Raw genomic sequence first — 285,686 nt, 5'->3', positions numbered from 1 at the left:
CATAGATTTGTTCTGTAAATTGGAGACCTGCAGGTTTGTCTTGCATACCCTTAGACCTGTTAATGGGTTACAAAGGATGTCTCCAAGAAGGGAGGGGGGCATGATGAGGCATGTCTGCCCTCCCTCCTCCTGGCAGGCAATTTAGTTTTGGGATACCCTCTTGGCCAAGAGGGGGTCCATTCAGTCAGCTAATGGGGGCAGGGTGAGCCTTAAATGTTTATTTTAGTTCACAGTGGAGAGCCGGAGCTAGGAGATATTTGCCCTTCTTTTTGGGAAGCTGCTTTGGTCCCTGGAAGCAGTGAGAGCCAGGAACCTTCTTTTCACTCTAGGTGAGTTGTCATGAAGGTAAGTTGATACCTAGGGAGAAAGGGCCTCATAGGTCACAAAATTCACGCTAGGTTTATATTATATGTAGCTAATGTCTTTTACTAAGATGTCACCTTATAAACATGTATAAATTCAATTCCTTTTCTTAGCTGTGTGGCCAGGCAGTCCCTTTTTTAGGAGTTGGCTTCTGCAAACCCCTCTGAACTGTTGGGAAGCAATTTGGTGGTTCTAGACATTTGCTAGGGAAGGGAGACGTTTGATTGTAAATGAGAGTTGATGCTCAGGTTCCCCAGCCAGGTTTGTATCCTGCCCTGAGACATGTAGAGGAAGCAGCAGCCTTCCAGACCCAGGCTTTGAAGATTTCCAGAGCCACTGTGAGTGAAGGGAAAAGAATATCCTGGATATAATTCCAGCGTTGCTCCTGGTCTGAGGTGTTGCTAAATCTAAAATTAAAAAAAAAAAAAAAATTCAACAGCTTTTTTTAAATGCCTTCTTCTATTTCATTGTATTTTTTTTTAACTTGCCCCAATGGTAGAAAAGCCTTTTGCTGAAATGATTTTGATGATTTGTTCTACCTTGTTTATAAAAGGAAAAGAAATATACAAACTTTGAATTTTGTGACTTTGTGAAGATGTGCATTCCTTTCTGCTTGCTCTCTAGTAAATGTTTTACTACTGAAAAAAAAAAAAAAGAAAGAAAAGAAAACTAATGGAAGATCAGGGCTGTTTTAGTGAGGTTTGTTATACAGATTCTTCTCAGTGTCTTCCCCGACTGAAAAGACTGATAAGAGTTTGCAGTGACCTATGATGAGGCCACTGCACCCTAGCCAGGGTGACAGAGCAAGACTCTGTCTCAAAAGGAAAAAGAAAGAAAGGAAGGAAGGAAGGGGGGAAGGAAGGGAGGGAGGGAGGGAAAGAAGGAAGGAGGGAAGAGAGAGAAAGAGAGAGAGAGAGAGGAAGGAAGGAAGGAAGGAGCAGTCACAAAGTACTACATACTGTCTGATTCCATTTATGTGAAATGTACAGAATAGGCTAGCCCATAGACATAGAAAGTAGATTAGTGGTTTCCTAGGGTTTGTTTGGGGAAGGGGGTTGGTGGAATGATTGAGGTGTGACAGCCAAAGAGTACATGGTTTCTTTTGGAGATGATTATTCAAATGTGGACTGGGATGATGGATGCACAATACTGTGAACATCCTAAGAACCATTGAATTGTATACTTTTAATGGGTGAATTGGATGACTGTGAATTATACCTCAATAAAGCTGCTTAAAAAAGGTTTTTCATAATTTAGATAATTGCTAGTAAGATTGAAAATGACACTATTGGTGCCAACTGTCAAATCTGAAAAATGACTACCAGAAAAAAACCTGTTGATCAAGGAAAGCTGTGTTTATTAGACTCACTGCAGCAAGAAAGAACACCAACTTAACAGAATCTTTGTTGTGTTTCAGAAGTGGGAAGTGTGTCTATATACACACACACATACATGCACAGGCTAAAAACACTACAACAATTTTATATACAATAATGAAAAGGAGGAATACTTTTGTTAGTTTTATGACTTAGTCATTTTTATTTTTTACACAGTGGGTCAGTGTGTAATCCAATAAAAATATTAATCCTTAACTATTTAAGTTTAATTCCAAGAAAAGTACAGGCTTCCATATTATACCATGGGTTCCACAAACTCAGATCCATGAATCATGGATCTGATCCATGAACGGATTAAAAGTGTTTGGAAAAAAAAAATAACAATACAACAACAAGAAAAATACAAATTTTAAAAACAATATAGTATAACAACTATTTACATAGCATTTACATTGTACAGTTGACCCTTGAACAACATGGATTTGTACTGCTCGGGTCCACTTATACGTGGCTTTAATTCAGCCTCTGCCACCCCTGAGACAGCAAGACTAACCCCTCCACCTCCTCCTCCTCAGCATACTTGATGTAAAGATTTTTATGATGATTCACTCCCACTTAATGAATAGGAAATATACCTTCTCTTCCTTTTTCTGTCCTTTTTTTTTCCGCTCTGTTGCCCAGCCTGGAGTGCAGTGGTGTGATCACAGCTCATTGCAACTTCCAACTCCTGTGCTCAAGCCATCCTCCCAGGTCAGCCTCCAGAGTAGCTAGGACTACAGGTGCCTGCCACAATGCCTGGCTAATTTTTAAATTTTTTTGTAGAGATGGGGTCTCACCATGTTGCCCAGTCTGGTCTTGAACTCCTGGCCTCAAGTGATCCTCTGCCTCAGCCTCCCAAAGTGCTAGAATTACATGCATAAGCCACCCTGCCCAGCCCCTTATGAATTTCTTAATAACATTTCCTTTTCCCTAGCTTGCTATATTATAAGAATACAGTATGTAATATATATAACATCCAAAATATTTGTTAATCGACTGTTATTGGTAAGGCTACTGGTCAACACTTAGTAGTTAAGAGTTTGGGGAGTCAAAAGTTATATGTGGATTTTTGACTGTATGGGGTGGGGTGTCAGTGCTCCTAGCCCCTGAGTTGTTGAAGAATCAACTGTATTAGGTATTAATAGTAATCTAGAGATGATTTAAAATATATGGGAAGATATGCATGGTTATATTCAAATTCTATGGCATTTTGGTGTTTTGGTATTTGAGGGTGGGTCCTGGAGCCAATACCCACAGATACCAAGGGCATGTTCTGGCTTTGTTATAAGAGTTTACATATCTACTTTCTCATTAATTCAACGAAAAAATTATTGCACATCTTCTATGTACCCATCACTGTTTGGAGCAGAGGATACAGCAGTAAATAAGACAATGTCCCTGATCTTAGAGAAGTTAAAATTTGGCAGGAGAAATAGGTATTGTTTTTTAAAATTTAAATCACATGCATTTTTAAAACATATTTTAACAGGAAAAAAGAAATCCTCTATGAATGCCATTGTACTGTTTTACATGTAAAACTCTCCTTCTTAAGTCTCTTAATTTTTTACAACGCATTTAATGCTAAGGTCTTAATGTAAACAGTTTCCCAGAGATTTAAATGCAAAAACCCCTTTAATACATTAAGGCCATGGAGAAAAGAGGCTTAGTTGCTGAAAAAAATGAAGTTTACTTTAAGGAAATAGCACTATAGCAAAGTAGACAACATTTTCCCTAAGTTGTCCTTGAATGTATCTTTTTCTTTGTAATTTGAACAAATACAAAAAAAGCACAGAAAATAGTCTACCAAACACCACTTGGGGAAATAGAATTAAAAACAAAATCTTCTCCTAACCCAGTAAATCTCTCCACAAAGATAATAGAGAGAGAAAACAGTTTTATTATTGAATAAGCACTATTCAAAATGTGATGTGCATCACAGGCAGTCCTCTAAGAGACTGCAAAACAGAAAGAATCTCTCCCTTTCAATAGCTAAGCAGACACATCCCTTAACATCCATGCTCTCAAGATAAACAATAACTGGGCCTCAAGTAAGAGGACTTGCCAGCGCTATTTGTCACTCGTAGTTCATCCGAAATGCACCTAGTAATTGAGGGTGACCATCTGTGTTCATTGGTATTATACAAAGAAAAAATAAAACTTCTCATGTCTTTATGAGAGGGGGTGGTTCTGCCACTTGCACCAGCAGGCCCACCAAAGCGAGGCTCCTACCTCCCACAGGAACAGGGAGACAAGAGGCACCATCATCCTTGTTTATATTTCCAAGAGATCTCAAGTCCTTGAGAAAGATATTCCTGGGTTATAAAACTGGCAAGAGGCTTTTAAAAAGATCTGCATACATCTCAAAGAGGCAGAGAAAGAATTTACAATGAAAAATTTTCCAAAGAAAATGCTTTAAGAAAAAATAGTCTCTTCTCTCTCTGGTTTTGTGTGTGTGTGTGTGTGTGTGTGTGTGTGTGTGTGTGTGTGTGTGTGTGTGTGCGTGCGTGCATGTTTTGAGATAGGGTCTCACTCTGTCACCCCTGCTAGAGTGCAGTGGTGTCGTTTTAGGTCCCTGCAACCTCAAACTCCTGTGCTCAAGTGATCCTCCTGCCTCAGCCTCCCAGAGTGCCAGGATTACAGGCATGAGCCACTATGCCTGGCCTCTTTTCTCATTTTTTATTTTTGTTTCTGTTTGTTTGTTTAGAGCTTGGGTCTGCTATGTCACCCAGGCTGGAGTGCAGTGGCGTAGCCTGGAACTCCTGGGCTCAGCCTCCCAATTAGCTGGGATGACAGGCCCATTGCTGCAAGGGCTGAAAACAGGGTGTCGCGCAGGGATAAGAAAGGAGACAACAGAGGAGAAAGAGTAGGGTCAGGGGACTCAAGGCTTTCCAGACCAAGAGTCCTGAGAGTAATTCCTCACTCGTATTTATTCATCCCAAGAACAAAATATCATCATAAATCATACAAGCAAACATGTTCTGAAGATATCCCATAGGCAAGCAAGTTCTAAAGATTTCCACAGAGATTACAATAACTGGGTATACGTCATACAGGCAAGCTTTAAGAATTACTTATAAAGATTAAGATATCCGGGTATACATTAACCCCAGCAAAGCTATTTCTAGCCTAAAACTAAACGAGACCATAAATTTGGGATTGCGGCTAGGCTAGTTTTCCAGCAGGTTGGATGTTCCTAATTGCAGTGCGAGCAGTTTTCCGCCCCAGGAGAGAAACTGTTCCTCACCATTATGAAAACGGTCACACTCATGCAGACTGTCACATCCGCAGGGGTCCCTACGCCAGCAATATCCCTAGGCCGCCCCAACATCTCTAAGCTACTCCAGCAGCCCATGACTCTGTGCCTGGCTCTTCTCTCATTTTTAACAAGAGGACCTAAGCTTCTTATTTAAAATTTTTATTTGCCCTTACACACCAACATACCTACCACTCAGAATTAACAAATATTAACATTCAGTTAGGTTCCCTTAAAGTCTTTTTAATAAAAGAAAAAATGTTGAAGTTAAAATCCCTTTTGTATGACCCTGGAACCTCATCAGGGGCTGCTTTGCTTTGGGAGGCTCTTGTGAGTGGGACCAGAGCTTTGACAAACTTCCTGCTCCTCTGTGGCACCTCTCCTGGAAGGACAGTGTGACGGCAGGTGTTCAGACCGCCGGTGGTGGCAGAAGCAGTGCCTCTGTGGGGCCCACTCACCAGCAGTGGTGTTTTCCTCCTGCGCTGGGGAGGGCTGCTTTGGCGTTCTTGCAAACTCGGCTCTCAGCCATTCTCTCCTGCCTTCCACCGCCTTCCCTTCCTTCTCCATCTGCGTTTGTTGCTTCAGCATTATGTCTGGTCCTTCAGAGCCGCGTGGGTTCACAAGGACACAGCTGGGTTCTGGGCAGGGTGTTAAGCCAGGGCTGATGCATGTCACCGGGTCCTCCTTAGGTTCTGTTAGCCCTGACAGCCTTTATCCGTGCAATGTTTGCAGGGTAATTCTTAAACTTTGTAGAGAGTGGCAGGTACCTCAGTTCTTTTTGATACGAAAACATTCATGTCTCAGACTTTGAATTGAGAACTTTTAGGGGGAGGCATAATGGTTAGTGTCGTCACTACCAAAAATCTGAAAAGAAAAACCAGGATCTTTTAATCTTAGTTACAGCACTCGTGCCATTACTCCACGAAGGTGTCTTTGTTTTTTGTTTGGGGGCTTTTTTTTTTTTTTTTTTTTTTGCACTTTTGATGCTTGGATATGCCTGGCTGAAGATCGGATGTTGTTTCTCCTTAAACTATGCATCCTGTTAAAACTAGATACTCTGCTGGGCTCCGTGTGTCTTTGGGGTAGAATCTACATTTTAATACTGTTCCTAACATTTCATTTTACTGGCAAGAAATTTCTGATTTCATTTTATTCATTGTAATTCTAGACACTAGATTGTAGTTTAGCCATTACTGACATTAAGAAGGGATATATTTCCTTGCACAGTTGTTCAAAAAAGAGACAAGTTTCAGTCCTCAGTGCTGTCCTTTGTTTTATAGATACAAATTTTCTAGCTCAGACAACTGAGAAAAACTGTAGACTATTCCCGAGGTACGAAGGGACACCCCCTCTGGAGCCAGGGGCTGTTTTTCTGAGTTGCAGGCGGAGTAGGACTGTGAGGGTTCAGTGTGCACAGACAGGTACTGAGCTGACAGACTGGGAGTCTCTGTACTAAAATGTTACTTTGTATCAAAAGTTAAACAGACTTTAGTACAACAAATAAAGGTCAATTTCTGTTAAAAAAAAAAAAAGCCCTTTTATATCCTCTTCAAGCCCAATCTCACCTTTTGCTTTGAAGTCACTGCTATCCTGAACTTGGTGTGCTTCCTTCCAACTGTGATTTTTATTGTTGTGTTTGGTTTACTTTTGCAATTTTGTTTTCTTTATATATATATATATATATATATATTTTTTTTTTTTTTTTGAGACATAGTCTCGCTCTGTTGCCCGGGCTAGAGTGAGTGCCGTGGCATCAGCCTAGCTCACAGCAACCTCAAACTCCTGGGCTCAAGCAATCCTTCTGCCTCAGCCTCTCAGTAGCTGGAACTACAGGCATGCACCACCATGCCCAGCTAATTTTTTCTATATATATTTTTAATTGTCCATATAATTTCTTTCTATTTTTAGTAGAGATGGGGTCTTGCTCTTGCTCAGATTGGTCTTGAACTCCTGACCTTGAGCGATCCTCCCGCCTCGGCCTCCCAGAGTGCTAGGATTACAGGCATGAGCCACCGCGTCTGGCCTACTTTTGCAATTTTGGAATTAGAAAATGTCTAATGTCTCTTGGCTAGGCTCGATGGCTCGCACCTGTAATCCCTGCACTTTGGGAGGACAAGGGGAGAGGATGGCTTAAGCCCAGGAGTTGAGACCAGCCTGCTGGGCAACATAACAAAACCCTGTCTCTACCAAAAAAAAAAAAAAAAAAAAACCTGTAAAAAAAAAACAACCCTCTTTTTTGTAATAAAAATATGGAATACAAATGACATAACGTCCCTTTTGCCCAGCCTGGATTAAAAACAGAACAATAGATGAAGTACCTTGCAAAGCGGAGGAAATCTCCTTGGATCTAATGTGACTGTACTTTGTATGTATGGTCTCCCCAAGGTCTTGTCCTGAACTGATGGAGAAGCTGGACTCTCTCTTAGTGATCCAAATAAAAAAACATGGTCAACTGAGTGATCAAAGTTCAGCTAGGTCCTAAGTCATGTGAAAATTTGTCACGCTCTGAAGACTGGGCCTTGGTCAGGTCCCTGTGCACCTCCCCACTGGTTGCTGACTCTCTCGCCCCCTCCCCCAAGCCTCTGTGCTTCAGAAGCTGGAAAGTCTCTACCCTCGGGCACAGGGCGCATGTGCAGTGGCAATAAATAGCAACAGGAGGAATATGAGCAACAGGTGCTGGTGACTTGTCAATTAACAGGGGAGTGTTACTTCCATATAAGAATATAGTGACAGGGCTCCCCAGGTTAGAAAGATGCAAAAGGCCAAGCCTAGAAGGACTGTGGGTGCCTCAACATCCACCTTGTATGACATGACCACGTTCGATGAACAGATGTGCTCTCTGCTTCCCTGACTTGTGTGCCCTTTAATGTGACAGTTCTTCCAGAGACCCTAAGATCCCCAAGATCCTTTCAGGGGTTCCATAAGGTCAAAATTATTTTCATAATACTACTGTTGCTATTTTGTTGTTTCATTTTTGTTCTCTCATGAATGTAAAATGGAGTTTTCCAGAAACTACATAGGATATAGTACCATAACAGATTGAACTTATAACAAATATGAAAGAAAATCCAGCTGTCTTCTAGTTGGTAAGATAGCAAAGAGATTTGCAAAAACGTGAAACAATGCCTCTCTTTTCACTGAAAATTTTGATGAGAGGCATTAGGAAATTATAGTTATTTTTTCATAAAAATGTGTTATATGTGTTTATTGTTGCTATTTTAAAAATTAATTAATAAATATTTTAAAGCTCTTCGTTTTAATTTGTAATACAGCAAGTACAGATAAATACAAAGTATAAATAAAAGGTCATTGGAGTCCTCAATAATTTTTAAGAATATAAATGTGTCCTGAGCCTAATACGTTTGAAAACTACTGCGAAAACATTTGCTTTTTTGTTTCACTAATGGTACAATACCTCCCTACCCACCATAAATGACAGATTTTCTTCCATTCCATGTAAAGAGATTAGGCTCTTCCATCACATTATCTTACTACTGATTCTGTCTTTGACTCTTGCATTGTAATCTTTTACCTCTTCTTTTGTGTTCATTCAAAAGTCTTGGGTAATTGCGTGGAGTGATACAAGTTATTTAGGAAATGTTTGTTAATGAAGCTGATGCCTGTCATTTCTGAAAGCATAAATGGCATTACCAATTTTTTCTCTTTTCTCTTTTCTCTATTTTTCGCAAACATATATGGCAGTGAAAACTTATGGAGGGGATGGCAATTTGGTCTCCTCTTCCTCTTGCAGATGTTATTCGAATAATGGTGATTTGGGTTATTTCTAATTCTAACGTTGCATTCTCTTGGGTTCCCACAGGTGTAGACACTGAGGAAACAATTTGAAAGCAAGTACAGGCAGTCCTCGGTTACGAACAACCCTACTTAACAGCTTTCCTTACTTATGAACGGGCTCCCAAGGCTCCCTACGAGGATAATTTGTAATTAAATAATTAAATTGGTAATTCGGGAACCAGTTTCTTCTGCGCATGTGAACAAACCCACACGGAGTAAGCAGTTCATTGGCGCCGCATCTGTGCGCTAGTGGCTAGTCTTAGTGTTTGTATGGTTGCTTATGTGCAGCATCGCTTTCGTCTTAACTTTTTTATTCCATTTTGTGAGTCTGTGTTTACCCTTAGGATTATGCCTCCAAAGTGCAAGTCCACTGCAAGTCCAGGTGAGCCTGCTGCAAAGAGAAAGGTGATTACAATGGAAACTAATTAAGCATTCAGAAAAAGGCCAGGAGCCATCATGCATTGGGAAAGCTTCGGGCTTCGGCTGCTCAACTATGGGAACTATGATAAAGGCTAAAGTGAGACTCTTGGGACATGTGAAAGGCAGTGCTCCAATGAAAGCATCAGTTATTACTAAGCAGCATAGTGGATTAATTATTGAAAAGAAAGGTTATTACTGATTTGGTTAGAAGATCAAAACAAGCATAACATTTCTGTTGGCCTAGCGTTGATGCAACATTAGGTGAGTGTTAACCTTTAATATTCTTTTTTGCAATTTCTCCTATCTCCTATCTAAACTTTTTGTATGAGTTTGTTTTTATGTTCTGTTTGCATTAAAAGAAAGAGCACAATAGTTTCTGTAACTTATTATTACAGTACATGGGCATTATTATTACAGTATTACACTGCATTATTATTACCACATATGAGCCATTATAGTATTGTTATTATTACTGTATATGCACTGTTCATCAGGAATCTGAGTGACATACACATCCAACCTAAAGACGTTCCCAGGAACGTATCTCATCCGTAACCCAGGAACTGCCTGTAATTTATTTGGGAGGTGATCTCAGGAATCGCTGGTAGGGGAATGGCGAAGTGAAACACCAATGTAAAGGAAAGGCAGTTAAGAAAAGGGTGAGATAAACCAGATACCACTGTGAGCAACTGTAGCTCAGTCCTGCCAGGAAACTCTGGGAGTCAGCGTAGAAATCATGCCTCAGAGTTATCCCACGGTATGGCTGAGGGAGCTGAGATATTTATACACCAACCTCCTGCAGTCATTGGTTAGAAACTGCTGGGGGACTGTTTAAATTCAGGCTTTTGCTAGAGAAAACCTGGACAGTTGGAAATCAACCAGGCATGCACTACGGAGTCAGGAGTATGGATGGGGCACCAAACAACATGCAAAGCTTTTCATCACAAACTCTGTATTGTTTTGTATGTTTTGAACAATTTAGATAATTGGTGTCAACTTATTGGAGAAGGTAAAAGTTGAAGAAGGAGAGCATTTAGGAGGCTTGAGGTGGTTCAGGTGGCAGCTTAGACTTCATTGTGTGTAAATAAACAAAGACCCCCCCCAAATGAGAACAAAGGCTATTTATTCAGAGCTTGCTATAGCAAGAGAGATGCCATCATCACTTTGATTTGGTAAAAACTCAAAGTCAGCAGAGGAATGGGAAAATTTTATAGTAGAAAAAGGGGAAGGTTTCAGATGTGCCTGTATGGAGGCTGCTGGTGTGGAGAAGCTGTAGGTGGGCTAGCTAGAAATGGGGCATCCTGTGAGGTTGGTTAGCGGTGCACAGTTGGCTTTCTTTAGTTGATCCTAAGTTGGAAGCCGGAAGAAAAATTAGGGATGCAGACAGTTACTGACCAAGTCCTGAGCATCAGAACATACCTGAAATCTCTTTTTTTCCACTATAAAAATTTCCCACTCCTCTGCCTGCCTTTGAGTCTCTGCCAACACACAAGCGACAGTGGCTGATTCTTTTGCTATAGCAAGCTCTGGGTAGATAGCCTTTGCCTATAGTCATTTGGTTGGTCTTTGTTTTATTTCCATAGATCAAACTATTTTTACTCTCATCCCCTTGCTCCTATCATATACTCTTTGTGCCAGCCATATTAAACTTCTCACTTTCCTCCAAATAAACCCACCAGCGGCTAGTATGCACAAGCTGCCTGGCTTTGCTCATGTCGTATGTCTCCTCTATCTAGAAAACCTTTTTACTGCTTCTCCTGCTGATGGAACGAATCCTACTCACTTTACTCCAAAGCCCAGCTCAAATATCACCTCATCTGTGGAGCATTTCCTAACTCTTCCAGGGAGAGTTAATTGAACCCTACTTCTGAGATCCTATTACACTTTCCTCATGCTGTTAGCATAACCTTTCAAAAGCTTTGACAGTCATAGTTTTTCAGACAGTGTCTGTATCCCCTGAAGAAATGTGAACTCCTTTAGGGCAGGGTGCCTAAGTTTACCTCCTTATATTACTCTTGACTCTTAGAAAGTGCTCAGTAAATGTTTGTGAAATGAAGTTGAATTAAATCTTTACTCCCAAAACTCATTTTTGATATATTCTATACAACCAAAGGTAAAGGTAAAAGATTGTTTGGCGTCCAATTAATTTTACTGGATAAACAGTTATTTTGATCCTCAAAATATGTTTGATTTAGTTTTGATTCTCTCATTTGAAAGCTTACACAAGTTCAATAAATCTCTCATTGCCAACTGTCCCACTTTCAAGGTCGTTTTTCATTTAAAAAGAATACTTGTGAAAATCAGCTTTTCATGAGTGAGGTACCATAGGAGGAAATTACTAGAAATGCCAAGGGGAAAGGTAAATATTTTGAAAATCACACTTAGTGTGAATACAGTGGAGGGAGGGACTCTGGTTATCTGGTCTCCCTTCAAACCAGTATTAGTTAAATCTATGTTCAACATTTGTTTAGAGGAGATGCTGAGCATTACTTGGAAAACCCAAAGTCACTCAGCCAAACAGATGGCTCATACTTACTTAAGGACCAAACTCTGATCTTTTTCTTTTGCCCAAATTCCTTTCTAAGCGGGCCTGGTGAGTCACGCTTACAAATGATAAAATTTCACTAAACAGGTTTTGTTAACCCTGTGTAATGTGGTTTACTTCCCAACCTGATTTTCGTATAGCATCACATGAAAGATAGAAGACCTTTATCTGAACTTAAGCAGTCCTTTCTGCTGATTCCTGGTCTTTTAGACAAAGCCTTACTCTTTCAGGCAATTGTCAACCAAAGAATCCCTAAACCCACCTATGACTTGTAAGCCCCCACTTCGAGATGTCCTGCCTTTTGGGGGCAAACCAATGTGTGCCTTCCATGTGTCAACGGAAAAGAAGACAAACCCTGTAAAATATTCTAAGCTACATTTGAGGACCATGGCCCAGAGCCAGAGCCAAGAAACCTTGAGCAAGAAGCACAGCACTTGCTGTGGTTGGGTTAGAGTTTGATTTTTATACATTTTCAGGGAGACAGGAATTACAGGTAGAATCATAAATTGGTTTATGATTCATGAAGGGCATACATTGGTTTGGCCCCAAAAGGTGGGACATCTCAAAGTGGAGGCTTACAAGTCATAGGTAGATTTAGGGATTCTGTAGTTGACAGTTGGCTGAAAGAGTTAGGTTTTGTCCAAAAGACCAGCAATCAGCTGAAAGAAATGTGTAAGGATCTTCTGTCTTTCATGTGATGCTTTACCAGAATCAGGTTGGGAAGTAAACAACATCATAAAAACCTGTTCACTGAGATTTTATCATTTGTAGCATGATTCACCAGGCCCCCTTAGAAAGGAAAATTTTTCTTTCTTTGGTCGGGGGCGGAGGGTGCAAAGAAAAGATCAGAGTTCAGTCCTCACATGTATTGATTTATGACTTTAACTGGTGAATCCCTAAACCCACCTATGATTCCAATAGCTCCCTCTTCAAGGACTGCAGGCAGAGGCAGAGTGCTTACTGTTAAATAAAATGTGTTCCAGCACTGGTGGCTAAGGACAAGGAACTCATTCAGGTCTCAGGCGATGGTGGGAGAAATATTGCCTGCTACTGACCATTGGTGTTATACATCCATATATGACGTAAGTGGAGTAAATAGGCTGAGTGGCCCCGCCCACTGCACGGGGAGAGTAGTCTGCACACAGTAGCCGGATTTAAAGATCACCTCTACTCATCTTAGTTCTTAAGTGGGATCTTCGGCTGGGTCTAAGAATCACATTAACACAAAATAGATTAATAGGAGAAATGCATGTAAGATTTATTAATTTTTTCACGTACAGGGGCACCCTCACAAGACAATGAAAGACTAGAAGAAATGGCCAGGGTAGGAAGGTTTCTTACTTTTCAGACAAGAACATTTGTGAAGAAATGAGAGGACAAAGGGGTCTGGGCTCCAGGCAGTAAATTCCAGTGGAGTCACTAGGAGATTTATAGACCCGCAGGGGTGTAAAGCTAGTGGAAGATAAGGGTTTCTTCAGTAAGTGTATTTGTACAGGTCCATGGCAGGGACAATTCCCAGTCTCTGGTGATAAGGGGTATTTTTCTCACCCTGGTACAGGGAAGGCATCCTCCTCAAAGGAATTTTTATGGCTTGCTACACATAGGAAAGGAGGGGTCATATAGCCCTTTCTGCAACTACAGTTTCTCAAGTGCTTTCAGCTTGAAATAACCAGTATACCAAATCAGCAAATTTTGGAATTGATCATCCTTAACTCTGTCAATACTCCTGCTTTAGGTTTTATTATATGTTATATGACTATATATATATATATTGGGTAAATCTACAACCATTTATTCATTATACTTATGTTAATTTTTTCCTATAAATTCTTTCAATCAGAATAAGCATTTTTAAGAATTCTTAATGAATAAAAAATTAAGTCTGAACTTTGGTTTCTCAAGGAAACTAATGACGAATGTGTAAATTGGACAAAATATTGATCATCATTTACCATCCCCATGGAGGCTGTAGTAATATCACTGACTTTACATGATAAATAGGAGACCCAAATTTGCTGAAGAAGAATCAGCATCTACTTCAAATGTTAGTTTAGTAACTCTTTTAAGAAGACTGAAGATGACGGTGTAACACATGGAAATGGAGAGGCAAAATAAATTAAATAAATTTGTCTCTGCATCTATGAAGCACGCTTCCCATTTAGATCAAATGACAGCTCTTCTAAATTAATTTTGCTCTCTTTCAAGTCTAAGTTTTCTTGTGAACATATGAAAACTAAAATGATGTTTGTGAATGTACTGATTCTCTTAGCAGAAAGAACTTTGCAACCAGTTCAGTTAGGTCCATTTCCTGTTGGCATCATTGGATATTTAAATTGATTCCAGTAATAGTTTGATTTTTTCAATCCAGTTCATGGAAGCATGTCAAGTTTTAGAAGTTCGTTCTGCCAAAAGCAAAACACTTAACTTCATTGTGATACTACTGTAGTTTCAGATAAAAAATTCAAGCATTGAAGATAACATGATTTGGTTTTCACTGATAATAGAAAGGTAAATTTTGATGGAGTACAGCCTTATGGTAAAGCAATGTTTTCATTAAGTTACTTATGGATCAGCAATGTTCTTGGAATTGATTGAGGTGCGCATGTAATTGTTTTAAAATCTACAATGATCTACCAAAGGAAATAGAAGCTATAATTGTAAAAATTTACAAATAGTTATATATATACACAAACTGTATATATATAAATTATATGTTATATATAATTATATGCATATAATTAAAACATATAGATTATATAAAACTAAACTAAAAATTTTGGTGAGGCTGATTTTAATTCAAATAAAAACTGTTATTACTCAAGCTTTTGAAATATCTGAGTCTCACAAGGACTCCTTTTTATTTCTGAGACAAGGTCTTCCTTTATTGTGGGAGTGCAGCCCCGAACTCCTGGGCTCAAGTGATCCTCTGCCTCAGCCTCCTCAGTAGTTAGGACTACAGGCTCGAGCCACCATACCTGACTAATTTTTTTTTTTTTCATTTTTTTGTAGAGATGGGGTTTCACTATGTTGCCCAACTCCTGGCCTCAAGTGGTCCTCCTCCCTCAGCCTCCAAAAGTGCTGTGATTACAGGTGTGAGCCACTGCATCTGAACAGGACTACTTTTTAAATAATCCCAAGTGTTTTTGGTTTTTTGTTTTGAGACAGTACCTTGCTCCATTACCCGAGTTAGAGTGCAGTGGCATCATCATAGCTCACTGCAATCTCAAACTCCTGGGTTCAAGCAGTCCTCCTGCCTCAGCCTCCCAAGTAACTGGGACTACAGGCTCGCTCTACCATGCCCAGCTAATTTTTTTATTTTTGGTAGAGACAGGGTCTTGCTATGTTGCCTCAGCTGGTCTCAGACTCCTGGCCTCAAGTAGTCTTCCCACCTCAGCCTCCCAAAGTGCTAGGATTACATGCGTGAGCTACTACACCCAGCCCCAAGTGTCTTATAATGAAATTGAACCTTTTCAGAAACAAATCATCCTGGAGTCAATTGCATTTAAAATGAGAAATATTTAATCAAAATATTTAAAAAATAGAGTGCCAAAAAATTCAGCTTTCAAAGCTTTTAGCAAATTGTAATTACTGAATAACTTACAAATAAGAAAACATTGAAATTATCTCTACAAAGGAAAAGGAAAAGTTGAACAATTTCAACAGTTACAGCTGAAACAGTGCACAACATTTAATTTTGAAATTCTATTATTTTGATTTAAAATATCTTGACTTCTAGGGATAATCTTTTAGTGAAGCTCCTATTTTTCATTGTATAAATGTATATTCTAGAATGAAATTGAGAAAGCCTATTTGCAACATCTAAATTTTCTCAAAAAATGAAAATAATCAAAATCTTAAATAGAGATCACTTATTTGGTATCTTTTGCCTTGTAAAAACATTTGCAATAGAAAGGTAGTCTAAATGAGGGTAAACAGATAGAACTAATGAAAAAATTTTGGGCTCAAAAACATAATATATTTCTATATTGGAAATAATTGGATTGAGAATATCCTCCATTTAGCAGAATTTGCTTTGAAACAACCAGTGTCATCAATTTCAAATTTTTTTTTTTTTTTTTTTTTTTTGAGACAGAGTGTCGCTTTGTTGCCCTGGCCAGAGTGAGTGCCGTGGCGTCAGCCTAGCCCACAGCAACCTCAAACTCCTGGGCTTAAGCGATCCTACTGTCTCAGCCTCCCAAGTACCTGGAACTACCACCATGCCTGGCTAATTTTTTCTATATATATTTTAGTTGGCCAGATAATTTCTTTTCTATTTTTAGTAGAGACGGGGTCTCGCTCTTGCTCAGGCTGGTCTCAAACTCCTGACCTCGAGCGATCCACCCGCCTCGGCCTCTCAGAGTGCTAGGATTACAGGCGTGAGCCACCACGCCCGGCCAATTTCACATTTTTTAACCTTGAAATACAACTTTGAAGAAGATTGCAGGCAATTTTATAAAAAGTTTTTAAAAATATATACCCAAAAAAGCATTTTTCAGAAAAATGCCAGTAATACCATATTGACTCAGATAAGATTAAGAAACTGATTAAGGTATATGAATATTCCCCTAAAGTAATTATTCTGCCTTTGTTATTTTTTAATGTTTGTATAATCAACAAAGTTTTAGACTTTTGCTTTAATACACACAGATGTATCTTGGTTTTCATTTTCTTAGGATATTACTTTGAAAATGGTTTTGGAATTAAATTATTTTTATAGACCCACTAAAATAATAAAACCAATTTGTTGGTCAATAAATAAATATAGAAGTATGATGTTTTTGATATCTCCTTTTAATCTCAAAATTATACTGCTTGGAAGAGAAATTATATGGTAATCCTCCCTACTCACAGATTCATGCTCTGGCCTCTGCCCAACTGGCTCTCTGCTCTAGCTGGCTCAGGATAAAGCACCAAAAATAGTATGGAGCAGTAACTCACATCACAAGTTATTAAAAGAATAAGTCTTACAAGGGAGGAACAGGAGTATAAGAAAGGAAAAGGAAGAATAAGAGCAGTCACTATTGCAGTGTAACCTTAATCAAAGAAATTTAAGAGATTGTCTTCCCCAGGTCATTCTTTGGCCACTGTCTTAGTCTGTTCATGCTGCTACAACAAAGTTCCATAGTCTGGGTGGTTTTATGAACAACAGAAATTTAGTTTTCACAGTCCTGGAGGTTGGTGGTTTGAGATCAGAGGTCCGACATGGTCAGGTTCTGGTGAGGGCCCTCTTCCAGGTTGCAGACTGCCAACTTCTCATTGTGTCCTCACGTGGCAGGAAGAGGACAAGAGAGCTCTCTGGGGTCCCTATCATAGGGGCACTAATCCCATTCATGACGGCTCCATCCTCATATCTAATCACCTCCCAAAGATCCCACCTATTAATACCATCACTTTGGGGGTTAGGATTTCAACATATGATTTTTTTTTTTTTTTTTTTGGAGACAGAATATCATTATGTTGCCCCAGCTGGCCTCAAATTCCTGGGCTCAAGTGATTTTCCCACCTCAGCCTTCCTAGTAGCTGGGATTATAGCTGTGTCACCATACCTGGCTTTCAACATACAAATTTTGGAGGAACACAAACCTTTAGTCCATTGCAGCCACCAACATGCTAAGCTAAATCAGAATACATACTACATTCTAGTAAATCTGAGCATATTGTCTTTCCTCAATTTTATTAAAAATTGTTTTTCACTTTTAAAATTTTACTGTGGCTTGTGACTTTGATGATGTAATTGTCATCCAGACACATTAGCAGAAACAGTGTGATACCAAGTGGGTGTCCCTTAGGGTAGCACAGGAGGGTACCAGGGGGGCTCATCTGATATTTTAATCAGGAAGGCCATAATCTAGAAGTGGCCACTACAAAGTCTGAGTTATCTTTACTTCTGTATAAACACAGAAAGAGGCTTTACTAATTATCAAAACGAATATTAGAAATGAGTTTTTATTAATGAAACTACTGATATTCAAGAAATGTGGATTGGCTGAAATATTTTAGAAATGCTCCATTCTTGCATGAACAGCATATAGGAATTCAGAGTTTTGGCAGTCCACAGCCCAAAGAATGGCATCCAAATTTTGATGCCTAAACCTCTTGCATCCACGCGATTGGTTCAGAGGATTTGGGGTCCCTGAGGCTGGCTCTCATTCTGATTAACCGGGTGAACTTTTTAGGCTAGATGTGCTTGGAGCACCGAAAGGGACTAGAAAGCAGGACTTTTTCAAACTTACAGAGCAGGGTTTCTGAATTTTTTTTTAACTGTTTGTAAATAAATGTCTGCACACTGCAGACTTGCTTTCATTGTAACCTGGTAGGGAGAGTGCAGGTGAGTGGCATGACCTGCCCCTCAACCTATTCCTATTTATTTATTTATTTATTTGCCAGTTTCCAGGATCTAGACTACTGGTTCTCTAAGAGTGGTCTCTCCAAGCTAGTAGTATCAGCATTATCTGGGAACTTGTTAGAAATGCAAATTCTCAAGACCTCCCCCGCCCCCCCCAACCTGCTGAATCAGGAGCTCTCTGGCTGTTTTATTAAGTCCTTCAGGTGATCCTTATGCATGAGGAGAGGCACTGGACCAAACCATAGTTTGCCATCTATAATTCTCTTCTTAGTTACACTCCTTTTTTTTTTTTTTTTTTTTTTTTTAGACAGAGTTGGAGTGAGTGCCATGGCATCAGCCTAGCTCACAGCAACCTCAGACTCCTGGGCTTAAGCGATCCTACTATCTCAGCCTCCTGAGTAGCTGGGACTACAGGCATGTGCCACCATGCCCAGCTAATTTTTTCCTCTATATATTTTTAGTTGGCCAGATCATCTCTTTCTATTTTTTAGTAGAGACAGGGTCTCACTCTTGCTCAGGCTGGTCTCGAACTCCTGACCTCGAGCAATCCACCCGCCTCGGCCTCCCAGAGTGCTAGGATTACAGGCGTGAGCCACCGCGCCCGGCCAGTTACACTCCTTTTCTACTCCTTTTGCTCCTGTCACTTGTGTGCTGTCTGAGACGATCACATGGTTCACTTCTCTTAGCGTTATGGTTTGTTAACTATATCTGCATAATTCAAGACCTGCATATAACCTTCACATCAGAATCACTAATCGCTAATTAAGTCACCCCCAGAAAGACTCGTATTTTTAGTGTGTTTTACAAACACCATGCTTTCAGGAATTCATATTTCTCTGTGAGGCAGCAGCAACAGTGCAAGATATCAAGCTCTGTTCCTTGGAACCCTCAGCGTTCCCCTGAGTCCTCTTAAAAGGGGATACCTAGAAGGCAAGAGTTGGCAGAAGAAGGCCTCCTACACTTGCCTTTTTTTTTAATGCCAACATTTATTTAGCACTTACTATGAGCCAGGCACAGTCTTGAGCCCTTTATATGCTCTTTTACAATCAGAGCAGTGGTGTGCTCATCTCTCTTCCTTATTGGGCTGCAGTATAAGCTTTCCATTTAGGAAAGAAGTTAAACTCATAGCAAGCTGCACCCTTAACTCACTAAACTCCAAGCCTCCAGGCCTTCTCCCCAGTTCTGGAGTACATAGCGATTTCCTGTCCCAAGCCTTCACTTATTCTTCGTTCTTCCTGAAGCATCTCCATAGCAGACTCTTTTTTTTTCTTTGAGACAGAGTCTCACCCTGTTGCCCAGGCTAGAGTGCTGTGGTGTCAGCTTAGCTCACAGCAACCTCAAACTCCTGGGCTCAAGCAATCCTCCTGCCTCAGCCTCCCGAGTAGCTGGGGCTACAGGCATGCGCCAGCCACCATGTCTGGCTAATTTTTTCTATTTTTAGTAGAGACAGGATCTCACTCTTGCTCAGGCTTTTTTTTTTTTTATAGCATTTAATACCACTTGTTGTATTTTCTTTGTTCAGAGTTTGTAGTCTGCTCCCCGACTGGACTGTAAGCTTGGCAAGGGCTGGGACCTTGATTGTCTTGTTCACTTTGTCTACCCAGCACCTAGCTCAGTGTCTGGCACAAAGTTGATGTGTAATTCAAAAATTAGTAAATTAGTGACTGAAGTGTAATAGAACAACTTGAGTTCTTAGTCTCTTTCATTAACTAAAAGAGTTTCATCCTTATATGAAGGTTGGATGAGATACTCGGTGAAATTATTTCTGCTTCAGCACTATATGGTTCAAAATTAACTTTAAATTTTAAAACCTGTCTGCTTATGCTTCAGAGTGTATGCCCATGATGGGAACAACGTACTTTGTGTTTTACCTTAACTACTCAATGTGTAACTTATGTTCATTTTTGAGTAAAGGAGAACAGAGGCCGCCTGCCAACTTTTCACTGGATTGGCCATAAGTATTGTACTCTGTGCTCTGCCCATGCTGCACGAACATTTATTATAAAGAAAAATTTAGAAGAGCTTTGATCTGGGTCAAGGTAGTGGTCCAAATTAAGACTGTGTCTACTGAACAATGAAGAATGTGCATGATGATGAGAAAAGGTAGAAACCATTCCAGCCTTTCACGAGGCCTTTCACCTTGCAGAATTTTGCCTTGGAATTTGGGACAAGAAAATTTTTAAGTTTCAAACCACTTGAAATTCCCTGCCCCCTGCTTTGGGTGCTTTAGTAAACTGTAGATAAAATCTCCACCAGGTGTCAGGAAGCTACAGATCTGCAAGGCCCTGCTCAGAACACCCCTGGGAGTCACTATCCCTGAACCCCACTTAGGCAACTGCTGTGATTAGTGAAGTCTAACTGGACTCAGCCAGGCGCTGCCTCCTGCTGCACTCCAGCCCACCTGGAGTGAGACTGAAAACATACCCACGCCTAAGTCTACTCACACGCCCCTCCAGCAGGGGCGTGGAGTGAGCTGGGAGACGTCTGGTCTGAAAATATAATATGGAGACTAAGTTTCTTGCTCTAAATCACTACATTTCTATGTGACCTCAGGTAAATCACTAAACATCAATGGCGTTAACTTTTTCTAATTTATAAAAATGATGGAGCTTCGTTTAAGATGTTCTCTGGCGTCCCTTGAGATTATGCTTGTTTGTCCATATCTATTTACAGAAACAAGACAATGTGTTTTTCCCTTTACCTACCTACCCCCTTTACTCCTTACTGGCCCACCTGAAGTATATGAAGGAGGCTGCTTGCAAGAAGGCAGGAGAAATCAGAGGAGAGTAGGAATGCAATGAGTTTTGGGTTTCAAATGCCAAACTTGAGACAGCTGAAAACTCCTCAGGTGATTTGGACTACAGTAATATCACTTGGCAAGTGAACTGTCTCAAAACCTGGCCTGTGGATATCTAAGACATTTAGCATTAACTGACCTTTTCCCCCTTCCCTTCCAGTAACTATTAGGGATTTCCCAGGACAGCTCTCAAAGAAATACACCTTCCCTTATGACCCAGGAGGCATGCACACTTACATATACACATACACACGACTGAGTCAATACTTAGCCTTACACCACTGCACTCTGTTATTTTCTTATTTATTTATGCATGTATGTATGTATGTATGAATGAATGACAAGGTCTTGCTCTGTCACCCAGGCTGGAGTGCAGTGGTGTGAAGATAGCTCACTGCTGCCTTGAACTGCTGGACTCAAGCGATCCTCCTGCCTCAGCCTCCAGATTGCTGGGACTACAGGTACAGTGTCACCACACTTCACTTCTGTTATTTTCTGTTCTATTGTTTGGGGGGTTTTCTTGTTGTTGTTTATTTTCATTCTTGGCTTCCAACAGCAATTTAAAAAAAAAAAACTGTCTCAGGACAGAGGGAGTACGGCTAGCAACTGTCTTTTTCTTAAATCTGGGTTGTGGCGCTTAGAACCAGATGTTTGTTATTCACTCCCAAGCTTTCTAGGCAATCTGCCAAGTAGGATTGTCCTGCTGTGGGTCTTTGAGTTGATGGCCAGTCAGCCTTGGGTCTTAGAGAGGGAAGGGGTAGAAGTAGGGGATGCACGGAGAAAGCTCATGAAACATGGCCTTGCTCTAGGGTTCAGAATGAGGTGGGGTCTGCATTGAATCACAGTGTCCTTTGGGTCTGTAATTTTTTTTTGTTTTTAGACAGGGTCTTACTCTGCTGCCTTGGCTACAGTGCAGTAGCATCATCATAGCTCACAGCAACCTCAAACTACTGGCTCAAGTGATCCTCCTGCCTCAACCTCCCAAGTAGCTAGTACTGTAGGTGCATGCCACCACACCTGACTGATTTTTCTACAGAGACAGGGGTTTTGGTATGTTGCTCAGGCTGATCTTGAAGTCCTGAACTCAAGTGATCCTCCCACCTCGGCCTCCCAGAGTGCTAGGATTACAGGTGTGAGCTACCGTGCCCAGCCTGGGTCTTTAATTTTAAAAAATTAAGCAGGAAATACAGTCATCTCCTGCTTAATGCCGGTAATCCGTTACTGAAAACCAGCTGTTTTGCCTGAAAATGCTACCTTTTAGCCTATTTCTCATTTTATTTTAAACAAGAAAAGTTATACTATGTCAACCCAAACTCTTAACCAATTTCTCAAGAGGTTAACCAAAGCACAATAATGCACCCACATGTAATTTTTATAAAACCAAATTATATTGTCAGTTGTGAAATGTTTAAAACATTGCTTGTGGATCACCAAATAATTAATACAGTCAATAGCAAATAAGGGCTTTTAAGCAGTAGAAGGCTACAGACCAAGATGACCTAAGGTTCCCTCAACTTGACCGAACTTTCCTGGGGCTTTTTCGCGACTCTAACACTCCCCTCCCCTTTCTTAGAGCATTTCAGTTAGAAAACTTGTCATTGTAAATTTTATCTCGGCCCCTTTGAGATGTAAAACTTTTGCATGATTTTATTTTTAATTGACACATAATCTTGCAAAAAGCCTTGTCAGTTTTACAACCCAGGAAAGTCTTTCGCAAGAACCTGGGAACCCTTTCTTTGAAATGTAATCAGCACAGGACAATGGTCCCTATCTCAGTCTCTGAGGGAGTGTGGGAGGCAGGCGCAAGGTGTCTTACTCCAAGTTACAAAACTCACTCCTGTCATAAAGATAGGAGAAATTTAGTTTTCCTTTTTGTTTCTTTTGGAACAACAGGGCTTTATTTCTCACGGTTCTGAAGACAGGAAGTGTGAGGTCAGGGTGGCGGCACGGCCGCCATGTTCTCGCGAGGGCTCTCTGTTGTAGCAGCCAACTTCTTGTAGAGTCTCGTGTGAGCAGAGATGATTTTTCCTTTGGATAAAGCCAACTTGCAAATATACACTGGAATACCTACTACTCAGCCTTTAAAAAGAGGGAAATTCTGTCATGTACAACAACATGTGTGAGCCTGGAGGGCATTTTGGTAAGTGACGTAAGCCAGGCATAGGAGGACAATTATTGCCTTATGTTGTTAGGGACAGAAAAACAAGAGGTGATGGAATGATAGCAGAAAAGCAAGAAGGAGGAAACAGTTAAAGGAAAACAATAAGAAGGAAATAATTATAGAAAAAAAAACCCAGGGAAACAGTTATTTCAGTCTTAAAGAATGGAGTAATTAGACCATGGAACAATGACCGCCAATCAGAAAATAGAAAAACACCATAAATGGTGACTTTCCCCATCACATGTATAGGAGAATGGAATGTCTGGAACATAACCTTTAAGTTATGTCCATACCTGGAAAAATCCAGACCCCAAAACCTGTGACATACAGTCATGAGTAATTATAACTGACCTTTACATCAACATATACTACTGGCATATAAAAGGAGGAATTTGAGAGTTAATTAGGTTCTTCTCCACTCATGGGGACAGACCTATTTCCCCCTTAGGAAATGTACTTTCACTTTGCACCCTTAAACTTCTCTTACAGTAAATTCTTCACCCATACTTGCTGAGTCTCGTGGGCCAAGGCTTGCGATTCTTCCAAGCCAGAGACCCAGGAACTGGGGAGACACTTCAAAGTCCAGCCATAGACAGGACGGTGACAATGTCACAGACATGTGGAATCTAAAACAACAGAGCTCACAGAAGCAGAGAGTAGAACGGTGGTTACCAGAGGCTGGGGTGGGAGAATTGGAAACTGTTGGTCAAAGGGCACAAAGTTTCAGCTGGACAGGAGGAATATGTTTTTTGAGATCTATTACACTGCATGGTGACTATATTTAATAAGAATGGAGTGTATATTTCAAAACTGCTAAGAGAATAAATTTCAAATCGTCTCACTACAAAAAATGATGAGCATTATGATGAATACAGTAATTAGCTTAATTTAATCATTCCACATTGCATGCATCTATCATAACATCACTCTGTACCCCATAAAATATTAATACCTACCCCCAAAAAGCCAACAGCAAACACAGATGGCCTGTGACTTCCCCCTGATGTCCTCCGGTTCTTTTTCACTAGTTCACCCAGCCCTCCAAGAACCCTACCCTTTCTGATGCAGCAGTTTAGTTCAGACTTAGTTCTGGCCTCTCTCCCCTAGTGCAGTAGCCTTGTGTAAAGTCTTCTTTGCCTGTTGAGCTTTGTTCGGTGCAATTTTTGCTTTGACACCCTCGATGTTCCTATACTGCACCCCTTTTGTTGGTAGCTCCACAATTTTCCAAAAATTTAACAGAGACTCTTGTTAACTTAAATAATGAGTAACAGAAAACGAGAGTCACGCTCAATTGAGGTTTATTAAACTGAGATTTTGAGGATGCACCTGGGAAAAGCACAGCCCACAAAGTATCTGTCGTGGCCTGGGCTCTCCGCAGAAGGATTTCAGAAGTTTGCATTTAAAGGTAAAAGGGTACACAGGAAAAGGGGAGCGGTGAAGGAGGGGAGCAGTGAGGCAGCTGACGGTATTCTTGGGAAGTTCTATTAGGTGCTCAGTAAATCTACAAAAGATGAATGTTCAAAATAGGGGGTAGAGGGGAAAGATCAATGTCATGATCTTCTCAGGCGGGTAGAGGAGCGATCTTATCTCTTCCTTGGTTTGCATTTGTGGAGATAAACTTGTAGTCAACATTTAAGAGTTTATTTAGTCTACAGTCCTAAGGTTATAATTGACATGCACTCATTTTACAGGGACTGAATGAGGGGTTTTTTGGAGCTGAAGGAAATAAGAAATATTATACTCCGAAATACATTTCCTTGTCCTACTTTGAGATGGCTGCAGGCAAACAGCAATAATAAATACTGCAAGGCTATCTTGTAGGGGGCAGGGACTGGGGGAGAAATTTGCATCTGTAGGGAATCTCGGTTAAATGCAGCCAGGCCCAGCCTATTTGATCTGGGACAGGTTTGCTGAGAGTCTGACACCCTTAAAGTTGTGAATAAAAACATTTCTCTGAGGGGTGTTATCATGAGGCTTATCTGCATAACAAGATCACCTTGCCAGCCAGACTTCCTTTCTCCCGACCACACGTTGTCTACAAAACAAAAAACAAACCACCTCTGTTTAGTCATTTTCTAAGACCCTTCATTTCTTAAAAGAGGACCCGTGTACCTCACTGGGGAGAGGGTGGCTGTGCTTGTGTGACTCAGTCCTCAGGCATAATGAAGGTTGGGGGCTCCTGAGGTTTTTATTTGTCCTTTACTCTCTGTAGTTGTGTCCTAGGGCTGCCATGACAAAGCACCACAAACTGGGTGGCTTAAAAAACAGAAATTTATTCTCTCACAGTTCTGGAATCAGAAGTCCAAAATCACGGGTTTAGCAGGGCCTTGCTTTTCCAAAGGCTCTAGGGAGGAACCTGTTTTGTGCCTTTCTTTTAGCTTCTCACGTTGCCAGTAAATCCTTGCAGATGCATCACTTCCATGGCTGCCTCCATTGGCCTGTTGCATTCTTCCTGCGTCTGTCTCTGTTCTGTGCTTCTTATAGGGACAAAAATCATGTGGATTTAAGGGATCCCACTACTTGAGTATGACTTTATCTTAACTGACATCTCACATCCGCGAAGACCCTATTTCCAAATAAGATCCCATTCACCAGGGGTTAGGGCTTCAGCATCTCTTTTTGGGGGGATACAATACAACCCACAATGGAGTCTGAAGAAATAGCAATAGTATTTAAAATGTAAGACTTTTCTTGCATTTCATTTTGTTAAGAATATTGTATTATTGTTAGGATGGAAATATAAGATTTTTCTATGCAATTGTTAGCTGGAAATGTTACATTAAGAAATACATATGTTCTGTGAAGTTGGAGTGCCACAAGTGAAGAGGTATCTCTGTTTTGGGAGAGAAGGTTTACCTGGGAGACACAGCGCAGGGTGAATAGTAATCTGTCTCGACGGCACACTTGGATTTGGTGAGGGTGAAGCTTCTTCAAAGAGGAATGAAGGAAGTATCAAAGACAAAAACCACACAACTAAGGAGACTGATTTTATTCAGGCTATTGCTAAGGAGAACACTCTAGATCAGCGCGACTGGGCAGGGCACTTTTGCCTTAGACTTACACAGGGAGCAGTACACAAGCGAGAGGCGGGGTGATCTGCAGTTGGGGTTGTTTCCCAGGCAGAAGTCTCCTTCAGTAAGCTGAGCAGGAAATGTTTTTCTCTATGGTTAGCTAGTTTCAGGGAAACAAACAGTTCTAATCTTAGCTAGTCAATTATAACAAAGGATGAGAAGCTGGAGGGTTTGTTTTTGGCCTTGTCTCCGGTTAACAAGGGAGCCAATCATGACAACCATGGGAGACGGGAGAGAAGACAGAGAGTTTTACCTACATACTGTGGGGAAGGATGGTTCTTTGAGCAAGACTTCTTCAAGAAAATGCAAAAGAATGGGGGATTTCAGAAAATAAAATGTTGTGGTGGTGGGAGGTTAAAGGGGGTGCTGGGGTTCCTTATCAGTGCTGCTTTCCAGAAGCACAGGGCTCAGACCGAGGTCAGCATTGCTCAGTAGTCAGGAGGAGGAAAGACCTGTGCCTTACCGAGCGCACGTTGTCACTTCCTGCCTTTAATTATTTACAGTTACTCTTTCTAGAAGTGGTTTATTTATCTCTGCAAAATGGATCTCACAGTTGTGGGATGTCACTGCCACCAGGTGGTGGTGCCCACTTAGTGACTGCCAAACTTCAGGCTTGAAATGACGTCCTTTTGCCAGACTTCAGTGGGCTATGTAGACCCCAGGGAGGTGCAAGAAAAACCCCTGGGATGCAGGAAGAAAATACTAGAGTTTCTCCTTCATTTTATTTTTGTCAGAAAAAGCAAGAATTTAAGCCTTACTGATACTCCTACCAGTTTGCACTGGGTTCCTCACTCTGACTCTATGTCACCATCATGCGTCACTTTCTCAGGGGAGAATACAAGCTTCTTGTTAAAGCTACTTTCCTCTCTGAACCCCTTCAGAGTGCAGTATATTGCAGATTATGAGTGCCTAGTTAAATACAGATACCTAGTTTCAACTAAACCTATCCTTACACAATGGACAGGTGGCTTTTAAAGACTCCTACAGAGAAACAACTGGTTTTCAAGATAACCCTAATAGTGTATGTGCTGGCAAGCAGGGAGCCGTTTGACAGCAGTGGCATGTATTCCTATAGGAGTAGAAGACCTTTGTCAGCTACCTGACAAGAAAAAATAATAAAAATCTAACGCAGTTTGTAAGAGCTTGGTCAAATCATTCAAAATTATCATCACTGTTTGAAATATGGATTTACTTCATTATTAATATGAGCCTCTAATTGTATATGAAGAAGTTTCATATCTATTTTGCTTATTACAGCCCCTTACCCACCAAGATTGGAAATAAACTGAACTTAGAACCTGTTCTTTCCATCACTATTTCATAGTGTTAAACCAGCCTTTCAAAATTAGTGAAATGTGGCCAGGTGCAATGGCTCACACCTATAATCCCGGCACTTTGGGAGACTGAGGCAGGAGGATCTCTTGAGGCCAGGAGTTTGAGATCAGCCTGGGCAATGTAATGAGACTTCATCTCTACTAAAATTTTATTTTAGAAAATTAGCTGGCACGGTGGTGCATACCTGTAGTCCCAGCTACTCAGGAGGCTGAGTTGGGAGGATCGCTTGAGCCTAGGAGTTTGAGGCTGTACTAAGCTATGATTGCACCACTGTACTCCAGCCTGGGCAACAGAGTGAGACTCTATCTCTAAAAAGGAAAAAAAATTAGTGAAGTGCAGCACATATAACCACTAGTCCTTTCCCCACAAGAGTGGAAAAGACCTGTTACTAGAGTCTGTGTTTTTGCACTGTGTCAAAGAAGAGTTTTCCAAACAGTAAAATCATGGCTCTCTGGCAAATGTAAAATGGAATATGTCAAAGATTTTACTTAACTCACTGATTAATGAGGAACCCAGTAAAGATGCAATGACCAATTCAAAGAGCATCTGAGAGGCAAGGGTAGTTATAGGACAAGATTGGTGAGTGTGATGGTTAATCTTAGGTGTCAACTTGACTGGATCAAGGAGTATCTGGAAACCTGGTAAAGCATTATTTTCGGGAGCATCTGTGAGGGTGTTTCCAGAGGAGAATACTGTGTGAGTCTGACTGGACTAGGTTGGGAATATCTACCCTCAATGTGGGTGGGCACCATCCATTTTGCTGGGGATACCAGAGAGAGCAAAAACAGAAAAGGCCAATGAATGTCGATCTGTCTGCTGGAGCTGGGATACACTCTTGCTCCCCTGTCCTTGGATAACAACTCCAGACTCCCGGGTCTTTGGGCTCCAGGACTTAGACCAGCAGCCCCCGAGGTTCTCAGGCCTTTGGCCTCAGACTGAGAGTTACACCATCAGTTTCCTTGGTTTTGAGGTTTCCAGACTTAGGCTGAACATCCTATTGGCATTCCAGGGTCTCCAGCTTGCAGATGGCCTGTTGTGGGACTTATCAGTCTCTACAATCACATGAGCTACTCGCCCTAATAAATCTCCTTTCATATATGTCTATATTTATAGCTATATCTACATATCCTATTGATTCTGTCTCTCTGGAGAACCCTGACTAATATAGTGAGTTAAATGTAAAACTAATGTCTAATAAGCCACAAATATGGAGTTACAGTTATGCATTGCGTAATGACATTTTGGTTAATGACAGACTGCATATACAACAGTGGTACCATAAGATTGTAATGGAGCTAAAAAATTCGTATTGCCTCCTGACACTGTAGTCATCCTAATGCCATAATGCAAAGCATTACTCACATGTCTGTGCTGATGCTGGTGTAAACAAACTTGCTGCACTGCCGGGTGTATAAAAGGATGACACATACAGTTATTCACAGTCCCTAATACTTGATAATGATAACAAACAGCTATGTTACTGGTTTATGTTATTTACTATTTATGAATATTTTAAAGTGTAGTCTTTCTATGTATTTTTTTTTTTTTTTTTTAACACAGAGTCTCACTCTGTTGCCTGGGCTAGAGTGCCGTGGAGTCAGCTTAGCTCACAGCAACAAACTTCTGGGCTCAAGCGATCCTCCTGCCTCAGCCTCCCAAGTAGCTGGGACTACAGGCATGTGCCACCATGCCCGGCTAATTTTTTTTTCCTATATATATTTTTATCCAGATAATTTGTTTCCATTTTTAGTAGAGACGGGGGTCTCATTCTTGCTCAGGCTGGTCTTGAACTCCTGACCTCGAGTGATCCTCCTGCCTTGGCCTCCCAGAGTGCTAGGATTACAGGCATGAGCCACTGCGCCCGGCCCCTTCTATGTATTAAAAAAAAAAAGTTAACTGTAAAACAGCCTCAGGCAGGTCCTTCAGGTGGTATTACAGAAGAAGGCATTGTTATCCTAGGAGATGACAGCTCCATGCGTGTTATTGTCCCCATAGACCTTCCAAGGGACAAGATGACGGAAGGCAGTGATATTGATGATCCTGACCCTGTGTAAGCCTAGGCTAATGTGTGTGTGTCTTCATTTTTAACAAAAAAGGTTTAAAAAGTAAAAATATATATATATATATAGTGTTTTTTATAGAATAAGGCTATAAAGAAAATATATTTTTATTCAGCTATACAATGTGTTTGTGTTTTAAGCTAAGTGTTATTACAAAAGAGTCAAAAAGTTAAGCAATATTTAAGTTTATAAGTAAAAACATTACAGTAAGCTAAGGTTAATTTATTATTGAAGAAAAAAATTATTTTTATAAATTTAATATAATCTAAAGTCTACAGTAGTGTATAGTAATGTCCTAGGCCTTCACACTCACTCACCACTCACCACTCACGCACTGACTCACAGAGTAAACAGGCTTCTGTTAAAGCCCCCTGGAAAGAAGGAAAAACTTTAACCTCAGCCTGCCCTTTCAGCTGTGTTCCCTGTGGTAATGGAAAATCCTTGGGTAGTCTTTAACTGATTGTTTTAATCGCTTTGATCTGTGTAACCATAGTGTGTAGATGTAGTTAAATTTTACTAGGACCATTTAGGTTGTACAATCTACAAAAGAATGTACTTTGACTAAGACTAATGCTTTCTGCCTCTGTAAACTTGCTTACTTAAAGATTGTTATCAGAACAGGTGGTCCAAGGCTGGTCCCGGGCCCCCACAACGGTGGAAAATATGATGCAATGCTATCCCAACCTTTGTGCACAAAGTCAGGTAGTCCTATCTCAAGCTAGTATAAAACCTCCTTGCTTTTTCGGCTCGAGGCTGCTCTCTGTGTCTGTCTCTCCACAGCACAGGGGTAGTTGCTGGCCAGCTAATAAAGACTCACAATTTGACTCAATTCAGACTTTAGGGCGTCATTTTCTCTCACTCTGTACCATAACAGCTTCTAAATTAACACTCCTGGGGAGATCTTGTGATTCATGGCAGCATCTTGTCCCTGAGTAAAGAATGTTATTGTGAGTTCCTCAGATTGCTGCTGTAGTGATTAATGCATAACCTATTGACACAGAAAAGTGCGCTGATTCACTTCTGAATCACGAAGTTTTACTGATTGTCTTTTGCGTAGACATTTTAGACTGTGTGCTACAATCTGTAGCCAATGATTGTAACCTCTGTATTTTACCCTCCAATGAAAAGAACAACTCCAGTATGAGCAGTCCTCTTCCATTCTAAACTTTCCCGTAAAAGCCTACCAACTTGTAGCGGACTCCAAAACACTCCTAACTTTGTTGGTGCATTTTCCCCAGTCTATCCTCACATTTGGCTTCCAGTAAACCTTTATTGAATTATTTCTGCCTCAACAGCCTTAATTTCGGTTGTCATGCCCTACACAGATATACTATTTTTTATCTTTTTAACCATATTTTTACTGTACGTTTTCTATGGTTAACTATGTTTAGATACGTAAATACTTACCATTTGTGTGGCAATTGCCTGCAGTATTTAGTACAGTAAATGCAGCACAGGGTTGGCACCTGGGAGCAATCATCTGTACCATGTAGCCTAGGCGTGTAGGAGGCTGTGCTGTCTAGGTTTGGGTTCATGCAAAAATGAGATCATCTGACAACGCATTTCTCAGGACATATCCCCATTGTTAAGCAATGCATGACTGTATTTGCTCCACCAGCAGAAGTTATTTGCGTCTTTTCCAGACAAAAATCTTCACGTTAAGAAGTAACTTCACTTTGGTGAACATATTCCTCAATTTCAAAAAAAAAAGTAACTTCACTAATTCTGGAATCTTTAATCAATAGTAAATAAAGGGGTAAACGTTACATAACTATAACTCTCGGGCCAAATTCAGCCCATGTGTTTGTTCAATAAAGTTTTGTTGAAACTCAGCCACATTCATTCCTTTAGTTATTATCTGGGACTGCTTTTGTGCTACAGTGGCAGAGTACTCACAACAGAGATCCCAAAGCCCAAATACTTACTATCTGGACCTTAACAGATAACGTCTGCAGGCCCTTGCCCTAGACACTCCTTGAGCGATCTTTGCCCCTGCATGGTATTGAAAGGGTGTGCTACTCATCCTTTTTGCCTTATTTTCAAGTTTTGGATAATTTTTCTGACCAACACCTGAGAACCTTTAATATATAATTTATCAGTTTCTAGTCAAGACTTTTGGTAAAAATTCCCTAAGTTTTAATTCAACCAATGTTGATTGAACACATCCTATGTACGGGAAGATACTTTGACGAATAGAACCTAGCCCTGTCGCTTTCACATTTAGTGAGGAAGTCAAATGTGTGACAGTAAAGAATATTTCTCTTAGAGGGAAACTCTGAGTCCTGTCTAAGAAAGGTGTCCTAGATAGTTGAAGACTGAGACAGGGAAAAAGGGAAATGGGACATGTTCATAGTTGCTAGAGGGAAAAATTTGAATTGACTTTGGGGTCTCTTTGGTTTTAGAAAAACCACTTCAATGGGTCTCTTGATTATGGGGAAGTAAAACCAAAGTCCTATTTTTGTGTTTTTAAACTTTTTTTAATTTAAAATTTTAAAACTATTTATTTATTTTCTTATCCCAATAGTCAAGCTAATGTCCTAATTTTGAAATGGGGATGCATCAGGCAATGGAAAGGTAAACTGTTTTGCTCAGGATCATAAAATGTTGTCTTATTGTGCTTCCTTTCAGTAATAAATATGTTGTAACTCCGTTTTTACTATATACCTCCTTATGAACATAATTTTAAAAAATGAATATAATGCTCAAATTGAAATGTGCAGGGGTAGTAAAGGAAAGAATAATTTGTGATAGAAATGATATACACAGCCAGCCGTGTGTGGATTTGGCCAACAGCAGATGAAAAACATTTGGGGAAAAAATAAAAAATAACAATAAAATTAAAAAATATATATTTAGAAGACAATATAGTATAACAACTATTTATGTAGTATTTTCCTTGTATTAGGAATTTAAGTAATCTAGAGATAGTTTAAAGTATACAGGAGCTGGCTGGGTGCAGTGGCTCACACCTGTAATCCTAGCACTCTGGGAGGCCGAGGCGGGAGGATCACTCGAGGTCAGGAGTTCCAGATCAGCCTGAGCAAGAGTAAGACCCCATATCTACTAAAAAAAAAAAAAAAAATAGAAAAATTAGCTGGGCTCCATGGGGCGTGCCTGTAGTCCCAGCTACTGGAGAGCCTGAGGCAGGAGTTTGAGGTTGAAGTGAGCTACGATGATGCTACTGCACTCTGCAGGGCAGGAGGAGGGGACAGAGTGAGACTCTGTCTCAAAATGAATGAATGAATGAATGAATGAATGAATAAATAAATAAAGTATACAGGAGAATGTGTCTAGGTTGTATGCATATACTATGCCATTTTATGTAAGGGACTCGAACACTTACAAATTTTGGTATCCTAGGGGGTCCTGGAATCAATCCTCAGCTGATGCCTAGGACTGTAGTTTTTTTTGTTTGTTTGTTTTTTTTTTTGAGACAGAGTCTCTGTTGCCCAGGTTAGAGTGTCGTGGTGTCAGCCTAGCTCACAGCAACCTCAAATTCCCAGGCTCAAGCAATCCTCCTGCCTCAGCCTCCCGAGTAGCTGGGACTACAGGCATGTGCCACCATGCCCAGCTAATTTTTTCTATATATATTTTCAGCTGTCCATATAATTTCTTTCTATTTTTAGTAGAGACGGGGGTCTCACTCTTGCTCAGGCTGGTCTTGAACTCCTGAACTCAAACAATCCACCTGCCTCGGCCTCCCAGAGTACTAGGATTACAGGCGTGAGCCACCGTGCCCAGCCTAGGACTGTAGGTAATATGTAAATGCTAATATGTAAATGTTTGGGTATGATCACACTAGAAGGCATAATGAATAGTGAGATGCTTGGGCCTTTATGTCATGAGAATAGGATGGATACAAGTACACACAGAACAGTTATGGTATGTTACTGACTCAAATACCATAACCAGACTTTCCCTTCAGCTGATTTTCCAAAATGATGAGTAAAATCGTGAGCCGAGTAAAGTACAGTCTTTCCTAGATTTACACAGTGGTTGAATCCTAAAAATTTCAGTGTCTAGTAAAACCATGCCAAACTGTTTTGTTAATATGTAAAACAAAGTTAGGTTTAAGCTCAGATAATTATAAACAGATTTTCAACCTCCATGAATGTGTCGAGGGACACTAGAAGTTCACATGGGCTGAGGAGCGGTTTTGCACTGTGAGACATTCTACAGGTTTTCTGGCGCCCCTGGCTTCCACCTACTAAATGACTTTGACGCCCATGCAAATCTCTCCAATCTCAATCGTTAGTTCAGACTTCCAAAAATTTCCAAACTGTCCTCTAGGGGGCAGTACTAGCACTGTGAAGAGTCACTGAACTAAAAGCTCTGCTACAGACCAAACACTAAACCAGCTGTTGCTCCTGGAGGCCGCATAGGGCAGCATTATCCCTTTGCCTGGGAGGCTGGCTCTGGGTAGGGATGTGATGGGGACAAAGGAATGTTTTTTCCTCTTGCCAGCCCCGTGGGGAAAGCCGGAGTGCTGGGGTTTTTACATACACAAATAGCTAAGGTAACACTTGACACCTTTCTTATACATGTTAAGTCTTCCTTGATCAACTTGCCTGGCGTGGAAAGCTAGAATCAAAACCCTCCCATATAAAAATAATGGACTAAATGCAGTGATATCTATCTATATCCCTATGTGTGTATATACATATCTGTATATTTTATGTGTTGACATACACACGTGATTATCATGTCTTTGTTGGTATTGTAGAAAAAGTGGAGGCAATCTAAATGTCCTTGAACAGGAAAGTAGATTTAAAAAAAAAAAAAACACCAAACAAACCTATGGCACACCCATAAAATAGAATATCATTGTAGCCATTTAAAAAAAAAGCTGAGCAACATAGTGAGACCCCGTCTGTTTACAAAAAAATGAAATAGATCAATTCACCAGCCTTGAAGAATGCCCTTAATAGCAACAAACCTATAAATTTGATGGTCAAAGAAATAGGATTGAAGGTATATAAACTAAAATAGTATTAGTGGTTATTCTGGAATCTGAAAACAGCAGGGAGAGTTAAGAGTTTTGCAGTAAGATGACCTCCTAAATCATGACTGCAAGTCACACCCAGCCATATGAGATATCCAAATTTCAATCTGATACCATTTTATCAGTTTTTACTTTTTTACAGTGGAAATAAATACAATTTATTTCTTCTATTACATTTAACAGCTTCTTTTTCTGTTATGAAAAATTATCTGCAACTTGGAAGTAAAGCAAAAGTATGATTATGTGTCCTTTCAAAGTCACACTGGAAGAAGCTCTGGCAAAGATTATCTAATTTCCCGGGGCAATGGTTCTCAAACTTGTTGGCCTGGGCACCGCCACACATTCTAAAAATTATTGAGGGCCCGGCGAGGTGGCTCACGCCTGTAGTCCTAGCACTCTGGGAGGCCAAGGCGGGTGGATTGCTCGAGGTCAGGAGTTCGAGACCAGCCTGAGCAAGAGCGAGACCCCGTCTCTACTAAAAATAGAAAGAAATTATCTGGCCAACTAAAATATATATATAGAAAAAATTAGCCGGGCATGGTGGCGCATGCCTATAGTCCCAGCTACTCGGGAGACTGAGGCAGAAGGATTGCTTGAGCCCAGTAGTTTGAGGTTGCTGTGAGCTAGGCTGACGCCACGGCACTCACTCTAGCCCGGGCAACAGAGTGAGACTCTGTCTCAAAAAATAAATAAATAAATAAATAAAATAAAAATTATTGAGGACCTTATAGGGCTTTTATTTAGGTGGGTTATATCAATCAATATTTATTATATTAGAAATTATGACAAAATTTTAAAATAACAGCAATACTAAACTCATTACATATGAACATAAATAATGTTTTTTAAAATAACTATATTTTCCAAAAATAAAAACAATTGTTTTTTAGCGATGGTAATGTAGGGATAAGGCAGAAAAGGAAGGTTGGGAGAGCCTGAGTGCAGCTATTTTGACTGATACCAGACCCTAGCCACCCTGAACAAGGAGGTCACCAGCAAGTCACCTGCCTGGAACCACCTGAGGGTGGGTGACTTACTAAGCTGGATGCCTCACTGTTTGCACTTACCTTTCTGTGACAGCAGTTTATGTTACCGTTTGTGGCCTGCCCATGAGACAATGCTGGTCAAGTACAGCTGTTTCCTCAACAGGGTTTTTAAGTATTTAAAAATGTTACCACTGCCCCATAAGCGGTCCCTCTCCTGCTTGGGAGAGGACCCCTACCCTGTGTAGTAGAATCTATTGTCAATCTCTGTCTCAATAAAACTTTCCTGTTGCTACTTGGCTCACACTCCCAATTCTCTCCTGCGTGAAGCCAAGAACCCACCTCATGAGTTCAGGGGGCCTTCCACCCTTCACAACTCCTGCATCAGTGGGGTCTGCCTCTTTTCTCCCAGGCTGGAGTACAGTGGCCTGTCATAGCTCACTGCAGCCTTCAACTCCTGGGCTCAAGCGATCCTCCTGCCTCAGCCTCCCACCTCAGCCTTCTGAGTAGCTGGGACTACAGGCTGGCGCCCCCACACCCAGCTAATTGTGGGGGTTTTTTTGTGTGTGTGTGTGACTCTCTTTAATGTCTGGTTTACTAGAAGACAGGTAGATTCTCTAATCTGCTTCTCAGAAGCAGATTGTAATCTGCTGCAATATCACATGTAGGCTCTGTATAAAACTCCAGTCTACACTCATGAGAGAATAAGAATGAAAAAGGCAAATAATGTCTTAGTATAAAAATAACTTGACCTTGAAGACCCCTTGAAAAGATCGCAGGGCCCTCCCCACCAAATGTCACCAGATACCATTTTGAGAGCCTCTGCTCTCAAACGTACAATCAATTAGGACCCAGAATCTGTGAAGTTAAGTGTTAAACAGATTGATATTTTGCAAATGATTTTTTTTCCAGTACAGATGTAAATGATTTCTGTGTAGTAGAAATGATAACCTTAAAGGTTATAGTTTTCATTTTAATTTAAATCTAACCAGTTTTATATCTAATTTAGCAATCATGTGCCAGCCTTCTGTTTTTCCCCAATCCTGATACATATTCAGTCTCTCAAGTTTTCCTTAGAACCACCTTTTCCATTCAGCTGGTCTCCCTCCTTCATGAGTCAAATAAACCTTTAACCTAGACTCACCTTTGGCACTTTCTCACTTTCTGTTTATGTGAGATCATGTTTTTAAGTATTTGAAAATTATATTTTGTTATTTCTCCACTTTTTATTTTGAAAAAAAAATTCAAACCTTTAGAAAAGTTGCAAGAATACTGCAGTGAAGAGCCTTATGCCATTTACCTAGATCAGTCACTGAATCTTTGCCCTCATTCCCCACCCCACCCCCACCATCTATCTATTGTAAGGGCAAATTTTAAAAATGAATTTTTTCAATTGCCAAGAAGGAAAGAAATCTTTCTCTTCTTTCCTTTTTAGAGCATTTCTGTGAGAAAGCCTAGTGGTTATGAATCCCTTCTCTAACCATTTATTTATTTATAAACTTTATTTTTAGAGACAGGGTCTCACTCTGTCGCCCAGGCTGGAGAGCAGTGGTACAATCATAGTTCACTGCAGCCTCCAACTCCTGGGCTCAAGCCATCCTCTTGCCTCAGGGGACTACAGGCACATGCCACCACGCCCAGCTAATTTTTAAATTTTTTGTAGAGACAGGGTCTCGCTGTGTTGCCCAGGCTGATCTCAAACTCCTGGTCTCAAGTGATCCTCCCTCCTTGGCCTCCCAAAGCACTGAGATTGCAGACATGAGCCACTGCACTCAGCCACTCTAACCTTTACAACAAAAAATATTTTACTTTAGATGCTAAGTACAAGGGTATGCTACACATCCAAATAAAATGATCTCACTCAGAAAATTTATAATTTATACAGTAAGCCACTCTATTATCTAAGAATATATAGTATATATTTCAATTTCCCCAGTATGTCCAATAATGTCCTTTATAGCTTTCCTTTCTTTTCAAAAGAAAAGATCCAATCAAGATCTTGGATCTTGATTGCTTCAAGATCCGATCAAGAATTACATGTTCCTTTCTCAGGAATTGGCTCCTTCCATTGGCTAGATAAGAGCTTATATTTTCAACCTTTCTTCACTCAGAGTTTCTGCTTCTTTTCTGAATGTAAGAAAGAAACAGGGAGATCATAGTGTGATGTACTAGATGCAAATCTTTGTACTTGCAAATTACTCAATTTGACTAAACCTCACTGAATTGGTTAGGATGTTTCCAGTTGCAAGTAACAGAAAATCCAACATAAAAAAATGACTCAATTAGATTTAACATCTCACTAAACAGAAGTCTACAATCAAAGCAGCTCTTTAGTGGTGTCATCCAAAAGCTGGGTTCTTTCCATCTTTCCATTGTGCCATCCTGGACATATTGGTTTGTTGGCTCGGGATGCCAAGGTGACTGCCACAGTTTCATGGTTTCATATGAATGATAATGTTCAGAGGAAGGGAAAATATATATATACATATATATATATATATATACATATATATATCTGCTTGACTCTTTTTTTTTTATTTGAGACAGAGTCTCACTCTGTTGCCCAGGCTAGAGTGCCGTGGCATCAGCCTAGCTCACAGCAACCTCAAACTCCTGAGGCTCAACCAATCCTTCTGCCTCAGTCTCCCGAGTAGCTGGGACTACAGGCATGCGCCACCATGCCCGGCTAATTTTTTCTCTATATATTTTTTGTTGGCCAGATAATTTCTTTCTATTTTTAGTAGAGATGGGGTCTCACTCTTGCTCAGGCTGGTCTTGAACTCCTGAGCTCAAACAATCCGCCTGCCTCGGCCTCCCAGAGTGCTAGGATTACAGGCATGAGCCACCGCGCCTGGCCTGGCCGACTCTTTTTAATAGCAAGCAAAACCTTCCTGGAAGTCCTCCTAGTCTTCATAGGCTAGAATTTCTTTCCATGTCCCTGCACGAACCGCTGTCTTGGTTAGCTAGATGACCGCCCATGATTACTCAGGCCAGTTAAGATTTATCTCCTAGTCTGGGCTGGGGTTCAGATTCCCCTGAAGGATTTGTCTGCATGGTAAACAAAATCTGGTTTGGGGAAGGTGAACCTACAGTGTTGCCTAGGCTCACTTTTCTCTCTTATCAGAAGGAGGATGATTGGAGCAACAGTTTGACCCTAACCCTTAATCCTAAATCTAAAACCCAAACAAACCAAAAAACAGGGAGGAGGATTGACAAATGAGGTAGATCTAAGGGGAAAAAAAAGGAGGATGATAATATCTACTATGGGAGGTTGCTATGAGCACAAAATGGAATAATGTATAGGAAATCCCCTAGACCAGTACCTGGCATGAAATCTGTATTGTTTGTTTCGTCCCTTACCATCTTCTTAAGATTTTCATCTCTTCGTTTAGCCAAAAGATGGCAGCAGTGAGGAAATCTCCGATTTAATATTCTCTGCTAGCAGCTATCTAGCAGAGAATATTAGTTCACCTAGTTCACCACTGCATCTGTGTTAGAATTTAGCAGAGTCTGTAAGTGCTCTGAATTTTGATATTACTGCAGGACAATCTCCATTAGGTCGTGGCTTGCATTTTTAATGTTATAATGACTACTCTTGAAATCACATGAGGTTTCCACACGTATCAATCACTTCAGAAGAAGAAAATATATTGTTATTTGCAATTCTTAGCTAAAAGAGCAATTAAATAGATTGGAAAACATGCTGCTTAACTCACTTGACTCTCCAATTCTTTCTATTTGAGAGACAAATTAAGATTTTCACAATGCCTATATCAACATATATTAATTAACCACTGATTAATATTTACACCTTCCAATAGAATTTGCTATAATAACTTCAGTTCAGCAAACATTTGCTGAGCACCTGTTATATACCAAGCTTTGTGCTGCCTTTGACGTCTATTGCCTTGGACAGAGACATAAATAGAAATTCCAACAAATATGGTAAATGCTAAGAATAAAGGTGTGTACATGGTGCCACAGGAGCAATGAGAAGGGTACTAAATCCACCCTGGGAGATTAGGGAATTTTTCTAGGGCAGATGATACCTGAGCTGCTCAGTGAATAAGCTGAGTTTATAAGAGCCAATAGTCCAACAGCCCCAAGCAATAGCGTGAATATGGAGCTTAAAGAGGAATGCTGGGAGAATAGGAAGCCGTAAGCAGGGACCACCAGCAGTTAAGTATCACCTGAGAGTAAGGTTTATCATAGGGAGAAGAAGGAGTTAGAACTGGGGACTTGCGGAAGCCAGTTCATTGAAGGTGCTGCATGTCAATGGAGGCATATGAATTTTAATTAATACACAGTGGGTGAGTGTCTAAAAGGTTTTATGCAAAGGAGTAATATGGTAAAAATTTCCACTTTAGGGCTGGGTGCAGTGGCTCTTCCCTGTAATACCAGCACTTTGGGAGGCCAAGGCCAGAGAATTTGCTTGAGCCCAGGAGTTTGAGGTTACAGTAAGCTAGGATTGCATCACTGCACTCCAGCCTGGGCGACAGAATTAGACCTGTTTTAAGAAGAAAGAGAGAGAGAAAGAAAGAGAAACTAATAGACATGGAGAAGTTGGAGATATGAATGAATGCGGATGAGTAATGTGAAGGTCTTGAAAAAAATCTTTTATGTAACTAGGTTTCCTGTTCAACTGGCATGTATAGCTATGACCACTCCTTTGATTTAAAAGCACATAATAGGCCGGGCACCATGGCTCATGCCGTAATTCTAGCACTCTGGGAGGCCAAGGCAGGAGGAATGCTTGAGCTCAGGAGTTTGAGACCAGCCTGAGCAAGAGCAAGACCCCTTCTTTTGCACATAATATCTGGTTGTTTCACTTTTAGTGGATGCTAAGATTGATCAACAAGTTCACGTGGTGGCAATCTGGTCTCTTTATTGTAAAGTTTCCTATTAATCTTTCACCTAATGATTTAATTATCCATTGGTAATCATTGCTTTAGTCATTTCATTAGGAGTTGCAAAATGTTGATTTTCTAATTCTACATCGATTATCTGGAATTATTCCATATAGAATTCTTATCTACTGGGGCTATTTGATTTTCAGGAAATACTGTTCGTACTAGAAATACAATATAAAATCTCAGTTCTTTCCCCTTCATTTCTGGAGTAATGAGCTGTTGCACAGCAACCGTTAATTGTATGCATTCAGTCTGGCTTTTTTCTTCCTCTTCTTTTAAAAATATTTTAAGGCTTTTTGCATTTTTTATTTATTTTAATCAATTTAATCAATTTTAATCAATTTTAATAAATCAATCATAATTATTTTTGGTGCTCAACTCTTCTTATCCTTAATCAAAGAGAGCCTCTTCAAGCTGCCTTATGGATTTGTTTGTTTGTTTTCTGAGGTGTCTCATTATCAGCCTTCGATAATGCCTTTGCTTTCTGGCACAACGAGCTGTTCCAAGCTCATCTTGTACATTTTCTGCCCTGGACTTGGATTAGGCTTGGTGCTTTTTAGTGGAAATGGTATTGAATTTTAGCTATTCTAATGAGCAGATAGTGGTATTTCATTGTGGCTTTAATTTGAATTTCCTTGATGACTAATGATTTTGAGCATCTTTTCACATACTGATTGATCATTTGCATATTTCCTTTGGTGAAAATGTCTGGTTAAATCTTTCACCCTTTTAAAAAAATTGGGCTTAGTTATAAGAGTTCTTAAATATGTTTTGAATACAAGTCCTGTGTCAGATATATGTATTGTAAATATTTCTCTCAGTCTGTGGCTTGCCTTTTAATTTCCGTAATTGTGTCTTTCAAAGAGCAGAAGTTTTACATTTTACGTTTTGATGGAGTCCAACTTATTGATTATTTCTTTTATGGTTTCTGCTTTTTTTTTTTTTTTTTGAGATAGAAGCTTGCAATGTTGCTCAGGCTGGTCTTGAACTCCTGGGCTCAAGTGATCTTCCAGCCTCAGCCTCCCGAGTAGCTGGGACCATAGGTGTGGGGCACTGTGTTTGTCTGCAGTTTCTGCTTTTTTATGTCCTAAGATATCTTTACCACAAGGTTGTAAAAATATGTTTCCCTATGTTTTCTATAAGTTGTATGGTTTTTAGTTAGTATCTTTATGTCTATGATCCACTTTGAGTTAATTTTGTGGTGTGCAGTAAGAATTTGGGTTTATTTTTTCTTATATAGATATGTAGTTGTTCCTGTGCCATTTGTTGAAAAGACTGGATTGCTGATTTTAATAATGCATGTTAATTCTTTACTACCTTGAAAAATAATGTTATCTGAAAGTTACATGCAGCCCGACAGCGTATGCTTTAACAGACTATCTGGTGAATAGAATGAGAAAATGGTGGTTTGCATGAGTAACTTTGCATTTCTGAATTGTTTTGCAATGCCTCCATTCATATTCATGATTGACATCATGGGGTTAGTAATACATACGGCAGGTAACTCAGATAAAGAGTGAAGTCCTGGTCACAGCTGTTAAAAGTGTAGACAGTTACAAGACAGTTCTGTTATTGATGACATTTATTATCAGCTCTCTTGTTCTGGAGGTATACTGATCACCAGATAGTGTCCACTGTTTGCCAGAGGAATATTACACTCTGAAAACCTAACTGGTAAGAAGCAAGGAAGCAGGGGCGAGTGGCATGTGTAGGATGCTCCAGCTGGCTTTCTGTGTGCTGGAGTAAGGGTAGCTGTGGATGCAGCCCTTGCCCTACATGGAAAGGTGGGAACACTCCCTGAGAGGCAGGGGTGCTGGTTTCCAGGAGCTGTCATGGTCATGTGTTAGTGGTTACGCCTCTTTAGAAGTCTCCTGGAAGAGTCTCCTCATTGAACCTTTCCCTTTAGACTGTCAGGCCCTTGAAGACAGGGACCATGTCTTGCGCACCTTTAATCCCTACATGGGACTCACATTTCTCCACAGGTCAGGAATGCTCAAGCTCTGGTAAGCTGTAGCTTTGGCCAGTAGTTATTTTTTCTCCCACAATTATGCAGGGAAAACCAGTGAATTCCACGAGGACAGAGATTACATCTGTTTGGTCTACTGTTGTGTCCCCAGCACTAAGACCAGTGCTTGGCACCTAATGGATGCCCAATTTGTTAAAGGACTGATTTTTCCCTCCTTGAACACCTGGGTGCCATAGCTTTGCTCTAGCCCTGCACAGTGTCCACGTCAATGAAAAATCAATCTGACTGGCTTAGGACCTCTAACATCTCACGTGGGCAGGATCTGGAGTTGGTCTGCTTAACTGAGCTCAGGGTGAAGTTCAAAGGCACAGCTGTCCGTCTTCTCCCTTCCTCACTCCACATTTTGTGTGGCTGGTTTGATTGAATGAGATCCTTCTTAAGTGCCTACTAGGATTTCAGTCCCACCATGAACCTAGCCCATCAGGTGATGGACAGATTCCCTGCATGGCTCCTGTTAGACTTCTGTTTTCTTCCCAGTGGAGTTGGCCTCAGCTCCTAGAAGCCCCAGCTTAGTCCTGTGTCCTGAATCACAATGGTACCATGATTTTGACAGTAAGTTTTGCCAGTAGACTCTCATACTCAGGTTCCTGTCTAGCAGAATAGATTACTTAACTTTGGACTTTTAAAATTTAAGCTACCCTCTCCATTTTGGGAATTGGTTCTGTTGTCAGTATGTTTTCTTAGTCACAGCTCATTTGTTCCTGGGGCTTACTTTCATCTCTCTGCCAGTTCACTGTTGAATTCCCAGCAGATCTCGAGGCCACAGCTGTTGTATGGCTATGAGAAAGACTCTCTGCTTGGCACCGTACAAGGACTTCCAGCGTCAAGCAGCAAAAAGATAGCCAGACTGTATCGCTTCAGTTCACCCTTATTTGGAATGGGAATGTGTCTTGACTCTTCCTTTCTAAACCGCGAAACTAACGTGATATTTTTAAAAATTATGGTGTTACTATGATTTTGTTCTCTTAGGTAATAATTTATTTAGAGTGGATACATGATCCAGTTCTGGCAAGTGAGATGGAGGTAGAGCTGATTTGAGAGGGATTCCTTTCCTGGAAAACACACAGAGGAACCAGAGGAGAAAGCACTTGCCTCCTCTCCCTTTTTGACCAGCTTGAGTGGGGGGCATGGCTAGAACAGCTGGAGCAGCCCCCGTGCACCTCTGAGATGGCACACGTGAGGACACTGGTAGGTTAAGCACAGCAGAATGGGAAGAGAGATGAATCCCTGATGGCATCGTTTTGCAGCTGAACCGATGCCAGCAACAATCCACCTGTGAACTTGTTTTGTGAGCAAAATTACCTATTATTTGTTTAAGCCTTAAGTGTAGTTTTCTTGTACTTGCAAAAGCATGCATTCCTAACTTGTAGTTAATTTTTTCCTTTTAGCACATCAGTGTGGTCTTATTTCTAGGCATTATCTCATCCGACACTTATTCTGACCTCACATGCCCAACCCTCTGTTGGAATTTTATTTTTACTTATGTTTTAGCTTTGAGATGTATACTTTCCCCTGCCTACCACTGGATGTTCATTTGCCCTTTTCTCTAAAGGGTTGGGAGTCTACTCCAACATAAATATTATATCTAAAAAAACGTAGGGGCTGGGCGAGGTAGCTCATTCCTGTAATCCCAATACTTTGGGAAGCTGAGGCGGGGGGGGGGGATTGCTTGAAGCCAGGAGTTCGAGACCAACCTGGGAAACATAGTAAGACCCTGTCTTTACAAAAAATAAAATAAAATAATTATCTGGCCATGGTGGCACATGCCTATAGTCCTAGGTACTTTGGGAGGCTGAGGCAAGAGTATCACTTGAGCCCAGGAGTTCGAGGCAGCAGTGAGCTATGATGATACCACTGCACTCCAGCCTGGGCTACAGAGCAAGACCTTGTCTCTAAAAAATATATTTATGTGTGTGTATGTGTGTATGTATGTATATGTGTGTGTGTGTGTGTGTGTGTCTATGAAACAATATATGGAGGACCTATGTTTCAGGTACCACACCATGTATATTACAGACACGACCTTCTTAAATCTTCACCAACAGCCCGATGTGGTAGGTATTAGCCTCCTCCACGGCACCCCCCCTTCCATAACAGAGGAAATTCAAGCATAGGGATGCTAGAGAACTTGCCCAAATCCTCTCAAGCTAGCAACTGGTAGAGCCAGTTTTTATATCCAGGTCTAATGGATTTCCAAAATGCTCTTGCAATTCAGGAGGCCTGCTTGTATTTGTCAGGATTCTTAATTCCAAAGTAATGCAATCTAGCTAATTTAAGCAGAAAGGAATTTGTCTTAGTCTGTTTTGTGCTGCTATAACAGAATAGCACAGACTGGGTAATTTATAAAAAACAGAAATTTATTCTCTCACAGTTATGGGGGCTGGGAAGTCTAAGATCAAGGTGCCAGCGGTTCAGTGTCTGGCTCCATGATGGCGCCTTGTTGCATCCTCCAGAGAGGAGAAATGCTGAGTCCTCACATGGCAGAAGAATAGGAGAGAGTGAACCCACTCCTGCCAGCCCTTTTTATAGCAGCATAAATCTATGCATGAGGGCAGAATGCTCATGACCTAAACCCCTCCCATTAGGCCCCACCTACCAACACTGTTGCACTGGGGACTAAGTTTCAACATGAGTTTTACAGGTGACACAAATAGTCAAACCATAGCATTCTGCCCCTGTCCCCCAAATTCATCTCCCTCTCTTACGCAAAATGCATTCTTTCCATTGCAAACATCTTAACTTATTCCAGCATCAACTCAAAAGGCCAAAGTCCAGAGTCTCATCTAAATCAGATATGGGTGAGACTCAAGGCATGATTCATCCTGAAGCAAATTTTCTTCCAGCTGTGAGCCTATGAAATTAATAAGTTACATGCTTCCAAAATACAATGGTGGGCCGGGCACGGTAGCTCACGCCTATAATCCCAGCACTCTGGGAGGCCGAGGAGGGGTGATCCCTTGAGGTCAGGAGTTGGAGACCAGCCTGAGCAAGAGCAAGACCCCATCTTTACTAAAAACAGAAAATATTAGCAGGGTATGGTTGCATGTGCCTGTAGTCCCAGCTACTTGGGAGGCTGAGGCAGGAGGATCACTTAAACCCAGGAGTTTGAGGTTGCTGTGAATTTTGATGGCACCACCGCACCACTCTAGCTGGGGCAATAGAGCAAGACTCTGTCTAAAAAATAAAATGGTGGGACAGGCATAGGATAGACATTCTCATTTCAAAAGAGAGAAATAGGAAAGAAGAAAAGGATAACAGTCCCAAGTGAGTCCAAAACCAAACAGGCCAACAACATTGGCTATTAAAGTTTGAGAGTAATCTTCTTTGACTTCATGTTCTACCATCTGGACACCCTGGGCAGGGGTTGAGCCCTCAAGGCTCCTGGCAGCCCCATCCCCACAGCTTTGCTAAGTGCTGTTCATGCAGCTCTCACGTGTTGGAGTCTTATGCCTGAGGGTCTCCCATGCTGCATGCTGGTGGCTCCTACAGTTCTGGGGTCTTGGGAGCAGCCCTGCCCCTATGGCTCCACTACGCATTGCCATATTTGGGGCTCTCTGTGGTGGCCCCAACCCCACAGTTTCACTGGGCATTGCTCTCGTGGGAGTTTTCTGTGCAGCTCCACCCTTGCAACAAGTCTGTCCCTGGGCTCCAAGGCTCTTTGAGACATCCTTTGAAATCTAGGTGAAGGAAGCCATGCCTCCACAGCTCTCTCACTCTGCATGCCTGCAGAATTAGCACCAAGTGGACGCTGCCAAGTGTTAACACCTCTACCTCTCCAGAGCAGTGGCCTGAGCTGTACCTGGGCCCATTTGAGCCACAGCTGGCACAGCCAAGGAAAGCTGCACCGGAATGCCAGCAGCAGAAACCTGAGGCTGCCCTGTGCAGCAACCCCTGAGGTCCCATGGGCTCCCTGGGCAAGATAATCATTAAGAAGACCAATTTCTATCTCAGTCTGTTTTGTGCTGCCATAAACCAAATACCTGAGACTGGGTAATTTGTAAAGCATAGAAATTTATTTTCTCACAATTCTGGGGGCTGGGAAGTCCAAGATTGGGATTTATTTCAGGGTATAGTATAGCTTACAGAATTTCTAGGAGTGCCGAGGATCAAGCTTAAAGGCTACACAGCTTGAAGAAAAACCCAACCACACCATGACAGACCGTCAACACAACACAGCACTGCTACTTGTGCACATAAGCACTGGCATCTATGACACTAGGGCCTGGTCAGCAGACCCTCTGCCATGCAGCTGTGGAAGAATGAAATGCCTCTGCCACACAGCCAATCAGCCTTTGTGCAGCTGCTTCTGCGGGTTTTTTTTTTTTACTTTCTAAGTCTCCCAGACTTGCCTGGAAGAACCTGGGTCGTATACGTCACTGTGGCTGCATGGGAGTCTAGAAAACAGAGTTCCTAGTGTTCCAGCATCTAGAGTGCAGGAAGGCAAGCCAGGTGGGGATTGGCACTGAATGAGCCAACAGCAGGATCTGCCACAGGCGTCCTTAAGAAAGATCTTTCTTTACAGTAAAGCGCTTATTTGGTTACTGCCATAAGGAAGAGAGAGCAAGTGGATTGTAATTCAGTGGCATCTCTGAACAACTAGTGGTGCTAGAATGGTTTTGAAGTGGAATTCTGGGAACGACGCCCATGGTGAATGGATGATGGGCTGAGAAGGAGCAAATGGTGGCTCCTTGCCATGCACTAAGGGGTTATTCCTGAAATTTCTCTTAGATAACATAGTATATACACTTATTAAAATATTCATATGCATCTTTTAAAAAATAACATGGTGATCTACTTCAGAGAAATTAAGTGCTTTGGTAATTAATTAATTTATTTTTACCTATTTTAAGTTTACTAGTGGAGGAATATGGCCAAGTGAAGCCTGCTTTCTGCTTCTACATGAGTGTACGAAAAGGCCAGCCTGTGGCATATCCCTTCTATGTTGCTGTGATCTTACGAGAGATGTTAAATTAAAGGACTTCTTAACTGGTTACGAAAGTCTTGTTGAACTGAAAGAATGGGGGATGCTTTCTAACTGCTCCCACACCCCACACCTTAGTCATGGACACATTTTAATACCTTTTATAAAAAGCCTATAAATTTCTTCATTGACTATTCTGTGCTGTTAGGTTTTTGTTTTTTTTCTTTTAAGGTCAATGTTCATTAATTTAGTACCACCAGCTAAGCTGACAGGTTGTCCTCTAGGCTGTCAAGGGCGTTGACAGTTGACAAAGATATGGCTTTTGCTGAAAGATTCTGGGAGCTTTTCACCCGCACTCCCAGGGTACTGACAGTGGAGAATGTCAGCCCACTGGTGGGGAGTCGGCGAGTGGCAGACTGAATGTTTCCTGCTGCTGCCAGAAACCAAGCACAGCAGGGGGAAGCCCTCTTTGCATTCAATACTCACCCTGTTCATTCATTTTCAGAGCCTGTTTTTCTTTTGACACCACTTCTCAGAACTTGGACAAGTGTACAAATGAACTGTCTCTCTCTCCTTTGCAGTCCAACCACATGTCTACTGTCTTAAATCCTCACACATAGCAGATTCTAGTCCATTTTTTTGCTGTATTAATTATGGTAGCTACACTAGGGGTTACTGAATCCGGTTTTCACGAGTGGATATCTCAAAAGATAAAATATGCCTCTCTTTGTAACATTGCATGGTTTTCATAAAGTTGACTATGAAATTACTTTAAACTGGATGATGCTTTTCTTATGAACATCATCTTACAGGAATTTCATGCTCATAAAAAATTAGTCTCAATATGTAAGTAAAAACACTCAACAGAATGTAGCAAATTAAGAGAAAACTTTTCAAGGTAAAAGAAACATCAGTAATATAAATTTTAGCATATTTCAGCACAGATATCAGATTCAGTGTTTGCTTTGAACTAAAATCCTATTATTAGAACATTATAGACGTAGTTAGTAGGTAACCCTTTTAAAATCTCAGGTCTCTTGCCTTCAGTTGTTTGCTGCAAAGAAGTTTGTTTTCTGCAGTTTATTCATCGATTTGTTCATTTTGTCAAAGATTTCTGTTTGTGCTATTCATCTCACTACTTTCAGAATACCTGATAGATAAAACGCTGGATTGGTGCCTTTTGTAAGAGTTTTCTGCCATTGTTGCTGAGTCTGGGCCGGAACCTTATCTCCAGAGCCAGGCCTACTCCTTAACCTGTTTTCATTGACTGAATGAATTAACCTGCAATCCCTACATGCTGTGAAAATAATCACTTCCTAAATTTTTTTTTTTTGAGACAGAGTCTCACTCTGTTGCCCAGGCTAGAGTGCCGTGGCGTCAGCCTAGCTCACAGCAACCTCAAACTCCTGGGCTTAAGCAATCCTCCTGCCTCAGCCTCCCGAGTAGCTGGGACTACAGGCATGCGCCACCATGCCCAGCTAATTTTTTCTATATATATTTTTAGTTGTTCTGATAATTTCTTTCTATTTTTAGTAGAGACGGGGTTTCGCTCAGGCTGGTCTCGAACTCCTGACCTGGAGCAATCCACCCACCTCGGCCTCCCAGAGTGCTAGGATTACAGGCGTGAGCCACCGCACCCGGCCTACTTCTTAAATTTTTAAAAAGATTTCCGTAAGTTTCTATGTCAGCATAGGAGGTTTTATTTAAATAGAGGTAATATGTAGTAACGAACAGTAAAAGATGAGTTAAAAGTGAGGAAAAAGAGGATAGCAGATCATTGAGAAGAAACAAACTCAAAGAAGACTGGCTAACAGGAAGTTTTTATTGAATAATTACTAGTTGAGGGCTGGGTTATCCTAGGGGGGTCCAGTAAGCTGTGGATCTTTGGCCAAATCTGGCCCAATGCCTGTTTCTGTGTACCCCATGAACCAAGGGTAGTTTTTACATTTTTAAATGATTTTTTAAAAAAGATCAAAAGAAGATTAACATTTTGTGACAAGTGCAAGTTGTAAGAAACTCAAATTTCAATGTCCTTAAATAAGGTTTTCTTGGAACAAAGCTCCTCCATTTGTTTAAGTAATGTCTGTGACTGCTTTCATCTCTAACGGCCGGAACTGAGCAGTTGTGACACAGATAATGTTACCTGCACAACCTACAGTGTTTACTCTCTGGCCTTTTACAGCAAAAGGTTTCTGAGTTTAAATTTTGTTGCTATTCTCTTGCTCACTTTTCCTGTCCTATACCCTTCCTCTTCTATGCACATCTTGGGAAGCCCCAATCTGGGCTCAGAGGTGACCTCTGGTTCAAGTGAGGGGCTTGGTTTGTATCTAACTCTGCAAAAGAGGCCCAGAAAGAGCAGAGAACTCCACTGAAGACAACCCTGGGCTTGGATTCTGGCCCTGCAGGTTGGCGTATCTTAACTTCATGAGCATCAATTGTGTCTTCTGTAAAATAGAGATAATACTTCATAGATGCGTAGTGTGGAGTTGAAAAAATTGAGTATATACAGTGCCTGATATGCACTATCTTCTCAGTAAACACTACCTTCCTTTCCTATTTCCTAAGAAGCAATGCTCTGTACTTGTGGTGGTTGCCTAAATTCATAGGGATGGTTTGGGGACAAAGAATTCCTTACCTGGAGTAACTTTTTCTCTCGTTCCCCTCCTGAAGGGGTGATTTAAAGTAACCTTGCCTGGCTTAAGGGGAAGTCCTCTCAAGATTGCCTGAGGGCACCTTCAGCCTGGGGATCTGCCTTGCATGTTAATACTGTGACTGATAGAAAGAATCTAGGCTTTTCATTATTTTATTGAAGTTTATCAACTTTGTTTTCATTTCCATTTAGTGCTTGTTTCCATAAACATTATATGTCACTTTTATACTTACAATGAATCTCATTATCCCATAGTATTTCTTTTCTTGTGGGGATCTCCAAAACAACACCAAGATCCTGTACCTGGTTTTTTTTTTTGTTTTTTTTTTGTTTTTTTTTGAGACAAAGTCTCACTCTTGTCGCTCTTGTTGCCCTGGGTAGAGTGTAGTGGCATCATCATAGCTCACAGCAACCTCAAACTCCTGGGCTTAAGCGATCCTCCCGCCTCAGCCTGCCGAGTAGCTGGGACTACGGACATGCTTGCCACCATGCCAGGCTAGTTTGTCTATTTTTTGTAGCAACAGGGTCTTGCTCTTCCTCAGGCTGGTCTCAACTCCTGGCCTCAAGCAATCCTCCCTTCTTGGCCTCCCAGAGTGCTAGGATTACAAGCGTGAGACAACACGCCTGGCCCAATCCCTACATATTTTTGACCAAATATTTTATACCCTTAAAGATATACTGCAAATACTAAGCAATTGACTGTTTTTAAATGTTTCTCTTTTTTTCCTTTTCTTTTTCTTTCTATATATATTTTTAGCTGTCCAGATCATTTCTTTCTATTTTTAGTAGAGACAGGGTCTTGCTCTTGCTCAGGCTGGTCTCAAACTCCTGACCTCGAGCGATCCTCCCGCCTCAGCCTCCCAGAGTGCTAGGATTACAGGCATGAGCCACCGCGCCCGGCCGTTTCTCTTTTTTTCTACATAAAATGTAGGTATTCATCAAAGTTCTAGCACCTAAAATGCTTCCATGACTACTGTGTATTCCAACTTTGTTTTTGGTCTGGATAGAAGCCGCAGTGATGACTCAGTTCATTCCATGAACCTTGAGTCTATTTTGCTAAAATAGACAACAGCTGAGCCATATTTATGTCATAATCTAATGAACCAACGGTGTATAAAATAACACTATAAATCTGGTTCCCTTTCTGAGAAGGAAATTCATTTAAAATATAATTTCCTTTTATGTTTATCTAAAGCATGACCTGTATGATTTTTTTGGTGTGCCTTTTTTTTTTTTCTTTGAGACAGAGTCTTGCTCTGTTGCCTGGGCTAGAGTGCCGTGGCATCAAGCTAGCTCACAGCAACCTCAAACTCCTGGGCTCAAGCAATCCTCCTGCCTCAGCCTCCCGAGTAGCTGGGACTACCAGCACACACTACCACGCCTGGCTAACTTTTCCTACTTTCAGTAGAGACAGTATCTCGCTCTTGCCCAGGCTGGTCTCGAACTCCTGAACTCAAACAATCCGCCCTCCTCGGCCTCCCAGAGTGCTAGGATTACAGGCGTGAGCCACAGTGCCCGCCTGTTTATTTATTTTTTTTAGGTTGAAGAAAAGGACAATGGACTCAATCTTTAAGTCTGTTTACCAAATTGAACCTCAGAATGAGTGCATCTACAGGAGCCAAGCCATGCGCTGGTGAGCTCAATGAAGACAAAGTGGAAACAATTCCCTTTGTTTAGTGGTCGCATCCTGAGGGAGTATAGCCTGGGCCATAACTGGAGCTTGTAAGTGGGTTCTCCTCAATCACCCAAAGATTCTAGTTGCACATTATATAGGTGTGTATGAGGTTTGTGTAGCTCTGTCCAGCATGTGACTGTGGGCTGGCCACCATATCTTTCAGTATCCTCATGAAAATAGACTGGTATACCCACGGACTTTATTAGGAGAAATTAGAGGAGAAATTAGAAAACTATTATGGCATGTGCTTTGCACCTATTAAATTTTTTTTAAACAACAGAAAAATCTAAAATTTCAAAAAAGAGAAGCTAAGTAGTCAAGCTGGGTGTGCAATACAGTGCCAAACCATCTAACTTCACCCCAGCATTTTGAAAGGAAGAGGTGGGAGGATTGCTTGAGGCGAAGAGTTCAAGACCAGCCTGGACTACATAGTAAGCCCCCCCCATCTCTATAAAAAATTATGTAAAAAAAGTTAGCCAAGCATGGTGGTGCACCTGTGGTCCCAGCTACTTGGGAGGCTGAGGCAGGAGGATCACTTGAGCCCAGGAGTTCAAGGCTGCAATAAGCTATGATTGGGCTACTGCACTCCAGCTTCAGTGATAGAGCAAGACTCTGCCTCAGAAAAGAAGGACGGAAGGAAGGAAGGGAGGGAGGAAGGATTTTAATAGATATACTGATTGGTTTGACTTGGTTTACTAAAAATGATCTTTGCAACAGGGAAGTGTTTGATTATGATCTTAAAATTGCAAAGTATTTTATTTTATTTTTTTTTTGAGACAGAGTCTCACTGTGTTGCCCGGGCTAGAGTGAGTGCCGTGGCGTCAGCCTAGCTCACAGCAACCTCAAACTCCTGGGCTTAAGTGATCCTACTGCCTCAGCCTCCTGAGTAGCTGGGACTACAGGCATGCGCCACCATGCCCGGCTCATTTTTTCTATATATATTTTAGTTGGCCAGATAATTTCTTTCTATTTTTAGTAGAGACGGGGTCTCGCTCTTGCTCAGGCTGGTCTCGAACTCCTGACCTCGAGCGATCCACCCGCCTCGGCCTCCCAGAGTGCTAGGATTACAGGCGTGAGCCACCGCGCCCGGCCCAAAGTATTTTATTTTGAAAGAATTTTATTTCAATTTAAAGGACAAAACTTAATGATTAACTATTTTTCTGGAATTGGTCATGTTTTAAAAGGACAAGAGGAGAGAGTCAGATTATGGAGCTATCTATTAACTGTTTAGTGTGTTTTGCTTTTAGAACGATGTATGCATCCATTCTCAGTCAGACGACAGCCTACTCTGCAGGCCCCATGTGCTGACCTGATGACCCAGTTATGTGCTCTTGCTCACCTCTTTGCCATTCTCCCCTGTGACTGCTACTCCTCTCAAGCCCCTGCACCCTGACTTGTTCTCAGCAGATGATGAGGCAGAGAAAATAAGTCCATCATCTTATTTAAATAGATTAAAGGAAAACACAAAGATTTCAAAAAGAAAACTGCAAAAGATGGAAAGAAAGAGAAGAAATATAAATAATAAATAAATAAATGTGGTGGCTTGGGTCAGAAAGTTCAATCTCATTAGTTATCAAGAAAATGTCCATTGAAATGGCAATAAGGTAAAACTCCTTTTTTACCCGCCAAGGAGTTTTAAAAGTAAATAGCATTTAGCACTGACAAAGGCATGGTAAAACTGGAGCTCGTTTCCACTCCAGTTGACATGGCAACTTCATGCTCCTTGACCCAGTAGTAATTCCACTTGGAGTAGTTCTTCACAAGGTTAAACTCCAATAATGGAATGATTGCAATTTCTTTTTAATTACTTAGTTATCAATATATTATTAGTAACCTATATTAGCCATTATTAATATTTAATTATAATATTAAATAATGATCTTAATTATTTTAAATTTTCTTTTAAGCATTTAACCATGAGCTAGCCACAAGTCTGAGGTCTTTACATGTATTTTGTCATTTAATCCTCATGAGAACTCTGCGAGGCAGATGCTATTATTACCTTTTTACGGAGGAGGACTCTGAGGCACAGAGAAGATAAGTAACTTGCCCAAGGGCACACACACAGGAAGTGACTCCAACTCCAGAGCCAGGATCCAAACCAGTATGCACCACTGCCTAGCTCCAGAAAAGACTTAGGGCAGCAGGTGGAGCTATATAAAATGCAAGATAATCTCAAGTGTTCTGTAGGAGAAAGAAAAACAGTGGTGAAGACACACAAAACGAGGCCAGAAATGAGGCCAGAAATACATATCATTTGACCTATACACTTGCTAAAAGAGGACCACAAATTTGGCTAGATGCTCCCTAGCAGCCTTATGGATAAAGTGAAATCTGATCAGTCACATAGTTTACAATACCCGTGAGATAAAAGCAGACCAATTACTCAGGAGAAGACTATTCTTGGTTTTAGGACCAGACATACATTTATTCTGCAGAACACAAACAGTTTTCATAAAAAGAACCACTGTGTGAGCTAATGGATAATGACCTCAACAGCATCCTTGTGTAGACAAGATGACCGCTTCTACCAGGTTGAGTCTTCTAGCTTTTCTCTAGGGCCTCATGACCAAAGATCAAAACATGGTAACAGACTAGAGGATGTGGCCCAGGTACCCAGCTCTGTACTAGCTGGGGGATTATAGAGTACCTCAAAGTGAATGGGCTGATAGCCTTTAAGTAATCCCAGCTAGGTGCAATGATTCATGCCTGTAGTCCCAGCATTTTGGGAGGCTGAGGCAGGAGAATCCCTTAAGACCAGGAGTTCGAGACCAGACTGAGCAACATAGTGAGACCCCCCCATCTCTACAAAAAAAAATTTTTTTAAAAATTAGCTGGTATGGTGGTGCACAATTATAGTCTCAGCTACTCAAGAGGCTAAGGCAGGAAGAGAGCTTGAGCCCAGGCATTTGAGGTTTCAGTGAGCTATGATGATGCCCCTGCACTCTAGTCTGGGCAACAGAGCCAGACCCTGTCTCCAAAAGACAAATGAACAAACAAATAAATAAACCCCCCTTAGATAGATGTTGTGGAGCATGAGATTGAGATTGTGCTTTTCAGCAAGTACCTAGAGTTCATCTTTTCTATTTTGCTGGTCTTATACTCATTGAAGACCAGTTGATTGGAGATAGGAATGGTGAAAAAAATATGATGATATGAAATGGTCAATTATGCAGCTGTTAAACATGATGCTTAGGAAGTATTTTGATGATACGAACAATGTCTCAAACTATAATATTAAATAAGGCAGGATACAAAACTATTAATATGTGTATAATATATGATCTCAACAATTTAAAAATACATATGTAGCAAGATATGAATCTTTAGTTTTTCTCAATATAGAATCTTTTTTTTTTTTTTGAGACAGGGTCTTGCTCTGTTGCCTGGGCTGTAGTGCCGTGGCATCACCATAGCTCGGTGTCACCTCCAACTCCTAGGTTCAGGCAATCCTCCTGCCTCAGCCTCCTGAATAGCTGGGACTACAGGTGTGAGCCATCGTGCCCAGCCAGAATCTTATTTTTTTTCTTTCATTTACTACAATAGAAGAATGAAAGACAATTTCTGGATGGTTTGGGATGTCTTAGAAAGAAGCACTGGTTTTCAGTATTTGGGTCCTGGGTATGATTGGTCATCAAACCAAGGGGAAAGAACAAGAAAGCAGGTTTTGATTGGGTTGTATGAGAGAGCAGAGTGTATGTGAGGAGGCATAAAGACCATGTGGGGAAAATGAACACAGGAGAAAGGTAGCAATGTGCAGGATTTCCAGAGGGACCCCAGAAGCCTAAGAACATGATCCCTGAAGTTGTCCATGAAGAGAGAGGGACTAGGGTTAGGAGATTTCTGTGCCCAGGAGAGGCGTGGAGTCGTCATTCCCAACCAGACAGACCCTCACTTGACTGACAGCATGCTCGCTACCAGGACCCAGGGTCTACACCGGTATCCTTTCACAGAGATAGAGGGGGCCTGCTCCTTCCTGCACTTGCATCAAACTGATGATTTCCTCCCCACAGGACCCTGCTGGACCCCTCATTCATTACCTGGTGTGAGCATCCTCTGTAACCATGCCCTAGGACAGTGGTCCCCAATCTTTTTGGCACCAGGACCCAGTTTCTTGGAGGACCGGAGTTTAGGGACCGCAGCCCTAGGACACCAGCATGACAAAACAGGGTTGGTAAAGGGAAGCCCTTTGTATTTAGGGGAAGAGGTTGAACTAGACAAGCTTGAGATTATTTTAGCATTGTACATGCACACACACACACACACACACACACACACACACACATAGAAGAAACGACACCGATTTCAAGGACCCCACCTCCCCTTCCCCTATCTGCTCCTTAAATAAGAGTATTGCCCCAAATCCATTCTCAGTCCTCTTTTCTTTTCATTCTAGATACTCTCCTTTGGGCTATTTCAACTTCTGCACAAATTCTGATAGGCATTAAATCTCAAATCTCCATTGTGAATTTCCTTAAATTACAGCCTAATAACATCTGAAACAGAGTTCTCACACAAAAAGCACATCAAGTTCCTCATCTACAAGCTTTTTATCTTATCTTTGTTTGTGTTTCTTATTCCCTAAATCCTTGACAAATATTATTCCACCACAAGAAGGAGGGCCCTGGGAAGGAGAAAGAAATTAGCACCTGTCTTAGGTATTTTATAAGCATATCTTCATTTAATCCTCATATAACCACTCTATGAAGTCGGTATAATCATTCCTATTTATAGAGGAGGAAACCAAGGCTTTGAGCAGGTAAGAATCTTGTGCAAGTTTAAACTGCTTGGAAGTAGGATAACTAAGGTTTAAAGTCAGGTCTATCTATTTCCCTAGGAAAAGAAGATTGATGGTTTCATGTTGGGGAACCAAACTTCTTATTTCTAGGATGTAGAATACTGTGCTCACCAGGAAATAACCAGTTCTTCCCTCATGACATATTATGAGATGCATGTAATATTTTCTAAGTCACAATAACCTTTTTTAACCTAAGTTTTATTTTGGAATCCTGAATAGGCTGGGTGCAGTGGCTCATACCTATAATCCCCCAGTACTTTGGGAGGCTGAGGTGGGAGGATCGCTTGAGCCCAAAAGTTCTAGACAAACCTGGGCAACATAATGAGACCCACCTCTTAAAATAATAAGAAACACTACCTGAGTGTGGTGGCCTGCTCCTGTAGTCCCAGCTACTTGGAAGGCTCAGGCAGGAGGATTGCTTGAGGCCAGGAGTTTGAGTTGCAGTGAGCTATGATGATGCTACTGCACTCTAGCCAGGGCAACAGAGCAAAACCATCTCAAAAAAAAAAAAAGGAAAAAAGAATAGATAAATTAGACTTCATAAAAATTAAAAACTTTCGTGCTTCAAAGGACACTCTAAAGAACATAAAAGAACAACCCCAGAACAGGAGAAAATTTTTGCAAATCAAATATCTGATAAGGGACTTATATCTAGGTTATACAACAAACTCATACACTTAATAATAAAAAGATAAGTAGCCTAGATAAAAAATGGACAAAGGATATGGACAGGCATTTTGCCAAATAAGGTATACACGTGGCCAACAAATGCATGAAAAGATGCTCAACATCATTAGCCATCAGAAAATAAATGCAAATCATAACTACAACAAGCTATACCACTTTACATCTACTAGGGTCTCAAAAAGTCAGATAATAACAGGGTTTTCAAGGATATAGAGGAATTGGACCCCTCATACACTTGTTCTGGGAATGTAAAGTGGTTCAGCCACTTTGGAAAACAATCTGGAAGTTCTTCCAAATGTTAAACTTTTGAGTTAACACATGACGTAGCAATTCCACTCTTGGGTATACCCAAGAGAAATGAAAACAAATGTCCACATAAAAACTTGTACATGATATTTATAGCAGCATTATTCATCATAGCCAAAAAGTGGAAATAACCCAAATGTCCATAAACTGATAAATGGATAAAAAAGTGGTATATCCATACAGTGGACTATTGTTCAGCCATAAAAAGGAAAGTAGTGCTGATATAGACTACGACGTGAATAAATCTTGAAAACATTATGCTAAGAAAGAAGCCACAAAAGACTATATATTATATAATTATATTTATACAAAATGTTAAGATTAGGGAAATCTATAGAGACAGAAAATAGTTTCACAGTTCCTTAGGACTGGAGGAGTGGGGTGGGAGGCAGGGGATGGGATGGGGGATGATAGTTAAAGAGTACAGGTCATAAAAAAGTTCTAAAATTGTCTAGTGATGTTTGTGCAATTAAAAACCATTGAGTTATACATTTTAAATGGGTGAATTCTATGGTATGTGAACTATATCTCAATAAAGCCATTAAAAAATGACCAGAATAGATGATCTCTAATGTCACTCCCAGCCTTAGTTGCTCCCTGCAGTCAGGATGGAGGAAAAAGGACTGAACTGATTTTCTCAAGCTCTTTATTTCATCTGATTGAAAAAATAAACCACCTTACATGGGTGTTGAGTTTGGAATCTTAAGGCTGGTTATCCCATCAGTCCTCCCATCATGGTTCAGGGACCTAGGCAGGATCCTTCTGTCCTGTTATTCAGCCTACATGGCATTCATTATCAAAATTATTTCATGGGCCATGTTGGCTGTTGGAGCTCCAGCCATTCTGTCTGCATTCCAGCCAGCAGGAATGAAGAAGGGGAGAGGGGGCACACCTCCTCATGTTAAGGACACTTACTGGGAGTTGCACATACTACTTCTGCTTAAACACAATTAGCCAGATCCAGGTCACATGGCAACTTACTTAGTAACTGAAAGAAGTTGTCACATTTATTACATGATTATGTGTACAGAAAGAAATTGAAGGTTTTATTACTATGGAAGAAGAAGAGAATAGATGTTGAGAGACACCTGGCAATGTGAACTCATCAGCTACTTGCTCATTAATATACTTGTCCTACTCTGTTTTCTGTTGTTTATAAAAGGATACATGAAACTGGGTTATTTATTTATTTATTTATGGAGACAGTCTCGCTCTGTTCTTGGGCCAGAGTGCTGTGGCGTCAGCCTAGCTCACAGCAACCTCAAACTCCTGGGCTCAAGCGATCCTCCTGCCTCAGCCTCCTGAGTAGCTGGGACTACAGGCATGCGCCACCACGCCCGGCTAATTTTTTCTACGTATTTTCAGTTGTCCAGGTAATTTCTTTCTATTTTTTTAGTAGAGATGGGGTCTCGCTCTTGCTCAGGCTGGAAAACTGGGTAATTTATAAAGAAAAAGAACGTATTTCTCACAGTTGTGGAGACTGAGAAGTCCAAGGTCAAGGGGCCACATCTGGGAAGATCCTTCTTGCTGGTGGGGACTCTGTAGAGTCCTGAGGTTGTGCAAGGCATCACATGGTGAGGGGGCTCAGTGTGCTAGCCCAGGTCTCTCGTCCTCTTTTTATAAAGCCACCAGTCCCACTACCATAATATTCCATTAATCTATTAATCCATTCATAAAGGCAGAGCCCTCATGACCCAACCACCTCTTAAAGGCCCCACCCCTCAAGACTGCCACATTGGGAATTATATTTCAACTTGAGTTTTGGAAAGGTAAATATTCAAACCATAGCAATGGTTTCCTTTAGTTTCCTGTCTCCCAGTCCTCTTGCACGCTCCTTGACAAAATCCCAATTCTGGATGGGTGCGACTGCTCACTATTTCCACTCTTATACTTGATCCTCTCAAAAAAGGTACACAACTATGTTGCTTTTAGTGCCCCTATAAAGTCATGATTTTTAAACTTCAGCTGGGCTTCTGACTCAGCTGGTGACAAATATTTATTCAAAGCAATCTTTGTATTTTTTGATTCATAGCACCTTGTAAAACCTTGGATGCATTTATCACTTTAGATGCTAGCATAGTTTTGGTTACTAAAGTGGACCTCCAAATAAGATTTATAAGGAAGAGGAATTGGTATTCTGAAATAGGTGACTCAGATTAAAAAAAAAAATCAAGTCTGGTCAGAAGATAAATTCTAAAGAGATAATAGCTGGCATTCAGAATTTTTTTAGTCTTTTTTTTCAAGAAAATAATATTGGCCTGTGTACTATGATGTGCTACAAGGATGCATTTAATATTGAAGAAAGAAAGAATAATATGAGATTGCCCCCTGAATAAGTAAATGCTGATGGCAAAAAATGGGATCATTAACAATTTTAAAGAGAGCATCATTGAGAAAGCAAAATAAAAAACAGATGGGAAATGCAAACTCAACTTAAATTGAGTACTTGGAGAATACAGTGCCTTTCTAGAGTGGAGATGACAGGGATGCATCTGTGGCTAAGAAACAACCTGAGCATCAAAGAGAATTGTTGGCCACTGATTTTGAAGATGTAAAACGGGGAGAGAGCAGCTCTTTTGGCTGTTTTTTTTTTCCCCTCCTACAAAATGCTTTTATTAGTTAGCATCTTAAAAGAGAAGAGACAAGAGACAGACAAGGTAGCAGAGCCCAGAGAGCTCCCTGCACAAACACAAAGGAACAGGGACAGGCAGGGCTCAGGAAGCCATCCCTAGGGGTGGGTCTGGAAGTCCAGGGGTGGGTCCCAGAAGTGCTCCGCAATCTGTGCAGGGCAGCTGCTGTGAGGGCTGGTATCTGACCAGCTTGGAGATCAAGTCCTGGCCCCGAAAGCCACTGATGGGAAAGCCACGCCTTGAGGGGCATCTGGAGGTCTCAGCGTGTCCAGTGCTCTTCAAGGGCGGATTTCCTACCAGCTGCTCATAGCAGAGTGCCCCAGTGCACCGCAGATCCACTCTCATCACGTCTTTCCCTTCCATCATTTCTGGGGGGCATGGACTTGTCTCCACACCTTAAACTTCTATTTATACTTCAATCCACTTCAATCTGGTTTCCGCCTTCTGTTCCACATGAACTATTCTTGTCAAGAGTACCCACTTCCCTGTTGCCAAATCCAGTGACATTTTGTGTCTTTATCTTATCTGGCCTTGATCTCCTGGTAGCATTGACTTGGTCCTTACCCCCTCACTCCCCATAAGCTGTTCTGTTTTGTTCCCTTTCAAATGTTTCTCCACTGATTTTCCTCCCATCACCTTGACTGGTCCCTCTCAGGTTTCTTTGCTGGCTTTTTTTTTTTTTTTTTTCATTGAGACAAAGTCTTGCTCTGTTGCCCTGGCTAGAGTGCAGTGGCGTCTTCATAGCTCACTGCAACCTCAATCCTCCTGCCTCAGCCTCTTGAGTAGCTGGGACCACAGGTGTGCACCACCACTCCTGGCTAATTTTTCTATTTTTAGTAGAGATGAGGCCTTGCTCTTGCTGAGGCTGGTCTCAAACTCCTGACCTCAAGGGATCCTCCACCTCGGCCTCCCAGAGTGTTAGGATTATAGGTGTGAGCCACCTCCAGCCTGGCTTTTCCTCTTCAACTCAACTTTTAATGGGGACCCCCTTCTGTTCTTCATTTACACCTTTCTGTAGATAATCTCCTTCATTTCCACGGACTTAAATACTATCCAATGCTAATGATTTCCCAGAGGAAAATCATTTTACCTCCCAAGAAGCCTCTTCTTAATTTTGGTCATACATCAAATTGTCTACTTAACATTTCTATTCAAATGTTTCAAAAGTGTCTTAACCTAATACGTCCAAAATAGAACTCTTGATTTCCTGAAACTGTCCCTTCTAACGAAATGGCAAACTGTCTTCCCAAGTGAGAAAATCAGAATTTATTCATGATTCCTTTTTTCCTTGCTATCTCACATTCAATCTTCAGCCAGGTCTTGAGAGTTCCACCCCCTGGCATGCCACTCCCCCCTCAGTATATCTCAAATCCCCCCAATTCTTTCCCCCACAGGCATCACCTCAGGCTGGGCCACCGTTTTCTTTCTCCTGGACAACTGCAAGTTTCCTAACTAGTGACTCCTTTGATACCTTCAATCTTTTTTGCATGCAGCAGTGATATCGTTAAAATACAATAAATCATTTAATTTTCTGACTAAAGGATAATCTAAGGCCTTCCGGTGCCATGAGAATAAAACCCCAATTCCTCATTCTGACTTGAAGGCAGGTGTAATCCCTGCCTATCTCTCCGGTGTTGCCTGTCTTCTGGTGTAGTCTTGGGCCACCCCCATTTTTCATATTAATCCTCAGCCTCTCTGGTTTTTATTCTTTGCACTCACCATGCTCTTTTCTGCCTTAGGCTTTTTTTTACACATGTTGTTTCCTTTACCTGAAAAGCTCTTCCCCCACATTTTGCATATGTAACTCCTTGTTGCTTAAATAATGGAATAAATGTCACTTCTTCAGAGAGATCTCCACTGAGCATCCTGTTCTTTCTTCTTTCTACCTTAATTTTATCCTTGCTTTTTTCCAAAAACTTTTAAAAAACGTGTATATATTACTTATTATGTGTCAGATAATATTATGTTCACAAGAATCTCATTAGGAGATTAAATTATTATCCCCTTTTAAAGGATGAGGCAACTAAGAAACACACAGCTAGTAAGTGGCACAGTTGGATTTGACCCAAGAAGACTAGCTCGTACTCTTAACCACTATGTTATGTCCTGCCTGTCAATGTCACAATTTGGAATTATTTAGAAATTTATCTTTTTGGGTTTTTTTGTTGTTATTCCTTGTTTTTTGTTTGTTTTGTTTTGTTTTATCTGTCCATCCCAGAATATAAGCTCAAGATGTCAGGAATCATTGCCACTGTGATCTTATTGGTCACTGATTTCACAATGCCTACTATTGTACCTAGTACATAATGGGTGATTAAGAAACATGTTTAAATAGTGAATGAATGACTGATAGCAAGAGAAAACAATATTCATGCTGCCGAAGTTGATAAGGGGTTGGGGTTGGTTTGAGGTACTAGGTCACAAAATATAATTTTTCCTAAACATTTATAATAAAGTAAGTTCCATAAGTAATTGAAAGCTGCTAGGATGAAGAAAAATGAGGGAACCCTGCTTCTAAGAATGGTTTAAGAAATTATTTTCTATATATCTGTCATTGCTTTCTCTCTCTATATGTAAAGTATGGTGCATAAGGAAATAAGTTTACCTTCTTCAAGTTAAGTACCATCATATATACCATTAAAGTTGAACTAAGCAAAATCTTAAAGTGTTAGAATAGTGTACAGTAAGTACATGCCTGAATGAAGTCAGACTGAATGTGTTAACAAAAATGTATCAACCAGAAAAATAGGGAAGGATAGAGCATAGGGACTGGGCCACAGTGGAAACTTAGAAAAAAGGAAAGTCACAGAGGCAAACTCCATTCTTAGTTCTAGCCAAGTATTATGATCTCTTTGGAAGGACTATGTTTACAGTTGGTGGAGTGAGGAACCATCAAGGGCGTACTGGGAAGAAAGCAGGTTAGCTACCCGCAATTACAGGTTTCGTCTCTTTTCTCTTCAGCAGTTCATGATCATTCATCAGGGTGATAGAGGGCAGGTGCCACAGGAGTACACAAGAGGGGTTTCCCAAATGGAGTTTGAGATCAAGGAAACCTGGGTGGAATGATGTAGTGATTATCATTCCTGCTTCTCTACGAGGTTGGAATTCATGGTGGTTGCACTGCACGTTTTGAGTATTTTCTCATTTAGTATGTTTGGATCAGACAATTACTAGAGAATATTCTGGTTTTTTTTTTTTTTTTAGGTCAGATAATCACAAGAAAATATTCTATTTTGACTGTCAGCATTTGGGAGGAATTTTTTTTTTTTTGTCTGTTTTCTGAAGCAATGAAAAGCACATCCAGAGAACCCGTTAATGGAAACTTTGTAAGGGCATTGTCCTTCGCTATTCCTTCCAAACCATCAGCAATTGTCTTTTTTCTTTACCATGTACACAGTGATGGGAGAGGTGGGTCCTGCTTTCTAACTCTGAAAACTTGTGTGTATTGAACACCGGGCTGCTGACAAATGGCTCTGGAATAAGTGCCACCGAGGAGGAGAGAGGGAAGGAACTGGGGAGAACCATTGGGAGGAACTGGGGTCCCACAGCCGGGCGGTAACACAGAAATTGCTCCTCCCCGCCTATTGCCTTTCTTCTTGATGGTTCTCGATTCTTATCTCTTCTCCATTCTTTCCTTTCTTCCATTCTACTTTCACCTCCTTTTGTGACTCCTCATCATCACTTTTCATATTGATTAATGTGATTACCTTACAAGCGTATAATATTTAGTTGCTGGGTTTGCATTAGTTATGAGTTAAGATGAAGCCAACATAAATGATCCAGTTTAGGGCTCCGCAGTTCTGATTCAAATTTTGACTCCATCACTTAAGAGTTATCTGACTTTGGGCAAATCTCCCAACCTCCCTGTACCTTTCTTTCATCACCTGTAAATTGGGGATGCTAGTTCCTACCTCAAAGGTTCGTTGTTAGGATTGATGAGAATGCATGTAACATACTCAGAAGTATGTTTGATACCTGGTTTCAAGAACTCTTAGCTCTCACTATTTAAAAAATGCTTATTGTAGGGTATTGTTGATACCTCATAAAGGGAATTTTATGCAGTTTTCCGTAGAGTAAGGTGTTTTGATGGAGTAACTATTGGGACAAGAAATACAGTACCTCGAGGGTTTACTGGATGCATGCTTTACAGAGATAACTTTCTGAGTAGACAGTGATCTTCTGACACCTGACACCAATATTTAGCAAAGACTCTCTGAGGGGGTTATTTGGTGGGAGGTTAGGTGGACCAGGCCAGGCCAGGGAGAGGCTGGGAGGGAGAGGGAAGGCGGAGGCGGCGCGTCAGGGAGGCTTTGGAAACCCAGCGTCGCTTCGGGCGGCAGGTGGTCCGGAAAGGCAGCGGCGCGCCCAGGGGGCTAGGAGGATGTGCGGGGCGGACCGGGGTAGTTTTGTTTGCTTTTCTCTGAAGAAGGCGCCGGTTCCGGGCAGTTCCCTGAGCTTCGGCCCTCGTCGCAGCGAGAGAGCCGGGGCGCGCACGCCACGCTCGGGGGCTTCGACGTCCATCGGGACAAAGCCCCGGGAGGAGCTGCCGCCGCGGGCGAGCAGGTCGGGGCGTCGGGCCCTCCCCGCACGCGGCCGGCGCTGCCCCGGCCCGGCCCGGCCCCGCCGCCTCCGCCGCGCGCCTCGCGGAGCAGCAGCGGGCGGTGGCGGCCCCGCGCGCCCGGCGGGAGGCGCCTCGGGACGTTTCCGTCTGGTCCTTGCCTCCTCCCCCCCGCGCTGACTCCATCCGCTCCCCGCCCCCTGCTCGGGGCCGCGGCCGGGCGGGAAGGGAGGGAGCCGGCCCGAGACTGCAGCATTCCGCACCGGCTGCAGCAGGGCCGGAGGGAGCAGGTGGAGCGAGCGTCGAGCGCAGCGCGCCAGGCCCGGGGGAGACTGCAGTGACGCGGCCCTGGAGACATGGCGGCCGGGCGCCTCTGAATTGCAAGCAGGACCGGAGCCCCTCGCCGCCCCCGGCCGCGGCAGCCCAGGCCATGCCGCACGGCTGCTGACCGCACGCAGGGGCCGGCCCGGAGGACACATGCGCCTGCAGCTGCCGCCTCGAGCCTGATCCGCTCCCCTGCATTCTCCATGTTGCGTTTCTCGTCAGTTTCCCGGGCAGGGTAGCTGCCGCTGCCAGAGGAGCCTTCAGGGCATTGCGCTGCCCTTCATCCAGCCTCAGTTTCTTTCCCGTTCTTACCCCTCCCTCCCGTTTCCTTCTCCCTTTCCCTGCCTGCTTTGCATCCATCTCCCCTACCCCGTCACCCCCTCCTGCCTGCATCCGCCGGGGCTATGGCCGCAGAGGAGGTAGTGCAGACGGTGGACCATTATAAGACTGAGATAGAGAGGCTGACCAAGGAGCTCACAGAGACGACCCACGAGAAGATCCAGGCTGCCGAGTACGGGCTGGTGGTGCTGGAAGAGAAGCTGACCCTCAAACAGCAGTATGACGAGCTGGAGGCAGAGTACGACAGCCTCAAACAGGAGCTGGAGCAGCTGAAAGAGGTGAGTTGCCTGTCACCTCTCCCCTCCCCGGCCTTCGCTCCCCCACCCCCCAGGCCCACTTATCCCCGTTAAGAAGTCGGAGAGGATGCGATTTAAAGGACTGTTTTTCATCTTAGGGCCCCTTGTTGGTAAGAGAAGATTGAAAGAGTCCATTGTTTTCCCTCCAAGAGAAAAATTGCCCAAGAAATGAATGTATAAGCTGGAATTTGGAAGGCAATGGCTGTTTAGCCTGTGGGGGAGGGAGATTCATGAGAATCTTCAAGTACCAGCACTCCAAGGCGACATTCAACTGGGTTGGAATGTATAAATCAAACTTCCTGAAACTGCTGTTATTTCAAACTCACTTTTCAGTGACAATCCCATAATCCACAAAGGTGATGAGGTTTGTGCCTGAGGACCCACAATTTCAGGACCTCAGCTTTCTGCTGAATGTAACCACTCCTTGGTGAGAGAGGGAACTCCTCACCAATCCCATTTGACAAAGGCTGGGCAATCTTCATTCTCCTTGGCTCTAGTCATTCTTGTCATCCAGCTGCAGGAGAAAAACAACTTTGCTGGGTGATCCCACTGCCTTGATTTCACCTCTGAGCTAGGTTGGGCCATACCCAAGTCTTACGAGGTCACCCTGACCATGAAAAATTGAACTCACCTACAAATGGTTTGAAAGAATGGTATATAGCAAATACGTGGCTCATATATTCAAATGAGTCTCTGGTTAAAATGACTGTATTTATATAAAACCAGAAAATTGCAAATGGGCCATGTATAACATTTGTCCTCTTTAGTCTTTTGGTATTTGGCTTCTTGTAAAGCCTAAAGTATTGGAAGAAAACAATGAAATGTGCTTTGATTTCCTATCAAGCACTCTTAAGAACATACATATTGTTAAGGAAGTCAGTTTGTTTTACCTGGTTCTTGAGGCACTAAGGGTAACAAGTAACCAGTTGTAAATTTAAATGTATTTATACACTGCTTTTCTATGTGGCAACTCTTTACTTTTAGGTGCTTATTGGCATTTTAAATGTTAATTCTCATTTAGCGTGGAATATTATCAAAAATCTTTTTCTTACAATGTAAGTTTGGTTTTTGAGGGGGTCTTGTTTTATGTTGTTACAGTTAAAAGACGTGATGTGTGACATATCTAATCAACTTGCCTTCTAATTTAGTATATAATATGGTAAATATTTATACTTTCAGATATGTCTTATTTTTATTTGGATGCCTAACTATCAAAGAATAAATATAGTACATATGATGAAAAATTCTAATTCTAATCTAATTTTTTTGTATCAGGCTGTAAATTTCCAGTTTATATTTTACTTACCATGTACATATCTAGTCTTAACACCTGAACTAGTTTATATTTTCGAACTTAGATTAAGTCTTATACTGACATGTTTAAATGCAATGATACTAAATCTTGGCAAGTGAGGAAACAGGATGATGAATGTAATTCTCAGAGATGTTTTGATGTTGTCTACATCTATCTACACTGCTTTGCCAAGACAGGGAAGTGCAGACCAGACAGTGGTAAGCCGTCGCCTTCTTGATAAAGAGGATGGACTTAATTTCATGAAATGTAACTGTTAACTGACCTTCCTGCTTGATTTAAACAACCCTTATAGGGATATTTCTGTGTGATTGCTCTTACCCTTCATAGTAAACCTTAATGCATTTGTCTTTTGCCATGAGCTCTAAAGGCAAAGAATCTGTCCTAATTTACTTTGCATCCAAAGTCTTTAACATAAAGTCTGACATGGAGTGGGCATGAAATAATATTTTATGAAAGAATCATTTTGTATTGGGGAAGATACACCTTTATTAAGGATTTATTAGTCGATATTGGTTAGTGTCAGAGAAAGACTAAGAAAATTAGGAAGTGTAGGAAGTGACTAGTATTAAAAATAACAACCTACATTAATTTCACTGGCAGTAATGAGGCAAATGAGAAAAAATATTTTGTAGGAATAATGTAACAGTGGTTTCTTAATGCAGAGTAATGCAAATACCAATTTTTTTCTATAGTAATTTTTAAAAAAAGTTTAAAGCATGTTTTGTTTTACACAGCAGGAGGTTAATAAAAATTTATCAGGTTCATACCAAAGGTATCAGAAGAAAAAATATTATCAGGATTATTTTTTGCTGTTGTTGCCAGTTAAGAAATCAGAATTATTTTTACCAAATGATACTTGTTCATACATTTATTTTGAGTTGCATTTAGCATAAATAAAATTCAATTTAAAGTTTCTAATAAACTGGCTTATACAGTTATATAAAAATGTATCTTAGGGTAATAAAATAATCATTATAGTTGATTATTTGATAGTGAGACCTGTTATATTTATTCTTTAAATATGGTATGTACTTTATTTGAGAATATTACTTAAATGAGCTAAATCAATCTCAAGCAATGTTTCCTATTTGAAAAGTAAATTCAAAATAATTGTGCAAACTGAGGTATTCTAATGATAATACCATATAGAAGTCATTTTCGAAAAACATGTTTTGTGAGTGCTTTGATTTTTCAAAAGGAAGTTTTGTTCATTATCAGGTATCTATAAAGCCAAAAGAAATCTTTAGCTTATTTCTAGGCTTTTTCAACAAACAGGATTAATTTAAAAATAATTTGACCAGTTTATGGAAATGTCAACAGAAAACTGCTGTACTAAGTTCAAGTTGAACGTTAGTAATTTGCAGTGTAGCAACATGGCTCAGTCTGTGCAGGTCATTTTGTTTTCCAGAATCGGCACCCAGCAATGTTGCTACCTTCCTGCCCAGGTTAGGTACTGACCACTGGGACCATAAGGCAAGCGAGCAATGTTGCCTGAAGGTGTGTGAAATCAAGAAGATGAATTAATTCATTTTTTTTCCTAGTTATTTCTTCTTTCAACTCCATTGCTTTTTGACCTGGCCTGACGTCGTTAAGTGCTCTGCGGGTACCTCGTTACATGGACTGCTGTAATTCTGTTCACAAAAGAACACACTTGAAAGAAAACTACTAAGGGTCTGAAAAAAGGATGACCTCTGACATCATCATAATTATTCTCCTTTTCATTATGCTTTGGGTAGCGGAACAAAGCAACATGTCCACTAGAATACTAGAGTATGGTTTTATGATTTCACAAATAATGCTTCCTCTTCAATGACCTGAGGAGCACCCATGCCTAGTCATATTCACCCGGCTGACTGTATGCTTGGGTTGTACGTAAATCAGCACTGTCTGTCACCCAGGCCAAAATAGTGCTTGAAGAGGAGTCATGGCTCTAAAATAACTTGAAAACTGAAGATATATTAATATAAAAATACGCTTTAAATGTAAGCGTTTTTTTTTAACTTAAAAATGGTTGAATTTAAAATATGGTAAGGTTTAAAAAGATCTCTTTGGCTTTGGAAAGGAATGATTCAGCATTACTGGTGGCATTGTAAAAAGAAAACAAATCTGTGTGACAGCTTTAAAAAAGTTTTACAGCTTGGTTACAGCAGGCTATGTACTAAGAATCCTCAACTCATTTTCTCGACCCTGACACCAAGGACAGTCACCAGCAGCTAAAGAAGCACTTTCTGGGCATTGAGTGGCTTTTCCTTTTGGAGCCAACTTTATGCTTGTACAGGGTTATAGTTAAATCATTCAAGAAATAAATATTTACTTACACGGTTTTAGAGATTGTCACATTGGGGACTTGATGAAAACCATTTAAATTACCTGGTTTTGGCGGCACATAGTGGCTCATGCCTGTAATCCCAGCACTTTGGGAGGCCAAAGTGGGAGGATCACTTGAGGCCAGGAGTTCAAGATCAGCCTGAGCAACATAGTGAGACCCTGTCTCTAGGGGTGGTGGGGAGGGGGGGAAACAGAGGAAGACCGTATCTCAAGAAATAAAAAAAAGTTACCTGGATTCTTCTTTAAACAGAATTAATTTTTTTCCTCACATGCTTAGAAAGATTGTTAGCTTCTTTTATATCTAAATTCTAAATCATGAACTCATATGGGGGGAAAACCCGCAGATTCTTTTCTAATCTATGAATAAACATGAAAAGAAAGTTAATATTTAATTGATTTACCTAAACTATGATTTTTAACTTCTCTCATGATTGATTGGATTGAGACAGGGTCTTGCTCTGTCTCCAAGGCTACAGCTCAGTGGTGTCATCATAGCTCACTGCAACCTCAAACTCCTGGGCTCAAGCAATCCTCCTGCCTCAGCCTCCCAAGTAGCTGGGACTAAAGGCATGCACCGCCACACCTGGCTAATTTTTCTGTTTTCTGTAGAGACAGGGTCTCACTTTTGTTCAGGCTGGTTTTGAACTCCTGGCCTCAAGTGATCCTCCCGCCGAGGCCTCCCAAAATGCTAGGATTGCAGGCATGACCCCATGCATGTGGCCTTCTCTCATTCTTTTTAAAGAAGAAATTTTTCCGTTTATTATCATATTTGTTATCAAATTAATTTAAAAATCTAAAATATATCAACATATGCTTTTAGAAACTGTTTACAAACAACCTCAACAAATAAACATAATCACTTTGAATGGCATCTCTTTTTTTGACCCAATTGCTCTAATTTGCATCATCCCTTTTTATTTCAACTCAAGACTTCATCTTGGCAAAAGTTATTTCTCTGACATTATTTAGCAAGATTTTATAATTTTTCATCATATTCACCGTGTTCATGTGAACATGTGTAGCAGCCATGGTTTGAAGATTGTTTCGGAATTTCTTGCTTACACGTACTCTGCCTTATCGTCCCCTTAAATACACTTGTTCTTATGGGTATTGCTTTCCAAATTTGAAAATATGATAATTACTCGCATGTTGAAATACATGGCAAAGGACTTTCCCACACCAAAGGTTCTACCTGTAATTATGGCTTTGAAGGAGAAGAGGGCATAAGAGATACACAGTCTTACTGTTAAATAATTTGTTATGCTAATGGAGAAGGTACGTGAGGTCCAGAGGCAGGAGATGCAATTGGAAAAGGGCTGGGGCCACATTTTGCCTTGCACGTGGAGCCATTGAAAAGAAATGAAACAGTAACTATGTTTGGTGCCTTACCTCATAATATAATTCAGAGGCTTCTTGCCTGCTTTTACAAATAAGAAAATAATAAAAATAATAAAACATTGAAGTATGTGCAAGACTCTCCTTAGGACTAGGTACTTTGCACACTTTGCCTCTGATTCTTGCAATAATCCTTACGCAGGGTAAATATAGATTGCATTACGCAGAAGAGGAAACTGGGTCTTAAAGAAGTTAAGGGCCCTTCTCAGGGCCACAAAACTAAGTGGTGAAACCTGGTTTAGGAAGAAGTCCATTTTCTTTCCATGCATTATACGACCTTGGAGCATGAAACATCTTGGCCAAGGCCACAAGTGCAATTTAGAAGGTCACAATGATGGTTGTAGTGGGTGGACTGTAGCTGTGCAGTGGCAGTAGAGGTGGTGAGGAGGGGACTTGTCTATTTAGGAGGAAAGGAGAGACACAGTATTGCATGTGACTAGATGTGGGAAATGAGAGAAGGAGTAGAGTTGAGAATCTTCTCAGGATGGATAGAAGGTGGTTCCATTTATGAAGGAAGGTGCTACGGGGCGAAGCAGTTTTAGAGGGTAAAGTTGATGCTCAAATGATATGAGTCCTTTTAGTTCATGTTTTTGGCGGGGGGGGGGGGCGGGAGGGACATAAATAGGATAAATTCAGATACTCAACTCTCAATTTAATAAAACAAATGAATAATGTGTGCAATCGTTGTCATTTTATTCAAGCCTAACCTCTAGAATATGGGATATAAACAATTTAATAATGTTTTCCCCAGTTAGTTTGATTGCCTTCTGAATTAAGAGAAATAAAAAACTAATAAACGATGGGCAACGAAGCTGTCTGGGCACAGTGAGGTCCAAGAGGGCAGCCTAAGTGGAAACCAGCCCTTACCAACTCCTTAGGGTGAGGGGGGCTGAGAGCAACAGCCCTCACTGCTCACCGACTGATCCTTGAAGTTACATTAGCATTTTTAATTTAAGTGGGTTTTTTTTTTTCCTATTTCTGGTCAGAAGAGTTTGATTGCTCTTTAAGAATTGCAATTATGTACTTATGACAGGTTATTGCAACATTCCAAGTTAGACAAAAGCATACACAAATTAGTAGTTTTCCTTTTTTGTCCTCCCAGTTCTGCCTCTGTTGTTATCACTTGGGTGAGTATTCTTTTGGAATTGTTTTAAATACCTTTAAGCATGTGAAGCATATGCAGGATTTTTTACTGTTCTTGTTTCTTTGTTTTTATAAAAACAGAATCTTGCCGTAATAATACATACACATAATAATACTCTGTGACCTGGCTTTTTAAATTTAAGAGTATGTCCTTTTAATAGGCAAGTATTTCTGGGGCAGGGCTGCATTTTTAAGACACTGATGTTTCAAGTGTGAGGAAAATGATGCTGATTAGGGAAGAAAACCAGAGAACCTTAGAGAATGTGGCTGGTCCTGGGGGTGTGGTAAGGTGGCCCAGGTTCTGCCCTGAGTCTAGCTTGGGTGGTAAGTGAGAGAGAGAGAGAAAAAAATGTAAGTGTGTATAAAAGAAACTGATGGAATTTGTTTGGTTGGCCCAAAGCAGGCCTGTGTGATGATACCAAGGGAAAAGATGGACAGTTTTGTGGGTGAATTAGCAGGGATTTTGATTCCTTGTCTCGTTGGCTAGTGATGGAGATACGCGTATCAGCATAATACCTGGCTGGTTTCCATGGCCGGCAAGAGCCGTCCTGCAGTGTGACCACATCCTGTCCATTCTGGGTCTTGGTGGGAAGCCAGGATGATTCAGGCAATTGGGCTCTATTACGTTATCCCTTCTTTACCCTCTGATAGTTGAGTTTTAAAATAGTTAGGATCCTATACAGCATCTCAGGTTCAGCATGTCATGCAGGAGGTGGGAAGAAAAGGGTACAAAATAGGAAAATGTTCAGCAAAAGTGTTCTTATTTATTACAATGGAGGGAAATACAAAAGTGGCAATTGATAACTTTTTCTCCTGGGATTTAGTTACTTTGTCTATAAAATTAAACTGTTGGAATAAATAATCTCTATGATTCTTACCAGCTCTAAATGTCTGAGATGGCTGTTTTTCAGAACTACTTATTCTACTTATTTATCTGCCTATCCTTTACTATTCAAATTCATTCTGTTTTTTTCCAAAGTGCAGAATAATCTTGCTTAAGTGTAGTAATTTTCACCTAGACTTCAGGGATTCAGGGATCTGCCATCAACTATTTTCTCTTTTTCTTCCTGTGCATTTTCACTCTGGCTGCTCAGTTCTAGCCAAGTTAATCCACCAGTTTTAACACTTGTGCTATGTCTCTCCACTTAAAAAAAAACACAAAAAACCAAAAAAACTATTTCATAGTTGTCTTGTTCTTTGAACATTTGGCCCAAATTCATTTCCCTTCTGGATTTACTGTACTTTTGTAATCTCACTTACAATGTTATAGAAGTGATTCATTGAGTTTGTTTTCCTTGATGCATTTGTACTTGGCTTTAGAAAGCCAAGGGTCCTAATGGGTCACTGAGAGCCAGATTTTGGATCAACATAAAGAACTTTCTGACAATAGAGTTGTCCAATAAAGGAATGAGGCAGACTCCTTAGGAAGTAGTCAGTTCCCTGTCACCAAAAATGTCTAAGGAGAAGGTAGCCAACCACTTGCTGAGATACTCTATGGAGAGTTCATGCTTAGCAACGAATTTATGTAGAATAATTTCTAAGGTCCCTTCCTATTCTGAGTTTCTTTGGTTTTATCATTCCAGGTGTTCCAAGTAATTTCATAAGTTTATGTTTTTCATACTTCCCTACTACCAGAGCCCAGTGTTTCCATGGTTTACTTTTTCTGCTTTAATGTTTGAGATTTTAACAGTCTTCGGTGACTTTTGAACATTTGGAATGTTTTAAAAATATTTCAGAAGTTTATTTTAATTTCGATTTATGTTGATTGATTTTCAGAAGAAAGCTGCTGTAATATAAAAGTTTAAAATGAGTATATCTGTAAATTTTGGAAAGTTTCAGTGAAATTTTATGCATTTTGAAGTTATATAATTGTATTTAGGGAGGTCTACAGCCTCCAGAATCTTTACGTTTACATACACGGACACATACACACACGCATGTGTGGATGCACAAACATGATTATATACTTTGTCATTTACACTTAGTCCAATATTTTATAATCTGCATTGCCAACTATAGTCAGCCCTCCATATCTGTGGGTTCTGCATCCATGTATTCAACTAATCTTAGATTGAAAATATTCAAACAAAAAATTGCTTCTGTTCTGAACATGTATAGGCTTTTTTGGATCATTATTCTCTAGACAATACAGTATAACAGCTATTTACATAGCATTTACATTGTATTAAGTATTACAAATAATCTGGAGATGATTTAAAGTATACAGTAGGATGTGTGTAGGTTGTATGCAAATACTACGCTATTTAATGTAAGAGACTTGAGCATCCATAGATTTTAGTCTCCAAGGGGTGTCTTGGAACCAAACGCCCATGCATACTGAGGGACAACTGTATTTACATTACATACCATTCTGAGTTTTTCTTCTTGCTTTACCATTACTTCTGTGTCATTTATTCATTTAAAAATTTGTATTGAGTGGCTACTGTGTCAGGTGCTGTGCCACTTGCTGAAGATACAGTATTGAACAAGACAGACAGGGTGGAGCTGCCAGAAGGGAGCTTATATTTCAGACCAGGAAGAGAGTCAACGAGCGTACATACATATTTCAGTTTCGAGAAGTGCCATGAGTGAAGAGGTGGAGACAAACTGGGGAAAGAGTGATCAGGCAAAGTCTGTCCCAGGAGGTGACATTTCAGCCCAGACCTGAATCATGACAAGAAGCCAGTCATGTGAAGGTAGGGGAAAGTGATTTTTAGGAAGAGGGACAAATGCAAAGATCTTGGAACTCTTGTGGTTGTTAGGAGAAATGACGGGTTACCATGCTCTGTAAAAATAGGCATTTATGTTTGCAAAAGGACCATTCTGTACAGTAGTGTAATGCCTTTGGATTTTTCTAATAAGGTATTGTTTCTCAACATGGAAGTGTTTGAGCAGAGCCTAGATATCTCTCTGAGGTTTTCTCTAGGAAGAGGTGGGTGGGAACCAGTTACTTTGAACAAAGACTACATCAGGATGAACTGGGTGATTTATAAAAATACTACTGCCTGGATCCCACTCCTGGACAGTTAAATCAGTCATTGGAGGTGGGGCTTGGGTTCAGTATGTTAATCCCCCTTCCCTTTATAGATGCAGCCAGGACTGGGAAGCTCTCTTCTATATATTTCCAACTCTAGGATTAAATGACTCCATATGAATAGTGTAATCATTAGTGTTTAGTAAGAAAAGCTGGGAAGTTATGAGCTAATACATCATTGCACAGTCGTTTAAAATTCCTCTTTTCTGGCCGGGCGAGGTGGCTCATGCATGTAATCCTAGCACTCTGGGAGGCTGAGGCGGGTGAATTGCTCGAGGTCAGGAGTTCGAGACCAGCCTGAACAAGAGCGAGACCCTGTCTCTACTAAAAATAGAAAGAAATTAGCTGGCCAACTAAAATATATATGTAGAAAAAATTAGCCGGGCATGGTGGCGCATGCCTGTAGTCCCAGCTACTCGGGAGGCTGAGGCAGGAGGATCAGCTTAAGCCCAGGAGTTTGAGGTTGCTGTGAGCTAGGCTGACGCCATGGCACTCACTGTAGCCCGGGCAACAGAGTGAGACTCTGTCTCAAAAAAAAAAAAAAAAAAAAAATTCTTCTTTTCTATTTTTGGGAAATGAAGACACTGTAAAGCTTTTCAGAGAATCAGTGAACATCATGCAAAACTTAACTGCATTAGGCAGAGGTATATGTTAAATTAGAATGCAATTTACTTTCTATTCTTTAAAAAAATTTTTTCTTAGAGATGGGGTCTTGCTATCTCAAATTCCTGGCCTCAAGTGATTCTCCTACCTCAGCCTAACAAGTAGCTGGGATTACAGGCGAAAGCTACCATGCCCAACTAATTTTCTATTCTTGAGGGTTGTCTGAAGTTTCTTTTAAAACATATGTCTCTTTTGTTAGGTCTATTTTGTTTTCATTATTCTGTTTGCAGCTGTTTATGCCAACTTTACAAGTTTGTAAATAGAATATGAGAAAAGAATTGCTTTGAGGAATTGATCTTTAACTTCTGGGTGATTTTCAGTTGTTCTTTTGCTCATACATATTTAGTGTTTTCCAACATTATTTTAAGGAGAAAAAGCACTGCTCTAAAATGTAATATTTAACTGCTGTGTTTCTATCTTTAAATTTAGAATCAAAAATAAGAAACCTGTTTACATTTATGGGAACAATGACAATATGTGTACAATAACAGTAGCAATTTCCTTAGAAATGTTTTGTTGCACAGTTTGGCGTGGGTCTGTAATAGAAGGTTTGGAATGATGGGTCTTTGTTTTTTCTCTTGCATACTGCAAACTAATGTGGAATCAAATGCCACAACTGAAGAGCCCTTAGTCATCAATTTTTGAAATTGAAAGAGGTTTATATTATAACATGGATGGGCCTTGTTGATAAGCCTCCCAGATTGCTATTTTCTAGACAGTTGTAGGAGATTTTTTGAAGTTGACCCCGGGTAAGGTTACTAGGTGGAAACAGGATGAGTTTAATCTTGTACATGACTTCTTTTGTTCAGCTGGAGATACTGTTATCTTATAGATTATCTCTTTGGCACTCACTACCATTTTTTCCTCTCTTAAGTCACAGACTGGCTTTTTTTTCTGTTAAGGATGGTGTGCTCAGAACCTAATTTAAGCTCAAAATCTCAAGAAAATATAATTAGAAAGGAAAATCAGCCATTGGAGAGAGAGGAAAAAAAGAAATAATATAATATACTCCAAACCACTTATAAGTAGCTTTTGAACTATTGGCTCCTTAGATTATTTTTTTAATTGATATAGGTTCTTAATTAATGTTGATAATTAAAAACTAACTATGGTTTAATGATCTAGTTCTAGTGGTCTGAACAGCAAGAAATGCTTTTTGTCAGTATTTTAAAATAATTTAGAACCAGAAACTTTTCTCTAGAGCATTCTCAAGTCTTTTACCCTTAATCACTGTAGTTATTTCCAGCTATGTTTATAATCAATTGCTTTTTTTTCATTGTAGCAAAATAAATAATATATTTTTACAAATTGGGCCAGATGAGGTGGCTCACGCCTATAATCCTAGCACTTTGGAGGCCAAGGCAGGAGGATTACTTAAGGTCAGGAGTTTGAGACCAGCCTGAGCAAGAGTGAGACTCCGTCTCTACTAAAAATAGAAAAATTAGCCAGATGTGGTGGTGCGCACCTGTAGTCCCAGCTACTCGGGAGGCTGAGGCTAGAGGATCACTTGAGCCCAGGAGTTTCAAATTGCAGTGAGCTGTGATGATGCCACTGCACTGTAGCCAGGGCAACAGAGCAAGACTCTGTCTCAAAATAAAAATTAAAAAATATATATATTTTCATAAATCTCATTGAGGTGCTTGGGATAATACAAGCTATTATTTACTAAAATTTAGACCAGGGTCTCAAAATAATAATTACATTTTTAGATACTGGTCACAGTAAGTCTTTTTAGAAAAAAACAGTGAAAAAAGCTGTAGGCCAATGAGATTTTAGTCATTATTGGTCAATTCCAAGTGAAAAAATGTTAAGATGCATTTAAATTTGTGATGCCAGTGTGATTCAGAAATTTGGAAAATGGATACCAAAGTAAATGCTGTGAGCAGATGAGTCATTGCATAAAGATGAATAATGGTTCATTCATTCATTCCTGTAATAATGATACAGGAAGTGCCTCCTATGTGTTAGTGACAGATTCGGGTGTTGAGAATACAGCAGAGAACAGACCCGACAGAGAGCTCCATGCTCATGGAGCTTCCATTCTATGGGGGAAGGGAGACAATGAACAAAATGAATAAGTAAAATAGATAAGATGTTAATGGTCCTAAGTGCTATGGAAGAAAAATAAAACTGGGAACAGGAAAGATGGCGTGTGAAGTGGGAGGAGGTTATTGTTTTCAATGGGGTGGTCAGAGAAAACCTCCTTGGGAAGGCACTCGGAGGTGGCCGTGTGGCTGGGGGCACTCAGCCAGGGGGTGAGTTGCAGACGAGACCTGACAGGGCATGGGAGTCACCTTATGCAGCAGCTTTTAGGTTGTTATCAGGACTTTGGCCTTTGCTTTGAATGAGGTGGGAAACTGAGCAAAAAAGTCTCAATGTTCTGCGTACATTCTACAGAAATTCCTTCCTTGGTTATTTTCCTCTTTCCACAGTCATTGGAAAAATAAATTTCTGTACTAATTCCCTATTAATGGGTCTATTTAGGTATAAAGAACTTCATAATCACATAAAAGTTAAAACTTTTATGTAAAAGGCTCAGATGAAATATTACCTAAGTAGGAAGTAATTGCTTTTTATCACTTTACATGACTTCATTTTTAGTATTACGAAAAATGTAGTTGTTTCTCTTCTTTTTTAAAAAATTCACAGTTTAATTTGTGCTCAGACAGTTTCAAACCAGTAATTTTTCCCTTATGTTTATAGCTTAATTATATTTTCAAGCCAAAATATTTGAGGTTTTCTTTCCCTTCATAATTTTAACAATATGGGGAACATATTGTTACTTTTAAATCCAGTGATACTTGTATAAAACTCCTTCTTTAACATTAAAAAATAAGGGTTCTTCAGTGTCTTTTTAAACTGTATACTCTTTTCTTTCTCTTCTTCTTGTATCCCCTCTCTCCATTAACTTTACACTCTAATACCAAGGACTTAATGGATCATTAAAGAATGAATTCTAATCAGGAGAAAATTCCTGAGAATATTTGTTAAATGTCAATGTGGAGGAAATCTTCCTAACCAAGATATACAACTTAGAATCAAAAGGCCAGACTGACACATTTGGTTACAGAAATGAAAAACAACAGCTTGTAAAAAATAATGCAATATGGATGACTTACAAAGTGTTATTATCCCTAATATACAGTCTCTATGAGTTTATTGAAAACCACGATAATACAATAGGAAAAAGGGCAAAGATAAACTAGACAAACAGAGGAGGATTTGCCAATAATAAATGTGCAAAGGTGCTCAATCTTAGTAGTCAGTGAATGTAAATTAAATAATGGTGAGTTTTCACTTTTTTATGCATTAACTTACAAAAATTTTAAATGTTGATGATATACAGTGTTGGAAAGTGTATGGAGATGGAAGTGTGACTTGCCATGACCTTCGAGAATGTGATTTGGCACTATGTGGTAAGATATGAAATGCCAGCTTAAGCAACATAGTGAAACTCTTGTCTACCAAAAATAAAAAATAAAAATAGCCAGGCATGGTGGTTTGTGCCTATAGTCCTAGCTACTTGGGAGGCTGATGGGGGAGGATCGCTTGAGCCTAGGAGTTCCAGACTGCGGTGAGCTGTGATCACACCACACTGTACTTTAGCCTGGGTGACAGAGCAAGACCCCATCTCAAAAAAAAAAAAAAGATACAAAATGCACACAACACTTGGGCCCAAGAATCTCACACAAACCAAACCATAGGTAATTGTATGCCAGGCCCCAAATACCACTCATCAGTGAGAAGCACGGTTTAGCATTTTGTATCCAATCTAGACCCTGTTTGAGCATGGATCATATATGTGTGGAACATAAAAGGAATCAAAATATGCTCATTCTTCTTTGACATACCTTCCTACTCTTCTGTACATTTAAATAAATCATGCTTCTAGACATTTAAATCATATTTTAAAATCTAGATGTAATCCTACACATCCCCACTATCACTTATCTCTTAACCTACTTCCTATGTCTGATTTGAACTTTTGATTAGGGCTCTCAGAGTGTGATTTTCTTTTAAAATCTCCTTTCATTTTGCATTATTTTTCAACTCTTCTTGGTTTTGAAAATGTTTGTGGGCAGTGCTCATTCTCTATTCTGGTGCGTTCAGTAAAGGGGGCTGCTGTTTTATATGGGCTTATCGTTGCCCTTAGAAGCAGTCCTACCATTGCCTACTGGCCACTTAACCAGAAGAAGTTTCACATCATTTGTGAAGGGGCTGTATATGCAAAGAGACCCCTAAAAGCAGAAGGAGCCGAGAAACCAAATAATGAAGCAGAACAATCCAGTTTGTTGGTAAAAGGTGATTTATTGGGGAATTTATGGACAGAAGCATGTCTTGGGCAGCAGTAAGGCAGCTAGATCTCTGCCCTGCTCTGCCCCAGACCCAGGGCCTATATACTGTAGGAAAAGAGTATACATGCTCCAGAGGGACAATTAAAGTCTACCTTCCAGGAAAAGACAAGAATGCTATGTATGTCATAGGCTATAATTTGTGTGATAACATCAAGGCTGTTTTAACCTAGGGGCAGGATTCACTGTTCCTTGTGCTCTTACATGAGGAACAGTAGATAAAGAGACATTCCCCAAATGGGAGTTAATCAGAAGTCTATGTGGCAGATTAGCGTCTAAGATGGAGTTACTTTAGCCTCCACACACATTTACTTTGAGGTTTACAAAAATGCTGTGCTCATTAAAAAACAAAACAAAACAAAAAAAAACCCTCTTTTACATTTTGTGAAAGAGTTAGGTGGTAACTTAGGGCATTTTAAATTTACCATTACCCCTCTTTGCTATGCAAAAGTAAAAGTTGTAGAATGTAAAAACAACTGCATTGCATAAAGGGAAACGATGTAGGAAAAAGTAACTAGAAATGATGGGTAGGTGACATTGTACTCCCAAATTAAAGATTTTTTTTATCCCTGATCCTAAATAAGAAAAATTATATAGGCATTTATTTATTTCACATGTGATTATTGAAAAATTGCTATGTACCAGATAGTGTTCTGTGCTTGGGGTACAAAGTTCCTGCCCTCAGGGGGTTGACAAATGAGTGGGGAGAAAAGCAATAAAAGAATAATAAGCAAAAGGTTAATAAAGCAGGGTAGAGGAATAACAAGACTGGAAGGGAGGCTAGTAGGGGAACACATTATTTAAGAAATGAGGGCCAAGCGTGCCTTTCAAAGGAAGTGACATTTGAGCTGAATCTCAAGTGGTAAGAAGGAGCAATTGGGGAAGAGACTGCAGTGCCCTGGGCTGAAAGTACCAGCAAATGTACAGACCTTGAGGTGGGAATGTGCTGGGTGTTTGTGAAGTGGCATTTTGGGTGCAATGATCCTTTGTAGTGCAGAGCTGTGCTGAGCACCATGGGTCTGTGTGGCTCAGTGTAGCATGGTTAGCACCGTTAGTTGTTGTGATTACAAAAATACTGTCCCACATTCTAGACCCTGCCTCCCTGACCCTCCCCCAAAGGGGACAGTACTGCCCCCAACTGAGAACCTCAAAATACCTCAGTGTGTCTGGCATGGGGGTGGGGGGACATGAGAGAGGAGGATGGAGAGGTGGACAGCACACAGGTCTTTGAGCCCTGGCAAGAATTCTGGATTTTATTTTAAGCATTAACAGGCAGCCGCTGGAATGATGTGATCTGATAAAGATTTTTGAAAGATCACTGGCTATTGCTTGCAGGCAGTGGAAGAGTGAGCCAAGTCAGAAGGCTATTGCAGTAGTTCAGGTAAGAGATGATGATGGCTTTGTACTGGGAGAGAATCTGTTTGGGGGTGAGAAATGGTCTGATTCAGGATGTATGTTGAAGGATTTGCCAATGAATTGGAGGTGCGAGACAAAAGGAAGGGGAGGAAATCAGGATGGCTCCTAGATTTCTTTATAAGGAGCTAAGAAGAATATAAAGAAATCATATGATGAAGAGATATAAAAATGAAGGAATAAAATGATATTTCACATTTCACACATGAAATATTGCATATTTACTTGAATTTGAAAATTCTCATGGATTCCAATTTTGATACTTTCTTTAAAAAAGAATTTTAAAATGAGTCTGTCAAAACATTTATCATTTGGAAAGGATTCATGACTTTGCCAGAAAAACAAGCATCATTCTATAGTTATAATGCTCTATGATGTAATTTACTGGACTTAAGTTGGCTGTGTTTCATGATGCACAGTGAGTATGTATCCATATTTCTTAGTTTCTATTACAAAGCCAAAATGTTAAGTCATTTTCTTCCTATAAAGTCAAACAAACTAGCCACGTATACTCTTTTAACATTCTGTGAAACCAACTTCATCCAGTTACTAAAATGAATATCAGTATTTTTTAAACCAAAGAGTTAAAATAATTATTTATAGGAAGCAGTGTGTGCGCACTTAGATTAGGAACATGGAGTCTGTAGCATAAATATATCCTTGGGCTGGAATTAAAGTAAAAAATGTGACAGTAGAAATAACAGCTCGCTCTCTCTTCTACTGGGGAGCATGGTAAGCCTTTGTTGACTCACTTGCGCTGCGCTGCTAAATCATGCTATGGTCCCCGAGGGCCAGAGAGGCAAGTGTGCTAGTCTGAATAAAAAGCTGCTGTGGTCTTTGTCTGCATTAACAGAAACATTATCCAGAATGTGATGATAATGTTGGCTCATTGCTCCTGGAATATTGTGTTCTAGGTATAATGGTCCAGGGACCAATGGGTAGCAGATATAAGGATACAGAGCTCAACTTCACCTGAAAAAGGACCTTCCTTAGAGACCAAAAGCAGAGTGAAAGTTAGCAGGCCATCTGAGGAGAGAGAGACTTCTCCGTTGGCTAATCATGATGCTTGAGTTAAAAGCCAAAAAGCTATTCAGTAGGAATGTTGAGGAAGTGAGTCAGGCCCTTGATGGATTTTGGAACAGATGATGTTTAAATTGCTTTCAGCACTGTGACTCTGTCTTTCAGTGTGCCTACCTCCTTAATACCTCAGAATTAGAATAAAGTCCTGATGAGGACAGTTGCACCAGTCCTGTGGTTTATTTTGCAATGACTGCTTGGTTTTTAAACTCTGTAGGTGAAATACCATAGTGATGGGAGCAATTCGAGTAAGCCATGCCATGTTTCACCGAGAGCAGAGATTGCAAACTGGTATCCCATGGCCACCATGCAGCCCAGTGATTTAGAAACGTTTGATTTAGGGAGCTTCTTTTTTCAATAGGGAGAATTATATAAAAGTCTGGATTTCAGGACTCTCAAAAAAATCTATAGATTTCACAAAGCCTTGGGCCCACATTTCTGCACTGCATCAGGGCAGGAGCTGAGCAAATCTTTCTCTAGAAAGGGCATGAATCACTAAGTTGCCACAGTGTCCACCATTCTGTCTCGTCCGTATCATCTTACCACTGTCTGCTTCCCTCATTTACATCCTCTGTCACTTACCGTTGACATTTGAGTTTTGACTTCTGATCAAGACGCCGACACTTTCTTGCCCTTCTAGGGAGGAAGAATAAAGAAGCAAGGAAAGGGGAGATGATGAAAGCAGAGGGGCTGGAGGAGGATCGTGGCGTGGCACAGAGAGCCCTGGGCTGTCATTCTCGGTTCTCCTTCTTACATCTCAAAGTCTACATGTTCTTCTAATGCATAGGAATGGTAAACAGGACTGTTTATTTTTGAATGAAATAGTATATACAGGAGCACCTGGCGTATAATCTTGTCCAAAGTACACATTCAGCTCTGATTAGCAGGTGTCCTTCTATGTTCTCCCGTAAAACCCGAGGCAACTATAATTTTCCACTGTTCTGTGATTGTTGCTTGTCATGTCTGTTTTCTCCCCCAGATTCTGTGTCTCATTCAACTTATCACCAAGCACCTAGCATGACATTTTTCTTTTTAGAAGGTAGGGACCATGGCTGCTTCTTTCTTTCTTTTTTTTCCTTTTTTCCTTTTTTGTTAGTGACAGGGTCTTGCTCTGTCACCCAGGCTGAAGTGCAGTGGCGTCATCATAGCTCACTGCTGCCTCCAACTCCTGGGCTCAAGCAATCCACCCACCTCAACCTCCCAAGCAGCTGGTACTATAGGCGTGTGCCATCACGCCTGGCTAAATTTTTTATTTTTGGTAGAGACAGGTCTTGCCATGTGTTAGGCTGGTGTCGATCTCCTGGCCTCAAGTGGTCCTCCTGCCTCAGCCTCCTGAGTGGCTGGGACTACAGGTGTGCACCACCAAATCTGGCTAATTTTTTCTTTTTTGTAGAGATGGGGTCTTACTCTTGCTCAGGCTGGTCTCAAACTCCTGAGCTCAAACGATCCTTCCACCTTGGCCTCCCGGAGTGGTAAGATTACAGGCATGAGCCACAGCACCCGTCTAGAGTTGAACCTTCTTAAGAAATTAAGAAGGCAGGTTTTTTTAAACCTAGATCCTTATTTGGGAGCCTCATTATCAGCTTTGCTTATGGCTCCAGAAATAACTATTAATACCTGGAGCTAAAACACTGTTTTGGTTTAGCACGACTCAGGTTTTCACTGAATATTTAGTATTTTAAAGTTACTTGTTTTGTTAAATTATTTTGCTTTTGTGACCCAAAATATTACTCTCAGATATTTCCTGTAGTAATTTGTTACTCAGATATATAATCTTTTACACAGGAAAAAAAGTGGCAGAAAAAAGAGAACAAGGTGAAGTGTTTTGTGGTGTAGTTCTACTGGAGCACCTGGCCTTATTTTCTGACATATAAAGCCTTTGGCATTTGGTCTCAGCATGTGCAGCCAATGTTACTTTTTGTTACTGTATTATAATAATACTTAGTTGTATTAATTTGATTAAGTGGCCTCTTTTGTATGTTTCTTAGCAGCATGGCTGTAGAAAGTGCTCCAAACTTTATCAGAAGACCTGGGCTTTAATTCAGACTCCCTATTTACTGGCCAGGAGACTACAGCCAAATATATACACTTTAAAAATAGCTACTTTGTGTTCACTGCCTACCACATACTGGGTATTGTGTTAAATATTTAATATGACATATTGCATGTGCCTAAATAGCCTATGAAATGGATCTTTTTATTATTTCCATTGATATATGAGAAAATTGAGGCATAGATAAATTAATTTATCTAGTGATGGAGCTAAAATTTGTGTAATGCAGCATGAATTCAAAACTTGTACTGAATTTTTAACAATAATAATAATGTCAACAACAACAATGATAATACTGTAAGGGCAGAAGTGATAGCTTGGATTTACATGGTGCTAGTTGTGTTAAGCAGTTCCTCAAGTGTCTTACGTATATTTACCCATTCAGACTCACTAAGTGGTACATTTTTAGTTCATAGAGTTATGAATATTAAATATGAATATGTATGTGTGCATTTATATATATTTACAGATGATCCCTGACTTAATTGTTCAACTTAAGATTTTTCAACTTTACGATGGTGCAAAAGCAATATAGTAGAAACCATACTTTGAGTGCCCATGTAACCATTCTGTTTCTCACTTTCAGTACAGTATTTAACAAATTACATGAGATATTCAACACTTTATTATAAAATAGGCTTTGCGTTAAATGATTTTGCCCAACTGTAGAGCATGTTTAAGGTAGGCTAGGCTAAGCTATGATATTTGATAGATTAGGTATATTAAATGTACTTTTGACTTAATGATATTTTCAGCTTACGATGGGTTTATCTGGACATAAACCCACAATAAATTGAGGAGCAATCTGTGTATATGTGTGTGTATATGTACCATGGAAATTGTAAATTAACTCTAAATTATTTAGTTAGTATTATTGTATGTTCTGACGTAAGAATGAAAAATTTTGTAATTCTGATTAATTCATATCCTTTGAAGTGACCAGGAAAGTAGAGTTTGCATACAGAAAAGCTCTATATATATTAACTTCATAAAATAATATGACAGTAAAAGTTTGCCTTTCTTTATAAGTTTATAGGTAAATTTTAATTTTCTTTAAAAATTTTTACAAGGTAGAATTTACTCATGCTATTATTTAGCGACTGTTTTATGACTTTATTATTTGGGGGGCTAATTATCTGTTTTGTGCCCCAGTCTTTGTGGTTGCTATGGTGACTGCTTTAAAAACTTTGTTACCTTTGCTGCTGAATAGGTTTCAGTGTATCAACCCTGTGTAGAAGGCCAGATTTCTTATGTGGACTTACTCTGTTTCTGTAAATTTGTGTTTGTTACTATCTGTGAAAATTTTCTTTTCTTTTTTTTTTTTTTGAGACAGAGTCTCGCTCTGTTGCCTGGGCTAGCGTGAGTGCTGTGGCATCAGCCTAGCTCAACCTCAAACAGCAACCTCAAACTCCTGGGCTTAAGCGATCCTACTGCCTCAGCCTTCCCGAGTAGCTGGGACTACAGACATGCGCCACCATGCCCAGCTAATTTTTTTTTCTTATGTATATATTTTTAGTTGGTGAGCTAATTTCTTTCTATTTTTAGTAGAGATGGGGTCTCACTCTTGCTCAGGCTGGTCTCGAACTCCTGACCTCAAACGATCCACCCGCCTCGGCCTCCCAGAAAATTTTCAAGACAGTGGTTTTATGGCCTTTCCTCTACTTTTTTTTTTTTTTTTTTTTGAGACAGGGTCTCGCTCTGTTGTCTAGGCTAGAGTGCAGTGGCTTACTGCAACCTCAAACTCTTGGACTCAAGTAGCCTCCTCTTCAGCCTCCTGAGTAGCTGGGACTACAGGCATATAGCACCACACCCAGCCAATTTTTAAAAATTTCTTTGTAGAGACAAGGTCTTGCTGTGTTGCCCAGACTGGTCTCAAACTCCTGGGCTCAAACAATCCTCCTGCCCCGGCCTTCCACAGTGCTGGGATTATAGGTGTGAGCCACTGCACCTGGCTTCCTCCGTTTTATATGTGTGTGTGTGTGTGCAGTATGATGGAAAAGTCAAAAGCCCTTAAGTTAAATCAGTTTAATCCATATTCCTAAACTAGATGATAAGCTGCTTTAGACCCATTCCTTATCCCTTACTTACAGTCAAGGCTCAGTAAATACTTACTGATTGACTGTCAAATTCAGGGTAACTTTTATACTAGCATATGGTGGGCACAGAGCTTTTAAAAAATACTGGTAGCAGAAAACTTGTTGGCATGTGTCCATTTTCAGAGTTTTCTAGAGGGTCTTATACCAATAACAAGAAAGTGGAACCATCTGTCTATACCTAGGAAGGATCTCAGCTGTTCTCAGTTCGGTTGCTACCGTCTTTGTAGTGGATTCCCTTGCTGTGCTGTAATTAAGTCAGCCGGCAGGAGTCCCTGTCTTGAGGGGGCCTTCTCCCTGCTGGAGAAGTACCACTGCCTTTGTGTCACATGCCATGTTATTGTGGAGTGGATAATTTTTTTTCCTGCATGGGTCTTGATTTAACAGCAGGGTCCTCTGGGCTTCTTCCAAAAAGCATGGTGTTTCCCTGAAAATAAATAGCAGATGAATTCTTTCCCGAGATTATGAAAAACTATTAGATAAAAGCTTTTCTTTTTCTCATGTTCAAAACAACGCGGAATGTTCATAATTATGCTCCCAATGACTTGCTTGTTCACTGGCTTCCTTTGCTTTGGCAAAGATAGGGTTTTTTCCCATGGCAGCAAAATTTTATAAAAATGTAATATTTTAGAAAATATCTAAAAGTCAAGAATACAACATCTTGTGCTTACTTGGGCAGCACATATACTAAAATTGGATTGATACAGAAAAGAGTAGCATGGCCCTTGTGCAAATATGTGAAGCGTTCCATATTTTTATGTTGGTCCAAGGGTGTAAAGTTTCAGTTAGGAGGAATAAGTTTTTGAGATCTATGACTATAGTTAATAATAAGGTAATGTATATTTCAAAATTGCTAGGATTAGCTTTTAATATTAGCACCACACAAAAAAGTGTGTGAGGTGATGAACATATTAATTACCTTGATTAATCATTCTATAATGTTACATATATCAAAACATCACATTGTACCCTGTAAATATTATCAATTAAAAATAAAATAAAACAACAAAAAAGAATACAATATTTTTATAAGCCTCTTAACTCTCTTACTGTGGTCTAATAAAAGAAAGGCTCTAAATGAGACCATTATAATTGGATTTGAATATTCTTTCTTTCTTTCTTTCTTTCTGTCTTTCTCTCTCTCTTTCTATCTCTTTCTTTCTCTCTTTCTTTCTTTCTCTCTCTCTCTCTTTCTTTCTTTCTTTCTCTCTCTCTTTCTCTCTCTTTCTTTCTTTCTTTCTCTCTCTCTCTCTCTCTCTCTCTCTCCTCTCTTTCTCTCTTTCTCTCTCTTTCTTTCTTTCTTTCTTTCTTTCTTTCTTTCTTTCTTTCTTTCTTTCTTTCTTTCTTTCTTTCTTTCTTTCTTTCTTTCTTTCTTTCTTTCTTTCTTTCTTTCTTTCTTTTCTTTCTTTCTTTTCTTTCGTTTCTTTCTTTCTTTTCTTTCGTTTCTTTTTCCTTTATAGAGACAGGGTCTCGCTCTGTTGCTCAGGCTGGAACTCCTGGACTCAAGCAATCTTCCCACCTCAGCCTTCTGAGGAGCTGAATTGCAGGCATGTGCTATCATGCCTAGCTAGTTTTAAAATTTTTTGTTGAGATGAGGTCTTGCTATGTTGCCCAGGTTGGTCTTAAACTCCTGGCCTCAAGGGATCCTCCCACCTTGGCTTCTCAAAGTGCTGGATGACATGAGCCACTATGTCTGGCCAGATTTGAATAACCTTTATTCTTCCTTTCTCTTCTCATTTTCAAAGAAGCTTGTGTTCCCTCCTCCATCCAAACCTCCCTCTGCATATTCGTTCCCTGCACCCACCCTCCTGCTCTCCTCCAAATATTCTACTTGTCTGTCTGGTACCCTTCTCCACGGTAGGCATAACTTCCCTGCATCTTAATCTCTTCCTGGAATATTCTTTCCATCTCTTCAACTTAGTTTATTTGGCTTCCCCTGAGTCCTGTGTAGAAGATAGTGCTTATTCTCTCCCACATGCCACAAATCTAAGAATCTGGAAAAAATGGTATATTCTTTTTTTTTTCCTTTCCCTATTGCAATCTCTAAACTGTTATTTCTCTATCATTGCCTCTGCTTTGCCTCTACTTTTGCTGAGCATCCTTGCTTCTAGTCTATTCTGACTGAATAATTCAGCGAGAAAGAATATATTCTAGGAAAAAGCTAAGATAGCAATCACAAGTGGGCAGTTTCATCAGCAAATATTTTTCTGGTATGGTGATTTTACTTCTTTATGAAAACTTATAGCTGCATTCGTAAGCTCTTGCCTCTGACTACATGGCTGAGTACAAAGAAACTCCAAGAATGATAATATAAGGTTTGTATATTTAATTTACGGGTAGAAATAATATTATCCCATTGGCACAATGCATTATTTCATCATGAGCTGTTTGGTAAATCAAGTCAAAATGGTCCTTGGTTTTCCAAAAAGCCATTTAATGGCACTTTAATTTCTTGCTGGAAATCTTCCCAGGCCTGACCTTTTGAAGTCAGTTTTTGTTCTGAGGATGTATTATTAGGAGCAGCATGTGATTAGAAATGTAAATTGTGAAAAATGCTGGAATTTACTTGGGGTCTCAAGTGTTACTGGCCTGTACACCCAGGAAATAGAAGTCTACTGCCCTCTTTTTAAAAACATCTGTGCTTATTGAATAGGTAAAACATGGCATACCATGATATTTTACATTTTAAAATTATTAATGAGGTTGAAAACCTTTTTCACATTGTGTAACAATTTAAAATTCCTCTTCTGTCCGATTGTTTTTTGGGGGTGTGTCCTTTGCCTTCTTGTCAAACTGCATGTCAGTGTCTCCACTGAAAGAAGTGCCGTAGTGTGAGAGGATTTTTTTATTTTCTAGGCAGACTGTTTATTTGGTTATAGATTTGTAAGAAGTACATCTACAAACAAAAAGCAAAATGTTGGGTTTTAGTTTCTTTGGATGAATAAAATGTTACTCATATTTCCTCATTCTCACAGTGTTTGTGTTACATGCTTAAGTGTGGAACAACAACAACAAAAAGACAATAACTACATCAAGAACATGTTATATACCAGAGGAAATGTGACAAATTCTGTGATTGGAAACTCAAAATTTTCCAGTGTCATTGAAATCTTCTGTAGAACGTACATGTTTGCATGACCCAGAAAGGAAAAAACATATGAAGGCTTTACGATAGTTACAATATAATTCTGTAAAAACATCTCGAATTCAATCATCTGTTAAGCTCTTGAGGGGATAAAAGTTCAGAACCGTGGTTTTCTGCTTTGCCTGTATCTCTTTGGCCGAGTGGTTACCTTTTCTGAGCCCTTGGCTTTCCTTCTGTGAACATAAGGTGCTCCATCTGCTGTTGTAAAGAGACGATTTATAATTCAAACAAGACAGCGTTTCAGTGTTATACTCCCTGTTTTATAAGATACCAACTTAAAATTAAGAAAATGAAATTATTCAAGGCCTTGTTTTCTGGTTTATAGTTTATTCAGGATTTATATTTCTGATTTTTTTTGTCCTGTTGTCTGCCTTTGACCAATTTGTTGTGTTTTTGTTATTAAGCTAAAAGTGTATGGCAAAATATGGCAAAACCAACATTCTGTATTTCTAATGCCCAATGAGAATTGTTTTAGAGGCTCCTCCTTTGGACACACTTTTTGAATAGCACTTACCATGGTATTCTATACACAGTAGTTTTCTAACCTTTTTTTATTTCCCATTTTTTTGTCAGTTTTTTTTTTTTTTTTTTTTTGAGACAGAGTCTCGCTCTGTTGCCCAGGCTAGAGTGCCGTGGCATCAGCCTAGCTCACAGCAACCTCAAACTCCTGGGCTCAAGCAATCCTCCTGCCTCAGCCTCCCCAGTAGCTGGGACTGCAGGCATGCGCCACCATGCCGGGCTAATTTTTTCTATATATATTTTTAGTTGGCCAGATCATTTTTTTCTATTTTTAGTAGAGATGGGGTCTCGATCTTGCTCAGGCTGGTCTTGAACTCCTGACCTCAAGCAATCCTCCCACCTTGGCCTCCCCGAGTGCTAGGATTACAGGCGTGAGCCACCGCACCCAGCCCTTTGTCAGCTTCTTAAGTGAGTGTCTTATTTGTTTTTGACTCTCCCCAGGGCCTAGCACATGGTAGGTGCTCAACAAGTATTTGTTGAGCATATGAGCTAAAATCACAGTCTATTTTTTAAAAAAGGTATAAATCCCAATGTTTTACATTTTGCTGAACAAACGAGAAGATCATGGATTCCTTTTAAATAGGAAAAGTTATAATGAAAAACGAGTCTCTTCACTTTGTTCTGCACAAGGATCAGCTCTTTTAAAATTTTTTTTAGAAACAGTCTCACTCTGTCACCCAGGCTGGAATGTGGTGGTGCAAATCATAGCTCACTGTGCCCTTGAACTCCTGGACTCAAGCAGTCCTCCCACCTCATCCTTCCGAGTAACTGAGACTACAGGCACATGCCACTGTGCCCAGCTAATATTTAAATTTTTTGTAGAGACAAGGTCTTGCTGTTGCCCAGGCTGGTCTCAAGTGATCCTTTCGCCTTGGCCTCCCAAAGCACTGGGATTGTTAGGCGTGAGCCACAGTGTCCAGCCAGGGTCAGCTCTTTAGGCAGTGTCAGGCAGGAGGAGCTGGGTCTGCTGGAGGCAGGAGTGCCCAGCATAGACTTGGGAGATCACATATTAGGATGCATCAAATAAAATTGTTATTTTCATAGATCAACAATGATAGAATCTTGCATTTCCATATGGTTCAACCTGATATAAATAACTAAATACAGAGGAGATGTGATGTTACAGCTTAAAATCAAGTCCATCTTGAGAACAACAGATATATAGAAAAAGTCAAAGCAAAATGAATTCACTTAAAGTGGGGCTTAACAATTGATAATAAATAGAAAAAAAGGATTGATTGAAACTATTAAAATATGTAAACATATAAAATATATTTATAAAAATAACTCATTCTTCAAATTAAAATGGTTTAATATTATTTATGGCATGATTGTTTTTATATAAAAAAGGCACAGCCTTCATTTCACATCTGGCTCTTAAAATATTTTTATAAAGAGAATCTCAAACCATGTTTGAGGTTTGAGATTATTGTTTCATGAAGCACCCAGAATATAGACAGCCTTTCTTATTTTCTTTTCTTCAACTGTTAACAGTCTAACACTGCCAGATATTTATCTATCAGGGATTTTGGGTGTTATTGGAGCCATCTTTTGTGGACTTCATGAAATCTTGCATGTGGCACAATTTGAGATTTCATTGTACTCTCAATTTGTGTTGCCTCCATGAGGCTTAACTATGGAGACACTGATTCTATGGGCTATTAAATAGTTCTCTCTGCTTAACCCATTCCTCTTATCCTGCTTTATTTTTCTTTGTAACACTTATTACCACCTGATTATATATATATATATATATATATATATATTTTTTGAGACAGAGTCGCGCTCTGTTGCCCGGGCTAGAGTGAGTGCCGTGGCGTCAGCCTAGCTCACAGCAACCTCAAACTCCTGGGCTTAAGTGATCCTCCTGCCTCAGCCTCCCGAGTAGCTGGGACTACAGGCATGCACCACCATGCCCGGCTAATTTTTTCTATATATATTTTTAGTTGGCCGGATCATCTCTCTCTATTTTTAGTAGAGACAGGGGTCTCACTCTTGCTCAGGCTGGTCTCGAACTCCTGACCTCGAGCGATCCACCTGCCTCGGCCTCCCAGAGTGCTAGGATTACAGGCGTGAGCCAACGCGCTCGGCCCTCCTGATTATATTTTTGTTTTTTATCTGTTTCCTCCCATTCTGTTACCAGACCGTCTAGTCTTAATGTCTCCATAACCTTCTTAAAAAACATATTAAACCATGAAATATACCATATTACAGAAGTGCACAAACATGAATGCACAGTTTAACAAATAATATAAAGCTGCTATTCATGTGGCCACCACCCAGGTGCAGGAAATGGAATATTACAAGCACCCCAGACTCTGTGCCCTCTCTGTTGAAGCTCTCCCTGGCCCAGGCAACTATTGGGCATAATTTTGTCATAATAATTTTCCCGATTTTCTTTTATGGTTTTACCACATATAATCTAGTTTTTGTCTGTTTTGAACTTTACATGAATGGAATAATGTATATTTTCTTTCATGCTTTACTTCTTTTGTTTAACATTTTTTGTGAGATTCTCTAGGTCATTGCATGCAGCAGTAGTTATTTCATTACTGTATAGTATTCCTTTGTATAATTGTACCACAATTCATCCGTTTTTTTGGTTGATGGACTTTGGATTGCTTTTGTTGTGTGGACTATTATGAACAGTGGTGTTATGAACATTTTTACATAATCTGGTGAACATATTTATGAATTTCTATGAGTGAAATCATGGTGGTATAGATCATGGCTATCTTCAGCCTTACTGTGTTTTCCAAAGTGATCATACCGATTTATATACCTATCAGCAGCACATGAGAATTCTCTAATTCTCACCATCATTGGATATTGTCAGATTTTAAAGTTTTGCTGATCTGGTGGATGTATAATGGTGTCCTATTGTAGTTATAATTTGCATTTCCCTGCTTACTAATAAGGTTGAGCAACTTTTCATACATTTATTTAGATTTCCTAATTTATGAAACGCCTATTTAAGTCTTTAGCCAATTCAAATATTAGGTTACATGTCTTTGTTTAATGGTCAATAAAAGTTCTTTAGATTTATTCTGGACCCTAGTCATTTATCATTTGTGTGTTGCAAGTATCTTCTTCTACACAGTTCAATCTTTTTGTGCCATCCTTTGATAAAATTCCTACTTTTAATGTAGTTAATATATTAGACTTACTAATTTTCCCTTTGTTCATGTATTTTTGTGTGTTTTTTTTGTTGTTGTTTGAGACAGGGCCTTGCTCTGTTGCCTGGGCTGGGGTACAGTGGTTTCATCATAGCTTATTGCAACCTCTAACTCCGGGGTTCAAGCAGTCCTCCTGCCTCAGCCTGCCAAGTAGCTGGGACTACAGGTGTGTGCCACTATGCCCAGCTAATTTTCTTATTTTTTTTTTTGTAGAGATGGGGTCTTGCTCTTGCTAGTCTGGTCTCTAACTCCTAGCCTCAAGCGATCCTCCTGCCTTGGCCTCCCAAAATGCTAGAATTATAGACATGATATTTTTCTGCTTTCTTTAAGAAATTCTTCCCTACCCTCTTGTACATAATCTTTAAGACATTCTTACCTGAGGGTAGGGAAGAAAGAAAGGGAAAAAAGACAAAAATTGTCTTTCATAATTAGTTCTTTGATCCTTCATAATTTTACATGTAAATAGATTGTTGTGACCATTTTTGAATCCACAGTGGTCGAATTGCATATATAGAGGCTTGAGTTCATACATTATTCTTCCCAAGGTGAATATTAGCACATCACAATAGGACAGTGGCTTTTTTGCTAGCAAAATAATAAGACTTCTCCTTTCTCATTCATGAAAAATGTTTTTGCTTAAGTTGTAATGAGTGTACAAAAGGGTATAAATCCATACTGGGTGTGAATGCCAAAGATTATGGTTTAAACCAGCAAGATATACCTTCTTAGACATAAGAAACATTTTGTCAAATAGCCTCTGACTTCATCTGTGCTAAATGAAGAATCACCAGGACTTGTTATATAGTGAAGCTATTTCACTTACAGTAACAACACTTGGTAATTGCTTTCATTAATCCAGGCAGGTTAATATACTATCTATTATACATGCATAACAATGTCAAAAAATCCATTACCTGCTGAAATCTTTCATATAGCAAGTTAAGCCCGTTTCCCGCATAAAGATTAAGATTCAAATATTAATCCAAACTACTCAGAATCACTTTCTCTCCCTCACTTTTCTAATAACCCCGTCAGAGAGCAAAACTGCATTATCAGTCACCGCAGAGCGCAGAGCTCCGCTCTTTTATATTCAACTATGAAATCATCCATTTATAATACTTTAGTGGACAGATACCAATGGCATTAGTATGGGTGGGGGCAAGTGCCATTGTGTCTTATCTGGGAAAGTGTTGGCTTTTTCCTGATGGTTGAATAACATACTTAGGCATAGAAACCGGAGTTTTTTGAAAGCAATATTCTTTAATTTTTGTCAATGTTATAATCAATACCATTATGCATATATTATCTCTGCATATTTTAGCACTTTGTGTTGAACTACATGTTGTGGTCTTTGCTTCTGATAAGGGACAGAGTGAGGGAGTAGGAGGAAGTAAAAGACCCATAATGTTAAGTACATCCATGCAGTGCCCACAGCTGCACAACACTGACATCATGAGGAAAGCTCTCTGACACAAGATAATGATGTAGATGTGACAAAACATGGTAGAGGAAAAGCCACAGAAAGATACAAAGTAGGAGGGATGAAAAAGTTCAGGCCTGTAATCCAAGCACTCTGGGAGGCCAAGGTGGGAGGGATCACTTGAGGCCAGGAGTTCCAGACCAGCGTGAGCAAGAGTGAGACCCCGTCTCTACAAAAAAGCCAGAAAAAATTAGCGGGCTTGTAGTCCCAGCTACTTGGAAGGCTGAGGCAGGAGGATTGCTTAAGCCCAGGAGTTTGAGGTTGCTGTGAGCTATGATGACACTACTGGACTCCAGCCTAGGAGACAGAGTGAGACTCTGCTCAAAAAAAAAAAAAAAAAAAAAAAAGGTTCATCTTTGCTATCAAAATCCTATGTTCGGCCGGGCGCGGTGGCTCACGCCTGTAATCCTAGCACTCTGGGAGGCCGAGGCGGGAGGATTGTTTGAGCTCAGGAGTTCGAGACCAGCCTGAGCAAGAGTGAGACCCTGTCTCTACTAAAAATAGAAAGAAATTATATGGACAGCTAAAAATATGTATGGAAAAAATTAGCTGGGCATGGTGGCACATGCCTGTAGTCCCAGCTACTCGGGGGGCTGAGGCAGGAGGATTGCTCGAGCCCAGGAGTTTGAGGTTGCTGTGAGCTAGGCTGACGCCACGGCACTCACTCTAGCCCGGGCAACAGAGTGAGACTCTGTCTCAAAAAAAAAAAAAAAAAAAAATCCTATGTTCATGTTCCCAAATCCTGTTTCTTCTCTCTTTTGATTTAGGATTTGTTGAGTATCAATGAAGTCATCAGGTACTATGTTAAGCCCAGTTAGTCCACAGGAGATCCTGAAAATCTTTAATTAGCTGCTGGTCTTGGAAGAAAGAAGGAAGGGGGAGATGGTAAAATAATTATAATACTTTATTGTAATACATATGTGCAGAATCCATTTGCAACAGAGAGCCAGTAACTTTACACAGAGATAGCAGTTTTCAAGCTGAATCTTAGATTGAATTCAAGTTGATTGAATTTGATGATCAGTTAGATTTGAAGGGCTAGGGAGAGGAAGTTTTTTGTTGTTGAAGTCTAGAATGAATATTATTTCTATAAATGCAGGGTTTTAAGGAAAAAGGCTTAGAATAAAGTGCCAAAAGATAGATTTCTGTTGTCTGTATATTTATATATCATGGCAATATATTTATAGGTACAAACATTCATTCTTGTACATAAATTAGTAATATAATATTTATCTTTACGCAGTCCGAATTGTCAGCTTTGGTCATAGGGAATTGGGAGCCATCTTCTTCAGTGGATGTTTGGGTGGAATGCTTTCAAAGAAGTTTTCTCCTGTTTTTTGTTCATTTTGTCTTGTTTTTTTTTAGTTACAAGATCTTGATTAGATCTCTCTGCTTGTCTCATACCTTCCTGATCAATTGATGGCCAGGAAATTTGATATCAGACTTTTGAGAATTGTTTAATCCTAAGGGCTTTTAAAATAATAAGTGGCCCTTGAGGCCAGTTTAATTTTGCTGAGGTGAAAATCATTATCACAATCAGAATCTTTGCTCTGGCGAGACAGAGAAATTTCTGATGAAATGGTGAACTGAAGACTCAACAGATAAGCTGAGAAAGTCCTATTTGTTCCACTAGACATTTTTTAGTTTTTGTCGTCCTAGTAGAAGGATATTGTCTATTGGCATTCTATAAGTGTACGTTGATCAAAGCAGAAATCAGTTCTGTGTTCAGCTAATTGTGTTAGCAACTACATATCCAGCAAGTGTTTATTGAGCACCTACTATACATGAGGCACTGTACTAGGTGGCAGGCAAACAACAATGAGCAAAACAGATACGGGTCCTGCCCTCATAGGACTTAGAGTGGGAAAAACTGAATTAATCAAATTTTCATATTTATAATCATAAATAACATACACGTACAAATAAAGGCTCATTCATAACCCATTCATTCCTCCCTTTCACTCTTCTTTCTAATCATGCCACCCATGTAAGTTATGTTTCAGGCTTATTTAGCAACCAACCTTGCAATTTTCCCTTGCATATTATTAACAATTACTGTTATATAGTCATCACTATAATTTGGCCAGTAAAGCTTCACATCCATGATGGCTTCCAAAGTTTCAACTTGGGAAAGCAGGTAGATGGTGATACCATGAACTCAGGTAGAGGGAGAAAAGATTTGAGATTAAAAAAAAAAATGTTTTGAGCAGGTAAAATTAAAGGGAAGTAACATCAAAGTGAAGGTACTGAGTAGGCAGCTGCAAATACACTTCTGAATCTCGGGACTGACTAATGCAAAAGCAAGAAAACAAACAATGAGGAACCATTGCTATGTGTCTTGATCTGGTTATGCACTTTGTCTGGCTTCAGATAATTGTATTATCTATAGATAGTCCCCAAAGTCACAGGAGTGAGTGAGATTAAGTAGAGGAAGAAGGAAGAGAGGCACAGATAGAGTTCTGAGGGGCAGCACCAGCCCTGCAGGGCTGGCTGAGGAGGAGCATGCAGCGAAAGAGCCAGAGTAGCCTGGGCAGAGAGCTACAGGGACAGTCGGACAGTGGCACGTGGAAACCACGTGGGAAGCTTTCCAGAACCAGAGAGACCAAGTAAGATTAGGACTGGAAAGCAGCTGGATTGGTAGATTCATGGGAACAAGAACAGAGAATTCTGAATTCTGAAGTCCACAACTCCCATTCCACTGAAAGGTCAGTAGGTGGTGGTGGTGTTTTTTCCCCTTAGCCACCATTTTGAATATTTGATTATCGACAGTTATACTTCCTTCTTGGTAGTTAAGATTTACCAAGAAGAATTTCTGTGCTATTTAAGGTTAAATGATCTGTGATTAAAATCATTCATTACTTACCTTAATGCTCACTCAGTTTTTTTGTTTTTTAACATCTGCTTCGAGGCTACTCTGTTCACAGTGCAGTAGCCCAGTCATAGGTTCCTGTAACCTCCAACTCCCAGGCTTAAGTGATCCTCCTGGCTCAGCTTCCAGATTAGCGAGGACTACAGGCACGCACCACCATGCCTGGCTAATTTTTTTTGTATTTTGGAGAGATGGGGGTCTCGATGCTATATTGCTCAGGCTGCTCTTGAACTCCTGGTCTCAGGGATCCTCCTACCTTGATCTCCCAAAGTTCTGGGATTATAGGTGTGAGCCACTGTGCCCAGCCTAGATCAGTCAGTTTTGACTGTACAATACTCTTAAGAAAAATATTACTATCTATATCAAGACTGCAGTAATCAGAGGTGGAGTTTGTTTAAAAAGGGAAGCAGAGAAAAAAGAGAGTCAGAGAAGCAGATGTTGGCCATGTCCACCCAGGCACTGAGCAGGGGCAGGGATCCTTCCTGGCCGCTGCAGTGGTCAGACAGACAGGCCTGTGTTGTGGAGCCAGACAAACTAGGTTTTCAGGGCCTGATGCAATTGTACTTGAATCAGGCGAATCTCATACTGATTCTACTTCCATGCTCCCCCAACAGGCGCCTGGTAAACTCACTTGCTGGAGAGCCTGCCTTTGAGCAGAGAATGTGATTTTCCCACTGACGTCCTTCTCTGACCTCTTGGCAGTTATATAATTCTTATTATAAAATTAATGTCTGTTCTGGTCTTGTGCATCAGTTTCCTGGGGGTTTAATTCACGTGCAAGAGCATCCTCGAAACCGAGTGAGCCTGGAATGAGATAAAGTTTCTCAGTCTATGGATCATGATCTGAATCATGTCAAGTTCACCAAGTTATGCTCTCTGTCAAGGTTACTTGGCAGGCAGGCAGGCAGGTGGGAGCTTTCCTGGTGAAACCCCTGCATGTGACCATGTGACCTTCCACAGGGAACGTTTATAGGCTGTTATTGTTTCTTAAAATATTAAAATTTAACATGGTAAGAATTCCATAATTATATAACGAAAATATGAATCAGGTATTCCCTAAAGTAAAGTGAATAAGTCATCATCTGTAAGCATTTCATACATTGTTCCCATACTGCTTTGGATCTCCGTGTGCTCCTGGGGCAGGCCATTTCTGCACAGCTTGATCCTTTGAATAAGGAACCATGATGCTCCTATACTGTATTAAATACAGATCTTGGGTAATATTGGAGTTAGTGTTGGTCATCAGTAAAGATTTTCTCTGTGATGATGGGCTGGTCTCTTACAAATGATAGCACTAATACCATTGTGTGTTTTTGCATGTTGTACATAATTTAGTAATGCATGTAACTTTGTAACTTATATAAGTCATGCAACTTAATAATCCAACCTGCTTTTTATATGTTTTTATATTATAGGAGAAACCATATTTTTTTGAAGTCAAGAAATGTATATTGTTTCATGTTGCTAAATTTGTATGCTTTGTCAAAGAAGCATTGCCAGAAAATGATCTGAAGTGTGGAACAGTAAAGTTGGGGCTATACATGTCTTAGGTGATTCAAGAAAAAGAAGATTAGTGTCAGAGTTTAAAAGATGCAAAATAAGAATTAAGGCAATACACTGACCCCGTCTGACTTAGAATTCTGGTCATGTGAACCTAAGAAGAGAGAGTAACCAGCTTGGGATTCCCTGATAGTGCTTGTCTTAGTCCCTTCAGGCTGCTATAACAAAATACCTCAGACTGTGTAACTTATAAACAACAGAAATTTATTGCTCACAGTTCTGGAGGCTGGGAAGTCCAAGATCAGGCACTATCGATTCAGTGTCTGGGGAGGGCTCGCTCTCTGCTTCAAAGGTAGCGCCTTTTCTCTGCATCCTCACACAGTGGAAGGGAGCAAACAGGCTCCCTCAAAGCCTCTTTTATAAAGGGACTGACTAGTCCCATTCACAAGGGTAGAGCCCTACTACTCCTAATACTATCACACCTCTTAATACTATCACATTGAGTATTAAATTCAAACGTACTAATTTTGGGAGGACATGATTGGACAGTAGCAGTGCTGGTCCATCATTTTGTCCTGTCTAAAGGGCTTATCTAGGGAAATAAGAACAAATATATTTTTTCCCGCTGACCTTGAGAATTTAGCCTAGACTTGCTTTGTTCAAATGGGAAGATCCTAGAAAGGCCCAGGGATAAAGATGGGGATTAAATGAACTGGGCTTGGCTGAGCAGAGAGAGTGATGATCTAAAAGGACACTTAGGTAAAACGCTTCTCTTTACCTGTACAAGTGCTCTGCTTGTTAACATCCATGAATTCATGTTCTTGCTTTTCCGTGCCGTAGGCAGGTAATTTCCAGGGCTGCCATGTTGCACAGCTTTGGGGAGTAGTGATGGAAATGCTATCCCCGAGGTTACACAGTGCAGACCTGCACAGCCTGACTCAGGAGCCCTGGGTTGGTCCATGACAGTGGTAAGTGTATGATACTCTGATATCTTATGATGGTATCTTAAAAAATAGGTAGGAATATGCATGCTGTTGTTCAGAGATAGTAGTCTAAAGAGGACAACCCCTTCTGTAGGTAAGGAAGGCGTACAAGACTTACGGCAAATTCATTGACTCTTCTGTCTGAGAGCATTTCTCTGTCATTTTCATTATAGCCCTTCCCTGTATTAATATAAACTGGATCAGACTTCTCAGCAATTCTGGTAAATCTTTCTCTTTTAGCAAACACTTGAAAAAAATGTAGGAGCCACTGGCTTATGTTTTCTGTGTAGGCATCAAAACAGATGGTGGTGGGATTGCTGGAAAGATGATAGCAGTCACAGTTGCTTAAAGATATGAGACTTCCTTGCTATCAAAGAAGACTGAGATTTATGTGACCAGAAATTTCTGCACAAAGGAGGAAACAATATAGCATATTCCCAGAGAAAGGTACAGATTTCCAGCTCCCCCAGACCCCCTCTTACAGAGCTGCAGCAGCCAGTGATGGAGCCTCCACAGATTCTACCAGTAGGTAGTCCCTTTCCTTCTCGTAGGCAGTCTTTGTACTCTGACAGCCCTTCTGACTGTTCCGGAGCCCCTGGCTGCATGCCTGCCTTCTCGCCAGGTGCAACTCGTTAATTACTTGTATACAATATGATTATTGGATTGTGGTACAGCCTTGCCTAAATCGCTTACATTTTTCATTCTTATTAATTTGGAGACATGGACATGCCAACCCAAGCACAATAAATTGCTCAGTATTTATTGCAAGAGTAGATGCATTGAAGGTCATGTTCTCATGCATCCCTAGGCTTATAACTGTACATTATGGTTATGTCATATTAGGGTATGAACAAACAAACTTGGTCAGATCCTCCCCTGGGGAGTTTGTGAGACACAGACAGAAAGCAACAGAAATGCCAATGGTGGCAACAGAGACAGCAGAAGGAAGAGGAGCCGGGACTGAGAGCAGCTGAGTCACAGCTCACTGAGGCACGGGGGTGAGCAATCCCCAGCGAAGTGTGAGATTCAGGGGCATCCCTGCCTCTGCCTGCACAGCTGCGTCTTTCTTCCCTACCTCCAGTTTCCCCTTTTCTCCTTCCCTATGGCCTTGGTGGGAGATGGATGCTTCGCAGTTCCTGAGACTATACATCTACAGTTCAAGCAGTTAACAAAGAATAGTGTTTCTAAATCTCAATTCCAGCTGCCAGGGAGAGAGAAATTGGCCCATCTGGGATCAGGTGTTTTCCTCTGTTCCAATCTGCTATAACCAGGAAGACAGATTTGTGTGCATAAACATGGCTGCTGAGGCCCAGCCCTGAAAAAATAGAGACTTGAACAGTATTAGAATAAATTCTCCTATTTATGGAGTTATTTCTGTAGGCATATGTCATAACCTTTTATTTATTTTTCTTTTAAAGAAATCAAACCTACTTGAAATAGTAATAATATAGCCCAAGAAATACACAGCCACATATGGCTGGATTTGATTTCTCATCCAACACCTGAATCTGAGAGATGCTTGTTCAGTTGCATTCCAGGAGCTTCAGCAGTGAAACTGCTCTTATTAAGTGAGTCAACAAGGCCCACCTGACAGAAGAGGAGATCCGAGACCATTAAGTCAACTAAGATGCTTGTCAGACCTCCAATGTTTGAGATCAGGGGTGGAGTCAAGACTCACCCAACTCTAAAGGTTTTTGATTGGCTTCCCCAAGTTCATTATGGTAAAGTCAATAATATTTTTTTTCTAGTGCTGAATATTCTGGACCTAACCCTTTTTTAATGAATTCTTCTCTTGGCTTCCATGGTGCTCCATTCTCCTCATTCTCCTCTTACCTCTCTTCCTCCAAAATTCCCTGGGTGTCCTTTATTGCCCCACTCTGTGAATAGGGGCTGAAGTTGAGTCCTTGGCTCTGCTCTTCTTCTTTTTCACTCATTTTCATAAGTTTTTCCAATGTCTTGGTGCTGAGGAGGCATGTTTCTACCCTTGATCTCTTACATAGCAATTTCTTTGTAGACAGAATTGCCAATTCAATGACAACTTGGGGTTACATGTCCCACAATTAGTAACATTCCTATAATTTGTCAGTGTCAGCAAAATTCTTACATTGACTTAACCTTGATACCATGAACTCACCTTTGACGTCTCTTTCATCCAGTCCCATTACCAAGTGCAGTTGAGTTTTCCTTTGTAGAGACTCTACGCATAATTCCTTCCTCTCCATTCCTGTTGCCAAGACCAAAGACCAGATTTTTACTGGAATACCTTTTCAATATTCTAGTAAGATGGTTTTGTTTTGTTTTGTTTATTAAGAAAGTCTGGTCCAGTGATTCACAGCCAGTAATCACACTAGAATCTCTCCAAGAATATTTTCAAATATATGTGCTCTGGACTTCCTTACCATTAGAATCTGTGGAGTGACCCGAAAATCTTGAAAAATAAAGGCAGGGTCTATTGTAAATTGATTCCTGCACGATTCTGACATGTCCCCTTGGTTAAGAATCACTGCTGTGGCCTTCCCTGCAGCCCATCTGCATCACCACTGTTAGATCGGTTCTTTAAATACCACTCAGATTATTCCTTTTGCCGGTAGCCTCCTCATGACTGGCAGGTCAAGCTCCTTAGTTGGGCATGCACCGCTCACCATTCCTCTGTGTGAACTTTGAACTCTGGGCAGCCAGTGTTTCCTTTGTCTGCCACATTCATACTCATTTCTGTGACTTTGCAGATCTTCTTGAAGTATTAATAGTTCTTCCTTAACTTCCCTCAAGAACCACCTTTTCCACTGAGCATTCCTGATGAATGTAGCTCATGTTATTCTTTCCTTCCCAAATTCCTGTGCTTTTACCATCTGTACTGCTTATCACCCGATACTTGATTATGTACTTTCTTGTATGAATGAAATATTTTAAAGAGGAGGAACGTCTTAGGTATTCTGTGTACAATCAAGCATAGCCCGAAACTCCAAATCCACTTAATCATACGCTAAATAATAATCTGTGCTGATGGATTTGGATGAACCTCCTGCTTTATCCTGTATCCAATTAAAGATCTCATTTCAGGTTTTTCTCCGATTCAGACATTTTACCCCATATTGTTTCTGCAATTAGGCAGAAAAATGAGCATCTGTGAATTCAACCTTTTTCCTTTTCTTACTCCGAAAGGCTGCTCTTTTTCCAGTAAGCTGTGGGTTTAAAAAAAAAAATCCAGTATCTTGAATGACATTTATTATTTTTCTCGGTTAATCAGCATTTTAAAATTTCTTTAATCCACAGTGCAGATGAGGCCCTAAAAGAGAATGTGGACTTTGTCCACAGCTGTATTCCATGGGCCACTAACAGTCTCATTGCATTATTTCAAAGGCACAAGCAATCATTTACACTCTTTATTACCCAGGGGCATTTCAAACTGTTACTGAAATGCATCCATCCCTGGAGTAACCATCTGTGAATGGTAACACCATAAGGTAGAGAGACTAAATCTAATTGATATGCAAAAAGAATTTCAGCTGTCCAGCTATGGAGATTAAAATTCAACCTTTAGTAGGCTGAGGGCTTCAGCTAAATTTTTTATCATAGTATCCAGTTTAATAACTCATTATCTTAAGATTCTCAAAGAGAAAAATATACCCCTCTTCTCCATTAAGAACACTTCCAACTCAAAATATCATTTTTAATACATGTTTATTGTAAAAAAATTTAACTCTACAGTGAAAGCAAACTTCTTGTAAAATGCAAGGAGATTGCTATTGTTGCTATATAATAGCAAAGCAGCAACATATTTCCTTTGTTTGTACATTTGCTTGCACCCCAAAATCCCTGAAAGGAAAAAAAAAAAGAAAATTAAGAAAAAGAAAATGCTTTAATATTTCAGCTGCATTAAAACACAAGAAAGAAAGAAACAAACAAAAAAACACAAGAAACAATATTGGGAGCAACATCTGTTAAGATACATTCACTTACATTAAGTGTGTTTTATAACAGTGACTTAAAATCTTTGAAAATTTTCTTCTCCCTTTATTATGATACGTAACCCAGAAAGAGTCATTTAAATTAGCTGTCTGGCAAGATGCACCAACCCTTCCCAATGATTCCAGTCCACCTGGAAATACCTAGCAATTCTACAGACCAGCACATACATACTTCAGAAAAGATGTTGCATGGTGATTTATAGGTCTGTGTGGACAAATAACACCTTTAAAATGTAGTGAGGTCTTGAAATAGCCCTGCTGTTGCTACCCATTCAGAGATAACTATTCTCCTGAGGCCTAACCCAACGGCTAGAAATGAAATAGCAGCTTCTGTCAGTCTGTGACAGAAGTGTAGTATCACACATTTGTAAAGAGACAACAGCAGACTCAGGCCTTTCTGCAATAAAATTGCACTTAAAAATGATTGCTTTTCCAGGGATTTTGTATGCAGTATCAAGGCACACTGCAGGGCAGGCAGCAGGCACACAGCTCTCTTTGAATGGCGGGACAAGCATATCTCTGTGTGTGAAGTGCCTGTTCTTGTCCTGCCTTTGCCAGGGAGGACACAGTGCCATCTTCTCTGCTCCTCAGCGTGGCTCAATCCCAGCCCCTGAGATGAATTAGTAAAGAGATGTAGTGAGGGCGGCCTTAGCTGGGCTCAGGTTCCCAGCTATCACGTTGCTGAAACCTAAGGCTGTGCTTACAGTAATTGAAGGAAAACCACAGGCAGGGTTACATTGACTCGAAACAGGGCACTCTGGGAGATCACTGTGCACAGCATTTGGGGAGCTATTTAGACCAGAAACCTAGATCATTTCCCCTAAAATTTCGGTATTTTTGTCTGTGGTCTTCTGGACTCCAGGCACTTATTATTCCTTTCTACAGAGCTGTTCACTGCCTATCAGGCTTATATATTGAAATAATGCCATGATGACAGGTGTATGTGTTGCAGAACACTCATATTTTGGTTAACCAGAAGAGCTGCTTGGGGCACAATCCTAGAAGCAGTCAAGGCTGCTTTTAAAATTCTTCTTAAATTATTTGAAAATTACTTATGGTCAAGAAAACCTCCAACTGTTTGAACTCTCCTCTACAAACAGGGAGAATTCTGTAAAATTGTCTAATGTGTATATATATGTGTGTGTGTGTGTGTGTGTGTGTGTGTGTGTGTGTGTATATAAATGCACTCATACATACAAGTATATATACATACGTGTGTGAGATGTTTTGTGTAGTGTTATGTAGTGTGTGATACTGTGTTTTGTGATGTTTTTGAGGTTCTGTGTTTACTAATGTGTGTGATTTTATCTCTATATCTTAAGATTAGTACCCATTTGACAGTATTTAAACATTGTGACCCAAGAATAAAGCTCAGGAAATCCTTACATTTTAACTCTCAAAGCAATTTCTCAAAAATGATGGTACTATTTTATACTGAGTAAATGCTACTGGTTATTATAGAAGCAAGAATTTTAACATTTATACAAATAAGAAATATTTTTGTAAGCAAGCTAATTCTCTGCCTTGCAGATTATTTTGCACAATCAGTATATCATTTAATCCTCACAGTTATCTTAATTTTTGCATAATTGTTATCTATGTGTTAATGAAATTGTAAATAATTGTATATAATTTGGCTAAGGGACATAGATTCTCAAGACATCAAATACTGTGATCTTTCATACCATGTTGTCTTACAAGAAAGAGATGAATGAACTCTAGTTTAGACTTTTTTACATTTTTTTTTTTAATTTTTTTGAGACAGAGTCTTACTGTGTCACCTGGGCTAGAGTGCCAGGGCGTCAGCCTGGGTCACAGCAACCTCAAACTCCTGGGCTCCAGTGATCCTCCTGCCTCAGCCTCCCAAGTAGCTGGGACTATAGGCATGTGCCACCATGCCTGGCTAATTTTTTCTGTTTTTTTTTTTAGTAGAGATGGGGTCTCACTCTTGCTGAGGCTGGTCTCAAACTCCTGAGCTCAAGCGATCCTCCTGCCTTGGCCTCCCAGAGTGCTAGGACTGGTTTAGACTTTTAAATTATTTATTCCTTAAATAGTTTATCATATATTTCAGTGTTTGAGAGCATGGCTTCTAGAGTAAAAACCTATGGGTTTAAGTTCTGGATCTGCTTTTTGCTAAGCTGTGTGAACTTGGGCAAATTACTTAACATCTCTGTGCGTCCAGTTTTCTCATTTGTAAAATGTGTTTGTTAAAATAGTACCTACTTCATTGGGTTTTTATGTGTTTGTCTATCTACCTACCTACATGTATTTATACATGTTATAATTTTTCCGTTTCTCTCTAGAAATGAATAATAGAAATGTGTAGACACACACACATATATATGTATACACACACTCCTACACGTGCATATATATATTAATATACATATACACACAGAAAATGAGTTAGCATATATCAGTGGTTCTTAATTAGGAGTAATTTCGCCTTCTCCTCCCCACCCCCCTGGGTGGGACATTGGCAATATCTGAAGATATTTTTGGTTGTTACAGTTGGGGGTTGCTGTTGGCATCTAGTGTGTAAAGGCCAGGGATGCTGCTGAATGTCCTACAAAACCAGAGTTCCATGGCTCAAATATAGTCAGTAGTGCTGAGGTTCATCATCCTTGGATTAGTATAAATCAGCTGTTATCAGTGTGGATACATGTGTGTGTGTGTATAAATATTTATGTGTATGTCTCTATATAAACACATATATGCACACACACACACACACAGAGGGAAGCAGAGAGAGACAAAGACAGAGACAAAGACAGGCGTGGCATATACTAAATTAGTTAGTAAATATAAGACACTGTGAATTATTGCCTAGAATATAATTATTGGCATATATGTGTTAGTTATAGTTTCTAAAGCAAAGGTCTGGTTCTCATGGGTTAAAACATAATAAAGTTGGATGTTAATTGGAGTACGTTTTGAGAATATTAGATATTGATTCAGCAGACGAAATTCTTTAGAAATCACTCATGTCTATTATAATTATTTTGAGACTGGAGTCTTATTTTCAGAGAAAAGTGCTTGATCCCTGCCTCTGTGTGTCAGTTTGAATTTCATTTCTTATGCATATGCCTTTTTATAGTACCTTTTATATATAGATACAAATATTAATGCGGGGCTCTATATGAATGCTAAAGAGTTTACCTTCTCTTGAAGGGATGAAATGTTGGTTGGAGCAAATGCAGGTGTATTGTTATTATTATTTCTGTGGATAGTTTGTATTAACAGATTTTAAGCCCACTCGTAAAGATTCTGGGGGCCTGGGGCAGGAGGACAAATGCAAGGAAGACTCCATACTCTGTGTCAAAATATTAAAAGTGTTAAATCAAGTCCTTCCCACCCTTACCGGTTCTTCACCCAAGATTCCTGGGTGCTCAAGGCTACCTATTGGATGGTGCCAGGGGCCATCTGACCCCGTTTCCTTCATCCTGCCGGCATGGCGACTTGTTTCCCTGTGTTTTCCCTCTCCCCCTTTACTTCTGTCTTTCATTGGCCAAAGCTTAGTCAGTTTCACCTTAGAAATTTACTTTTCACCTGAATATTTCTACGTGTTCACTGCAGGGGTTCTGGAGCCAGATTGCATGGGCCGGATCATCTCTCTGCTGTTAGATCCTGGGCAAGTCATTTAACCTCCCTGTGTGTCAGTCTCTGCATCTGCAAAGTGGGAATGTAATAACACTATAGAGGGTTGTTGTGAGGACAAACGAGAGTAGTAGAGTAGGTAATAGGTGCTTAATAAATGTTAGCTGTTATTATTAATATTACTGAAGGGAAAGTAAACATAGTAATTGTTGCCTTTACCTACAAATTTTTGTCTCTAAACCACAAAGCCCTTTGGGATTTTAATATAAGCATCCGTCTACCTCCTAATCCTCCCTTAAACTTACTTTCTGGGGGCACTAGCATTGGTTACATAAGAAAGTGTCTTGTCAAATTTTCTTTGGTTTACTGGTATTGCAAATGTGTGACATTTTAGTAGCATTATAGATTAAAATATGTTTTGGTGGTAGATAGGGCACTTTATCCCATTTAATAATATTTGGGAAAATGTTTTCAGAATACAGGCGTCTAAATGAACATTGGGCACACAGTGGATTTGTAAGTTGGAGCTGGCCTGCTCAGCTGTTTTAACAGTGGATTGATGCTTGATTAACTGGGGTCACTAGGGTGACCTCCCCTCTACCTGCACCTTCAGAATCTCAAAGGAGGCCAGAGCCTTTCATAAATAAAACAGATGTCATGAAGTTTACTGAATTTTAATTTGATCATCAAATATTGAGCACCTTACTGTGTACTAACAGTTGTTGGTAGTAATATATTTGCATGATTGAGGTGTGGGCTTTAGAATTAGACTGCCTATCTTAGATCCAGGCTCCCCACCGACTAGCGGTGTGACCTTGGGCAAATTATTTAACTTCTCTGTGGCTCAGCTTCCATATATAAAATGAAAATTAAAAAATAATAATAGTTCATCTGAACAATAAGTTATTAATAATAATAATATTAAATAATAACAGCAGGCTGGGCGCAGTGGCTCACGCCTGTAATCCTAGCACTCTGGGAGGCCAAGGTGGGTGGATCGCTCGAGGTCAGGAGTTCAAGACCAGCCTGAGCAAGAGTGAGACCCCCGTCTCTACTAAAAATAGAAATAAATTATCTGGCCAACTAAAAATATATATACAAAAAATTAGCCGGGCATGGTGGCGCATGTCTGTAGTCCCAGCTACTCGGGAGGCTGAGGCAGTAGGATCGCTTAAGCCCAGGAGTTTGAGGTTGCTGTGAGCTAGGCTGACGCCACGGCACTCACTCTAGCCAGGGCAACAAAGTGAGACTCTGTCTCAAAAAAATAAATAAATAAATAAAAAATAATAACAGCAGCACTTTAAGGTTTTCATAAGAATTAAATGAGTTACTATGTGGAAAGAACACCTCTGATATATAGTAAGCACTCAACAAATTTTAGTTATTCTTTTTCTTTGAACTCTGAGGTGGCAGACTTGGTCCCTGTCCCTGTATGTCAAGAAGCCCATGCACTTTATTTGTGGACAGCCATCTGTGACTCTCATGAATGGCTTTGCTTCCTTCTCTGCGGCTCTCAAACTTGTTCAGAGTTCTCTTAGAGCCTCTGCTGGATCCCGCGGCATCGAGTTTGGATTCCCTCCTGTCTGTCCCACTGGTTTGTGAGCCCTTTGAAGGAAGGAACTGTGTTCTTTGGTTTTGTTTTCCTGGGACCTTGCACAATGCTTGCTACTCTTGATTAAGAATGCTTAAAAAATGTTTGTTGAGTGAGTGAGTGAAAGAATGGGACCAATAATTTGTACATCATTTGTACACCATCAAACAAGTTTGGTTTACCAGTTGTCTAGGATGTAAATGTGGCTGCCAAGATGCATATTTTTTCAACAAGACAAGTGGAGACAGTAGGGGACACAGGATTTGCTATTTAGACCTACTGACAGCAACAAGTGAGTACTGGTAGGCTGCCAGGGAAGGAAGAGAGAAAAACTATAAAAAGCATAGTGTTCTGGGGCTATTTAATGTAGACACAGTAACATGGTGCATCCCAGTGGCCTATTTGGGTGTCGCTGTAACATTGTGGTACAATAACTGTATCCTCCCTCTCCTGTTCAGCCATTACTATCCTTCATCTGTTAATACAGACAGCACCAACCACTTGGTCCCCAAAGCCAGTCCTGGCAAGGAGTATTCAGAGAGAATCAGTTCACCAGCAGGTGGGATTCTGGAGTTGTCTGGCTGCCAAAGACCCAGTATTTGGTGTGTCTCTGTCATTACTAGATATTTGTATCCCTAAGCCAAAGTTACCATGTTAACCATCTCCTTGACTGGGGATCTGCCTTGAATCCCACCCATTTACCCGGTACCTTGACATTCTTCCCAGCCTCTTGCCATCCCCTTCCTAGATAGGGATAGAGAGAAATTAACTTCTACCTGTAGTTCGGGGTTCCCGTTCAAGAGGAGTTACAAAACTGCCTGCCTTGGACACTGAGCTTTCCTCATTTAGAATGGGTTGGGCCTGACAGCCTGATGTTCAAGTCTAGGCTCCACCATTTCCTAGTTGTGTCACTCTCGGCAAATATTTAACTCTATGAGCCTCAGATTTCTCACCCACAAGATAGGGATAATAATGTCCCGTTGTTATGGCTTTAGATAACGTGTATGGCATCTAACGCATACTTAGCATGTGGTTTAGTCTGGCACATACTTAAAATTCAACAAATGGTAGCTACTACCCCTCCCATGGCCATGTCCCAGCTACTGGATTAGCTCACTCTGGATGTCATCCTCTTCTGGAACAAAGCCACCTTCACTGGGCAGCTTTAGCTAATCCCTTTGAGATGAACCCACATAGCAAAGGAAATCCCTCCCAGCATGCCTTATACTGCCCCTTTTGACAAGATGTTCATGATTTCCTGAGTCATTAAGAAAAGGTTTTATCTTTAAAAGCTAAGCTATTATAAGCTAAGCTAGCTTTAAAAAATCTATTGTATACTTTAGGAATATTTCCATAAGTATGGTTAAAATAAAAGTAGCCACTCTTAGAGAGGCAGTGTTCATTTATCTTGAAAATGGAATGCCCCATTTTTTTTTTAATTAGCCTCAATATAGATTCTGGAAAATTAGGTAGAAATGGTCAGTTTTTCAATATCAAGTCTGAAGAATAAGAGCTAGCTGACTCAAATTACTTTTTTTTTTTTTTTGAGGCAGAGTCTCGCTCTGTTGCCCAGGCTAGAGTGAGTGCTGTGGCATCAGCCTAGCTCACAGCAACCTCAAACTCCTGGGCTCAAGCAATCCTCCTGCCTCAGCCTCCCGAGTAGCTGGGACTACAGGCATGCGCCACCATGCCCGGCTAATTTTTTCTATATATATATTTTTTTAGCTGTCCAAATCATTTCTTTCTATTTTTAGCAGAGACGGGGGTCTCGCTCTTGCTCAGGCTGGTCTCAAACTCCTGACCTCAAGCGGTCTTCCCGCCTCAGCCTCCCAGAGTGCCAAGATTACAGGTGTGAGCCACCGCGCCCAGCCTCAAATTACTTTTAATCCTGACAATCTGGTATGAAAATTGGAGTCGTCTTGAAATACAGTGGTGCCACTTAAAATTGCTTTTGTGTTTTATATTCATTCATTCATATAACAGTTTAGGGTCTATTATGTACAAGGTACTAAGAGGGGTAGAGATTTGTGTTTGTTAGTGTTGAAACGTATTTTTGCATTAAGTTTCAGGTATCATATACATACATATACATATATGTATTTTCCTTTTTCCCCCTTATACTAAAAGTTAAAACACATGAAGGTAGATGTTACTTCAGTCGTAGTTAAGCTCTATCTACATTTGCTTTATTTGCAGCAAGGCTACGACATAATCTTTTTTTTTTCTTTCTTTTTGTTCTAGTCTCTCTCATTCTAGACATAATCTTATAAATATCTAACATCATTTAAAAAAAACATTTTTACAGAAAAGGTTAACTCTGTGGCTCTGTGAATAGCATCTTTACTTTCTGTCTGGAAGCCTTGATGACACAGTGATATCTAATACTGCCCATAATTTGTTCAGATCCAGAAAGAAAAATGATTTAAATGTCATTATATCTTCAGACTCACCTAAATCCAATCTTTAACATGACTTACTGAGCCCCCCACATGGTAAAAGACCTCAGCCTGAAAAACACTCCTTGCCAAATCATTACCCATCATAATGCTGAGCAGCAATCCCCTACGCTGAGAGGTGGCGTGCCATATAACAAATGAAAGGGAGCTGACACTAGAGAGAACATTAGTGAAATCAATATGATTCAACCAGAGACACAGACTCCATTAACGGTATGTCAATATGACCAATTATTTTCCACAGCACTGACATCACGATTATATATTTTTTTTCTTTGTCTTCAGAAGAGAATAGTTGTGCTTACCGTAATCATTGAATCATAGCCATTGGCAGAAGCAGGTCTTGGACATTTTGCGTTGTCATCATTACTGGTTTCAATTTGTCTTTATTTGATATCTAAACTCCTGATGGTAATTTACCTTAGTTTGAAGGTTAAGATCAATGAACTGGACTAAACATTCAATAAGTTGTGAATTCTAGAAATTCCTGATGGTATCCACTGCCCAGGAAATAAGATTAAGTAAAAGCAGGCAGAACTTTAAGAGTAATCATTGATTGCAAATATAATCAGAGATTGAATTTGTATATTTTGTTAATTTCTGTTCCCCCAAGTAGACTATAAGCTCCTTAGGTACAGGGAGGTGTATTCTTTATTTGTCATTGTATTCCCATTACCTAGTACAGTATAGTGCCTGGCAAATAGAAGGCACTGGATAAATATTTTTTGAATGAGTTTGTAACTTTTCATGAATTTCTGTTCAAATTTCTCATATTGGGAAGCTGCAAGCTTTAGAGTTATACTGACACTGCCACAGTGAAAAGCTGTCATGATCAGGAAACTGCAGATACTATTGCTGTTCCAGAGTCATGCCAGGCCTGCTGTAATAGGCACCAGCAAATGAATGCCCCTCAGCATCCCCTTCAACACCCATGAAGGAATACACACTGCAACCTCTGGTGGCACTGTCACAGAGAAGGAAAGTACTTCCACGACCAGGCTTGATGGCAGAAACAGCCATACCTCAGTTTCACTTCCCCCTTGTGATTCCATGTGAGTGTGTCTGATTGGTGGAATCTAAATGACCCTCCGAAACCTAGCTGCAAAGGAGTCTGGAATTTGCAATTTTTAATATTCCACCCTCTGCTGGAAGGAAGACTCATTAGTAAGAAGTTGGAATGGATGTTGAGTGCCAATCTACGGCATCCATTCTACATCCTTTAAGTTTACATTCTTTTTTTTTTTTTTTTTTTTTTTTTTGAGACAGAGTCTCGCTTTGTTGCCCGGGCTAGAGTGAGTGCTGTGGCATCAGCCTAGCTCACAGCAACCTCAAACTCCTGGGCTTAAGCAATCCTGCAGCCTCAGCCTCCCGAGTAGCTGGGACTACAGGCATGCGCCACCATGCCCAGCTAATTTTTTCTATATAGATTTTTAGCTGTCCAAATCATTTCTTTCTATTTTTGGTAGAGACGGGGTCTCACTCTTGCTCAGGTTGGTCTCGAACTCCTGACCTCGAGCGATCCACCCACCTCAGCCTCCCAGAGTGCTAGGATTACAGGCGTGAGCCACCACGCCCGGCCTAAGTTTACATTCTATTAACAATCTTTGGAAGAATGTAATTTAGGCAAAGATTTTTCATTGTTAGAAAATAACAGACATGGGTAAATGACATGGGGTAATGTTTAAGTAAGAGTGTGGACTCCAGAGTCATGTTGTCTGAAGTCAAATCTTTTTCCACCTCTATGTGAATCAGTTTCCATATCTGTAAAATGGGCATAATCTTTCTTCAAAATATGGCTTTGAGGAATAAATGAGATAAAGAATATATGTTTAGCATAGTGCCTGGCTAATGATAACTGATCAATTGATGTTAACTATTGTAACTCTAACCCTTATTTTTCAAATTTTTGTTTTCTAGTAGGAAATGGAGGTTCTTTAATTAAAAAATAAAATTTGAAATTTCATAGTTTTTAATTCTAATTCTAAGTCAACATATTCAGTTGAAAAAGAGTAGTCTGAAGCTTCATGGATATTTCCATAAACTTGGAGGTGAATATTCCAGCTGGCATAGCTCTAAGATGGAGATGGACTACCAGTCTACTTCCAACTTTACCTGAGAAATACACATTTGTTGAGTTAAATCATTGAGATTTACGGATTTGCCTGTTGTAGCAGCTTGTGTTAATTATCCTGGTAAGTTATAGAATGTATCTTTTTTACCAATGGTATTGATTTACTATTGTATTTTTTTCAATCTTTGCAGTTTTAATGGCCAGGCTATTATGCCCCAATTCTCACTAATCTACTTAACAATCATTTTTTCCCACTATGTAAACTGAAAATGAATCAAAATATATGGTTCAGACTTGAAAGACTAAAGCAAGTTTATTGCCGCGAAATCTATCTTTGTCCCTTTTCTCTTTTTTATTGACATTGAATGAGTCAGTATTTTAGACTGCAGAATTTTCGCCGCATGGAGGAAAGTAAATGAATTGGGAGAACTCTCTTCTGGTAAATGAAACTTCATGGTGTTTGTTATAGACACATTGGGGTTATCAGAGAAAACCAAATATAACCTGTCCCTCTGTATCTTTTCCTTAGTTGTGGGGGACAGAGGGGCACATTGCTGTCTGGATTCAGAAATCCCTTTCGGTAGCACATTGATAGTTAAAGAGAAAGACAGATTGCTCTTCAAGGGCCTCCAAGGACGAGAGTGAATCCATTAACACTCTAGGAAACAATATGACTACAGAAGGAAAAAAAATTCAAGAAGTAAAATGGATTTTAGAAGGTTGCAGGAGCCAATTGTATTTGTGCTCTTCATCAAAATTATTTTTAATGAGCTCCCTGACAACTACACATCCTGACAGCGTAGGTGAAATGGCTCGTCTAGGGTCATGGCCGTGCCTGACACTGCCTTAATTAGCTGACAGTGTCCTGCTTTTGCTGAAGCACAGGGAGGTCTGTCAAGAAAGATCCAGAGGGGACGATGGTAAGTCGGACAAAGCATTCCTTGAGAGCCTGTAGGTTACATCAGCACTCAGAGGAATTGCAGTAAAGATGAATTAGGTTCATGAGTATAAAATGGAATATTATGAGAGGAAATACTCAAATTACCGGAAGAGATATTTGAAATGAGATTCCGGAATATACTGTTCAGATTTGTATAAAGCATTTGAGTTGATGTTCTGTCAGAATTCATTTACCAAGAGGATTTGGATTACTGATTAAAAATAACCAAAGCTCTGCCTCAAACTAATTTACAATTAGGGTTGAAGATGTGCAAGGATTCATCTATTCAAAAACAAAACACAATAAAACAATGCAAAACCACTGTCAAGAAGTCATGTGGACCCACCCATTCAGGAGTCCTGAAGTGAGTTTTTATAAGTGGAAATTGTAGATAATCTTTTTTTTTGTAGATAATCTTTATTGAGTTTTTTTCTGTGAATTAAGAAAAAGTCCCATCTCAGTGAACCAAACTATGAGGTTCCAAATATTGTACAGATTTTATTAAACTGCAGTAGTTCACAGTTGCAGGCTGTTGATGTTTGGCAGTATCTGGAGATGTTTTTGATTGTCCCGATGGGGGGAATGCTACTGGCATCTAGTGGGTAGAGGCCAGGGATGCTGCTAAACATCCTACATTGCATAGGACAATCCCCACAACAAAGAACCATCCAGCTTCAAATGTCAGTAGTGCTGGGGTTGAGAAACCTTGAGTTAAAGTAAACCCGAGAATGTGTTTTAAATGAAAAAAAGGCATAAGACTGACGGAAAATAAAGCGGACCACATTTGTGAGCCTCTGCCAAGCACAGTGCCTGAACCAGGATTAGACAAGGGTGCCTGACTCATTGAGATCACAGGATCAACAATCCCTGTGCTGTATGTAGTCCTAGATTGTAACCCTTGACTGAAGGCAAGTTATAGACCTCTCTAAGCCTGTTACAAAAAAGTGGGAATAATAATAGCACTTGCCTCGTAGGTTTTTGTGCAGATCGAATAAGGAAATAAGTAAGTGTTTGGCATGGTGCCTGACAATCTTTAAATACCTAATAAACCGTAGCTGATATCAGCATAGAATAGAAAAAAAATTGAAAAGATGTGCACCAAAATGTTTGCATTGGTTGTCATTGGGTGATAGGTTTTAACTTTCCATTTCCTAGATTGTATTTTAATTTTTTCTAACATAAAATGTATTATTTTTATAATAAGAAATAATAAACTTGTTTTAAATCAACTCAGAAGGAAGCTTCACATTCCAAATCATAAATTCTAAATGTTCTCTTCTATTTTCCAGAGTCAAGTTTAGATTATCTAGATCACAAAATAATCGGATATTTTCAGCTACCGCTTAATTCATGAATGTGTAGAAAGCTGTGGCTTTCTGTTATTAGAATAAAATGAAAATGAAAAATGAAATAGTTGTCAATATACTGAGATAGCAAAAGCAATGGTACATTTATGATAGACTGGAGAATGGATGATAGAATTTAGTTTTGCTGAAGTTACACATATTTGTGTTTTGCTTAGACTTTAAAATTATTTCTCTTTCCATGAGCACATAGCAATTACAGGGAATTGGCTGGGAATCGTTCTTATTTGACAGGTTTTCTCCATTGCCAGGTGGTGTTTGATTGAGGGAAACCCAGAAACAGTCTTGTGTAGCAGTTAAGAGCACAGACTCTGGAGCCAGGCTCCCTTGCATCAAATCTCGGCCCTACCACTCACTAGCTTTTTGACCTTGGGGAATTTACTTAACTTCCTTGTGACTTAGTTTCCTCATCTTGAAAAAGGAATAATCATGTCCTCATAAGGTAAGATGAAAGTTTAAAGGAAATGGGGTGTGTGTGTGTGTATCATCCCTAAACAATGCCTGACTCATAGTAGGTCCTATGTAGGTGCTTGCTCCTATTATTGAAAGTTGGATATATTTTTAAATTTCTATTTTTTTTATCCTATTGCAAAGAAGAAAGACACAACTTTGATAAAACAAAGGTAATTTTGGTAGACATTCTCCAACATGTAAACTGCTCATGTAAACTGGGAGACTATATTAATTAGTTCTGTATTCATTCAGTTACATCGGATTGCATTCTATGGTTTATTCATGCTGTTGGTTACATCAGAAGATCATGCTGTTTAGAACTGTCTACTCACATGATTGGAGCGTTTCCAAGTTGTAGTTCTTGGCCAAATACCTTCCTTACCCTCCACTCTGTCTCAAGGAGGGCTTCCCATTTCTGTCTGAATCATGAGAGAAGGTCGAGAAAGCACACTTTTGTGAGGCTCTTGGTGGAAGAGTGAAGGAGTCAAAGTTCCCTTTCTTCTAGTGTGGTTTTTTTGTTCCTTGTTTTCTACTCACACAGCGAGACCTGGCCTAGGTGAGCCGTTTGATGGCTTCAGTTCAGGACTAAGGAGCAAGGCCAGGTGAGGGTCTGGGGGCAAGGAATGGACACCAACGGCTCGGGGAGGGGGCGGGTTCTGTTCCGGGCTCTGAGGGAAAAGGAGGTGGAGTGGGGGGTCCTTGAGATTGAGATGAGAACAGTTACCTGGCATTTAGCTGACAGCTCCAAGCCAGAAAGTCACAATAGTGGTTGATCACTGGTAACATTTGCGCCGAAAAATTTTTAGGCCCAAACAGCCTCAGCTATGCTCAGCAACGTAGAAACTTTGGATGCTCTCGGTCAGGTCCATGGTGGGTCCAAAACGGACTCTTGACAAAAATCCTCACTTTGTGCCCATCTGCTGTGAGGAGATGGGACAACCTCACACCTGGATGTGAACCCTGGTCTGCAGCTTTCATTTCCATAATGGAAGTGGGCTCAGTGATTAACTCTGCCAAGTCTAAGGATCTTAGCACTCCAGGCCCTGACAGGAAATTGTACCTGGAACTATTAATTTTCTCATAAAAAGATCAACTGAAAAAAATATTTTCATTCTTAGCACAATAAATATTTGTTGAATTGCTGAATCTATTCTAGGTATTTTAAGTTTTATTTTCTAGGCTAGTGGCTTTTGAACTCTGCCACAGGAGGCTTTGAGGCCTTCTGAGGAGGGGAGAGAGGGGAAGGAAGGAAAAAAAGTAGCTTTAACTTGACCCGTTCTATATACTAGATGTTTCTAGAAGGTTCTCTTTGAAGAAAAGTTTTCTCTGCAAACCACACTTTGGGAAAACCACTAATGTAGGCAAATGACATCTTATCCTTGGATCACCTAGGTCATTAGACGGCTTTCATTAGAAAGCTACCCATGTGTTTTGCTTCCAAAGAATCACTTTCACCAAATTGTGTACCAAAGTTATGCTTTTAAATTATATTTAAGGTTCATATAAGGACAGGCTTTTGCAGTGACACCATAGAATATATTAATAGGTCCTTTTTAACACATTTTCCCCAAACAAGGCCCCACATGAAACATGTCTCTCAATTTAATACTAAGAAAAACCTTGTTTCACTGGAAATGATTCCCCTTCTCTGACAATGCAAACTAAATAATTATTTTAATGCCAATTTTTTCTTAGACATCCTGAAATTCTGAGCTAAGTTTTATGCTCATCACAGAAATGGTATTGATTTTTAGGATTGGAATATTTGTTTTCTCTGTTCCTTACCTCTTTCTCCTGATTTTAATTATTTCCTTTCTATTTTATTATATATGCTTCTTTGTCTACTACCTCAAATGTAGGCTATAAATTGAATAGAGGCAGGATGTAAATTGAATAAATAAAATATGTCTAAACCACTTATGAACAAAACCTTCTTGGGCCAGAGCCTAAACATTACTTATATTAAAAGATATGGTTCTCTGCCTTCTACAGGAATATCATTTGCTCATTTCCCTGTATTGTCTTTTACTCTTCAAAGGTTATAGAATTTTAGTTAGCATATTAGAAGGCTCATGGATCTAGATTCTGTGTTTACAGCAGGTGAAGCCTTATTTATAAAATGCCGCTGTGCAGACTGTAGAGTTCTTACTTGGGCTGGCATAATTTTGTGTGACCAAAATTTGGCAAAGGGTTTTATCAGTTTGAAGAGAGATAAGTGGAGCATTGAATTTTAGAATTTGAAGTGGTCATCCACCCCCGTGATTCACAACCAGGGAGACATTTGGTAACGTTGGGAGATGTTTTTGGCAGTCACAGCTGGGGTGGGTGCTGTGACTGTGGGAGGCAAATCAGAGATGCCACTGAACACCCTGCAATGCACAGGACAGCCCACACACCGAAACTTCAATACTGCCAAGATCAAGAAACCCTGGATCTAGCCAATTTTACAATTTTTCAGACAAACTAAAGCCCAGAGAGTCTGTGACCTGGCCTTCAAATATAATATTTAAAATATAATCACCCAAATTCATTCTTAACACAGTGAAATGATGAGAAGTTTCCCTTTGAGACTGGGAACAAGACAAAGATGTCTGCTGTTGTAGACTGTTCTCAAAAGTTTAGCCCTCCTCCTCGGAAGTGCCTCTCTGTGGGAGAATTATACATTCTTGACCTGTGGACGGCAGACATGGCTACTTGACTTGTTTAGGCCTACGAAATGTGAGTAGAAGTGACACATGTCACGTTCAGGTGGGAGCCTTAGGAGCACATGCATGGTGTGCCATGTTCTTTTCCCTCTGCCAGCAGGGCTGGCAGCGTTCCAGGGAGAGGCAGGGCTGGCAGCCTGGGTCCCAGAGCCACAGCAGCCCTTGATGCTGGTATAGTGAGAACTGGAAGTAAACCTTTACTGTTGTTTTAAAAATGGAATCACATTATCAATTAGGATCCCAGGGAGTGTGGTGTACAGTATTCCATGCAGAGTAAGCCTGTGAAGCCTTCCTTTCCTTTACACCTTCAGGTCTGCATCCACAACCTTCAGTGCTTTCTCCTCCCGTGGTACCTCAGTCAGGGCACCTTGTTCACACCCATCTGGAGTCTACAGCAAGGCTTGTGCCAAGTCCTGCTAGGACTGAGATGGCAACATGAGCGCTTTTCTTTTTTTGTGGCTTGTGTATTTATATTTTTAACATTGTAATACTAAAGCTACTGACGTTGAGCATTAGACAGTAAGACAGATTTTTCTTTCCTTCTCCCTGCTTTGCAGCAATTTTCTCCACCTCCCTCCCTCCCTTCCTTTTGTGTTTGCTTCCACTCAGGACTGGGCATTAATGCACACATTGCTGACTGCCTTTTATCTACCTAAATGTGGAGTCTGGAATAGTCAGTCCTCAGAGAGGAGGGAATAAGTGGCTAGCGAAGCATACTGGCTGTGGTTAACTGGAGTCACCGGGCAGCTGGATCTTTTGTGAGAGCGAATGGCTAGTTTGGTTTAATGTTAGGTGCTGATTATATAGACATGAAAAAACAATGTTCCTTCACTCAAGAATCTTACCTTAGAGTTTTGCAGGGAAGTAGACCTGCAAGCAAAAACTGCTTTGCCTCCTTGCCTCTAAACTCACACTTGAATCTCTGATCTTAATACTCTGATGGTGGGGAAAGAGCCCTCCAGAGAAAAGGCAATGAGAGATCCAGAGTCCTGAGCTTTCTCTCCAAGACTGAAAGTAGATCTGGCTGAACTCCCCTTCTCTCTCACGCCCCCGACCTCCATCTGTCCTTCCCACAACTTCAGGTCTTATAAAGGAGTGGAGAACTCCCAAGACGCAGGCCCTCTCATCTCACTCCTTTGTAGGGGAGTCCGAGGTGTTTAGTCCTCTAGGGCTTTCATGAATGGTTGGCGTTACTCTCAGAAGATTCTGACCTGGGTAGGATAGGACATTCATTCATTCCTTAGTGTGCTTGCCACGTGCCAGGCACAGTTCCAGAATTGGGAATTACTGCTTAATAAGACAAGTAAGGCCCTTGCTCTCGAAGTGCTTATATACTGGACATTAATTATATAATCGCTATTCCAGTCTATGCCCTATGCCAAGTCATCCTCTAACCTTTCTTATCTTTAACTAGGCATTTTCCAGTTACTAAAACAGCATCACCAGGTTGACAGTATAACCCAATTAATATGAATAGTATAAAATGCCTGAGTTCACCACCCCCTCAGCTCCCAGCTGGCTGGCCAGGGGTCCTGCTCTGTTCAGGCAGAGTTTTAATTGACTCTCAACTGCCTGACTCCTAGATATTAACACTAACATCCCTAGATTCCATAAAGCTATGCCTTGCTTACCTGATTCGGTGTCTGAATGCTGCTGAGTGGTGTCCACTTACCTCTCAGCTATCTGTGAGAATGTTAGCTTACATGATCATTCTCATAAATGTTCTTTTAAAAACAAGGAAAAAATAACTGTTAGAGTTGTGCTCACCTGGTTTTAACTTCTTTTGAGTTTTGCCTCCTCTCAGAAGTTCAGTAGCTTAAAGACAGATAAAACACCCAAGAGCAATCCTTAACTCCAAACCTGATTCCCTTCAACCTTCTAGAGATTATTAGCCATTTACTTTACTTTGATTTTCCTCTCTGAGAAATTATTTAGACTTCTATAAGTTGCCAGATGTGTTCATCAAACACTTCTCCAAGAAGCTTGCATATTTTTGGAATTCAGTCAATATTGTTTGGATAAACGAATGTGAACTCTTTAGGAATTGCTTGTTCCATAAATGGTCTCTTACCAAGATTTCCAGAAACTATTTTCATACTAAAACAAAAGACAAAATACCAGTCTGCTTCTTCCCACAGAGTTCTAAAACAGCTTTTACATGATGATCTTGAACATATTTTAATCTTGTTTATGACAAAAATAAAAAGGCATCATCACATTTTTCTTTTGGATAGTTCATTGTTTTCCCCATGAATTCATAGGAGTTCTTTGTCTATTGTGAATATTATTACTTAGTCTTAAAAAAATGATTTTCCTTCTGTACTGTTTCTCTCTTGATTTTATTTATTTAACTTTTGCCTTACAAAAATGTAAGGTGTCTACACAGTCAAATGTGTATATTTTTTCCTTTCTGGTTTCTTTATTTTCAATTTTACACAAAAATGGCTACCAGATTCCCTAGGTTATGTAAATATTCTTAGGTATCTTCTAAAGTTTTAAAATTATATTTTCCAGTTGAAGTTTAATCCACTGGAATTACTCTTTATATGTTTTTTTTTCCAGTTGGATAACCAATTGTGTCAGCATAATTAAACTATCCTGCCCTATGAAATGAATTTCCATCTCTTGTCTATTTTCACATCTTTTCTCAGATTTTCTGTTCTGCACCACTGATCTATTTACAGGCCAGTATCACAAAATTTGAAAGCATTGTTTTTAATGGAAATTTTAAAATAGTAGAGACTCCCTTTTATTATTCTTGTTTCTTCTAATTTTCTTGGTTATTTCTAGAGTTTTATTTTTCAACATATGTAATTATAAATCATTTAAATAATTCAGTTCCAAAACCTCATGGAGAGTCTAACTGGAATGAATCTTCTGATTCACAAGCATGGAAAATATTTCCATTTATTCAAATCTTCTTCTATGATTTTTAAATATGAGTTTTATTGGTTTTTTTCCATGTAGGATATGTACCTTTCCAAAATATTTTACAGTTTTCTGTAAATGGAATTTAAAAATTTCCTATTCTGTCTAGTATTGTTATTATAAATAAAATTATTGATTTTTTCCCATTCCTTTATTTTATAGTATTTATTATTTGCAAGCATTTATTAATTGACCTTTTTGGGTCTGTTTCCTCTTTTGAATGTGTAAGTACAAAGTAGATTGTGTTTACTTTACCTTGCTTACTAATTTATCCCTAGCATTCCAGCAGGACAAATGAATGAAGGAATGAAGGAAAGATTATCCTAAAAAGAGTTGAGAGAAGATTCAACAATCTACTTTTTGTTTTCTTCCTTTACCTTTCGGTTACTAAGCTTTGTAACATTCTTAGGTTATTGCTCCAAATAAATTGAGAAGGCCACTCAAGTTTTCCCATAACTGTTGAAAAACAATTTCATGAAGTATATTTTACATATCATAAAACTACCCATTTCAAGAATATACAATTCAATAATTTTTAGTAACATTACTGAGTGGTACAACCATAGCTATAAATCAGATTTGGAATATTTTCATCCTTCTAATAAAATTCCTCCTGTTGATTTGTAATTAATCCCTATTCCTTACCCTCAGCCCTAGGCAAACATTAACTTTTCATTTCCATGGATTTGCCTATTCTGGACATTTCATATAAATGAGATTATATAATATGTGGTCTTTTGTGACTGGCTTCTGTCACTTAGCATAATGTTTTCAAGGTTCATTGATGTTGTAGCCTGTATCAGTACTTCATTTCTTTACTGATGAATAATATTCCATTGTATGGATATACCACATTTTAATCTGTCTATTCATTAGTTGTTGGACTTTTAGGTTGTTTCCACTTTTTTGTTATCATGAGTAATGCCATGAACTTCACATGCAGGTCTTTGTGTGGACATGTTTTTCATTTCTTTAAAGTAGGCACCTAGAAGAGGAATTGGTGGTTCATTCTATGGTTTTTGAGAAATTGCAAAACTGTTTTCCAAAGTGGCTATACCATTTTATTAATATATTCCTAGTCACAATGTATGAGGGTTCCTGTTTTTCCTTCCTTAACTTTTTCCTCCCAATGTATTAAGATATGATTAAGGTATCATTTATATTGAGGTACAATTTACATATGATAAAATGCTCAGATCTTGTGTCCAATTTGATGAGTTTTTGGCAAATGTATACATGCATGTATACAACTACTGCATCAATCAAGCTATGGAACATTTCCATTGCTCCAGAAATTTCCCTTATTCCTGTCTCTCAGAGACAACTACTGTTTTGATTTCTACCATTGTAGATTAGTACTGTTTATTCTAGAATTTCATATAAACCAAACCTACAGTTTGCACTCTTTTGTATTGAGTTCTTTCACTCAATGTCAGAGTTTTGAGTTTCATCAATGTTGTGTTTATTTCAGTAGTTTGTTCCTTTTTTTTGGCTGAGAATACTCCCGTGTATGAATGCACCACATTTTGTTTATCCGTTTGCCTGGTGATGGACATTTGAGTCATTTTAAGTTTATGGTTATTAGGAACAAAGGTGCTATTTAACATTTATGTAGAAGTCTTTTTGTGGACATGACTTCATTCTTCTGGTGTAAATACCCAAGGAGAGTGTAATTGCTAGGTCAGTAGCATAGATGTATGTTATTTACTGTTTTTTATCCAGTACTAAGTCATTTTACAAAATCCTATATAAGAATTACAGTTTCTAAAATGTCTTTGATTTTCTAAATAATTGTACTGTTTGCTTATATGTATAATTTTGTCTTTTATGATATTTTTATTGGGTTTTTTTGTATCAAACCTTTAAAACATTCCATAATGTTTCAATAATGATGGGGATATTTGGCATTCTTGTTTTGTTTCTGATTTTAATGGAAATGGTATTGATGCATTATCACTTAGTATGATGTTTGCTTTTTTAAAGTAATTTTAAGCTTTCCTTCTTTTACCTATTAACGTAACATTGATGCACCACTTTTTATCCATCAGATTAGCAAAAGGTGTGATGATCACCAGTTCTGGTGAGAGTTCAAGAAAAGAACACACTCATTTATTAGAAGGAATGTGAATTATTATAGGCTTTTGGGAAAGCTATCTGGCCAAATATTTTAAAGCTAATAATATATATAATCATTAGGTAGTCAACCCCACATCTTAGAACTCATCCTAAAGAAATAAAATTACGAAGATCATTTTGTATTATTTTGTATGATGACATGAACTAGAAAACTCTGTAGCCCATCGGTAGGGAAATGATTGGATCTAATCCATGTCATGTATTCATACGATGGAATTTATACAAGTAATAAAAGGAATCAGTTAGATCTTTATTGATCTGGAGGAGTTTCTAGAAAAAAATTTTTTTAATGAAATAAGCAAGTTGCCCAGAAATATACGTAGTACAGTCCAGATTTTGGAAGATAACATGTATGTGTATGTTTGTGATCCAAGAGGCAAAGGCAAAGGTGTGAAAGATGTTCACTGGGATGCAAACCCTGGTTTCCTGGCTAGAGGAGTAGGGGTGGCTAAACAGAGGTGGGAGGTGAGAGGTGTTGAGTTAAAAAAAAAAAAAAAGGAAACCAGGATAAAATACCCACACAAGTTGAAAAGAAAATGAATTAACAGAGTATATTTATATAAAATAATATTTATTCAGAAACTTTATAATGGGCCAGGCATGGAGGCTCATGGCTGTCTGTAGTCCTAGCACTCTGGGAGGCCAAGGCGGGAGGATCTGTTGAGGTCAGGAGTTTGAGACCAGCCTGAGCAAGAGCGAGACCCTGTCTCTACTAAAAATAGAAAAAATTAGCCAGGCGTGGTGCCTGCACCTATAGTCCCAGCTACTGGGGAGGCTGAGGCAGAAGGATCGCTTGAGCCCAGGAGTTTGAGGTTGCTGTGAGCTAGGCTGACACCATGGTACACTAGCCCAGGTGACAGAGTAAGACTTTGTCTCAAAAAAAAAAAATTAATAATGATGAAAAATTTAGAAACAACATAAAGATCAGCTTAACGAAATTATTAGCAGCTGTTAAAAATAGTGATATACATGTGTTTAGAATGTATATTAAATGAAAATTCAGATTGCAAAAGAGTATGCATACTATGCCCCTGTCTATGTTGTACAATTATGGGTATTTTTGTTTACTTTTTTACTTCTTTACTTTTTGAAATCTTACGGGGGAAAAGAGCAGAAGTTATTTCTAGGTGCATGAATCACTAAAACACAGTTGCATTCTCTAAATTATACTTTTCTTGGGATAGCTGTAATTTCATGATATTTAGTCCAATCTTTAATTAGATGGTAGGCTGATTGAGGGTAGGAGTCCCTTCTTAAGATTCTGTGTCACCCTCAGAACTCCGAATAATTCTGATTCATAGTGTCAAGAGATCACCATTAAATGCAACCCATTTGAGAGAAAGGGCACAGCATTGAAGGGATCAGGGCATGAGCATTCGGAAAGCGCAGGCCCGGGTCAACTATTCTCTACTTGACTTCAATGCTTGGTGCTTCCCTATGGCATCTAAACAGGCTTGACCACAGTTCTTTCTGGGACTTGAGCTGCAGTTTCCAGGAAAAGGCAGAAAGCCAGGATAGGGCAGGAATGGGATTAAAGGAGACTGACCTGTTTGTCAGGTCAGCAAATTAGTTTCTGATTTACAGAACTAGATTTAGTATTTGACTTGGTTAGAATTTGATTACCTTTGGTTTGAATCTAGTTGGGACCTGTACTCCAGGATGTGCTGTCTGGTGGATGGGCCATAGAAGCAGGAATCGCATGATTTAACAATATTAAAACTCAAGCAGGTGGCGCTTGTTGGTTCTGAGCAGTCTCTAAATTTGTACAGAAGTCTGGCGACTGGCTGGGTAGGTAACAATGGCAGCTCAGCCCCATGCTGACCTAGGGAGTTGGTCTGTCACTGTTGCAGGCTGTCCTGGCCCTCTGCAGAGCCCCCCTCATTTCTAGGGGGTCACTCATTCCAGCACCTTGAGGTGGGGTGCGTGAGGCTCTTGCATCACATTTTCTTTTAAGGGATTAACACTTCATTTTGGGGAAAATAATTGTTCCTTAGTTAAAACAGCATTCGATAGAGGGCACCCACTTTTTTCCACATGTGGTAGGACAGGTTTTGGCCTGTAAAATACTAACCCCAAACAGCATGATACAGTTCTTTAAAGGCTGCTGAAATGTAAATTAACCTGTAGGAAGATATCCCTTAAGAGGGGTTCTTGCACATAGTGAAGGGACATGGCTTTGCATTTTCCTGTGCCTCTGAAACAGCAGCAGGCCACGCCTCAGGGGGAGAAGCAGTTCTGAGGAGAAACCCATTTACACCAGATTCCCGGTGCTGTTCCCACCAGAAACAATTCCAAGAATATACTTATATTTTAAATAAATGATAAAATCAATTTCTATATTTGTGTACATTACAAAGGAGAAACTTTGTAGTATTATTTATTAATCCATATTAACCAAAATATTGATTCCTTCTTAAAATAGATAAAAACACATTTTGAGGTAAATATGTTTTTCTTCCTATTTGTGCTAGCCAGTGCTTAAAATCTAATGATGTGATAGGTCGAACAGTAAAGGAATCTGAACTTCTACTTTCTTGATTCTCAATGTGCTAACTTGGCTAAAAGTGGAAATATGCAAAATATTTTTCCCAGCGATAATAATGATGTTTAAAAATGTGACGGTTGTGTATTAGGCTGAAGTGATTCACAGCTTTATCGTGGGACGAAAGAGGATTGAAAGTGGAGGATTTCCCCTCACCTTAGGTAAAGAAGCAAAGCCCTGCTTATTCATGGCCTGAGGCCACACTTGAATTTCTGTTTTGACTTCATTGTGAAGTGGCAAAGCCAGTTAAGGCTAGATGTAGACTTCCATGCCCTGAGCTTTTGAGTCCCATAATCAGCTTTGTTACTTGTCTCAAAGAGTCAGGAGGATTTCCTGCCTGGACCCTGAAGTCACCAACTTACCCAGGTTCTGCGTTTCCACCTTCCTCACAATGGATGTCTTCTTCTTCTGGAATGTCCTCTAGAAGAGTCTCAGCTGCACTTAACCTTTCATCTAAAGGGGGACTCAGATACCTTAAAATAGGCATCAGGTACACGTTCTATTTATGATTCTGGAATCAGGCCTTTCTCTTGGTGTTTCTGTGGTCTAAATTTTTTATTTCTTTATCAGATTTCCAAATATTCTCTCTCTTGGGTATGTTCATTCTCTTTTGCAAAGCATTTCCTAGGCAAGGTTAACCTAAGTCCTCCCAGAAGTGCATGGTTTTCTTAGAGAGTCCAAAATAGAGTCTTTCCCTTTAGTAACTCAGAGCTCTGGTCTCTGTAGGTTACATTTTCCTCCTAACGTCCTGCTTTCCTAGTCCTCACTTGCTAATTTAGAAATGTTACAGTCTTCCAAAACATTGCCCTTTGTAAACATTGATTAATAATAAAAGCTGGCATTTATTAGATGCTGATTTTGTAACATGTATTATCTCATTTAATCCTTAGAACGGTGCTAATTTGGGAGCATTTGCTTTCCCAGGACTGTAGTATCAGGCAGTCCTCACCCATCTGTATCCCAGCTTTTAACAGTTGCTGTTGTCTCCATTGCATTCTCTTTTTTTTTTTTTTTTTTTTTTGAGACAAAGTGTCACTCTGTTGCCCGGGCTAGAGTGAGTGCCGTGGCGTCAGCCTAGCTCACAGCAACCTCAGACTCCTGGGCTTAAGCGATCCTCCTGCCTCAGCCTCCCAAGTAGCTGGGACTACAGGCATGCGCCACCATGCCCAGCTAACTTTTTCTATATAGATTTTTTTTTAGTTGTCCAGATAATTTATTTCTATTTTTTTAGTAGAGACGGGGTCTCGCTCAGGCTGGTCTCGAACTCCTGACCTCGAGCGATCCACCCGCCTCGGCCTCCCAGAGTGCTAGGATTACAGGCGTGAGCCACCGCGCCCGGCCTCCATTGCATTCTCTTGTGAGCGTTTAAAAAAAATTTATTTTACTGTAGCTTTAGAGGAGTTTTAGGAGGGAATAAAAATAAATATATTTTCAATCCATCTTTACGCAGAAGTTGAAATATTACTTTTTACAGTGGAATCAGAAATTAATTTAAGAATATTTTTGGCATTTGGAGAGATGCATAAAAATACTAAAGAGATGGTTATAGAAAATTCTGCTTTTTACCAATTTGTCACATTTAATGCCATGGTGTATAGTAGTTCTGGCTACAAAATGAGAACAATTGAAGACTTGATTTTTTTCTAATTAACATTTAAAATCATTAAAAGTTACTATCAAGAGTCTTTCATTTTATGCATATAAATTCTGTAAGACGGCTGGTTATCCTATGTTCTATATGAAGGATTTTAAGTGCATTTTCAAATTCAGCTAAGCTAATCATTCTATCAGAAAATAGTATTTCTCCCTCACTAGCTCTTGAAACATAATTAATTAGATTTTCTTAGCAACTGTTGCTTATAATTAGAGTTTACTTGTTACAATTTTAGCGGAGAAAAACACTGAGCTATGTAATTTTAGTGTAATTAAATTTTTCTCCTTCTATCTATGTACACCTCATCAATTCAGCAAAAGCAAAACCTGATCTAGAAGTCCCTGTGCGGTAATCTGCTGATTCATCTGGGCTGTAAGACCTTGGTGTCTGGTGGAATTGTAATGGTAATTGCTCTGAGATGCATTCTGTTTACAAAGACTAATGTTGCAGCTGCTTTTAATTAGCTGCTAGAAATGAAAAACTACCAGGGTACGCTTGTTATATCTATCTAAATTTATTCCATTTAAAATAAAGGAGAATTTAAAGACTATTAATATAAAACAGGAAATTGCTCACTGTAAACCAAATTCAGAAAGGTGGTAGTAAATACTTGAGTGTATCCTTTGGATTTTGTGGGAAGGAGAAAACCCTGATTTCCTATGGCACAGGCCATTACATCCTGTATTTTATTGTTCTCTAATTTTTTCTTATATGACTTTTGTCCTAAGCAAGTGATTCACTTCCAAGGAGAACACTTTTTGCAGTCCCCACTGTCTGGCTTCGTGCATGATAAATGTTTACTGACATGAAGGGATTTGTAGTATTTCTATTCATAGAAGTTTGAGAAATTGTTTTGAGACAATCAAAGGGTTGGAAATAAAGGAGAATTAAAAGCATTGTTATAATTTATCATAAAGTTTGGTGAATAATACAGAGCTTTAATTTGTCTAGTGGGTTGGAAAACTTGTGTTTCTTAATTTTCTTATTTCTCTGTGTTTCTACAGGCTATTAGGCCATTTTATGATTACTTTTAGAAGAGAAATATTGATGTTCATAGGACTATTGAAGAAAGCTGACATTTTAGGGTACTGTGAAGTGTTTAATCATCTGTGATTGTATCTAATACGGTGTTTTGCAAGGAAAAAACATATTTGTTAATTTGATTTCATGCTCCCCTGATTTCTTGCTACTCTATATCCCCGAATAGTCAGGAATTGACTGTAATTAAAATGTTATATGGAAAATGATTGTTTTCCATCCTTAGTGAAGATCTAATGAGAATTTGCTTTCAATAACAGTATCAAAGTGAGGATGATAGTACTTTTCCCTGAAACTTTGGAAATAGGGAGATGAATTATGGCTAAATTCTCTTTCAACTTTTGAATTTTTGATTTTCATTGTTATATACAAAGTTTAGGACACCTAAATTTTCTTCAACTCATAAAATGTATTTTACAGTTTAATAGAAAAGCTGTGAGCACATGTCAAATTAGTTTCTATTAGCTACATCCCTACAGAACCAGCTTTGTGGTTTTCAATGTGATTTGTTCGATTCCAGAGGGTTATTTGTAAACTAGTTGTTAGGAACATGTTATATATATACATTCTGTACAGATGGAAGTCTGTTTACCCTTTTAAATGCCTGGCCTGTAGTACCCGAGAACATAGGAGCATAATCCCCCCTAGGAACTCTTTCTTCCACAGCCTTCACTATCTGTCAGGGGAAGCAGAGACTCTGCCATCTTCACGCCACTAGTAGAGTCCCTTCCCCGTGACCTGGGAGGTGATTTCACAAGTAAAGAAGTCCAAAGTAAAGGTTGTACCTAATTTAAATGATTGCTTTTGTCATATGCTCTGCCACTCACAGGAATGTTTTATTATTAATCACAAATCATAAGCAATTTCTATTCTTGATTTATAATGCTTCTGAAGAGCCACATCCACTGCTATGGTTTTTATACTTTATTTGCCAGTTTAGGGTAAGTTATGCTGTGGTAACAAGCAACCCTTCAAATTTCAGGGGTTTACAACAACAAAGGTTTATCCCTTAAGCTTTACATTCATTGCAGGTAACTAAGACATTGTTCTATGTCATCATTCTGAGACATGGGCTGAAGGAACAGCCCCTCTCTGAGGCTTTGCTAGTCTTTTAATAGAGGGAAAAAGAACACAGTGGAAACATGCAATGATTCTTAAAGCTTCTGCTTGAAAGGGGCACATGTCATGGCACCCACAAGTTACAAACCAAGTCAGATGGCCACTGTGGGGATGCGCGGTCTTGCGAGAGAGAGAAGGCCCTGCTAGACACACAGCCACGCCTGGCATCAGTGTGGCTGGGATGTATAATCCTTCCATGGTGAGGGGTGGTGAATAGTTTTGAATAATGCAATTCACCCCTGTTACAAAATCGTGAGACTTGCTATAAGCAGATTCTCATCTGTTTGTGTGACAGGGTCTGAATGTTGGCTGACTTCTGTGGCAGAGACAGCACTCTGCACTCCCCATGCCATTTCATGTTCTTCCTGGGTTCACGGGAAGATAGCTGTCTCAACCCCTTTGCGTCTGTGTGGCACCAGAAGACTACTGGTCAGTGGATTATGAGGAGGAGCAATGTGTGAATGACACTGTCAGACCTAGCTCCCAAACAGCTGGCAAAATCCCCCGACCCCTCTCTCAAGTTCATGGGTGGGGTGAATTCAGATGTGCCTGTTTCTCTACATCACTGCTCAGAGGACATATACCCAGTGAGAACCTTCCCTGACCATAAACATCTACTTTGAATGTACGTTAGAACAAATGAATCTTCATTGTGTTAAAACATGAGATTTTGTGGTTCTTTATTATTGTGTTACCCTATCCTAACTGATATAACCTTGCTTTGTGGTTTATTTAATGATGCACCTTTACTAGAGTGATGTACATTTGACAGTGAAGTGGCCAAATACAACATAACCTTTAAAAAATTGCTGAAAGTACATGTACATTTCTATTATATAAATATGTGACTGAAGAACTTACTTTTAAATTTGATTTTATTCAGTTAATTTAAATTTAAGTGGACACATGGCTGGTAGCTACCAGATGAATCACAGAGCCTTAAACAGTATAGGAAGCTTTTTGCTATGTGATGAATTTTAAATCTTTCCACTATCTCAGCATCTGAAAATAAATCAACATGTTGGGCTGGGCATGGTGGCTCATGTCTGTAATCCTAGCACATTGGGAGGCCAAGGTGGGAGAATCGCTTGAGACCAGGAGTTCAAGACCAGCCAGGGCAACAGCAAGACCCTGTCTCTACAAAAAAAAAAAAAATTAGCCAGGCATGGTGGTACATGCCTGTAGTCCCAGCTAGTTGGGAGGCTGAGCCAGGAGAATTGCACGAGCCCAGGAGTTTGAGGTTGCAGTAAGCTATGATTGTGCGACTGCACTATAGCTCTATACAAGACAGAGCAAGATCTTGTCTCAAACAACAGCAGCAACAACAACAAAACCAACACATTATCTAAATTTCACACTTTCTAGATGATTTAGAGTCATAAAATGAACAGAAAGTAATCACATCTTAAATGGTGTTTCAGTTGTGACATTGGTCAAAGTTCTCTATTAGTACAAGCTGACATGAAGTCCATGTTAAAAGATTCCAAATACAGAGTCCAGAAGTACAAATGGTGGAATGGACATTTTTGCCAATGTATAATTGTGGTCTTTAATGATGTAAAATAAATTTAAAATTAATAAGACCATATTCATTTCTGAATTTTTTTCATTGTGAAGTATGTGAAACATGCTAGAGTTGACAACTTTGCAAATGTTGTGCCTTTGCTTAAATCTCTGTATTCCATTTATTGAGATGCTTAAAATCCTGGGAACCATTTATAGGTGTTATAAAAGACTATTTAGTTATGTTTCTCTATGTTTAAAAGACTATTTCAAAGCAGGAGCTGAGTGATATAGTGGAAAAAACACCGGATTAGGAGCCACAGTATCTGGGTTATGCTGTCCACTGTCTCACTAACAGGCTTTGTGAATTTGGGCAAGTTATTTGAATTCTCCGGATCTCAGTTTCTTCTGCAGTGAACTAATCACCCACCTCTAAAATTCTATGATTGAAAATCACTCTATTTCCACTGGGTCTTTTCTCCTTAACCATTTGCTATTCACACATGGAATGTGAGGTGTTAGAACTGAACCTACTCCTGTCAACATGACTTAACTCTTTGTTCCAGGAGATTCTCGCTTAGGAAGATAAGACAGTAAATTTATAAATAACTTCTACTGTTTGCTTTAGTAAATTCTTGCAAATCAATTTATCAGGACAGTTTGCTCATCTGGGCAAACAGCTCTCTTATTAAAACAATGTATTGTTCACCTGGGCAAACAGCTTGACAAGTATGTGGAAGAATCACATTATGCCTTATGGTTTTGAAAATGAATCTGCTGTAAATGCTATTTTATTTTACTATTTAACCAGGAGTAAAATATTTTAGTATGTGAGTCTAGGTATTTTTCCTGATTAGTCTGAGACTCTACATAGTTTATATATTGGTGAGGTTAATTATAACAAAAGATTAGTGAGCTCACAGACATTGGGTTATTTATAACAAGGTGGGTGAGCAAAATCAGTTTTCTATGTCAAACAGAGTTTACAAATTTATGTAAACAACATTGTTTAATATAATTCTAAGAAATTTAGTTTTCTATAATATACATAGTCTAAAGGTTACAGGTTAAAGCCTTTGTAGTTTGAAGTTGCATACCACAGAAGTTTCCTGACATTATTTATCAATATTTAAGAGCAACTTATTAGTTTGACAAGAGACAGAGCATATGCATGTTTAAACTTAAAGCAGAAATTTGTGTCTGTTGCTTAAGTTTCCTTTGTTAACTGTACTCTTAAGACCACCAAATGAAAGTACTTCTTAACATCATATTTTTGACCCTATACCCTGAATTCTTAAATAACTTGTATCAGTTATTTTTTTTTTGAACTTTCTCACTAAGTTTCTTCATCAAACATGAGTTCTCTCTCTGATTTTAACTAAAGCAGACTTAAAATATTTTCAAGTTTATAATTTTTATTTTCTCGTGAAGCCTGATAGGAAAAGCTTTCTCCTTAGATTCATAGTTTTAGCTTAGGAAATTCACCCATGGATCTGAAAGCAGCTTGTTGAGGATATGAAGTTAAAACTTAGAATGTGTCTTTAAGGATGAATAACCCTGAGAAAGAGTCCCATGATGTTTAAATTCTTTTGCTTTGTTAAATTCATTTTGATGTGGGGACATTTGATATGGACTAAAAAAGATACTAAGATTTTCAGGTTAAAAGAAATTACCAACTAATGTGTAGACAACCTCACCTTCTCCTGAGTCTCACCCCACTGTTGACCAGCCTGTTGTATTTTCTTTTTCTTCTTCCCCATCGCTTTCCCCTACTATCTATCTCTGTACTGTCAATATTGGATATCATGTCAGATCAGAGTTGAGGTTGAGGCATTAGGTAAAAACCAAAGATAAGTATGCAGAGGGTTGAGGAATTAATAACATCTGGCAGACCTACAATGTGTAAATAGATATTAAAAGTTTACTTTAACTCTAGTATAAAAATTAAAAGATAAAAGTACTAAAAATAACTATAGCTATAATAATTTATTAATGGATACATAATATAAAAAGAAAGTGTGAGATTTATGGCATAAAATGGGTGGGAGAAGTAAAATTTTAGAGTTTTTGTCTGTGATTGAACCTATTATCAACTTACAGAATGTTATATTTTATGTGAGATCCACTGTAACCACAAAGAAAATAGCTCTAGTAGATATACAAAAGAAAGAGAAAGGAATCACAGCATACTACTACAAAAAATTTTAAAAATCACAAAGGAAGACAGTAAGAGAAGAAAAAAGGAAGAAAGGAACTGCAAAACAGAAAACAATCAACAAAATCACAATAGTAAGTCCTTAAATATCAGTAATCACTTTAAATGTAAATGGATTAAATTCTCCAGTCAAAAGATAGAGTGGCCAAATGGATTAACAAAAACACCAAATCTAACAATATGCTGCCTACAGAAAACTCACTTTAGACTTAAGGACACACATAGGGTGAAAGTAAAGGGATGGAAAAAGATATTCTATACAAATGGCAACCAAAAGAGAGCAGGGGTGGCTATACTTAAATGGACTTTCAGTCAAAATTTGTCATGAGAGACAAAGATCATTATGTAATATTAAAGATAGGTCAATACATCAAGAGGATATAACAATTATAAATATATATGCACTCAACATTGGAGCACCTAAATATGTAAAGCAGTTATTAACAGAACTGAAAGGGGAAATAGGCAGCAATACAATAATAGTAGGGGACTTCAATACCCCACTTTCAACAATGGGTAGATCATCCAAATGGAAAAATCAATGGGGAAACAGTGGGCTTGAATACAACATATAGACCAAATGGACTTAACAAACATATACAGAATAGCAATGGACTATACAGGAATTTGGAACAGTTGATTCCAACCTTCATGAATGACAGCTTCAAGACTTCAGTGGAGGAAGTAACTGCAGGTGTGATGGAAATAGCAAGAGAACTGGTATTAGAAGTGGAGCCTGAAGATGGGATTGAATTGCTGCAATCTCATGATAACACTTGAACAGATGAGTTCCTTCTTATAGGTGAGCAAAGAAATGTTTCTTGAGATGCAGTCTATTCTGATGAAGATGCCATAAGCATTGTGGTAATAATAAAGGATTTAGAATATATAAACTTAATTGATAAAGCAGCAGCAGGGTTTGAGAAGATTGACTCCAGTTTTGAAAGTTCTACTGTGGATAAAATGCTATCAAACAGCATCATGTACTACAGAGAAGTCTTTTGTGAAAGAGTCAATCAATGCAGCAAACTTCACTGTTTTCTTTTTTTAAGAAATTGCCACAACTGCCCCATCCTTCAGCAACCACCACCCCAATCAGTCAGCAGCCATCAACATAGAGGCAAGATCTTCCACCAGCAAAAAGATTATGAATCACTGAAGATTCAAATGATCATTAGCATTTTTTAGTACTAAAGTATGTTTCAATTAGGGTATGTACATTTTTTAGGCATAATGCTATTGTACACTTACTAGACTATAGTATAGTGTAAACATAACTTTTATATGCACTTGGAAACCAAAAAATTCATGTCACTCATTTTATTGCAGTATGCACTTTATGGCAGTAGTCTGGAACCAAACCTGCAATGTATCTGAAGTATTCCTCTATTACAACTGCTACCAAAGAGATAGAAAGACTCATTATATGTAGGCATATAGTCATAATTATATGCCTACAAATTGTTTAACCTGGAAGAAGTGGATCAATACCTAGAAACATACAACTTAACCAAAACTGAATCATGAAGAAATAGAAAATATGAACAGACCAATAACAAGTAAGGAGGTAGAATCAGTAACTAAAAACTTCCCAACAATGAAAAGCCCAAGACCAAATGGCTTTGCTGGGGAATTCTACCAGGAATTTAAAGAATTAATGTCATTCCTTCTTAAACTCTTTCAAAAAATTGAAGAAGAGAGAACACTTCTGAGTACATTTCATGAGGCCAGCATTACCTTCCTATCAAAGCCAGAAAAGGACATAAGAAAAGAAAATTCCAAAAAAAAAGAAAATTCCAGGCCAATATTCCTGATGAACATAGATGCAAAAATTTTCGATGAAATACTATCAAACCTAATTCAATGGAACATTAAAAAGATCATACATGCAGTGGCTTATACCTGTAATCCTAGCACTTTGGGAGGCTGAGTCAGGAGGATCACTTGAGGCTACGAGTTTGAGACCAGCCTGATTAACGTAGTGAGACCCTGTCTCTACAAAAAAATTTAAAAAAATTAGCCAGGCATGGTACTGCACCTGTAGTCCTGGCTACTCAGGAAGGCTGAGGCAGGAGGATCGCTTAAGCCTAGGAGTTTGAGGTTGCAGGGAGCTGTGATGACACTACTGCACTCTAGCCTGGGTGATGAAGCTAGACACTGTCTCAAAAGAATAATTAATTAAAAAAATATTGTATACCATAATCAAATGGGCTTTATCCCTGGGATGCAAGGATGGTTTAATATATTCAAATCAATAAATGTGATATACCACATTAACAGAATGAAAGATAAAAATCATATGATCATCTCAATGGATGTAGACATATTATTTCATAAAATTCAACATCCTTTCATGATAAAAACTCTCAACAAATTAGGTACAGAAGTAATGTACCTCAGCATAATCAAGGCCATATATGGCAAGCCCACAGCTAACATCATATTTAATGGTGAAAAGCTAAATGCTTTTCCTCTAAGATCAGATCAAGACAAGGGTGCCCAGACTCACCATTTCTATTCAACATAGTACTAGAAGTCCCAGAGGGAACAAAGAGGCAAGAAAAAGAAATAAAAGACATCCCAATTAGGAAGAAGTTAAATAGTGTCTCTTTTCAGATAACATGATCATATGTATGGAAAACTCTAAAGACTCCACTGTTAGAACTAATAAACAAATTCAGTAAAGTTGTAGGATACAAAATCAACATACAAAAATCAATAGCATTTTTACACTAAGAAATTATCTGGAAAAAAATGAGTAAAATAATTCCCTTTACAATAGTGTTGAATACAGTAAAATACTTAGGAATAAATTTAACAAAGGAGCTTCAAGATCTGTACACTGAAAACTATGAAATGTTGATGAAAGAAATTGAAGAAGACACAAATAAATAGATATCCTCTCTTCATAGACTGGAAAAATTAATATTGTTAAAATGTTCATACTAGCCAAAGCAATCTACAGATTCAGTGCAATGCCTATCAAAATTCCAGTGGCAGCTGAGTGGGGTGGCTCATGCCTATAATTCTAGCAACTCAGGAGGCTGAGATAGGAGGATCATGGTGAGACTAGGAGTTCGAGACTAGCGTGAGCAACATAGTGAAATCCCATCTCTAAGAAGTAAGAAAAATTAGCTGGGCATGGTGGTGGACATCTGCAGTCCCAGCTAATTGGGAGGCTGAGGCAGGAGGGTTGCTTGAGCCCAAGAGTACAAGGCTGCAGGAACTATGATCATGCCACTGCACTATAGCCTGGATGACAGAGTGAGATCTCATCTCTAAAAAAAGAGAAAACCCAACAGCATTTTTCATAGAAATAGAAAAAATAATTCTCAAATTTGTATGGAACCACAAAAGACCCCAAATAGACAAAGCAATCTTGAGAAAGAAGGACAAAGCTGGAGGCATCACATTTTCTGATTTTAAACTACATTACCAAGCTATAGTAATCAAAACAGTATGGAAGTGGCATAAAAACAGACATAGAGACCATTGGAACAAAATAGATAGCCTAGAAATAAATCCACACATATGTGGTCAACTCATCTTTGACAAGGGTACCAAGAATAAACAGTGGGGAAGGATTGTCTCTTCAATAAATAGTCTTGGGAAAACTGGATATCCACATACAAAAGAATGAATTTGAACCCTTGTTTTATACCATATGCAAAAATTAACTTGAAATGAATTAAAGATTTAAGTATTAGATCTAAAACCATAAAACTCCTAGAAGAAAACATAGGAGAAAAGCTCCTTGACATTGGTCTTGGCAATGATTTTTTGAATATGAAACCAAAAGCACACATAACCAAAGCAAAAATAACCAAGTGGAACTACCTCAAACTAAAAAGCTGCTGCACAGCAAAGGAAACAATCAACAAAATGAACAGGTAACCTACAGAATGGGAGAGAATATTTCCAAGCCATATGTCTGATAAGTGGTTAATGTCTAAAATATGTAAAGAATTTACACGACTCACAGAACAGTAAGAAAACAAATAATTAAAAAAATGGGCAAGGGACCAGAATAGATATTTTCCCAAAGAAAACATGCAAAGATCCAACAGATATATGAAATGGTGCTAATCATCAGAGAAATGCACATAAAAACCACCATGAGACACTACTGTTAGAATGGCTGTTATCAAAAAGACAAGATATAGTAAGTGTCAGCAAGGGTGTGGAGAAAAGAGAACCCTTGTACACTGTTGGTGGGCATGTCAATTGGTACAGCCATTATGGACAACAGTATGAAGGTTCCTCAAAAAATCAAAAATAGAACTACCATATGGTACAGCCACTTCTGGGATGAAATGAAATCAATATCTGCTGTCCATGTTCATTGCAGCACTATTCACAATAGTCAAGATATGGAAACAACCTAAATGTCCATTGACAGACAAATGGATAAAGAAAATGTGGTGTATATATACAATGGAATATTATGTAGCCTTAACGAAGGAAATCCTGCCATTTGGAACAACATGAATGAACCTAGGGGACATTATGTTAAGTGAAATAAGCCAGACATAGAAAGACAAATATTGTTTAGTGTCACTTGTATGTGGAATATAAAAAAGTTAAACTCTCAGTAACAGAGAATGGTGATTGCCAGGATCTGGGGGTGAGGGCATAAGGAAGATATTGGTCAAAGGGTACAAACTTTCTGTTTTCAGATGAATAAGTTTTATGGATCTAATCTACAGTGTGGTGAATATAGTTAATAATACTGTATTGTTTACTTGAAATTTGATAAGACAACAGATTTTAAGTGTCCTTACCCCCCGCCACACTCATGCTCTCAAATGGTAACTGGTGGTGATGGATATGTTAATTAATTTGATTGTGATAATCAGTACACAATATATATATATACCAAATCATCATGTTGTATACCTTGAATATATACAGTTTTTATTTGTTAAATAAATATTTTAAAATTTTTAAAAAAGACGTTTACCAGCCACACTTACACATCTTGGAACTCATCTCAGGAAAACCATTAGTCATTTAAAGCAAAGCATACTCTTCTATCTGAGATTTTACTTATATTTTTAATGTCTGCATCTCAAATTTGAATTCTTATTCTCCTTAGAAGCTAAAAGCATTGGTCAGGGTTCAGGTTGTGGTGGAAATATTTGGGCCTGTGGAAGAAAAATTTATATTATTGATTTGAAGAAAACAATCTGCTATGATTATCAATTTATTGTAATTAGTTCCAAAGGAGAAAACCAAAAGTCTTAATATTTTCTTACTGACAAAGGAATTCAGGCTCTTTACCAGGGATGTTACACATCAAGGGTGGAAGACTGTTTCCTTGACAACCAATTAGAATGGATAGCTTCAAGGCTAATGACTGTACTCCACAAGAAATAGAGATTAAGCTTCCAAAGTCTGGATGTCTGAAGGCAACAAACTAGGTACACCACTTTCATGATGACAAGATGCAGATCAGCAATAAGTAAGACAGGAAGGGGTCTTCGCCCAGCATGAGTTAGGATTTCTAGTCTTATTTTGTCCAAGTTTGATGTATTGTGAACTTCTTAGCCTTCACCTTTATCAGCTAGCTGAGCATGACTCTAACACTAAGCTCTGAGTGACAAGCATGCATGCATTATATTAAAAAAATACAACTGTATAATGATAATTTGGAGGAGAGGACCAAATACCCTTAAAAGTTTTCACAGACTTTTAAATAACTCTTCTTATGGGGGAGGAGGAATGATAGTGGCAAAAGTAATGAGGTGCCTGAAAATCTTCCACTTCCACTAGGGTGAGGGTCAGGGATGAATGTTGCATTAGTTAGTAATAAAAAGCAGTGTTTGTGCAGTTTGACAGACTATCTGCATATCCTGCTTTGTAGCTGGGTACTCTTGCTTGTTAATTTGTTTCCCTCACATAGCTCCCCCGTCTTTTTTAACTGGTGGTTGACAGGCATCTCTAAGCCTATTTATTTCATTATTTCACACTAATGCTTTAGTTCTTTGGACTGCACAAGGTATGCTTTTCTTAAAATGGTCCCCCTCTCTCATGCTTCTGATTGTCTGTAAATAAGAACTGTCTACCTGTCTCCTTCCTCCAAGGCCTGTAGCCTGTGGTAAACCTGTCACCCTCAGCTGGAAGCTCCTTCTGCTTCCTTCTTGCCAGTTCACTGTCAGTCACTTATTTAGAACCACATCACCAAGCAATCTTGGTTCAAGCCTGGTTTCATCAATTACTAGACCTATGATTCCAGACAAGGCTCTTAACTTTAATTTCCCATAATCGTTTTTCCCTTTGACATCTCAGGGTGAGCTATTATTGACACCTACTGCTCATTTCTACCTTTATTGATAATCTGCTTTTTCCTGTTAACAGTATATGCTGTGAACCCTGTGAAAGGTCAACATTACTATGCTTCTGGGTAAGACCAAGAGACATAAAGACATGAATTTGAGGCCAACAGGGGATGAATTGCAGAGAGGCATAAATGTGAGGCAGAAAAGAAATTATGAGTTATAATAAAATTTATTAAGAGCCCCGGTAAACTTCTGGCAAAAAAAAAAAAAAAAGCTATTGAGGAAAATTGGAAGTTGAAAATTTATAAAAGACACGACATCCCTTAAGATTAGGATTCAGCCACATTTTACAGAAAACCCAAATGGGAGTAGATTAAACATAAAAGAAGTCCAGAGGTAAGTAGTGCAGGGCTGGTTATGGCAACTCCATGGTTACAGGGGGCCCAGGTTTCTCCTCCCGTTCTTTTCTCCTGTCCCTAGTGCTGGCTTACATGCCAAAAGTCTCCTCATGGCCACAAAATGCTCCTGCTGCTCCAGCTGTCACGTCTACTTTCCAAGCTAGAGGAAAGTGGAATAGTGAAAGTGCATATCTCCCAACTGACTCTGCTCACTTTGAAGAGCTTTCCTGGCTTCCATCCACTTAACTTCTGCTTAAATTTTAAAGAAGCCAAGGAGGTTGGGCAAAGTATCCTTTAAGATGGGAACATTGTCACCCCAGATAACACCAACATTCCTTCGTAAGGAAGCCAGAAGAGTGGATATTGTGTAGGCAACTCAGTCCCTTCTACCATAGCAGACTAGGACAGAAATAACTAGATGATGGTTTTGCTCTAGTTTAGCCTAAACAAGCTTGTATCTTACTCTGCTTGAACTACGTTTGTATTTCCTAATTTTCTGTAAGTTGAGAGCAAAATTTTCATATTATCTTATGCACATTTCTTTTTAGGTTCCTCATTTTTAGTTTCTTGCTGCAGTTCTGCCGTAGACAGTATGGTATAGTTGGTGGATAGTTTCGGGGCCACTGGGCTTTGAATATTGGCTGTGCTACTCACCAGCTGACGGGTTACTAAACCTTATATGCAAACTGCAGAATGATGTTACTTGTTATTATAAACAAAGATTTTTAGACTGAGGCAATTTTTTAAAATTCAAGTGAAGACCACATTACATGAGGACAAGAAGACACAAAACACATGGTTAATTCACTTTGTTAACCAGCAAGAATGTAAGTGCCCAAATGCAGAGCAAAGGAAGCAATATGCCCTAGAAACATTTTTTTCATAATAATAAAAGTCACTTGGTCTATTCTCCTACATCCTAGTTAAAACCGGATTTTAAGAAAATCTAGGTCATATTGATAATTCCATGTCAGTCCTGCTCTTTGCTAATAACTGCAAGATCAGGAATGGTCGCTCACTACTTTCTTGGACTTTCAAAAAAGCCTACTGTATTTTCCTCCTGGAATAGTATGAAATAGCCTTTTTCCTGAAGGAAACTCTCCTCTCTATGGTTCTTTCTTCTGAAACAAGGCTTTCCTTCTCTGAGCCCCAAGCTAGAATAATTTCCTCTGAGATATTCCTCTTATCTAGGAGGATTGTAGTGAGGTCACAATGCCTCAGCTGACTTCAGTTAATTTTCTTGAGCTGAATTAAGTGAATGGCTTAACAAATTGTCCTTTAAAGGGATAGACTTGTTTTTATACAAAACTTGCATATTAAATGAAACCACCAGATTTCTTCATTCAATATAATGAAGCTTGGTATTCCAGCGATTTGGCTAAATGCACAGGCACTTAATGAATGTTTGTTGGAAGGAAGGAGGATGACAGAAAAGAAGAAAGGAAAAGGAGGGAAAATTAGGAAAAAAAATTTTTTTCTTACTGGGATAGGTTTAATTTTTAATTGGAAAAAGGAATGTGAAATTTATTACTTTTATGCTTGGGGACCCAGAATATAACTTATGGTGACTTATGAAGTATTTTCCTTTTATCTACATGTTAAAGATAAAGACACTCATTGGCCAAAACCCAGAAAAATTAGTTTACCTATATTTTATACATATTTGCTCAAAACACATGGAATCTATGGAAAATATGGAGAATTTCTTTCTGGTTATAATATTTAGAAAATGTGTGCATTTGAGTTTTGCTTCTAGATAGATATACTCAACTAAGCAAGCAAGATATCTTTTCTGCGATTTCTTGCTGAGCACATGTGTTTTTCCTTATGTTGATTCTTAAAATCTCTGTATTTGGTTGGTAGCTGTAGTGGTAAGAGACTAGCTTCTAACCCAGCCAGAAGAAGCTGACGTGAACCACCAGAAATAACACTGACCATATACAATAATTTTGGGACAATGGTTGTCCAACATTTTTGATCCTAAGATTTCTTGACATGTATCACCCTGCCAAGAGAAAAAAAAAACTGGGAAACTGAGGAGGGCCTAGGGAGAGGAAGCATGGGCCGCTGCCAGCCTGGGCAGATGGAGTCCTTTTGGAGTCCTTGTTCACAGGGTAGAAGATCCGATCCTTGTTAGAGACCCAGACCCTAGTGAGTAAGAACACTTGTTCAGGATCTCCAGGGCCCAGTAGGCAATCGTGGGGAAAGGTTTGAAGGTCCTGTACTTGCCTAAATTATGGGGGTAGGGGTAGGAAAGGTAATAACAAGGGATAATTTTTTTTGCCTTTTGATATTACCTATATTTTCTTTAACAATTTATATATATTGCTTACATAAAGGATAAAACCCCAGGTTTTATATATTTGCTGATTAAATTTCAGCATCAATATGGATTTGCTCTTTTAGTACAAAGTATATTGTTTTCATTTACAGATTGCCATTAGGATACCTTAGTAATGACATCCAGTATAATGCAGATATTTCAGAGTTTAACTAACTTAATGAATAAGGTTTAGATGATGTAAAGTACCCCTTTTTCCTCAGGAGAACTCCTCATTTCAGTACTTTATGAACATCAGTGGAACATTACGGCACAGCCTGGAAACAGACACTTATGTCGATATGATTTATGGCTGACTTGGCATTCGACATCAGTGGGGCAGGAGGGGAAATGCATTAAAGGGTGCAAAGGAAATGGATTATTCGTATGGAAAATAATTAAAATAGATCTGTACTTCATTCCATACACAAAAATCAATTTCAAGTGGATTAAGGGACTTAAATTGTAAAAGGCAAAACTTTTAAACTTTTGGAAACTATGTAGGAGACTAGCTTTATGGCCTTGGAGGAAGGAGGGATTTCTTAAATGAGACACAAATAGTGTGAGCCATAAGGCAAAGAATTGTCACTGGACTACCTTAAAATCAAGGACATTACTTTGTCAAAAGACATCATTAAAAGAGTAGGAGGAAAAAGCCACAAACTGAGACACAATTTGTGCCGTACATACAACTGAGAAATAATTAGGAAACAAAAGCCTATCCTTTAGAAAATGGGACTTCACTTTATCAAAAACACTATAAAATGAATGAAAAAGCAAGCCATAAATAATGGAGGAAGATATTTACTATAGATATAAGTGATAAATTGATAAAGAAAAAAATACTCTGGAGAAAAATAAACAAAAGCTTGAACAGAATCCACACGGGAGTGGAAATGTGAATGGTAAATAAAAATATGAAAGTGCTTAACTTCATTAGTAGTTCAGGGAAATGCAAATGCAAACCACCAGGTGATACTATTTCACACTCTGCAGGGTGGCAAAAATTAGTACAGCAACTTTGGAGAAGTCTGCAGCCTTGTCAAGAAGAGTTGAATCTGTTTGTAATCAACAGCCTGGCCATTCAGCTCCCGGCCCACATGCTAGAGCAGTGGTTTTCATCCCTGCCATATATTAGAATCTCAAAGTGAGCATGTCAGAAATACATCTGGGCCTTATCCCTAACCTGTGGTTCCCAAATTGTGTGCCAAAGTGCCCCGGGGCACCACAGCAAACCCACAGAGGACCTTGGGATATTTCAAATATTCAAGGGGAACACAGTGATACCTGGCAGCTGTTGAACACCATGAATTACTAGCTTTACTTCACTTCAGTCTCAATATTAAAGTGTGCCTGCATTCCTTTCCTGCAAAGCTGAGTTTTCAGGGGTTGCTGTAATAAAAAGCAGATACCATGAATATCAGTGTGGGACAGAAAATGAGGGTGACAGGATCCAATCTGATTCCAGAGTTTGAGAAGTTGTGCAGTGCCCAACAGGTGCACACATCCCATTAGTAAGGAATTGTGGTTATTTAAGAATGAAATAATTTTTTTCTTTCAATTTTTCATACAGCTTTTTCAAACAGCTACTACATTGTTAGGAGGTAAAGACCAATTAAGTTGTCTGGACTTAGCTAACTACTTAAGTGGAATTGTTAGGTATTTATTCTATGGGTGCCATGAAAAAATTAAGACACCATGTGAGCCTTGAGCCAAGAATGTTTAGGATCATCCCAGAATGGAGGGTGAATAAACCAAAAAGAATGTTTGGAAACTTCTTTTCTGAATCAGTTAACTCAGAATATTTGGAAAGAGAATCTATATGTCTTTGTTTTTAAAAAGCTCCCCAGGTGATTATAAGGGGCCAACTAAGGCTGAGAACCACTGCTTGAGAAACCGTTGCACTTGTGATTTAGGATATTGCTACTCTAATTATATCTGGGGACCAGCGCTCATTTGCAAATTATTTCCTACAGGTTTGCATGAAGATAAGTACAGTTTATAGTAATCATTTTCAGTGAATATTGGTACAGTTTTGTCATCTTTTTCTTTTTGTCTGATTTATTGAAATAATTTTATGGCAAATTTAATAACAAAACATTGGGGCTTGTATTTTGTGGTTTTTCCTCATTTTTCTAGTAATTTATTATTTCTAGCTTTATTCAGGTATAATTGACATGGAATAAACTGCACCTATTTAAAGTATACAATTTGATACATTTTGATATCTGCATACACCCATGAAATCATCACCACAACTAACGTAATGAACATATCTATCAATCCCTAAAATATTTTCTTTGTAATTTCTCCCATTTGCCCCTCCACAATCCTCCACGCCTGCCCCCTCCCCGGGGCAACCATTGATCTGCTTTCTGTCACTATAGATTACTTTGCATTGTTTAGAATTGCATGTAAATGGAATTTTCCAGAATGTACACTTTTTTTGTCTAGCTTCCTTTACTTAGCATAATTATTTTGCACTTCAGTCATGTTGTTGTATGTGTCAGTAGTTCATTCCTTCTTTTGCTGAGTAGCATTTCATTGTATGGATATACCACAACTTGTTTTTTCATTCACCTATTGATGGACATTTGAATTGTTTCCAGTTTTTGACTATCACAAACAAAGCTGCTATGAGCATTTGTGTAGAAATCTTTATGTGATCATATGCTTTCGTTTGTCTTAGGTAAATAAATACCTAGGAATGGAATGGCTGGGTCACATGGTAGGCATATTCTGATAGTAATTATTTTTATTGTATTTCACAAAAGCATCAGTCCACCTAGGATTGAGAATAAAACACTTCCTTCACCAAATGTAATTTGAGAAGTGCTAGCCTGGGAGACATGCACAAGAAAGTTCATAGCTACATTGCTTATAGTAGCAAAAAAACTGGAAACAGTCTAGTCATTCATTGTCAGGAGAATGGATTATTAAAAGAAGGTATATATTGCTGGGCACAGTGGCTCACACCTGTAATCCCAGTACTTTGGGAGGCTGAGGCAGGAGGATCGTTTGAGCCCAGGAGTTCACCAGCCTGGGCAACATAGCAAGACCCTTATCTCTACAAAAAATTTTAAAATTAGCTGGGTGTGGTGGTGTGTGCCTGTAATCCCAGCTAGAGAGGCTGAAGTGGGAGGCCCTCTTGAGTTGGAGGCTGCAGTGAGCTATAATCGCACCACTGCAGTCCAGCTTGGGCCAGAGAGCAAGACCCTGTCTCCAAAAAAAACAAAAAAATAAAAGGCATTTATTGACTACTTTGTAACAATGAAACTAGATGAGCTACAGCTACACTAATCAAAATGGATAAACTGGGAATTTAAAGTTGAATTATAAAAGCAAATTGCAAAAGAATGCAATACAGAAGGATTCTATTATATGAATTTTAAAAACAAACAATATTAAGCAATATTTTATTTGCAGATACATACATATATGATAAACTATAAAGAAAATGGTGTTAGAGAATTTAAGATAGCATGTACTTGGGGAAGGACTGGGGTACAGTGAGGGAGATAGGACCAAGCAAGGGCAGGGAGAGGCTATTGAGGCTAACAGGTCTTGATCTAGTTCTTAAACTATACACGTTCATTTTGGTGTTATATTTTGTGCTTATATTTTGTCATAAATTTCTTGTGTGTGTATTCAGTATATAACAAATTTGAAAAAAATCTCTGAACAGTTGAAAGGGGAATTTGTTAAGCAAGACAGAAGGTACCAATTACAAATCATCAAATGCAGAAAAAAAATCCAGCCTTTCAGTAAATATATATTTGAATGATAGGCTATTACATTAGAAAAAACAGGGGCATTAAGCCAGGTTTCATAGACTATTTGGTTAAGAAGTATGGAAAATATGATATGCTATTCATTAAAATGATGCCATGTAGCCATGTAATGTGGTGATTAAATCAGGCCAAGAATATGTGATAGATTGTTTTTTTAAAAAAAAAAATCTCAAGTTAGAAATGCATATTTTTCATTTTACGATAATTGAAAACAGTTTACAGAATACAAATGAAAATCAGAACTTGGTAATCAGATATCCTGTGTTTCCTAGATGGATGGAATGTATAGTTGGATAGGTTAAAAGCTAGAAAACATCAAGGAAGGTAAGAAAGAGTTGAAAATTCTCATGAAAAGAAAATAAAGCTGAATTCTTTGCTAATATAACCTTGAGACCCCATGCCTTGAGAAATTTCTTCCTGTTTTGTCTTTGTACATTTTTAATGGCTTCACGGAAAAACAGATATATCTGAGCTCCCTTTCTAGTAAGAGGTTCAGTGTTTCAGAAATGAGTAGGGATCTGCTCTCCGTAGGGAGGCGTATGGCCTCCTGGGTCTTCCCAAGTCCAGGGAAAACCTTTACAGCAGAGGGGACAGCAGACTGCCAGTGTCAGATCTGAGACTTATGAAGAGCAGAAGAGAAGAGGTTGGGGATTGATATTTAATCAACATTTACTGTGTCCAAGGTATAGATTTTATACCTCTTATTTTGGTATAGATTTTATACCTCTTATCTGATGTCCTTAGCTTTTAGGACAAGGCTATTCTTACCTTTAAGTAGATGTCGTTATTCTCATTTTACACGTGAAGTAACTGAGACATAGAAATTAAAAACCTTTCCAAAGATTTCAGAGGAGGCAGATTTAAACCCAAATGCATTTGCATTAAACCCCAGTGCATTTGATTCCAAAGCACATCTTCCTTCTGCTAATAACAGTCAATAGTTATTGAGCACTTACCATGTTTGTACCAAGGACTGTTCCAAGTGATACATAGATTTTCTTTTTAAGCCTCACAACAACGTTATGACACAGAAGCTATTATTATCCCAATTTTACAGATGAGAAAACTGAGGCATAGAATGTTAAGTAACTCACCCAATGTCACATAGTAAGTAGCAGAATTGTGCTAGCTCAGGAGCCCACACTCTTAAACTCTTTTGTCCTCTTAGGAGTACATCTGCCCTTTCAAGGATCAGGCTTGAATCTATCCATGAGACCCTACGTCTCCTAATAGCTTTTGAGCTATATGAGTCATGGTAACTGGTTTCTCCCAGCTGGATACTTCTGGGTCACCCAACCTCCAGTGAGTTCTTTTCTAATTGAATCTACTTTCTCTTTGCTGCTGGAATATACCGTAGTGGTTTGAGAAACATTTCTCAGCCAGTTCAAACAAGTTTAGCTAGATTCTTCCTATTTTTTGTGCCTTTTCAGATCCTTTGGGCTCATTGTTTTCCAAGAAAGGAAGATGAATCATTAGAAAACCTTTCAGTCCTCTTAAATTCTCACACTCTATTCTTTAACATGGACTTAATTATTAAGACTCAGTTTAAAACAAACAGTAATTAACATCGTTTCTAACCATTTGATGGAATTATCACTCATATCTTTTCTGCTCCAAAAATATTTCTAGTAGATTAAAATAAAAGAAACCAATACAATGGGATAAACACAATAAAAATGCAGAGAGAAAACAGGAGATAGTTATTCCAAAAACTTAAGATATTTTAGTTGCTATTGAACATTTAATGCTGAATTTCCTGGCAGCTGAGGCAACAGAAATATAATTGAGCAAATAATTTGTGTTGTATGTTCAGAGAAGGTAAACTAGTTCATCGGGGAGGATAGGTTACCATGACAGGCCTCTTGCCAACCCTGTCCTTCCTGCAAGTTAAATCACATCTGAATGTTTGCTGGAGCACTCAGTCCTTAAAGTACTGCAGTAGAGACTTTACAGAACTGGCGCTGCTAGTCTTTAAAGAGGCCCCATGCCAGTGCTGTGATCCTTGCTCAGCACCACGGACAGTTAGGCTTCCTCCTCTGGGGGAAGGTCAGGCTCTAGGTCACTCCCTTCCTCTCTTCCAGTCTCTGCTCAAAGATCACCCCTTCCCTTACCACCTTCTCTAAATGAGGCCCCCTCTGTCTGCACCTGTGTTCCGTGTTACCCTCTGTCCCTGTCTAACCTGATAGCCACTACCCATATGTGACCATTAAAATTAAATTACATAAAATTAAAAATTCAGTACTTTGGTCATACTAGCCACATTTCAAGAGCTCAGTGGCCACATGTGGCTAATAATTAGCATATTGGACAATGATGCAGATTCATCATTGCAGAAGGTTCCACTGGGCAGTGCTAGCTTGTGCTCTTATCTTGCCTTTCATTTTCGTCTTAGAACTTTTCCAACATTATGCCACACATTTATTAATTTATTTGTTTATATTCCACTAGAATATATACTCTGGATGACAGAGATATTTTTTTCTCCTCTGGGCCATTGCTGAATCCTCAGTGCCTAAAGCAGTGCCTGCCATAGTACAGTGCTCTGTAAATATTGAATATTTGTTGAGTGAATGGGCAAATGAATGAATGAATTTTACTATTATTTTGCAGTTTCAGAATAATAAGTATTTTGTTTAAGGTCTAAAAAGTGTACTAGTAACCTAGTACACTTTCTGCCACAATTTTTGAGATGAAAGAATGAAAATTCTGGCTGGGCGCGGTGGCTCACACATGTAATCCTAGCACTCTGGGAGGCTGAGGCGGGTGGATCGCTCGAGGTCAGGAGTTCGAGACCAGCCTGAGCATGAGCAAGACCCCGTCTCTACTAAAAATAGCAAGAAAATTATATGGACAACTAAAAATATATATAGAAAAAATTAGCTGGGCATGGTGGCGCATGCCTGTAGTCCCAGCTACTCGGGAGGCTGAGGCAGTAGGATGCTTAAGCCCAGGAGTTTGAGGTTGCTGTGAGCTAGGCTGATGCCACAGCACTCACTCTAGCCTGGGCAACAGAGCGAGACTCTGTCTCAAAAAAAAAAAAAAAAGAATGAAAATTCTGTAACCAAAGATACATTTGGAGGTAAAGTGATATTATTAAATACACTAGCCAGACTTTTATTTCTTTTGTATTATGAAGACTAATGTGTATGAAAATTCTGCCTACTCATTAACATATTGTCTTGAATACGAAGACATAAATATCAATTTTCTTCGTATTAAAAAGCCATGTAAGTAGAAGGAAGAAACAAAATACTTATTATAGAGCTAATTAGACTTACATTGATATGTAATTTAAAGCAAATTGGGTCCATTGCAATGGCAGTGTTAAAAGTACAATATTAAAAGTGATATTGTACAATTATAGTTACAGACATGATGAGAAATCATATTACACTCTAAAATGTCAATTTACCTCAATTAATTTCGGATCAAAGTTACCATGAAATGATTGCAGTTCCTAAAAGTTCCTAAAAGGAATTTGATAATTTAAACAAAATACACTAAGTAGAAGCATGACTACCCTAGGTTTTCTATAAGTAGACATTGAAGCTAGTGTTGTGATTTCAGCCAAAGATGCCACTCCAATAGCCTGGAAAAGATTGTTTCTCTTCTGTTGGGCCCAGCTTTGTTAGCAGACACGTGGAAGGTGATAGAGGAAGGAGGTAGCCAGACAGATCTGGTAAATCAACTTTAACAAGTAGCCAGATGATAGATGTCAGCTGGCTATCATGCCCAATTCCAGTTACTGACAGTGAGGAATTAGATAAAATAAGAGTTTTCTCCTTCACCCTCCTTTTCTTAAAAGTAGATACCTCCTGAGTAGTGTTAATTCTCAGTGGATTTGCAAATGCATATCATGAGGCATCTCTAGCCTGTGCAAGATTGGTGTTATTTTGCTATTTCAAATAAAAAACATGATGGCTGATGTCCTTGGATAACCTAATATACTTTCACTGTTTTTCAAATCAGGTCCAGTGAGGGGCCAAGTTCTTCATAAAAATAATGACTAATTTTGGAAACCCATATGTTCAGTGAAGGTTTCTGAGCTGGAATAAATATGAATGAAGGATTCACCAAAATCTTTATATTTGGAATTTCAATTCTTGATTCTTTTTGAAAATCTATTCTGTGTATATATATCTGAAATTTTTATCTCCTTTCACACTGGGTCTAGAGTATAATTTTTAAAAACTGTAAATTAAGGGTGGAACAATAAATTCACATGCTGTTAAGACCTTAGGGGTTATTTTAGCTGCCAAGAGAGCATTGCCTATATGCTGTGAGTAATAGGAGAGCCACAAAATGCCCAAGTCTGTTGTTACTCAGGCAGAGTGAGGAAACTCGCCCTGTGGCAGATGATTCTTGTTTTCTGTATATAGAAATGGGGAAATCGCTGTGAAAAAGAACCTAGCTGAGTTTCTTGACACACAGCTCATGCTAATTTTAAATTTTACTAATACTTGACTTGAGGAATCCTTTACTAGGGTGAGGGTCTGCTGAAGACTCACCAGGCCACTTAGGAAGAGGGGACAGGCAGTGCCAGAACTCTTCCCTTCTAAAGGCTTTTCATGGGCAAGGAATTCAGAATTGACTTCACAGAATCTGGTCATTACTGATGGAAAAGTAAAATCAACCTCATCTCCAAAGATAATTTTTCATCATGAGATTATATGCTTATTGCTACATGTGAAAATCTGGCTACTCATAAGAATTTCTGTCCAAAGACCAAACAAACTAAACGCTAGGAATATTCCACTCTGTAGACCGGGCATGGTGGCTCACGCCTGTAATCGTAGCACTCTGGGAGGCTGAGGTGGGAGTAATGCTTGAGGTCAGGAGTTAGAGGTTGCAGTGAACTATGATGACACCACTGCACTCTACCCAGGCGACAGGAGCAAGACTCTGTCTCAAAAGAAAAAAAAAAAATCCTCTCTGTACATACAGATGAACATCAATACCAGAATATTTCTTTCTCATTGTTGCTTAGAAACCATCTTTTGATTTTGATCCATGTCAAGAGTCTAAGAAAGGTAATTTACTAAGATGTGGGTTTTCAGGGTACTTTTTAAAAAATTTCTGTTTCTGTGAGTATAATTTGGGGAGGAGCACCAGATAGTCTTTAAAATCACTAAATCATGCTGCCTCTTCCTAACTATTGCAAGGTGTCCCATATAATGATTAACACATCTCTTTTCTGCCTTAAGGTTTATAACAAATGTAAAACTGAGTTTCACAGATGAATTCCAGCCTCATCTTTTGATGTACTGTAGCATAGTGCAGAAGCACTTTGTCATGACATTTTAAATTTCAAAATGTAATAAAATCGTGTACATCATAAAGCCACAGCACTTCTCATTGAATATAGTATCTCTTTGGTATTCGTGTCCATATGTTCTGCCATAACTGTGTGCCAGTATTTTATCAGCTCTGTCAACTCCTTTAGGGCAGAGACTACATTTATTTTTTAAATTTTTATTTCAAATAACTTTAGACTTAGAAAAAAGTTACAAAAATACCAGTTTGATTTTTCAGGTAGCCTTTACACAGTTTCCCCAAATGTTACTGATTTACATAACCATGGTGAAATTATGGAAACAGAAATTGACATTGATATAATAGTACTATTAGCCAATCTAAAGAACTTATTCCTGTTTTGCCAATTGTCCTACTTGTGTCTTTTTTGAGGGGGTCGAAGATCCAATTCAGGATACTACATAGCTTTTAATTGTCATCTTTTGTTAGTATCATCTAGTCTGGAGGAATCTTTCTCTAATTTTCATGACTTAATACTTTTCAAGAGTCCTGACCAATAATTTTGTAGAATTTCCCCAGTTCTGGTTTGTCCAATGTTTTCTTAGGCTATGATGAGTTGGCTTATGCATTTTTGGCAGGAATTCCACTAAAGTGATATTGTGCCCTTCTCAGTGTATTATATCGGAGGGTACATGATGTCAGTATGTCTCATTGCTGTTGACCTAACTTTTGGTCCCTTAGATGAGGTGGTGTCTACTGGGTTTCTCCATTGCAGAGTTATTATTTTTCCCATTGGAACTGATGAGTATTTGGGGGAGTGATGCTTTAAGACTATGCATGTATCCTGTTTTTCATCATACTTTCTCCCTTTAATTTTATTTATTTATTTATTTTTCTTTTTTTAATTTGTTTTTTTTCTTTTACTTTACCTTGGCATAAATGACAAATCTCTTTAATTTTAGATTCCATTGATGATCCTTACCTGTAACAATTACTACGTGGTTGTTTGCTAAATGCTGATGTATTTATTCCCATAATTCCTTCTATATTATTAGAATTTTACTGTAAGGAAGAGCCGTTCTTTCTTTTTCCATTGTTTGGTCATTTTATCAACGTGGATTCATGAATATTTATCTTACTCTATGGATTATAATTCATTACTATAATTGTTTACTTTGTTGCTCAGATTATCCTAGATTTGGCCATCAGGGAGCCCTTCAGCAGTTGGCTCCTGTTTTTTTTTTTTTAGAGGCAGGGTCTCACTATGTTGCCCAGGCGGAATGCTGACTCCAGGGTTCAAGCGATCCTCCCACCTCAGACTCTTGAATAACTGGGACTACAGGTGTGCACCACCATACCCAGCTTCCTGTGTCTTTTTGACATACCCCTGTCATTTTTTAAAGCATTTTGTTACTCTTTGGTACCACAAGATGTGTCGAGCTCATTTTGCTCCAGCCCTAGAGTCAGTCATTTCTCCAAAGAGCCCTAGGTTATTTTTATTGAAGATTAATATTTAGAAACAAAGTCTGGGTACAAGGTATGCTCATTGCGATGGTATGTCATTGTTTCTAGGCCCTCTCAGCTGACAGGGCAGGGAAATTGTGTATGTGTATATAGATACATATACATGTGTGTGTATATATATATATACACACACACATAATACGGATATATATACACACATAATATGCATATATCTACACATACATGAACATATCTCTTTCTCCTCTCTCTATGAATATTTATCTACCTATTAAAAACAGTAAGTTTATCCTGATACTTCCAATTATAACCCAATACCACTAGTTTCCTTCTAAATTTCTCCTTTCCTTATTTGTGATTTTCTCCAACAGTAAGAAACCTGGTTTTCATTATCCACTATTTACTTATTTGCTCACCCCTAGTATGTGTGTAAAGAAGTTTCAGAATTTTGATCCCACAATCCCTATAAGAAACAAATTTACTATAGTGTTTGGATACCATCCTTTTTGTCTTTAGCCTTCCAGCATGTAGTAAAAATACTATTTTCCAAAATTAGTCAAGTCAGATCTTTTCTTCCTACCCCTTTCAGTGTGGTATGTCGTTCATTTGTAATACAGCCAGGTTCGTTTGTTACTGTTTTTGTTCCATTTGGGGTTTGCCCAACACATAGAGTTTGGTTTTAATTATTACTTATCTGGAGGGGTATGTGAAACATGACTGTAGTTTAAGAGTCAGAGCTGTATGAAGAGGCATACTCAGAAAAGTGTCCCTTCGCCTCATCCTCTCCATTGGGTTTCATTTCCCTGTTCTTTCCACCCTGTTTCCCCCCACCCGGACAGGTGATCCGTTTCATTAGTTTCTGGTTATTCTTGTATATCTTTCGGCATGAATAAAGAGACACACATATATATTTTCTTATACAGAGATGACATTTCAATGTCTTTCTGTGGTACTGGGCAATTTAAATGCCCTTTGATAATTTCATGTCTTAAGGATGCTGTTCACAATTGGTCTGCCCTTATTGCTAATATATTAAAAACCTAAACAGTTTTCTTTTTATAAAATATTTATGGGATTTTTTTTCCTAGAATGATGATGACAACATGAATTTTGATGGGCTCATTAGCACCGAACTATTTCTTGATAGGACTTGTCTAAAAAATGATAATGTAGCCAGGCATGGTGGCTCACACCTATAATCTTAGCACTTTGGGAGGCTGAGGCTGGAGGGCCTCTTGAGGCCAGGAGTTCAAGACCAGCCTGAGCAAGAGTGAAACGCTGTTTCTACAAAAAATAGAAAAATTAGCTGGGTGGGGTGGCCCACGCCTGTAATCCCAGCTACTCAGAAGACTGAAGCAGGAGGATCCCTTGAGCCCAGGAGTTTCAGGTTGCAGTGAGCTATGATGATGTCACTGCACTCTAGCCCAGATGACACTGTGAGACCCTGTCTCAAAAATAAATAAATAAAAAATAAAAATGATAACATAAAGCAGCAATGTTCAAGCTTTAACTCATTATATCTTTTTAAATTTTTAAAAAATTATTATGGGTAAATAATAGTTGTATCATTATATCTTTTGTAAGATATTTAAAATTTTTCTTTTTGCTTATTAATTGAATTTGAATCATTTCAGCATCAATGAGAGCCGTAGAATGCCATAAAGTATGTATGTGTTTGCTCTGGAGGTCTTGCAGGGTAGCTTTTCTTGCACACAAGGCAAAACAGAACATTTTCCCCAGTCTGCTGAATCGTGCTATGGGGCATTTCATTATGCACTCTTTTTCTTTCCAAATACTCTGCAGGCGTTTGGGCAGTCCTTCTCCATCCACCGGAAAGTCGCTGAGGATGGAGAGACGCGAGAGGAGACGCTTCTGCAGGAGTCAGCATCGAAGGAAGCTTACTATCTGGGGAAGATCTTGGAGATGCAGAACGAGCTGAAACAGAGCCGGGCTGTGGTCACGAACGTCCAGGCAGAAAACGAGAGGCTCACAGCTGTCGTGCAGGATCTGAAGGAGGTAAACAGACAAATTCCCTGCAAGAGATTTATGGGAGAGAGAAATAAGATAAAATTCTCTCTGCAGGAGAGAGCAATAAGATTTTTGCTTTAATCAGAGGAGCTGTATTAAGCAGGACGCACATAATCCTGATGCTAGCAATTTTTCTGCCTTTTTTAGTGAAATGTCAGCCTGTTCTGAGATAAGCTTTTCTCTCGTTTATTATTTTTTAAGAATTAAAGTTTTTATATATCGAGTACTTGAGAACTGGCCTTGCTGTTTCTGCAAAGGTGTTTAAAAAATACAGCAACCTTCGCACTTCCTCCTCCCATTACGTGTTTTAATACGACGTGGAGAACAATGGTTGGTCGTCGTGCTCTGTATCAGCACTAATTCAAAATGACAGTAGTGTTAGCTCAGGACTCTTCTCACTGGCGAATGAGACCCAGGGGAGTGTTGTGAGGGGTCTTAGAGTCTGGCAATGCAGATCCCTAAACTCTGTTTCTAGTTAAAGAGAAGGCAGCAAATTATAGCTGGTATGAATTAGGTCAGTCTGTGCGCGTCCACCGAACTCACTGTTTCTCGTCAGCTTTTCCAGGGCAGCATCTCATGCCATATCATTTCCTGACTGGCCGAGTCATTCCTTAGTGGAGATGTGATGTTGGGAGCAGAGATAGCCAAAAGCAGCTTCATCCACCAAACCCCTTTGAGAGCATTTCTGCAAACTTTATATTAAATCACTCACTCCACTTTTTTATATGAAAGCTGTGGAAGAGGTGCAGATGTCCTCTAACTCCTACACCAGCGCAACAGTGATTGACCAACGGGTGCCAAGTGGGCTCATTAAATGAGCATTTCAGTAATAGAAAAATATAGAATGAAAAATGTGTTCAATATTGTGAAATAGAAGAAATAATCCACTAATATCCTTCTCTTGAAATTAGTGACATATAATAGGGTTCCATTATTATGAGATACAAGTTGTCCAAAATTTATTGAAACTTAATAAATAATTTACATTTACACATGTCCATATTATAATGAACTAAATGAATATTGACAGTAAGGTTTCTGCTTTACTTATCTCATTATCTTTGGCCATGCACAAATACAGCAATAATATGACTTCTGGAGGCAGAGAAAAGTGTCAACCAAGTATGAGTTAGAGTTGGGTACTAAGGAGAATGAGAGATGGTATCCCTATTCCTCTCCAGTGTGAACAACTGTTAAAAACAAAGCTGCTCTCCAGTTTTATTTGATATATCTTTATGTGCTGTTTTTTTTGCCATCACTTGCTTCCCTTTGGGGCACTAGTCCCTCCTTCTCCTAAGCAATTGCCATTCACCCTTCCGACTCCAGGCTTCCCTGTGTGACCAGCATCCACTGTGGAAACAGACCAAAGGTCATACCGTGCCATAGCTCACCATTCTGGATTAAGCAAGGTACCAACCATCTGCAGGGGGCAGCCTCAGTAGCCACACACAGCAGGATTATGTGCAAGTTGGCAGTCAGGGCATGATACAGGCAACATGAGGGCTGTGTGCACATGCATGCAGGTGGTTTATGGAGAAGAACTGGGAAAGTGAGTCAGGCAGTCTTGTGGATCCTCTGAAAGCTGTACATCCCCACCATGCGTGACAGCTGCAGCTGAAGAAAGAGCAGCAAAGGTTGAGGAAAGGGCAAGGAGGAATCTGCAGGTGTTTTCCTGTGTGAGTCAAGGCAGCGGTGATGGACGGAGCATCCTCACAGAGCTGAGCCCGAGGGCCTTTCCAATGAGTAGAGTGATGATAAGCAGCAGAAGTTAATTAAGAATCAGGATATAGGTTAGAAATGAACTGAGGGAGCAAAAGAAAAAGTTTTGAACTGATTCAAATCAGGTCTCAAACTTTAGGAAGCATCAGAATCATAAAACTCATCAAAACACGAACCCTGGGCCCATCCCCAGAGAGTCTGATTCAGTAGGTCTAGGTGGGACCCAAGAATTAGCATTTCTGACAAGTTCTCAGCTGCTGGTCTGGAAACCACATTTTAAAAACCACTGATTTAGATATTTTGGCCTGCCTGGAGCTGAGGAAAGGGGGATCATGAGGCTCACGATTTGGGGAATTGCTATAAGCACCATATCTCCTGAATAAATCATTTGGTTATAATCCTTCAGTTTCAGTGCCTTTTCAGTAGTTGATTTGCACTAAGAGAATAACTTGTTACATCCAAATTTATGTATTTTTGATGTATGATAGCTCAAGGCAATTTAGCCTATGAATATATTTATTCAGACTTGTCAGGTAACTAAAAGAAAAAAAGGTTGTGTGTTTCCATGTCTTCTAAGTGTGCCAACCATGTATTTGTTATTGTTCTTTCTGATGGGCTGAAAGCTAGTGGTGTTACTATACCCCTGAGGCTAGCTGTTTTCCATCCAGGCCTTGTGTTTTGCTCTAAGAGAATTATTATTAGCATTTAGAGTTAATACATGTTGTAAAAAGAGAATAGAAATAAATTATATTTTTGTTATATTGATACAGATTTTTGATGGTTGATATTAAATTGAAATCTCAGATTTGTTTTTATTGTAGGCTGAATTGCATTTTATTTTATTGTCCTTTGTATTGACTGATGCATAGAGATCATGTAAATTAGAAAAATCATACTGTGATGGACCATGAGAAGTAGACAAGGATAACCAACTCAAAATTTAGAAGATCATCAGCTTGATACGCTCTGTGTGAATTTAATAATTTAATTAACGAAATCCTTTTTACTTACTGAAAGGACTCACCTCTTGTTTCAGTAGGATTGTTGGTACTGGTAAAAGTGTATGTGTGTATGTGTTGTATGCAATATGGAAGCTTTACCCATGTACGTGCATGTGTGTGTGTAATTCCAAGGTCAAATTATCTTCCATATATGGTAGTTATAGGATAGTATAATAGAAAATGAAAAAATTGCTGAATTAGGTGTTAGCAAATCAATATTCTAGTCTCAGCTCAGCTAAAGGTTTTAGTATGAAATTCATACTAAAATATTTGTAAGATCCATTTTAAGATTATATTGGTACAGAGTAAATACATAATAAACATAACCTATTATCATTAATAATTATCTGTATCCTCCATAAAAATATTCTTGAAAATGTCACTCATTATGTAGATCTATATTATTAGGTTAAGATAATAGTAGGTAAATATCTCTTTGAATTTATTACCTTTAAGATTCTTTCTGCTGTGATATAAATCAGGCAGTAGGAATTACAGTATGTTTTATTTCTGCCTTGATTGTTAAGAAGCTCCAGGGCTATATTTAATAGTAAAAATACTTAACTAGATTTTTAATCTAATTCTTCTCATTTTTAAACATTTTTATTAGTCTTATTGTATTTGTGTCTTTCTTCAATGGTAAACTGCTTTAAATAATTTTTTAAAGTACAGGGAGTATAAAGAAAAAAATATCACCCAAATCAAAGAATCTCTGAGTCCTCTTGACCCAGCATTATTTTGGTGAAAGCATAAAGAAAATAGATTACTGTAGTGCCTAAGCAGATATTTAGTAAACAAGATTGAATTTCATTTTTCTATCTTTAACCTTTACATGTAACATACTAGAAAATAGCCCACATAGGTTTAAATGGACAATATTTATTGAACACTTACTTTGTGCTAACTTAAACTAAAATCCACATTGATGAAACCATAAAATAGGATAATGAAACTTAATAATACTTAATGCTCTCAATTGTCTCAAATGTAAGGTATGTCAGAATTTACGATAATATTTAAAAAGTATACAAAACAATTATACAGGTTTTTTTTTTTGTTTATTTGTTTTTGAGACAGAGCCTTGCTCTGTTGCCCCGGCTAGAGTGCAGTGGCGTCTTCATAGCTCACAGCAGCCTCAAACTCCTGGGCTCAAGCGATCCTACTGCCTCAGCCTCCCAAGTAGCTGGAACTACAGGCGCACACCACCATGCCCAGCTGATTTTTCTATTTTTTTTTGTAGACAGGGTCTCGCTCTTGCTCAGGCTGGTCTCAAACTCCTGAGCTCAAGGGATCCTACCCTTCTCGGCCTCCCAGAGTGCTAAGATTACTGGCAAGAGCCACCACACCCAGCAAATTACACAGTATTTCTAACCAAAATTGATACATACATAATAAAGAGATGTCACATAAGATAGCCCTTTCAGGTGGAATGTAGAAGATTGGTGTTATAAAATGAATTATTGACCTTAGGGGAGATTAAGCCTATACTTTAAAGTGCAAATACCATAACATTTATTGAGTGCCAGACACTGTCCTAAATATTTTACACCCATTAACTTGCTGAATCTTTATAGCAGCACTACAGAGGTAGGTCCTATTATTTTATCGTTCTGTTTTACTGATGGGGCACATGAATCAGTATCAAACGAGAGGTCAAGTCTCTTGTCCAAAGCACATGGGTACTAAGTGACAAGTCACAATCTGAACTCAGGAAAACTAGCTTTGATGTATACACTGTTAGCCATGTCATTGTGGCTGCCAATAGCACATGTTTCTCTCTTCTGAACCTTGCCTCAAGCCAATGAAATTTATGGCAAAATATATGAAGCTTTATATGAACCACAGTAGCTGCTGTGGTTTGAATGTGCCCCCCTCAGATGCATGTGTTGAAACTTAATTGTCAGTATATTAAGAGGTGAGGCCTTTAGGAGGTGAATGGGATTAATAACTTCATAAAAGGACTTGGGGGAACTACCTAGGTCTTTTTGCCTTCACAGCATTCATCCTTTCTGCAGCCTGCAGTAACAGGCGCCATCTTGAAAGCAGAGAGCAGCCCTCCCCAGACACTGAACCTGCTGGCGCCTTGATCTTAGACTTGCAGTCTTCAGAATTGTGAAAAATAAATTTCTGTTTTTTATAAATTACCCAGTCTCAGATATCATGTAGAAATGGACTAAGACAATAGCTAATTTTGTAACATGTTGGAACATTATTAACATTTTATTAGGAAATGACCATGTTATATTTTAAAAGCTGCTTGGCCCATATGATTCTTATTAATTTAAAATTTCAATTTTTCCCTCATTGGAATATACAACCAAATTTCGTAGTATACCAGTGACCCAATTTCCAGAAATCTTTTATTATGTCAGCCTTTTAGGGGTACATCTATTCCACCATAAGGAATCTATATCCATGAAATCTTAGGATGGGAAGGTACCTCAGTGATTATTTGTAATGACTTCCCTTAGATCAGTAATTCTTTCTCCAGCATCCCTAAAATGACCATGTAACCTTTATTCAGAAACTTACAGGATTATGGAGAAGATAAACTCTGAGTCTCTTCAAGGAAGGAATTATGTTTTGTCTGTCATTTATCCTGGTATTCTTAGCACCCAGCACAGTGCCTGGCTAAAAACAAACATCGAAAAATAATTTTTATTGAGTTGAATTGAACCAAACAGAACTGAAAGAACATGCTTTGGGAGTTAGCTACCTTTGGGTGTGAATTTTAGCTGTGCCACTTACCAACAATGTGATATTGGACAAGTTACATTTGTTCTCCAAGCTTCAGTTTCCTGACTTCCAACATGGAGATGATCATACTAACTTACAGTCCTATGTAAAATGACTGGTACAATGGAGGTGCCAAATTACTGTTCATCCCTTATTTTCCAACTCTTTCCCAAGGCTGCCTATCCTGTTGCTTGGCAGCTCTAATTGTTAAACTGCTGTTTTTTGTTAGATGAAAAGTTGATTCCCCATAATTTTCACCAACTGGCCATATTTCTAGCCTCTGGATCCACAGAGAATTTTTTTTTTCCAGTTTCCTATTTTACTGGAAATTTTAACCCATGCCCAACAACTTCACATATTTGAAAAGAACTGTCTTATTATCTTCACTTTTTCAAGCTAAACACATCTAGATCCATTATCACTTTCCAATGTAACATGGTTTTAGGAAGCCTCAGCATCCTGGTTACCCTTCTTAGACTGATATCCAGTGTCTCTTAAAAATGTGTGTCTACTTCTTAAAAACATTGACATTATTGACTATCTTTACCCTTGTTGGAAATCCTTGAAAATTTAAACCATTGGGCCTAGGTTTTGAGTTTCTCTTTAAGCATTCATCTTGGGGTTTTAATCTTTTTTAATTTCAACTTTGCAGTCATACATTTATTATTCAGCAAAGATCTTTTCATTGCTTAATATGAGCCAGTATTTAGGTACCTTGGGAAGTATCAATGAACAAAAATTCAATGATGAGTGGATATTTCAATGTTAAAACAGATAAATGTGTTTAGAAGTTATTTCCTTCTACTTTTTTGTATCTGTAGAAATAGTGAGCTGTGTTTTGGACAATATATAACATTTCATAAGTAATATTGGACTCATATAGATTTTTATTGTTTCGGGTCTTAAAGTCTTTATCCATCTTAAGTTGATTTTTTTTTTGATTTCGGCATATTAGGGGGGTATAAACGTTTAGGTTACATATATTGCTTTTGACCCACCTGAATCAGAGGTGCAAGTGTGTCCATCCCCCATATGGTGCACACAGCACCCATTAGGTGTGAATATACCCATCCCCTCCTCCCCCCTCCCACCTGCCTAACACCCAATGAATGTTACTACTATATATGCACATAAGTGTCGATCTGTTAATGCCAATTTGATGGTGAGTACATGTGGTGCTTGTTTTTCTTTCTTGAGATACTTCACTTAGTAGAATGGGTTCCAGCTCTATCCAGGATAATACAAGAGGTGCTAGATCACCATTGCTTTTTGTGGCTGAGTAGAACTCCGTGGTATACATATACCACATTTTATTAATCTACTCTTGTATTGATGAGCACCTGGGTTGTTTCCACGTCTTTGCAATTGTGAAGTGTGCTGCTATAAACATTCTAGTGCAGATGTCTTTTTTACAGAATATCTTTTCTTCCTTTGGGTAGATGTCCAGTAATGGGATTGCTGGATCAAATGGTTGTTCTACTTTTAGTTCTTTGAGATATCTCCACATTACTTTCCACAGAGGTTGTACTAGTTTGCAGTCCCACCAGTAGTGTATGAGTGTTATTAAGTTGATTTTTGAGTATGGTGAGAGAGAGGGGGAGAGAGTCCAGTTTCATTCTTCTGCATATGGGAATTCAATTTTCCCAGTACCATTTATTGAAAAGGGTGTCCTTTCACCAGCATATGTTTTTGTAGACTTTGTCAAAGATCAGTTGGCTGTAGATATGTGACTTTATTTCTGGATTCTCTCTTTTGTTCTATTGACCTATATGTCTATAACCTAGGGAAAACTCTTCTGGACATTGCTGTAGGCAAAGAATTCATGACTAAAAACTCAAAAGCACAAGCAACAAAAACAAAAATAGATAAATGGGATTTAATTAAACTCAAAAGCTTCTGCACAGCAAAAGAAATAATTAACAGAGTGAACAGACAACCTGCAGAGTGGGAGAAAATATTTGCAAACTATGCAACCGTCAGGGGACTAATACCTAGAATTTATAAGGAACTCAACAACAATAACAAAACGAATAACCCCATTAAAAAGTGGGCAAAGGACATGAATAGACATTTTTCAAAAGAAGACATACAAATGGCCAACAGGCATATAAAAAAATGCTCAACATCACTAATCATCAGAGAAATGCAAATTAAAATCACAATGAGATATCACTGTACAGCAGTCAGAATGGCTATCATTAAAAAGACAAAAGAATAACAAACATTGGCAAGGCTGCAGAGAAAAGGGAATGCTTGTACATTATTGGTGGGTGCATAAATTAGTACAACCTCTATGGAAAACAGTATGGAGATTTCTCAAAGAAATAAAAACAGACCTACCATTCAATCCAGCAATCCACTGCTGGGTAGTTACCCCAAGGAAAAGAAATCATTATATCAAAAAGACACCTGTGTTCGTATGTTTACCTCAGCACCATTCACAATAGCAAAGAAAAGGAATGAACCTAAGTGTCCATCAATGGATGATTAAAGAAAATATGGTATATATACACAATGGAATACTATTTGGCCATTAAAAATAATGAAATAATGTCTTTTGCAGCAACATGGTGATGAGAAATTACTTAATAGGTACAATGTATATTATTCAGGTTATGGATACACTAAAAGCCCAGACTTCACCACTATGCAATATTAATATATCTCTGTAACAAATCTGTACCTGTACTCCTTAAATTTATACCAAAAAAGTCTCTGTCTTTGTTTTTTTTTTTTGTAGAAACTACAAATAGGTGGTACCTGGTGTGACTAAATAAGCGAAAAACAGCATCTAAACAGCCAGATTGGATGCTATGAACCCAGCCACCACCACATACTCACTTTATTCAGAGGCAAGCTCCTCCTCTGCTCTTTAAAAATCTATTTACTTCTCCAGGCATACCTCAGAGATATTCTGGGCCTGGTTCTGGACCACTGTAATAAAACAAATATTACAATAAAGTGAGTCAGCCAAACTTTTGGGTTTCCCAGTGCATTTAAAGTTATGTTTACACTGTAATACAGTCTAGTAAGTGTGCAATAGCATTATGCCTAAAAAATCGATGTACATACCTTAATTTAAAAAATAGTGCTGAAAAATGCTAACCACCATCTGAGCCTTCAGGACTTCATAATCTTTGGGTCTTGTAGGATCTTGCCTTGCTGTTGATGGCTGCTAGCTGATCAGGGTGGTGGTCCGGTGGCTGTGGCAATTTCTTATAAGAAGACAACGATGAAGCTTGTTGCATTGATTGACTCTTCCCTTCATGAAAGATTTCTCTGTAGTATGGGATGATGTTTGATAGCATTTTACCCACAATAGAACTTTCAAAACTGGAGTCAGTCCTCTCAAACCCTGCCGCTGCTTTATCAACTAAGTTTATTTACTATTCTAAGTCCTTTGCTGTCATTTCCACAATGTTCACAGCATCTTCACCAGGAGTAGATTCCACCTCAAGAAACCACTTCCTTTTTTCATCCCTAAGAAGCAACTCCTCATCTATTCAAGTTTGATCATGAGGTTGTAACAATTCAGTGCTATCTTCAAGCTCCACTTCTAGTTCTATTCTCTTGGTATTTCCACCACATCTGTGGTTACTTTCTCCACTGAAGTCTTGAACCCCTCAAAGTCATCCAGGAGGGTTGGGATCAGCGTCTTCCAAACTCCTGTTCCTGTGTTTATATTTAGACTTCCTCCCATGAATCACAAATGTTCTTAATGGCATCTGGAATGGTGAATCCTTTCTGGGAGGTTTTCAATTTGCTCTGCCCAGATCCATAAAAGGAATCACTATCTATGGAAGCTGTAACCTTACAAAATGTATTTCTTAAGTAATAGGACTTGAAAGTCAAAATTACACATTGATCCATGGGCTGCAGAATGGATGTTGTGTTAGCAGGCATAAAAACAACATTTATTCAACCTCTCACTGCTAAATTTGACTGGCTTTAAAAATAAAAAAAAAACAACATTTGTCTCCACATACATCAGAACTCTTGGATGACCAGGTGCCTTATCAATGAGCAAGAATATTTTGAAAAGAATCCTTTTTCCTGAGCAGTAGGTCTCAACAGTGGGTTTCAGACTCAGTAAAACATGCTATAAATAGACGTGCTGTCATTCAGTTTTTGTTGTTCCCTATGTAGAGCACAGACAGAGTAGATTTAGTGTAATTCCTAAGGGCTCTAGGAGTTTTGGAATGATGACTGGTCATTGACTTCAACTTAAAGTCACCAGCCACTTTGGCCCCCAGCAAGAGAATCAGCCTGTTCTTTAAAGTTTTGGAGCCAGGACTTAACTTCCTCTCTCTAGCTGTGAAAATCCTACATGGTATCTTCTTCCAACAGAAGGCTGTTTCATCTACGTTGAAAATCTTTTATTTAAGGTAGCCACCTTCATCAACGATCTTAGCTAGATCTTCTTGATAACTTGCTGCCTCACCTTGCACTTTCATGCTATGAAGATGGCTTCTTTCCTTAAATCTTACGAACCAACCTCTGCTAGCTTCAGACTTTTTTTCTGCAACTTCTCACCTCTCTCAGCCTTAATAGAGTTATACAGAGTTAGGGCCTTGCTCTGTGTTGGGCTTTGGCTTCAGGGAATGTTATGGATAGTTTGCTCTTCCAGACCACTCAAACTTTGTCCATACCAGCAAAAAGTCTGTTTCACTATCTTACCATGCATTTGTTCACTGGAGTAGCACTTTTAATTTCCTGCAAGAACTTTTCCTTTGCGTTCACAACTTGGCTAAATGTTTGACAAAGAGGCCTAGCCTCGGCCTATCTCAGCTTTCAACATGCCTTCCTCACTAAGCTTAATCATTTCTAGCTTTGGATTTAAAGTGAGACATGTATGATTCTTCTTTTCACTTGAACACTTATAGGCCCTTGTAGGATTACTATTAATAATTGACCTAATTTCAATATCGTTGTGTCTCAGAGAATAGGGAGTCCCTAAGTGAGGAAGAGAGATGGGAGGAATGACCAGTCAGTGGAGCAGTTGGAACGCACACATTTATCACTATCTAATGTGGGTGTGGTTTGTGTCCACATAATAGATACAATAATAATGAAAAATTTGAAATATTGCAAGAATTACTGAAATGTGACACTGAGACATGACATGAACACATGTTGGAAAAATGGCACCAACAAACACATTTGATGGGGGATTGCTACAAACCTTCAATTTGTTAAAAAAACAACAATAACAAAAAACTCAGTATCTTTAAAGCACAATAAAGTGTGTGTTCCTGTATTTGACACATAATGGTTTGGTAATAGTGTGGAATTACAAGTCAGGAAACCTAAGTTCGGGTCCTAGCTCAATCATTTTATCAGTTGTGTGATTAACCTGCTCACTGCCCATATAAAAACACCTGTCCTACTTCCCATAATTTTTATGAGGACCAAATGAGATATTTTTCATGGAAGTGCTTTATATGTAACAGAGGACTTTGTAAATGTTATTTATTGTTTCAAAGTTTGGTTATCCACCTATTCACACATAGGAAGATAAAAGCAATAAATTAGAGAGATATGTTGGAGTAAAAGGAGAGGCCCCAGCACCATCTGACAGCAGCAAGAAATAATGGCTGACATCCTGACATCAGAAGAGGAAACCGAACACATATTTAAAAGCCAGTGGGTTGAAAGGGGTGACCCATCTGAGTGCTCTTGATAAACACCCTTTCATACCTGGCTAGTCGTTGAAAGAGTTCACACTGTTACTCAGTACAACAACTCCTGTGCTTACTGATGACTGGAATCCTAGGGAAAAGATTGAATTATTTAATGTATCCAATAAATAACAAAATGTTTCTTATAGTTTCTGATGTTTCTGACTGAATAATTGGTCATCCTGAGGTGTGTTTACACGTAGCTGAATGAGACCAACACTTTCATCTGAATGGTGATTTTTAAGTTCTGTGAAGGCATGGCCGGAGCATAGCTGGGTAGTTGTCTATTTCCCTGGCATGTCCCAGTTCCTGTCCTGTTCTTGGTACTTGTTGGGAGTGGACCTCACACCTCTCTGGATTGATGCAGTGCACCAAACAGTGAGGAACTGTCATTACTTTTAACTGATTTACATAACTGATAATAATATCATACCTAGTATTTATTGCGTGCTTTCCACATGCTGAATATAATACTTAGCACTTCACTTATGTTCATCATCACATTTAATTCTCTCAACAAATTTGCAGCGCATATACTGTATCCATCCTCCCTTTACCAGTGAGGCAAAGAGAGGCTAAATAACTTGTCCAGCAAGTAGTTAAGCTGGAGTCCAAAACCAGGCAGTCTGCACAGGAGTCCCTGCTCTTACCTGTGTTGCCTACTCACTGGTTTATTGATTGCACAGTTGAGAACTATATTTCTTCTTTTGGTCAGAGCGTTCTTTCCAACAATTGCTGTGCTACAGTAAACAAATATTTCTATTAATATCATTGGGAATTTGTTTACCAAAGTATAGACAATTCACTTGAAAGATGGTGATTTCATTGTATCTTTGCAAAAAATAAGATATATAAATGGGTTTGTTTATAAGGATTAGTTTGCAACTATAGGCTCATAGAAATTTTTATGCGTGTACAGTTCTATGAATTTTAGCACATATATAGATTCATATAGCCACAACCACAATCAGGATGTAGAACAGTTTCATCACGTCGAAAACCTCCCTTAGTCTGTGCTACTGTTTGTGGTCACACACCACACCCCACCTCACCCCAGCCTCTTGTAACCAATGGTCTATTCTCCCATCCAATTACTAACCAGACCCGACCCTGCTTAGCTTCCGAGATCTCCAGTGGTCTACTCTCTATCACTATAGTTTTTCTGTTCAGGAATGTTATATAAATGGATTCAAACAGTATGTAACCTTTTGAGATTGGGTCCTATCTCTCAGCATAATGCCTTTGGGATTCATCTAAGTTGTTGCATATGTCAATAGTTCCTTTTTATTGCTGAGTATTAGTGCAGTGTATGGATATACTGCAGTTGTGTTCATCAGTTTACCTATTGAAGAACATTTGGTTTACTTTAAGATTTTGGTGATTATGAATAGAGCTTCTATAAGCATTCATGTACATTTATGTTTTTGTGTGCACATAAGTTTTCATTTCTCTAGGGTAAATACTTAGGGCATATGGTAAGTGTATGTCTAACTTTTCCAGAGTGGCTATACCATTTTGCTTTCTCACTAGCAATATGTAAGAGTCCCCGTTGCCCTTATTCTTTCCACCGGTCGGTATTGCCAGTATTTTTTTTATTTTAGCCACTCTACTAGGTTTATAGTGGCATCTCATTGTGATTTTAATTTGCACTTCTCTAATGGCTAAGAATATTGAACATCTTTTCATGTGCTTATTTGCCTCCCATATATTCTCTTTGGTAAAATAATCTGTCCAAGGCTTTTGGCCATTTTTAATTGGGCTATTTCTTAGTAAGTTTTGAGAATTCTTTATACATTCTAGATACAAGTCCTTCATTGCATGTGTAATTTTCAAATATTTTCTTCCAGTATACAGTCTTTTTACTCTCTTAAAAGTGTCTTTTGCAGAGCAAAAAATTTTTCATTTTGATGAAGTCCAGTGTATCAAAAAATGTCTTTGTGTATCATGCTTTTGGTGTCAGGTTTAAGAATCCTTCCCTGTCTCCAGATCATGAAGATTTTTTACCTATACTTTCATCTAAAAACTTTATACTTTTATATTATGTATGATCTGTTTTGAGTTAATTTTTAAATTTTACATTAATATAGTGACTAGATTTTTGTCAAATAAATAGAGAATTCTGTCCATCTACTTACTTTGCGGTTAGTCCAGAAAGAAATGAGAGCAAATTTTAGTGCATCCAGAGGGGATACACTGAAACCAGGCATGAAGTGTAAAGGGTGGAGGGCAGGCTGAGGGGCTGGCCGCAGGGCACAGGCAGCACACAGGGCCGGGCAGCCCCAGGCATTGGGAGCTCTTGTTCCTGCCCCCACCCCCATACCCCAACCAGTGGCACAATGGGCTAGACATACATTCTGTTCCAGTCGAGAAGCCCCCTCTAGAGGGAAGATAGAGGGAAAAGGCAAAGGGAAACAAATTCCAGAAACATGAGCAGGAAGCAGAGGGGCTTCCTCCCCGGCCACAGTGGCCTTGCTCCTGATGCCACCCAACCCGTGGGAGTTTTCATGTTAAAGCTCCAACAGTCACACCTAGGTGGCAACAGAATGACCAAGAACAGGGAAGGGAAGGCGAGAGTAGGACCGGGGCTGGATCCTGGCTGTGAGGGGAATGTGGGCTGACAGACTGCAGGACAGCAGGGCCTGGCAGGGCCCGTGGGGAAGACATGTGGCTGGTCTGCCGGAGCTTGTAAAGTGGCAAGTACAGTGGCTGCCAGACTGAGGAGCCGGGCTGTGGTGGAGGAGATGGCCGGAGAGCCCCTCCATGGGGAGAAGCTGTTGCAGTGAAAAAGGAACAAGGGGGACAGCCCCAGAGATGGTGAGAGGGAAGCACAGCTGAGCAGCATCCTGGACTCGGAACTAACATGAGAAGCTGGAGACACCTCTCCAGAGTTCAGAGGTCCCCCCCTTCCTGCATCGCCACTTGCTGGTAACTATTTATAATTAGACCTGGAGGAAGAACAAGGGCCTCTTTTCACCTCCCCCAACCTCAGCTGCTGCCCCAAGAGGAGGGGTAGGAAAGAGCAAGGAGGATGGGAGGATGGGGGGTGGGGAGGGATCTCCTGGGTCCCTTAGCGATGGAGGGCAGGGGTAGTAGTCAGGTGCCAGAGGCTGGTTCCTGTGCATGGAATGTTGTGTGGGTTACCTGGATTGTAATAGGTGCTGGCAGCTGCTTCTGCAGCCTTGGTTTTGACTGCAGGAGTGAGGGGGATATCGGGGCGCAGACTGGAGGTTCTGTGAGCCCAGGATAGGGCAGTGGATGGGGTAGCCAAGAGGGCAAGGGTATGTTTCACTGGCAACTGGTGGAAAAGTTGGTGGCAAAGCGATATGTCTCGCTGGGTGTGTAGAAGTACCCATAGGCTCCACTGGGGCTTTGCCTCTGGAGGCCTGCCATGCCACCTGGAGCATCCATTGTCCAAACTGCTGTAAAGGTTAACTTGTATGAAGCAGAAGCTTCCCAGCCATATCCTGCTTCAGCCTTCACTGTTCCCTTGATGTAGTTTGCAACGGACACAGGCTTGTTGATCACACAGTCCTGCATCAGCTAAAAAGGCAGCATGAAGAACTGCGTGGCATCCTCCTCTTGGACAGAAAGATGACCGATGAGGGGGAAGGTAGACAATGCCTTTCTGGACCCTTTGAAGGCCTCTGACACATTCTTCATGTCATTAAACTCAAGTTTCATGTGATTATAGGACATTGGGATCTCTCAGTGTTGACGATGATCAGTTCGCCACTCTCTGAGTGGTTCTTGTTGAGAGCCATAGAGTCTTGGAAAGGGGTCCCGAGACTCTCAATGCAGTGCCTTGAATTAATTTTTGTATAAGGAGTGAGGCTTGTTTGTTTTTCTCCTCTAGCTGTAAAAGTGTGTGCAGGAGTGAGGTTTAGATTGAGGTTCATTTTTTTTTGGCTTATAAATGTCCAGTTGTCCCAGCACCATTTGTTGAGAAGACTTTCTCCATTGCACCTCGATCAAAACTAATTGGCCATGTTTGGGTGTGTCCATCTCTAGGTTTTGTGTTCTGTGCTCTTGATCTGTGTGTCTTTCCCTTTGCCAATACACACTGTCACGGTGAGGGCAGAGAGGTAACAGCAAGCCGGATCATGTAGGGCCTCACAGACCATTGAAAGGATTTGACTTTTACCTGAAGTGAAATTAGGAACCATGGGAAGGTGAGCACAGGAATGACATAGGAGTGACATGACTTCACTGGGGCAAGGATAGGAGTGTGGGGTTGTTGCCGTCGTCCAGATATGAAAAGATGGTGGTTTGGACCAGGATGATGGGTGGAGGTGGTGAAAAGTGGTCATAATGTGAATGTATTTAAGAGTGGTGGCAACATGGCTTTCTAATGGTTTGGATGTAGAGAATGAGATATAGGTGAGGGAAAAGATAATTCCAGTCAAAAGATTTTAGCTTGACCAACTTGAAAAGTGGAGTTATTATCAGTTGAGATGGGGAAGGCTTCAAATGGAGCAAGCTTTAGGAAGGAAGATTAGAAGTTTAGTTCTGAAAATGTCCTGTTTTAACATTTCTGTTGGACATCCAAGTATAGATGTTGAGTGGGTAGTGGGAGATAAGGGCCTAGAGTTTGGGAGAGAGCTCTAGGGATAGAGATGTAAATTTTGGAGTTACCAGCAGATGGGTGCTGTTTAACACCATGATATTGGTGAGATCACCCAGGGCAGAAGTTGTCGCGCCGCACTCGCCTGCAAGGACGACGCAACAAACTGGAGTTCTTCCAACAGCAGTTTAATGAGGCATCTAGTCTAGTTACATGGCGAGAGACCCCGAACAGGAAGGACAGTGGGCTTATATACCATTGCAGGTAGTCGTGGCGGGAAGTGATTGGTAGAGGGCCCTGACAAGGCTCCCAGCAATGATTCTATTGGCTATGTGCTCACCCGTAATCAGAGACCGCTCCCAACAGCTCCCCCTTTTGTTTTGCAACACAAGCTTTGGGGACTCCAACCTCAAGGTCCGGATCCAGGGGGTGGAGTCCCTGAAGCAGGTGCAAAGGCCACCGTCTCCCGTGCAATGAGCAGAGACTCTGGGAGGTGCAACGGCTGGTAAGGGGGTGACACGCCACAATCTGGTGCAATGGGGAAACCCCTCAGAGTGCATGGGCCATGTCACGCTGTGCGAGAGGGGAGGCGGTCTTGACCTTCGGAGCATAACATTTGTAGCCAGATGCCAGGGGATTGACCACACTCGAGGGCGGCTAGGGCTTGGGTAACCACCACTCGGTCCCTGCGGCGCTGTGCACGAACGCGCAGGAACCCCCAGATCACGAAACCTGCTCCCAGGATCCCCATGAACCCTAGGGACCCCAGGCCAGCCCAGTCCCGAAGTCCTCGGACTATTGACTGAAATGTAGGAAAGAGACCATTGGTCATTGTCAAGTCCAGGCGTGTGGAGTTAACTGCCGGGTCAAGGCAGTAAATTGACTAGACCAGTGTCCTGTCAACATAGCAGATAATTGACGAGACTTGTTGGCCGCGGCGGAAGCATTATCAAACGGTACCGCGGTAATGCATAGTCCTGTGAAACGCCATTCGCAGCCCAGCTGTGCCAGCTGCCATAAGGCATCTATTTGCTCCTGGACCAAGTCCACACGTTGGTTCAGTATCATGATACCACCCTTCAGATGCGCGTTGACGGCGGATTGTGTGTCCAGAGCTATAGCCACAGATGCCGATAGGTTGTTCAGCGTCTGTGCTGTCTGAACAGAGCCTACCGCTGCAGCCGTAGCGGCTGCCAGTGCGGCAGTCACTGCCAATGTGGAAATTACAGCTGCAGTAACGCCAAAATCTCTTCGCTGTCGGAAAAGGGTCAAGAAACTAGGAGCCTCCACCGGCCAAGGAATATGCCGAGGCATACGGGCAACAATTGCCATGGACTGGCTGGAGGCATTCCAGCAACGGGCATAGGAGCAGTTTGCCGTGGAGCAATTGAGAACACCAGGACCAGAGGAAGTAGCAGTGATCCAGATAAAAGGGGGCCAGAGGCAAACAGGTGTGGAGGGGAAAGACAGATTACGCTGCTGAATAGCGTGGACCGACGTCTCAAATGTTGAGGAGGAGTTCCATGTAAGATTGGCAAGGCCCAAAGAGGCATTAGTAGCGAACAGCCGGGGGAAGATCTGGGCATCATGGGTCACCGGCATCGGTCTCGGGAACACCGACAGGATGGCCCAGCGCCGGTCCGTCGTCACCAATGCGGCCAGCAGCAGAAAGGTCAGGAGCAGCAGCATCCCCGGCAGCGGACGCCCCATCATCTGCATCCTCCACATCCGCCAACCGCTGCACTCGCCGCGTTAAGCGTGCCGGGACCCACACTGGATCAGGAGTGTCCTGCGGGAAAACACAGACAGCTCCCCTGGACCGGCTCACAACCGGATCCGGGCCTTTCCATTTGTTAAGCAGGACATCCTTCCACAAGACCTGCTCTGATAAAGGGGAACCGGGGTTGGCGTGGCGGTCCGCAGCAGAGCGCCCCTGATCATCCAGCAAAAGAAAATTTAAAGTGAACAAGGTGAGAGAGAGCACAGGCTTAGGGGTACGTAAGCCCAAAGGGCTCGTCCCCGTCTCCCCCTTTTGTTTTTTGAGATAGGCCTTTAAGGTGCCATGGGCACGCTCTATGATACCCTGGGCCTGGGGGTTGTAGGGAAGGCCCGTGCGGTGCTCCACGCCTAGGCGTGTGCAGAATTGACGAAAAGCTTGTGAGGTATAGGCAGGGCCATTGTCAGTTTTGATAACCTGAGGTTTACCCCAGGCAGCCCAAGCCTCTAAGCAGTGGGTGATGACATGACTTACCTTTTCACCTGTCAAGGGAGTGGCATGAATTATGCCAGAGCAGGTATCAACAGAAACATGGACATAAGAAAGAGTGCCAAAGGAGGAGTAATGAGTGACGTCCATTTGCCACAAGTGGAGTGGCCGAAGACCACGAGGATTGACACCTACATGAGGTGCTGGACGAAAAGGTGCACAGGCCGCGCACTGCAGCACAATATCGCGTGCAGCTGCCCGCGAGAGGCCAAATTTGAGACGTAACGTCAGTGAAGGAGTATGGTATAGAGAATGAAACTGGCGAGCTGCCTCCAACGGAGAGCCAACCCAATAAGCGTGAGTGGCATGATCCGCCAGGGCATTGCCGCGCGCCATGGGGCCCGGCAAAAGGGAATGGGCCCGAATGTGCGTTATAAAAAATGGGGACCGGCGCGAATGGATGGCAGCACGGATAGCACAGAATAAGGAGAACACCGTGCTGCGAGAGTTAAGAGAATGGGCTGTTTCCAAGTGACGGACAGCCTGAACAACATAAGCAGAATCAGAGATTATATTAAGGGGCTCTGGCACGGTTCGGAGAACCAATTCAACGATAGCACATTCAACGTGCTGGGGAGAAGAGTAAGCGAAGCGGGCCGTAAACACCTGATCATTGATTACATAGCTACCGGTGCCTGTGGATGACCCATCAGTATAAACAATGGTAGCCCCGATTAGAGGCTCAGGGGAAGTCAGATGAGGAAAGATAAGCTGATTGCGAAGTGCAAACTGAAGAAGGGGATGTTTAGGGTAATGGTTATCTATGTCTCCTGGGAAGATACAACAGAGTACTGCCCAAGAATTTAAGGAAGAGCAAAGGACTTGAGTCTGGGACTTGGTGTATGGGCAATGAATAACTGTAGGGTAAATACCCAAGTGGGAAAGGGACAACGAAAGCCCAGATAAGGCCAAATCCGCAACCTGCGTAGGATAATGTTCTATAGCACGCCGCGGAGAAGCATGTGAATGAATCCACAGCAAAGGCCCGTCCTGCCAGAGTACTGCCGTGGGCGCCACGGGAGAGGGCAAGAGGCACAAGGAAAAGGGGCGGTCCGGTTGGATGCGGACCAACTGAGCTTGCTGAAGAGCTTCCTCGACCTTAGCGAGAGCCTGCCGAGCCTCAAAGGTGAACGAACGGGGGGACAGTATATCAGGGTCACCCTCCAATATTTGAAACAAGTCACTTCGGAAGTGTCCTTAGCGGCGAGGATGGCAGCCGCCAAGCCCGCATTGGTGGGAGGGCCTCCAATTTCTCTGCAAGCTTTTAACCATGCACTGAGGCCCTTTCCCTTCCAAGGGGCAATAGCATGACGACACTGTCTCGTGCACTGCTCGAAAACCAACTGTTCCACTAATGGCATAGCCGAGTCGGCATCGCCGAAAATCCTTGCAGCGCATTCCACCATCCGAGCCACAAAGTCAGAAAACGGTTCTGCAGGGCCTTGGATGACCTTGGTTAAATTACCTGCAACTTCCCCGCGATTAGGCAGTTGTTGCCAGGCTCTTATAGCCAATTGATTAATCTGGCCATAGACCTGAATGGGAAAATTAAGCTGATTATTCTGCCAGCGACCCTGTCCTAAGAGCATATCGGCATCCCAGGCAGGCTGGCCCTGCTGCGCGTTCTGCCGAGCTTGATTAATACAGGCTTCTTGATATATGGATTTCCAATCTAAATATTGCCCCATGGATAGACAGGCCCGCGCGGTACCAGCCCAATCACTGGGGGTCATGGCATGCGCACTTAGCCGTTCCAGTAGGCCACGGGTGTAAGCGGCATTGCACCCATAAGCCTTGACAGCTTCAACCAAAGCTTTTAGTTGCTTGTAATCTAGGTGTTCGTGAAAGCGATGTTGATTAGCGTCCTCAAAGACGGGGAAAGCAAACTCCCTCTGTATCTTCTTTCTAGCTCGGGGAGGCACAAACGAGGTTCCGCCCTCCATATTTAGAGGGGCGGGTCCCGCAACGGGAAAAGGAGGGGCAGTAGCGTACGGGGGCGGGCGATTACGCTCCGCCTCATATCTAGCCGCCGCCTCCTCCAGCTCCGCCTTCTCCTGCGGAGACAGCTCCTCCTCCGCCTCGCGAGAACGCGAACGGGAAGAAGAGCGAGACGATGAAGAAGAACAGGAAGAAGAAGGACGAGAGGAAGAAGAGGAAGCCGACATGTGGAGGGAGGCCATTTTGAGAGCCACCTCCTCCATGTCCCTTTCAGGCAGCGGGCGTCCCCGCCGTTCCTGTTTACCCGCGGACTTACGTTTCCTTTCCGGCCTTTTCCTCGGCCGCGCCGGACCCACTTTGCCTCTCTCAGACATACTATCTTGATAATCACTGAGTACTTGCTGACCTTCCCGGACCGGACCGCTGCAACGGTCGTCCTCTAAACAGGAGCGCACCAGTGCCCACACAGGGAGCACACACTCCCAAAGGGGACCAGACTCTCGGGCACGGCGAAGGTCCTGCTCTAGCTTATCCCAACTCGGAATCGTTAAAGACCCCGAGTGGAGAAACCATGGGGCCACCTGGTCCACGTCCTGCACAAAATGGCGCAGGACACGGTCAGGGATAACTAGGAGAGTTCCCCATGGGGTAGGTCACAAGCACCTGGTGCCGGCGTCAGAAGAGGGCAGGGGTCCAAAATAAAACCGCCCCAGCTGCTGTGGTTCTGAACTCACCTCCAAAGAGGTCGTCTCCGCCGGTGCGAGAAGTTCCCGGGTTTCGGCACCACTTGTCGCGCCGCACTCGCCTGCAAGGACGACGCAACAAACTGGAGTTCTTCCAACAGCAGTTTAATGAGGCATCTAGTCTAGTTACATGGCGAGAGACCCCGAACAGGAAGGACAGTGGGCTTATATACCATTGCAGGTAGTCGTGGCGGGAAGTGATTGGTAGAGGGCCCTGACAAGGCTCCCAGCAATGATTCTATTGGCTATGTGCTCACCCGTAATCAGAGACCACTCCCAACAAGAAGTGTAGATAGAAAAGAGAAGAGGCCCAACCACTGAGCCCTGGGCCACTGCAGCATTGAGAGAATAGAGACAAGATGGAAAACTAGTGAAGGAGACTAAAAAAATAATAGTGAAGTAGAAAGAAAATAAAGACAGCATGGTTTCTGGAAGCCAAATGAAGAAAATGGTATCTAGGAAAGGGGTGATCCACAGTGGAAATGTTGTAACAGGTCAAACCAGACAAGGAAATGAATTGACCATTGGGTTTAGCAACAGGGGTCATTGGTCACCTCAACGAGAGGAGTTTCCATAGAGTTGCAGGAGCAGAAGCCTGATGAGAATAGGTTGAAGAGAGAACAAAAGGAGAGGAATTGGAGACAGAGAATAGAGGCAACTTTTTCATGGAGTCTGCTTGCAAGGAGGAGCAAAGAAATGAGGTAGCTAGGGGACAAAATGGGCTCAAGCGCAAGTTGTTGCTTTTTGTTCCTTTTAAAGATGGGAGAAATAGCAGCACATGTGAATGCTGATGTGTATGACCCAGTAGAGAGGGATTGTATTGATGTAAGAAGAAAGGGGAAGAATGCCTAGAGCAATTTATTTCCTTGAGTGAAGGAGAAAGGGATGGAATCTGGTACAAAAATGAAGGAACTGCCTTTAGAAGGCAGTGGGGACATTTAATCTATGGTAACGTGGAAAAGCAGGATATACGGATGCAGATGGCAGCGTGTGGGTAGATGTGAATGAAGAGTCTGTGCGAGTCATCTGCAGTCTGAGGCAAGGTCAGCAACTGAGATGAAGGTGCGGGAGGTGCTGGGACTTGAGAGAGAAGTGGGGGAGAGTCGCCTGGGAGAGTGAGCCACGAAGGAATGCGCTTAGGAGTGGGTGGCTGTGGTAGGAGGAAAAGATCCCTCAGAGGAATTCCAGGAAGTGAGATCATCTCTGGCACATTGAGAATGCCAGGAGTTAAGATCAGAAGTTTTGGAGATGGTGACTGTGACCCAGGAGCTGATGTCTTGGAGAAATGAAGGGGAATGAGTTGGTGTTTGTTAGGTAGCAGTAACAATGCCGGATAGTGGACAATGTAATCTGATGACATGAGATTTAAAGCACAGGGGTTTTAGGAAGGAGAGAGAGAAAATGCTCTGAGAGCAGCCATGTGAAACAAAAGGGACACTTCTTCCACCTCCAGGCCCAGTGGTAGGGAAGGTGACAAATAGTCATCATGGGAGAGGGTTGCAGGGGAAACAGGGTCCCCAAGGGGGAGTCAGGTTTCCATTAAAGCAAGGTGAGACGTGCATCATACACATCTGTGAAATTATCACGATGCCTGCTGTAATCCTATATGCTGATACTGTCAGTCACTATCGATTGGTTGTAAAATGCATGTATTATTGTAAGGAGCATATACATTTATTTCTCTGTCCAAGGATTGGAAATATTTTTTCCCATGATTTGGAAAGTTAGGTTATTATATTTGTCAATGAGAAGTAATAAAACAGCTTTTTAATAGTTCTCAAAATGATGTAGTTGATCTTTATTTAAAAATATCTTTAGCCTTTTTGAGGTTATTTTGAGGAAGTAATAAGGACCTGCATCTCCATGTTGCTAAACATTTGGAGGAAAACTTCACAAATTAATGCATATTTAATATTCCCAACATCCAGATGTTGGACATTATTTGGACACAGCTTCAAATGGTACCACTTTTTTTGTTTGTGACTATTTTATTTCTGCATTAGACAATGAGAAGGGGCAGAAACTTCTGGCCTAATATGACAGTTACATCAACTTCCTATGTAATAGCCTGTCATTAAGCCAGTGCCAAATGGAGAATTAAATGGAAAACTGTCGGGGAAGGTCAAGCTAAAGTTAGAAATGGCGAGAGAGCATTGCGCAGGACATACTATAAAAATGGCAAGTCTGGAGCTGACATTGATTAAAAAAGGAAATTTCTGTTTTAAAAGTAATCTTGTAATCTTGCATGATCTCTTTACTTTTTTTCAAGGTCATGAAGTTTTAATCTGTTATTGTTCACCATTTAAAAATAAACAGTGAAAGGCAGCCTACTTTTTAAAATGTAGAACTGGTGTGGTGCATACTTAGCATTTATATGAGGATTTCTGTCCTCTCTTCCCTTCCTCCCTCCCACCCTTCCTCCTGCTTCTCTTTCCTATCTTGTGAATAGGGTCAAACACCAGTTTTCTAGTTCTTGGAACATAAGAGTAAAGATCTGTGCACAATCCATTTTGTTCACGTTGATTCTTAAACTAAAAATAGCTCGATTCAGTTTCAAACTTTTTCTCCCACCCTGAGCTCAGGTTTTCGTTCTTCATGCAGCCTGGTAGATGGCTAAGTAATGCATCGTCAGCATTTCAGCTGGAATGCTATGTGGACAATTTTAATCTTTTTTTTACATCTTGACCTCTATTTCCAAAGAAGATGCTGGTTGGCAGGTCTAGGCTGATTAAGATTCCGTTCAGGCATTTAATTCTCCTAAGGGAATTTACAGCTTAATCTAACAATCAAGGATACCAGAATCTACTCAGGACTTAATTTCTTGAAGGTTATAGGAAACGCATACTTGAGCAACTTAATGAGTGAGCTTAGTGATAGCATAATGAATTTTGATATATATCTCGAATTACACTTTTTCATGCTTAGTCAACAAAGACATTTTTAAAAACAAATATCGTAGACTGAATCATACGAGCTGCATGAATAGACCCAAATTTAACTTTCAGTTTGAATAAAAATACAACACTCTGCATCCCATAAGAAAGGCTAGTTTGTATATTACCGCTTGTTCAGTGACATTGTAAGTACTTATTTAGAAATAGTTCTCCAGTAGAGTTTTGGTTTCACTAAGACAATTTTTCAAAAAGAATTGTAACTAAACATCTCTTCTGAGATATCACAATACACAAAAACCTCACGACCTGCCTTAGATTATAGAAATCTAAAATATCAAAATGGATTTCCCGATAGGCTTTAGCACATAATATATCCCTACGGTTGTTTTAAACATGCATATTAGTAGATTGACAATATTTACAGGCAGAATTACTCATGTGTCTTGTAGCCTATGTGAGAAGTAGGATATGTGCGTAAGAATATAATAGTTAGAATGAACGATATAAAAGAACCCATCAGGATAACAGCTCCTTTCTTGCTCCCCAGCAGTTAATAGTAATGAAACTGGGCCCTGAGAGTAATAAAAATCTTGTATCATATTTGAACCAACCTTTCATTGTCAGTGCTTGCCAATGGGATGTTGTTTCACAACCTTTTTTCCTTCATTATCATCTCTTTAAGGAGCCTTCTTGGATGTTTTTTCCTATTTGCCACAAAATTTAACATAGGTGTACCTTGTTTTCCTGTGTTTTGCTTTATTGCACTTTACAGATACTCCGCTTTCTTTTTTTTTTACAAATTGAAGGTTGTGACAACCCTGTGTCAAGCAATTCATTCAGTGCCATTTTTCCAACAGCATGTGCTCACTTCGTGTCTCTGTGTTCCTATTTTGGCAATTCTCATGACATTTCAAACTTTTTCATTATTATTATATCTGTTACGGTGATCTGTCATAAGTGATCTTTGATGTTAACTATTGTAATCATTTTGGGGTACCATGAACTTCACCCATATAAGACTTAATTAATACTTAGCTGATAAATGTGTGTGTTCTGACTGCTCTACCAACTGGTCATTCCACACATCTCTCCCTCCCCTTGGGCCTCCCTGAGACACAACAATATTGTAATTAGGCCTATTAGTAACCCAAGGCCTCTAAGTGTTCAAGTGAAAGGAAAAGTCCCATATCTCGCACTTTAAATCAAAAGCTAGACATGACTAAGCTTAGTGAGGAAGGCATGTTGAAAGCTGACACAGGCCGAAAGCTGGGCCTCTTGCACTAAACAGTTACCCAAGTTGTAAATGCAAAGGAAAAGTTCTTGAAGGATATTAAAGGTGCTGCTTCAGTGAAAATGATAAGAAGTACAACAGCCATGTTGCTGATAGGGAGAAAGTTTGAGTGATCTGGATAGAATATCAAACCGACCACAGCATTCCCTTAAGCCAAAGCCCAATACAGAGCAAGGCCTTTAACTCTTTTCAACTCTATGAAAGGTGAGAGAAGTGCGGAAGAAAAGGTAGAACCTAGCAGAAGTTGCTTCATGAGGTTTAAGGAAAGCAGCCATCTTCATAACATGAAAATGCAAGTGAAGCAGCAAATGCTGATGGAGAAGCTGCAGCAAGTACCCCGATCTAGCTAAGATCATTGATGGAGGTGGCTACAATGAACAACAGATTTTCAATGTAGATGGAACAGCATTATAGAAGAAGCATTGTAAAAGATGCCATCTAGGACTTTCGTAGAGAGATGTCAATGCCTGGCTTCAAATGACAGGCAAACCCTCTTGTTAGGAGCTAATGCAGCTGGTAACTTTAAGTTGAAGCCAATGCTCAATGACCGTTCTGAAAATCCTAGAGTCCTTAAGAATTATGTTAAATATACTCTGTGCTCTATAAGTGGAAGAACAAAGCCTGGGTGACAACATATCTATTTGTAATGTGGTTTAGTAAACATTTGAAGCCCACTGTTGAAACCTACTGCTCAGAAAAATAGACTTCTTTGAAAATATTACTGCTCATTGACGATGTGCCTGGTCACCCAGGAGCTCTGATGGAGACGTATAAGGAAGTGAATATTGTTCTTATGCCTGCTAACACAACGTCCGTTCTGCAGCCCATGGATCAAGGACTAATTTTGACTCTCAAGTATAATTACTTAAGGAAAACATTTCATAAGGCAGTAGCTGTCATATACCTTTGGTGGATCTGGGCAAAGTCAATTGAAAACCTCCTGGAAAAAGGATTCATCATTCTAGATTCCATAAAGAACATTTGTGATTCATGGGAGGAGGTCAGAATGTCAACATTAACAGGAGTTTGGAACAGTTGATCCAGCTGCTATAGTTGATTTTGAGGGGTTCAAGAGTTCAGTGGAGGCAAGAACTGCAGAAGTGGTAGAAATAACAACAGAACTAGCATTAGGAGTGGAGCCTGAAGATGGGACTCAATTGCTGCAATCTCATGATAAAACTTGAATGGATGAGGAGTTGCTTCTTATGGATGAACAAAGAAAGTGGTTTCCTGGCCAGATGTGGTAGCTTGCATTTGTAATTCCAGCACTTTGGGAGGCCAAAGTGGGAAGATCACTTGAGGCCATGAGTTCAAGACCACCCTGGGCAATGTAGCAAAACCTGAAAAAAAAAAAAAAAAAAAAAAAACAAAGCCAGGGGCGGTGGTGTGTGCCTGTAGTCCCAGTTACTGGGAAGGCTGAGGCAGGAGGATTGCTTGAGCCTAGGAGTTTTAGGCTGCTGTGAGCTATGAGTGGGCCACTGTACTCTATCTAGCCTGGGCAACAGAGCAAGACCCTGTCTTAGGAAAAAAAAAAAAAAAGAAGAAGAAGAAGAAAGTGGTGTCTTAAGGATGGACTCTAATCCTGGTGAAGATGTTGTGAGCGTTGTTGAAATGACAACAAAGGATTTAAAATAGTACATATTTTTAAAGTTTTAAAGTCAATTAATAAAGCAGTGGCAGGCTTTGAGAGGATTGACTTTAATTTTGAAAGAAGTTCTGCGGGTAAAATGCTGTAAAACAGTATTGCATGCTACAGAAAAGTGTTTCATGAAAGGAAGAGCCAACCAATGTAGCAAACTTTATCATTGTCTTATTTTAAGAAATTGCCACAGCCACCCCATCCTTCAGCAGCCACCACCATGAGCCATCAGCAGCCATCAACATGGAGGCAAGACCCTCCACCAGCAAAAAGATTAAGCCTCAGTGATGGTTCAGATGATTGTTAGCATTTTTTAGCACTAAAGTATTTTTTAAATTAAGGTATGTACATTGTTTTTTTAGGTGTAATGCTATTGCACACCTACTAGACTACATGATACTGTAAATATAGCTCTAAATGTACTGGGAAACCAAAAAATTCATGTGACTCACCTTATTGTGAGCTGCTATCCTTTTGCAGCTTCTGAAACTGCATTCTATTTATTCCTTGCCTTCTTCCTCCAGCTTTCAACACCGGCAGCAGGGTAGCATCTTGTTTCACGTCACATTGCTTTCTTCTGTCAAATCTCTCTCTGCCTTCCTTTTATGAGGACACTGTGATTACACTTAGGGTCTACCTCGCTAATCCAGGTAGTCTCTCCATCTCAAAATCCTTGATTTAATGTCATCTGCAAAATCTCTGTTATCATATAAGGTAAAATTCACAGGTTCTGAGGATTAGGAACTGGTTATCTTTGGCAACCATTAATCAGCCTACTACAGAGATAGTACCAGTTTCCCCCTTTTAGAAATGCATGTTCTACACCAATAAGAGAGAAAGAAAACTAAAGGTAATAGATATGTGACTTTGGCTACTAATCAATTCTCTATCATATCTTATTTTATTTGGGGCACTTGCTATTAGGACAAAGAAGATATGTTTAAAATTAATAGAATTCAGAAGAGTAGAGTTGGCAATGCCCATTTCATTGCAATGTACTCACCCATTCATTTATTTTGCATTACCCTTTCTGCCTGGGGCCAGTCAGCAGAGGAGGGCAATGAGTCACTGCAGGTTCAGACAGTGTTATTACCCTCTTATTGTGATGGGCAAATCCACTATTAAGCTTCAGATTGAGAGAAATAGTATTGAGTTGGCAAATGCTTTCGATGTGTACGTGCACAGAGTCATATGTAACTACAATCGTCCAGACTGTGGCAAAGAGAAATGGAAACTCTGTGCTGTATTTTACTTAGCTGCAAAATGTCTCCTTCAGTAATAACCACAGTAGGTGCTGTTAAGCACCTACTCTGTGCAAATGCCTTGCCAAATGCTGCTGGAAAGAGTAGTATGTGTAAGGCAATGCCTGGCTTTATTAGACTGTTCAGGGGAATAAAGTGGATATGCAATTTATTTTAATACTAAAGGTCGTTCTCTCCCCATAGGCTGCTGCTTTCATGGTAGTTGTCTGAATCAAAGCTGAAAACACCTGCCTGACATCCTCCAAGTACACAGCCTGATCCGTGCCCTCTGGGAAACACGGAGGCACATACTACATGGCTCTCTACCCTAAGGGAAGTCTTATGAATTAAAGACGTAATGCCAGCTTCCTCTTCATTTATGCTAATGCATATCTCAGATGGCCTTGAAATTGATCATTTCTCTATTAGCAATCTGTGAGTTGTACTGCTGGCTGAAATGAGTAGAATGCGGGGGTATGGAGGTTGAATTCAATAAGAATTCTTATGAAGTCTAACTACATTGTTAGTGCTCTGCTCTCGCTGCTTTTGGAGACAGACTTCCCTGAAAACATTCCAACAAATCACAGGCTAAAAACAATATTATTTGCCCTTATTTGGGGGCAACTAGGACCTGGGCACCATAATCTTTTTTTTTTTTTAATTAGAGTGCCATAAAATTTTACCGAAAGCCAGTAATATATCATTTCATGTTGGATAAAGAAGATGCAGAAAAGAAAAATTGTATTAAGAACAATTCTTTACAAGTGCATTACTTAAAACTTTGCAAATAATTGAAGTTAGAACCTTTGGATTTTGTTTTTAGAGCTAAGTACAGATTTTGCAAATGTATTCATCTCTGTATTTGCCAGGGTTTGACACTGGTTATGTACATATTAGCTGAGAAACCTTAGGCAAGTGAATTATCCTCTCTGGGCCTTGATATTATTATCTATTAAGTGGGAATAATGACAATACCTACCTCATGGGGCTGTTGTGAGGAATAAATGGATCCTTACGTGTGACATGCTTGAAGCAGTACCTGGTGCAGAGTTACCGCTGGATCAGTGTTAGTTATGCTATTATTTCATAGCTGTTTGTGTATATTTTTTAAACGTATTTAGGATTGTTTCTTAAGGATAGAATTCCAGAAATAGAATTACTGGATCAAATGGTACAAGACTTTTTTTTTTAGATCATACAAAAAGTTATTAATATATTGTTTAAACCAATTTAAGTTCCGATTAGTGATTGAAAGAATTCTCATTTCTCCAAGCCCTCACAAGCATTAAGCCTTAAAATTCTTTTCAGGTTGCTTATTTGGTAGATGAATATGGCATTTCACTGTTAATTTGTAAGGTCATTGAGAGTAAGGACCTGGTTTATCATATTCATCAATATATTATAGCACAAAGCTTGACCCGGGGGGAAAAATGGACAAATGAGAAATTTGCCACTTTCACTAATTTGTAGAATAAGTGATGCATAAATTAATCATTAAGTTATGGAATAATTTATATTTCTTAAATTTTACACATTTATTAGGTTTAATGTTTCTAATATTTGTATGTGCTAAAAAACTGTTGATTTTTTTAATCCTTTCTATGAGTATCCCTTAGTTTGTTATTTGCTTTTTGATTTTATTTTACTTTTGACACTAAAGTTCTAGTATTTCTGTTTTTAAATCTACTGATTGTTTCTTATGAGATTCCTCATAGTGATTTTAAGCATAAAATCTTTTTCCCTTTCCATCTTCTTTTCACCCTTATCAAAAGTATAAAAACATGATGCTTATTTCTATCAGTTTTTTATGGCTTAATTTGTACTTTTAATGTTTAATCTACATGAGATTTAGTTTGATGTATGGAACAATGTGAGAATTTAAATTAAAAATCTTCCCCTAAATGGCTGAATGTCCCAACACCATTTATAGCATGGTGCCCCTCTTTTAACAAGAATATTAAATTCTTGTCTATACTTGTTTTTTATTCAAACTTATCAGAAACAGTTTGGAAGTCAGACCCAGCCTTCTTTTTTTTTTTAAACTGTGTGCTAATTTAGTATCTTTTCTAAGAGTGGCTTTTAAGAAATTATTAGTTCAGTTGTCTATAGGTAAGAAGAATTATTCTTTATCAACTGTTCCAAAATTAAAATAATTGCTTTTCATAGATATTCTCAGAAATGAAATATGGAAGCCAGTGATTTTTACAACCAGACATTGAAAATCAATACTAAGTTTCTTTTATATTTGAAATAGAGAGCTAATAATACCTACTTCTAAAAATTTCCAGTCTAATATTTTTTTTTCTGCTAATAGGTGCTTGGTATGATGGAGCACTTCTTAAGGACCATTTGACCCGTGTCTCTCTTTGCCCTTCCCCCTTATGAAAATAAGATGACCCCTACATTCAATCAGATCATCACAGCAGGCTTTTCATCATTTTTAATGGAATGTCAGCCTTGTCACCTGCTTGCCTGTTACCCAAAACATACATATCTCCCTTCAGTCTGCAACACACCATACTCAAGGCTGTCATCAAAGAGAGTAACCTCCAGTTGCCTATTTGTTATTCTATTCCTGTCAAAAACCCAGCTGACAGATACCCCAGAGGCATGATCCAAGTGACATGCTGTCCATCAACTCCTCCATTTTTTTCTTAAATTTTAGCTTTCTGTTGATGTAGGATATTAGAAAGCTATACACTCTTCTGAACAGCTTTTAAAATGTGGACTCTGAAGTCAGATAAGACCTGAGTTCAAAATCAGGTCCCATTACTTACTTTCCAGGAAATCTTGTAATCTTTCTAAGCCTCAGTTTCCTCATCCGTATGATAGGGATGAAAATAATAGTGAACAAATGTATTTCTCTTGAATATCTAAAAGGATTTTAAAAATGAGATAACCAGAATGGTATGACTATGTGTGTTTCCTTTTTCACTTGTTTGCTGGGAATCAGAGCTCAGTTTAAAGCTCAATTAAAGTAACTGCTTGAGACCCAATCAGGATATTTGCTATTATTTGGTATCTGAACTATTTGCCCAGGTAAGCAATCTGTTTTCTAAGATCAATTGATTTTCCTAAAGCAAACAGTCAATTGAATTGTTGGTTTATAGTCTTATCTTACCTGGGCAGAGTTTCCCTGCAACAAACAACCAAGTCATGTTGACACAAAGAGTCTCAGTTCTTATTCCTTCTAGCAACATCATGTTAATGCTGTGATCATATTTCTTAAGGAAGTCTGCTTCTTTTTCATTTTAAAGAATTTTCTGTTTTATTATATATATTTTATTATAAATGGGCTCAAAATATTTTAGACATATAGTGCATAAATCATAATAATAAAATATAAATCATAATATAATCCAAACCATCAGCAGAGACAAAGAAAACAAAGGAAGCTGTGTGTCATAGTGGTCAGAGCAAAAGAGAAAAGGATGAAATCACAACTTGGAGCCACAAGCATTTTTAAGGATTTAAATATTGAGTGGAAGCAAGATGGACATCTGGAAAGAAAAAACATTCCTCAGCTTTTCTTATCAAGAAACATGAATTTTTGTAGATAAAAACTGTCTCATTTTAACATGGCTCCTCTTAAGTTTAAGAATTATTTAAAGAGTATCACAAAGCCCCGATCTGATTAAATTCTATGAGAAGGTCTAATTCCAAATTCCATTCTCCAGTTCTGGAGATGGACGTGGTAATCACTGGGCTTCAGTCTTAAAACCAGCCAACATTGCTTCCAATTCTCTCTCCATAGACCTAAAGACTTTTGCCAACTGAGTGGCAAATGTGGAAAAATAATATTAAAAATACCCAGTGGATGCCAGGTACCCCTGTAATCTTAGCACTTTGGGAGGCTGAGGTGGAGGATCATTTGAGCCCAAAAGTTCAAGACCAGCCTGGGCAACAGAGCTAGACCCTGTCTCTACCAAAAATAAAAAAATTAGCTGGACATGGTGGCATATACCTGTAGTCTCCTAGCTACTACTCAGAGTAGCAAGAAAGCAAGTGAAGCAAGAAAATCACTTGAGCCCAGGAGTTCAAGGCTTCAGTGAGCTATGATCACACCACTGCACTCTAGCCTGGGTGACAGAGTAAGACCCTCTCTCTAAAAAATATTTTAGAAATTAGCTGAGCATGTTGGTGCACACCTGTAGTCCCAGCTACTCAAGAGGCTGAGCCGGGAGGATCACTTAAACCTACGAGTTCAAGGTTACAGTGAGCTATGATCATGCCACTGCACTCTAGCCCAGGCAACAGAATGATACCCTGTTTAAAAAAACAAAACAACAATAATAACAACAACAAAACACCCAGTGGTCTGATTTTATATTTAAGCCAGAAGGGTAAATTGTTAAATGTTGCTTAAGTTGGCTTTCCACTGTAAAGTAGAGGGAATGTTTAGATTGAAAAACAACTGCCTGTTGGTCTCCAGAGATGTAAATAATACCTTTGAGTCTAGGACACTTGAATGGCTTCTTAGTTCACAGTTATCTCTCTTCCTTCTCAGGATCACATGATAACTAGCAGAATGACAGGAGGGACTAGTTATTAAAGAGGAAAAGAATTGATTACCTCCACTTCTAGAAATAACACTGTAATAATATGGCAGATTTCCACCAAACCACAAAAAAAGCAGTTTACACTCTTCTACTGATTAGAAAGAGCCATTAAGAAAGCGTCTTTATAGTTATTTACTTATAACTTTTCCAGTGTTTATTGTTTTTACTTTCTCCTACTATTCTGCATTCATCAAATATTTATTGAACACTGTCTTTTTGTTAGATACTGTTCTAGGCACAGGAGATGCAGCAAGAAACAAGACAGAACACTTGCTCTCATGAAACTTACCTTCCAGTGAATGAAATGGACAATAAACATAATTATATGGTGCTGTCATGTTGTAAAATGGGAAACCCTCATGGAGGGACTGGGTTGGTATGTTGGAGTGGGGAGGTGACATCAAGAGTTCTGTTCTGGTCATGTTTGGTTCAAGATGCCTATTAGACATCCAAATGGAAAAGACAAGTAGGTAATTGGATACACAAGTCTGGAGCTCAGGGTAGAGGTTGAGGCTAGAAAAAGAAATTTGAGAGTCATCTGTGAACAGATGAATCCTCGTTGTCTCAATAATTGGATCCTTGTGCAAAAAGCAACTGGATCTAGATTGAAACCCCCTCGTGGTTTCAAAAACAAGCATGCTGCTTTCAAGAGCAATGCATTTGCCTGTGTCACTGTCTCACTGAATTGGGACAGTCGCATCATCTGCTTCTTGCTAAATTGAGCCTTTGAATCAGATGAGGGAAATTTGGGCTCAGTCTTCTGGAATTCATTGAATACTATTATCTGGTTTCTTTCTGGTGCAATTAGAAAGGAGCAATGAACCAGTAGATAACCTTGCTTAAAAAGAAATTTCCTTTGCTATTCTTGTTTAATTAGTCTGTTTTCTTCTCCAGGGCTCTTCAGAAGCATTTTTTCCTCCCAAAGCAAAAGCATTAGATAAAATGTATTCAGTTCTTTGATTAAGACTCGTTGGTTCTTCCTCGGACCAGATCTTGACCATTGCATTAGTCTGCTTGTGCTGTCATAACAAAATATCACAGACCAGGTGGCTTAAACAACAGAAAGTTATTCCTGGGGAGTCTAAGATCAAGGGATTTGATGATTTGGTTCCTGGTGAGGACCCACGCCCCACTTTCCACAGCTGCCTTCTTGCTGTGTCCTGACATGACCTTTCCTCTGTGCTTGCATGCAGAGAGGAGAGAAAGAGAGATAGAGAACGCTATCTGTTGTCTTTTCATATAAAGGCGCTAATCCCATCAGACCAGGGCCCCAGCCTCATGGCCTCATCCAATCCCAGTCACCTCCCAAAGGCCTCTTCTCCAAATACCATCCCATTGGGGGTTAGGGCTTCAACATATGAATTTTGGGCAACTCATTCAGTCCATAACAGCCACAATGGGCCAGTCATCTGGATGGAGTTTGAAAAAGCCTATCCATGCCAAAACCTTATCTCTTTAAAGTAGTAGAGGCATAAGTGCTAACGTGAACCTTTTAATGCTTATATATTCTACAGATATTCCTCGTTTGCGCCATATTACTCACTGGCTTGAAAATCTTCTAACGACACAGCACTGAACTTAGAGAAAGTACCCAATTTTCTACTATGTTCTGTAAGGCCATGATCAGGCACCTGCTTACTTCCCAGATATGATATGTCACTCTGCTTCCCCCACACTGCCACAGCCACACTGACCTGCTTGCTGCTGCTGTCTCCCTGAGGGCCTTTGCTCTTGCTGTTCACTCTCCCTGCAGGGCTTTGCCCCAGATGGCTGGCTCATTCTCGTCATTCAGGTCTCAGCTTAAATGTCATCTGTCATCGGACACCCCTGACACCCAATCAATCAGAATTGCTTCCTAGGCCAGCTGGTCTGTGCCTGATGCCTTGCTGGCTGTGAACATGACAAAGATCAGCAGGGAAGCCAGGTTTGTTAAAGTGTTACCTTTAATAAATGTTGGCATGTGTGTCAGTTATTAATAATAGAGCATATATTAAACACAGTTATTTGCGAGGCACTATGCCAAGACTTGGCCATTATTTATCCAATTTAATCCTCACAACTATCTTCTAATATACATATGATTATTATCCCCATTTTACATCAGATCATAACACCGCGGCTTACGGAGGTCAAATCACTTGCCAAAGGCTACACATGAGAAAGGGATAGAGCTGGGATTTACCTGGTTGCATTGAGTTTCGGGTTTTAAAGCCAGTAAGCTTTCCCTTTCACCATATGATAAAGAAAAATCAATAGGACAAAGTTTCTTTATTTTGAAAAATTAAAGAAATAATAGATTAGAAGGAAAATTGTAAAAAGAGACTAATGATTAATAAAGATAAAGATATTTTGTCATCAGACAGACCTGGATTTGAATTCTGACTCAGCTACCAATTGACTCTGTAGATTAAAGACTTCTCTTATCTTTTGTTTCTTATCTGTAAAAAGGAAGTTATGATGATTACATGAGGTAAGAAACACTGACACTAACAAATTCTCATTGGATGTTAGTTTGATTTTATTGAATAATATTAACAAAATGCAGTATCTAATTACTTTGTACAGTTTAGCATCAAGCACAAATATGCATTGAACAATTTCTTTTGAATAATATAAAATATTTTCTAAGCATCGCTAGGATTAGAAATTCAAATTTTCCAGAAATTTCAAAGCTATGGAGAAAAGAACAGACATTTTATTAAGGAAGTAAAAATATATACAATTATTTATTCCCCAACATAAAATGTTACTTGTATTGCTCACTGTAGATCCAGTGATAACAACTTGTGTAGCATTTTATCAAGCCCCTATATCTCTCTAAAGGCTTCAAAGACTTTGAAAAGGAAAGGATAATACCAAATGTTGGTGAAGATGGTGGTCAACAGGAACTCTTAAACATTGACAGTGGGGATATAATTTGGTACAACCACCTTGAAAAACTGTTTGGCTTTATCTAGTAAAATAAGGATGTATAGATCTTAAGATCTAGCCATTCCAATCCTAGATATGTACCCCAGAAAACCTTGCACTTTTGAGTGAGAAGACATATACAACAATATTCATAGCAGCAGTGATTGTAATAGAGAAAACTAAAAACAACACAAATATCCATCCACAGTAAAATGAATAAATTATAGAATAGTTACACAATAGAACATTATGTTTGTGCAGTTTATTCAAATGGTTACATGTGGCCACAGTTCATTAGTTCACATTAATATATATAATATATTTATATGTAATATGTATTAATGATACATGTAGGTATGTGTACATATATTTCATTATATGAATATACCACATTTTATTTTTCCATTCTATTGTCATTTGACTTTTAAATTGTTTCAGATATTTAACTATTATGAACATACTTGTTTGTGTATTTTAGAGCATGTATATGTGTATTTCTGTTAGTTATATGTCCAGGAGTAGAACTGCTGCAGGATATGCCTGTTCAGATTTAGTAGAGACTGCCAAACAATTTTCCAAAGTGGTTATACCAGTGTGCATGTTCAATGTGTAAGAGTATGGTTACTCCATATTTTCACCAGTACTTGGTATTTTCTCTTTTTTTCATTTTAGCTGCTCTAGTAAGTGTAAAATGGTATTGTACTATGCTTTTAATGTGCATTTTCCTTATGATTAATGAAATGAAAGACCTTTTAATATTTGATCATTTGATATGCTATTACTTTAATGCCAGATATTTATTAATTAAAGGATCATTGGAAACATTATTTTATGAAGTTGATTACAAAATATCTATGTAAAGCAACATAGTGAATTGAGGCTAAGTTATCCTATAGTGACACATGATTTGAGAATCTCAGTAGCTTGAAACAAGGTTTTTCTCTTGTTCTCACCATGTCTATTTCCGATGGTCAATGGGTCTCCTCCACGTCACCATTCTGGCAGCTTGGGTGGAGGACAGTCCCAGTATGGGGCATTGCCAGTCTCCAGGCAGAGAGAAAAGACAGGTGGCAACGTGATGGCCACACACAAACTCCTGCAGCTTCTGCTCAGAGGTGGCCAACACTTCACTTCCACTCACATTCCACTGGCCAAAGCAAATCAGACATCCAAGACTGATGTTAGTGAGTGGATTGTATAATTTTCTAAAAGGGAAGGGCTTGTAGGAAGAGGCAGTCAACATTTATGAATATGAGAGTGATCAATAACCTCTCTTTCTGCAGAGTAAGTTTACAAGAATATTATTCTAAGATGGAGAAACCAAACTGTCTATGGGCTATCTTCAACACATACATTAAACTTCTTTTCGTTCTGTTTTGTTTAGTTGAATTAGTTGCCAACATTTAAAAACCATGACATTCCACAAAGATGAAGACTTCTGGCTTCTCTTAAAAAGCACAAGATATAGTGAGAATCATTTAGAACTGAGTGGTAACTGCCCTTCTAGGTGGGATGCGTACTTTCTGGTACTTCATGGCTATCTCTGCTTGCCTTCTCTGTAGTGGCACCTTTCAAATATATTTACATAGTCCACAATGCACAATACATTTTACATTGCCACCAAGGGCTCGCATGCATATGTGTGTGTACGCATTCATGCATAGGTATAGATATGCATAGACACACACATTCCAAAGCAAAATACTTTGATGAAACACTGCTTACCATTACTCTCTGCAATGTATGCTGTTATTGTCTGTTTTACTCTATCCTATTTTATCATATCCTATTATTTTTAAAAAATGCTGGAATCAACCCCCTAAATTGATTTCACAGACCATGTCTGGGACACAGCCTGCAAGTTGAAAACATTGCTCTCAGTCATGTTATTTGTGTGCCGCTCCTCTAACTGGTATTGGTTAGTTTCCTAGACTGAATTTCTGTCTCGGCCCTTTAGTTTGTTGTGTGGGTGAGCAACATCTGCTTCCCCTCACTGACTTAAGCCCTTGCAATTACAGTTTTGCCCCAGGGTCTTAAAACGTAAACTGCTTGAATACCCTGCTTATTTTTCCCTTATCAGATTTCCTATTTCAATTAAAAAAATAGCCTTTTAGGCAAATACCCCACTGATTTCAAAAGGTCCTAATTTCCTGGCTGGGCTGTGGAATAAAGGACAAATGTAAGCAAGTGCTGTTGTAGGTACAGTAGGGAGAGTTCTCAGATGACTACAGCTGTGAATGGGGACTTTATTGCCTAAGGAGGGAGGCCCAAGCGCTTGGTTTCCACAGGACCAATTCCTCCGTTTCATTGATGCATTTAGCAAATACTTAAGGATTCCCCATGTTCTGAGCCCTGTGCTGGGGAAATCATCCAAAATGTGTCCTCCTAGATGCAGAGTGTGGGTAGTGATCATTTTTTTTTTTCGTCTGTTTTATCCCTTCCTATTTCTCGTTTTCTTCTTTTGGTCCAGAAATTCATCCATTGTCAGAGGGTGACTCTGGGGCTCAGTGCTTGTCACTGAGACATGTTCTGCTCAGAGCTTCGTGGGTTCTCACTGGTGTTTGTGTGTGTGTGGAATGATGTGTGAGTCGTGTTGTAGAGAGAGCAGATGGGGATGTGAAGACACTAAGGAAAAGTCTGTCAGCCACTGAGACACGAGCAGCATTGCTGTATACCCCAGTGGAAAAGGTGACAGCATAAGGAGGGAGAACAGTGTTGCCGGTGTTTTCATGGAATTCAGTGAGGCTGTGTGTTCTGAAGACCAGTGCCGTTTGACACTGGAGAATGCTGCCAACACAGTCAGGTGCAAGGCTTGGTGGAGCATGACAGCAGGGGGCCCGAGGGGGTCATCAGAGGTAGAGTGAAGCCCCCTCATGCCACCTGGGAGGAGTGGCGGCCCAGAAGTGGACGTTACCGGGAGGGACCGGGGCAGGAGAGGAAGGAAATGGCTAGTGCCTTGACAGGGCTTATCTGTGGGCCCAAGAGGACAACTCATGGGGATTCTCAGAAATGATTGTGGGGTGAGGTGAATTTATACTTGGTTAGAGATGTTGCAGTAGCTGGTAGGGGCAAGATCCAGTAATATGTGGGTTGTTACTATTAAATGTGACCCCATTTTAAGTCCTGCATGTATATAACAAAATTCTTTATGCTGGTCTGTGTATGTGCTTTACCTATAAATATCCTTTAACCTTTATAACAGTGCAAATGTATCTCATTACCGAGAATCCTTGAGCCCTTTTCCATTACCTTGACATTTGCTTCTTGTCTTTTTCTTAATTATGTCTTCTTTTCTGACTACTCTGTTCTTGATCTCTTGTGTCTGCATCTGAGCCTGAGAAGAAGAGAGTCGTGAACTTTTTGGCTACTCTGTTAATGGTGTCTTCTGTTTCTTCCTTGTTTCCCTCTTCAGCCTCCTGTTTCCTTCTCCATCCTCTTCCCTGTTAACAGCAAGTCCCTCCCTGACGCCCTTGCCATCCACTCCTTTCAGCCTCCTATACGCTTAACATTAGCAAAACAACCAAAAATAAGAATAAGGTGGGTAATGGTGGATGGCATAGTGGCCCCAACAAGATAGGTTGCACAGCTCAACACATACTAACACTTGCTACCTCGGAATGTGACCTTATTTGGAATAAGGATCTTTGCAAATAGAATTAAGGAAAGGATCTAGCAATGAGTCCATCCTGGATTAGAGTGGGCCCTAAAGCCAATCACAGTGTCCTTATAAGAGAAAAAGAGAAGACAGACGGACACAGAAGAAAGGCAGCCATTGGAAGACAGAGACAGATTGGAGTTCTGCTGACACAAGGCACAGAACACCAGGGCCCACCAGAAGCTGGAAAAGGCAGGCAAGAAGAATCTCCTGGAGCCTTCAGAAGGAGTATGACCCTGCCAGCACCTTAATTTCAAACTTCTGGCCTCCAGAAGTGCGAGAGGATAAACTCTGCTGTTTAAGCCGCCAAGTTTGCAGTATACAGCAGCCCTAGGAAATTCAGACAATGGGAGACCAAACAGCACTGGGGGACTTTTATTTCATGATTGGTGAACATTTTAAAATAAGAAAAGTAGAAAACATTTTTCGATTATTAATAAATAAAAGAATGGGTGCTAAATAATTATTTGCAACACATTAGAGAGCCAGTTCTCACCTGGCAATAAAGTGCTCCTAAAGTTAACTCATAAGCAGATTGTTTAAGACTCATAATGCATCTTTTCACAAGTCCTATGACATACTATGAATGTTTACAGATATTAATCCATAATAATCATTTTAATGTTAATCTTATGTAGGCTATAATTTTCTTGAAGCTAGGGATTGTCCTATATGTATTTAAATCTCTATACTTAGCAGAGGGCTTTGCACATGGTAGGCCTCCAACAAGCACTTGACGAATAGTTCATTTTTTTAAGCACCATACTCTAATGTTCAATAGCAGCTGTTTTACAGTTAGACTGCAAGGCTTGAAATCCTCTCTCCCTTACTCATGGAATATAAATCATTAAGCAAATTATGTAATCTCTCTGTACCTCAATTTATTTTTCTATAAAATTATGATAATACCTATCATAATGCTGTTGTGAGGAGTAAATGAATTATTATGTATCAAATATTTAGAACTTGGAACAATAGTTGCAAGTAAGGAAGGATTCAATAAATGTTAAATATTATTATTGGCTTTTAAACACACCTCCCCAACTAAATTATAAACTCTTTGAGGCTGAGGTAACATCCTATCCTTTTTATAATCCTAGCACCTACACAATTTCTTGCATATTGTCCACACTCAATGAGTATTTGTTGAACTAATAAAATGAATGAATGATTGAAAGTTTATGTGTTTACAATACCATCTCCATAAAAAATCAAATACACATAGATTTGATAAAGTTCTAGTGTTTGTTACAGTAAAAAAGATTTTCAGAAATTGAACGGAATTTTTAAATTGTCAAAGAACTATACGTGTGATTAAGAGGAGAAACAAAAAGGAAATTACTACCGGTGTGAAATTCTTCACTGTACTTTACCCCTGGAAGGCAGAGACCTTGTCCGGTGTTTCTTTGTCATTCCAGTGTTTTGCACAGAAGAGGCTTGTGCAGCCTTGCACACAGAAAGGACTCGAGGAAATCCTTATGCAAATTTCTGGAGTTCTTTTTCTGTGTGGCTCTCTCCTTTCCAGAATGCTCGGCTTCCTGAATTCTGAACTCCATCTCCTCACTCCGCGAGGCCTCTGGGTTCCCTGGGTTTCCCTTCCACGCACCTGCAGTTCATCCATGGCCTCCAAGCAGGGAGTCGGGGAGTTCTAGGGCTCACCTATTCTGTTTCCCTTCTAACTGAGCTCAGTCCTGCAGAGCCTGTTGTTCAGTGTCTGAAAACAGCTGTTTCATATATATTGTATTCAGATTTCTAATTGCTCACCATGAAAAGTTAAGTTCTTTCTTGGTTACTTTATCATGTTCAGAACTTGAACATAGCACAAGTTCTCGTGCTAGTGTCTTGCTTAAAGGAGAAAAAAGTATAAGGTAACTATAAACTAAGGCTTACATTCATTTGATCGGTTCCTTTGTTAAGAATTACAGCATCATTCCTCAGTTTTAAAGAGGTTCTGCTGGTCAAATATTCAGTCTCAGTCAGCAGTTTGATTCAAGAACAGACTCTTCTTCCATCTTCACTGCCAGCTTAAGTGAATTAGAATGGGGAATGGAGTTCTAAAGTATAAAGAATGCAGGCTGTTACCTGCCCCCAGCCACGTATCTCAGAGCTTGTTAGGCAGCGTGGGGAATGAGTGTGTCATCTCTCTTCATTTATTTGTGCATCTGTTTTTATAGCCATAGAATATAGAAGCTTTCATTGCTTTTCACAAACTGGTTCAAACTTTTAATGATGATATATACAAATTTCCTCATCTAAGCACAGACCATTCCTACCTAGGTCGTTTCTGTGCAGTCAATCATTTCCCCTTCTGCGGTCAGAGCCCTATAGTTCTATCACACATGAACCATCTATTTTAATAGAACCCTGCAGTAGTGGCCAGAGGAGGGGGACAGGAGTCATTTCATCAGAAAGGTACAGTATATCTAATGGAGAATTTTCTTGTCCTAGAAAAACACCTGAAATTATTTTTTTTAATTTCAGATTTTACTAAAACGTGGTCATTGTCAACTTTGTAAGAAGGGGTTTTCTTCTCAGTAGAATGACTATCAGTAATAGTGCTGTAACTAGGATAGGCCACATTCTAAAAATTCTTTTTCTCGTTAATTATGACCTGTTAAATTAGTTCCTTCATGGGAGCTGCCACAGCAGCACTTGAACCACGTCATCTAAAAGGTATTTTGAGAACACCTATGGTCCCAAATCCAAGATAATGACAGCTGAAATAGAAATTAGAATAAGCACGAAGTTAATGAATAATACCTCAGTCACTTACTGGTAAGAAACCCATTCCTCCTGTGGGAATTAGCGCCCTGCCCCAGAACTCTGCCTCTGAGACTAGAATTCTGTTTTGTGCTGCCAGGAGCCCCCAGTACGTTCGTGGTTCCATGGTGCCAGCACAGGAGTGGCTGATGACAGAGACTGACAGATGTCAACTAAGTCATTCTGTCTACTTCATTGTTTAGTGTTTCTTCTATGGTAGCTGTTCTCTGATAGGTGTTAACATGCAATACTAACGTCTTCACATGCCCTGATACCACCATGTGTCTACCCATATACCTTGTCCCCAGTCCTCCAAACCTTCTCCCCTCCGGAGTCCTGCATATATATGCACAGTCTATGTATTAATAATCTACCTGTAATAAGTACATAAACTTTATAATTTACTTATTGATTAGGTCTATTTTAAGCTAGGCATGTAAGTTCAAGAAAGCAGAGATCTTCGTACTTTTTGTTTTGCTTTGTTTTTTATCACTCCTGTATCTCTAGCACTTATAATAGTGTCTGGCAGATAATAAGTACTCAATAAATAGTTGTTGGGTGAATAAATACAAATACAAATCTTTGGTAATTATCATGTGTGTGAGAGATGTCTATTTTTAGAGGCTTGCCTTTACATTTACTTTATTATAAATGATGTTTGGAACAGAAAGAAGTATTGAAATTTAATGTAGTTAAATTTATCAATCTTTTCCTCTATGGTAAGCCATTTTCGTGTCTTATTTAAGAAATCTCTGCTGCAAAGTGATAAATATATTCTGCTATGTTTTCTTCTAAACCATGTTTTCCTTACTCATCTGAAATGACATCTCTGCATTTATTAAGTTTTAGATAATTGAGTCTGTTTCTAGGCTATTTTGCTCCATTGTCTGTCTGTCCTATCTATTTTTAACTGCTAAACAGTTGATGTCATTGAATAGCTATTATAATAAGCCAACCTATTATGAGCAAGTGTTTTCTGGATAAGCTTAAGCTGTTGTAAGTGAATTTTTCTTATTTGGACTATGAGTTGTCACAAGTTAGAAGTGTGCATTAGAAGAGCTGGTTAGTACAGATTGCTGTAGTTTCTGATTTGTAGGTCTGGAGTGGGGCTTGAGAATTTGCATTTTTACCAAGCTCCCATGTGATGTTGATGCTGCTGGTTTGGGGACCATAATTTGAGAACCCCTCTTACCAATAATGTCCACTGCTTTACACAGTCATTATTTATTTCTTCTCACCAGAGTTAATATGTCATCAGATTTAGTAGTATATAGCAATACTAAACAGCATATTAGAAAGTCATATTTATTTAAAACAAAATTGGAAATAGGCACGTAAATACATCATATTTTGAACTTAAAAATAAATGTTGCTGTGATTTTTTTAGGGAATATAAATATGAATGCTGTCCTGTAAAACTTTAAGAGTATGGTCTTGGTTTTTTTTTTAATGTGAATTATTTTATTAGACTATGAGAACTTAGAGCATATTCCTCTTTAAACCTAAGTATCAAATAGGAACTATTAATTGAGTAATTTAGTAGTAATTCTCCATATGCAAAAAATCACTTTTACTAGTCTGTACTTAAAGCTTTCTAATTTGGTTTTATCTAAAAAGAAGAGAATTATAGAGAAAATGTTTCAGAGAAAGATAGGTAAATATTTAAGGAATCGTTTTAGTATTTTGAATAGTTTTATAGATGAAATTTAAAATTCTCTGGGTTGCCGGGCGCGGTGGCTCACGCCTGTAATCCTAGCACTCTGGGAGGCCGAGGCGAGTGGATCGCTCGAGGTCAGGAGTTCGAGACCGGCCTGAGCAAGACCCCGTCTCTACTAAAAATGGAAAGAAATTATCTGGCCAACTAAAAATATATATACAAAAAAATTAGCCAGCATGGTGGCACATGCTTGTAGTCCCAGCTACTCGGGAGGCTGAGGCAGTAGGATGGCTTAAGCCCAGGAGTTTGAGGTTGCTGTGAGCTAGGCTGACGCCACGGCACTCACTCTAGCCCGGGCAACAAAGTGAGACTCTGTCTCAAAAAAAAAAAAAAAAAAAAATTCTCTGTGTTATAACACTTTTAAATTGCTTTCTGATGTCATCATAAATCTGATGCACAAGTCACTAGTCAATAACCCATTAGGAACATATGCTAAAATTGTTGGCTTTGTGTTTTTAAAATGTGATTTAATTTTATGTTTGCTTAAAATTGGTTTGTTTTAGACTGGTCATATCTTGGGCCTCCCACATATATTAATTCACAATTGGGGACTGATCTAAAATATCACTATTTCGTTTTATATTCTCAATTTATTAATGAAAGAGATTAAAATAATGATGACTAAAACATTTGAATATGAATAGCAATAAAATAATATAATATATCACCAAAATCTGTGTATAATTGATGCTGTATTTGTGTTAAAGCTGATTCTTTATATAAAGCAGTCCTGGCTTTATCGGACTTTACATTCCCATTTTAAGAGTCTATCAGTTTGATTGTTTCTGGAGAATGTGAGCTTTACTAAAAGTAAAAGTTTGATAGTGGCGCAATTGAATAAGAGAGGCACCACTGAAGAGTTAAAGATATATCACACATTCTTCGATTAATTAAATGGTGGGTGGGAACATATTTTATCTCACTATTTGACTCACTAAAATGTTAAACAGGTAAAACAAAAAGGTAATTATCAGGAATTTTTAGGTAAAACTATGACAAGATTTTTAAAAAAGAAACACCAACAAAATACTCTTATGAAATAGCTCCCCCATACACACTCAGAGTCCATTTGGCTAGTATTGATTCTTAATATCTATTTTATAATATTTCACTGGCCTTACTCCGCAAACTAAATGCGGACATTTTCTCAATTAGTCATTTTCAGGTTTATTGCCAAAGATGCTAATTGAAATTCAGGACAGGGAAAAATACATCATTGGCCTTTGTGTATCTGTGAAAGGCCTTTTTATTGGACCCTGTTCAGGATAAAAGCTTCTCTTCTCCTCCGCAAACAGACCCTGTGGGTGAAGTGTGTCCTGCAGGGTCTTCAGGGACCGACGCGAGAGCAGCCAGTGGCCAGCCGGAAGCCGCCATGTGCTCTCTCCTCCACTGCGCTGCTGCAGGCTGGGTGAGCCCCGGGCAATTAGGCACCAAAAGAGGATGCTGGCGCTTTCCAAAATTCTTTCCCAGGGCTGGGGGAAGGGAGCCAGTCTTTGAGCCTCTCCATGGAATTCTGAATCTCCAAAGAGGGAAAGCATGTTCTCATCCCCCACACACTGCGTTTTCTCCCTGAATGCGTGTCCTTTCTTTGAGCCAAATAAGACTTTACTCAGAGCTTGAGGCTATGGCCCCTTAGTTCTCTGTTTCCACAGTGCTTCCAGCCTCCTCCCCAGTTTGGAGGCCCCCAAAATGAGAAATTCGCCTCTTTGATTTTGTGAAAGAAAATGGATCGTTTATTTGGGGCTTCTAAAAGTTGTTAGACTCTGAGGAAGACAGACTTTGGAGAATCACAGAGCAGGACCTAATTACTGACCTTTTGTTATAGATCAGCTTCCTTCCTTATTTTCTTGTTCCTGGCTCAGATCAGATGGCGCCTGAGATAAAAGACCCCTTGACTAAGATAAAAGACCCCTTGACTATTACATCCTTAATGTGGAATGTTAAATATACCCTTCTTTAAAAGAAACACTGCCTATAGCCAATCAAATCGCTGTAACTATGTGTTAACCTTGTATGGAAAATGTTGATGTGCTCTTAAGCTTCCCAGACCTTGCCTATATAAACGACCCTCAAACCTCTCCACTTCGGAGCACTGAGCCCATGTTTTTGAAGTCTGTGTCCCCCCTCGTGGCTTTATTCAAACTTCATGCTTGAATAAACTCAATATTTGAATTATATAACCTGAATCTCCATTTAAGGTTGACATTTTCAGAAAACTCATTTTCTTCCTGCATATTTTATTCTGTTCCCTTTCTATCTGTTTTTCTTTGGCTTTCTGCCTGAAGCCAGGAGACAATGTCAGCGTATCTTAATGGAAGGTGCTCAGACTTAGGTGTCAGGGGGAACTGGGTCAAAACCTACTTCTAGGCCAGGCGCAGTGGCTCACATCTGTAATCCTAGCACTCGGGGAGGCCGAGGCGGGAGGATCGCTTGAGGTCAGGAGTTCGAGGCCAGCCTGAGCAAGAGGGAGACCCTGTGTCTACTAAAAATAGAAAGAAGTGATCTAGACAGCTAAAAATATATATAGAAAAAAATTAGCCGGGCATGGTGGCACATGCCTGTAGTCCCAGCTACTCGGGAGGCTGAGGCAAGAGGATTGCTTAAGCCCAGGAGTTTGAGGTTGCTGTGAGCTAGGCTGATGCTGCGGCACTCTAGCCCAGGCAACAGAGTGAGACTCTGTCTCAAAAAAAAAAAAAAAAAAAAGAACAGGTGTTCTAGGACTAGACGGTCTGAGTCTGATTTTGACACTGCCACTTATTTATTCTAGACCTTTGGGAAAATTATTACATGACATATCCATGCTTCAATTAGCCTAGCTTATAAAATGAGATTAATAATGATATATACCTCATAGGATTGTTATGTGAGTTAAAAGGTTAAAAGAGTTTCTTATTTCTAAAGTACTTAGAACAGTCTCAGCACATTATTTGTTATATAAGTACTCATTAAATAAAGAGATAAGTAAATTCTCACTCATAATTGAAGAATGCCACATGAGAGAGTTGATGATATATATGTATATTACTAGATACATGATATATATATATGTATATAGATACATCTGTATGTATAAAGAAAATGCCTTTGCAGGGAAATTAGGTTAACTATGTTTATTTTCCTATGGGCATAAGTTGGCTCTATAATGAAGTTTGAAAGTAAACAAGGTATAAAGGAACCCTGGAAGGATACAAACGATAATATGAACAGTGGGTTACAAGTGAGGGTGGAAAGTCGGCTGATGTGGGACAAGATGGGAGTGAGATTTTAACTCACTGTGTATATTTTTATAATTTCCGGATCTAGAATCAGTGTCTCAACATCTTAACTTGTTCCTGTGGTGAGTTGAAGTCATATCTACATGCTGTTAATTTTTTCAAAGAATCTTCACATGGCTACGGATATAAAAAAAGAACACTCTGAAGACTCTCGAATGCAGTTATTTTGTAAAAAAGCTTTTAACTGACTTTTTAAACACTACCTCCTAATAAATATGTAGGGTAGCTCATTACTATTTACAAAGTGCTTTTTGACGTTCATTCTCATTTTTTTCTGACAACACCTCCAGAGTTGAACAGAAAAGTTATTTTTCTGCTTTGAGAGGTAGGAACACTGACAGTCCCAGAAATGTTTTGGTATAAGCCAATATTTGAACCTAGGTCCGTGTCCAGAACTCTTTACCACCCACCTATTTACAACACCACTGCCTCTCTGAAGCTATTGTTTTTGATACTGTTTCAAATACTGAAGAATTCATTTGGATAACTATATTCACTATATTTTAAGCTTTCTCTTTCATTACCAATATTTGGGCTAAACTTTGTTTCCTAGATGATAAAGGTGTTTTATAGCAACATGAATAAACATCTAAGTCAGTCTGGCCATGTACCCTATTAAAACTTCAGAGACTATCTGGATCAGAATGATCAGTCTCCACTGCACACACATACCTAAAGAATAAACAAAAATGGTGTTGCTAATAACTTTCAGTTCCTTGAGGGGTTCACTTGTACCTTTCAAATCAAGTTAGAAATTATATTAATACCCCCTTTCTGTACAACCTTTCCTTCCTAATGATACTTATCTAGCATTTTGCTATTTTCAATCTCTTCTACTCTGTTGTCTCTATTTTTTTTTTCTTTCTTTATTTCAATGTTTTATTCCCTTTTAACAATTAACATTAATGCATATCATTACCTTCATTTTTGTTCGCTCCTTTCCCTTTCACAGCATCTCAATAAAAATCTGTATATGGTGCATTACCATGGTGATGAGAATTAAAATTACTTATTATAATCAATGATTTTTAGATTGTTATTGCTGTTTATTTATTTTCTTTTTTTTTTTTTTTTTTTTGAGACAGAGTCTCACTCCGTTGCCCAGACTAGAGTGCTGTGGCATCAGCCTAGCTCACAGCAACCTCAAACTCCTGGGCTCAAGCATTCCTTCTGCCTCAGCCTCCCGAGTAGCTGGGACTACAGGCATGCGCCACCATGCCCGGCTAATTTTTTCTGTATATATTTTTAGTTGTCCATATAATTTCTTTCTATTTTTAGTAGAGACGAGGTCTCACTCTTGCTCAGGCTGGTCTCGAACTCCTGAGCTCAAACGATCCACCTGCCTCAGCCTCCCAGAGTGCTAGGATTACAGGCGTGAGCCACTACACCCGGCCTGCTGTTTATCTCTTGAGTTAGATCATTCTTTTACAGCAAGGTCTCAATAAAGTCTATAAGCTGAGGCTGGGCACAGTGGCTCACTCCTGTAATCCCAGAACTTTGGGAGGCTGAGGTGTGAGGATCACTTGAGTCCAGGAGTTCAAGACCAGCCTGGACAATGTAGTGAGATCCCATCTCTACCAAAAATAAAATAAAATAAAATAAAAATTAGCCAAGCATGCCTGTAGTTCTAGCCATTTGGGAGGGTGGTGGAGGATGGCTTGAGCCCAGGAGTTTGAAGCTGCAGTGAACTATGATTGCACCATTGCTTTCGAGAGGGTGACAGAGCAAGATGCTGTCTCTTAAAAAAAATTTTTTTTAAATATAATCTATAACTGAGATGAAAGGATATTTGCCAGGGATCAAGCTGTTTCTAGAATATTTGTGAATCCAGCCTTCACCATTATTGTACAGTCGAGATTTCAAATCTATTTAGTATATTACCAAACTTTCCTCTTTTCACTTAATAAATTATTTTATTGTAGTAATTATGGTACCAGGGCAGTGTGCATATTTGTAGTTGTAAGAAGATACTATCAGAGAAGAAAACTGTCATGCCATTGCTCATTATGGTGCTTTGCATCTCTAAATTTAAAAAAAGAGAAAGAAAAAGAAAAATCAAGCAAATAAGCCAGAAATAACCAATCCACTTTGGGAAATGAGCAATGTTTCCTGACTTCAAAGTAGATAATAGAAAAGAGGAAAGATTTTATATCTGCAAAAGCTCATTCTGAAACAAATCAGTATACTTAGGTTATAATACCCAGGTCACAAAGGCACATTTTTATTAATAAAAAATAATTCGCAGCCCATTGAGTGAACTTTAAACGATCATGCTACCTTATGAAACAGAACATCATAAGTACTGGATCTGCTGTATGCTGGACAAATGCCAGCACAATGCAGTACTTTGCTGACATAAAGTATATTTTGTGCTGCAGCAAAGCTATCTATAGACTTCAAAAAATAAAGATTACGTCAACATTAACTAAACTGTTTAAAATCTTACAGTTTCAAAGGACCACATAGTACATGATTCCATTTATATGAAATGTCCAAAATAGACAAATCTATAGAGACAGAAAGTAGATTAGTAGTTACCTAGGGCTGGAAGGGGTGGGGGCTCTGCAGTGGCGTTAGCTAAAAGGTATGAAATTTATATTTGAGGTGATGGAAATGTTCTAAAGTTTATTGTGGTGATGGTCACAACTGTGGGACAATATTAAAAACCATTGAGTTATACACCGTAAATGAGAGAATTATAGGTATATGAATGTTGATACCAAAAAAGGATCTTACCCAAAAAGCTTTCCTGTTAAATACATATTCCTCCCAACTAAGATGTAATGTCACTATTCTTTAATCTATTTTATTGCTTAAAATAATATCTGTGTTCTTTTAAAGTCCTTTTACACAAATAAGAAGAAAAAACTATAAATCAGAATGTAAGAAGACCAGTCATACATTATTTGTTTTGCACCATTTATTTCAACTCTTTAAAATGAAAGGGCAGGTTTTATGTTGCTGGCAAGATTTTGCTTGTGATAAGTATTTGAAATGAGGCACTGAAGTGTGAACCAGTCCTGAGATGGGCTGCTCCTTGGCTTCTAATGGAGGAAGGTACCCCATGGGACAGATGCCTGTATTGCTTCAAATTCAATCTAGGAGAGTTCACTCGTCATGGTGCCATTTTTATCAGAGCAAGATTTACATATACCTTAAAGTGAAAACCATGGAGCTTTGGTTTCATGATAGCTTTATTATTTACGTAGGGGAGGAAAAATTTCTCCTCTACCTTCTTAGGATCTCTGGCTAAGCCTGAGAATTAAAGTAGCCTAAGACAGATAAACAGGAGAAAAGCATAGAAGTTTTATTATAATTTTACATGTACATGGGAGTCCTCATAAGAAAATGAAGACCCAAAGAAGTGGCCAGAAGCAGAAACTATATGTATCTTTGACACAAAGAAATGATATATTTTTGAAGAATTAACAAGACAAAGCAATTTGGGCTAGAGGCAGTAAATTGTGGGGAAGAGACTAAAGATATATAGGGGAAAACTAGTGGGTGATAAGAGTTATATGAGTTTGTACATATCTATTCAGAGTCGATTCCGAGTTTCTGGTGATAAAGAAGTTTTTCTCTTCCTAGAAAGTTTATGGCGTGTTTTTAAGTAAAAAAGAGGAGGTCAAAAGCCCTTCCTACATCTGCTCTTTCTCCAGTGCCTTCAGCTCAAAATAATCAATTTGCCAAAGTGGCATGCTTTGGGGTGGCATGTCCTGAACTCCTTCAATTGTTTACTCACCATTGCTAATCAGGACCTGATCTTCTTGTCTCACCCCTTTTCACAGCTATCAACTCCTTTGCTTTCAGTTTTATGCCATTAATTAAATCTGATGGCCCATTCAGCCCTCCACAGTTGGAAGGGGTCTAGGTTGGGCTACCTTTGCGTTTTACCCACCCCATATATAAATACTATGATTTTCTACTGTCTGAGAGTAATATTCTCCAATGATTTGGTCTATGGATTGTTTAAAATGCTTTTTTAAAAAGGCAAAGGTGTTGTGGTCAAATCAATTTACACAAACAGTGTATACCATATCTTGCTCTTAAAAAGTCTCAATGCACAATAGCATAAATAAAACCTCTGTGGAAAACAGTATGGAGATTTCTCAAAGAACTAAAAGTAAACCTGCAATTTGATTCGGTGATCCCACTACTGGATATCTACCCAAAGGAAAAGAAGTCATTTTATCAAAAAGACACCTGCACGCAAATATTTATTGTAGCACAATTCACAATTGCAAAGATGTGGAATCAACCTAAGTGCCCCTCAATTCATGAGTGGATTAACAAAACATGGTATGTATATACCATGGAATACTAAGCCATCAAAAAGAAATGCATTAGGCCGGGCGCGGTAGCTCACGCCTGTAATCCTAGCACTCTGGGAGGCCGAGGGGGGTGGATCGTTTGAGCTCAGGAGTTTGAGACCAGCCTGAGCAAGAACGAGACCCTGTCTCTACTAAAAATAGAAAGAAATTAGCCAAACAACTAAAAATAGAAAAAATTAGCCGGGCATGGTGGTGTGTGCCTGTAGTCCCAGCTACTGGGGAGGCTGAGGCAGAAGGATTGCTTGAGCCCAGGAGTTTGAGGTTGCTGTGAACTAGGCTAACGCCATGGCACTCTAGCCTGGGCAACAGAGTGAGACTCTGTCTCAAAAAAAAAAAAAAAAAAGAATTAATGTCTTTTGCAGCAATTTGGATGGAACTGGAGAGAGAGAGACCATTATTCTAAGTGAAGTATTAATATCTCAAGAATGGAAAACCAAACACCACGTGTACTCTCTAATAATTTGGAACTCATTGATGGGCACATATGGGCACAGAAAGAAGTAAAAATTGTTGGAAATTAAAAAGAGTGGGGAGAAGAAGAGGGGTAAAAACCTACCTAACAGGTACAGTGAATACTGTTCAGGTGATAGCCCTTACTAAAGCATTATAAAAGCTATCCATGTAACAAAAACATTTGTACTCCCTTAATATTTTGAAATAAAAAATAAATAAATAAAAGGAATATCAAACTAGGAAGGAAAAGTTAAAATATAATTAAATATTTCTTTAAAAAAAAAAAAAGATTGTGAGAAGTCCAGAGGCAAAAAAGAAAAAGGTATGTAGCTTTATTTAACCTAATATTTCCAAACGTATTTTTGAGTGGCTCCTAGAACCCTCCCTAGAACTAGCCTCTGCAGAACGCCCTGTGGGAAATGGTGTGCTGGAGTCATAATTCTCTCCTCCTGTATTACTGTCTCCCAGCCATGACAAATCTCCTTATATTTCTTTTTTTTTCTTGCCAAACATGTTTGTTTTAAGCCACATTTCAAACTTGCTATATTTGGTTTTTTTTTATTATTGCTCAGTTGTTAAGTTTGGATGGTATTGGGAAGATGCTAATTTATGGTGCTGTCACTACCTTGTTTTCTTTGTCAGCAACTCTCCTAAAGATTTGTGATGCCCACTTTACTGCCTGACAGAGCCACAGAGCTTGCCTTATTATGACTTTGGGAGATGATCCCTCTGTGTCCATCAGCCTGTTACTGGCTGATACCACACAGATGTGTTCTTCTGTCCCTCATTCATTGTACTCATCCTTAAGAGAGATAACAATCATATCAGTCGTATTATACCTTACAGTGGATAAGTTTGTAAGATCCTTTTCTTAGTGCATATTTCTACAGAGATAGAATAAAGTATAAATACACATGGAGTGGATGTCCATGTTTTAAATACTGGAGAATTTTACATAAAGTCTGTTTGGTAGAGATCCTTTTTTTCTTGAATCTGAACTCAAGTATATGAAATCTATCTGTGCTCCCCGTCTTTTGGCTATGTCCAGCTAAGCTCATCCCAACAAACACTTCCCAGCTTTCTTCAAGTCACCACCACTCCAGTCCGGGCTGGAAGTGATGAGATTGAGCCGTGGGATACAACGACCATGCACGGGGTGCTCCCCTGGATTCTGGGGACACAGTGGTGAACGATTACTGACAAAGTGCTCTCCTGGCTCTTACATCTACTGGGGGAAACACAGCCAATAAACAAGCAAATCAAATAGTGATAAATGCTTTTCAGACCATTGAAATAGGGTTATGTGAGTATGACTGAGTAGCTGATTCACATGGAATGGTCTTGGAAAGCTTCTTTCAGAGACAACAGGTTGGGATCCTAAGGAAAAAGAGCAGTATGAACAAGTCCAAGCAGAGGAAACAGCTGGTGCAAAAACTCTAAAGCAAGACCCAGCTTGACGTCTTTCAAGAACCAACAGAAGACCAAGGAGGGGAGTGTAGTGGGTGAGTGAAGAAAGATAAGCTCTTTCAGGGAGGCCAGAGCAGGTCACAGTCACATAGGGTTTTGTTAATCCTGATATGGATTTGAGAATCATATGGCGATCATGACTTTACATATTATTCTTTGTGTGGTTAAAAAGTGCTCATGTTTGTATTTTCTTCTTGCCAATAGTGGAGGGAATTTATGATTCTTACACGAAGAAATCTGTTTAATGTTAATTAAAATAAAACTCTAAGAATGCTGCTGTACTCAGATACAGTGCAGATAATGAGCAGAGTCTACCCCTGCTGTTTCAGGTCAGTCCCCTCTCCCCTGAGAAGCTGGGGCTCACACCTCTGGAGGTGAAATTCAAAGCATTCTCCTGTTGTGCCATTTCCTCCCCTTTCTTTACGCATTATTTTTCTCACTCATTATTCTTGATGGGGTTTTTTAGTAGAGCTCAGCACCATCTTATCCCAGGAGGTAAAAAAATGTAGAAGATAAATGTATGGTGAGTGATGTCAAAAACAGCAGTCACAATCTTTTAAATTTGTTATGAAATTACAGAACATTGCCCATAGAATATAATCACTGGCAAGGATTTTTAGCAAAATAAATAAGACCAGTTTTCTTCCTCTGGGCCTCGTGTCTGTTTATTGAAGTGAATCTTTCACCTTAACCAGTCTCCCAGCCCCAAGCACTTCCTTTTCCTTAATTAGCATCAGGAGTTTTCATTAGTTATTTTACAAGTTGTTGGTGATCCTCATTAGCTTTGCTCTGGTCTTAAATTAGTCTTGACATTTACTAGTTCACTGTATAAGATTTTATGGTTAATTCCCAGAGTATATAAACCAGGCTTCTGATCATTACATTCTTTCCAATGTATATATTCTCATTTACAGAATTTCTTGTATCTTAACATTTTTCTTTACAATTTTATATAAACTTATATAAGGCATCCAATTTGTTGGGCTTCCTGATAACTCTATGTGTATGAAATAAGGAAAAGTAAATAAATATATATATATACATATTACTCAGTTAATGGTAGATTTTCAAAAAAATAGAAAAAATATTAAGATTTCAGGTTTCTGCAAAATAAAAATATAATGAAATATTGTAATTTGACTTTACAGCTGAATTATGGAAGCTCTACTGTTTTTCATTCTACACTTATAGAGCATGTATGCTCCAAGTATTGTCCAAGGAACAGGGAATAAAGTAATGTTACCACCTCCAAATAGCTTGATGATGTATTGAAGAAGAATTATAAGAAGTGTAGTTATATCACAGATTTAGGTATATTTTATTTCAAAGTGCATTGTTTTACCTTTGCTCCTCTTTCTAAAATAACACAAAATGGCCAGGTGCGCTACCTTACCTGGTGGTGGTAATCCCAACAGTTTGGGAGGCCGAGGCAGGAGGATTGCTTGATGTCAGGAGTTCAAGACACACACCCCACCAGCCCTACCCCACAAATTTTTTTTTTTTAATTAGCCAGGTATGGTGACATGTGCCTATAGTCCCAGCTACTCAGGAGGCTGAGGCGGGAGGATCACTTGAGCTCAAAAGTTCAAGGTTACAGTGAACTATAATCTTGCCACTGCAATCCATCCTGGGCAAGAGAGCAAGACCTTGTCTCTTTAAACACACACACACCCCAAAAAGTCATCATCCATGCAATAATATTTTTTATTTTGTGTTTAACCGTTCATATACCTGTTTTATTATTCATTCCATAGTTATAAGGGCCTAAAATGTTCCAGATGTTAGGGATGTGCCTATAACAGGATACAAAAGGTCCATTATATTCAGATGTAAAAAGTAATGTAATAAATGTAAAATGTATAGAAATTAAATAACTAGCCAATTCCGAGTAATAATTAGTGCTGTTCTTTCTACAGTCGTTTTTTGAGTACTTACTCTATGCTAAATACTGATCTGTGAAGTAAATCATGTAGGGTGATAGGACAGTGAGGGAAGAAGGGAGCTGTTTTATATTAGCTGTTCAGGGAAAGCCTGAGGAGATGACATTTGAACTGAGACCTAAATGACAAGTAGAAGAGTTCCTCAACTGAGGTTCTATGAGTCTATGGATAGATTTCAGTAAGTCTGTAAACTTGGATGGGAAAAATAATTACATCTTTATTTTCATTAAACTTGGACTGAAATTTAACATTTTCTTCCATTGGAATGTAGGCAACAAACCTCAGTGGTACTAGCAGCAGCTGTCACTTTGTGATCAGTAGAAAGTACAAATATTTTCTTATCACCTCTTGGTTTTTTGCAGGTATCTTGAAATACCATCATTGCTTTCAAATTATGGTATTTCTTAGATCTGCCACTAGATCTGATTATAATTGTATTAATAAAGAAGCACATGTGTTACTGTATTGGTTATGTATTACTGGGTATCAAATGAGCCCACAATTTAGGAACTTAAAACAGTTACCCATGATTCTGTGGGGCAGCAATTTGGGCAGCTGGGCAGTTCTTATGGACTTGCTGGGGGTTGCTCGTGTGGCTGCAGTCACCTGGCAGCCTCACTGGGCCAAACAGCCCAAGATGGCCTTCCTCCCAGGCCTAGCAGCTGGTGTTGACCATGGGCTTCTTCATATGGTAGCCGTGTCTCAAGAGAGCAAGAGCATGAGCTGCAAAGCCTCTTGAGGCCTAGGCTCAGAACTCACCAGCACTTCCACTGTCTTCTGTGGGTCAGAGCAAGTCAGAAGGCCAGTTCAATTTGTTTGAGAGGAGACTCTGTGGGTTGTGACTACAGAGAAGTTTGATTACTTGGAGGCCATTAGTATACTAATCTATCCAGCTGCCATATCATAAGTTTTTAAATATTGTAATAACTTAATTTTAACATACTTGGCATCTTTTCTAATTCTGTCTTTTACGCCCTTTAAAATACTATTCTGATTGTCCAAGTTCAAAAGCAAGTGGGAGAAAAAAAATGAAAAAACAGGATTAAAATTTTAAAGAGGAAAAAAAAAAGTACTATTCTGAGAAGGGGTTCATAGGCTTCACCACATTGTCAGAGAGGACATGGTACCATACAAAGTTAAGGGCCCCCGATGTGAAGTGAGGGAGATCTGGAGAGAGAAGTGAAAAAGTCCCAAGGCAGAGCAAGCTGGCGTGTCCAGTGGGACGGAGGCACAGAAGGAAAGCTGCTGTGGCTGGAACAGAGCGATTAAGGGGCCAAGTGGTTGGAGTGAGAGGCAGGGCCAGATCATGTGACTTCTACACAGGATTTTGAAACTTTCAGAGAGAAACCCCTTCCCCTCACAGGTTATCGAAAGGGGGTATTGTATGTAGATTGTATTTTATGAGCTTTTTGGTCATTACTAACAATTTCCAGTTATCTTGGCTGAATTAAGGAAACTTTTTTGCTATTCCATATATCTAATGTGTTATCAGAATCTGTTGCTTATAAAGGATGCTTGGGCAGTAGCTTTCTAGAGCTGAGAAAACCACATTTCTTTTTTTGTTTGTCTTGTTTTTGTTTGTTTGTGTGTTTGAGACAGAGTCTCACCCTGTTGCCTGGGCTAGAGTGCAGTGGCTCATCATAGCTCACTGCAACCTCAAACTCCTGGCCTCAAGCAATCCTCCCACCACAGCCTCCCAGAGTGCTAGGATTACAGGCATGAGGCACTGTGCCCAGCCATAAAACCACATTTCAACAGGACTATATACCAATATTTACTGTTCCATAAATCCAGTCATATTTGCTTGAACTAATCTCCTTTAGAGAGAGAAGAAGCAGAAGCCCTTTTATTTTAATTTTTAGGAAAATCATGGAAGCTATCGGTGAGGTTCTTTTAAGCTGGCAAACTCTATTTCTGGAACACTTCTGTGTTGTCATAACTTGTGACCTATAGTAGGACAGAATTCCTTTAGGAGATCAGCATTGGCATAAAAGGAAGCTGAAAAGGGAGGGTTAGCCATTGTCAATTAACGGAGCAGGCACAGGTGAATTACTAAAGTGTTGAAGAAATGACTCTGTTAGACTTGTCAATGTATTACAGTGAGAGCTAAAAGCGAGAAAAGCCAAGTCTGGAAGCATTCTGACTAACAAGGAGCTCAAACCTCTTATGTACAAATGATGTCACATATAGTAAGTCGAATGCAGGTTTCCAAGACAACCAATTAGTTTGTGTGGGCTCAGGATTGATTATTACATTCCACAGGAGATTACATTACATTGGTCTACACATCTCCAGGGAACTCCTTACAATCTAGCCAGAGAGCTTTTATGATGACAAGATACAAAATGGATAAAAATCTTAATACCAAAGGGCCTTGGCCCTGCCCAAGTTAGGATTTATATTCATATTATCACAAGTCAAACGTCTTGCGAACTTTCTTAGCTCTCCTCCTCATCGTCAGACTGCAGTTCATCAGTGTCTGTGGTGTGACAAAGACTCTCTCTTTGACCAAAGTTTAGTCACGCTCTGCTGACCCCCCCTTTTGGATGAGACTTCAACCTTGTCCCACGCCCAGCTTTGGCCTCCCCAGCCCAGCTTTCACAAAGATTTCTGCTAAGTCATCCCCACCCCTTGATAGCTGATCAAGTTTCTTCATTCCCCCCATCTTTTGGATTTCTAAGTCCTTAGCAAGAATCCTGTCAAGCAAGTTTAGCAAGAACCCCCTACCCTGCATGTCTCCTGTTAGTAACTTCCCATCCATTGACTCCCCTCATTCTGGTCCTTGACTGCAGATCCCCACTTGCTCTTGCCGGATTCAGATTTGACCATGTCTCTCTCCCCTCCAATTGCAATGGTCTGAATGACATCTTCCTCACCATTTTAACAAGTATCAGAATAATTTTTTTAACATCTGTCTTCTCACCAGAGTCAACAACCCCTTATCCTCCCAAGACTCCGAGCTAACAACCACTATTTAGAGATTGCAGTGTCTGCCTTAGCATGACTTTTTTATTATCTAAAACTAAATCAATGATTTTGGAGCTGAATTTTCCATTTTTACATGGAAGATTATGTGTTTATAATTTACTCTCTTCACATAAGCAGAAGCAGAACCAGGGAGAGCTCTGCTCAGGGATGAAGTCAGTAGGAAAAAAATCTCCATGTTCAGACAAGGCGACTATAAAAACCAGAGTCAAAGGGAATTATGTGAAGTCAAAATCTGTAGACAGTGAAGCAAGATGAGGGACAGTTGAGAACATACACTGAAAATGGGATATCCTCTTAGGGATGTCCCTCAGTTAGGACAGAGACCTTTAAGAATTTTCCAGAGCTTGCTCATGTCACTCCCCCTCCTGCAAAGGTAATATTGCATTGGCTTCTGTCACCATAGATTAGTTTTGTGCGTGTATTCTTTTTTTCAGCGCTGCCATAGCAAAGTGTCACAAACTGGGTGGCTTAAAACAACAGAAATTTATCTTCTTACAGTTCTGGAGGCTAGAACTCTGCAGTCAAGGTGTCAGCAGGGCTGTGCTCCCTCTGACAGCTATAGGGGAGGATCTTTTCTTTGCTCTTCCTTCTTTGCTCCCCTTTTTATAAAGACACCAGTCATATTGTATTGGGCCTTCCCTAATGACCTCATTTTAACTTTCACCTTTGTGAAAACTCTGCGAGTTAGGACTTCAACATACCTTTTAGGGGAGACAGTTTAACCCACATAGCATGTTTTTGAGCTTTTCCTACGGAATCATACCGTTTGTAGACTTTTGCACCTGGGTTATTTCAGTCAACATTATATTAATGAGATTCATCCATGTTGCAAGTACTTTATTCATTGTCAGTCCTACATACTCCTATATCAAGGCTCTGCAAATTTTAGCCTAAAGGCCAAATGCAGTCATGATTCATTTTCTTTCCCACATGGATATCCAAGTATTACATAAGAAAATGTAGTCTTTGGTTCCTATAGTACTTTTTTCCCACATTTCTCTTTGTTTGAATAGGGAACTAATTTAATGAATCCTAAATTAAAAGAATACTTTTATATCCCTTCATCCTGTGACTATGAATATATAACATATATGAATATATATATCTTTTATGATACAGGTCATTATATATTTTGAAGTAAAACATAGTTTGTACTTTTCACACATGTTGATGGAAATAGTTAAATATTTTATATATTTAATAATTGCTTTATTTATATTTTATACCTTTGCACATAAAACCCAGTAATACATGTTTGTTATTAAAAAAAATCAAATGATCCAGAAGGATATAAAATCAAACTAACAGGCTTCTCTCCTTATCCCTGTGGCTTTAGCAGCCCAACACTTTATAACCACTATTGACAGTTTTTTGGGTATTCTTACAGATATTTTCATGATGCAAAAGTGTGCATGTGCCCATGTATTTTTAACACAAATGGGATCCTAACATGCATACTAATCTGTGACTTGCTTTTTACATGTAATAATAGATTGTGGCTGTATTTCCATTTTAGTTCATTAAACTTCCTCCTCATTCTTTTTTTCTCATTCTTTTTAATTTTATAATGCTCTGTTCAATGGATGCATGACAATTTATCATTCCCCAAATAGCAAATGCTTAGACTATTTCCAACTATTTGTGTAAGTATTCGTGGATTTATTTCTCTTTTTATTTGCCTCTATGAAAATATATTTAAGAATGATTTTTAGGTGTCAAATTGCTATGTCATGTGTATGCACTTTTAAATTTTTGACATATATCGCTGAATTGCCATTCAACAAAAGGCAATAGCAATTTACACTCATGAGGTGTTTTTATTATTTTTAATTACCAGGACTTTACACCTCATAAAATCTAGAATAAGGAAGCTTTGTGTTGATTGTTTATTCTGTTGTTTCAGAACAATGAGATGGTGGAGCTACAGAGAATACGGATGAAGGATGAAATCCGAGAATATAAATTCAGGGAAGCCCGACTCCTTCAGGACTATACTGAACTAGAAGAAGAAAATATCACGTTGCAGAAACTAGTGTCCACACTGAAGCAGAACCAGGTAAGGTTTAAGAAGATTTCTGAGTTATATTCCAGCTGGATCCACATCTTCTGACCACCAAGTTTAAATCTCCTCTTTATTTCTCAGGAAGGAACTTGTCAAAATTAATTATTACTCCTTAATCTTCTCCCTATAATATTCATGTGCTGAAATGTCCCAACCCTGCTATTTCAGCTGAAATATAAAGATTTATTAAAAAAGAAGAATTTTAGTTTATACTTTAGCTGTGTGTTAATTTACTTCAGGAGTAAGTTAAAAGTATCAGAATAAATGTAACCTGACGGCTTCTCATTAAAAGCCTGAATCTGGCCTGGCGCGGTGGCTCACGCCTGTAATCCTAGCACTCTGGGAGGCCGAGGCGGGTGGATTGCTCGAGGTCAAGAGTTCAAGACCAGCCTCAGCAAGAGTGAGACCCTGTCTCTACTAAAAATAGAAAGAAATTATCTGGTCAACTAAAATATATATATAGAAAAAATTAGCTGGGCATGGTGGCGCATGCCTGTAGTCCCAGCTACTGGGGAGGCTGAGGCAGGAGGATCGCTTAAGCCCAGGAGTTTGAGGTTGCTGTGAGCTAGGCTGACGCCTCGGCACTCACTCTAGCCAGGGCAACAGAGCGAGACTCTGTCTCAAAAAAAAATAAAATAAAATAATTCTTGAATATTTGATTTCAGAAGAATTTATTTATGAATACAGTTATAGCAAGTAATTAAGTAAAAGTGAATTGAATGTTCAAGTTCTTTTCAAGGTGCTTCCTCTACCACAACGTCTATTCTGGTCTGAATGCTATTGTGCCCTCTCAGTTCAGGTCAACAAACTACATGCCAGGCTCTGTGCTAGGCTGGACAGGTGCGAGAATCCACAGGGCCCGAATCTTGTCCTCCGTAAACTTAGAAGCCAGTCCAGATGGATGCTTCCACTTCTACTCCCTTCCCAAGCTGGTATCTATGTCCCAAATATTATTGGTTTTGATAGATAGAAGGGTTAAGAGGGAAAAGGAAAAATCCAGAAAAGAAAAAAAAATCCATATAGTGAACACTTGAAATTTGATTTCTGATCATTGCCGCTTCCTCCCAACTTTGGAGTGTTGGGGGAACGAGATGTCTACTGAGGAGCGCAGGGGGCAATTTCAGTCCATTACTGGGCTCTCCCCATGCTACTGTGTTCCTTCCCCTTTAAGCACTGAATCCCCTGTGTGTGCTGGGGGCTGGCAGTTCCAGAGGCACCAGGTCTTGGTTTGGCTGGGGTAAATGAGCTCACAGTGGAGACAAATTTAAACTTAGAAGCATATTTTTAAAAAGATGCTTCTCAAATAGTTCTTAAAATAAGAAGGGTAATTTTTTTTTTTGGTTCTTTTTTTGGTCACTGATGAAGCACGTTGAGGACTTGAAATAAATTTACTTGAAGTGCAAATATTTAAAGTGGCCATTCCTCCCCATTCCTGGGATTCTCACTGTGCTCTGCACGTGTGGGAGGCGACCAGGCAGAGGCCTCCCTGGAGAGTCCTCTGTGGCTGCGCGTGGTACACTGATGTACTCAGGAGGTTAATGAAGGCCAGTGTTAGGTATTCCTGAAAGACTGCCAAGCTATCTGGGAATATTCATCAACCCCAGTGCTGTTTCCGGGAGAATTTGTACTGTCAGTCTGGCTGGGTACGTAGTTTCCCAGTGCCCTTCTCACAGTAATTGAAACACGGAATCCAAAGGTTAACTCAGAAATTTAACAAAAGGGGGGGGAAGAGATGTATATATCTCTTTAATTTTATTTTCTAGATGTCATAGAATAATTTTCCCAATTAATTGTCTAACTAATTAATTCAAAATCATTTTCTGTAAGGAGGGCCATGCTGACCTACTCACTGACAACTGGGTACATGGTAATGCCAGAAGTCTCCCCAGTTAAGGAAATGCTATGTCTGTGTCTTACTGTTAGCCTTTATTTAGAGATGTTAGCATCTATCATAAACTCTCTTTCTAATTAATGAAGTATTAAGTATAATATTTTACGTACAAATGTCACAGGTGTTTTTTTTTTTTAAAAAGAGATGACAACCGTTGGCATTCATCACAAAACAGGGCTGAGTGTTGCTTTGTGCGGAAGCCCCACACTCATCGCATGGTCTTTCAGCCTGGTTTGATGTTTCCCCAAACAGCAAAGCTGTTGTAAAATGCTTAGTCCAAAGAAGATTTTTTCCCTTTAAGTTTTATTTTTCTGTTAACTATTGTTTTCTAAATACAGTATAATTGTTGTTTAAGTAACACCTATTTATTAATTTATTTTCCATCTCTCTCCACTAATATTAATATTTAATATATAGACCCTAACATAGGGTCTGGCTCACAGTAGACCTTAAACAGATACTTGTTGAACGAATGAAAAAAAACATTTTTTCTTTCTCTTATACGTGCAATTCAATTTAGAGAGCAGCTACAATTTAAGATTTTAATTGACTATAATACCAGTTTTTATTTGTGATGATAAATATGAAATATATGGAAGCATTAAAAATGGACTCAGATTTTAGCTATAGCCCTCTGTGTGCTGATTTTGTTCTGTGTCCAAAATAAAATCAAGTCTGACCTTATAGACACGTTTTACATCTTTGTACTTTTCAAACCAAAATATTTGAAAGAAGCGTAAGAAGCAGCAGCCGTCATACAGAGAAGTCCCATCAACTGTCAGTTCCTCAGCTGACCACCAAAAGAACCTATCGGTCAAACAAAGCTGTTTATTAGACACCTCACAACAAGAGAAACCACCTTGACAGAGCCTTCGTAATATCTCAAAAAGGGAGATTTAGAGAGAAGGATTTTAGAATCGGGCCTGGGTGATTTTCAGGTAGGTTTTGTGTGGTAGGAAACTGGTTGGGACAGAGTTTATGACAGAGCTTTGAGTTGCGAGACAGAGCAAAGTGAGGGTCTTGAAGTGAATCTTGTGGAAGCTGTTTTACTTGGGTCAGAGTCTTACCTTCCAGGAGCCAAATATTTCCCTCAAGCAGCTAGATTTTTTGTGTGTCTGGTGCCATTATTTTATTTCATTTTATTTGGAGACAGGGTTTCACTTTGTTGACTGGGCATGAGGGCAGTGGCATGATCATAGCTCAGTGCAACCTCAAACTCCTGAGCTCAAGTGATCCTCCTGCCTTAGCCTCCCGAGTAGCTGGGACTGCAGTCATGTGCACCACCACACCTGGCTAATTTTTCTATTTTTTGTAGAGATGGGTCTCGCTATGTTTCTCAGGCTGGTCTTGAACTCCTGACCTCAAGCAATATTCCCACCTTGGCCTTCCAAAGTGCTGGGATTACAGGCATGAGCCACCACACCTGGCTGTGGACCCATGATTGTTTAACATAGGGGCAGGAAAAAATGTGCCTGGTCCCAGTACTACTTAACATTGGGCAGGAAATTCAGTTAGTTTCAATTTTTAGAGATGTGATGGTGAGAGGAGGGAAGAAATAATAAACACCATGTGCCTATATCTCACATATGGAATTGAAACAATCAATTTTTGTTATCTAAGCGTTGAAAACCCTTGCTAAAAATTAACAATTCAATCATACTTCTATTATGAAGAGCATTTCCTCCAAGGATATATTTCTGTGTCAGTTAATAATACCATAAGAGACCTAGGGAATGTATTCAATTAATTTTTATTTCATTTAACCAGTATTTCAGGGGTATCTTTCTGTGAGGCCATGTACTTTCTTAAAGACAAAAGATATGTTCACTACTCAAAGAGTTTATAGTCCCAGTAGGGAAGGTGGGTAATAAACTCCTAGCAATTTATATAAATGAATATTAAAGCCATGTGTTCAGTTTGGCAGTATTGGGCCAAATTAAGATCTTTAGAGTTCCTAAGCTCTGGAAAGATTATGGTACCTACCCACGACCCTCATGTAGTTAAAAATCAAAAGAGTTACTAAACTATGAAGTTACCATAAGGAATCCTAACAAAGTACTGATTTTTCTCATGATGACTACTTTGATGTTGTCTTTAAAATATCAAACACCAATTTTTAAGCGCCTTTTCATTCTGTTTCTTGGTCGCTCCCCTTGACTGGGGCTCTAATCATATGATGCAGCCTAACAACAGTGGCAGAGAAAGGAGTGATCAGTTTGCCTCTGTGGGTCAACAAAGACTTCACAGTTAGGATCAGATTCATAGGTCTTAAATGATGAATATAAGAGTTTTGCAGATGATAGCCTTTTCCCAGGCAGAGAAACATGAAATAGCTAGGAGGTAGGCTGGGCACAGTGGCCCATATCTATAATCCCGGCACTTTGAGAGGCCAAGGTGGAAGGACCCCTTGAGCCCAGGAGTTTGAGACCAGCCTGGGCAACATAGCAAGACCTCATCTCTACAAAATAAATTTTAAAAAAAATTAGTAGGGTGTAGTGGCACATGCCTGTAGTCCTAGTTACTTGGGAGGCTAAGGCAGGAGGATCACTTGAGCCCAGGAGTTCTAGGCTGCGGTGACCTATGATCTCACTGTACTCTAGCCTAGGGTGACGGAGCAAGACCCTGTCTCAAAGAAAAAAAAAAAGAAAATAGTAGGAGCTTACACCATGTTTGAGTGAGTGGTATGAGTGAAGCTGCTCAGATAGAAAGAGATCAGGTATTATGGGAAGTCTAGGCCATCAATTGAATAAAGATTGCAGAATTGGGCCGGGCGCGGTGGCTCACGCCTGTAATCCTAGCACTCTGGGAGGCCGAGGCGGGTGGATTGCTTGAGTTCAGGAGTTCAAGACCAGCCTGAGCAAGAGCGAGACCCCGTCTCTACTAAAAATAGAAAAATTATCTGGCCAACTAATATATATATATATATATATTAAATTATATATATATTAAAAAAATTAGCCGGGCATGCCTGTAGTCCCAGCTACCCGGGAGGCTGAGGCAGTAGGATCGCTTGAGCCCAGGAGTTTGAGGTTGCTGTGAGCTAGGCTGACGCCACGGCACTCACTCTAGTCCGGGCAACAAAATGAGACTCTGTCTCAAAAAAAAAAAAAAAAAAAAGATTGCAGAATTTCCTAGCACTCTGGGAGGCCGAGGCGGGAGGATCGCTTGAGGTCAGGAGTTTGAGACCAGCCTGAGCAAGAGCAAGACCCCATCTCTATTAAAAATAGAAATAAATGATCTGGACAGCTAAAAATATATATAGAAAAAAAAATTAGCCAGGCATGGTGGCACACGCCTGTAGTCCCAGCTACTCTGGAGGCTGAGGCAGTAGGATCGCTTGAGACCAGGAGTGTGAGGTTGCTGTGAGCTAGGCTGATGCCACGGCACTCTAGCCCAGGCAACAGAGCAAGACTCTGTCTCAAAAAAAAAAAAAAGATTGCAGAATTTAAAAAGCTACAATGCAAACTAAATTAATGTCCTTAAGTCTAGCCCAGGGTTAGCAAACTTTTTCTGTAAAGGGCCGGATAGTAAATATTTTAGGGTCGCAGGCTGCATAGTCTCTCTTGCAACAATTCCACTTGCTCTTATCGCATGAAAAGCAGCTAAGACAATATGGAAACAAATAAGCATGCCTGTGTTGCAATAAAACTTTCTTTACAAAAATAGGTGGTGGGGCTGGATTTGGTCCAGAGGACATAGTACTAGTTGACAACCTCTGGTCTATGTAATCAGTTTAACAAAGATTCCAGCATGAAAGGTCTACAACTCAAACTAAATTAATGTCTGCAAATGTAAGCTATCACTTAATCTGGGGCAGTCAGGGGGTTGGTTGAAATAGGAAAGACTGGCCAGAGGGTGTCCTGTGTTGTCCAAGTACAGAAAAGGAAGCAGTCAGGAGGAAGGTGACTTGATATTGTATAAGCCGGCCTGGAAGAAACCATGACACACGCACACATACTCTGTTGTCCCACGCAATTTCCAGGCCAGCTTTCTCACATCCATGTTGAGAGCAACCCTTGCTTCTCCTTCCGTAAGCGGGTAAAGGCCCTTCTGATTTCCAAACTCCCTTAATCCCGGGTCACTTGCAGAGCACTAAATCCTGCTCAGGGTGGTTTTATAGATTCCTCTCTTCCTTCCCACTTTATCCTCAATTTCCCTTGCTTTCCTTGCTAACAACTGAGAATCCTATAATCAGGGAATGAAACTTTCATTTCCCTACCAGAGATAAAGTGAAAGATACACCTTTTTGGTTGAGGTAACAACCCAGTTTGATTGCAGTCAATCAGCCAATGTAAAGGAAAAGTGGTTGGATTCTTTAGTTTTGCCAGGTAGGAAAAGTTGAAGAGAACTCCAGGGCGGGAGCAGCAAACTCAAATGACCACAAGCAGCTTATAATTAGCATTAATAAGTAAAAGCATGTAAAGAAAGAGTGGATCTAGAAGGAGCAGTCACTGCTCAGCTAGAGGTGATGTTTGTCCTCTGGGAAGGTAGGCCCAGTATTGCCTGAATTTCTGATTTTTTTTTTTAAAGACAAGCTAGACATTCAAAAACATTTGTGAAATCATCAGATTTCTGCATATTGGCAATCAATTCAAAAAGTTTTATAACATTTTGTAAGCCAAACAAAACACATCTACAGGCTAGATGGTCTGTGAGTGCCATTGGTGATCTCTTCTGCTCTGAAATTATTAGATGTCTGAATCGATGGGGCACTGGAACGTGAGGAGAAGTGATACAGGCAATTTGAATGTCCTTAAAGGGAGAGGGTGTGCTCCTACTTTGTTCCACTGCTTGGGACATGGTCAAGATGGCAAGCCACCTCAGCTCATGCAGACTAGAGTAGAAGACAGTGCAACAAGCACTGGTTCCTGGATGACCTCATGGAGCAGAGATTCCTTACTGACCCTTGACTGTCTACCTCCAAACTGTTACATGGGAGAGAGACAAACTTCCATCTTGACTAAGTCACTTTCGTTTAGGTCTCAGTAACATCAGGCGAACCTACATGTCAACTAAACCTATACCCTAACCCTTGCAGCACAAGCATTGCTTTGAGATTATGTGAAGGAGCTTGGGGGAAAAAAATAGATATATATGAAAATGATAATGGTCTATGATCCCTATTCTTCAGTTTTTAAAATCTTTTTGAAAATTCAAGTTCAAACTAATATAAATACTGAAATACATATGAAACTAAGGACATAGTTTATAATAGTATTTAATATCATGATGACTTCATATTATTTCTTCTAGTTTATTTTTTCATTCACAGTAGTTATTTATTCAGCAAATGCTTATTGAGGAGCGGAATTCTGTTTTAAACACCATGAGAGAACATTGAAGCACTACAAGGGACACCTAGGTGAATAAAAAAGTTCTTCCTCTCTCTAAGGAGATTACAATGTAATTGTGGAGATAAAATGTAAAAGGTGGCATGAAGCCAAGTACAGTGGTACACATCTATAGCTCCAGCTACTCAGGAGGCTGAGTCAGGAAGATCTCTTGAGCTCAGGAGTTTGAGGCCAGCCTGAGCAATATAGTGAGACCCGGTCTCTAAAAAATACAGAAGGCACGTGTGGCATGTGATAAGTGCCATGGAAAAGGTCCCAAGGAAGGCATGTCAGCTCAGAGGAGAGATCTCTATCACCTGTGGGCTTTCATGACCAAGAGGTTGTTTGAGCAGGCTCTTATTTGGTTATAATTCAAAAGAATATTACATTGATGACAATATAAATATCTTTTGTTATTCGATAGTTTGTATCTGTTCTTCCAGATTCTGTCCTTAAGCACACAAAAATTTACTTTACTTTGTCATTTTACTCTCAAACATATTTTACTGAGATTATGTTCTTATTATGATCTTTTAACAAATTTATCTCTGGGTATAAAAATTTCCTCCTAATTAATAATGAAATAAAGTGATGGTGGTATAAAATCTTTTCTTAGATTGCAAGTATTCTGATAAATTATTACAAAAAATATTCCTGATTTATCAGGCAAACAGTGCCCCCTTTTGACCACTGCATCCTCTGAAAGAAATCATAAGATAGACACCTTTTTCATCATTGCTAAGAATTAAATTATATATATAGTTATATACATTTATATCATTGTATCTAATTATACATAATATGTATTTATATTACATTGTTATAATATCTAATTATATATAGTATGTAATTTCTAAAGAAACCATTCTGTATTACCTTAATGGTATCCTATGTGCTTTTTATGATTTGTTTTGTAGACTAGTGTTATATATTTTTTTATTGATTAGGTCCACTAGAGTGTTTTGTGGCAGTTTTGTAAGATCTAAGTTTTAGTTTTATGAATCATCTTTATCCTGTCTGATGCAGGTTGAATATGAAGGCTTAAAGCATGAGATTAAGCGATTTGAGGAGGAGACAGTGCTGCTGAACAGCCAGCTGGAAGATGCCATCCGATTGAAAGAGATCGCCGAGCACCAACTGGAAGAAGCCCTTGAGACTTTAAAAAATGAAAGGGAGCAAAAGAACAACCTGCGGAAGGAGCTCTCCCAGTACATCACCCTCAATGATAACCACATCAGCATCTCGGTAGATGGACTCAAGTTTGCTGAGGACGGGAGTGAACCAAACAATGATGATAAAATGAATGGACATATCCATGGGCCGCTTGTGAAACTGAACGGAGACTATCGGACTCCCACCTTAAGGAAAGGAGAGTCTCTGCACCCTGTCTCTGACTTATTCAGTGAGCTGAACATTTCAGAAATACAGAAATTGAAGCAGCAGCTTATGCAGGTAAGAACCTGGTTGAGGGCTGCTAGAGTGAATTTCTTGTAGATTGCATGTAGCATGATGTGGGATTCCTGATTCTCATGTTTTCGTTCCAGATTAGTTTTTTAAATATTGCTTCTTCAACCAGAAACTTTGAAAGTACGATATTTTAGGAAGACATGACAGAAGGGGTGTTGAAGAGAAATCTCTCATTTGCGTCACTTGAAGGAACAAATTTCTTAGAGCCACAAATTAAATTTCAATTAAGCATAAGAAAAGATAGAACCTTGATGTGTTTCTGACTAACAAGAGAAATCAAAAGCTTTATACACAAGTGAAATGACAGAAAATGCAGTTTTCTATCACAAGCAACTGTATATATAGCTTCCAGATTAATGCTTACATTTCACAGGAATTCCTTAAGCCTTAAAAGACATAAATTTCCAATATACACATTAGCCAGGATATGATTACAGAATAGGTATAAATCTGAAACCAAAGGATTCTTATTCCAAGCTAAGCCTTAACTTTTTAACATCTGCAAATCAAATACCTTGTGAAGAGTCCCAGCCTTTAACCTTATCTCATTGTGAAATAGCTTTCTAGTTTAGCATCTAGCCTCCCTGTCACACCTAGGGGAAAGTTGTTTGAGGACAGCAGCATCACCTTGGGGCTTATTTGTACTACAAATTGTTGAGCTCCCTGTAGATCTACTGAACCAGGAATCTGGTTTAACACGCTTGTTAAGTGATTACATTTGAGGCTTAATCCTCTATCGCAATCCTATCCCTCCAAGATTCTTCATACACAGCTCATAATTGGAGTCTGTTAAGACTCTGGCAACACTTATTTTTACAGCAAACAGAGCTTATAATTTTCTGCCTCCACAGAAATGATGACTGGAAAATGTAATTAGCAGAAGAAGTAAGAGACTAGAGAGCCAATGAAGTGAATTTGTTAATAAGCTTATTTTTAATGCTATATCAAGATTTAATATATCCTGCAATTTACCTGCCCAGCGCTTTTGGCTGCTAAAAGAATGTGTTTTTACAATGCTTAATTTGAATCCAGAAATAATCTTAACAGTGTGGCTGGCCAGGCGTGGTGGCTCACACCTGTAATCCTAACACTCTGGGAGGCCGAGGCAGGAGGATTGCTTGAGGCCAGGAGTTCGGAGACCAACCTGAGCAAGAGTGAGATACGATCTCCACAAAAAATAGAAAAATTAGCCGGGTGGGGGTAGCATGCCCCTGGAGGCTTAGGCAGAGGATTGCTTAAGCCCAGGAGTTTGAGGTTGCAGTGAGCTACAATGACACCACTGCACTCTAGCTTGGGCAACAGGAAAAAACTATCTCAAAAAAAAAAAGTAAGTTTCATAGTGTGAGAAGGTCTGGAGAGGGATGTTCATTTAGCAAAATGTTAGAGCGAGAAAAACTTTGCTGGGTAAACCCTCCTTCAATATACCAGAAATCTGTGTACCATCAAATCTTTCATCAGTACTTCATTAAAGTGGACAGTTTGCAAAGACGTAGAAGGCCACAAGCAGGGCCTTATGTCCCAAAGTTTGCTCCAAATCTAGCTGTGAAAACCAGGCTCAATACAGGAAGGGCTTTGCAGCTTCCAGCCTCACACCAACATTAACTTTTAATTTTGTTTTTAGGCAGAGTAACTATTTGTCTTCTTGTATTCAGCATTTTTTAAAAAGCATTTCAGCTTTTTCCTAAGAATATATTTTATTTAAACTGTTGAGTGCAGTGTAACAAGGTATATCTTCTCATGAATTATTTCTTTATAATCTGATTGCTTTTCCTTAGCTATGCACCCCCTTGGGTTTAATTTATATAAATAAACAAATTATAAAAATATTACAGGATACATTGCCTAGAATTTATTGTAATTGGCTTTGATATTAATGAGGCTTGAAAATAACAGCAGTTCTGATAAACAACAGTCCTTATGTACTATGAATCATATACTGTGTGTCAGTACCACTGTTCTGGACATTCTGAAGAGGAGCCAATCAAATGCACTTTAGGTATAGCTATCTGAACTGCTTGGGGCCAGATGTGTTTTGAAATTAAATTTTCAGAATGTGGAATGGTAATATGCAGCATATGCCGTATATATTGTGATATCCCCAGTGGGGTCAGATGCAGCACCCAGTGATCAAATAATATGAACATTTCTGTAGTGAGTATTCACAACAAGAGGGAAAAATGAGGACCATAAAAGGCTTTGCATCACTCAGGTGCAGTATGGCTGCCGCAGGAATTTAGAACTGTCTGAATATTGCCACCAAGTGAGTTATGATAAAACTTTATTTCACACTTTTTGGATTTTGATACTGTGGCTGTTGTAGGTGTAGCACTCGCTATACTGTTGGCCAGCTCTGAGTTTTGTATGTTTCAGCTTATGGCATCAGCATGCTTGGGATGTGACAGTTTGTATTCTCATAGTCCCCTTATGCTTTAGGATTTCTTTTGGTGTGGGTCCAAAACACTGCATCTGAGAGAATGCTGAGTGCCTCCAAATCCAACCTGACAGTTTTTGACATTGTAGAAGCTCACAGGCCAGCGGGCTACAACACCCTAAACCAGGCAACATACAGCATTTAATATTTTCTTCCTTTTGACCAAGAACCCCTTTGCTAGCTAGGAGGAATAAGTGCAAGAGATCTGTTGTACAACATGGTAACTATAGTTAAAAACAATGTACTTTGGAGTCTGCTGGAAACTGCTAAAAAAAAAAAAAAAAAGAAAAAAAAACTAATGTATTGTATTCTTGAAAATCACTAAGAAGTAGATTTCAGGTGTTCTCACTACAACCATGATAAGTATGTGAGGTAATGCATATGTTATAATTAGCTCAATTTCCACAGTGTATACATATTTTAAAACATCATGTTGTACGTGATAAATATATACAATTTTATTGCCAATTACAATAAATAAATAATTTTTTTTTTAAAGAGCTCCTTTAAAAAACAGCATACCTAGGCCATACCCTGCTGGCCTTTTCTTATCTTACAAAGCTCCATTTATGCACATAAATTATGTTTTCCCATCCATAGGTATGTACTTAACCTGGTTCCAGAAAAAAAATTTATGCTTCTACCTGTGTTATCAGGAATGTTGGGTGAGTTGCTTCACTTCTCTGAGGCTCATTCATAAAGGGGAAGGTAATACATTAGCCCTACCGCTAGTCTCTACCATGCCTTTGTTGGAATTATGAAAAAGAAAAAGAAAAAAAAAATTTCCCTTCTTCAAGATACTATACTGCCATCTGCTGGAAATTGGTAACAATAAATATAAAATCTATATCTACTATAATTTAGTGTCTCCTAGAGTTGTATCACATACAACCTGCAGATTAATGCGCTGAAGCCCTGTTGATAGTGCTGCATCTCCTTCTAGAATTGTTGTGAAGACCAAATGGGATGGTAAATACGAAACTATGGTTAAGTCATAACATTTTGTGTTATTGTTCTGGAAACTGCCATCAGTTTTTGAGATACCAAGAAGGTCCCTATTCCCACTTTACATAAACGTAAATCATAGAAAGTATGGGAAAAGGCAAGCGATGGTGAGCCTGTATCTAAATTAGGGAGTGCTTTTTTCCCAGAGAAAATTGGAGTGAATATTCTACTAAACTGTATGTCTTTCTAGGTTATGGAGTAAATGACAAGAAATGTTTTAAATTTACCTAATTGTGCTAACTTTCACATAACACAGAAGCCTATGGACAAAAAAATGCAGTAAGAAAACATTTTATTAACCTAAGGGTCCCTATAAACTTGACAATAGCCCTTGATGGTGAACAGCTCAATCAATGCCATCCTTTATTCACTAAGAGAAAAATTTCAGGGTATTACTGGATAAATTATTTTGAGTTTTTGGGGCCCTCAAGACCTCATTATTTCAAACAGATTATAATTGACATTTTCCAGTGACAGTCAAGTACCTTAATTAGTTTTATTAGAATGAAAATAAGTAGATCTTGTCTGGAAAAACTAACTCAATTACTTAATCCACTTAAAGGAGTCCTTTGTACTTGTGCTGAAAGTTCTACCTTTGATAAATATTCTCTGTTTAACTTTACATCTGCATAAAGTCAAACTAAGCAGGAGAAAACACTTTGGATTTTTTTTTCAGTATCACACTGGATATATTAATATATTAATAATTGCATATGTAGTATGAGAAAAGAGTAATGTTTCTGTAAAAACTGAAATTAACATATTTTGTGCTCTCCTCATGGATATGGAAGAAATAGATTCATATTATGTTTGGATCCACTCCAGTGAAGGCAATTTTAATTTTTCCTATAATGATTGATGCTAAGTGGTGATGGTAATTTGCTCTATGTCCCATAAAAGTTCAAAACGGTTTATATATATGTACTTAATTGGCTGGTGCTTATATAACAACTGTATGGGGTAGATAGTATTGTTATCCCCATATTATAAACAGAAACTAAGGCACAACTGTTACATCATTTGCTCAAGATAAAAAATCTAGTAAGTCTGCCAGGCATGGCGGTTCATGCCTGTAATCCTAGTACTCTGGGAGGTCAAGGAGGGAGAATCACTTGAGCTCAGGAGTTGAAGACCAGCCTGTGCAAGATCGAGACCCCCATCTCTACTAAAAATAGAAAAATTAGCCAGGCGTGGTGGCATGCGCCTATAGTCCCTGCTACTCAAGAGGCTGAGGCAAGGAGGATCGCTTGAGCCAGGAATTTGAGGTTGCAGTGAGCTATGATGACACTACTGTACTCTACCTAGGGCGACAGAGCGAGACTGTATCTCAAAAATAACAACAACAACAACAACAACAACAACAACAAACCCCACAAAAATCTAGTAAGTGGAGTTGCAACACGGAGAAAGTTCAAAAAGTCAAATGTCATCTCTGCTTAAAGACTCATAAAATATTTATTGGATGAAATTAATTAAATCAAGATCAGTCAGTTCTTTTAAAACTTAAAGTGACAATTTCCTAGTACAAAGTGCTTCATAAACTTTATAGGCAAACATATTTCTCAGAAGCCTTACTTTTTCTACTGTATATTAGTAAACATAAAAATAGAATTATAAGCACAATCAGGAGAAGAGTCTAAATGGTCTTGTTTAGAACACCTTTATAGAGATATGATTCACATGCCATACAATTCACATTTTAAAATTTGTTTTTAGTATATTCATAGACTTGGGCGCAACCATCACCAGAGCCAATTTTAGAACATTTCATCACAGCAAAAAGAAACCATGTATCTGTTAGCAGCTGCTCCCCATTTTCCCTGAACCTCCAGTCTTAGACAACCACTAATCTACTTTCTGTCTTTGTAGATTTCTGTATTATAGACATTTCATATAAATGGAATTATACAATATATGGTCTTTTGTGACTGACTTCTTTCACATTTTCAAGATTCATCCATGTTGTAACATACTAGCACTTCATTCCTTTTTATTGCCAAATAATACTCCATGGTATAGATATACTACATTTTGTTTAACCATTTATTAGTTGATGGTCATTTGAGTGGTTTACATTTTTTAGCTATTATGGATAATGCCGCTATGAACACTTGTGTACAAGTTTTTGTGTGCGCATATGGTTTAATTCTCTTGGGTGGAATTCTAGAGGTAGAATTGCTGGGTCATATGGTGACTTTATGTTTCACCTTCCGAGGAATTGCTAGTTTTGGAAAACTGTTTTCCAAAGTGGCTACACTATTTTATATCCCCACCAGCAATGTATGAGAGTTCTGATTTCTCCACATCCTCACCAGTACTTATTATTTGCCTTCTTGAGCATAGCCATTCTAGTGGATATGAAGGAGTATCTTGTTATGGTTTTTTGTTGTTGTTTGTTTGTTTTTTCCTAGAAAAATACAATGATCCTAGAATTGTTATGGTTTTGATTTGTATTTCTTTGATGGGTAATGATGTTGAGCATCTTTTCATGTACTTATTAACCTTTTGTATCTCTTCTTTGGGAACATGTTATTCAGATCCTTTGTCCACTTTTTTGTTTCAGTTGTCTTTTTATTTCTGAGTTGTAAGAGTTATTTATTCAGATACAAATCCCTTATCAGATATATGATTTGCAAATATTTTCTCCCACTCTGTGGGTGTCTTTTCACTTCCTTGATATTGTCCTTTGATGCACAAAAGTTTTAGTTGTTGTTTGTTTGTTTTAGAGATGGAGTCTCACTACGCTGCCCAGGCTGGTGTGCAGTGGCTATTCACAGGTGTGATCACGGCACATTACAGCCTTGATCTCCTGGGCTTAAGCGATCCTCTCACCTCACCCTCCCAAGTAGCTGGAATTACAGATGTATGCCATTGCACCCAGCTAAAAAATTTTAGATCTTGACGTGTCTGATTTTTTTTTTTTCTTTTGCTCTTGTGCTTTGAATGTCATATAGAAACCATTGCCTGGCTGGGTGCAGTAGCTCACACCTATAATCCTAGCACTATGGGAGGCCGAGGCGGGAAGATCGCTCGAGGTCAGGAGTTCGAGACCAGCCTGAGCAAGGGCAAAACCCCCTCTCTACTAAAAAAATAGAAAGAAAGTAACCAGATAACTAAAAATATATAGAAAAAAATTAGCCAGGCATGGTAGTGCATGCTTGTAGTCTCAGCTACTCGGGAGGCTGAGGCAGTAGGATTGCTTGAGCCCAAGAGTTTGAGGTTGCTGTGAGCTAGACTGGCGCCACAGCACTCTAGCCTGGGCAACAGAGTGAGACTCTGTCTAAAAAAAAAAAAAAAAAAGAAAAGAAACCATTGCCTAACCTAAGGTTATAAGGAGTCACGGAAAAGAAAAGAAACCATTGCCTAACCTAAGGTTATAAGGAGTCATGGCTAGGTTTTCTTCTAAGAGTTTTACAGTTTAGCTCATACATTTAAGTCTTCCATTTTGATGTAATTTTGTATACAGTGTGAGGTAGGAGTTAACATTACTGTTTTGCATGTGGGCATCCAGTTGTCCAAGTACCAGTTGTTGAAAACACTGCTCTATTCTTTCTCCCATTGAATTGTCTTTGCACCCTTGTCAAAAATCAATTGGCCATAGATGTATGAGTTTATTTCTAAACTTTCAATTCTATTCCATTCATCTTTCTGTCTATTCTTATGCCAGTACCACATTATTTTGATTATTGTTGTTTTGTAGTAATTTTTGAAATAGAGAATTTCACTTGTGCTTTTCTAAGAACTTTTTTCCAGATTGTTTTGCCCATTCTGGATCCTTTGCATTTCCATATAAACTTTTTGATCAGCCTGTCAATTTCTATAAAGAAGCCAGCTGAAATTTTCATAGACTTTGCATTGAATATGTAGACCAATTTGGAAGTATTGCCATCTTAACATTAAGTCTTTTGATCCAAGAACAGTAATGTTCATTTTTTTATTTAGGTCTTCTGTAATTTCCTTCAACAATCTTTACAATTTTCAGAGTACAGATGGTCCTCAGTGGTCCTCAACAGTGGTTTGACTTACAATTTTTCAACTTTATGATGGTATGAAAGCAATAGGCATTTGGTAAAAATTGCACTTTGAGTACCTATATGACTATTCTGTTTTTCATTTTCAGTACAGTATTCAATAAATTACATAAGATATTCAATACTTTATTATAAAATAGGCTTTATTTTAGATGATTTTGCGCAAATATAGGCTAATGTAAGTGTTCTGAGCACTTTTAGGGTAGGCTAGGCTAGGCTATAATGTTTGGTAGGTTAGGTGTATTAAATACATTTTTGACTTATATTTTCAACTTATGATGGGTATATTGGAATGTAATTCCATCATAAATTGAGGAGCATCTGATACATTTTGCTCTTCTTTTGTTAAATTTGTTCCTAAGTATTTTATTTTTTGATAGTGCTATAAAAGCAATTGTTCTATTAATCTCAGTTTCAATTGTTGATTGCTAGTGTACAGAAATACAACTGATGTTCATATATTGATCTTGTATCTTGCAACATTATTGTTCTTCTTAGTTCTAATTGGGTTTTTTAGTAGATTCCTTAATAATTTCTATATACAAGATCATGTCATCTGCAAATAAAGATAATTTTACTTTTTTCTTTCCAATCTACACGCCTTTTATTTGATTTTCTTGCCTAACTTCCCTGGTTAGAACCTTAGTACGATGACGAATAAAAGTAGCAATAGCAAACATCTTTGTCTTGTTCCCGATCTTAGGAGGAAATCTCCTGGTCTTTCCCCATTAAGTGTAATATCTGTGGGTGTTTCGTAGACACTCTTTATCAGGGTGAGAAAGTTTTCTTCTCTTCTTAGATTGTTGACTTTTTTTTTAATCATGAAGGGGTATTGAATCTTGTCAGATGCTTTTTCTGCGTATATTGAGACAATTAGGGGTTTTTGTCCTTTATTCTATTTATATTGTTTATTACATTTATTGATTCTTGGATATTAAATCACTATTACCTTTCTACAGTAAATCTCATTTGGTTATGTTGTCTAATCCTTTTTATATGTTGCTAGATTCAGTTTTCCAGTATGTTGAGGATTTTGTCTATATTCATAAGGGATATTGGTCTGTTGTTTTCTTATAATATGCTTGTCTAGTTTGGAATCAGAGTAATACTGGTCTCATAGAATGAGTTGGGAAGTGTCCCTCTCCCTTTATGTTTTTTGAGTCTTTGTCCAGCTGACTACTGTGTATATGAGTGTGCATGAGAGACAGGGTTCTTTTTACCACAGCTGATGGATCCCCTCCCCCAGAGTTTCTTTGTTCTTTCTTGATTTTTTTCGTGGAGTTCTTTTGTGTCAGGACACAGATATGCATTGCCAGAGTTGCTTCACTTCAAACAGGGAAGACTAAATTATTTACGAGCCCTATTTGTACTGATACTATGTATACTGTTATAAGAATCACACCTGTCATTTAAGTGTTGAAGTGTGAGTCAAGTGAAAAGAATAGAATAAAGACTTTATGGAAATTCCTCAAAAACCTAAAAATAGAATTACCATATGATCCATCAATCTCACTTATGGGTATATATTCAAAGGCATTAAAACCAGTATATGGAAGAGATATCTGCACGCCTATATTCATTACAGCGTTATTCACAATGGCCAAGATATGCAATCAACCTAAGTGTCCATCAAGAGATGAATGGATAAAGAACATGTGGCATGTATACACAATGGAATATTATTCAGCCTTAAAATAGAATGAAAGCCTGTCCTTTGCCACAACATGAATGAACCTAGAGGAGAGTATGTTTAGTGAAATAAGCCAGGCACAGAATGACAAATACCACAGGATCTCACTTATGTGTGGAATCCAAAAATATCATACTCATAGAAGTAGAGAGTGGAATGGTGGTTAGCAGAGACTGGGGGAAGGCTGAGTAAGGGGAGGGGTTAGGCAAAGGGTACAAAGTTTCAGTTAGGAGGAATAAGCTTTAGTGATCTGTTGCACAGCATGGTGCCTACAGTTAATAACAACAATGTATTGCATATTTCAAAATTGCTAAAAGAGTGAATCTTATTTTTATTTATTTATTTATTTATTTATTTATTTATTTATTTATTTATTTGAGACAGAGTCTCCCTCTGTCACCCTGGGTAGAATGCAGTGGTGTCATCATAACTCACTGCAACCTCAAACTCCTGGGCTCACACAATCCTCCTGACTCAGCCTCCCAAGTAGCTGGGATTACAGGCATATGCCACTGCACCTGGCTAATTTTTCTATTTTTTAGTGAAGACGGGGTCTCACTCTTGCTCAGGCTGGTCTCGAACTCCTGAGCTCAAGCAATCCTCCTGCCTCGGCCTCCCAGAGTGCTAGGATTACAGGAGTGAGCCACTGTACCCGGCCTAAAATAGTGGATTTTAAATATCTCATCACAAAGGGAAAGGATAAGTATGTGAGGTGATGGATATGTTAATTACCCTGATTTAATCACCTTACAATGTAGAGATATATTATAACATCACCTTGTACCCCATAAATATATACAATTGTTATTTGTCAGGTAAAAAATAGCAGCTTTCTTGAGATATAATTTATATATAATAAAATTCATCCTTTTACAGTGTTAAAAAGAAGACTATGAACGTTGATAGCTTATAAAACAGCTTTGATTCCTTTTCCTTTAGAAGTCTTAATATAAATGTGCTAATTCTCATGGTCTTTTATTCCTTCACAAAGGAATCTGTCAATCCTCAATATATGTAAATATCTTTATTTAAAAGGTAGAAAGTCAGTGAAGTTAAAAATGGTTAGACTAAACAATTTACAAACACCACATTAAAGTTTTCTGGCGGCCGGGCGCGGTGGCTCACTCCTGTAATCCTAGCCCTCTGGGAGGCTGAGGCGGGTGGATCGCTCGAGGTCAGGAGTTCAAGACCAGCCTGAGCGAGACCCCGTCTCTACTAAAAATAGAAATAAATTATCTGGCCAACTAAAATATATATAGAAAAAATTAGCCAGGCATGGTGGCGCATGCTTGTAATCCCAGCTACTCGGGAGGCTGAGGCAGTAGGATCGCTTAAAGCCCAGGAGTTTGAGGTTGCTGTGAGCTAGGCTGACGCCACGGCACTCACTCTAGCCCGGGCAACAAAGTGAGACTCTGTCTCAAAAAAAAAAAAAAAAAAAAAAAGTTTTCTGGCAAAACAACCAGCCCTACTGTGAAAAAACAAAATTCCCAGTTCCAGATAGAAGATAAAGATTATAGGAAGAGAAATAAGGCAACTATAGAAGATTATAATTAACTCATCATGTTCCTCCTGGATAAATTCTTTATAAATGGAGTATTAAGATAGTAACACTTAAAATCTATAGTCATTTAAAGCTTTAAAGTGCTGTGTACTTATTTGTTCAAAGTATAATGAATCTTAAACAATTAAGCACCTGCTCTTTGAAATCCAAAGACAACTTAAGGTACTGTAAGCCTTAATAGCTGAGTGAAAATATAATGTTGGAGCTTTATACAATTGTATGTAATTTAGTAATTTTTTGTCTGACCAAATTTAGTTGTCTAGGAGAAAAATATATTCATATATGTATATTATATATACATATATGTGTGTATATATATAATTTGGATGTGATTCCCTATTCACTTGATTTCACCAGAAATGTATTGAGTATTGAAAGCAGTACCATAATATGGAGGTTACACACACATGAAAGAGACAGTGTTCCATTTGATGTTTTCTGGAGATGCTATCATGGAGAAACTGTAGACTTATCTTTTTAGGCTTAGAAAATGTTTATGTTCAGTCTGAACTGGCAGAGTGCAGATTGAATACTGTTCGAAAGGCATTGCTTCATTCATCATAACACTTTTGCCTCTAAAACGAGCTTGAGACACATTCAGTGCATTTTTTTCGGATCCAATTTTTACTTTATCCAAAGGCTTTTCCTGTTGAAGGGCTTTTTGGAAACAGCTGTATCTGTAATCATGTCTACTGATTAAATAATGTTTAGACACTTAATTTTCTAGGGAAAAAGAAAAAAAGACTTCTGAAATAATCCATTTTCATGAGATTGAATATAATGCCAATATTAGACTATCTAGGAGATTTTCCATCTCCTTTATGAAAAATTCAAATAAATTGGCTATTCATCAAATACTATATTACATAATTCCCTAGATTTTTCACTGAGAATTATTGTCCAATAGTCTGGGTAAGTAAATTCATCTTCACCTAGGGAGATACAATCTGTTATAAACTAATGAAACTCAGTTAAGAGAATTTGTATTCAAATACAGCCTCGCTCTGAAATAAAAGCGTTGCTTTTACACACGCAGATACAAATTTGTGAAAAACAGATATGTTTGCCATGTAGTAGAAGGATTTTGGTCATGAGAATTGAGCCACAGCTAAGCACTTGTTAACAATAGCTAACATTATAATACCTTCAACATTAAGTTCACTGTCTCACTTAATTATCAAAATGTTCCCACAAGGCAGGTATTATGATGTTCCTTTTATAGATTACTAGACTGAAGCTTGCTCAGTATCGTATAGCTAAGTAAATGCTGGTCTCAAAATTTGACCCCAGAGTTCTCTGATGCCACAGCCTTAGTTCTTTACTTTCAATAACTATTCTTTGGGAATATTTTGGTTTCTGCAACCATAATATGTAATTTGTGGATTATGTTCCTGTCACAGATATGGGCAAGCATTATGTCATAAAATCAAAGCCATATCTTAAAAGCCTCTAAATAATAATTTGAAATAACAAAACTATATTTTTAGTTCTAATATGTGTGATCATACTATACTGGCAGTCCTTGGTTTACACAGTAGTACAGGGCAGTAAAAATGATCATGCAAGATAAAACCATGCAAAAAAACTTAATGGGGGCCGGACGCGGTGGCTCACAGCTGTAATCCTAGCACTCTGGGAGGCCGAGGCAGGAGGCTTGCTTAAGGTCAGGAGTTCAAGACCAGCCTGAGCAAGAGCGAGACCCCGTCTCTACTAAAAAATAGAAAGAAATTAACTGGACAACTGAAAATATATAGAAAAAGTTAGCTGGGCATGGTGGTGCATGCCTGTAGTCCCAGCTACTTGGGAGGCTGAGGCAGTAAGATTGCTTGAGCCCAGGAGTCTGAGGTTGCTGTGAGCTAGGCTGATGCCATGGCACTCTAGCCTGGGCAACAGAGTGAGACTCTGTCTCAAAAAACAACAACAACAACAACAACAACTTAATGGGGAAAATTACAATTGTTTTGTAATCTTTAAAGTTTTTTGTCAAACATTGAAAACTTACTGTTGGTTATAAATATATAGAGAAATGAAAAACAATGAAACTACTTAGTACATTGTAATTTAAAATATTAAAAACATTGAGTTTACATCTGATTTCTTGGTAAAATTTTATCAAGAGTAGTTTAATCTTGCCTTCCTCTCATCATATTATTTATGACATTCAGCAGGAATTTTTTTATGCCTTGGCAAATTGTCATACTCATTTCTAAGTCTGGAACAGCTTCCAACATTTTATCCTCTGCACTTTCGATGTCTAGAAATATCTCTGAGAGTACTTTTAATGTGCTAGCATCACTTCCTCTGGGACATTTTTATCTTTTTTGAAACAACTCCTGTAGTTTTTCCAATTATGTTGATAAATTTGCCTCCACTAGGTTCCTTTGGCTGCATATCTAAAGTCCTTCAAACAGCATCAGTGTCAACATGCCCATGTTCAGCTATTTCTTTCATAACTTCATTTACATTTGGTTCAAATCTCACTCCAACTTGGTCAGTCTTTGCTTCTTTGCTGCACTTTCTTTTTTTGTTTAATCCATTTGTGTAAAACATCACATGGGTTTATCACTAGCAGACAGGAAGACAACACAGCTACATACTTTGCTGTCTGTGAGTCAACTGAATAACAGATACAGAGTGACCAGTCACTGCAGACTTTGAGTAAATGATGTGATCGGCCATTAGTCACGATGTTATGTGGTGACTTTATAGACGGAAGAGCTAGCGGCAAAGATTGTACTTCCTGCATTGCTCACCATTAATATATTTGGTAACTGAAATTTGAACCATGTTTTGAGGGGACTGGTGTTTTAACTATGTATATTAGAACCTTGACAGATAAGGACTGTCAAGTTAAATGAAGGACATCAAGCTCCACAAAGGATCATAAAACTACTACTCTACTGTATTATAAATTTATATTTATATACATATATCCAAAAGTAATATGCTAATTTTAAAATATTAGCCATATTCTAATTATAGTAATTTTACTTGCCTTCTAGGAATTTAGAAGAGTTTGAAAGGATTTAATGTATGCTCCAGGAAGTTTGAAAGTTTGAGTTGATGCCTTCTTTTAGATGTAAAGACATTCAACATCAATCCATTGTCCTTAAAGCAGGGCTCATAATGTTTATTAGAAATATAAGAAGCAAAGAAAAAGCAAGTGCATAAGGATATGAACAGCATAATACCTCTTATATAATGAAAATATAAACAATATTATTTGCTTATTGAAAAACATATTTATATTATAAACATGTTAAAACTCCTAATTCATAATATCAGTTACCCATATGGAGGGAGAGAAAATGCTTTTAAAAATTCTCAGATTACAATTTCTTACATACCTACATTTAATGAAACAGTATTTTATATGGAGACTTGAGTAATTTTCATCACACACTAATAGTCACCACCGATATATTAATAATAATAGAACTGTCACATTATTCAAATTAATTAGTAATTTTTAAAATTCCTATTTTATATCAAAGGAATTGAAGTGATTTGTATTCAAATTAATTACTAATTTTAAAAATTTCTGTTTTGTACCAAAGGAATTGCAATGATTTGTAAATTGTTCTTTTACCCCTAAAACTCTATATTTTCTGACTTTTATATAAAAAACTATCAAATTTAGTGCATGTTTATTTTGGGGATTAAATGCTCATTTTTAAGGATAGGGTTAAGGTACTCAGCATTATGTAGTAAGTTAAAGCCTTGGGTTTAGACCTGATGTGGGGTTGAGCGCTGGGAAGGAAGAGATGATTAATTCATAGGCACGTTGAGACGGTCACTTACCCACATGATCTGAGGAGCAGATGTACTCTAAGGCTCTCAAAATAAAGACAACACCAAGTATATGCTTATCTCTTAAAGTCATGTTGTTTTCTGCAAGGCATTAAAAGATGAAAATAAGATTGTTTGAATAACATTCAAGTTTCATGAGTATATGTGCATAATGCAAGAGAGTCTGGATGCAAAACTACTCACAGTGTAATTCTTTTAGAACTGTGTACTTTTTGATTGACTTACCAGAACTGCTGAAATAAGAAAACACACTCCAATTTAATTTGAAATAATGGGAACGTTGGCTCTGCTGCAGTGATTTGAAATGTACACGTGCCCGGCTGTGAATGGATTACGTTATCACTGGCATCACATCGAAGTCATTCAGAGACTTTCTTTTGCCATTGCAGGTAGAGCGGGAAAAGGCCATTCTCCTGGCCAACCTCCAGGAGTCACAGACGCAGCTGGAACACACCAAGGGGGCGCTGACGGAGCAGCACGAGCGGGTGCACCGGCTCACGGAGCACGTCAATGCCATGCGGGGCTTGCAGAGCAGCAAGGAGCTCAAGGCCGAGCTGGACGGGGAGAAGGGCCGGGACTCGGGGGAGGAGGCCCACGACTACGAGGTGGACATCAACGGCTTAGAGATCCTCGAGTGCAAATACAGGGTAGCGGTTACTGAGGTGATCGATTTGAAAGCTGAAATTAAGGCCTTGAAGGAGAAATATAATAAATCTGTGGAAAACTATACTGAAGAGAAAGCCAAGTATGAGAGTAAGATCCAAATGTATGATGAGCAGGTGACCAGCCTGGAGAAGACCACCAAGGAGAGTGGGGAGAAGATGGCCCACATGGAGAAGGAGTTGCAGAAGATGACCGGCATAGCTAACGAAAACCACAACACCCTTAACACGGCCCAGGATGAGTTAGTGACATTTAGTGAGGAGTTAGCTCAGCTTTACCACCATGTATGTCTGTGTAATAATGAAACTCCCAACAGGGTCATGCTGGACTACTATAGGCAAAGCAGAGTCACCCGCAGTGGCAGCCTGAAAGGGCCTGATGATCCCAGGGGACTTTTGTCCCCACGATTAGCCAGGCGGGGTGTGTCCTCCCCAGTGTCCTCCCCAGTAGAAACAAGGACCTCATCTGAACCAGTTGCAAAAGAAAACACAGAGGCCAGCAAAGAACCAAGTCCAACTAAGACCCCCACAATCTCTCCTGTTATTACTGCCCCACCGTCATCTCCAGTATTGGACACGAGTGACATCCGCAAAGAGCCAATGAACATCTACAACCTTAATGCCATAATCCGGGACCAAATCAAGCATCTGCAGAAAGCTGTGGACCGGTCCTTGCAACTGTCTCGTCAAAGAGCAGCGGCACGGGAGCTGGCCCCCATGATCGACAAAGACAAGGAAGCCTTAATGGAAGAGATCCTCAAGCTGAAGTCCCTGCTGAGCACCAAACGGGAGCAGATCGCCACATTGAGGGCGGTGCTGAAAGCCAACAAACAGGTAATCTTATTTTACTGACGAAAGCGTGCTAGTCAAAGCTTTCTGAACTCATTTATTCCTTAATTTTGTTCAGTACCCAGTATCAAGATGAGAGTTCAGATACTTGGTCAGTGGTGGAATAAAACAAACTGTGCCAGTGCCAGATCAGGGTGTAATAATAATGATTTTTAAATGAGTGAATGAATGAAGTAGGAGGATAGCTCCTAGGTGTGGGGGGCAGAGGTGAGGAAGTTAAAGCAGTAGCAGAGAATGCATTTGCCGATGTGGAAGGCAGCTCAGGCATGGGGCTAAGCTGAAGCCTGGTGGTCAGGGAGTGTGGAAACAGGAGATGGAGGGTGGCAGAACAGGCTGGCAAGGAAGCTTCCAGCAACCAGGGAGACACAGCAAGACAGACAGACACCCTGCAGGCAGCCCGAGCAAAAAGAGGGGAGTCTGGGTGCAGACAGGGTGAAGGAGGTCTGATAGCCAATAACCAGACCCCAGCTTTGGGGCTGGGGGTTCATATTCAAGACTCCGTTGGTTTCTAGGGGTGTAGCAAGATAGAAAAGGGATATCTTGTCCTTCATGCCAGACTTAGAGAAACAAGAGTACCAGACACATGATGAAGTAAGGAACTCAGGGATGAAGGACAAGACAGCTGTGGGGAACTGAGTGATACAAACAAAGCCAGGCAGACTGTTACCAACAAATTAAATACAGGATGTCCCGAAAGTCTCCATACAAAGGAAAAATTTCGTAAAATTTTGTGATGAATATTTTGTAAATAAAAGTACATTTAGCTACAATTTCTCATTTTCCCTATGTATGGTGACTTTGGGAACACCTTGTAGTTTGGAGCCACATTAACAAGCAGATGACAGAGAGTGAGAGAGAGAGAATGAAAATGAAGTCTAACTCTGCCAGTGACCACATATGTGAAATATTTAGGTTCCTTTGGGATGTTAATTCACCTGGGTCAGAGCTTAAGCAATAGGGAGCTTTTTCTAACCATAGATCTTGTCCTTCTGGGATAAGTAGCATGGTATGACGTGAACCTACCTGGCTAATTCCTAGATCTCTTTGATGACTGAACTTGTTTTCCACCCTTGAGTTTCACCTGGGTGGGAATGCTGTGAAATACAGACAAGAAAATACTTTAACTTCTGTGTAGTTTACCTGAAAAAATAGCCATGAAAGACACATAACTGAGAAGGGTGCTGAATAAATGTTGATCTTGATAAAGAGAAGCAATAAGGCATCAAATACCTACTTGCAAATGCAAAGAGTGCCAGTGAATAGCAGGGCATTGGAGCTCTTGCTCTTTGGGAAATGAGGGTTAATTTCCAATTCAGAGCACCTTCTCCTATTGCCTGAAACTGGGGGAAACCACACCATTATTATGTCATCTACAGTACAGCTTTCTAGTGTTCATTAGTTCCCATAAATCCATTGATGTAAGTGGGCATCTGTACCATAAGCAGTAATATTGTTTGCACTATAAACAGGTTTTACATAAACCTAAGAGCAAAATAGGACTGTATTTTATGCCTTCATTTTAGGGAAATAGAAAAGATTAGGGTGAATGAAGAATTTGTGAGAGATCTGACTCCAGTTTGAGGCTAGAATAAAGGAACTTGCTACTGCTGTAATGCAAAGACTCAGTAATTTAGAGTGTTCATAAATAACCAGAGCCATATCAGATAAGGCTTACACAGCCTTTATCGAGGACATGATATCCTCAGGCATGCTTGGTCAAGCCATTCAGATAACTTCTCTAACTTCTTCCTGAAGGTTGAATATTAACAACCTAGAAACGTAGATCTATAAAAATGTCAAGATGCTTAACTGAAACAGAGGTATAGATAAGAATGGTTGATCAACCAAGAGAGACTAATTTGTGAACAAGCATTGATGGATTATATATTTCATGGGAGGTGGTAAATTGGGATGCAAAACTAAGTGACTAGTAATCTAGCAGGAATTCAACACATGCCTAGAATTTACAGGATAGGACAAATCAAGCACTTTAGAGTTGCCTAAACAGTGCCATAGGAATTCAGAGCAGAACAAAGCATTCCTAGCTGAAGTTTTATTTTCACAGTGGTTTGTGATACAGGTTACTATCCCTTATCCAAAATGCTTGGGACCAAAGTGTTTCAGATTTTGGAATTTTTTTATTTTGGAATATTTACATATAAATAATGGATATGGGGATAGGATCCAAGTCTAAACATGAAATTCATTTATTTCATATATACCTATATGCATAGCTGTAAGGTAATTTTATATAATATTTTTAATAATTTTGTGCCTGAAACAAAGTTTTGACTGCAACTTGTCACATGCCATCAGGTGTAGAATTTTCCATTTGTGACATCATGTCGGCACTCAAAAATTTTGAGTTTTGGAGCATTTCAGATTTTGGATTTTTGGATTAGGGATGTTCAACCTGTACCATTTGCATTCGAATCACAGCCCACATGGGCTCAGCAATGAAATGAAATTACATTTATTAATTTCATTGACAAATGAAAATACATTTCTAGCTGTGCATTTGGTATACATTTTAATGATGGTGGGCCTCTTGCTGAGATGCTTTTGTGCCATAAATAGCTTCAAGTATCGACAGATGATATCCACTATATTTAGACACTGTGGAATGTTCATCATTAAGACTAAGGTGAGACTTCTGTGGTATAAGGTGAAAAAGGTAATTTCCCTGCTTTAAAATAGGCATTCTGTATTCTCTGTAAATTTTTTAATACACTTTAGGATTTTTTCGTAGGCATGGTGCCTTGTCACGAAGTAAGTAAATATTTATGAAACACCATTTATGTACTAACCTGTGCTAGATACTGAAGATTCAGAAAAGACTAATATATGATTCCTGCCTTCCAGAAGAGGACTCACAGCCTCCTGGGGATGTCAGAACACAAACAGATAATTAAAATTTGATGTGATACTTACTGTAATTCAAGTTATGGGAACATTGCAGAGGAAGCAACTGTTTCCTAGAGGAGTTGGAAAAAACTTCACAGAAGCAATTATGCTTGGGTTTGTTCTTAAAGGATAAGGAGTTGTTTTCTAGAGGAGGAGGAGATAATTTCAGGCAGAAAGAGCAGTAGGTAGAGGCCAGGCACAGTGGCTCAACCTAGCACTCTGGGAGGCCAAGGCAGGGTGGTGGTGATTGGTGGGGGAGCGGGGGTGGGATCACTTGAGCTCAGGAGTTTCAGGACCCCCATTTCTACCAGAAGTAGAAAAATTTAGCTGGGCTTGGTGGTGCATGCCTATAGTCCCAGCTGCTTGGGAGGCTGAAGCAGGAGGATCACTTGAGCCCAGGAGTTTGAGGTTGCAGTGAGCTATGATGCTGTCACTGCACTCTAGCCCCGGGCAACAGAGTGAGACTGTCTCAAAAAAAAAAAAAAAAAAAAAAAAAAAGAACAGTAGGTAGAGAGGCACAGGAGCGACAAAATAGGATGATATGTTTAGGGAATGCTCATGAAGTTCTCTATGGCCAGAAATAAGATATTTTTTATTTAGAAAGTCAACTTTGGAGTGTGTGGAAAATGTGGTGAATGCGGACATCAGCAAATCTACTAATGAGTTATAGATACATAAAATGACTTAATTCTGGAAAAGCTTCACACATTGTGTGGGCAAACAAAGCTGAGTCTCTTTGTCCATTTCTCACAAATAGTAAATGAGTTTGTATTTCTGTTCCAGATCTAGCTCTTCTGTTATCTTTCTCTACCCTCCTCTTGGATACTGACCTTGAGACTCTATGTGCTTACAAAGTTGTCACATCTGCATTTCACAATTTAAACTTAGTTATCTGTTTTAGATGAATATGTACCTAAACTTTTTAAAAACTAAACAACTGCCATTTTTTCCCAGGTCAATTTCTGCATTCTGGATAACTTTCTGAATCTATAATATTTCTGAAGATTCTACCAAGTATTAACACTGCAGAACATACAGAAGTATTTTATGAGTAACTTCTCATTTTAATCTGAACTTAAATTCAATCAAAACTAGTAAGAAGCCACTTTGGAATCAAAATATTAACAAACTACCCCATCTCAACACTGGTTTAATAAAAAAAAACTTATCTCTATGGAAGTTGGTACTTTGCATATGAAATTTGAAGTTGTCCCTTTCAAGCAAAAAAAGAAATGTTAAAAACCAGGGTTATCTTCCTGGGAAATCCCGTTAGTAATTGATTTCTTTACTAGCAATCGACTTTTTCATTAGTATTGGATATTTTTACACACTCTGAAAAGCTGTAGTTTACAATTTGTAAAAATAATGTGTTTCTAGTTTGGCTTCAATATGCATACCACGTGCTATATCAGACAGGCAGTCTCTAAATATATGCAGATTTTATGCATTGGTTCAGTCAGTGTGTTTTTTACTTCCTACTATGTGCCAGGCTAGCTCTTTATTTGAAACACTATTAATTCCAATAACTTTAGACATACCCAAATCCCAAATTCAAACAAATATTTTAGCTCATTCAACATTTGGGAATCTCTACTTTTATGGAGATTTTAAAGCATTAAATTTGACGATAATTCATTGTTTTGAACAAATTGTATGCGAAGACTTAGAAAATAATTAGTTCTTTGTCACTTCTTTTCCTTAAACATATAATAACATGGATTTGTAGTTTATTATATACTCATGTTATAAATGACAATGGTCTAAATCTTTTGTTCTATGTTTCAAGCCCACAGAGCACAGGTAACACAACAGTATTTGAGTTCTAACATTTTCCAATTTGAAGCTGTGCTTCTTTACTAACTTGTTAATGAAACTCTTCTTGGATAAAGTTTCCTTTTGGCTTCCTCGTTGTCTTAAAGTCCCGCACCTTCAACAACCTGTGTCAAATACTTACTGAACTACTATCATTCCTTTTGCTCCTAATACTGACTCTGGCTCACAGCTGGCTTCTAGGGCAATTTAGCCACATTATGGATTCACAACACATTTTGACATTAAAGAAAAACTTCCCTGTATCCAAAGTACACACATGTTCATATAAAATTTAACCAAATTAATTTCACTGTCCATTTATGAAAGAACATAATAGACCCAGCATGAAGAAATCTGTATGATAGATTTTCCTGATATGAAAATCATAAGCAGTGTGATTTTCTGCTTCAGACAGCTGAGGTGGCGCTAGCTAATCTCAAGAACAAATATGAAAATGAAAAAGCAATGGTGACTGAAACCATGACGAAGCTTAGGAATGAACTGAAGGCTTTGAAAGAAGATGCTGCAACTTTCTCATCCCTGAGAGCAATGTTTGCAACAAGGTAACAGTTTTTTCTGCCTAAAGTTGGGTGTGATACATAGGGAATAGACTTTAAAATTCACACATTCATCCTTGTGCATCTTGAGGGTATTTGGTTTGTCATCTAGAATTGTAAAGCTTGGAGAAAATATATGGGATTCCACTCTGACAAAGCTAAAACAGAACCTTCCAGGCTGTTTTCCAGAGCCCTCACCTGGACACACTGCATCCAGCAATTCTCTTACATAAAAATATTTTTAAATTAATACAATAGATTTTTTCCTAGAGCTTCTGTGCCCAAAAGAATTAGACCCCCCAAAATCTTTAAATAAGGAAAAAAATCCCACTTCCTAAAATAGCCAAATATTATATTATCACCACTGAAATATATTTCTGTAGCTAAAGTACATAAAAATGCTTACCATTAATATTATGTGAGAAGATTTCATAATGAAGATTAATATTCATCTTATCAGCTAATTATTTAGCTTTAATATACTATGAATTAAATTATAACTTCTAAAATATAATTATATGTATCATCAAATTTTTTACATTCCCCAACTAATTATACAAATACTAATTTTTTCCTCTCCCCACCAGTACTATTATGAGATCCACTGTATTTTTTTTAAGTTGATGAGATTGTTAAGCCTATATTGATTCAAGTGTTTCAAAATCCTGAGATTTTCAGTATACTGTTGAAATGCATTTTTTGCTATCATGATGCAGTGCCAAAAAAAAATCCCCACCAATTATTAATATATATCTTCTCTGATGCAAACTTGGTACAGAATTCACAAATAATAACTATGGCTTTATTTGCAAATTTAGTAAATAACTTACATGTAAGTGTTTAAAGTATAAAAAAAAAAGATCCTGGGCTTTATAGGATTCTCGCAGAATCTTTCTGGCTTTCTTTGTATATTAGGAGAGAAGAGGCTCAAGCTCATACTTTGTGATTGAATCTCTTGGAGCTGGCAGTAAAGAAGACCAAGTGCCCCAGAGCCCACAGGGTACAGAAGAGCTGGCTTCTGGGTCTCAAAGCACAGTGGCATTTGGGGAATAGAATGTGTTGATCTCTGCCCACTGTGGGGAGGCAAGGTGAAAAATGGGAATGGGGCACAATGTCCCCCTCTTTGATGAAATAAATCAGGATTACATTTAGAATCAAGAAAACATAAATTTCCTCTTTGAGAAGGAAATAAAAATTTTAAAGGGAACTTTAAAGTCTCAATCTGGTTTATATAGGAATTATTACCCCCAAATTGTACATTTTCACAGACATTTTTTTCAGTTATAGTAACTGCCTTACTCCATAGTGTTTTTAAAATATTGTTATCTGACTAATTAGGATAAATACAGGGTCCTGAAATTCATGTTGTATTTTACTAAGCTCTGATTTTTCTCATGATCTACATATCCCTACTGTACTTCTTAATATTCAAGGTTAAAGAAATAGGGACCCACCAGAGTCTTAAGTTATTTCACTACAGAGCCTGTTTTTTCCCTTAAAATGCCCTAGGTTTGTGTTAATTTCAACATTTGTTCAATACCTTTTGTATAACTCTATGAAGCCATTAACTATCTGCTGGTGCATGAAGAATATTTGTTATTAATATCTTAGTGGGTAAACAAACAGAAAAAACTCAGAATGAGCTTTTCCTCCTCCTCACTTCTTCCTTCCAAATGTATGTGCTCAGGTTTTACCTTTGGTGGGGAAAACAGATCACTTCCTGATACAGTACAAGTATGAAACCTGAGTAAAGATGTTTCTGACAGCCTGCTATCTCTGCATCAACCCCTGTGCAAATCTTGGTTTTCTCTGACAACTCATTGCTTTATCATTTGGTTGCAAAATCATTGGAAATATTGAGTTTTGTAATTCAGGCAAATCTTGATCATATTGAAAACAATGGCAGGTGCAATCTGAACTAAACTAAAACAAATCTATAAATATAGATAAGGAAATGTTTTCTTTATAAACATTATTATTCTTTTGGATGCTATAGGTATAGGCTATAACAAACATCACATTCTTCCAAAGGATGCAATGTTACACAATAAAAGGAGTTCTTGTAACACACCTGAGGTACTGTGGACATTATGTGAGACTTGACTATTCATTATTTTGGCACCACAGAGCAGCCCCCATAATAACTCTGTCCCTGGGGTTGAGAATGTCCCCGTACGTACTTCATTCCATGGATGAATCATCAGTTATTGAACCTACTCTACTGTTTGCAATTTCCACTATTATGGGTTATCTCCATTCTACTGCTAGGAAGACCAGTGTCCTAAGTATCTAAATTCCAGTCAAATTCATTACTTTTCAACTTAAATCCCAAATTCAGTTTCACCAAGATTTCCCCCTGACCACTTTTCTGTTTGGGTTCCAGATGTGATGAATATGTCACACAGTTGGATGAGATGCAGAGACAGTTAGCAGCTGCAGAGGACGAGAAGAAGACTCTAAACACTTTGTTACGAATGGCTATCCAGCAAAAACTCGCCCTGACCCAGAGGCTGGAGGACTTAGAGTTTGACCATGAGCAGTCCCGACGCAGCAAAGGCAAACTTGGAAAGAGCAAGATCGGCAGCCCTAAAGTAAGTGGGGAAGCATCAGTCACCGTGCCCACCATAGACACTTACCTCCTGCATAGTCAGGGGCCACAGACACCCAACATTCGGGTCAGCAGTGGCACTCAGAGGAAAAGGTATGCATGCAGCGATCTTCATAGTATGGTGCAGTGGCCAGATGTTAGTTGACTGCAAAAATTAATGTGCTCTTGTTGTGGAGGATGGAGGAGGGGAAGGAAAAGAAAAAATGGGAGCTGGTATATAAATGAGCTTTGCTAATAATGTTGATCTTTCCAGATTGAAACCTTTTGATAATTATGTTTATTTAGTCCTTTCTATCCCTGCCCCACCCAACCCCACCCAAACCCACCCTAATCATAATGTAATTTTCTTTCAAGTGTCTGTTAATGTTTTTGCTACTTCTTATATGTGTAAATATGCCTCTCCCTTACTTCCTACCTAGAAATTGGTAGGTAAAGGTGGATATTAAGAACGAAGCTGTGTTCTACATGGGTTATAATTTGAAAAGTCATTGAACCTCTGGAAATGGTGCTATTTACCAGCTTCTCTTTAATGGGGCAAAGACACGAAAATGTTCTCTTAGGGGAGCTTTTGTCCATATGACCAAAACTGATGACTGGCTGAAAGGGGATGTCTATGTTTAGATAAAATGCAATGAAATACATATAGTACTTTTCTTAAAAGTAGGTGTTCATGCTTTTTGCTTTTTTGTTTGGCATGTGAATACTGCTCAGAGAAACCACTTATAAGGTTTTTAGTGGCTTGATTTTATGACCTTTTTCCAGAGTCTTGGCTGTTGAGTGACTTACCCTGTATTTTCAGTTAATGATAACATTTTTATTTTAGGAGCTTTCATTAAAGAATCAAATAATACATATATTTTCTATTTGCGGTTCAAACTGACTAACTGTAATAAATCTCTTTTCCAGTATCCAGAACAGTTTCCCAATAGGGTTGTATCCTGATGTGGAAACTAAAAAATTATCAAAAATCTTGATTTACATATTAAAAAAATTAAATGCCAGTATAAATAATGTTGTCACTGGTGAGGCGTTGAAAGGTAATTAAAGTAAAACTTTTTTGTTTCCTATATGTATTTTTCTTGGATCTCCTGCAAGACAATTTTCACCTTCCCTTTGTGATCAGAGCCGTCCCAGGACTTCAGGGGCCTCCTACCTACAGAATTTATTAGGAGTCCCCCCTGATCCCACCTCCACAGAATCATTTCTTCTGAAGGGCCCCCCTTCCATGAATGAATTCATCCAAGGGCACCGGCTCAGCAAGGAAAAAAGGTTAACCGTGGCTCCACCAGGTAAACATTTTTTCCTTGGGTGCATGTGATGCAAATGACTAGTTGAATAGACAACTCTCCCCTTCTTTCCAGCCACTCACGCCCACCCATCCGCAGAGTCTGACTGTGATGATGTGTCCAGTCCTACAATTAAAGTGAAAACTCCTTTACACTTAGAATCCTGTTTCCTCCTTTACACACAGCCAGACATTCCTTAGAAGTCTCCGGGACTCCTCTTTTAAAAGCCAAGGATGGAAAATGAGAGTTGGAAGGAATGGGATAGGTAAAGGGAAGTTAAGCAACAAGCGCAATGCAGGACACACACCTGGATCCTATTTGCAATTTGGTAGCTCGTGGCGATTCTGTCTTGGTCAGATTTTTTTCATTTCTCTCTTATCATTTTTAATGTAATTTCAGTAAAGGGAGCCATATTTAGCACAAGGCTATTGGGCTAATTTCCTTTTGTAGTGACTCAGAATGTCTCCTCAATCATTGTATAGAAAATAAAAGGAAAACCCTCTAAGATTTTCCTCCTCAGGAACATTTAGATCTTAGCATAATGTTCTGGTAGGTTGCAAACCCTCACTGGTTTCTGCTTACCATCACGCTCACAGTTTACCTAAGCTTCACTGTTTTGCATTTTTCTTTTTTTTTTCCTTTCTTCTCTGTTGTTATTTTTCCTACAAAGAGGCCTAAATCAAAAATGTGACACATGGGAAATAAAGAAAATGTGACTTTTGGCAAATAAAGATCATCCTTTTAAGGAATCCCTGCATGTTAAGTATAGGTCAGAGGTGGCAAACAGGAAGCCCATGAAACAAAATCAGCCCAAGGGCAGCAATTATTTGGCTATTACAGAGAATGAAAAATTAAAACAAATTCAAGTTAGGTATCAATAAATACTCAGAGATTTCACATGAACTTCTATATTTCTGGCCTCTTTTGAAAGATTCTGAATATCTGGCAGCCCTAGGGCTGCATTCATGCATGTCAACACCTGTTGGAGCTATGTAGTGGCTGCTGCTGTTAGATAGGGCAACCTTTGCACTTAGCCACAGTCCCCACCACTCCCTAATATAGACCCAGCCTGCTGTACTCATTTCTGTTCTCTTCTGGCCACAACTGTAGCGTTTGAGTTGATCACTTTTGCTATAAATTTTTTTAATTCACTTTGATTTTACCTTAATTCCTTTTTGGAAACCTCAGCCTTTGGATCACTAATACTTTCCTTATCTGATTCAATTAGCCTATTGGTTGGGATGAAAAGATTTGGTATAGAAATTTACAGCACATAGTGATGAGTTGGAATGGCATAATAGCCAAAATGTACACCTAAAAAATGAAAAAGGAACAACTACTTAGTGTGTTTACTTTCATAATTCATTTCCTTTTAGACCCCTTTTTGAAGCGCTCTGTGAATTACCAAAGTGGTCATGATTTATCAGGGTACTTAACTTTGATAAAATGCACAAGTGTTCTTTTTAGTGTTCCAAATGGATTTAGTAGTACCATCTACTGGAACTTAGAAAAGAAATAGGTATGATTAATAAATAACTCATATGGTTTTCTAATTAAAAAGGTGACATATCAATAAGATTAAAAATTAAGAATAAATGTTATAACAATGATAACTATTTTCATTTTTGTATGACTTGTTCTTGTCTACATGATATATATATTTTATATCATTTTCATTACATTGTGGAAGCCATTAACATTATATATTTCAAGCTTTTCCTTGCTACCTAGTCTTATTTTTATTTTTAAAGCGTATTGTATCATAGATTTCATTTCAGATGTTGTTATCGCATTAATCACTACTTCCCCTCTTATTGTCCACTAAGGTATTTCATTATTTATTATGTTATACAGTACTGCTGGGAATATCCTCATGCATTCAGCTTCTCCTCTCCTCATCTATTTGGTTTTTTTTCCTCAAGAGTGAGATCACTGGGTTAGAAGTTGAACATCTTTATGTTTTTTGTTCCATTTTGATGTTATTGTCAAAAAGAGTATATCAATGTACTACTAAAAGCCCCACAAAACACTTTTCCCATTTTCACACATTCTGAATCTTTCTACCACTTTATACATACTGTTAGCATACATGAATGAGAGCACCAGTGTGTTGTCTTAAATTCTTTAGTGTAAAATAACCAGAAAATGTCATTGACCTTAGAAATGATGACTATGTACAAAATTAGAGCTATAAGTAATGTGGAATTCAGAATCATTATTGGGCCAGAAGATCACTTTAACAACTTAGCATATTGATAACCTTTACAATTCTTGTCATTTATTTGAAGTTAAAATATAAAAGGAAAGGAAGTAAAGCTGTTATTATAGGCTGAGGAATTTTTGATTATACATCATGGAATCAACCAGATTAACTCTTAATAAATTCTTATCAGATCAATCTAGCAACATTTGCCAAAGGTCTTGGCTAAACGAATTACTATAGAATTGACTTGTGAGTACCCCCATCAAACAAAACAAATTGTAGCTTCTAAAGATATCTCCAATATTGACAATGTATATTATTTTTCCCTGGCTGAAATTATATACGGTAAGACATATTAAACATTATTTATGATGCTTTCACTATATAAAATGTTTTCGTTAAGTTTTGAGAGAGGAAAAAATGTGCCATATATAAGCAATCCTACATTCTGTGCAAGAAATATCTCAAACCCATGGGAAATAGCAGATTTTATGAGTATTTCTTATTCATGAGTTTAATATAAATTATTGACTATTATAAAATTTGCTAGATGATAACAATGTACATTGATCATTTTTAAAGGTCAGTTCCCCTGTTAAGTTATCAGAATGTTCTGGATAAGCATTGTTTATTATATATTAAAAATATATATTTTTAGGTGATTTTAATGATTTTAATAAGCAGATATGAGTATTATTTTTCTGTTGAGGAGCGCTGAAGTAATTATATCAATAAAAATGAAATTAGTTTACTTTGCTTTTTATCCTTTGGTTGAGGAATTGAGAGAGATGTAAATCTCATTTAAAAATGTAAGACACAGGACATAAAATGTCATTTACCCTATGTAAGAGATACCTTCAAATAGATTTCATTTCTGTGAGCTAGTGAGCAGAAAACCCCACCTTCTTAAAGGTATAATTTCTCAATTCCGGAGAATCAACTCTAGGGTGGGGCATTGATTGTCAACAGTAGTAAAATGTTTTGTATTAATTGATTAATGCATGGTACTGATTTGCTACATTAGCACAACCTTTTTAGGGAAAGATTCTGGCCTGTGTCTCTGACTTTGGCTCAGCTTCTGCTACCTCAGCTCCTAATTCTGGTTTCTGGCCATGGCTTGTTGACTTTCTTGTTCTTCACTTTATCCTTATCCCAGCACACAAAGGCCAGTGCCCTTCCACATGCGCATCTTAGGTTACAGCCTCAATTACCAGCTAATGTGAGAAGTGCCTGCCAGCTTTGATGAATTTTAATCAAAAAGGGACCCTGTTGTCATCCAGGAGTTTGTAATCAGGCAGTGGATTGTATATCTTCATAAAATCATCAGTTATTTTGTAGCCAACATTTTATCCTGATGCCTTAACTACCTAGGCCTATATCATCATCATCACCACCACCACCATCAGCAGCAGCAGCAGCAGCAGCAGCAGCATCTTACCATTTAATCAATAATTAAATAAGTCTACCAGAATATGTAAAAGGACTCCATGCAATTCACAGACAAGAGATGTTATTTCTGTAGTAAAGACCTGCCTACAGCATTTGTACAAGATAAATAAGAAATTTCAAACTTGAAAAAGCAAGTCTGAATTTTTTTCTTGGAGTAACAGCCTAAGCAATTTGTTCTTTACACTGTTTGCCATGTAGGAGAGTTTCCTCTAGGATATGTTGTTTCCGCATATCATTTCAATCCTTTCCCTCCCTTTGTTCCTCCTTCCTTTCTTCTGTGCCCCGCCCCCATACTGTGTCTGAACTAGTGTGAGAGAATGGGACTGTTTTGAAATCTGAAAAGTTTCCTGTGATATTTTAGATTTTACCAATTTTTAAAGCTATTCACATAAATATATTAACCTTAGACACATAATTAATTACCCATTTAGATATGCAGGCAACAATACACACAAACATGTCCATACTGAAAATTGCCTTTATGTTTCACTACATTCAACAAGTAAACGTTTATTTGCCTGTTTGTTGTACTGTGAAGCCTATATTCCTAAGCATGTACCAAAATCATACTTCTTTCATTAACCCATTTGCTCATTGACTCATTCGTCAAAATGTAACAATTTAGTGAACACCTACTATGTGTCGGGCACTTTTTTTAGCTCTTGGTATACAATGATATTCAAATAAACTCATAGTCTAGTAGGGAAGGTAGGTAGGCAAATAAGTAATGATGTTACCAGTAGATGTTCCTAGAATAAACAAAGGAGTTAGAGAGGTTAGGAACATCCTTCCAGAAGAGATGTGAGGCTGGCCATGGAAGGTCACTAGACCTTTATAGACTGGAGGTAGGGGTACAGGTGTGGGTGGCGAGAACAAGAGGAAGCCAGCTTGTACAGATGCCCTGAGCTGAGGCCTACAGCCTGGGGCAAGGGCAGGCCTTGAAAGTGATGGCAAGTGAGGCTGGAAGGGTGGACAGGGACCTGAAGACAGAGGGCCAGGCTAGTGAGGGCAGACTTTACCATGGGCATAGCTAACAGTTGTAAGAACTGGATTAAATTTTCATTATATAAAATCACCCCGGGCAGGGCGTGGTAGCTCACACCTGTAATCCTAGCACTCTGGGAGGCCGACAGGGGAGGATTGCTTGAGCTCAGGAGTTCGGGACCAGCCTGAGCAAGAGCGAGACCCATCTCTACTAAAAATGGAAAAATCAGCTGGTCATCATGGTGTGCATCAGTAGTCCCAGCTATTCGGGAGGCTGAAGCAGGAGGATCCCTTGAGCCCAGGAGTTGGAGGCTGCAATGAGCTATGATGACACCACTGCACTCTACCCCAGGGCAACAGAGTGAGACTCTGTACTAAACCTCCCTCTCATTCCCCACTTCAAAGAATTAAAAATTTAAGAAAATAAAATCACCCGAGAGCAAGGTAGCGAGTGGATTAGATATGGATTCACGTGAGATAAAGAAGCAGTTACAGAGACTTCTGAACTATGCAGATGAGAGGCAGCAGATGAGAGATGGGAATCAAAACTGTGAGGAACGTGAATGTTTCCACGTGTCTCCAGCTGGAGTCCAACTATATATATTTCATAACCCAGCCTGTGTGTGTACGCACAGCCTGCTCTTATTGCCTGTGCTCCCTCATCCTCTGAAATTTTGTATGTGAAAGGAGCTCAGTGAATGCTGTTAGTACTTACTTCCTGAACTAATGGCCTCAGCATTTTGTTATTTATAAGTTATATTTTTTTCCTATAGAAGCATTTCTATTTACGTGTGTTCCGCCTTTCCATATCGCTATACTTTCTTTTTCTACAGAATTCAGTTCTTGAAATAGGAGTGAACAGTAGTCTGTGGAAACCTGTAATCTTTTAAGCATATATTTTCTTTTAACATAATTTCCACAGAGCTCTTCCCTGTAGAGAAAGACCTGGGCGCTGCCAGATGCTAGAGCATGCTGTCTTTAGTTTGGAATCTGCCAAAACAAAAGTTAATTCAAAAATATTAATTTGCAAAATTACCAATCATGTGTTGAAAAATACATTTTTATATCTTGCCTCAATGAGATATGTAATTAGAAATTGGTTCAGATTTCCAAATTTTAGTGAATCATGCATGCTGCAAGAGTCTTTTTAGTTCTTTGTTTGGGATAGTCATGGTTTATTTTACAGCGGAAATGTACAACACCCCCAAATTTCTTTTCATTTCTTTCACTATGTCTTCAAGTGCTAATTTCATTTTTAGGACATCTTTTAGTATAGAATGATCTTGAATTGGAATGTGTAATGTTAAGGATGTCATCTGAAAGATTTGTCTCTTTATTAGATTCTGTTTGTCACTGTGATGACAGACACCTAATTGAAAACTGAAAAATATGGGAATTTGTCTAATTTTTTTTCCCAATAGCTCTGCATTTGGATTGTTTAGATTACATACTGAATTTCCTTAAATTTAGTTGAATGTTTGGATTTTTTTATCCAAAGAGCTAATTTCATATCAAAATATTTTGGAATTCTAAGATATCCCCCCCTTTCTTATTTTCTCTTGCAAAGGTTTAAGCTATGTGTATCACATATACCAGTTTTACCATTACATACGTACGTATGCTAACATTATGAAGTCTTTTCTGATCCCCTGCCTCCACTAGGTGAAATTAGCCACTTCTTCCCCTAGGACCCACTGCAGATAGCACAGGCAGAGAGTTTGTTGTATTAATAAAAAATACATTTTCTGTATATTTGGGAATGTATGAGTGTGTGTGAATATGCATCTATCTACCTGAATATAGCCTATTCAGTTATTCATTCAGTCAGTTGTTTATTCTCTATTGTGTGTCTATAATAAAATCTGATTCCCCTATGAGTCTGTAAGCTCCTTGTAGCAGGGACCTTGCCTCCTTGGTCTTAGAATCCCAGTTCTTGCATAACACCTGGCACATAGTAGGCCTTCAATTTGTTGGATAAGAGATAATTGGTCCAAATTTTCCATAGTATCTTAAAATAACCAAGTTTATTGTGGTTTGTCATCTATTCATGTAATTCTTCTGATGTTTAGAATTATAAATAGTGTAGTTCAGATATTTGTTTGTTTGTTTGTTTGTTTTGAGACAGAGTCTTACTCTGTTGCCCGGGCTAGAATGCTGTGGCGTCAGCCTAGCTCATGGCAACCTCAAACTCCTGGGCTCAAGTGACCCTTCTGCCTCAGCCTCCCAAGTAGCTGGGACTACAGGCATGCACCACCATGCCCGGCTAATTTTTTCTATATATTTTTAGTTGTCCAGCTAATTTCTTTCATTTTTTTTTTTTTTTTTTTTTTTTTAGTAGAGACGGGGTCTCACTCTTGCTCAGGCTGGTCTCGAACTCCTGAGGTCAAACAATCCACCTGACCTCGGCCTCCCAGAGTGCTAGGATTACAGGCGTGAGTCACCGCGCCGGCCCAGATATGGTTTAATATAGGTGATGTAGTAAAATCTGTGTAACAATTGCATTTGGAAATTTTCCAAGTCAGTTATTCACTTCTCTTATTATTTAAGCCAGCAAGCATGTATTTCATCTTGATGTTTCTTTATTTGGTTGTGTTAATACAGACATGCCTAAAATTCAAGGCAAAGATAAAATACCCATGTTAGAGGGCAAAATTTATGAATCCATGTAGTACAGAGTAGAATGTTACATATAAATAAATATAGAGGCTTTTCAAACTTTTATTTTTATTCCTTTTTAATAATTTTTAAGTATAGCATATTTTTCAATAGGTAATGATGGTTCAAAATTTTAAAAGTACAAAAGGTTTTACAAGAGAAAGTAGATCTCTGCCACAACTGTGGCTACCCAACTTTTGTATCCTCCCAGGAACATTCTGTACATATCTAAGCAAATGCATATAAATATATACATACATAAAAACAAATATGCATTTTATATACATATTAACAATAACATTGGCACAACCACAAGCATTGCTATGTGTGCTGTTTTTTTTTACATAATATATCTTAGCTCTTTTATGTCAGTTCATCTTTTTGTTTCTTTTTAATCAGAAGAAGTTATGGAGAGGAAGGAAGACATGCTTCAACACTTTAAGAAAGCTTGAAATGTTTCCGTGTATACAATAGAAATATTTCTTGCCAAATGATAAAATGACAGCTACAGGAAGGTTTCACTTTCTAGACCAGAGTTATCCAATAAAAATATAATGTGAGCCACATATGTAATTTTATTTTATATTATTTTATTTTATTTTATTTTTATTTTTTTGAGACAGAGTCTTGCTCTGTTGCCTGGGCTAGAGTGCCGTGGTGTCAGCCCAGCTCACAGCAACCTCAAACTCCTGGGCTCAAGCGATCCTACTGCCTCAGCCTCCCGAGTAGCTGGGACTACAGGCATGCGCCACCATGCCCGGCTAATTTTTTCTATTTTTAGTTGTCCAGCTAATTTCTTTTTAATTTTAATAGAGACAGGGGTCTTGCTCTTGCTCAGGCTGTTCTCGAACTCCTGAGCTCAAGCAATCCTCCCACCTCGGCCTCCCAGAGCGCTAAGCTAACAGACGTGAGCCACCATTCCCAGCCTCTAGGGTAGTTTCTAAATCATAGCTCCTGCTTCAGACTTACTGAAGTGATCAGCCTCCACCCAATAATAAAAACTAGTCCAAATGCAGGCTAAAACCATTGCACATTTTATCCCATCACCTACCTGTGTGTGCTTTCCACCCTCAAGACAGAGAACAACCTTTATTCTACCAATCTACAATCACTTACCTACAGCACCTAATCCTTAGCTTCTTTGGTACCTATTGTGTCACAGAGTTGGGTACTTGTACAACAATGTGTCTTTGTTACTGCCTTGCCTTCATATCCTAAAGCCCTGCATGCAAAGGAGAGTTCTGGTGGCTAGCTGGGGCCACGTGTTCCAGGGGAAGATGGCCAGGTTTTCTATGTTATCTTCACACAGGTACCATCTAATCCAATCTGCTGGCACTAGTCTGCTGTATTCTACTATTTGCCCGCACTGTAACTACGTAACAACCTCCACTATAACAAACCCTCTGATTATAAAGCATTATCTGAGATGTTGTAAATAATAACATATATTAAGAGGAAGCCACAATAGGTACCCAACAGGGAAGCCAATCTCTAGGTTAACCAGCTGGACAGAAATCTCTGTCCATCTATCCTCATAAGTGTACAGGAGCGCCTACGGTGAGGTATTCCCGAAGGGGCTTCTCCCAGCTCTGACACTTTCTGATTCTATGAACTAAAGTTATTCTCTCCATGATTGGACCTGGAGTTCATTGTATGAAATCCATGTTTCTAAATAGATATATTAAAATATCTCAGCACCATATAGTATAGTTTCCAAAAAAAGGGAATTCTTTTCCAAGAAAAAGGAAAATTCCCATTATCTAATATATAAAACAAACATCTTTGACCGTTCAAAGTATTTCTGTGTTATGAACTGACTATAGAAGGCAGGAAAGAGCAGTGTTCCCGAGTTCTCGCTGAATCCTTGCGGAGTGCTAACACTTTTATTTCTTTCTCAAAACAGATGGGATTCAATATCTAAAAGTATACTGGTATTATTACTCTGGATATGGGACTACTGATAAATTCAGGAATGCTTCTTTGGTGCCTATCAACATGACAGCCCACCAGACTCCTTTGGGGCATTACAGACAGTTTGGAGAATGGGCCTTTCTACGTGCTAAACCTGGATTCAGGGGCTCTGCTGAGCTCTGAGAGAATTGAGCAGGGTCTGAAGGAGTCTGAGCTCTGGCTGTGAGCGTAGCCCAAATGATGTACAGTTATAATGCTCACGCAAGGCCATGCTTGCCACTTCCCACTTTCGTTTTAGATGACGTAGTAAAAATGTAGTTCCGTAGCACTTACTCCTAGACAACTGAAAGTGACTTACTCATTAAACTTGTACAGCTCACCAACCAGCAGACATTCATGGTGCACTATATTCATTATAGGGCAATGAAGCATCCCTGCCACCCCCTGGGATTCCTCTTGCAGGATCTGTGTTCCTTCCTCCACACACTCACCTCTTTAGTCATCTGTTGATCTCGTTCAGTTTTCTTGGCTGTGTCCCCAGTGTATTATGCCTGAAAGGTATGAGAGGAAAAAGGAAAAACAACTCAAAATGTTTGACTTTCTCTCTTTCTTTGTTTTAGAAATCTTTAAAAAATGCAAAGTCATAAACATGTCATATAGCCATTAAATTCATTGTCCTTTAATTGTCACCTCTCAGCCAAAAATAGTCATTGATATACTCTCAATATCACGAACAATGTTTTTGTGAGCTATACATGTAAAAGCCAAGTTTGTTTTCACTTTAGTCATTACTGGACCCTAGAGATTGTCTTCTTCTTTTTTGGCATGTAAATTATTTGTGCCACTTCAGTGTGCCCAGTCCAAGGTCACATCTCCTGATGGACCCCTTCTGGAGCCGGCCTCCCATGTAATTGCACGAGTCAGTGAATGTTCTAAGGAGACGGACTAGATTAGGTTGCCACTCTTTAAATAATTATTTCAAAAAAACAACTATAATTTCAAACATTTGCATTTAAAGATTTATAAGAAAATACGTACATTTGTTTTGCAGGATAATGGTCTAGATCAGGACTGTCATTTTAAACCTATTTTTAGTGGATGTAAAGGTTGAAATTATTTTAGTTGGAGGAGATATATTTTCCTCATGTTAAGGACTTTTTTTTGCTGCTCTGATGTTGACCGTCTAGTCCTTTTTTTTTTGCTCAAAACTTAGCCTTTCCTCCCAGTTCTTCATTGTACTTAAGATTGTGTCTTACTACAAGTAGAAAATCTGTCCATGATGAGCTTGGATCTTAAAAACTAAAATTAGAAATTTAGAGCAGGAAGAGGTACCATTTGCTTCTGACCACGTGGTACCCAGGTGCCTGGCGCAGATACCTCAATAGGAGTATGCTGCTTGGTTAATCATAAGTACCTGTTTCTGGCTTTCCAGACAGTTCCGGCTTCACCTCTATTCATAGGATCCTTTAAAAAAAACTAGTACTATAGTCCTTTACTCTAAGTAGGTATTTATGGAATAAGCCATATGTAATGACATTAGAATCAGTTAAACATAAATGTTTTTCTCTTTTTATGCACTACTTGACATCAAAAGCAAAAAGAGGTAAGTTGGCTATAAACCTGTAGGTGAGCCTTATTTTCCTTAATAGATTTATTCCTGAATATCTTTGCTTCAGTTAAATTTCTATGAATCAAATACTTTTACATTGGGAAACTTGTCATTGTAAATCCTTATTCTTTTCTTTGAAAAATGAATAAGCACCTTCTGTAAAGTTGGATTGTAAAAATATCTAGTATTTAAACGTACTGCTTTTTCTTTAGCCAAATTATATTTATGGTTTAATTTGCTCATGAGGACATAGGGCATTTTGAAACACTTGGTTTAGTTTTGAGGTTTCTGAATTGTTTCCCCCTGAAGTGTGGATTACATGTTGTAAGTATTTCTTCTTTTCTTAAAAATGAAAACAAAAAACAAGCCAAGAAACCGCTGACATTGGTGAAAGTCTATAATTTTCAGATTCATCAGTTTACAGAAGAAGGATTACCTGGACCTCTCAGAATATTTTCTAGTGTGATTTTTTTGAAATGATAAAAAAAATGAAGCAAATATTAAATAAGAAAATCAAACACATTTCATTGAGTGGTGTCATATATTTTTCTCATTTAAGATCTGTTTTTACAATTGACGTGTTTAGTGTGTTCTTGTTTGTAGTTTGTTTAACTTATTTCTCTTTTGTTTCTTTTGATGATGAATTAATTCTGGCATTTCTAAGGTATAGCTGGTCTTCATTAGATACATGGTGTTATTGCCTTTGCTTAGCAAGAACAGACCACCATACCAACTTGAGTTATCTCTGTGCCAGCTGGCATTGCTTTTGAGAAGGTCCTTTCTAAACAAAAGGTTTTTCATTGGTGTAAGAATCTGGCAGCAAAATGTACTTTTACCTCTTGGTGCCACTGTATTTAATTCTCCTCTCCTCTTTTATCCTCCTCGTCTTTCCTGTCATGGGCTGTTGATAGCACGTGTTGATAGCATGGTTTAATTGTAAGTTGTTCAGGAGAAAGTTGACTATACCTCTGGGCATTTTTATGTTTCTCTTTTGCAAGATTTGAAGTAAAAATAGATTTTTTTCTGTGAATATTGCTTTGTTTTATCAGCTAGTCATATAACATTCATCAGGACAACAAATGGAAAGCTGGGTTTTTGTCTAATCTATAATCACTGAAAAGTCTAAAAATCCTCCATCTCTACCTCTTAGCAAGTCATGCTCTGATTCTACATCGTTGAAGACAATTTTAATGCTTGTCATCAAAGTGTGATAAACTATATGCAGTTGTCATTTATGTGAAGGCAGAGCCAGATGCTTTTAAAGATTTGTCACCAGGTCTTATTTTTGCATTGTCTATATTGAAATTTTTTAACGTGTTTCAACAATTCTGTCTTTTTGTTCTTTGGAAATCTTTAACAAATAATGATTGTTTCTGGCTATCAAGGACATAAACATATAATGGAGTTTGCTGTGTTAAAACACTGATATAAATATAAGTCTGAAGTGTCTGGTGATATAAATTAGCAGATTACACTCCTGAGAAGTCAACAATTACGCTATTGTCTTACCTGTGGGTACTTTCAGAGAAACCAGTCTATTAACAGGGCATATGATATTTTTGACAAAAAGGGATAAGATAGCCAATTTTATATGTTTGATTATAAAATGCTAAAAGTTGTTCACAGATATCCACTTTTACTAGTGTCAATGTACTGTTAAGTTCATCATTAGATTTTTAAAAAAATATTTCCACTTTTCCTAACTATTGTTAATACTTATGTAAATGCTTCTATCTTATGCTCTTATTATTTTTCTTTATGTAATGTTTCTATCTGAAATTCTTATTTTTTCCTGAATTCTCTACTCACTATGTCTGTTTTTTCAGTTTATGTGTTTAAGAATTCATAGGACTACTTAAATGTTCAAGTTGTTACTACAAGAAAAATGTATTTTGATGTTTCTTTCCATTAACATTTATGTTAATTTCACTAACACACTATTAATCATTGTGTAGATTTAGTGAGGAATAATTTGGTATTAATGATATTTGACACATCTTAAATAATGGCACTTTAAAACTTGTTTTTAAGATGCACACGTATAATTGTAATTTGATATATGATTATCAAAGAATAATTGATCATCTAATATCACTAAATTAACTTTAAAATCTTTGTCAAATAGTATGTCTTTCTTATCCCTTTCTTTAAGTGAATTGATCAAAAATGGCATTAGTAAAGTGCTGATAAAGAAACAAATCCGAGGATACTTTAAGGGAGTAGAATTAGTGCTATAGCAGGTACTTTGCCCCACATGCAAATTCCCTAAGCAAACTACCATGGGGAAACAAAGAATTATAAGGCAATGCCCTGCCTGCTCTCGAGAACTACATAGTATGGTTGGGAAGATCAGATAACACTGCAAGGAAAGCAGTGGTCAAAAGTTGTACAAGAAATGCTGAAGGAGACGAGATGATTGCTTAAAGAGTTCAGAGGAAGCCGACACTTCCTTCTGGGGTTGCCAGGAATGAAGCCTGAAACGTGGCTCTGAATAGTCTGAGAGATGAAGGGAGCATTTCGGATGAATATAATGAAAGCAGCAAAGGCTTGTTGAAATGAATTCATCATATGCTCCATTTTGGCTTTTCTTATTTCATTGCTGTTACTTTGTTTCTTCAAGTTGAAAAGCTCAAAACTTCAAGGTCATATCAACTCCTTCCTTCCCTTCGTCCCATATGTCTAATTGAAGGACTCTGGACTGGGTGCTTTCACATTCTCTCATAAACCCTGCAAGATTGGTATTTAATGTCCCCACTTAGCAGATAGAAAAACCTAATGCTCAGAACAGTTAAATTGCTTCTTCAGTTTCCCTGGGCCGTTGGTTGTCCGAGCTGTGATCTAAATACGAAGGTCTCTCTGACGGACTCTAAATCCCATGCTTATGTGGCCGTGAGCTGAGGAGCAGAGGGGAGAGAAAATAGAGAATTAAAAGGAAAGCTAAGGGACTGCAGGAAATTACTGCAAAAGCATCAATGATGAATGGAAGGAAATTATTCTGACGTACCTATTATCCATTCCTGTGGATCTTTGTGTGAAACCCTCCCCTAAGACTTGGGTGTCTCCGTACGTGTGTTAGTGACTGTTACAGAGAGCACCATCCTGCTATGATAAGAATATCTGAGTATGGGAGATTTTATAACTACGCAGTTTTTCTATCTCCACCTCAATGTGCAGTAAATAGAAATTTATATTTTGTACTAACATAATTATTCAATTTTCACATTCTGTCATCAATTTAGTTTTCCCCAACACCACTGATTTGGCCATTTTCACTTCTCTCTACAGTGCTTTTGCTAGGGAGGAAGTCTGCTAAAATTTAAGTGCAGATTCTCGCTCAGAATTTGTGCTTCTGGCCTTTTGTATATATCTTTTTGCTTTGAGTGTCCTTAAATTAAAACATCTTTTTTTAAACTTCAACCCTTGGACTGCTTAGAGTCTGGAATAATTTAAGATAATGTTGGCTAATCTTAGTTTATTTAGAAACTGAAGAGGAACTCTTGGAGAGTAAGGGAGAGTTCTGACTGCTTCCACTTTGGAGCAAGTATCAAAGGCTGCTATAATGTGGTAGGGCTGCCATCACAAATTACCACAGCCCTGGTACCTTAAACAGCAGAAATTTATTTTTTCACAGTTCTGGAGGCTTAAAGTCCAAGATCAGGGTGTTGGCAGGTCTGCTTTCCCCTGAGGTCTCTCTCTTGGCCTACAGATGGCCACCTTCTAGCTGTTTCCTCACATGGCCTTTCTCTGCACTGCAACCTGGTGTCTCTGCATGTCTTCATCTCCTCTTCTTTATGAGTACACCAGTCAGACTGGATGAGGGCCAACCCTAATGGTGTTATTTTAATTTAATCACCTCTTTAAAGGCTCTATCTCCAAATACGACCATATTCTGAGGGACTAGGTGTTAGGGCTTCAACATATGAATTTGGGGGGAACACAGTTCAGTTTATAACAGGCACCATGGAGCATCCACTGAAAGGGAGGGCATGGGGCAGACAGTCAGAAACCAAGGCTGAAGTTCACACCCTGCCACTTTCTCCCTGGGCCCTAAGAAAATCACTTAACCATTCTGATCCTCAGTGTTTTAATCTGTAAAATAGGGATTATGACAACCAGCCTCAATTGAGTTTTCTTTCCAGGCCCTAAAAAGCTTTTGTGCACTGTAACAGTCACACAGAAAGTGACCATGCATAAACTCTGTAAACTCCCTACACCTCAGTGTCTCATTTCTAAATATGAAATCTCCTTGAGTTTTTATAAAATTAATGAGCCTTTGCATGCAAAGTATCTACATATATATAGCACTCTATAATTATTACATATTGTCATTATTTCTCATCCTTTCCTCTTCCTTCTACATTCCTGTTGCCTACTTTTCCATTTTTGTCATTGCTCAAAATCCCAATTAGTGAGTAGTTTGGAAGAACATGGCCAGGTTTACAGAAAGAAGAAAGAGGGATATCCTTACCCCTCCCATAAGGGCATAAAAGAGGCTGCCTCTATGCTTTGATCATTAACTATGGAGTGTTAATCTTAGGACAATCTATAACTCTCTGTCAACTCCTTGTCTAGTAGCTTTCATAATTAAATATCCTTGCTTTTGTTTGTTTGTTTGTTTGTTTCTTTTTTTTTTTTTTTTTTTTTGAGACAGAGTCTCACTCTCTTGCCTGAGCTAGAGTGCCATGGCATCAGCCTAGATCACAGCAACCTCAAACTCCTGGGCTCAAGCGATCCTCCTGCCTCAGCCTCCCAAGTAGCTGGGACTACAGGTGTGTGCCACTACACCCAGCTAATTTTTTCTATTTTTAGTTGCCCGACTAATTTCTTTCTATTTTTAGTAGAGACAGGAGTCTGACTGGTCTCGAACTCCTGAGCTCGAGTGATCCTCCAGCCTTGACCTCCCAGGGCACTAGGATTACAGGCGTGAGCCATTATGCCTAGCCTCTTGCTTTTCTAACGACTGTTAATTTCTGTCCTTATTGAAAGGTCTTTGATGAGTATTGACTGTTTACTCCCAAGTATGTAAGATTTTTGGTCCAAAGTGGTTGTCTTAGTTTGTTTTCTGCTGCTTATAACAGAATACCTGAAACTGGGCAATTTATAAAGAAAAGGAGTTTACTTCATACAGTTATGGAGGCTGAGAAGTCCAAGGTTGAGGGGCGCATCTGATCAGAGCCTTCTTGCTAGTGGGTACTCTCTGCAGAGTCCCAGGTTGGCACAGGGTATCACAAGCAAGGGGGCTGAGCCTGATCACTCAGGTCTCTCTTCCTCTTCTTACAAAGCCACCAGTCCCAGTCCCATGATAACCATTATCCATTAATCCATAAATGGATTAATTCATTCACGATGGCAGAGACCTTGTAATCAGGTGCCACATTGGGGATCAAGTGTCACCATGAGTTTTGGAGGGGACTTTCAAACCATAGCAGTGTTATCTATTCGAAAATAGCAACCATGTTATATGACAGCAATTGTTCAAATAGATTTATTAAACCTTTTTTAAAAAATAGTCTTGAAAACAGTACCTCAAGTTAACAAAGATAATAGCTGTCTCACCAAGAGGCATGTGTACGCTTTGTGTCATAAACTTCCATTTCTCCTATTTTTGAGAATATGAGTTGCCATTTTTAAAAGAAGAAAGGAAAAGAGGAAAGCACATATCCCTTTTCTTTTTTCTTTTCTCGTTGAAGGAGAGATACTACAAAATCATGGACTAATGAAAGATAAAGGAAGAGGTGCCCAGGGAGAAAGAGAATGTGGAAGTGAGAGGATGAATACTTACATGTGTCAGAAGAAGAGATGTGGCAATAATAGTTTTTATACAGTGGAAAAGAAAGAAGTTTCTCTAAACTGTAGACCAACAAATTTGAGGCTGTTCATAGGCAAATTTCTGGAAATGGATAAGTTTCAAATGCTCAATATAAAACGGGGATTGCTAAAAGCCAGTGTGAGTTCATCAAGAATGACATAAGCTAGACTACCTGAATTCTCTATCTCATAAGTGGGAAGTGGTAACAACTTTGGCAAACAACTAACCAAGTATTTTTTTAAATATCCTTGAGGCAATTAGAGAAATCAATTCTAGAGGACAGTATAATTGTTGAGATTCATAACTGGTTGAATAACATGTGCTAAGGATTCAAATTCATAGATTGATATTTATGAAATATGGTCTCTACCTTACCTGGCCCTATTATTAGTTGCTAATCTTAGATAAAGATATCAAGGGCAGGGTTCAGTGGCTCAAGCCTGTCATCCCAGCACTTTGGGAGGCCAAGGTAGGAGGATTGCTGGAGCCCAGGAGTTTAAGACCAGCTTGAGCAACATAGTGAAACCTTCTCTCTACAAAAAAATTTTTTAAATAGCTGGATGTGGTGACACATGCCTGTAGTCCCAGCTACTCAGGAGGCTGAGGCAAGAAGATCACTTGAGTCCAGGAGTTCAGGGCTGCAGTGAGCTTGATCACACCCCTATACTCCAGCCTGGGGAATAGAGTGAGACCCTATCTCTTAATAATAGTAAGATACCAAGGTCGTGATTATGACATTTTCTGATCTGAGAGAGACATGATTGGGAGAGGTAGCTAATATGCTAGATGACAGAATAGAATCCAAAAGATTCATCAGGTAGGAAAAGGTGAACTGTATGAGGGGTAAACATAAAGTTAAAAGTATACAAAATATTGCACTGGAGTTTCAAACACCATAAGTATAGGATGGAGGAAGCATGACTGGATAGCACCATCTGTAAAAAGAGCAAACTCAGTATGAAATAGCAGCATGGTATGGCTGTCAGAAGAACTGCCATGAGGTTTCTGCTGTTTTATTAGGATTGAGATGTCTCAGATGAGACAAGACAGTGCCCCTCTGTTTCTCACCAGGCATCTCTTATCATGACTTCCTTTCTGATCACCTCATTTTTAGAAGGATGTGCACAAACTGGAACATGGTTAAGGGGCAAGGAGAAGAGTGAGGGAAGTTGACGTAGTGTCTTATAAGGAAGAACTTGGATGTTTGGCCTGAGGAAAGCTCAGAGGACAGATATAGTTTTCATGGGAGCGTGTGGAGCACCTGGCAGAGTTTATGGTAATGAGAGAAGGAGTTATGGTATGGAAAATATGAGCTCATGAAAAGGTAGGGATGCATTAGTTCTCAAGTCAGGAAAGCAAGCAGGTGGGGTCAAGCCATGCTATAAGGGACAATTGGCCACAAAGAGCTACTGCCCCGCTCTGGCTGGGTGTGTTCTCCACACATGACCTCTGTCCCACGTGGTCCTCACCAACGCCTGCCCCTTCCATCCGGGCCAGGTGTGGGGCCAAAACACAGACGTGTTCCCTGCCTCCTTCCACGTGAGGCCCCCTCCAATACCAAACAGCCACCGGTAGGCTCTTGCACTCCCTAAGGCAGTGACTTCTAGAAAATTGTTTAATTTTCTAAATTGCATTGAAATGTTTATAAATATTAGAGGCCCAAGAGAAAGCCACACAGCAAGACTTTCCCTCCCTGCCAACGAAACGCATTATTTTCAGCCACCTCTTTTCAAAAACTGGATTGTTAACCCCATCCCTGGCCTTTCATCTTGCTTTGTGCTTTTGAGGTGGTTAGTTGCCTTCAAATCAGTATCTCAACTCTACAGTGAAGTTCTTATGTTTCTTTGACTCTATGACCCTGATATTTTCTGGAGGTGCCTGGTGTCAATTTGAGAGGCAAGCAGAGTAGTAAATAGAAAATGGGCCTTAGCGTCAGAAAAGGTTGAATGTAAATCCTTGTTCTGCCACTTTCTAACTGTGTGACCTCAGGTGAGTTAATATTCATGGTAGTTATTGATTAATTTAATATATGGAAGTTGTGGGGCACCCACTGTGATGCCAGGCTCTCTGTGTCTGGTGGGAGAGATCATAAAAAATGTTAAGGAAAAAAAATAGTATCAAAACTCCGTGAGACTTTGATAGCGTCCTATATATCAAAAATGCTTATTTTCCTCATTGTAGGAATAGTGAAAATAAAAACTCCAGAGTATTGCTAAGACTTAAGACAGATAACAAGCCAGATGTAGTGGCATGCATGCACGCACCTGTAGTCCCAGCTACTCAGGAGGCTGAGGTGGGGGGATCACTTGAGCCCAGGAGTTTGAGGCTGAAGTGTGCTGTGATTGCATCTGTGAATAGCCTCTGCACTCCAGCCTGGGTGACAGAGCAGGATCCCATCTCTTAAAAAAAAAATTGCTTGAGTATGGTATGACATTTCTTCAGCTTGTGGCCTTTTTGTTTTTTAAGAGGGTCTCACTCTGTCACCCATGCTGGAACTCCTGAGCTCAAGCAATCCTCCTGCCTTAGCTTCCTGAGTAGCTGGGACTACAAGTGCTCACCACCATGCCCACCCAATTTTTAAAATTTTTATAGAGACAGGGTCTCACTATGTTGCCCAGGCTGGTCTTGAACTCCTGGCCTCAAGTGATCCTCCCACCTTGGCCTCCCAAAATGCTGGGATTACAGGCATGAGCCACCATGCCCTCAAGCCTGTGACCTTATAATGAAACTTATAGTGTTATCTAATTCAATTCTTATCATTCATATAAACACTTCGATTTTATGATAAAATATCTTATTACTATTCAGAGACCATAAACAGTTTGCAGTTGCAAAGAAGTTATCTGACTAATTCATTTTGTTAGGTGTCAGCGTAGATGTCACAATCTCTAGGAAGCATTGTGTGACCACTTAAGATTTAGTTAAGTTTAGTTACATTTAGTCTAATTTATTTAAATTTAGCTAATCTCTGCTATGAGATCCCATAATACTCTACACTTTCTCTATCATAGGAGGCAATACAGTGAAGTGTCTGCAAGTCCAGTTCAACCCTTGGATCATACAATTCTGGATGCAAATCCCATCTCTACCTACTAGTGAACTTTGTCATGTTACTTAAGTCCCTCTCCTCATTCATAATTTGGGATTAATAAAACAGGGTTAAAGGAGAGCATGTATATTAAGTGCCTATATAGTGCCTGACACATGGTAAGCAATAAATAAGTACTAGATGCTGTCATTGTCATCATTTCCATCACCATCACCACTATCATGACACTTGATCATAATTGCTTATTGGGTATGCTTGTCTTCCTCAATGGAGTAGGGACCACATTTTCTCTGTTTACCTTTTGTCCCCACTGCCTAACACAGTTTCCGACACATAATAGGAGTTTAGTAACTTGATTGTCGAATGGTTGAGAAGAACCCTGCCAACCAAATGAGAGCAGTGGCTTCAGGGGTTCTGCAATGCCTAGTCCTTAAGTCACATAACTGTCATCAAAAACAATGAGATGTGGCCTAATTCCTTCATGAGTGAGTCTAGCAGAGTAGATCCTAGACGGAGCGAGAGCCCACAGCGTCTCCCAACCTACCCCCTTCATTTTACAAAGTACATGCTAAGACACATCTGCTGCTCAGCTCGGGTAGAAGGGAACATATTGGAAGGCTGTACACCCAAGAAGAGAGATTTAGAAGACAATTGAGTCAGCAATATAGCTATATTTTTAGTTTTTCATCTATCACCACTTTACCTATGGAATTTGCTTTTTGTAATTTAAGGATAACACTTAGCTAAGTGCTTTTAGGTAATAAATGCAAAATAATAATAATTAGCCAGAGGTGATGTTACTTCTAAAGAAAGAAAAAGTGATGTTCGCTACAAATGTAAAAAATATATACCACCTGTTAAACAGTTCATTAAGGGAGTGCACTGTGGCCCCAATAACCTGCCTTCTAAATTTTATCACAAAATATATTTTGAATGAGTAATAATCTATAACTATATTGGCAAAAAAATTATTTCTAATATAAATGAGATATGAAAAAAGATTTAAGCCACTTTAATACTCTAATTACTCTAATTCTAAGGATTTCCATTTCTCACAGGCCAATACTCTGCTTTAGAAAAGCTTCATTTAGACCTCCCCGGCAATATAAGACATAAGGATTCCAGAATGGTTTTCCAAGCATTCGTGTTTATATATATATACGTTTGTTGCATTTACCCAAATACACCATAGGAGGGCAGCACACACCTGGTTAACTTAAAAACTGCCTGTCTGGTGGCCTTATCAAAATAGTTGTCTCAATTAGCCCGAGACATTCCTAAGTTACCACTACTCAGATAGGAAGAAAAGCTGTTTGAAAAGACAAAAGGAACAAAGATTTTTAATAAGACAAATGCATCCGTTAGACTCTGAGTTTCTACAAAAGGGAATCTGGAGCTAATAAAGCTGCAAAATGGGAAAACAGAGTTAAAAAAAAATAGAATTTCCCAAATCTGAGAAAACATTTATTTGTTACACTTGAAAGACTGTTACTGAGTATGATAATCTGAACGCCAGCTACTCGACAAGAATCAGATCTCCTCGTTATTATTAATAAACAATAGTTAATAAGTTACTCTGTAAGAAAGCACCCTATAAGAGTCCCTTCAGTAATCTTTTCTTTTCTTTTTTCTTAAAGTTTACATCTTTCTTTCTTTCTTTTTTTGAGACAGTTTCACTATTTCCCACCAGCTAGAGTGCAGTGGCATGATCATAGCTCACTGCATTCTGGAACTCCTGAGCTCAAGTGATCATCCTCCTGCCTCAGCCTCCTAAGTAGCTGGGTCTGCAGGTGTTTGCCACCATGCCTGGCTGATTTTTTCTATTTTTAGTAGAGATGTCGTCTCGCTCTTGCTCAGGCTGGTCTCAAAGTCCTGACCTCAAGCAATCCTCCCACCTTGGCCTCCCAGAGTGCTAGGATGACAGGCAAGAGCCACCTCACCTGACAATGTTTTCTTGAATTAAATCAAGCCAACCTTTTATTATGTTCCACTTTGCATCACAGATAGTTTTAGTGTATTTGTGATGTCTTATATAAGAGCATTAGCAATTTTCATCAATTTTGGTATTCTGGAGTTATAGGCAGATTTTTGTTATAACAGATAATGTAATGACTTTGGAACAATCAATGCTTAGATATAAGCTTTTAATATTTCAGTAGAACCTCATTAATCAAGGCTGTAAATCCAGAATTTGTGATAATTTGGCTTAAATATTATTTATATAACATATAGGGAAAGGGGTTTGCTAAGCAAATACATAGTCTAAGCAGTTGGCGAGAGAAAATACTTCAAATATTTAAGAATAATTTTTAAGTTTGCCTCTATTTTTAAAAATGTTTTTGCAGAAATATGATATACACATTTCTAACCAGCATCTTGCATGATGCTAGTATGGTTAGCTTGGTACCAGTAAACAGGCTGATTTTTGATTTTTTAGAACACCAGTCTTTCTTGGAGTAGATGATTAATATAACCCATCAGCTAAACCATGGCCTTTTACTAGCTAACACGTTGTTAATCTAGTGCGAGTTATATTATGTGACTTTAAAATGGTAAAAACAAAGTGGAGTTCCCATTAATTCAGGTTAGCTTTCTCCATCAGTCCAAGTTACTAACAATTTACTACATAATAAACTTTTTGAGATTTCTGCTAACAATCCTTTTTTCAATGTGTAAAATAAATTTTCAGAAAACAGTAAAGATGATTTCCTTGTTTAATATCATTCTATTAATCACAGAAAAGCATGCTTTTCTCAATGTACCTACGGCACCGACAACATGCTTGTGTGTTCTGATGATAAAGTCAGTTATCCAAATATATTCCATTTTGGAATAGCAGATCAAAGTGCTAAGCAAGTAACCACCATCATGTTCAAGTTCAGAACTCAAAGATCTTTCATTATATTAATAGACCCTCTATTTTTAGATGTATCAAAATGCCAAATACAAATGGCTACATATGTCCTAATGTACTTGAGAAATCTCGCTACTAATTTTTTAACACTAATTTTTAATACTGCATTTAATTAAGAAAAAAGACCTGTCTTTTCTATCGGCATCAATCAGAAAAAGAACGTGCTTAATCAAGATGTTTGTGTGAATGCACATTCCTCACTAAATCTCTCAGGCAGCTGCTTTAGTTTACTGTTACTAACATCTTGCTCTGTCATCTCTTTGTATACATGTCTAATTTATCAGTTTCTTGTAGATTGTCAGCAGCCTGCTGCCTCCGTACCGCCACAGTGCTCACAACTAGCCGGGAGGCAAGACTGCCCGACTGTCAGGTAAATTCAGACGTCCTTTCTCTTCCCACCCAGCTGCATGTCAGATCCATAGACCCCAGCTCCCCTTTCCAACTCCATGTATGCTACACATCATTATATGTTGCTATGTTTTATTTCAACATGGGCCACATAAACACACATTGGATACCTGCAGTCCATGTGTTCCCAGTGGGAATACAGGAGAGCTGGAGTTTATCTTACTGGCCACGAGCTGGTGAACTAACGCCTGCCAAGTAAATACTTGGATTAATCCAGTGTTTCCTTACCTTCCAAAATAGAAATGCTGGAATTGTTAGGATGTCTGTCCTACTCTTCCTTTTCTTTTGTCCTTAAAATATATTTCTCAAATAAACAGGAAGAATATAGAGAATTAGATATAAAACGTATCTATAATAATATCTGTTCCAAGACAAGTTTATAATAAAGTGTTTCTATTTTCTGTCCACTCAGTACCCTCATTAAAACTGAATTGGAAAGGTGGAAAAAAACTTTGTAGGTGGCATTCGAAAGAGAATATTTGCAATGGTAGTGCCCTTTATGTGAGATTAGCTGAAGAATTTTAAAGGCAGATTTGCACACTCCCTGCACACTGAGCTGGAGAGTTTGCTGATGATTCCTGCTCATCTGGGCGAACTGCACACGGCCTCACGGTGTCCCCTCAGGACCTCGTCCTGGTCGCGGCATACTTTGTCTCCAGTTACTTGGCCTCTGCTGGTGCCAAGCTTTAGTAGGCTGGTCGTGGCTTTCATTGTCTCCTCATTGTTCTCTCCTTATTTTAATGGCACTGCTGCTCTTCTACCAGAGGAAGGCCTCCTTTGAACAGCGGCAAGCCCAGAGATTTTTCCACGTGTCTGAGGAGTAGGTGTCAGGAGCAGGCTGCACATGGTCATGGGTGGGAGCCCCAAGAGCCGGGGAGCTGCAAGTGCAGAAACACCGTGGCAGCCGAAGCTCCAGTGTGGTGAGGTCTCAGAGCCGTTGTGCAGCCGCCTGTAGAAGTGGAACATTGAGTTAGCAGGAAAAGGGACATTATTACAGAGGTTGCCGGCCAGGGTCTTCCGATTGATGTCTCAGTAGAGTGTTCCCACCATCTTCTGCAACAGGGCTTTTCTTTCCGAATTCTTTGCTAACATACTAATGCCATTTTATAACAGTAGTAATTTCAACTAGAAATTATTATAACATATAATCAAAATAACAGAGTAATTTCAATTATGTGAGTAACTGAATATAGCCATAAATGTTCAAGCCCATCTCAGCGAGATGCTACACGTGCAGCGGTTAAAACCATAGGCTCTTAACCTGCAGTCCATTCTCCACAAAGCACGCCCCACCCTCACCTGGGGCCAGGGACAGTGCCGGCACGTGACAGATATGGAGTAAATATTGATTACGTGAATGAGGGAAAGAGCTCTGGAGTCGGATTGCTTGGGTTTGAATCCCACCTCTAACACCCGCTAGGTGTATAATCTGGGAAAGCCACTATTACTAAGATTCGTTTTCAATGATGCACACACAGGCCTGGCTTGTAGAGTCTGCTAACCTATTGTGAGTACTAACTATTCTTAGTACCTTACCATTCCTCAGGACAAAGATCCACAGTCTCTTTCATGACCTCTCTAACTTGTTTGGACAAAGAGTGGAGAAGGCTACTGTTTGGTTTTGTCTTGTTTTGTTTTGCTTGTTTGGGGCGGGTATCACTATGTTGCTCCCGCTGGACTTGAACCCTGGGCTCAAACAATCCTGCTGCTGCAGAAGGCTACTGTTTTAAGTGTTTTAAGTAGGAAAATGGAAAGGCTGGGAGAAAATTTTTTTAACTTTAATTTTATTTCACCTTTCACCTTGGTTTTTTTTTTTTTTTTTGAGAACCACTTTGACTAAACAATTACGTAGCCTAGTTTCATCTGTTTTGAGATTACTGAATTTAGGTTGCTTGCTACTCCCATAGGGGTGATTTACTGTAAAGAAAAGCAATTTAGTAAAGTACCAGTGTTTCTAGTTTCTACCCACATGAATACAGCATGGCCCAGAGCCAGCTTCCACTATTCCTTATTGTGGTCGACACAAAGAAATGATTAAATGCATATAAAGTTGGAAAGACTTCTTTACAGAATTGCTGGGATGATGCCTGGCTTCCTTCCCACCCATGCCTGCTGCCACAGGGCTTGAAGCTAATGCCTTCACTGGCCTCCTTACTCCTTCTTGGCAGAAGAATTAACACATAGCCAACATTTGAGTTCTTACTATGCACACATATTAATCATTACAACTTCCTGTAAAGTAAGCACAGTTATAATGCCCATTTTTAAATGAGGAAATTGATGTTTGGGAAGGAAAGGTGACATGTCCAGGGTCACACATCCTGAACACAACTGAGCCCAGTGACTCCTGCCTGCCACAGGGCTGACAGCAAAGAGGCTCCCCCCGTGTCAGTTACATGGTGAGGAGCAAAGTAAGAGTATGTAAGTCTGGACTCTCTTTCCTTGAATTGAAAGGGAATGTTTCTCTAGTGAGAAACAGGAGAAGATTTGCTAAGAATGTTTAGTGATTTCAGATCTAGTGTTCTCTGTTTCTCATTTTGGAAAATTATTTTGTACGTCCCCCAGTTATACATATATTCCAATAACTTTTAAGGTGTATGATTTTTTTATTAAAAGAGCATTTGCTTACATTTAAAAGTGTAAAACTTTTCCGTGTATACTTTGTATAGATTGATTCCATTGTAGAACTAAATTATCAAAATTGTTTATAGATAATAGATATTATAATGAGAAAGGAATACCCATGGTATGCAGCTTTGAATATAATATTTAAATATAATATATAGAAATGTTTGTATTTAGCACTTCTCCCTTCTGTCAAATAGCTGCTTACTTGGGGAAAAAAAGAAGAAACTTTCTAAAGATGCATCCAATCTTAGTAATAGTTTCCTAAGCTTACTGTTTACAACATCATCTACTTATGAAAAGTAGATTTGTCAATGGTAAATATTGAATAACAAGGGGGCTCCTGAAGATATTTGATAATCAGAACTGAAATTGAATATATTCTATACCTTAAATGATTAGAATTTATCAAATATTTATATTCAAGAAATAATTTCTTAATCTGTAAGCCAAGAATGTGTTTCTTACGGGTTAATATATATATATATACACATAGTATGCACAGTGTGATTGCATTTTATGAAAATGTAAAATAGTAATGCTATAATAGAAAATATTTATAACTCTCACTTTATGTAAGAAATTTGAAATAATGAAAAAATTTTAAATCACCACAAATGAAATGTCAGCGTGTTGGCCAGCTGAGCTCTAATCTTTGTTTAAGCTGTTGCTACACACCTCAGCGGGTCAAGCAGAAGGATTTGCCTTCCTTCATCAAGAAGAGTATTGGATTACACAGGTCTTCAAAAACATACCCCTCTTGTATAATGTTACCACATATTACTCGTCATAGTGTTGCATAACGTATTTTGTTCCCTAAAAAGAAATCAGTCCTAAATCATGCAGATTTATAGAAAGACACTCTGGTAGGTCCATAAAAAAGAAAGTCTGTCTGATTAAGCTATAACCTGTGGTTTCCCAGACCATCTGACTCTGTTTGCAGGGTCAAGGATGAATCTTGCTATGCATTATTTTCTTCTTTCTATTTTTAATTTATTTTTTTTAATTGACAAATAAAACCAGGCACTATTTTCTTAGTCCTTTTGTTGAAGCTCCAGTTCTTCCATGGTAGCTCCAGTTCTACCACATTTTAAAAATAGGTAGGAAACATAATTTTTATCCATGGTTGTCTTAACCAGTGCAGAATAGCCAATCTTCTTTTAAACTAAATTTACAGCAGGTCAAAGAGTCTAAGAAGTGAGAGTAACCTCAAGCAAACCAGATATTTTATATAATTATGATTTGATATTAATTTCGAGTGATACACATGAAGGAAAATTTCAGTACCAAAGATAAAAATTATTTATTTTATACTAAGTTTTAATGGCTTCAATGATAATACTAGCTTTAAAAAACTGTTTAAATCAGTCTCCTCCACTTGCCAGGGTTGACCCATTCCTTCTCCGGAATGAACTAAAAAAACAAAAACAAAAACAAACTGTTTAAATCAATAAATAATAGTAATAAACCTTGAATAGTTCTCCTAAACGTCACTCCTGGCAGAAATGAATTATATGGATGGTACTGAGTTTCATAAGATAAGGGAAATTAGCAGAGTTTTGAAAAATACCGATCTTTTCTAATTAAAAAACAAACACAAAAGACCCTAAAGCCCACATTATAATTTCACCACTGCTAGTCACATTTAAAAGATCTGAACCCAAATGTGTTTTATAGTTTTACCCTAAGAAACTCAGTGATTTTGCTTCCTTATTCTTAAAGACTATTCATCTGGACATTGATGGGCCTGCACACCTGTCTGTCTCAACTGTGGCTGTCAGTGGTTGTCGTTTGGAAAGCTACCTTATTAAGTATAGTTAACAAATGGGAAATGTTATAAAACTCTTCAGTCGTTTTCACACCACCAAGCTAAAGCAGGTATCCTTAGAGCAAATTAGGCTTCCACAGGCAAATTATTTACCCTGTTAAATCTGGATACCAGAGAACTGTAGAATCCTCTAAACTCCAAAGCCTTGGTCCACCCATCAGCATTGCTGGGAGCGCTTTGGAAATGCAAAGTCCCAGGTCCCACCCCTACTGAATCAGAATCTGCTTTCTACCAAGTCCCAGGTGACTTGTGTGCACATTAAAGTTTGAAAAGAACTGATCTAGTGAAATCTCACGGCTAACCCAGAGAGCTAGGACAATGAAATTGTGTGCAAAAATGGAAAAGAGTGACATCCAGGGAAGAGTTCATATATCATTTCCCTACCACATTTCATTTTTCTTATTTCTGCCTTGTTTTGAAAAGCCACAGTTGTGTTGGCATGTTTTAGATTTAAACCATTTTTTGTGCCAAATTTCTGTTCGTGTTTTTAAAATGTACGTGAAAATAATTTGCGTAACCCTTACGACTGTGCCTGGCCCTTTGCAAATGCGTTTCCTGCTGACTCGCCTGTTTCTCCTTTGCAGTCCTGACACAGCTCTCCCTGACGAGCAGCCGCATTCCAGCCCCCAGTGCACCCCTCTCCGCTGTCTCTCCAAGCCTCCTCACCCCTAGTCTTCATTTCCTGTGGACAAACACCTGGGGTGAAAGTTTTGTAGCCACACACAGGATACTGCCCAAGATCCAGCGGGTGTTTTCTTCTGGGTTGTTGATATGCACTTGGATTAATGTCTGTCATTTTGGAAGATGAGAGAAAGTTGAGAAGAATAACACAAAGCACAGACCCTGGTGTGATAAAACCTTCTATGGTTTCTCTAAGTCACAGATAAACTTCTGCAATCAAATGGCTACAGTTCAGTTAAATTAAAAAAAAACAAAAAACAGGAAACATTTATCTCAGATGGCTGGCTTTACCTCGATAGCATAAGAAAGACCTAAGACAATGTAAAATACGTATATTGTAAAATCATCTTTCCTTACACTCCAAATTCAGCTATAGAAATTGATTCCAATATTTTTTGCCATTGATATTTATTTTGTACTTTATTTGCTACATGATGATTTATGTCTATAAAAATAATTTCTGTGAGAGGTGAATTTAATTCATTTATTTTCAGATAAGCATAATTTGCTCAATGAAGTATGAGTTTTAATTTACTTTGAAATCTGGAATTGGCCAGACTGTGGTCATTTTTCTTGCACAAAATGATAAATGAGGTGCATCAGAATGTTAACAATAACTGTATTTTGCTGCTACACTGATATTATTTATGCTCTTATTTTCTAATCAGCTCATTAACTGCTGGGTTTTGTTTCTGTTTTTGTTTTTTTTTAACTAGAGTTCTTCACTGGACATTATTAAGTAAATCTAAAAAGGAGACTAAGTTATGATCCATTGATTTTTTTCGAGTTTTGATGGTATCTTTAATTTTTTTAAATTGCAGTTGAGTAGCTGTACTGGTGCTGCTCCTTTGTGTGTATGTATGTGTGTGATTATGTTAAAGAAGGCTAAATAACTTGAAGGGAAAAAATGGTGTGTTTATTTAATGACCAGAATTTTTTTTTTTTTTTTTTACTTCTCCCAAATTCAGGGTCCTACCATGAGTCTTTCCTGCGAAAAGGTATCAAGTACAAATGGGAAAATATATACATACAGATAAACGTAAGGTAGCCTTTGGTTAATTAATTTACCCAGAAAGTGTTCAAATTTTGGTCAAAATTGTATGTTTTGTTGTTGTTAGGTTTTTTCATAATGAATCTTCCTTGCCAAAAAACAATAGATAATAAACCTTCGCTCACTGTCTACTTTTGACAAACACTCAGGTGCCTACAATCACATTATATTGAGATAATACATGTTCCTAGTTAATTTACAGGTTCTGCTGGGTAACTTTTATGACTTGATTTAAGGCAGTGGATTTTCATAGCAAAATTTATTTTGCACATAATCTGACAAACAAGGAAAACAGCTAATTGAGCTGAAAGGTCTAAACACTCTTGGGCTCCTTAACTACCAAGTGCTGCCCACACAATTGCTCCTAGCCCTGATTCCTTGTCTTTGTCAGGTAGCCTTAACTTATTTAAAACCATAAGGGTTTGACCTTTTCATATAAGGATATATGTAACTTCTCTTCAAAACAAAACGAACAGACAAAACGATCCTTGCTGTTAACACGAAGGACAGTTAACAGTGCAGGGCACTAACGATGGAGATCTCCGAGCCACTCAGCTGGGAAGTGGGGGGCACAGGAATGGAGTGGTCTGCTGAAGGCCAACCCGAAAGTCCTAAAGCACATTGCCGGAGCTTTTGTCAGTCCTAAGCCTATTAAGTAGAGGTCACTGTTACCAAAGCAACCAAGAGGTTTTTGTGTTCCTTAAATGAGTGCTATTTTCAACAGTGTCATTTATTATGCAACTTGGAATACATAGTTGAAATCTTCACCAAAATAGGGATTCAGGTTTAAGTACAGAAACAGAAACAAAACAAATCTTCCTAAAGTCCTCATCATAGCAGCCTAACCTCCGGCCCTTTCCTACCTGCATTGCCTTGCTCTTCCTAAACATTTTCGTCATTGTCTTGGTGTTGTATCTGACTAGTACCAGTGATTAGTGAGACAGTGTGGATTTTATTAGTGTTCAATTAAAGAAAGCTTACCCTCGCCCTCACTTTTTCTTTTCCTTTTTTTTCCTTTTTTAAGCATATCATATGTTTGGACCTGAGAAGTGGCATAGCTGCTAAGTTGACTTTTTAATAAAAACTGTGCCTGAGGGAAAATATGCCTTTTTTAAAAAGTACCTGGGAACACCTTCCTCATATATTGCCTCATCGGTTTTGTTTGGTGGGACTGGGAGTTCAGCAGCAAGTATTGTCTGCATGTGATGATAGGGAACTTCTGCCTGTTGCATTCTTACTCCCTTACTCTGGATTTAGGACCCAGTGAAAAGCTGGGTCGTATACCAAACATTTATTTCTTCCAATACAAAGTTTATTATTAAGTCTATTATAAACTCATTTTATTTTGGTTCTTTATTTTAACAGAGTGGGAAGTGCTTGTTTTGAAATATTAATTCTGTGAAAATATTAATTTTAGCAAAATTTTGCCAAGAAGATTTAGACACTTGGAAATAAACTTCTCATTTTCAGCACAAAATTAGATGATAGTCCCTAAGCGGTAAGAAAGAATGCCGTGTATTTACGCTGTGGCATCATTTAGTATAGTTTAAACTGAGCCATATCTCTATTTATTTACAGGCATTTAAAATGAATAAATATGCGTAGTGTTGATAAAAATCAGTACCTGTAGAGATAATATCAGGAATTCAAAAGGAAATTGAAAATTGAAAAACTAGGGAGAACCACAAAGAACAAACCTCAGTAAGAGTAAGACATACTTGGGGAGGAAAAATAAACTGCAGAAATGCATTAAAAGTACTGACTAATTATTGCAAACACGGTGAGCAAAGATTAAAGATAACTAGCAAGACTGGTTGCAAAATAAACAGGTAATTTTTAAAAAGTAAGCACAATCACAATGCTGAAAGGAATAGTTAGTATGCAGAAATGCTTTCCTACTGAGGATTTTCCTTAATTAAAAAAATGATAATAAAAAAGAGCAATAAATTGCCTTTGGCCTGAGTGCTCAAGGCCATAAAGGACCTTGGATTAATCTTTCCATTTAACTCATGGTTCATCAGATCCCTTTCACAGACCCATTTTGGATTCCAATAGAAGGAATTTAGGAATTTTCTGAATAACTTTTGAGAAAACCAAAAGTTATTAAATAATTAAGACCTATTTAGAAATTATACTTTAGCCAAAGGAAGAGGAGATACAATAGTGATCTATAAGAAAAGAGAATTTAACAAATGATAGATACCAGCTATAGATATTGTTACTGAGACTAGAATGAGAAAGTCTTCAGTGTGAAGGATTTATATTTACTCTAGAAAAGAGATTTTTAACACTGGGAAATTAATCATTGACATTGATAATCATAAGGAAAATTTGTTTTTTAAAAATTGAATATTATTGGTAGTCTAGTAAGGACTAAGTTAAGTGGCATGATATCTTGTGATAATGTATTATAATTCTGGGAGCCCATAATTCTATGATTCTTTTATTTTAAATTTTACAATAAAATTTTACTGGTTAGTCATAAAATATTTTATATTTGAAGATAGGATGGCAATCTTAATTCTTCCAAGTTATTTGCTTTTTTAAAAAAAAGGATTGTTGGTATTATTTTCTTTGCAGCTATATTTCATAACAACTTTAAAGTTGTCCAGAATGTAGTAATTTTGCTAAAAAACTTCAATTGTCAGAGTCTAAAAAATCCAATGTCCTCAGAAATACTTCAGAAATAGACGGTATACAATCCCTAGGGGCAAATGCCTCTAAAATTTTATCTTTATTTAAAACATATTCAATCTACTACATCTGCTTTTTCCATGCTTTGGAGAATATTCTTGTACTGATAATTCCTTCTGTTTCAAACAAGCACAAATCAGGGCCAATCAACTAAGAATGTGGAAATTTCCTGATTTACTGCATGAAATAAAATTCTCTACAGTTCTTAAGTGGAGATTGCAAAACATGAAAAGTAAAAAATGAAATAGATTTTCTTCTGGGATAAGAATGTCAAGTTTAATGTATAATTGTCATAATCAATCAGCCAAAAGATGTAACCTGTCTCTCAGACACATCAGGGGAAGCGGATGGAGTTCTAGTGAGGAACTATTCTGGTTCAACCCAAAGATGCCACAAATGCATTGATCTGGAAGATATAAAGTAGGACTAAATTTGAATGAAACTCTTAGGATAAAGTTCACAATTTTAAAAAGCTTGCCCTCCAGTTCTTTTGTTTGTTTATAAACTAGATTTTAAATAATCCTTGTATTTAAGACTGCAAAAAACTTACAAGAATATGTTTTCAAATAAAGGGAACATAATTGTTCAAAAAGCTGTTGAACTGGAGTTTTGATAGATAAGTTATGATAGCGTGATCAGTGCTGATATTGACAAGTAATTTTTTATCTTAAAATCAATTTCTATGGACGTACAATATCAATCTAGCTGCCGAGTGACCTTTTCCATTGTCTGTAATAATGCCCCCAGATGAGTTGTATCAGAAATTAAATTCGTTTTTATTTAAATGCCAACTTAACTGTCATAGTCCTTGATGTATTGCATTTATAGCCTGAACCTATTTTGTTAACACCTGAAAGATTTCATCTATGTCTTTCTGAAAGACAACTCTTTCATCCTTATTACTCAAAGTGTAATTGAAAGAGATATTTACTATTAGGATATGTTCCCCAATTGAAAAATTTCCAGAAATAATATACTACTTAAGAAGAGGAGCAGTTAACTGCCTTTAGTGTAAGGGCAAGAGTGCATAGAAGTATGCAGTGTAAAATGTTTGCATGAGATATTTCACATCATGTAAGCTTTCCAATATTCATAATATGAACACTGTAGAAGTCTTATTTCTCTTGTGATCATCTGTCCATTAGGAATGTAAGGAGATTGTTACCTATATCTGGTCTCCTTTCCATATTGAAGTGCATGGCTCTAATCCTCAGTGTATTTTTATCCCTTTCCTCTGGAGTTATTTAAAATTTTGCCCTATTTAAACTGAAGCCTGGACAAACTGCTGACCCAGATTATTTCTGTGATTGGAGTTTAATTACTGTAGAACACTTGTTAAGAACACATTTTTTTTTATTTTAACTTTTTTTCTTTCAGAATTATTCTTTGGATCATTATTCTCTAATGAAAACACTGAGAAGTAAATCTGATACTTAGTACAAGTGTATGTTTTTCTTTTAAAAAGTCATTTTAAAACAAAGATCAGAGAGCTATAAAGTAAAGGGAAATATCATTTTGTTTAAGAATCATTATTCAATGATAACGGAGATACAGAATGAATCGTTAGGTTCATATGTATGATTTGTGCAGTAAATCTTAGAGGAAATACATCATTTTAACATTATCGCCACAAAATTTTTAAGCTCAAGGTTTGACTGTTAGAGTCAATTAATTCTTTGAAAATCTTTTGTGACATTTTTGTAAACTACTCAGTGTTTTTATTGGCATGATTATGTATATGTGATGAACCATACATGATTCTGATACTGTATTTCTTTCCAGTGTTAACATTTGTGTCATGTGTGGCCAACCCTGATTTGTACACTGTATGATTATTGTTGTAATGATTCAGCTATTCCTAAATTTAATTGCAGTTTATTATTATGCCTTTTGGAGCTAAATGATGTGAAGTGTTTCCACCTACTGATTATACCATATGAAAACATGACTAAAAGACTGATCTAAGAAACCTTTTTGTTGCTAATTATTTTTAAAAATCCGAATTTCAAAAGAAATGTTCTCAAAGACACATGCATTTATTTTAAATTCAAAAAAATTCTTATGAATTTGTTATTGCTTGTAATTTTTAATTTTTTTATTGTAGACAATCCTAAGCGAATGTCTCATGGGAGAATCCATATTATATGTGCTTGTATTTGTGTAATCTGATCATGCACTCAATGGTTGGAAAAGGCACTCTAGTGCTAAGAAAATAACCAGAAGCCAATATATCAATTCTTATATTTGGTTTATGTTACCAACTGAATATGGTGTAATGCATAACTTTTTCCAGTAAATAAACTGGTTATCTTTTGTTCATCAGTGCTACCTTTTAATCAGTTTGAGTAATTTTTCTGCATGTCACTTTGATTTATACTTACAAAAAGGAAAAGAGTATATGAATTTCGATGTGATCTATGTATGTAATCAAAGTAAGAACTCATTCGAGCTAAAAACTGAATGCTTTGCTTTAACATTTCTACACATTCCTGGTAAGTAATATGTATCAACTTTACCCATTCTCTCCGTTTATCATCTCTACTACTTGTAATCTTTTTTAGAAGATTATTTTGGCAGGAGGATACACTTAGCTGAATTTGATTAGAAATGTACCAACATGAAAAAGAAATGCCTGTTCTAAAAAAGGAAACACTATTTTAATGAAAGAAGAATGAAGGCTGGGCGCTCACGCCTGTAATCCTAGCACTTTGGGAGGCCAGGCGGGAGGATTGCTTGAGGCCAGGAGTTCAGGACCAGCCTGGGCAATAGTGAAAAATGGGGAAAAAATTAGCTGGGTGTGGTAATCGGGCCCCTGTAGTTCCAGCTACTTGGTAGGCTGAGGCAGGAAGATCACTTGGCCAAGAATTTGAGGTTGCTGTGAGCTATGATGATGCCACTGCACTCTGGCCGGGGCAACAGAGTGATACCCTGTCTCAAAACAAAACAATGAAAGAAGAATAATGAAATTTGTATGCTTCATTTTGGGAGACAATTCTTCTTCGTTCTCTTTCATATGAAGGAATAGCAGACCCACAACTTAGAGAGAAGTTAATTTACCAGCTCCTCCTACAAATATGTATTGTGGGAAATCAGCTGCTTTGGGAGCCATCTGCTTTGATTTGATTTTATCTTGGGGGTGCGGGAGGGGGAGAACCAGACAGAATACAGACTTATGTGAAGTTCTAGTGAGTTGAAACCTCTAATGCAATCCTCATTATAACTAATCAAATTCACCTACCATGGGCACCCAACCCAGGTAAAGTTGCCTGCTTATCTGTTGTATAAATACAATGCTAAAAATAATAGTGTTAACTTTCCTAGAAATCTCTCCTTTTTCTCCTCCAAAAAGCTATTGTTTTTCTTTCAAGTTGGATCTATGAGTCTATTTGATACGTGACCTTCCCTTACATGATAAAGCTGATAATTTCTCACATTCAAAAACTAAAACAACTGAAAGCATCGAGGAAGTCCTTTCTCATCCCTACGTTTTGCAGGCAACTTGGATAAGACTATATTGTTGTGAAGGCGATGTGGAGGGTTCCTGCAACCCCACCAGGGGTAAGAGAGAAGCCAGACTTGATGGGAACTTGAGGAAGGGATTATTTAAAGTTTTTGGTTGTAACACACACCAATTAGTACATTGTAGGAACTCAATAAATTTTGAATTAGAGGAATAGTTCCTGAGAAGTGGGTTCTTCGGCTTCTTCACATCTAGCTTTTCTCCTAAGACATCTGGAGTTGGGTTTATAGAACCTAATGTCACTTATGTATATAATTTCAGCAGGCACTAATTACCAACTAATTGGGGGGAAATGGCCTTTAAATTAGGTAAATGGATATTCCTATCATTCTTTCTTGGTAAGTCTGAAAACTAGAGCTCTAACATTGCGTTAATGGAGAAGGCTTAGTGTGTACAATGAAATTATCTGAGTTTCTTCTTAAGCAATTTATGCATTACTACATTTAAATGCTTTTAGAAGAAACTCAGAATAATTAATCCTCAAAATATAACTGTCAAGGAAGAGATATCTCATTGGGATAAATATTGCCAGTGTCAAAAGTAAACATAATTTACAATGTAATTTAAATGTAGAAAGCAATAT

The 285,686-nt window shown here is 39.0% G+C and overlaps 1 protein-coding gene and 1 pseudogene across 2 annotated transcripts; both read left to right on the top strand.

Annotated features, from left to right (window-relative positions):
- Positions 1-65,300: 65,300 nt before the first annotated feature.
- Positions 65,301-283,903, top strand: BICD1 (BICD cargo adaptor 1). 2 transcript variants are annotated; one of them, XM_045554052.1, is made up of 11 exons: positions 65,318-65,609; positions 155,771-155,983; positions 215,661-215,813; positions 224,067-224,492; positions 239,425-240,531; positions 245,674-245,825; positions 248,203-248,520; positions 249,523-249,716; positions 260,510-260,518; positions 272,591-272,666; positions 277,742-277,829. In XM_045554052.1, exons 1-11 carry the CDS (start codon positions 65,397-65,399, stop codon positions 277,827-277,829), a joined length of 2,949 nt encoding a protein of 982 aa, XP_045410008.1. In that variant the 5' UTR covers positions 65,318-65,396. The 2 variants fall into 2 exon arrangements, with proteins under 2 accessions (XP_045410007.1, XP_045410008.1); XM_045554051.1 differs by lacking the exons at positions 249,523-249,716; positions 260,510-260,518; positions 272,591-272,666 and having other exon boundaries at positions 65,301-65,609; positions 248,203-248,410; positions 277,742-283,903.
- On the top strand, positions 87,157-87,250 carry LOC123640882 (annotated as a pseudogene).
- Positions 283,904-285,686: the final 1,783 nt, after the last annotated feature.

This window comes from Lemur catta, chromosome 6 (genome assembly GCF_020740605.2).
Source record: "Lemur catta isolate mLemCat1 chromosome 6, mLemCat1.pri, whole genome shotgun sequence".
Lineage (NCBI taxonomy): Eukaryota > Metazoa > Chordata > Mammalia > Primates > Lemuridae > Lemur > Lemur catta.
This window is presented reverse-complemented; position numbering and strand designations above follow the sequence as displayed.

Bases quoted from the DNA above. Each gene is read 5' to 3' on its own strand.
- BICD1 (XM_045554052.1), top strand. From the start codon at position 65,397: ATGGCCGCAGAGGAGGTAGTGCAGACGGTGGACCATTATAAGACTGAG. The intron at 215,814-224,066 runs GTAAGGTTTAAG...TGTCTGATGCAG, and splicing joins CCACACTGAAGCAGAACCAG to GTTGAATATGAAGGCTTAAA. The intron at 248,521-249,522 runs GTATGCATGCAG...ATCTCCTGCAAG, and splicing joins AGTGGCACTCAGAGGAAAAG to ACAATTTTCACCTTCCCTTT.